The following is a 266,901-nucleotide window of genomic DNA, read 5'->3' as shown; positions in this document are numbered from 1 at the left end:
CAAATTGTTATAAAAATTTGTATTCTTTGTCCTAATGTGTTCCTAAGTTGACCACACATGTGTGTTGTTTTATTAGACCAAATTGACCTCACACTTCAATTGCATTCTTTGACTACATGTGTTCTTGAAATGATCACACATTAGTCAAAGAGGGACAAATATATGCACCCCAAAATGGTCACCTAGACTATGGGCCCCAATTCTTCAATTTATCAATTTCCTCAATCAATGCATCACAATATTTTATTGAATCAATTCAAATTATTTTCTTTGATCAAATTGTAATTAATTTAATTATTTCAATATTTCCTAAGGTTTGATCATTTCATTAATAATCTTATTTAATTAAAAGAAAACATTCATTTTAAATAAATAAAATAATGTTATTTAATTTAAAAAAATCTCTCTTTTAATTAAATAGTCGTATCTTATTTAATTAAAATAAAATATCCTTTTAAATAAATAAAAAATCTTATTTAATTAAAAAAATCTCTTTTAATTAAATAGTTTTATCTTATTTAATAAAAATGTTTCTTTTTATTAAATTATCTTATTATTTAATTAAAAGAAAAGCTCTCTTTTAATTAAATAGTTTTATCTTGTTTAATTAAAATCCTCCTTTTAATTAAATAATCTTATCCTATTTAATTAAAATAAAATCTCTCTTTTTGATGAAAAAGGAAAATAAATCAAACAAAGATTCCTATTTTTTGCACATATCTATAAGTGGTGAGTTTTTTCCTCTTACTTGTCTTTTTAGGGATTTATCCCACATTGCTCTTGTGAGAAGCCTCCTACATCTACAATTTCTTTATACAAAGCCCTCTCCTTCCCATTTGGATAGATGTTATTTGCTATAGTATTGTTATGCTGCAAGTTTGGAGAGTGAAGGAGTTTGAGCATTAGGGTTTGAGCCTTACAATTTGGACATTGGAGTTTCATTGCAAATTTTCTCTTCTTGTCTTCTTCTCTCATGCATCCATGGCTTCCATCATCATGCTTCATCCTTGCATTTTTCTATCAGCTTAGAGTCATATTTTCTTTCATAGATTAATCTTGCACTGTTATCATTTAGATTAGCTTGCTTCTTCATTTGCATGCATATTTTGATCTTTGAATCTCTTATTTTATGGTGTACTTGCATGGGCACAAATTAGGTTAAAATGAGGACCTCCATTACAAATCCTTAGACTCCGTGAATAGAGAGCTATGATTTGTCATTTGAGACCTCACTCTTGAGTAATCTTGGATATAATGACTCATAGAAGTGTGTCAACATTTTAGCACACATCGTGTAGTCTCTTTCTATAGTCACTCCTCCTTCTAGTATATTGCTAATGCAGGAGCATCTTGAGTGTAAGGGCAATCTTGCATCACCCGAAAATAGTTTCTTTTTTTAGTCTTTTCTATTTTAATAAGAACTTGTAGATAACATGGTTACTATTTATGGAAACTTAGTATTTTTAGTAAGTTTTTCATATGAGCTCAAAATGTTCTCATTTTCTAGAAGAAGGTTCATTTTAGAGTTGTAAGCCTACCATAAAAATATCATTTCTCAAGCATTAGTATCAAAGAAGTTATTACAGATTTTTTGTGGGAAAAATTATAGAAAAATCTTCAAGCTTACTATTGGAGGCCTTAGAGTGCCTAGATGAGGTCCAAAAACTCGATAGAAGGATGCCAATGGGGTTTCAAGCCTATAGATCAAGAGCTGAAATTTTCAAAAAGTGGTTATAATAGTCAATTAGAGCAACAATTTGTGAGTTATGGTTTTCCAATGTTGGGCTACCCAAAATTTCTAAAATAATTGTCAAAGATGTGTTTGGTTGACTCTATATGTTTTGTTAGGTTCTGTTGGCCCTAAGCATTAAGTTTGAGCATCTAGAACCTTCCTGGGTGGCTTAAAATTGCCTATTTAGGAAAGGCCCAAACATTGTCTAGAATACTTCTAAGTGATAGTTCATAGCCTTTTTTGCAATTTAGTATACTAAAGGTGCCCATGTGGGTTAGCATATCGCATTTATGAATTTTTTAATTCTACATTTGTAGTGCAAATAAGAATTCCATATTTTGTTCTTGCATTTTATGTTGTTTCTATGTTTCTATTATGATTTTATGGTATTAAGGGGAGCACCCTACATCAAGTGGTATCAAAGCTAAAATTTTTGACTGTGTGTACAAATCGCCGAATGTGAGGTAGTTCAAACTAGGATTATGGATTGGGCTGAGTGTAGATAGATCGCTAATTGTGAGGCAATTTGCAATAGGGTTTTAGTGGAAGTGCAAAATGCCTCTATGAAGAGAGCATGGTGGAAGAGCTATAGGTGTTACATTTGAGGGTTTTCAAGCCCTCCAAAGGAAAATGCAAGTATTGGAAGAACAAATGTGAAGAGGAATAAATCTTCTAGCAAGTGATGAAAGCAAGGATGAGGATGAAGTAGAAGAAAATGCTAGAGAAGAGGCCGCTCTAAACCGAAAAGAAGAGAGGATTTTTAGGGCCATCTCCAAGATTGGCAAAAGACCTAAGTTTGAAGTTCCCATATTTTCAAGAAATCTTAACCTAGAGTAGTTGATCAATTAGATAAATGAACTAGAGGAGTACTTTGAGTATGAAGATATTGATGATCCTTATAGGGCCAAGTTTGTGAAGGAAAAACTGAAGAGACATGCAAGGATTTGGTGGCAAGAGGTTTAGTTGGAGTGAAATAGAAAGGGAAAGGATAAGATCACCAAATGGGATTGGATGAAGGATAAACTAAAGCAGAAATTCATTCTTGTGGATTATGAGTTTGATTTATTGAAGAAGATATAAGGGTTGAAATAAGTAGAAAAATTTGTTTAAGAGTATATTGAAGAGTTATATCAAGTTCTCATTAGAACCGGCCATCCAGAAGATGATAATGCAAAATTTGCCCATTATCTTAATGGATTAAGACCTAGCATTTAGGATGAGCTAATTCTAGTTCAAATGAGCAATATTGAGGAGGCATACCAATTTTCCCTAAGAGTCGAGGAGAAAGTGAGCAAAAAGTTTAACAATAAGAAAAGTGAAAAAGGTTGTGGTGGAAGATCTGGTGGATGATCTTATGGTCATCATAATGATGATCAAAAGAACAAGGATGAGGCTAGATTAGTAGTCAAACCCAGAGAGGTTCAATCATTTCCATGATCAGAATAATAGAGATTAGAGAGGAAGAGGAAGAGGACAAGAATCTGGAAGAGGAGGCTTCCTTGAAAAATGTTTTCACTACGAAGAAGAAGGGCATGGAGCATTCAAATGTACCGAGTGTCAAGGAAGGATAGATCGAAGAACAACAAATTAGGGGAGAGTTGCACATGTTGATGAAGATTTTAGATCCTCACATTCTAAACATGCTAAAAGAATAGAAGTCCTAGTTAATTGAAGAGTCCTATTTAGTGGTGGGAATGAAGTTGAGCAAAGAAAGAGCTTGTTTCACACAATGTACAAATGTGAAGATAAGTGTTGTGATATGATCATTTCTAGTGGAAGTACTGACAATATAGTGTTAGAAATGATGGTTACCAAGTTGAAGCTAAAGAGGAAAAAACACTCATGTCCATACCATATTTCTTTGGTACAAGATGACCACAAGGTCATGGTCAATGAGCAGTGCCTAGTGAAGTTCAATATTGGAAGCTACCAAGATGTGGTACTATGCAATATCATACCTATAGACATATGTCATATGTTGTTGGGTAGGTCATGGTAGTTTGATAGGCATGTTGTACATGATGGGCGAGCAAATACCTATACTTTAACTAAGGATGGAGTGAAACATAAGTTGAAGCCATTGAAGGATAAAGAAGAAAAGGTATGTAGTGCTACCAAAATATGTTTTGGTGATGGAAAGGAGTTTGTTAAAGGTATGAAACATGAGCATACATGTTTTCCTATAATTCCTAAAAATAGTAAAGAAAAAGTAGAGGGGGTACCTACCAAAGTTACAGATATGTTGGAGGAGTTTTCTAATATTGTATTAGATAATGTACTTGATGGATTGGCCCTAATGAGGAAGATCAATCATCGAATGGATTTGGTTCCAGGAGCCAGTTTTCCAAAAGAGACAATACATAGAATGGCACTAGTAGAAAGTGAAAAGTTGAATAGGCAAGTTCATGAGTTGTTGCAAAAGGGGTTGATTTGAGAGAGTTTGAGTCCATGTGTTGTACTAGTAGTATTAGCACCAAAGAAGAATGGATAATGAATGATGTGTATAGATTCTTGTGCTATCAACAAGATCATAATCAATTATAGATTTCTATTGCCAAGGATGGATGATATTATGGACTATTTGAGTGGAGCTAAGTATTTCACAAAGATAGATCTCAAGAGTGGGTACCATCAGATTTGTATCAAAGAAGATGATGAGTGAAAAACTACTTTCAAGACAAGGGAAGGACTATATGAGTGGTTGGTCTTGCCTTTTGGGCTAACCAATGCATCGAGCACTTTCATGAGGCTCATGAATGAAGTATTGAAGAAGTTTTTGAGTAAGTTTGTCATTATTTACCTAGATGATATATTGATCTTTAGTAAGACATTAGGGGAGCATTTGATTCATATTTGCAAGGTGTTTGATAAGTTGAGGGAAGAAAAGTTGCTAAAAAACCTAAAGAAGTATAGTTTTGTAAAGAAACAGTTGGTGTATCTGAGATTTGTAGCCTCAAGAGAAGGTTTGAAAATGGACACAGAGAAAGTGATGGCTATCCTTGAATGGCCTACTCCAAGGAGTGTTGTAGAGGTAAGATCTTTTCATGGCCAGCTACATTTTATGGAAAGTTCATAAGAAGTTTTACCAGTATTTGTAGTCCCTTGACTAAAAGAATAAGAAGGGATAGGAAAGAGTTTAAGTGGACTATAGGAACAAATACGAGTTTTAATCTATTGAAACAAGAAGTTACAAAGTAGCCTATTTTAGCACTTCCTGATTTTAACAAGGTGTTTCAAGTGGACTATGATGCTAGTGGCACTACAATAGGAGTTGTTTTGAGCCAAGAAGGTAGATTTATTGCTTATTTTAGTGAGAAGTTGAATGATGTATAAATAAAATATTCTATTTATGATTAGGAATTTTATGTTTTAGTGCAAGCATTGAAAAAGTGGAGACATTATCTTCTTCCTAAGAGTTTGTTTTGTATATGGATCATCAAGCTTTGCAATATTTGAATAGTTAAGGAAAACTGAACAAAAGGCATTTAAAGTGGGTTGATTTTTTGCAGAGTTATACATTTTTTTTGAAACACAAGAGTGAGAAGTTTAACAAATTTGTAGATGCTCTTAGTAGAAGATAATTTTTGTTGACAAAAATGTAGATAGAGGTGGTTGGGTTCAAGGAACTCAATACATTGTATCTAGATGATCCTAATTTTGGTGAAGCGTGGAAAGATTGTACATAACCTATTACACTTGATAGGACAAAGTGGTTGGATTTCATGATCTAAGATAATATGTTGTTTAAAGGAAGCTAGTTGTGCATTCCCAAGAGTTCAATGAGAGAAAATCTCATCAAGGAGAAGCATAGTAGAGGATTTGTTAGACATTTTGGAAAAGATAAAACCATAGCTTTGGTTTCTGAAAATTACTAATAGCCATAGCTGCATCAAGATGTGATGAAGCTTGTACAAAGTTGCAAATAATGTTGGATGGAAAAAGGAGTGAGGCAAAATATAGGGTTATATCAGTCATTACATGTACCAAAGAAGTTGTGGGAGGATATCATCATGGATTTTGTTCTTGGATTACTGAGGACACAATGCAAGCATGATTCTATTTTTGTGGTGGTTGACAGGTTTTCAAAGATGTCACATTTTATTCTTTTCAATAAGACAAGTGATGGTGTTCATGTAGCAAAATTGTTTTTTAGGGAAGTGGTGAGATTACATAGTCCGCCAAAGAGTATAGTTTCAGATTGAGAAACCAAATTTGTTGGCTATTTTTGACATACATTATGGAAGAAGTTAAAGATATATTTGAAGTTTAATTCATCACATCATCCATAGATTGATGGCCAGATAGAAGTTGTGAATTGTAGTTTTGAAAATTTGTTGAGATGCTTGGTTGGAGATAAACCAAAAGGATGACATATGATTTCACCATAGGTAGAATTTGCATATAATAATTTTGTCGATAGGAGTAATAGTAAATCACTATTCTAGATTGTATATGGGAGTAGTCCTAGAAATGCTTCTGAACTAAAGCAACTGGATAAAGGAGAGATAAGTAATGTTGAAGCAGAAGATTTTTCTGAACATCTATGAGGAGGTGAGGAAGCACATCATAAAGATGAATACACAGTATAAGGCTAAGGAAAATGTGAAAAGGAGATATAAGAAATTTTAGATTGGAGATGAAGTCATGGTTCATTTGAGAAATGAGTATTTTCTAGTAGGTGCATATAATAAGCTAAAGATGAAGTTTGGACCGTGCAAGATTGTGAAGAGGCATGATTCTGAAAATGCATATGAAGTGGAGTTGCCTTCTAAATTGAATGCTTCACCAGTATTTAATATTTAAGATTTGACAGAATATTATGAAGGAGGTGATGGAGATGAAGTTGCAGAAGTGTAGTGGAGCATTCTAGGACCTAGTTTGGCTACAAAGGAGGTTGAGGAGATATTAGATAGTTGTGTTGGCAAAATTAATAAAAACAAAACTTATAAAGAATATTTGGTCAAATGTAAAGGGAGAACAGTATAAGATTCATCATGGCTAGCAAGGGAGGAGGTTAACCATCTTGGTTTTCCTCTAAACACCTAAGACATGACAGGTTCACTTCTCAAATTGCCCTGTGTGTCTGATGCAGGAGCATCCTGGGTGTAAGGGTAATCTTGCATCACCCAAAAATATTTTATTTTTAGTATTTTCTATTATAATAGACAAGGTGGTTACTATTTATGAGAACTTACTATTTTAATAAGTTTTTCATACAAGATTGAAATGTTCTCATTTTCTATAGAAAGGTTCATTTTAGAGTTGTAAGTTTATCATAAAAATCTCATTGCTCAAGCATTAGTATCGAAGAAGTTATTGCAAATTTTTGGTGGAAATATTTACAGAAAATATTCAAACTCACTGTTAGAGGCCTTAGAGTGCCCCAATGAGGTCCAAAAACTCAATGAAAGGGCACTAGCATGGTTTTGAGCCTATAGATCAAGAGTTGACATTTCCAAAAAGTGGTTATAATAGTCAATCAAAGCAATGGTTCATGAGTTATAGCCTTATGAAATTGGGCTACCCAAAATTTCTAAAATAATTCTCAAAGATGTATTTGGCTAACTATATATGTTTTGTTAGGATCTGTTAGCCCTAGGTATTAAGCTTGAGCATCTAGAACCTTCCTAGGTGGCACAAAACTACCTATTTAAGAAAGGCCCAAACATTGTCTAGAATAGCTCTGGGTGATAGTTTATAGCTTTTCTTGCAATTTATTTTACTGAAGGCATCCATGTAGGTTAGCATGTTGTATTTATGAATTCTACATTTGTAGTGCAAATAAGAAGTCCATAATTTATTCTTGCATTTTCTGTTGTTTCTATGTTTCTTTTATGAGTTTATGGTGTTAAGGGGAGCACCCTGCATCAATTGCCACAGACTCTCTTTTTTTCTCTTCCCTAAAATTTTGATCAAACTTTTGAATATATGCCTCTACTATATCTAAAATCAACTTTACATTGTTTTGTAACTATGGCATAGGTGTTCGATACTCGATAGCTTTCATTTCAAAATTTAAGTTTTTAAGATTGGTCAACACCCTCTCTTGCAAACCTCTCATGTTAAGCACTTTCAATACCATTTCCACACCATGTTCTTTCTTCTAAGATAATAGTTCTTTAGGTGCATTTTCTTATAAAACATTCATTTTGTTGAATAATTGTAAACTCTTAGAAAGGGCATTGTTGTTTTATATTAGCATTGATGGGCTTCCCTTGAAAAATGCCAATATAAAGAGACATAAATGAAACACAAATTATGACATTTCATTCATTGCACCCATATCTTCTCTTTATGTCTTTAAGCTAGACAATAATGTCTATTGGTTCTCATCAACAACTAAGATAATTAGTTCTCTACCACTATCAAAACTTATCAATGGGAGAAAGATAGTTCAAATAAGTAATCAATATGAAATGGGAGTTGTGTTGATATGGTAGATAGAGATATGTATGTATGTATATATATATATATATATATATATATATATATATATATATGTATATATATATATGTATATATATATATGTATGTATATATATATATGTATATATATATATGTATATATATATATGTATGTATATATATATATGTATATATATATATATGTATATATATGTATGTATATATACATATATATGTATACATAGATATATATGTATACATATATATGTATATATATATGTGTATATATGCATACACATATATTTGTGTGTCTATGTATGTATGTATATATACAAAAATTGATCCAATTGCATAAATATTCCATAATACAAATAATAATAAAATAAAACTCACTCAACCCATACTAAGTGACTTACCTTAAGATCTTACAAAAAAATAATGCAAACTAGGAAAAATAGGCAGAGTTCGCAAGAGATTTTACAAAAACATATCATAGTAGATATTTTTAGAAAGAAAAAAGCCATAAACCAGTTGAATTGGTCTAGTTGTTGATTAGCTAGGTTCTTACAAATTCCTATAGATGTGTCATAAGAGTAGGTACAATAAAATGGACAATCAGTCATTCCCAACTAGAAGGGTCAATTACAATTTTCCAAGGTGATAGAATTCCATGTACAAATGCATCACTTGCATGTCAGGCATGAAGTGCATTCCTCAACTTATAACAAATGGTTGGATATAAAGACTTCATATGCTAGCCAAACAATGGAATCCAAGGATGTAGCCATGCATGTATTAGTATAGTCCTCCTACAAGGATCCCAAGTATCTAATGCAACTATTAATTTGGCCATCACTATATAATCCAGAATGTTATGAAGTATTGAAGCCTGTAGTAACTTCTCCCATGTCTCTTAAAAATGTAGCATAGGTTCAAGATCCCTTGGCTCCTAAGTGTTTTAAGTAGCTATTCTCACTCGTGGAAGAATAACTTTAGTGAAAAATTGAATGTAAGGAGTTGAAGAAGTAAGTTATGCTTATGTGTAAATGTCATAATCTTGAGGATCATTCCCTTGTAGAAGCCTCTTTCACAATGAAATTATCTCTAAACCATGCAAAGGATATTGAAGTGGTTCTCAACTTTGAAACACTCTTATCAAAAATGGAAAATCAAATGTAGATGCAATACATGAGAAATTTCACAACTTGTAGTCCTCCTGATATTTGGACTATAAATTCTCAAAGACACTTGCAAGTGATTCTAATGTCATAGTACCTATTGCAACACTTCCTTGGATTATATCTAGTACTCATATAATACCCTCTATGTTTTCTAATTGTTGTTAATGTCATGTAGTCTCTTTTTAAATCCTCTCCTTCTCCTTTGGGTATATTGCCATAGACTCTCTAGTACCTTCAATTTTGGTCAAACTTATAAATATCTACCTCTACCAAAACTCTATCATAGTGTTTGATCCTTGATAGCTTTCATTTTAGCATTCAAGTTTTAAAGATTGGTCAACACCCTCACTTGTGGACCTCTCATGTCAAGTACTTTCTATACTATTTTGAAACCATGTTCATGCTTTTGAGCTTATAGTTCTTTAGGTGCATTTTCTTGTAAAACATTAATTTTGTTCAACAATTGTAAACTCTTAGAAAATGCATTGTTATTTTTTATTAGCATTGAGGGGCTTCCCTTAAACAAAATCAAAATGAAGAAACATAAATGAAATGCAAATTATTGCATTTCCTTCATTGCACCCATATCTTCTCATTATATCCCTAAGCTAGACAATAATGTCTATTGGTTCTCATCAACAACTAAGATAATTAGCTCTCTGCCACTATAAAAACTTATCAATGGGAGAAAGATAGTCCAAACAAGTAATCAATATGAAATGGGAGTTGTGTTGATGTGGTAGATGGAGATATAAATGTATGTATGCATATATGTATGTGTATATGTATGTATGTATATGTATGCATGTATGTATCTATGTATATATATGTGTATATATGCATACATACACACATGTGTGTCTATGTATGTATGTATGTATATATACAAAGAGATCTTTTTTAAGGTTCTTATTGCATCTTAGCACAACATAAAAATTTATCCAATTTTTTACATATTCTAGTATTCAAATAATAAAATAATAAAACTCAATCAACCTATGATAAGTAACTTACCTCAAGATCCTCCACAAAAATAATGTAGACTAGGAAATTTGGGTAGAGTTCCCATGAAATTTTACAAAAATATATCATAAAAGATATTTTTAGAAAGAAATAAGACATAACCTAGTTAAATTGGTCTAGTTGCTGATTAGATAGGTTGATTAAAAATTCCTATAGAACTATCATCAGATTAGGTACAATAAAATAAAGAATCAGTTGTTCCCAACTAGCAAGAACAAATACAATTTTCTAAGGTGATAAAATTGCATATGCAGATGCATCACTTGTATACCAGGAATGAAGCACATTCCCCAACTTATAACAAATGGTTGGATATAAAGGCTCCATATGTTGGCCCAAAAATGGAAGCCAAGGATGTAACCATGCATGTATTGGCACAATCTCCTTGCGAGGATCCCAGGTATCTACTATTGTTGTTAATTTGGGCATCGCTATATGGTCCAAAATGTTATGAAGTATGGAAGCTTATAGTAACTTCTCCCATGTCTCCAGAAAATGTAGTATAGGTTTAGGGTCCCTTGGCTCCTTGAAATTTTTAGTAGCATTTTTTATTGTTGAAAGAATAATTTCAGTGAAGAGTTGAGTGTAAGGAGTTGAAGAAGAAAGTTTGTCTTCTATGTAAATGCCATAATCATGAGGATAATTCCCTTGCAGAAGCCTCTACCATAATGAAATTTCTTATGAACTATAAAAAGGATGTTGAAGTGGTTCCAAACCTTGAAACACTCTTATAATTATTGACAAAGTAAATGCAAATGCGATACATGACAATTTGCACAACTTGTAGTCCTTCCAATATTTGGACTATAAATTCTCAAAGGCATTTGCAAATGATTCCAATTCCATAGTACCTATCACAACACTTACCTGGATTCTATCCAATGCTCCCATAATATCCTCTATGTTGTCTAGTTGTTGTTTTTGTCATGCAGTCTCTTTCTAAAGTTGCTCCTCCTTCTAGTATATTTCCACAAACTCTCTCTCGTGCCTTCAATTTTGATCAAACTTCTAAATATCTACCTCTACAAAATCTAAAATCAACTTCACATTGTGTTGTAACTCTAGCATAGGTGTTTGATACTTGATAGCTTTTGTTTCAACATTCGAAAATATTGGTCAATATTGTCACTTGCTTACCTCTAATGTCAAGCACTTTCTATACTATTTCAACACCATGTTCTTACTTCTATGATAACAGTTCTTCAAGTGCATTTTCTTGTAAAACATTAATTTTGTTGAACAATTATAATCTCTTAGAAAATGCATTGTTATTTTGTATTAGCATTGATGAGATTGCCTTGAACAAACTCAAAATGAAGAGGCATAAATGAAACACAAATTATGACATTTCCTTCATTGTGTCCATATCTTCTATTATGTCTCTATGTTAACATTAATTCTTATGATACTACATAGGGGGAGTATCCTAAGCATTGGAGAGTATTGACATGTTACATTCATGACTATGTTTTCCATTGATGTCAACGTAGTATAGTTTTTGTAAATATCGACTGAGTAGCAAACATAGATCTTAATGGTTCGGACAATGGATTGATTGTCTAGTAATGTACAATTATGAACATGTTCAATATAGTGTCTTGATGATGTGTTCAAGTACACAGAGTCTAAGTCAAAGACATATAGAAGTTGTGCCTAATTTACAAAGAGTAGTTTAGAGAAAAAGTATTGGGAAAGAAGTTCCTAATGTCTATTTTCTAGATTACATCTAAGATGTAGTAAGAAGATGTGCAATTAAGCAGTGATATAGGACAATTAGTTGATGATGTTAGTGATCACACATGTGAATTTTTGCATAGACTATGATCCAACAATTCTATTATAATTGTAATTAATTAATTATCTTATTAAAATTTATTGGGAAAGCCTCAAGGCTGACTCAAGGAATTATTATGAAGATATGATATAAAAGAAAGATGTTTTCCTTGTTTGTAATGTGTATCCATTTTTGCAAGAACTGTGAAGTACAAAATGAGGCAGAGTGCTTATTGAATGCATGAAAGCAATCCAAGGGATCATTGGATGCTATATTTTTTATATGGTTACAATATTAGAAGAAGTAGAAGTCTAGTTGACAGGATAGAGAAAGAGGAAGGAACAATACAATATAATTCTATTATTCTATAAGGAATAATACAAAGATTGATGTAGGCAACAAAAGGAAAAACTAGGGCCCAAGGCTCACCTAGCTATCCAAACCACCCTACAAGAATTAACACAATGGAAGCAAACACAAAGAACATCAACCAAAGGAAGAAGAAGAGAAAAATAAACTTTTATTCATTCATCCAATAATTAGCATACATGCCCAACTGTAAGGCCTTCTGGGTTATAGCTAGATATAAAATACAACTTTCAGATCTATAATCCAACTTTAAATTTGCATCTCTAGACACATGTACATTCCCCTTTTTCAATCCTCTAAGTTCTACCTTTAATCTAAGCCTAAGCACTCTATTTATGCTTTCCAAAATGGCTTACAAAAGATTCTAGAGCATTACATAATAGAAAGGCCAACCTCAAGATGGTCAACACTCATCCCTAAATTAAATACACAATTTGGCTCCCATTAAGAACACAAAACACATACAACTCAACACACACTGGATAACTTGGCACATACTAAAAAACTGGTAACTTGGTATCAACTATAAATTGGCAACTTGACATCAACTAGAAACTAGTGACTCAGCGTCAACTAAAAAACTGGCACTTAGCATCAACTAGAAACTAGCAACTCAACATCAACTAGAAAACTAGCACTCGGCATGAACTAAAAACTAGCAACTCAACATCAACTAAAAAATTGGCACTTGGCATCAACTAGAAACTGGCACTCAACATCAACTAGTAGAATGAACCAAAGTGTAGTATTATAAGGAAACCTAGGATGCTCCTACATCAGACAATTGAGGTTGGAGAAAATGATTCTCTTAAATCATGCAAGTGTCACAACTTGAGCTAAATCCAACTCAAATTGAGAAATCCATGTAGCGTCTTCAATAGGTCTATTCTTCCACTTCACTAAATATTCATAGTATTTTTTCCTCTTGTAGTTTTACCAACTCTTTGATCCAATATCTATTCAACCTCTTCAATTTTTTTCTTAGGATAATCATCATGTACAAAAAATTTATCATCTGACTCATGATACTTATACAGATTAGCAATGTTGAATATAGGAGATATATCCATGTCCTTGGGTAACTCAACTTGATAAGCATTACCACTATCAAACTTCTTCAAAATCTTACAAGGTCCAAATTTTTTCATCTTTAGTTTACTATATGTTCCAACTGAAAATCTTCCTTTCTCCAAATGAACCATCACCTCATCACCAACTTCAAAATCATGATGCCTTCTAGACTTATCAACATTCTCTTTATACTTCTAATTACTTTGTTCTAATCTCAACTTCACTTCCTTATGAAAACACTTCATGAAATTAGCAAATGCTTCCCCTACATCACTTCTCTTGTCTTTACCAACAACATCTCTCAAATCTGATATATCTCTAGGATGCATTATAGTAAGAATCTCAAAAGGTGTTTTTCTTATACTCCTATTCACAGAATTGTTATATGCAAATTTAGCTTGTGCCAATACCATCTCTCAAATACTTTTTTTATTCCCAACTAAACATCTCAGCAAATTACCCAAGCTTCTATTCACAACTTCTGTTTATCCATTTATCTCTAGATGGAATGTAGAACTAAACTTCAACTCAGTACTCGTCTTCTTCCACAAAGTCTTCCAAAAATACCCAACAAACTTACTATCTCTCTCATAAATAATACTTCTTGCAATCCATGTAATCTCACAATTTCTTTAAAGAAAAGTTCAGCAACATGCTCTACATATGATGTCTTCTTACATGGTATGAAATAAGCCATCTTAGAAAATTTTTCCACTACAACAAATATAGAATCATATCCCTTCATTGTCTTAGGAAATCCAATAACAAAATCTATATTGATGTCAGTCCAAGGTTTCTCAGGAATCGTAATAGGTGTATGCAAACCAATATTTTGACTCACCCCTTTTGCAACTTGACAAACTCCACAACTCTTTACAAATTTTTAAACATCCTTATACATTTGAGGCCAATAGTACTTCTCCTTTAGAAAAGTCAATGTCTTACAAATTCCAAAATGTCCAGCTAATCCACCACTATGCTTTTCCTTAATTAGATTCAACCTCATAGAACTTTTATGAATACACAATTGAATACCTTTGAAAAACATACCTTCTTGAATGAAATACTCATCATACTTACTTATGTGATCTATCAAATTTGGTTTCCTGCACTCTCTCCATGCCCTAGAAAAATTAGGATCAACATCATACAACTCTTTCATTTCATCAAAACAAAGAACTTCAATCTTCATTTCAGTCAACAAGGAATGTATTCTACTTAATGCATCAGCAACTCTATTAGTAACTCTACTCTTATGCTTGATCACAAATATAAAACTCTACAAGTACTCAACCCACTTCATATGTCTTTGATTCAATTTATGTTGACTTTCCAAGTATTATAAAGCTTTATGATTAGTATATAGTACAAACTCTTTAGAAATCAAATAATGTCTCCACTTCTTCAATGCTTACACAATAGCATAAAATTCTTGATCATACACAGAATATTTCCTTTTAGCATCATTCAACTTTTCACTAAAGAAAGCAATGGGTTTACCTTCTTGACTTAATACAACTCCTATTGCATTACCACTTGTATCACATTCAACTTGAAATACTTTGTTGAAATCAAGTAAAGCCAAAATAGGTAATTCAGCAACCTTTTATTTCCAAATCTCAAAACTCTTATTAGCTCCATGTGTCCACTTGAATTCTTTTTTATCTCCTCTCATTGTTTCAGTCATAACATTACAAACAGCACTGAAATTCATTATAAACTTTTTTTTAAAACTAGCCAAACCATGAAATGATCTTACCTCACCCATATTCTCAAGTGTAGGCCATTCCAAAATTTCTTTAAGCTTCTTAGGATACATCTTCAAGCCATCAAATGAAATCAAAAATCTCAAATACACAATCTCCTCTTGCATGAAAGAACACTTTTCATATTAATCAATAACTTTTTCTCTTCCAACCTCTGCAATACTTGTCTAATATGCTCAAAATGTTCTTCCTTAGTCTTGTTGAATATTAGAATATCATCCAAATAAACAAGCACAAACTTACCCAAGAATCTTTTCAAAACTTCATTCATCAACCTCATGAAAGTACTAGGAGCATTAGTCAAACCAAAAGGCATAACCAACCATTCATACAAACCATCTTTTGTCTTGAAAGCAATCTTCCATTCATCAACTTCTCTAATTTTGATCTGATGATAGTCACTCTTTAAATCAATCTTGGTAAAATACTTTGCTCCACTCAAAAAATCCATTATGTCATCTATCCTCAGCATAGGAAACCTATATTTCACTATGATCTTGTTAATAGCTCTAAAATTAGTACACATTCTCCATTCTCCATTCTTTTTAGGTGTTAATATAGTAGGTACAACACATGGACTCAAGCTTCCCTAATCAAACCTTTCTATAACAACTCATGCACTTGTCTTAACTTCTTCATTCTTTGTGGCGTTAATCTATATGGTGCTTTTTTTTGGAAAACTAGCTCCAGGAATCAAATCCATACAATGACTTATACTTCTTACTGGAGGTAAACCATCAGAATATCATCAACAACAATATCTTTATACTCATTCAACAATTCTATAATGTCTACTACTACTTGGCTATCACTATCTACTATCACTCGATCATTACTACCAACACTTGGCCCTCTAGGAACTATAGCAAAACAAACTTGATTCTTCTTCACTTTTCAAATTATTTTCCATTAACCATGTAGACTTTTATTGCAGTACAATCAACCTCATCTAGACTTTCAATCAAAGGAAAAAATGTTTGTTTCTTCCCATTTACCCAAAGAGTATATTGATTCAATCTTTCATCATGTATAGCATATCTATCATATTGCCAACATCTACCCAAAAAAATATGACAACAATCTATAGGCATAATATCACACAAAACTTCATCAAAGTAATGTCTAGTCTTGAACTTCACAAGACATTGTTCACTTACCAATATCTTATGCTCATCTTTGATCCATGAAACATGATAGGGTTTGGGATGTTTTAGCCTTTGCAACTGCAACTTTGTAACCAATTCTTTTGATGCCAAATTTGTATAACTTCCACTGTCAATGATCACTTTGCAACATTTTTCAACCATCTTATATCTGATTTTGAAAAGACTTCTCCTTAAAATAGGTTCCTCATCACTTCCTTTATTACAAAAGGTTCTTTTCACCATCATATTTTCTCTAGCCTCAGGTCTACTTGGTGAACCCTCGTCATCTCCTTGCATCATAGGGATTCTGTTACCTTGCCCACTTTTAGACGATCTACATTTGAAAGATATATATACCTCTTTACCACATCTAAAACAATTACCATGAAATCCACCTCTAGAATAGGAATTACCTCTTCCTCGATAAGAATTAGTGCCTCCTTAATAAGAATTACCACTTTTCCATTTGGTCTTGCCTTTTTCATCATTCTTCCATTCAAATTTTTCTGTATCTTACACAAAAAATTTAGATCTATCAACTTCACCATAAGATCTACCTCTACCTCTCTAGAATCTACAACCTCTACCTCTTTGTCTTTGTTTGTGCTTCTTTGTCAAGATCTCCTCAGCTCTTAAGGCATATTGATATGCTTCTTCTACACTTTCCAACTTCACAAAATTGATTTCATATTGTATTCCAAATCTTAATCCATTAATGTACCTTGCAATTTTCTTAACATCATCATCTACATGTCCAAATCTGATGTCCAATCTATAGAATTCCTCAATATATTCTTTCACAGTCATGTCTTTTTGTTTCAAATTTTGCATTTTTCTCAACAAGCTAACTTGGTAATCAATAGGGATGAATTTTTTTCTTTTACCTTGTTCACCATGTTTTTCCAAGTTCTGATCTTCTCCTTTCCTCTCCTTTGTCTATTTGTTTGCAAGTGCTCCCACCATAGTGATGCATGACCTTTCAACCTAGTGAGTACAATCTTCACTTTTCTATTATCACAAGTGTTTTCATACTCAAATAACTTCTCCATATTAGAGATCCAATCCAACATAGCATTAGTATCCAATTTTCCATCATTAGAAACAACTTGTACAATAGGCTTTGAATTTTTCCTAGACAACACTCTTAACAATCTTTCCTCATCTTGATCTTCTTCATGTTCTAGATTATGGTTTGGTGCTACTTCTTCATCATCACTTAAATCATTAAGATGTTCTCCTCTCCTTTGGGTTGTCTTCACAACATCTAATCTAGCTATAATTTGTCTCAACTGATCAAATACAGCATCATCGACATTTCTTCTACCATGAACCATGTTTATAAATTAGGTTCCTGCAAGATGGTAACCGTCAATAAGTTATAAGTCAAATCCATAGATCTGCCACCCTACAACCAAATTCAAATTAGGGTTCTACATGATCCAATCTACACAAGGATGAACCTCAAGCTCTAATAAAATTTTCCCAACCAAGGTCCTGGCATAAACTACCTCACACTTTGACGATTTTCTTGCACACTTAGGAACAACGCTCTCTAATACCAACTAACATAGGCAATGGAAGGAAAAACTAGGGCCAAAGGCTCACCCAGCTACTCAAACCACCCTACAAGAGTTAACAAAATGGAAGCAAATACAAAGAACAACAATCAAAGGAGGAAGAAGAGAAAAATAAACTTTTATTAATTCATCCAATAATCAGCATACATGTCCAACTATAAAACCTTCTGGGTCATGGCCAGATACAAAATACAACTTCTAGATCCATGATCCAACTTTAAATTTGCATCTCCAAACATATATGCATTTTCCTTTTACAATCCTCTATGTTATGCTTGCCAAAATGGCTTACAAAAGATTCTAAAACATTACATTAAAGAAAGGCTGACCTTAAGATGGTCAACACTCATCCCTAAATTAAATTCATGATCAAAATTACATACACAAGTTAGTTCCCCCTAAGAACCAAAAACACAAACAACTCCGCACACACTGGATAACTTGGTACATACTGAAAAATTGGCAACTCAGCATCAAATGGAAACTTGGCATCAACTAAAAAACTAACACTCAACATCAACAAGAACAGACAACTTGACATCAACTAGAAAATGGGCACTCGACATCAACTAGAAATTGGCACTTGGCATCAACTAGCAGAATGAACAAGAGTGCAAGATTACAAGAAAACTCAGGATGCTCCTGCATCAAAGATCATTTGGATAGTGGGTTCATTGGTCTTTCCCTTGAAGTTGTTTGGGCAGTGGGTCTAACTATCTTTCGCAACTCCTAATAGGGTTGGAATCTCCTAATGGGGATTCAAAGTCTCCTAACAGAGACTCATACGTATTGAATGTATTCATAGACTCCTAATAGGGTCCATCCTCTAGTAAGAAATATTTATATTAGTACATCATCTTGTGGGTACCATCCCTAGCAAGGTTTTCCCTCTGATCAAGGGTTTCCCTAGTTAACATATCTGGTGTTATTGTGTATGAGTATCTCATTGTGGTTTTAGTTTATATTACTCATATGGTTAAATTTGTTGAATATTGATAATTGTTATAATAGTTGGATAACTGATTCACTCTATCCCCCTAGTTATATTAGTGAACTATATATTTTAACAATTGGTATTAGAGCATCAGGTCCTTGAAGGATAAGCTTAACAACTTTGAGAGATCAATGGAAAATATTTTCAGAAAGGATAGTCCTAGATTTAATGGGGCCAACTATGAAAATTAGAAGGAGAATATGAATACTCATCTATTATACATGAGTGATGCAAGAGCATCTTGGGTTCGCTAGCAATCCTGCATGTAGGGGAGGATTTTGGTTAATTTTTATGGAGCTTGGTAGGTACTAGTGCTCAGATACACTTGGAACTTGGCATGGTCTATGGATATCAACATGGTCTATGGAACTCAGCATGGTCTTGGAGCTCAGCATGGTCTTGGTTTCTCCGCATGGTCTTTGGTTGCTCGACATGATCTATGGAGCTCGACATTGCTTAGTAATTTGGTGTCTATTGAAAGCTATGTAATTAATTTTCCACAATGAGTTAGAGGATGAAAATTTTCAAGATTGAAGAGGGCCTCGATTTCTAATTATGGTTTGAAGCATAAGATCTAATTCATTCAAAGCTAGGATATATTGCAATTTTACTCAGACATCAATTTTGGGTATTTAATTATTGTTGCAGGCCGACTTTGGCATTTAATTTATGTATTTATATTTAATTTGTGTTTTGGACTGAATTGGGGCTTAGATTGGTATAAGTAGGGGTTTTGAGGTAGTCAAATTATTATTCATCTATCATGGAGAAGTGGAGGAGCTTGAAAGAGAAAATTTAGAGAAGAGCTAATAGCTAGGACTTGGAAACAAGGGGATTTGCTTAGTGGGCTTGTGAGCACAGGTTGAGATCTTCTTTAGAGTTTTCTACCAGAGTGTGGATCTAAACAAGCTAGTGTTGGATTGGATCTTGAGAGATCTTGTAGAACTATTACTTGCTTTATATTTTTTCGTAACTGGGAAGGCCTTATAGCCTAACACATTGCATGTAATCAATTATATTTTATGAATATATTATTATAATTTGGTATCAGATTTTGCATTATTAATTCTTTCTATTGTGTTTTTTTTGTGTGGTTTTATAGTTGGGGGCTAGGACATCTCCTTTGTGGATTCGCCTACCTTGTGTTGCATCAAGTGGTATCAGAGTGAAGGTTGTTTCTAAGTGTGTAGATAGATTGTTGAAGCTGAGGTAGTTTGCACCTGGACTTGGGTTGACGAAGGTTGATATTGTGGCTAATTGATTTTTTGGTTGGTGGATTTTTCACTTAGGGTTTGCTAAAATTTTGGAAGATGCCTCAAAAAATATTGGACCCTAGGGAAATTGCTGATCTTACTAATGTTGTAGAAGAATGGATTTCAGAGAAGGTTAAAGCAAATTTTAGATCTAAGATGGAGGATGTTAGAGCAAAGTTCAGATCTTAGATAGAATCAATGAAGAGTGATATGATTTATGAAATTGTGAATGCTTTAGGTAATATACCTAGGCATGTGGGTACTAAAGGTAGTTATGAGAAAGTTGTTGAAGACTTTGGAGTTGTTAGATCTAGTGGTGAGGATAGATCTGATCATGTGAAGAGACCTATTGGAGTTAGGTCTAGTCAGTTTGCTCAACTTGGTTCTCAGTTGAAGCTAAAGCATAAGATGGAGGTCTCTAATTTTTCAAGCACTTTGAATCCTGAAGACCTGATTGATTGGATTGGTGAATTGGAAGACTACTTTGAGCTTGAGGATATTGAGGATCTACTCAAAGTAAGGTTGCCACAAACTAAGCTAAAGGAACATGCCGCTCTTTGGTGGAAACAACTACAAAGGGATAGAGAAGAAGAAGATGAAATAAAGATCATTAGATTGAAGTTGATGGTGATTATGTTGAAGGCTAAGTTCATTCCTACTAATTGTGAGCTTGAGTTGTTTAAGAAGTTGTAGAATCTAAAGCAAAAGGATATAACTATGAAAGATTAAATAGAGGAGTTCTACAAGTTGACTATTCGGTTTGGGCATAGAGAATTGTCAAAGGAGAAGGTAGAGTGGTATATTAATGATTTGAGATTCAATATTTAGGATGAGGTTGGTATGCTAAATATTTCTTTAGTTGAGGATGCTTATCGGTATGCTTTGAGAGCAGAGGAGAAGCTAAAGAGGAAGAATCAAGGTAGTTCCCAAGGGAAAGAAAATCAAGATAGTTTAGTAGAAGGTGAACAAAAACTTGTTGAATAGAGAAGAAGGACAGGTGGAGGTGGGTTCAGAGGTAATTGTTTCCAGTTTAGTCAAGAGAGGTATAGATATTTTGAATGTTTGATTGGTAGGACAACTGCTATTGTGAATGAGGTTGAAGTCTAGAATAGTCAACTTGAGCAAGGAGAAAGTTTGTTGGCTTGGTGAGTAGTGGTTGGTGAGAGGATATTGAATTCTTGTCAAAGGACTAGTTTTTTCAAAACTCATTGTAAGTCTGGTGGTAAAGTCTACAAAGTGATTGTGGATGGTGGTAGTACTAATAACCTTATTGCTGAAGAGATTTTTCAGAAACTTGGCTTGAAGAGAATGAGACATCCTTATCTTTATAGGATTGGCTAGATGTAAGGTGAGCATGCTTTAGAAGTGAGGGAGCAATGCCTTGTTGATTTTTAGATTGGTCAGTATAAGGACCAAGTGTTGTGTGATATTATGGATATGAATAGTTGTCATCTATTGCTAGGTAGACCTTGGTAGTATGATTGTAGGGCTATACATGACTGTGTTAGGAATGTGTTTACTGCTAAGAAAGGTGGTAGGAATTTTTTCCTAATTTCTTTGTAGAATGAAGAGCTCAGTAGGAGGAACTTGAGTATTGGCAACTAAGTTAAGTTGGTAAATTTTAATAAATTTGGAGATTAACATGGAAATAAAACATATGGAACACCTATAGTGGATGTGAAGAAGAAAAAGAAAAATAGGGGAAAGAGTGTGCAAGTTAAAAACTTGGAGGACATGTATGTAAGAAACCAATTTGGTTTTTATGTACTGAATCTTAGAAGATGTTCTTCCAAGTACTAGAACATCTTTTTGAACCTAGGGTGTTCTGATGCAAGAGCATCTTGGGTTCACTGGCAATCCTGCATGTGTGGAGGGATTTTGGTTAATTGTTATGGAGCTTGATAGTTACTAGTGCTCGGTATACACTGGAAACTCGGCATGGTCTATGAAGTTCAGTATAGTCTACGGAGCTTGACATGGTCTTGGAGCTCAACATGCTCTATGGAGCTTGGCATGGTCTTGGTTGCTTGGCATGGTCTTTGGTTGCTCAACATAATTTATGGAGCTCAACATTGCTTAAGAATTTGGTGCCTATTTCAAGATGTGTAAATAATTTTCCACAATGAGTTAGAGGATAAAAAATTTAGGGATTGAAGAGAGACTAGATTTCTACTTATGATTTGAAGATCAAGTTCTAATTCATTTAGAGCTAGGAGATATCACAATTTTACTTAGACATCAATTTTGAGCATTTAATTGTTGTTGTAGGCCAACTTGTGACATTTAATTTGTGTTATGGGATGACTTGTGGCTTAGATTAGTATAAGTAGGGGTTGTAGGGAATTCTTTAGCAATTATCCATCCATCATGGAGAAGTGGAGTGAATTTGGAGAAGAGTTAGTAGCTACGGCTTGGAAAAAAGGGGATTGTTTGGTGGGCTTGTGAGCACAAGTTGAGATCTTCCTTGGGATTTTTTACTAGAGTGTAGATTTGGACTAGCTAGTGTTGGATTGGGTCTTGAGGGGATCTTGCGGGACTATTACTTGCTTTATATTTTATCGTAACTAGGAAGGCCTTATAGCTCAACATATTGTGTGTAATCAATTATATATTATGAATATATTATTGTAATTTGATATCAGATCTTGCATTATTGCTTCTTGTTGTTGTGTTTCCATTATGTGGTTTTATAGTTGGGGGCTAAGAAATCTCCTTTGGGGATTATCTTTCCTTGTGTTGCATCAATGCATCTAGGATATTGGATCTTGACATAGAGTAAGAAGAAAATCGTTGAAGAAGAAAAGCTAGAAGGATATAGCAAAGATGAAAGAGATCTATTCATGTGCAACATGAGAAAAAGAGAAGCTTTACTAAAAACTCTTCCAAATAATGAATATAGTTAAGTAAAATCACTTGGAACATCTTATGAAATTATGAAAGTATTAGGATCTACTTTTGAAGGTGGTAATCATGCAAATAGAATGAGATTATAGAACTCGATATGTGCATTTTAAGATGTTAAAATGATGGAAGATGAATCTGTAAGAAGTTATATTAGCAAAACATCAGAAATTGTTGTAGGAATTTAGTCTCATGGTGGAACCAAGGAAGAAGATGAAGTTATCTGAAAGATCTTGAAAATTTTGACACAACCATTCAAGCAAGTAGCTAAGATGATTTAGCTAGTAATTTCTTGCAATAAGGATTTCACTAAGAAAACATTGCTTGGAAGATTAGAATAAAAAAAACTAGATTTGAGATAGTCTAGATATCTAGGAAGAGTCAAAACATCTTTTAGTACCTTCAACATTCAACCTAATCTAACAAGGAGTGCCAGCACACATAGAGATTTTTTTGGTAGCAGTAGATCTATTGAAGACAAGAAGATTGAGGAAGGAATAGCCCTTTTTTGAGAAGAGAAAAAGATGGTAAGAAAATCTTTAAATGTTGGACTTGTGATGAATTTGGTCATTATGCATCTAAATTTCGTAAAAGAGCAAAAACAATATAAGGCATAGTTTGAAGCTAGAAGAGATAGATATAGAAATTCTTTGTATGAAAATAAAGATGAAGAATCTAATGAGAAAGTTCAAAGTGAAAGTGATGTTGAATTGGGATTTGTGGCTATCAAGGAAGATGATCTTGATAGAGAAATTAGAGAAGAAAGAACTCTAATTTTTCAAGTGGAAAAGAAATCTGATTGGATAATAGATAGTGCTTGTTCACATCACATGAGTGGTGATATGAATATATATGTTAAGTTCAAGAATCATGATGGAGCTATTGTTAGAATTGGTAACAATGTAGCCTATCATATAACATGAATTGGATCCATTACTCTTAATGCTAAAATAAAACTGATGATGTTTACTTTGTTGATGGATTGAAGCATAACTTGTTGAGTGTTTGGAAATTGGTGGACAAGGGTTACTAGTTACAATTCACTAAGAAGACCTGCAATATTGAAGAAAAGAAGACCTGCATTGTTGAAGAAAAATATAGTAACCTAATTGGAACTGGGACTACATCTAGAGGGAATGTATTTTAGTTGAATCCTATTGAAATGACATGTTTGATAGCTAAAGTGGGTAACAATTAGTTTGGAATAGAAAATTATGTCACATAAACTTTGATAATATTGTGAAGGTTAGTAGCACTTTGGTAGTCAAAGAGTTGCCTAAGATTACAAAGCCTACTAATATTGTGTGTAAAGAATGTATTTTAGCTAAGTAGAAGAAAGTATCATTTTCTAGCAAGAATTTCACTACCACAGAGAAGCTAGAAACCATTCACACATATCTGAGTGGTCCCTCAAGAACAAGAGCACTCTATGGTGAAAGGTATTTTATGATTTTTGTTGATAATTTCACTAGAATGATGTGGGTAGAATTTCTTAAAGAGAAATATGAAGCTTTTGAGAATTTTAAGATATTTATGAATAGAGTTGAGAATGAATCTAGTGTTAAGATAAATTTTTTGAGATCTGACAAAGGGGGAGAATTGATCTCTAGAGAGTTCAACATATTTTGTGGAAGAGAATGGAATCAAAAGACATTTATCTTTACCTAGAAAACCTTAGAAAAATAGGATCATTGAAAGAAGGAATAAGTCATTAGCAGAAGAAACATGAGTGATGTTGTTTGAGAATGATGTTTCTAAGACATTTTGGAGACAAGCAATCAATACAATAGTATAAACTCTTAAGAAAATACAAATCAAAAAATGTATGAACAAGACACCTTTTGAACTATGGTTTGGTCATTCACCATCAGCTAAGTATTTTAGAATATTTGGGAGCAAATGTTACATTAAGAGAGATGATGATATTTGTAATTTTGATCCAAGAAGTGATGAAGGCATGCTCCTTATTTATTCACTAAAAATCAAGGCATATAGATGTTTTAACTATAGAACTAAGACAATAGTTGAACACAAAAATGTAATGATTGATGAAAAGTTTAGGACTAAGCAAAAAATGATAGAATATAATTCAAATGAAGAAGATGATAATTTTGGAGTTCTTAGACATAGCGTTGAAGTTTTTTTTGAGACTAGCAATGATTTATAGAATGATATGCTAAATGTTGAGAAGAGAGGAGAGTAGAGATCTAAACCTAGAGAAGAGATAAAATTTGAGATGTCAACTCCTATCTCTAGCAGGAATCTAGCAAAGAATCACCCTCCTAAATAGATAATTAGAAGTAAAGAAAAAGGTGTGATGATAAGGAATTGAGTAAATGAGGAGATATGTTTGATATCTCAAGTTGAGTCTAAGAGTGTAGATGAAGCATGTAAAGATGATCATTGGATTGAAGTAATGAAGGAAGAATTAGATAATATTGTGAAGAATGATACATGGGAGTTAGTTCCTAGATCTAAAGACAAGAATGTGATAGGAACAAAATGGGTATTCAGAAACAAGATGAATGAGCAAGGCGAAGTTGTGAGGAACAAGACTAGACTTGTTTGCAATAGATACTCACTATAAGAAGGCATAGACTATGAGGAGACATATGCATCTATAGCCAGAATGGAAGCAATAAGGATGGATATTAAATAAATTTTTCTTAATGGAGAACTTGAAGAAAAGGTATGTATTGAGAAGCCTAAAAGTTTTCCTTTATCAAAAGACAAAGACATGGTATGCAAACTAAAGAAAGCTCTATATGGTCTGAAGAAAACACCCACAACTTGGTATGCAAGGTTGGATAGTTATTTGGAAAAATATGGATTTACTAAAGGTATGAAAGATAATAACTTTTATTTGCAAGAAGTTGAAAATTGTTTGCTAATAATTTGTTGAAGAGATCAAGAATGACTTTGAAATGGGCATGATAGGAGAGATGAATTTTTTCCTAGGATTACAGATTGTACAAAACAATGATGGTATTTTCATTTCACAAGTTAAGTACTTGAAATATTTGTTGAAAATGTTTGGTTTGGAATGTTGTAAACTGGCTAGTACACCTTTGATAACTAGTCACTAGTTATCCAACAAAGATGAGACACCTGTAGTAGAGTAGAAGAAGTACAGATCCATGATTGGAGGTTTGCAATATCTAACTCACAATAGATTAGATATAGCAAATGTAGTTGGGATTGTAGCTATATTTCAACCTAATCCTAAGGAGTATCATTTTGTAGCAGTGAAAACAATATTCTGATATTTGAAAGGGAGATCTGACTATGGAATTTGGTATGATAGATTGAGTGATTTCACTCTATGTACATATAATGATGTAGATTGGACAGGCAATATGGATGATAGAAAGATCATTAGTGGTGGAGCATTCTTTCTTGGAGGAATATTGATTTCTTGGTTAAGCAAGAAACAAGATTGTATTTTGCAAAGTACTACTTAGGAAGAGTATGTTACAACAACAAATGACTATAATTAAGTCATGTGGATGAAGCAGATGATGAAGGATATTAGAATTGAGTTTGAAGAACCTGTTATCATTTACTATGATAACACAAGTATAAAGGATATGTCTAAGAATCTTGTATTGGATTCTAATACTAAGCATATATCTATTAAGTATCATGTGCTAAGAGAGAAAGAAGAAAAAAAGGAGATCAGATTGCATATATCTTTACGAAAACTTTACCTAAAGATACATTTGAGTACTTGAGAGGTATGCTTGGGGTTATGCCCTTGCCTATTTATGAGTAGATGATGCAAAGAGTGCATCGGTCCAGTAGTATAGAGCACTCTTGTTAGCCTAGACTAAATGTTGATGCTTTCCGTATGGGGGAGTATCTATGATGATTTGAGTCACTGAGGACTCTTGGTATTTGGTATTAAATGTGTCTTTGGACATTGAGCATCACATTAGAAATTGGTATTTATCAATTAGTATGTAGTAACATTGAGATTGAGGTCCTTTGCATTGATGTCAATGGGGGAGAGTATGCATGAAAAAAAACCATCTCCTAAGGCATGGGGCAAAGTATCTCCCAAAGCATGGAGGAGAGTATGCATGAAAGAAACATAACTCCTAAGAATAGGGAGTGAATATGCATGAAGGAGAGATATCTTATTAGAGATATTTAGAATGATTCATGAAAGGAAGCACAAATGTGCATGTGAAGGATAGTGAATTGTTTAGTGTGAAGTAAAAAATTGATGTCTAAGAAGGAGTATGCACCTATTGTGTGCATGTTGTTTTGAGATTCTTTTTAGCACGTGGACAACTGATGTTGGTCATGATGAAAGAGCATCCTGGGTTGCACTACTATCCTACATATTTTTAGTTCTCTTAGCTATTCTGAGTTACAATATCTTGCATTGTCGAGCTTGCAATAGTTGATGAGCATTTAGTTGATGCAGAACTATTAGTTGTTGTTGAGTGATTCCTTTGGATGTCGAGTGATCTTTGGTTGTTGATTTCTCTACGTTTGTCAAGTGCTAGAGGATGTCGAGTTCTTAGTTGTTTCCAAGTGATTCCTTTGGATGTCAAGCTTGTGTGGTTGCCGAGTGTTCATTTGGAGGCTGAGTGCCAGTATTTTGTGAAATCTTCATTTTTTGAGTTTTCTCTGTTTGGTTCTAGTTTGGGTTGATCTTTCGCATTTAATTTTGGTATAGATAGTTAATAGTTGATGTGAGCCAACTTATGGCTATGCATGCATTTAATGAAAGGTTTTTTTTTGTGATAGGCCAACCTGTGGTTGCACAAGTATTTAAGGAGGTCTGGGATTGAGTTTTAGGTAGATTTTGGAAGGATGGAACTTAGAGGGTTATTGGAAGAGAAAGATATGTGCCTAGAAATGCAAACTTATGTATGATCATGGATCCAAGAATTGTATTTTGTATCTGGTCATAACCTAGAAGGCCTTACAACTGGACATGTATGTTGATTACTTGATAAATCAATGCAATTTTTTGCTCTTCTCCCTCCTTTGGTTATTATTCTATGTGTTGTGTTTCCACTATGTTAACTCATGTAGGGTGTTTGGGATAGATGGGTGTGCCTATTGGCCCTAATTATTCATCCCTCTTTATGTCAGGTGGTATTAGAGTAGAGGTTCATCTTTGTGGTGATTATATCATGGAGAGTCCTAAGTGAATTTGGTTTTGGGGTAGCAAGTCTAAGGATTTGACCTATAGCTTGCAAAGGGTTATGATCTTGCAGGAACCTAATTTTTAAAGATGGTTCAAGGTAGAGAAAATGTTGATAATGCAAGATACACTAAGACAAATTATAGCCAGATTAGATGTTGTAGAGGTAGCCCAAAGGAGAGGAGCACATCTTGATGATGTAAGTGATGATGAAGCAATAGCACCAAACCCTAATCTAGAACCTAAGGAAGATCAATATGAAGCAAGGTTGTTGAGAGTGTTGTCTAGAAAAAATTCAAAGCTTACTATAGAATTTATTCCTTATGATGGAAAGTTGGATACCAATTATGTGTTCGATTGGATCTTTGAAATGGAGAAGTTCTTTGAGTATGAAAACACTCTTGATAATAGGATGGTGAAGATTATAGTTACTAGGTTGAAAGGACATGTCTCACTATAGGGGAGCATTTGCAAACAGATAGACAAAGGAGAGGAAAGGAGAAGATCACAACTTGGGTGATGATGGTGAACAAGGTAAAGAATGAATTCCTCCTTGTTGATTACCAAGTTAGCTTGTTGAGAAAGATGAAAAATTTGAGATAAAGAGACATGATTGTGAAAGATTATACTAAGGAATTATATAGATTGGACATCAGATCTAAACATGTGGATGATGATGTTAAGAAAATTGTGAGGTATCTAAATGGATTGAGATCTGGAATTCAAGATAAAATATTTTTTGTGAAGTTGGAAAGTGTGAAAGAAGCATACCAATATGCCTTGAGCATTGAGGAGATCTAGACAAAGAAGCATGAACAAAGACAAAGAGAAAGAGATGGTAGATTCCAAAGAGGTGGAGCTACATCTTATGGTGAAGGTGGCAGATCTGATAATTCTATGCAAGATAAGGAAAAATTTGAATGGAAGAGTGATGACAAGAACAAGACTAAATGGAAAGGTGGTAATTCTTACCAAGGAGGTACTAATTCTTATCGAGGAAGAGGTAATTCTTATTCTAGAGGTAGTTTTCATGGTAATTGTTTCAGATGTGAAAAATAAAGGCATAGATTTTTTGTGTAGATCCTCTAAAAGTGGACAAAGTAATAGAAATGTTGTGATTCAAAGAGATGATGAGGGTTCACCAAGTGGACCTAAGGCTGGAGAATATATAATGGTGACAAGAATGTTATGTAATAAAGGAAGTGATGGGGAACTTGTTTGAAGGAGAAGTATTTTCAAGACAAGATGTAAGATGGCTGGAAAATGTTGCAAGGTGATCATTGATAGTGGAAGTTATACAAATTTGGCATAAGAAGGGATGGTTACAAAGTTTTAGTTGTAGAGGCTAAAGCATCCTAAACCCTATCATGTTTCATGGATTAAAAATGAGCATAAGATATCGGTAAGTGAACAATATATTGTGAAGTTCAAGATTGGGTATTACTTTGATGATGTTTTGTGTGATCTTATGCTTATGAATTGTTGTCATATTTTTTTTTTTAGACCTTGGCAATATGATAGATATGTTATACATGATGAAAAATTGAATCAATATACTCTTTGGGTGAATGGGAAGAAGCAAATATTATTGACATTGATTGAAAGTTCAGATGAGGTTAATTGTACTACTATGAGAATTTGTATGGTTAATGGGAAGCAATTTTAAAAAGATATGAAAAGGAACCAAGTTTGTTTTTCTATAATTCCTAGAAGATCGAGGTTTGGTATTAATGACCGAGTGATAGTATAAACTGGTAGAAGCTGAGTACCTATAGAAATTGAAAATTTGTTGAATAAATACAAGGATATTGTTGCAGAAGATATTCTTGATCATTTACCACCAATAAGGAGTATATGTCATTGTATGGATATGATTCCAAGAGTTAGTTTTCTGAATAAAGCACCATATAGATTGGCACCTACAAAAAATGAAGAACTTAACAAATAAGTGCATGAGTTGTTGGAGATAGGTTTGATCAAAGAAATCTTGAGTCCATGTGTTGTACTTGCTATATTAGCACCAAAAAAGAATGGAGAAAGGAGAATGTGTACTAATTTCAGAGCTATTAACAAGATCACAATGAAATATAGGTTTCCTATGTTGACAATGGATGACATAATGGATTGTTTTATTGGAGCAAAGTATTTTGCCAAGATTGATTTGAAGAGTGGCTATCATTAGATCAAAATCAAAGGAGATGAATGGAAGACTTCTTCGAAGAAAAAAGATGGTTTTTATGAATGGTTGGTTATGCCTTTTTGTTTGACTAATATACCTAGTACTTTCATGAGGTTGATGAATGAATTTTTGAAAAGACTCTTAGGTAAGTTTGTGATTTTTTATTTGGATGACATTTTGATATTCAATAAGACTAAAGGTGAACGTCTTGAGCATGTTAGATAGGTATTGCAGAGATTGAAAGAAGGGGAATTGATGATTAATATGAAAAAAATTTCTTTTATGTGAGAGGAGTTTGTGTATTTGGGATTTATGATTTTAGTTGATGGTTTGAAGATGGATCCTAAGAAGGTAAAAATAATTTTGGAATGGCCTACACCTAAGAATGTAGGTGAGGTAAGGTCATTTTATAGTTTGGCTAGTTTTTATAGAAAGTTTATAAAGAATTTCAGTTCTATTTGTAATGTTATGACTGAGACAATGAAAGGAGATACAAAGGAATTCAAGTGGACACATGGAGCTGATAAGAGTTTTGAGACTTTGAAACAAAAGGTTGTTGAGTTTTCTATATTAGCTTTTCCTAATTTCAATAAGTTATTTCAAGTTGAATGTGATGCAAGTGGTAGTGCAATAAGATCTATATTAAATCAAGAAGGTAAACCTGTTGCTTTCTTTAGTGAGAAGTTGAATGATGCTAAAAAAAAATATTCTATGTATGATCAAGAGTTTTATGTTTCATTGTTCAAGCATTGAAGAAGTGGAGGCATTATTTGATTCCTAAGGAGTTTGTGTTGTATATTGATCATAAAGATTTACAGTACTTGGAAAGTCAACATAAATTAAACTAGAGACATATGAAATGGGTTGAGTATTTACAAAGTTTTATCAAGCATAAGAGTGGAGTTACTAATAGAGTTGTTGATGAATTCAATAGAAGATGTTCTTTATTGACTGAGATGAAGGTTGAAGTTCTTGGTTTTGATGAAATGAAAGAGTTGTATGATACGAACCCTGATTTTTCTGAGGTGTGGAGAGAGTACAAAACACCAAATTTGATAGACCACATAAGTAAGTATGATGAATATTTCATTCAAGAAGGTATGTTGTTCAAAGGTATTTAGTTGTGTATCCCTAGAAGTTTTATGAGGTTGAATTTGATTATAAGGATGTTTAAAAATTTGTGAAAAGTTGTGGAGTTTGTCAAGTTGCAAAAGAAGTAAGTTAGAATATTAGTTTGTATACACCTATTGTTGTTCTTGAGAAGCCTTGGAGTGACATCAGTATATATTTTGTTCTTAGATTGCATAAGATAGTGAAGGGGTATGATTCTATAATTGTTGTGGTAGATAGATTTTTTAAGATGGCTCATTTCATACCTAGTAAGAAGACATCAGATGTCGAGCATGTTGCTGAATTTTTCTTCAAAAAGATTGTGAGATTGCATGGATTACCAAGAAGTATTATTCTTGACAGAGATAGTAAGTCTGTTGGTTATTTTTGGAAGACTTTGTGGAAGAATATGGGTACTAAGTTGAGGTTTAGTTCTACATTCCATCCACAAATAGATGGATAGAAAAAGGTTGTAAATAGAAGCTAGGGTAATTTGTTAAGATGTTTAGTCGGAAATAAGCCAAGTAATTGGGAAGTGGTATTGGCACAAGCTAAGTTTTCATATAATAATTCTATGAGTAGAAGTACAGGGAATACACATTTTGAGATTGTTACAGGAATGTAGCCTAGAGGTATATCAAATTTGAGGGATGTTGCTGGTGAAGAAAAGAGAAGTGTTAGAGGGGAAGAATTTGTTGATTTTATGGAGTCTTTGCATAAGGAAGTGAAGTTAATGTTGGAAAAATGTAATCATAAGGAGAATTTTGGTAAGTCTAGAAGACATCATGTGTTTGAAGTTGGTGATGAGGTGATGGTTCATTTAAAGAAAGGAAGATTTCTTGTTAGAACATACAACAAACTGAAGATGAAGTTTGGACCTTGTAAGATCTTGAAGAAATTTAATAGTAGAAATGCTTATGAAGTTGAAATACCTAATGACATGGATATATCTCTTATATTCAATGTTGTTGATTTCTATAAGTATCATGAGTCAGGTGATGAACTTTTTGTATTAAAAGATTTTCCTAAGAAGCAGATTGAAGAAGTTGAAATGGTATTCGATCATAGAGTTGGTAAGAGCACAAAAGGAAAAGATTATTATAAATATTTGGTGAAGTGGAAGAACAAACCTATTGAAGATGCTTCATGAATTTCTCAATCTGATTGGATTCATCTCAGGTTGTGACATCTCAATGATTCAAGAGAATCATTTCTTCCAACCCTAGTTGTCTGATGTAGGAGCATCCTGGGTTGCACTGTTATCCTACATATTTTCAATTCTCTTAGCTTTTCCAAGTTACAATGTTTTTCATTGCTAAGCTTTCAGTGGTTGTCGAGCATTTAGTTGATGTCGTGCTCTTAGTTGTTGTTGAGTGATTCCTTTGCTTGCCAAGTGATCTTTTTTTGCCAAGTTCTGTGTGGTTGCCAAGCATTGGAGGATGCCAACTTGTTAGTTGTTGCCGAGTGATTTCTTTGGATGCCAAGTGCCAGTATTTTGCAAAGTCTTTGTTTACTAAGTAGTCTATGTCTAGTTCCAGTTCATACTGACCTTTCTCACATTTAATTTTGGTACAATTAGTTAATATTTGATGTGAGCCGACTTGTGGCTATGAATGCATTTAATGAAAGGTTCAATTTTTTTGATAGGTTGAGCTATGGCCACACAAGTATTTAAGGAGGTCTAGGATTGAATTTTAGGAAGATTTTGGAAGGATAGAACTTAGAGAGTTATTGGAAGAGAAGGATATGTTCCTGAAAATGCGAACTTATTTATGATCATAGATCTAAGAATTGTATTTTGTATTTGGCCATAACCCAAAAGGCCTTGCAACTGGGCATGTATGCTAATAAATTGATGAATCAATGAAAGTATTTTTTCTTCTTCCTCCTTTGGTTGTTGTTCTATGTGTTGTGTTTTCATTGTGTTAACTCATGAAGGGTGGTTGGGATAGCGAGGTGTACCTATTGGCCCTAGTTATTCATTCCTCTTTGTGTCAGGTCATCAAAAATAGCAAAAAATTGTTTGGTATTCTTGGAACTTAGATGGTTTTTTTATCTATGTTTTCATCAATGCCAAAGGGAGAGATTGTTAGCATGAATGTTGATGATAGTACATTGGTGGAGTATCCTAAGTATTGGAGAGTATTGACATTTTGCACTCATGACTATGTTTCTCATTGATGTCAACATAGCATGGTTTTTGTAAATAATGGAAATGTGCAGTTACATACATGTTCAATATAGTGTCCTGATGACATGGTCAAGTGCACAGAGTTTGAGTTGAAGATGTACATAAATTGTACTTAATGTTTAGAGAGTATTTCAGAGACAAAGTATTGGGAAAGAAGTTCCTAATGTTTGTTTTCTAGATTACATCTGAGATGTAGTAAGAAGATGCACAATCAAGAAATGATAGAGGACAATCAACTGATGACATCAATAAGTGCACAAGCCCTAGTATCACACATGTGAATTTTTGCATAGATTGTGAGCAGATGGTACTATTGTAATTATAATTAATTAATTATCTTACTATAATAAATTGGGAAAGCAGCAAGGCCAACTCAAGGAATTATTATGAAGATATGGCATAAAGGAAAGGTGTTTTCCTTATTTGTAATGTATATCCATTGTTGCAAGAAGTGAAAAGTGCGAAAAGAGGTAGAGTGCTTACTAAATGCATGTAAGCAATCCAAGAGATTACTAGATGCAAGATTTTTTATCTAGTTACAAGATTAGAAGAAGCAAAAGTCTAATTGAAAAGACAAAGAAAGAGGGAGGAATAGTATAGTACAATTATATTATTTTTCAAGGAATAATATAGAGATCATTTGGATAGTGGGTTCATTGATCTTTCCCTTGAAGCTTTCCATTGTACATTCGCAGTACTTTGATAGCCTTGCTGGATTTTTGTTCTACATGAGTCTTGAAGTCTAGAAACTTGTCCAACACTTCACTCTTACTATGTAGAAAGTAGACCCAAGTGAACTTTGAAAAGTCATCAACGAAGGTAAGTATGTAGCAACTCTGTCTAGATGCAAAAGGACTTGCTAATACCATGTAAACCATCTGTAGAACACCTGTTTCTCTTGAAGACTTCCCTCTTTGTAACTTCCCTTCTGGATGCATATCCACTAAATCTGTTGAACATTCACCCTTAGAAAAGTTGATTTGAGTTAGCCCTTTGACCATTTTGTATGTGCAAAGTTGTTGAAGATAGCGATAGTCAAGATGACCATACTGCTCATGCCATAATTGCATGTTTGAATTGGATTGTGTTAACAAGGCCTTTGAAGGAGACTTGGGCAAAAAATAAGAAAAAGAGTATAACCTTTTGTTATGATTCACTTTTATGACTACAACCAAGGAATCATCTTTAAGACTGTGCACTTGAACTAAGTCTGGAAGGAACTCAACTCTACGTCCATCTCCAAGGTGAGCGATTTGGTAGATTGAAAGGAGATTTGAACTTAGGTTTGGAACATAGAGAATATCTTCAAACTCTCCATTTTCCATCTCCATGTTTCCTTTTCCTTCAACTTCCATTTTTCTATGATACCCCATGAAGATGTGTGGTACCTTTGAATGCTCATTGAAAAAAAATCCTCCTTTGTAGAACCCATGTGATAAGAGGCATCTGAGGAAAATATCCATTCCTTTGAAGAGTTTGAATTAGCCATGAGTGCTTGCCCTTTGCCCTTTGAATCTAAAGAAGACCCTTTGTCCTTATAAGCATTAGGTAATGGAACATTATGTTTCTTCATGATGTTGGTCAATTCATCAATCTTTTTGAGATAACAGTCATGCTCTTCATGATCCAATTTCTTGCAATAAATGCACTTCTTTTTCTCCTTATTGTTGTCCCCCTTCTTGTTGGAATTCAAAGACTTGCCTTGTTAATTGGACTGTGGTGTTGTCTTTTCTGCATCCTTAGATTTGCTCTTTCATTTCTTCATACCTTTCCTTTATTTGAAGACTGTCCAGCTGAATTGTGAGAACCCTCATTGTTGGCCACCAATGCTTTTGACTGAGGTGATTTGAGAATCCCCATTAATTTAAACTTCTTTTCTTCATCATCCAACAGTTTAGCATATTCATCAAAAGTGACTTTCTTGTACGTAGACCCTACGGTAGTCTTTGAGGTGTTAAAAGAAGATACAAATGTGGAATATTCCAATGGCGGCTTGTTATATATGAGATAGATCAGTCTATCATCTTTTATAGAACTCCCACATTTAGTAAGCATTATTCTTAATTCATTCACCTTAATGATGAAATGTTGTATTGAGTCATATGACTTAGGATCTAAGGAGACAAGCTCATCTTCAATTTTGAACGCATCATCTTTAGACACTTTACCATAAAGGTTTTTGAGGGTATCCCAATCTTCCTTGGATGTAGAACACTTCTTGATTTGATACATGATCTTATCATCTAGCCCCAAACATATATCACCTAGGGCTTTCCTATCCATTGCTACCCAAACTGAAATATCACTTGCTGATACATTATCACCTACTGGTTTAGAAAGAGTACCATCTACATATTGAGAAACTCCATTATGCATTAAGTGATACCACATTTTGATTGACAATGAAGCATAGTTATGAGGAGTTAATTTAGGAAACTCAAAGTTGCCCATAATGCAGAAAATGAAAGAAATGTGCAAAAAAGAGAACACAACACCAAGAACACCCCCCCCCCTTCACCAAATCAAGAAACCCCCCCCAAAAAGGATGCTTTGGGCACTTTATTAGTAGTGCGATTACAATGGGCCACTTGCCAATTTTGGCCTTCGTGGAATTTTGATTTTTCTTGTTACAACCTCTTAACAGAGTACAAATCTGAAAATTTATAATGTGCTACAATTATGAAGCAATACAAAGCAAAAAAAGACCCTATTTCTAAAAGTGACACTTTTGTCCACACAACCCTACAATTTGATACTAGATCTAGAAAGTAGACAAAAAATAATGCACTTTCAAAAAAAAATGGAACCTATTTACGACTCCAGATGTGCCCGTACGGGGTGTTTGAAGTTCCAAAATGTAGGATTATGCAAGTATAGTCACCAAAAAATGCAATTTCTAAACAATCCATGCACCAAAACTAGAAAAGAGCTACATCATTGAAAAATTTAGAAAATTCTACCCAATTTCCAAAAAAAAAAATACCGATTTGGAGTACAAATGTTCAAGTTATGGCCTCCTGAAGTCGAACTACAAAATTGAAAATCAATCTGGAGAGGGGCTGCATCAACAAATGACAAGGATAAATTTGACAGTCATATGGCCATCACAACGGTTGTAAATTGCCCTGAAATGATGTCCAGACAAGTGTCAAATTTAGGATCGTGTATTGATGATGTCAGTGAAAAATGTGCCCTCTACTAACGTGGCAGCACGGATGTACACTTATCTATCCATACTATATGAATGTACAAAAATTGATGATGTGTCAGGGTGCTCCGATGCTAACTGGACCTGACATGTCGATTGTTCGGTTGGAAAACTTTTTTATAAAAAAAAAGTGTCAGGGGTTGGCTTTCCATGTGGGCGGCTCAGATCACATTGCATGGCTACAATAGCAAACCATCAATTGCCGCATGTACAATGCTCTGACTGCATGCGCAAGGGCTTGGATTAGCTTTCCCAATCCCGAAATCTCCTTTTCCATTGCTAGATTTTGCACAGTGTGAGCTATGAGTTGTGGAGTATATTCTAACACCTAGAGCTTTAGATGTGCCAGATTTCCTTCCACGGTCACCGGAGGTTACACTTTGCATTGCTGAGTTTTGAGAAAAGCAAGGGCCGATTCTGCCTTTTCTGTCGCCAAACTTTGAACAATTTTCCCACATGCATGGGACTACGAGTTGGGAAGTGGTTTAAAACCCTTCTGCCGCAGAAATACAACCAAAGAGATGGCTCGTCGGAGTTGTGGCAGAGGTTGCTTGACGGTAGAGAGGTTGGCCTTCGCTACTTTGCCAGAATCTAGTGTTGGGTGCTCAAAAAATATATAGGCCGAGCCTTGCCTAATATATATATGCCTATGGATCTACGAATTTATTGAATGAACCTGATTGTGTAGAGGTGTACGTATGTAGTACAACTTGATTTAAATGCCCGTTGAATAGTATATAAATACCCTATGAAATAATAAACAGAGAAATATTCCTCCACAATTACAGAGCCGAGTCGGGGTGTCATTGCTCAGTTAGGCCAAAAACATTTTCTTTGCTTGGACTATATAAATCCAAAAATAATAATTCAAAAAAAATTCAAAAATGCAGAGATGAATTAATTCAGATCTGAAAATCAAACAATCAGATCAATAAAATGATCATACCCAAACTGCAAATCGGGGCCTTCGGGTTCTGATTTGCAAAAAAAAAAAAAAATCCTCACAATCAACTTTCACCCAACATAGGCAAATTTATAGTTGATCTTCACTGAATCGACACTCCGAACGCAACGATGAGGTTAGATCTAGCTCTAGACGCTCCCAATTTCTGCAAATCCTCTAGATTTGTGTCGAGGTGTTAAAGCATGAATGGTCTCAAATGGCTATGTGTAGAGAATCTCCCTCAGAGTTTTGATACCATGTAAGAATTTGGCTTAGGCTAGAATTCACCCAAGAACTAAAGAACTCAACACAAGCACACAGTAGACCAAAATAGACAAAGTATGATTAGAATGGCGATATTCATTCAATATGCCAGCTTGAGAGTACACTAGGAGTGCCTATATATAAAGGCCTCTCAGTAAGCACCCAAAATGTCTCTAGAAACAACTAGGAGATAAGACAATTAAGCACCTTATGCAACATTCTAGATGAATGGATAAGAATGACAAAGTGTCATATGTGTGTAGAAGATTCCTATGTTATAGAAAACATGTTCTTAAAAGAGGTACGGACCCCTGTGATGTCATCATGAAAACTCACAAGAGTGCACATACTCCTAGGTGAGTAACAAATAAATATTTATTATAATGCATTAACCTAAGTAAACTTAAGTAAGTATAATAAGTAAATACTTATTTACACCAATAGCATATGTAAACATTAAGTATAACCAACTCAATAATGGTGCAAGAATAAGTTTTTCCCATGAAGAAGGATCATGTCAGGTAATACAAGGGAATTTGATCAAAATAGGGAGACAATTGCTAGATTGTTGTCTAAATTTCAAAGAGAAGGTGATGAAAAATGTTATTTTCCTTGCAAAAGTTGTAATGGCTTAGAGACAAGAAGAATCAAAATCAAAACAACTAATAGACTTGTAGGGAGAACGGTCACATTGAAGTGGGGTTTGATTATCATCCATTGGTAATTTGTTTTTTATATATTTTTTCAATTAATATACATATGAACCATGGAATGGGGGTTTGATTATCATCATTTTTATATAGGTCAATCTCTCCAAGGTAGTACATGATATGGGCCACTACATCTCAGACGAACATGAAGGTGTGAGTATTGAAGGAGAAGATCATGATCCCATGGAAGATGATGATCATGTGCCAAAAAACACATTTGAAGATGATGGTACAAATGCATTTATCCATGACACATTTGGTACTTGTGTTGCTACTATTGTTGATGGTGATGACAATTATGATGAGGATGACATTAAGTCCATTCGCGATATACCTCTATTTGAGAAGGCAAACATGACTCTTTATGAAGGATCCCAATCAACTCTTCTCTTTGTTGTATTGTTGTTGATGAATTTGAGAGTTATGAATGGTTTAGCCAACATAACAATGTCACGTATGCTAAAGTTTGTCATATACATCATTATAGTCTATAAAAGGTGAAACATGTACCATTAAGATTGTTTATACTAACGACTTATTTTTTTTGTTATAAATTGATAGGTGACTATTTGTTACCACCATCAAATGTTCTCCCTCACTTGAACCAAGAATTATGTGCCACTATGAAGCATATTAGAATGGAGTATCAAGCAATAGATGTTTGTCCTAAAGGTCATGTTATATATCATAAAGAACACAAAAATGTAATAAAATGCCCCGAATGTCATACAAGAAGATATTGAGATGATCAAGTGATAAAAATAGGTGTCTTGCAAGGTTCTTTGTTACATCCTTATTATTACACATCTTAAATAATTATTTAGTTGCAGTAGCTTGGCACAATTTATGGATTACCATGCATGCAATAGAAGTCGATATGACATTATTGGAATGTCTGTAGATGGTTCAACATTTATGGACATAGAATAAAAGTGACCACACCTTAAATAAGAACCTCAAAATCTTGGGCTTTATTTGGCAATTAATGGTGTCAATCCATTTAGAGAGATGAGATCTATTTACTTAGTGTGGCCTATTTTTGTTATCAATAATATCCTTCCTCCATGGATGTCAATAAAGAGGGAGCACATTATGTTGGAAATGATTGTTCCGGGTATTTTATTATTTTATTGCTATCTACATGTAATTATAAGTCTTGGAGTGAAATGACCACAATAATTATCTAACATTGTTTATTCAACTGGGTAAGAACCAAGTGAAAGATATGAATGTATATGTTGTGCCTCTTATCGACAAGTTGCTAGTGTTATGAAATGGTTTCATTATATATGATATCTCCAGACCAATTGGACAAAAACAATTTCAATTCTATGTAATTTTTGTGTGGACAATTCATGATACCCCAGGGTTGACACATTTATGTGGTATGTTATGCTAAAATCTAGTTGTATGAGATAATACTAATTCCAAAAATGAACATATTTAATCCAATTGTATCATTATCTTGTAGGTCTTCAAACAAAGGGGAAATTTGCATGTCCAATGTGTGGTCCAAAGATGAAATCTCATCATTCCAAAAGTTTAAGAAAGCAATAGTTTGATGAGAATAGGCACTTCCTCTACAAAAATCATAAGTATTGAAGTGTCGAAAAATATCTTTTCAATGGGAAAGAAGAGACTACATCAAAAACACAAAGAATGACACCTCACCTATGACAATTCGAATATAATAGAATTCAAGGTAGTATCATTCCACTTGATGGTTTATGTTTGGAAATTATGTATTTTGATTGTGTTTTGTTGGCTAATTATGTAATTGATGATCATGAAGGTCGTCAAGGCATCATTGACCACCTTGCAAAGGGACTAAAATGTTATCCCAAAGAATTTAGTAGGATGCCCTGCTACAAGCTACAAATTGTGCATTTGTTTGATACTATGCATATTGGAAAGAATGTGACAAAGACACAATGTAAAATTTTGGATGGAAGGCATGACAAAGAAAAAATTGCCAAAATTTGTAGTGACATTCATGAATCTAATCATGCAATGAAAAATATCATTGAATCAAATAGAAATGGAGACCATACTAATGCAAGTGCCCTTCATTGGTTATTAATAGAGCAACAAAGTAATGCCATAAAAGAAGTCAGATGAAAAAATCAATTTCCTATAGGATTTGTTGTGAATATAAGCTATCTCGTATCAAAGAAAAGTGAATTTGGGTCAGGGTTGAAAATGCATTATTGGCATACCTTCATCAAGGTAAGTCAGTCTTTTGTATTTACAATATATTTATGAAACTACATTTGATTTTTATTGTATTGCATTAGAAAAGAATGAAATGATCAGTTGACAATTGTTGTAGTATGTACTACCCCTATCACTCCCAAACAACTTCAGCAATAATATCAAACAAGTGACATATGATCTTGGAAAATGCATGAGGTAAGTAGTGATATTTGTTCAATAGATCAATCAAGTAGTATATTGTAAAGTCTCGTATTTATATATTTTTGTGTCTTGAATCACTTGTAGGTGGTTGTCATCTAAAGAAATCCATAAAGAAGATCTAAAATATTGGAAGAAAAGAATTTGTCTACTAATGTGTGAAATGCAAGAGTGTTTACCTTCAACTTTTTTCAATGCATAAGAATACTACCTCATTTACCAAGTTTAGGAGATTGAACTATGTGGACATATATAGCCTAGGTCAATGTGGATGGTTGAGAGACACTTGAAATTTTTTAAGGGCTTGATTCGACAAAGAGCACATCTCGAGGGTTTTATGGTTAAGTGATATATAGTATACCAGATGATGGTGTACATTACTCAAAATCTTCATAATCTTGTAGCAAAGACCCATAGAGATTAATGTATTTTACCATTTGTAAAATATCTCTCTCATTGCCATCTATCTATCTTATTTTGTGGAGTGCATGTACCAGCAAATAGGTATTTGTCAAATTTGTCTTCCTTGAGCGAGGAAAATGTAGGAATGGAAGAAGAAAGTGAGACATTTAGTATGTCTAAATCAAAGAGATCAACTCAAGGTCAAAATATATAAGTCAGTACACCCCATAGAGATTCTTTTACCATTTGTAAAATATCTCTCTCATTGCCACCTATCTCTCTTATTTCGTACAGTGCAAGTACTAGTGAATAGGTATTTACCATATTTTTAGAAGAGAAAGTGAGACATTTAGTATGTTCAAATCAAGGTGATCGAATGGAAGTAAAAATATCATAATTAAATTCAATAAGAACATGAATTTTTTTCTTTCTCAAAGGGGGTCATGTTCTTATGATGATGAGAGTGAAGGTGACTCTGATGTGCCCTTTACGTATAAACATCTATAGAAACAATGGGTCACTGATGAACTTCGTCCAATAAACACTAATTTTTGTGTTGGGGAGAGAATATAACACATAGCACCATCCTCATTACATGTTTTGGGCCAATTTTACATGGGTGGCATAAAGGTCTCTTACAACAAGGTTGTTGAATTGATGGAGTAGGTCAGACCTTGCTATGATTATAGTAGTTAGATACACATTCTTAGATGTTAAAAATAAGTAAGTGTAGGTATGTTCTTGGGGAAAATTATATACAACAAAAAGTTAGTGAACAAAGTAAAACAATAGCTATATACATTGACAAAAGGCCAAAAACATTAAGGAATATTGCAAGTTTTATAAATAGTGCATGCCCTGCATCAACTAAGAAGTGACCCAATTGTATATTTGAGCCACGTGAGGGAAATCACGTATTTGTATGTGCAATAACATCAATATGTGGAGGTCAAGAGCTTCTTATTGATTACAATTTGAATCACATAGATACAAACAAAGCCTCTATCATGGGTGAGGTGGTGTATACTATGCACATTTAAAATTAACTCCAATCAATGATTCCAACACACCATTAAATTTTTATTTTTATTTTGCTAACTTAGAATAATAATTGTCTCTTAACATGTCTCAATGATTTTTTTTGAAATATAGGGCTATAGTATGGATCAACAACCACAAGATACACACGACGATGATGGTTCTCATGGGACTTCTTCTTCCTGACAAGTAAAACTCATTGTTGTACAAATTAGATACAACAAATCTATAAATACATTTTTATTATGTTATATTCTTCACTACTATTTTGGATTGATTTTAAATATAGCTCTACTAATTTTTTTTTTGCAAATGAGTGTTGATCATGAAAAGGGAAAGGAAAAAGTAGTCCATGAGGAGTCACATGATGAGTAGGATGAATAGATGATTGATTTTGTATCAATCGTTGATCCTATGGCTACATTGCAAAAGGTGCTTCATGATTTAACAAAAAGGTTAAAGAAATTGGCATCAATTCGATTGCAGACTCTTGAAATACAACAAAGGGAGGATGAGTTGATGCACCTAGATGAGACATATATAGTAAGTATTAATGTAGTTTTAAATTATAACAAAATTTCAATAACGATTTTTATAGTATACTCTTTTATTTATGTCATTAAATAAAATGCATATGTATTATTTTTACAAAGGATGTTGAAGAGGTTCAAGGGCGATGCCCCAGAGGATGATACTTTAGGTGGTTCAAGTACATCGCATGTTCTATCCTACACGTGTTTTTCTTGAACAATTTTTTTTAATAGATCTAACAATCTTGTTTTATTGTCCTCTAACAATCTCATTTTTTAGCTCCTACCATTAATCCTATGTTCACTATGCCACCTGCTACAAGGAATAGAACTAAAGAGGTAACACCGGCTACAAATTTGGCAACACATAGTGTTAGCCACTTTTGCGCCCCCATCTGTGTTTTCCAATGTTGACCAATCTCATGAAAACTAGGGTGGCAACCATATCCACATTTATTTAACTATCCATTTGTTGCCATGTAAACTTAATAGGGACATATTAAAATCTTGGTCATGCATTTATATCCCTAGGTCTTTAATTCTCCATGATTGCATGTTATATGCTTAAGAAACTTCAAGTCGTGACTATGTGATTATCCTCTTTTGCTCCATCACCCCGATTTACCACTTAACTACGAGTTTGGTTGCAACGATGTGACACAGTCCTCTCAAAAATCGGCACAACTTCACAAGACAAACTGCTGACCTTCACTTATAGGTTGTGAAGTTGCAAAATGTCTCTGGTCACTTCATCATAGGAAGTTAACTTTAACCTAGGGCTAGGGTTACGAAGTGGCAAAGGCCTCTTGTGCACATGTTTGTTGAGTTAAAGGCCAAACCGTAGTTGTAGGTCATGAATATGTAATAGGTGGACACGTGTCACAGTGGGCCAAACCATTTCTAGTCCTCTTCTTCGCATCATCGCAGGGGTCAATTTCAAAGGAATGGCTCAACAAATGAAAGTTGATCAGTTAAATTGATGCGATTCCATCGAAATGAGCTTCATAGATAAGTCACGACCATATGAAAAGTCAACATACCACAGTCAAAGTTCCTTCATCACATTATCACAAGTGATCAAGAGAAAACCATGGTCATGGTGGAAATGGTGTGAAATGCTTGTTCGCTCGTTCATGGGGTTAACATCGGTGTGAAGTCTAGAAGTTGTGATGAAGGGTGCTCCCCTTAATACCATAAACTCATAACAAAAATAAAGAAACAACAACAAATACGAGAATAAAATATGGACTTCTTATTTGCATCACAAATGCGAAATTATAGAATTCATAAGTAAAATATGATAACCCACATGGGCACCTTCATTACAGTAATCTACAAGACTAAGCTATGAACTACCACCTAGAGCTGTTCTAGACAATGTTCGAGCATTTCTTAAATAGGCAATTTTATGCTACCCAAGAAGGTTCTAGACATTGAAACTTGATACCTAGGGCTGGCAAACCCTAACAATACATATAGAGTCAACCAAATACATCTTTCACAATTATATTAGATATTTCAGGTAGCCCAACTTTGAAAGGCCACAACACACGAACCATTGCTCTGATTGGCTATTCTAACCACTTTTCGAAAACACCAACTCTTGATTTACAAGCTTATAATTGTGAAAATTCCCTTCCTTCAAGTTTTCGGACCTCATTAAGGCACTCTAAGGCCTCTGGTGAGCCTTAAGATTTTTCTGCAAATCTTTCCACCGAAAATCCGCAATAACTTCTCTAATACTTATGTTTGAGCAATGATATTTCTATGGTAGGCTTACAACTCTAAAATGAACCTTCCTGTAGAAAATGAGAACATTCCAAGCTCATATGACAAACTTAATACAAATAGAAAGTTCCCATAAATAATAACCACCCTGTCTACTAGTCCTTATTAAAATAGAAAAGATTGAAAATAAAATATTTTTGGGTGATGCAAAATTGCTCTTACACCCAAGATGCTCCTGCATCAAGTTGTGACTGGGTGATCACAGTTAAAGTATTGTCTTTGCATGATTGTAGGTGTTCAAGTTGTAGCTAGGATTTGGGTCGCAATTGTGCAAATGGTGATGCTAGTAGCTAAGTTCTCAGTAGTCATAGTGTCACAAGCATTTGATGCCAACCTCAACTCTAAGCTGCAAAAGGGTGACTAGGAAAAGGCACTATTGTTTGCAATGTCGCAATAGTTAAGTGCATAATGAATAAACAAGTTGCAAAGCAATGATAAGGCTAAGAATTGAGGTGGTCGTGGTTTCACAAGTTTAAATAGTTAATGAGGATCTTCAGTTGTGAAGGTGCAACCAAGGCAGGATAAACAATTTTGCATTGTCACATGGTTAGAAGATTGTTAAGTCTCAGCCATGGCGATGGTGCAAAGGGCTAGTTTACCTCGATCGCGGGATCGCAATAGTTAGAAGGATAAAGCGGAAACAAGCTATAACACAATGATAGGCATGAAATATAAGATGATCACAGTTTCATGAGTTCGAATAGTTAATGAAAGAAATAAGCTGCGAAGCCATGAACACTGGAAATTCCACAAGTCAACAAGAAAATAGAGATTGGATTTGGTGGCGGAATGCTGAGGAGGCATTGGGCCATGTGGCAAGGTCTGAGAATTGACTCCATTTGACTTAAGGACATGGCTGACTTGTGTGCGTTGAGGACAAAAAAAAGTAGCTCATTGATGGAAAATCATATTCGTTTGATCGCTTACAACCGATCTTTGATGTTCTCCATGTCTGGTAAACATAAAGGGCATTCCTCCCACCACCTAGTTCATCCATCTACCCAATTAGGGTGGTAATGGTCATCATTTCTATCATTTAGAACAAGATTTACACATAAAAGATCAAATATGGGGACGTGCATCTGATCATGATCTCTTCTTCTTAGCAGTTATTGCTCTCCTCTACAATCTTAACTTGGTTGGGGTTCAAACTCAATGTAATATCAAAGTTATGTCTGAACTCTATAAAAGATAGTTGTAAATCTGTAGTAGGGGTTGGAGTTTTTTGCAAAAAGTAATCCTATTGTGATCTCTTAAGAGTGCTTCATACTTTTATGCATATTACTTGTAACCACTGGATGGAATGTTGTTGAATGACCTTAGAAGCTTAAATAGAGGAGCAATTTGAGGCCCTTATTGTGTTCATTTTTGCAGTGTAAGCTACAAATCTGATACTCTTGTGATTCATTTTTGAATCCCTGACTTTGTGTCTCAGTCCTTATCTGCAAGTGAGGTTTGGAATCTTCATACAAGTTGCAAGTTGTGACATTTTTGCTTTTTTTCAAGTCTTGTCAAACTAGGAATGCTATAATTCCCTTTAGTATCTTATCTAAAGTCTATCCTTCTTGTGAAATATTTATGTATAAATGTGTTATGAGATCAATATTGTGTCGCCCTTAATCGTTCAAGAAAGCTCCCTCATGTTTGCTCAAGAGTATTTTCATCTTAATGTTTGGTGCATCACCTTAGCCTTAAGTTTCAATTCTAGTATTTCTTCTATCTCTTTCCCTCCCAAGTTTAATTTCATGTTTGAAGAGTGAATAGGTGAAGCATCATAAGGAACCGACCTATAACTCGAAGATTCAATCCTACTTTGGTACACCCACTACCTTAGGAGTGTTTCCATGTTACTCGAAGTGACTAAATCTTAGGATCCAGTCGAGGCACAACTTTTAGAGATAAAACATTACATGGCCATAGATGCGATGGCAACACTTATTGGTAAGAAAATTCCTCCTTTTCTCTCTCATATTTCATGTGTTTATTTCACTCGAATTATTGTTTCTTAGGGGGCATTTTATAATATTCGATTCATTTTATGCAAGAGGCAATGAGGACATTCCTGGGTGTATGCATGCTAGATGTACGTGAATATTAAAGAATTGTGATCAATTGCTTGTGAGAAATGAAGACAGTCTTCCCCTAAGAATAGCCAAATTTTCAAGTACTTTAAAGATTGATCATTTCTTTTACTATACAATCTTATACTCATAATCAAATGCACTAACCTCCTGTGTAGTCCCTTGCAGTAACTACTAATCCCATTATTATTTTGTAGGGTATAATCTATTTTATGAAAATCTTAATGATGAATGTTTGCGTATATTTGAGAGAACTATACACACAAGGTACCATAATTTTATTTCATTGCTAGATCATGTTTCCTTTGACCAATTTTTTGAAGTAAATTAAAAGGTAGCTTCAGTTCATTTATGAATCTAACAATTATTTTCTTTTCTTAAAAGGTGGAATTTGCAAACAAAAGAGTTGAAGGATAAACTCATTGGTGTCATGACAACACTTTTTGGACCTAACGTCTTTCAAAGACATAGGCTCCTTGAGAAAGTGGGTCAAGATTTGAAGTATATTAGGTACAACCACATGACCCAAATGAAAAACAACCCTTGTTATGAGTGCCCCCCATCTATTTCTATTATTGAGTGGGAGAATCTTAAAAAGGATGTCATTGAGAGAAAAACAATACATGGTGTAGAAATAGTACCACCCAAGGTAAGAAGGTATGTCATAATATTAAGAATGAAATTATGTACTAATTACTCTTAATAGTTATGTGATCTAACATATTTCAAACTTCACATAGGTTGCCTCATACATCAAACTCAACTGAAGCAAGAAAACAAAAGCATGGGCAACACAATCTCAACTTGGGTGGATATTCAAAACTTGTTGCACAAATTGTAAGTATAAGTAAATAAAAAATTATATGCAAATATTTATAAATTGTAAACAATTTGGTCTTGATGAAATTTATTACAAAAAAAATAATGATACCAAGAAAAAATGTAGGTTGTGGAGTTTTAAAAAACTTCTGAAGATGACAAGAAATTAGCCTATAGAAAAGACTATACAGTCATGGTTGAATGACTCCGAGAAATGAGTGCACAAGGTTCTTCTGCTAGATCTATCGATGAGGTAAATAAGTCAATTGATTTTTATTTCAAATTGAATACTTAAAGTAATTACTATATTTGATATTTAGTTCCAAAAATATAATTCATTATATTTGTTTTAAGTAAGGAAACAATGATTATATATCTATTTACAACTTTAAAGTCAATATATTTATATATATTAAAATGAATGATTAACATTTCTCAATATTTGTCTTGTATTTATATGTATATATTGTTGATAAATGTACTAATTATTTACATTGGATTGCAGCTTGCCAATCTTGATACACCAGTCGAGCACCATGGAGCACCATGGAAGCGTCAATTCAAATGTGGATTGTAGTAGTGAAGGTATATATTTTCTATTCAATTTTTTATTTCTAAATTATTAATACAAGTAAAAAATTTAAATTGAGTTTGGTGTAGTAATACAAATTTAACTATAATGCGTGTTGGGATTAAGAAAACATCTTGTATTGTAGTTGCAGTGGATGTAGAGGTTGTTCTTGATAAGCATGTTGAGGTTCAAGCCAATGGACAAGATGATGTGGTTGGACAAGGTAAAGAGTGCTTCAATGTTCTTTAAAATCTTTGAAGTCTTAAATTCTTTAAATTTGACCCTTTTATTTGTTATTGTAGAGGACCCACCTTTGCAAAGGACACGAAGATCACATCTATGGGTGAGAAGAAATATCAATGATGACATGGATATGTCTTTGCAACAATAAAGGGAAAGACAAAAAAAAAATAAAAAAATGATTCATGTGAACTTATGTAACTTATTTGACAATTATCAATGTTTCCGTCTATATGTTTTATTTATGTTCTAATGAATCTTATGTCTTAATGTTAATGTAAATGTTCTAATGAAACTTATGTGTTAATGAATGTTATCATGTGATAATTCATGAATGTTACATTTTATTAAGAGAATGAATGAATTTTAGATGTTAATGGGGAAGGGGGGGGGGGGGGGGGGGGGGGGGGGGGGTGGTGGTGTGGGGAAGCAAATGAGATTTTCCACCTTCACATGGTTGGCCTAATTAGTAGAGAATATTAAACTATTCTCAAAGAAAAGTGAAGCTTAACATTAACCTATGATTGGATGACAACTAACTGTGTGAATCTCTTGGTTTCAGGCAATGTAGAAGGAGGCCATAGTTCAATATGCAATCTCAATTCATATGCATACAACATCAGAGTAACATTTACAAGTTTATAAAATCAATGGTATGATGTCATTCACATCTACAATTTTACATTAGCAAGTTTAGTTAATTGCTAGGCTATTGTTGCAAGTTATACATATTTTAGGCATATGCAAATTATTTGAGCGCTATGTCAATATTCTTTTGTTATTAAAAAGTATCACTACTTATTTGCTTGTATGTGCAATGTTGGTTCTGAAGTGCACAAAGATCTGACAAATTGAAAATTGAGTCCAAGTTGCTACCACTCTAAGAAAGAACTAATTAATGCAGATTGTTCAATTTAACATTGAAGAGGATAAGCTATGGAATGCTAGTTTATTTTTAGCCAACTCCAACATTCACATTATGGTAAACCATCTATGGAAAGAAACTTCAATATCCAATATAACTACTACTTCCTTTTTCTTTTTCTTATTTGAATATTAGTGAGTAAGTTCAAGTATAGGAAAGTTAATTCTGAAGTATACAAGCACTCAAAAATTGTATCACAATCTTTGAACTTGGAGACCATGAATGAAATGTCTTTTCTAATTATTAAGATCAGTTACATGCTAAACCTTCCATTGGCTACCACAAAATGCATCTAAAATTTGTTCTTCTTTTACAAGATAGAGACCTCACCAACTTTGGCAACCACTCGATCTACTCCAAAATTGGCAATGCAAACATCAGCTGAAGAAAGGCATTTCTTAGTCATTTTATGCATTTGAATTGGTTGCAGACTCGACTAGGATAGAAAACTTAGACATGTAATTTCACTTTACATAGATTTTTCAAGAATGTATTGAAGATGGTCTATTATCAATGTAATCATCAATGTTATGTACAACTTTAGTCTTGCAATCATCCATAGCTTTCTCTTTGTCTGAAAAAAAATGATAAATGATTGTTTTCTTATAATAAACAAGCCATTTCTAAACCATGTAGGCAACATTTATAGAGAACTGTTATAAATGTTTTTATTATTATGTACTACGACAAGAAAATACTGGTATTTCTTTATAATTTTTTTAAAAACTTCATTTAACTCTTGTACCTAGGTTTGAATTTTATCAAGTGCATCAGTCATGCCTCTTCATTTTATGACATGTGCATTTCTCTATTTCACTTAACATAATATACTCCATCTCCTCAAACTAAGAGAATTTTATCACAAATTTTTGCACAGAAAAGATCACTTATACACAAGGATACATTTTTTTCTTGGGTTGTTTTGTTTGTCGATGATATTTAAATAATAATTATTTGACAGTATAAAATTCCATGAGATTCATTTGGCAGTCATCTAATAAAAATTCCAGCCTGAACTATGAAATCACATAAGTAGATTTCATTTGTCTTTGTTGTAACTTTATATATATTATTTATTTCTTTGTTACTTGCATGGCTCCTTCTATATTGTGACTTATTTCTCTATGTCATTTCTTCGTATTTGTATCCATCGTAGCTTTCATATGTTGACATTTAGTCTCTTATTTACTTTGTCTATTACCAGGTTGTGCTGCCCTTGGAGGGCAAGATAGAAAAGTTGATTGAAGAAGTCAAAATTTGGAGAAAATGCAATAGCTTTGATTGATAGGAGATGTTTCAATAGAGGAGATTAAATAAATTGTGGAAAAGGTCATGCAGTGATTACATTACAAAAGCTCTACAAGAACGATTGGAGTCTCTTGTCCAGATGTAGTAGGCAACACTGCACAATGGGTATGTTAGGATAGATATGCCTGGAGGAGTGGGGATTGAATGATGCATACCGATTTTCTTTAAAATTATTGTTCTTTTAAAAAATATTTATTTTAAATTTTTTAAATTTTTTTTATAATTTCTACTTTTTGATTGGGGTTTTCTTGATTGATTATGGTGGTTAGAGGTTTGTGTAGGAAGTTTTGTTCATGTCCAAGCAGAGATAGAGCAGTGGTCAGGAGACATCTGAGAAGATCATGCCTTCCATTCGAATACAATTATTGCAACTTACACACAGACGTATGCATATTCTATTAAAATTCTTTATTCTAGAAATTGGTTTTAATCTTTTCAAAATCTTTGTCCTAGAAACTGTTTTTAAGTTGCGCCAGCATGTTTTTATCAAAAATATAGTTTAGTTTAGTTTTATGCTTTTAACTACTTTCCTTCTAGCTTTTTAGATTATTTTGGTGTTTGTAATGACGCCATATTTAGGGATTAATTAATGATCATCCCAAAGTCCAAATATTGTCTTTTGTAGACCTAATTTGTTTTTTTGAGCACAATATTTCTTAATAATAATAGATGCCATCTTTATACCATCAAATAGTCATCAAGTGTCAAATCTAAGTTTTTGTATTAGTGATAAAATGTGTTAAGGTTTGTTCATTTGGTTGGACTAATCATGAAGAATAGTACCATAAGGCATTGCTTTATAATTTATCATAGATTGATGTATCTCCCTGCCCTATTGCAAAGCTATCAACTGTGCACAGGCTGGGAAAATGTTTGCATATGTAATAGAATCTAGTCCAACAAGAGTTTTGCATATTTTGTAAAAAGGCATCACAACATCCTTGCTATGGCCATGCATAACACATATTGTAATCATCACATCTGCATTTAGCATACATGTAATGTGGACTTGTTTTCCTTATTCATTTGTTGATTCAACGTCACATGTTGTAAAAATACTTACAAAGGTGTAGTGGTTTGGCTTCATACCTAATTGTTGCATTTCACCAAAAAGTTCAAGAGCATCACCATTACATTTGTGTCATGTGCTATCAAAAGAATGGCATTCCATGAAATCAAATTCTACTATGGCATTTTGTCAAACACTTGGAATCCATCTACTACGCTGCTATAATCTATATTCATATGAACCAACACATTGTTGAGAACATAATTCTAGTATAGACTCGTTTAGCTAATGCAAGTATGGAGTTGCTAACCCATACCCAATCCATTAACCTACGGATCAGTGCATGCTCTCATGACGCTCCTAAGTGCAAAGTATGAAACCTCTACACTTGTTCTTGCCATTGTACAAAAAGGTTCAAAAGCTTCATCTTTGTGGCTTTGATTGGACATAGAAAGTCATGATCGAACTCCACGGAATTGTATTTCGATGGGATTTCCATTAAACACTTTCCTTATACTTCTAAATTTAACATACATGTTAACAAGGCAATTCATTTGAAGAGGTTGGGCTCAAAACCAATGGAGTTCATATCTTCATGTATTATCTTGTCGTGATTCAAGGATTTCAAATGTATGCAACACCGCAAAAAACTAATGTATTTGTTAGAGTCTATAACAACACCATTCTTGATTATCTTGTGAAAAGATTGCAGGGCTTTCATGAATCCCCCTTTGCAACAAAATTTGCGCATACTCAAATAATAGTTATGCCCTCTTCCTTCACCCAACATACTCACACACATAAATCTCTAGTTGCAAAGGCTGTACGTATTCGTAATTTCAAAAATAGCATTGAGGAAATTGAAATTGTTTAGTTGTGGATCTAAGATTTTAATAGAAGATGTGTGTGCCTAATTATATACAAATAATATTGCAATAATAAAAGAGATGGAAGAAAAACCTTTGAAGCACTCACATAGAAAACCCTCGCACACCATGATAGTAGAGAAGAAAATGAAAAAGAATTAGAAACCCTCGAGAAGGCTCTAAGCTATCAATAAGATTATATGTTAGTAGGCTTCATTGTTTTAAAAAATATATTAAAACTTGTTGGTCTCTCTTGGAGATTTGTCTTCCTTGGCCACACTAGAAATTTGTGGTTGTTTGAAGCTGCAATCTTTAGCAGACACTTTGGGGCATCTTAGACTCATAGAGATGTTACAGATAAGCTATATAGGACTGAAATCTTTACCAGAATCAATCAATCAATTGATTAATCTTGAAACCCTGAAGATATTTTATTGTCTACTGAACAATGAATTGGATCTTGAAGCCAGGTCTTTCAATTCTTCATTGCTCAAGCTTAAGACAATAGTTATATCACATAATGATGAATTTCAAAGATCTCTATACCCAAAGACTACTGCACTGGTCTCAAGACTCTCACAATTTGGAAAAAACAGCAATATGTTAAGTGAAAAACTTGCATAATATGTTGCTTGGTTTCTGATTTATCCTTGGTGAAATCTAGCTTTCAAAGCTACTACAAGTTCTTACATTGGCTATTTTTCTATCCTTCTTTCTGACTGATGAACCATATCTATTTTGCAACTCACTTAGATTTTCCTTTAGAGAAGCCTACCCTCCAAGATTTGTAGAATTGAATTTGAGGCTCCCCAAAGCTTTCTTTTTTAATAGATCTGGTCTTTTTTCTGTGGAGTTGGTGACGATCCTTTTAAAGAAACTTCCAATTGGAGGAGTAGCTATGGATGAATTATGTTTTCCTGAATTTGTCAAAATATTCTTGGTACTAAGAATGTTTTTCTTAGTCAATGAGCTAAATCCTTTTCAAGTTGTATTCATTGAAGTATAACAATCCATATTCTCCTCCTCAATCAAGCTTTCCTCCTCAATAGGAAAACATCCAATATGCTCTTGAACTTGCTTTGCAAACAAGTTGGAGTCTGTGTCTAGGGAATTGGTGATAGTTTTGTCAAATAATATTCCATCTGCAAGGTTCAATGAATCTAAATAATCAATCTCTAATGGATATCCCATCCCCCAACATTTGATGGAGTTTTCTAAGTGATCACTAGAGTAACACTAGCGAAAGAATGACGACCAACAAGAGGATGACTATCGCTAGCAAAGGAACGACTGTCATGATGAGCCTCTTGTCAACCTCTCTATTATTTGGCAGATGCCTACAAGTTGCAATGAGTTCAAAGTTGATCTCGTGACCAATGAGTTGCTCCTTTAATTCATCGATGTAAGAGTCAACTATTTTGTTATCAGGTAAGAGAAACGAATGAGTTGAGAAGTGTGGAATTTAATCAAGTCGACGATCCCTTCACAACAATCTGATAAATCTCTTAATAAGCATTGCCAAAATATTCATGGATGTGCATTTAGTTCCCTAGTTATATTCATTGGGCATACTACTACCACCACTTTAACCAAAAGTACTAACAATGTTAGCACTACCAAAAACATCATGGTGTCCATCCTCTTTTGAGAGCTCAAAATACATGTTGTTTGTTCTTATGATGAGTTGAGAAGTGTGGAATTTAATCAAGTCGGCGATCCCTTCACAACAATCTGATAAATCTCTTAATAAGCATTGCCAAAATATTCATGGATGTGCATTTAGTTCCCTAGTTATATTCATTGGGCATACTACTACCACCACTTTAACCAAAAGTACTAACAATGTTAGCACTGCCAAAAACATCATGGTGTCCATCCTCTTTTGAGAGCTCAAAATACGTGTTGTTTGTTCTTATGTGGAACTAGATATATGTACATATAGAAAACATATGACAAGTGGACAAACAGACATATAAAATCTGATAACCAAAAACATGAATAGGCTAAGGAGGACCTAAGAACAACTCATTAGGATGGCCTAGGCATTAAAAGCAACATTTTATTTTTTAATAATTCGACTAGCAGTCGCAATTGCGACAACCTCTTCTAACACCTAGTCGTCACTTGCACAACACAATTGTCGTAATGACGTCGCAATTACAACGAATAATGCCGACAAATGAACGTTGCTTACACATCATAGTTGTTGCATTAACATCGCAATTGTGATGATGGATTGGAAGCTTATGGCATCATACTTGCGATGGCTTACTATCGCAATTGTGACGTGAACAAGAACTCTTGTCCCTTCTTTCTTCCAAGTTACGACAATGTCATCTATCACTCTTATGACAAACACCATCATTGTTGCAATTCGCAATAGAAAAAGCCAGACGGTCATGCGATGGGAGCTAATTTGTGGTTTTATCACTAGTGTGATGGGTAGACGTGCCATTGCGATGGCCTATCATCACAATTCAGGTCCAAATGTAGTAGTGAAACCATTTGTAGCAACAACAAATGGATATCCACACCATACCAAAGACCCTAGAAATTGATCATGAGAAACATTAGGAAGATGTGTAGAGGTTCCTCACTTCACAAAAAGAAGAGGAACAAGATTTAAGCAAATATGATACCAAGGTTGCAAAGCAGAATAACGAGTTCCAAGGTTGATTGCTTACACCAAGTACCATTAACTATATCTACAAATTATTATACCAATAAAGCATCTAGCTCTACAAAAGATCTACAAGTTGCCCTCAGTCATGCTTACTCCTAAGCATCAGAGTATCACAAGGAGTAAGTTTGTCTTGTGCAACAAGACAATGTTCCAATGTTAGAGAACTTCTTTAGTTCAACACTTGCGAGGGATTTTAGCAACATGTGAATTACATGCCATGCTTATTTCTCTTGCAAGTTTCCCATGTGCATGAAAGAAATCAAATACGAGCAAGGAAGGGAAATTATTTCAACAAGCCAATTGAAGCATTTGTTTAAGTTTGTTCCATATGAATATATATACATAGAAAATTAAGTGTTTTATGCTTTCCAAGAAGTGCACAAGCACAAGTTGTTCCCCCCTAGAGATAATAAAACCTTGATCTTTTTCTTCAGCTTGTGGGGGAAGTCCTTTCATGTTATAGGTAGAAAACAAGTCATGTTTTTGGCATTGGTGACTCCATGTCAAATGGACCACTTGAGTCCACTGGTTATATGTTTAACAAGAAGGCATCCCCTCTTAGTCACCAAAAAAGTTATATTTTTTGCCACCTCCAATCCATGAAAAATAGCCAATCTGAGACACCTTCATCATGCGCTATAACTTTGTCATAGAAGAGAGGCCAACACATTGTGTTATCAAGCATTAGTTTCCAACTTGTCATATTAATGTGTTATCGAACATTAGTTTCCTATTACCCTTAAGGCTTAAATTGTACACCTTTTATTTTTTGTTCTTTTGGTCATCTTATAAAATTTTGTTAACCAACTGATCTTTTGGTCATTTTGTTAAATTTTGTTAACTGACTAACCCAATTACATGGGCACTGAAATTACTGATTTGAGTTCCTTTGTACTTTCTACTTACTAGCCCCATCCTCCAAATTGCTTGTCATTTCAATTCTAATTTAAAGCCTTCAATGTTTATCCTTTGAACATCTATGAGATGGTCAACAACTCAAAATTGCACAAGGTTACATAATTAAATAGGCATGCTTGTTGGAGCTAAGCGCACTCGTGTTGTCAACAATTTAATGACATGGGTCTAAAGTCGAGCACTCAATCAATTCCTAGGCATTATAAAAAAGGAATGTTCATCACAACAATGCAAGGGATAGTGACACAACCTAATGCAATGGTGTGGGAACTTGAAATGTGGGATAACGGGCCAAGTTTTCTTCATTAGTTGGCTTGTCTAACCTAAAAGAAAATCAAATTGATAGATGTGTTTCAAACTAATTTTGAGAGGCTTGTCAGGCAAATTTTATTTGTTAGATTGCACATCAAGCTTCTATTTCAACAACCAAATTCAAACCTACTTCAAAATTCAAATTGCAATAGCTAGTGCACTATGGTTGCAGACAAAGAACTAAACATTCAATACAAATCTTTTTTCCAATGACTTCCTTGGGAATTTTATGGACATCAAGACACCCCATAACTTTTCTTTGGCCCTACACTTATCCAAATTACTACCCATGCCCATTTATCACTTGTCGATGACTTTTTCTTCGACAACACTTTCAAACACCATGATCAAAACACAATACAAGAAGATGCAAAGCATGTTGGCACAAGCAAAATTGGGAAAATAGCAAAATATCCTTTTTGGGGTATTTTCTAAGTTTTGGTATTTTGTGTTTTTGAAGGCCTTTGGGGCATTTCTAGGCCTTGATGATGCCAAGAAGGTGTAGTGCTTCGCTTAAACCTTCGAGCCCCAACTATAGAATTTTTGAAGACTTTTCCAAAAATTTGATAGTTTGTGATTTTCCAAAATATGGATTTTTGTAGTTTTGTAGTTTTAGAAATTATTTTGTAATTAAATAACTTGTGGACTTTTCATTTTCATTTCCAAGGAATAGTGGTGACCATTGGAATCCATCAAACTTGTATAAACTCTATTTTCAAATTGAATGGATCACTTTTTGGCTTGTAGAAATCTATTGTTGCATTTTAACAATTTTCAACTAAATCGCAAAATCGTGGGTTCTACACTAAATATTGTAATATGACTTCTAAATTCAAATCACACCACATCTAGTTGAAGATCTACCTTCAACTAATGGTATTTCCTTTTTCAACTACATAGATATTCATTGGGTTGCTTCCTAGCAACTTCCAACATCAAATTGTGATCTAGTTTGTATGGTTTATTGTTCTGCAACATAGGCTTAGTCTAGTTAGGAGTTGTACTCCATGTTTAATCTAAGTTATGGCTAATCTATAAAGGCAAGCTTGTAAGATATTTTGGGGGTTCTCTATTGTTCTTTTGAAGTGACCTATGTTATGCATTTGTAAATTTCCTTCGCCTCTCATTAATATATCTCTTTTTTACCTTTCTCACTTTCAAATGTTGAATAATATCTCATTGTTATGTTTGAATGCATGTATTGTTTGCTTCTAGAATGTGTGTTTTGTCAAACGTGTTCATGAATGTTGTATTATAAAGACTACACTTCCTTTAAGAATTCCATTAGTTCTAGCTTGCATATGTGTCCTTGAAGATGGATTAGAGTAGAGATATATGAATGTTTTGGGTGGTTTTGTTGATGTTTTGTGCAATCATAAGAAGAGAGGAAAATGTTTCATCGAGTGCATCACCCCTTTTACTTTCCTATAATCATTCTCCCTTTTTCCCTAAATTTTGTTAGGTTAGGTTAGCAGAAGGTTTTTAAGTGTAAGGTTGGTTTTGCATGACATACTAAATTGTTTTAACATGATAGGTTGCTTTGGTTTAACACAACACGTTCAGTTGGTTCAATTTAGCACCTTGATTAGAAAGGAAGCCTACCTTCTCAAAAGATTCAACCTCACTTGTGCATGGTCCCATAATTAGAAGTCTCATATTTCACAAGGTTATTTTGAGGCTACACACCAAGCAAGGGCGCAAATTTTGTGACAACTTTTGCCTTTCTATATTGCATGCTAAATCCCACTAAACAAGTGATTTGACCAACTTGTCTAATGCCTTTCCTCTTCAACAAAATATTTTCTAATTGATAATGATCCAAAACAAGTGCATCCAACTTGCCCATTTGGAGACTTCAAAGACTAGAAAGTGAGAAGATTTTTTCTTGTTTGTTATTTTTAGTCAAATATTCTTTCAAAAAAAAACTATGGTGGTTATTACAAAGGATTTGGAGGCAATTAAATATCATAAGACAAAAAAAAAGTAAAACCATTTATCCTAGATGATAAATAGTGTTCTCACATGAAATATATATCCCTGGTTTCAAATTGATCCCATCATGAGTATGATAATGTATGCTAATAGGGAGGGGTAGAGGGAAGGGGAGAAGAGAGGAGAATTATCCATAGGCTCAACTAGGGTCATCATAGTTATCATTGATTTCCATATCATACAATGTTGGTTATAGGACCAAGGAGCCACATTCCTCAAAATGACATAGCTTGCTGCTTATATATAGTATCTTCTATTTTGATGCTCTAACAAGGTAAGAGGCATTTCGTGAACTCTTAAGAAATACTTTGAACTAATCCATGCTTTTGCTTTATCCAAAAAAACTATTGTTTTAAGAGTATTTCTAACAAACTCTAAAAATGAAATTGAAACGGTATCAAACCAGATAAATAACAGTAGGAACTAACCTGATTTATATTTCTAAAAGAATGGATTATTAACAATGTACATTATTACAAAACTTATGCTTGTACTGAAAATGTTATATGAAGTTAACAACTCAAGCCCACGAATGATAAACTAAAAATCAAACTTCTTGTGATACCACACACATTGCTTGACTCTTGACTTTGACCCAGTTAACTGTTTCCAATTAGAGCTTATCTTCATCCTTGAATTTCATGCTAAGAATTGTAGGCTCCTGCACACAAGTAGTCATTTCAAATGAAGCATTTTATCTTTCATCACATGCTGAAAAATATGAATAATATTATGTTTTCATTCAGTGAAACTACTAAGAACTATGGCTTTGAACGAGCAGATACATTTAATGAAACTAAAAGGAAAATATGGTTTTTCTTTTTTAAAGATGTTTTGAGCTTTTTGTCAAAGAACAGAAATTCACTTTATTCTAAGAAAAGAAGTGGCCTTAAAAGGCTTCATAAGTGAATTCGCAGTTCTTCTGATTATATTGCAGCTGCATACATCTTTGGATTACTTGCAATGGTCTTTTAGATATGACCTTGACTATGGAGTGGACACCAAGGATATATATATATATACCTCTTCACCAAATTGGACAAAGAATCATCCATCACTCCTGCAAGCAGTTGACAAGGATGTGTAGCATATAGTGACCAATTAATATTGGTAATCTAACACGCATTCAGGCCAGCAGCTTAAGGAAGGAAAAAAAAAGTTTAAACAAGAAATAGGATTGATGTTGCAAATGATAGGTGCAGTATCAAGATGTGCATATTAGAGATGTCAAACCTATTGCAGACCTCATTTTAGAGGCCCCTGTACAGAATGGTTCTCTATGAAATCATAGAGCTACTGAAGCTTTGACAAGAGCACTGTAGAATGCTGCAAAGTACATTGATGCAAGCAATAGATGAAGAACACAGGACCAAAACCAATAGTTATGTTTGAGGCGTTGTAGGGGAATCAAAGATTCGTACCATTAGACTCAAGGAATGATATTGAAACTGAGCTTTGATTAAAATACATCACTCATATCTAATTACTAGAAGAATTATATTGTAATAGAGTAGAACATAGCAACCTAAAACCAATTATATGACTTGAGTGTTGACATTGATACAGGGTATGACATCCAGTTTGTAAAACAAATGCATGCCAATCAAATTAACATGAATCAATCTGAACTTTTCCTCTTACAAGTATTTAAATGAGGGACCATGGTTCTAGGGAATAGCCCTCACAAGTGTACCTCTCTATAGTAATCATTAGCATTCTAGAGATTGACAGCTCCTTTAAACTTCCACTTCTTCCCTAGCTGCGTTTGCCAAATCACAAACAATGAAATCAAATATCTAAAAACATTGATAGCTTATAAAATGTAGAAATCAAAGATTCTTTACAAGAAAGACATCCATCATGCATAACTAACCCTTGGTGTTTGTGGTATTGATCACCAAAATCTCCATGGATCTTTGTAAGGAGGAACATAATTTTGTGTTGGAGGAAGCAAAGAAAATGAGGATATGCTTTTCCGAAGCAAAGGTTCCATCTGCAAAACATATCACACCAGGCCTTATCAAACAAAAATTATATTGAAATGACATATCAACCATTTGTTTTTGCCAATGGATTATAATGACATATTTTTCATTTTTCTGCTTAAGATATAAGTCATTGGACTTCTTGAGCTTGGGAGATGCTTAGATAATAATATTGAACCAAAGAAATTTTTTGGTGCAAAATGTCTGTACAGTTCTACCTATGCTGTTTATGTAAATCATTTATTCTATCAGCTGCAAAATTCTAATAGTATGATTGTAAGTGTATTATATTCTAAATCTTTTAGCATTCACATTATCCAAAATGTAAAAACCTAAATGCATTGAAAACAAGCAATGGGTCAAAGTGTAACTTATCTTAGTCCCCACTATTATATTTAAAAACATAAATTTTATATCATTATAATGCATGCCAGATTACATAAAGCAAGTTAAGGCATTTTTTAATTTTGAATTGCCAAATTACAGATAAATACTTCAACTAGTGCAGTGAGATTTGAAACTGATGGGAAGTGGAACTAATTACAGAATAAAATGTCGTTACAAAAAATACCATGAAGGGGACATGTTAGTCAGGTTAACCTCTCTGATAAGGGCCAATATTGGTATAATGGCAAGGAACGTAATCATGTTAAGAATTGCTACATGGAATATGTGGGTGAACTCACTACAAGATATAGAGAAACTAGAAAGCAAACTTTTTCTGCATTGAGAACTTGCGAGTTGTTATCTATAATGTCCCCTCTTTTTAATGTCCCCCTTTTTTATGACATACTGTTTTGTGAGCATTGGCTTCCAGATTTCTTAAAGGTTTCCAGGTGGGCTTCAAGAATTATAGCATTCTGGAAGAGCCAGTTTAGGGCTTTCTTGGCATTCGGTGTTAGTTTAGAGGCCAGTCACTGCTCTAGTTGGTGACAATGCTTCTATTTATATTAAGTGCTCATTCAGCATGAGTCTTTCTATGTTTTCTTGGGTTTGTTCTCCAGAGTTCTTGGAGAACACTGCTATTTATAGTCAGTACTCATTTCAACACCAATCATCATCCTTCAGCATCAGTTATTTTCTAGCATGATATACTTTTGTTTCCGGTGTCTTAGTGAACTTTTTGTAAGGTGATTACTAATATTTTAATATTGGACTCAAGTAATAAAGTGACTTTTATTATTCATTTTACTTTTTTAAAATCAAAAAGTTGATCTTTTGTTCCCCAAGTTGGATGCCCAAGTGATGTAGGGGACTTAAGTCATTCCAGAATGTTTTGAGAATTTATTTGAAATAAAATTAAATACTTAAATGCTAAAATACCCCAATTGCCTCCAAACTCTATAATTTGGAGTTTTAGCTCTTATTTATCTCATTCAGATATTGCATACAAGAGATTTTGCTGGAATGAACAAAGAGGATCTTGCGAGACCGAGAATAAAAGTCCTTGTTCAATACACTAGTTTAAGAGGTTAAAGATCCTCCTTATCTGGTCTGGTGTTTTCACACAGGAAACACATTGGTTTTCATAGATTTTCCAGAATCAGATTTTGAAGAAAATGCAAACATGCAAGGCATTTTGATTGCAGAATTGTGGGCTTGCGTTTTGAAAAATAGAAGAGATTTTTGGGAGTTTTTGGTCAGTGTTTTAGTTCTCTTAATCTGGTCACGGAACCTTCTTTTGGCATTAAAAAAGAAGCCAGAAATGCTTCAAATTTGTGGGTGAGTTATGTTACAGTTTTCCAACGCAAGGATATGATAGTTGTTTAAGGGTATTTCCTGCAGGTTAGTTTGTATCTTGGAGGGATCAAATATGTTTGTGGGTAATCAATATTGATTTTTCTCCTTCCTACTGAGGTTTGAGAAGTTCATTATCAGCCCCAATCTTAAACCTGGGCTTGAGAAGATTATAAACTGAAAAGAAGTCCATTTCATTGCATATTGTGTTAGATATGTAAAGCTGATGAGATCATTACCTTTTCTATGATATTGTGACTTGAAATCACTCACTGCTACCCTGTAACAGTAGTAACTGCCACAGGTGACCTGCAATCACATAAAACATGACTCTTTAATGGTGCTAGGTGAAGCCGGGGGCATGTATTGACCACTGTTAGTAGCTAGGTTTGGCTCAGGTGTGTTGGAAAAGAAGTATCAAAGGTAGTCTTCATTGCTATAACCTGTGAAATACCATTTCGGACCTGCAAATCAGTGTTACTCGGGGACATGTTTCTAGCAAAATTTGACCCATCCCCGTTTCTGAGATGTCCCGAGAACTCAGAAACTTCCGGAAACCTTTACCTTGGCTGTCCCATAAAATCAATGTTTCAATTTTGATAATTTGTTTGGTTTCCACTCTCATGTGAACTCTAAAGTTATATTATTTAACACAAACATTATATGTTAAGGTTCTAAATTCATATAAGCAAGCTTTATACATGTTTTTATATGAATATTTAAAATTTTCATGTATATCTTAAATTTTCCCTATTTGTTATATAGCAGTTCCCACTGCTGTCCCCTGCTCCAAAAATAAATCCATCCTGGAAACCCACTTCCTCATCCCCCCTTCCCCTCATCCCAGAAACCTGGGGTAACATAGCTACAAATCAACTGATGTTTGTTATCACAATATATTTGCATGTTACTGTTCAGTCAGGATGTTGCTGTGGCTTCCATTGTGTGTGTATTTTCATCCCAACTTGAATACAAGGTGAAATCAAAGGCAAAACAGCACCGCAGTCCCTGTGCCCAGAGGGATGATATAGTGTCAAATATATCAGAATTCTGTGCTAGCGGAAATCTCTATATGAATGTTCATGTGCTTTGATTCCTGTTGGATTTATTGGTATAGACAAAAAAGTAGGGGGTGTTCTTACATTACCTTGGTTAAGAATGAATGACCAATCTGTTTGAGTGCTATGTATCTGTCACATACTACACATACCATATGGGTGAATTGGACGTAATGACTAAATAGAAGGCTGTTATGAAAATTCCACAAATGGGAGAAGTTACGCAGGGTGATCTCTATGATGAGGTGATATTGGCATAATGGCAAGGAAGGTAATCATGTTTAGAATTGCTATATGGAAGCAACATATGGATGAATTCACTACAAAACAAAACAAAACAAACCTATAAAGAAAAGGTAGAAACCTAGGGAGAATTTTCCTTTATTTATTGCATTGAGAGTTGTTATCATGGTTAAGAATGAATAGACAATCAGTTTGAGTGCTATGTATATGTCACATGCTGCACATGCCGTATGGTTGAGTTAACTCCAAAATAAGCAAAGCATGGAAAAAAAAAAGGGTAGAAATTCTTAGGAGAATGTTCCTTTTGTCCCACTGAGAGTTGTCAGCTCATCTACGAATGAATGAGACAATCGGTTTGGGTGCTATATACATGTCAAATGCAGAACATATTTCTCTAGATTCACAAGATGCAGATAAGATTTTTATAGGCAATGATAATGCTTAGATTCAAAATAAATGACAATGAATATGTTCAAGATAGAATCTTTCATGAAGTCCAATTTATTTAGGATATAAATCTAATCTTTCATTATTCGTAGATTACATGAAGGAGAAATCCTAATGGAATGAGCTGAATAACATTGGTTAAAGTTTTGTTTGCAGACATATTCTTAGCAGGTTTATGATAATTTGGAGCTTAAAAGTTACCCTTCTAATACATCATAGTAGATTCTCATCGCTATTATAAACAATCAATATTTAATAAAAAATGAAGGGATAAAATTTGAATCCATACTCACCATATTCCAACTTGAACTAAGCGCAGAAGCATTCAGTGAATATAAGTATCCTGCAGCCCAAAGACCACAATTTTCTTCATGAAACAGCATTGTTATATAAATCAATTCAAATGACAAGCTAAAAACATCACTATACAAGAAGCAGTTCAGCTTACAATTACTTATAACATTACATTATATGCACTATTATTTTTACAGTTTTATGAATGCTTTCCAGAAGTGTTAAAGTCATTTATTACATATAGTGATGGGTAACAAATGATTCAAACTAGTGTAGACTAAATTACTCTAGTTATGATAGAGATTCAGATTCAGTAATGTTGATGTCAGTTTTTATACCACATAACATATTAGCAATTGAACATCTAATACGGAGTATCAAACACACAATTCCTCTCTTGAAAAGTTAATGCTCATGGGACATGAGAATAACTCCAATGTTCCTCACACCTGTGGATACTCACTCAATTTATCAACGTGATCTGCTGGTAATCACGTAGGCAGCCTTACACTAATTGTTGAGGATGACTTGGACTTTGGTGGGATGATGGAGATGGTGATTCGGTGTGGATGCTAGATGATGTTGGTGTGAAAGTGATGGTGGTGGAGGGTGAATGGTTCTTATGACTGGTATCTTTCTAACTCTCTTCTTCTAAATTCTAAGTCCTAAACTACTTGCTATCCTACTCCTACTCCTATGGATGGAAGATTAGCAAATGGATTGGGATCGAATCTAATGAAAGTTGACGAACGGCTCCACCTCCATAGATGCAATGATTCAAAAGAAAAATAAACTAGTTTACTACACAAGGCTTCCCAACAAGCCGCTAGGATGCTAGTGGCCTAGTATTGGTCCCTATCAAACATCTACTAATGCTACCATGCAACTATCCATCTACTTTACTCTTGCTTAACAACTTGAAATGCAACCAACTTTAACAATTTGAAAGGAAATTTTACTCTAACTATTTGGAAGTAGAAACCATGCAATAATACCGAAGGCTCTTAATCACCATGCAAGTCACAATAATGAGAAAGAAATAGAGAATTTTGGCATCATCTTTGCAACAATTTTCTCCAACCATTACAAATGAGAGCAAATGGCCTTATATAGAGACCAAAATGTACAACTAACGGTAGAGATAAAGAGGCAAAACCGACGATCCAAATTGAATCCTAGAAACCCTAATTAGGGTTGCCACCCCATCGGCCAATGAGAAGATGCCACCTCGTCAATGGACCAATGAAAAAAGTGGAAAAGTGGCAACCAATGAGAAGGCACCAAAATGGTGGCCAATCAGAATTAGACACTTGTCCTATCCTAGAAGAAAGAGAAATTGCCACTTGGGCTTACATCAAATGATTTTCTAATATAACTCTCCCTTTTTCTTTCATTCTTTTAGCTAAGGCAATGAACTTAGCTAGCCTTTCATTGACTTCTTCCATGGGAGGACAAGATGTATGCTTTATCTTGAGCTCAGCTGATTTCATCATGCTGCTTGCTGTCTGTAGTGTCTTCTCATGGTCCTCCTCACACTCTTTTGCAAATCCGATAAATGCATTGAGGGAGGAAAGGGTGCCCAAATGTTTCTTCTTGATAGCAACCTTTCCTAACTCATCCAATCTTGATCCAAGTCTTGTCTCATCAATGTCTTCTTCTCTGATGTCTTCAAAATCAAGTGCCACCCCAACGTTGCTCATCATAGTTGAAAAGGAAGTGTCAACGCTTGGGCTATGCTGTGCAACTACTTTCTGTATCTCCTCAAGTGTTCTCAATCTAGTAGTCAAGGCGACAAACCAAGATTCAACTGTACTCAATCCTCTCTCATCAACCAACTTGGCCCTTTCCAAATATGCCTCTGGAAGCCCGATGAATGCATGTAGCCTAGGAATAGCCAAATCCTTGATTGGGAGGAAATCTTTCCACTCTTCTTCAAATATTCTAAATTTGTTTCTAACAGTCACCAATAACCGAAATGTCGAGATGAAGGAAGGCAAGAAATTTCGCCATCTTGGATTGTATCATGGATCTAATCCCTGACTTCATGTAGCTGAGCTGATATCTCTTCTAGGTTGCTCCTACTATCTTGAGGAAGGGCTTCCTAGTGCAACTGTTGGATAGGCTGGCAATATCTCCAATATTTGTTCTTGGCCTCCAACTTTATGATCCTTTCATTTGCCTTCCTTAACCTTTCTTTGATTGAAGCTATACCTCCTAGATCTCTTTACATTCCATATCATCCCTGTTTCTTCCCAAGTTGTGTTCCACTATCTCATATTCCTGGGCCGCAATCTCATCCACTGCCTTATTGATTGTTGGTATAGCAATTTGAACCTTTCGGTGACCATCATTGTCGCTCTTGATTACCTTTGCCACTATTTTTGTCATTTGTTTCTGGTTCTCACTATCACCCTTTTCTATTAATCCTTGGACGTCTTCCACTATTTGGGCAGTTACTACCTCACCTCTTGGCATAAGCATTTTCCTTAACCATAGTGGTGCAGTGCATCTCCCCAAATCTAGATTTAGTTCGACTAACGAAACATCACCAATGGCCTCGGGTGCTTGACTTATTTCCTCAATATCAATCGGCCCATCTTCTTCATTAGTAACTACCATGTTATCTCCACATTGGTTTTCTGAGAGAGGGGAGTACTCAATGCTCTCACTGTAACCACTTGATTCCGAATCGGAGCTCACCTCTACCGCAGCCCCTTTATCACTTGAATTGACCTCTTGGCTTCTAGCCTCAATTATACTTTCTCTTGATGGTGTTGTGTGCTGTCTCTTTGTTGGAGGTTTCGGATGTTCTTTGCTCTTCTCAACATCCAAAGCCCTTTTCTTGCTTCTAACTGTTTCTTGTTGCCTACTACTTCTTTTTCCCTTTTGTTCGACTAATTCTGTTGGACCCTCTTTTGGCTTCATCTTCTCATAAGGGGAATCCGTTGACTTTGTAGTTTCCTTAATCTTTCATTATACCACGACTTGGTATGCAAATCAACTACTCTTGAAACTGCCTCCAAGGAAGGATCCTAATGATTATCCCAATCTACTGGATTCAACTATGTTCCTTCTACTATATTATAATCTTCTCTTAACATGTTTCCATCATCTTCCAGTTAATCGAGAATATCAAGGCCTCTCCATTTGATATCTCTCATCATGTTCACCGACAATCTTGAAAAAGCTAACTTTCTCACATGAAAGTCATCCTTGGCATTGGCCCAAAAGTCTTCTATAGTGGGAACATGTTTAAATGCATTTCCATGAGATACCTTGATAAGAACATTAGGATCGAACCCTTGCCTTGCTCTATACCATCCTAGATGATACCATTCCAATTCCTTTTCTGTAGCTACAAAGACAACCCGATTGGGGCAACTATCATTGCTAATTCTGAATGAGAAGGTAATCCCTGTCTTACCCTCGAGTTTCATTTAAGGCTCAAGTTGCCTAGCTAATTCCATCAAAACTACCTTGTCGGGTGGGTATCTTGGAAGCCTCTTGGGACAAACTATACTTCCTGCTACTCTAATGTAGGTGAATTGTAGAAATTGGATAAACCAACTCCCATACTTCTTTATCTTTGCTTTTGCTTCCGATGAAAGTCTCTTAGCAGATGTCCCTTGTAATACCCTTACTGTCTTCATGGCGAAGGCATCACAAAACATTTTGTAATCCTTGTTGTTGTGCAAATGAAGTTGAGGATAGCATTCATGCACCAAATATTGCCCCGGCCTACTGCCAACTTCTCCTAAGGCCTTAAGTCTCAAACTCTTATAGAATCTAGCAATTAGGTAAAACAGATAGGATCCCATGTAGAATTGCTTCTGGTTTTGTACGGTTCTAAGTTGCAACTGTAGGTTCTCGCTTATGATCCTAGCCCAATCAAATCTTCTTTTTCCCTTTTCAATTTCATCAATAAAGTACATCCAGTTTTCGAATTGCATACCTTGAGCTAGGCCCATGATCCGGCTGAGAAGCACAATGAGATCATATTCTGATTTGAAGTCCACCACTGTAAGCTTTGATGACCTGGTTACGCCTTTCTTTCCCTCATGTAGCCAATCCTACTTTAGATGTGTGAAATAGACCTCCTAGTTATCCTGAAATGATTTGGCTACCTAATCCATCATCACCATTGTCATGCTCTTGTATTGGGGAATGTTGAATGCTTCTTCGGCCGCTTGTCCGCCAATATTGGCGAACACCCTCTTCCCTTCATCAAAAATGATGGATTTACTGATCAGATCAAACCTGGATGCACATTCCATAACCAATTTTGGACAAGGCAAGGTAGGATGAAAAGTTGTTGCGTGTACAATTCCGCTCCTATATATCTTCTTTGCCAAGGGGGATTGTCCTTCCTTTAGTCTGTCTTTTATCTGTAACATATTTACTGTACCAACATTGGTATCGGTTATTCGCCTCATTTTCGGGACGAAAGTTGTTTTGGGCATCATATCCTCTTTTTCTTTCTTAGTGTTTGTTCCCTTAGGGTTCTTGCTTACACTAACATCTACCATCCTAAACACTTATTTCTGCCCCTTCGTTCTAAGTAATATGGACTACCCTTATTGATCTCCAACCTTCTTTCTATCGATGGATTCTACACTTATTTTTGTCTCGCCAAATGCCCTATCACTACACTTATCAATCTCCAATCTTCAACCTAGGGGTAGGACTACCACTTATTTCTGCCTTGCCGTTGCCTTAGGATGGACTACACTTATATCTCCCTCTCCAATACCTAGGGTGGTCTAGCTTATTTCTGCCTCTTCGAATGTCCTATTATGGATTCTACACTTATCAATCTCCAAACTTCATCCTATGATGAGATGATGAAGTGGTGGATGATGAATGCAAGAAGTGGTCTTCAACCTATGATGAGATGATGAAGTGGTGGATGATGAATGCAAGAAGAACCAAGGGAAATAATATCTAGATAAGAACGAAAGAGAGAAATCAGCTTAAGGACCCCTTTCAACTCTAAATGATTTGAAGTTACCTTTACCAATAGCTGGGTCTTCTTTTTGGAATTTAGGATCAGACTTAAAGAATTTTAAATCCCTTGCAAATCTTGAGGCCCTAGCTGGAAAGATCAGAATTTAGTGCTCTCGGAATTGTCCGCCATTTGCCCAAAATCAAACCTTTATCATGTGTTTCTTCCTCTAAGGAAAATCGTCCAAGCTTGGGAGAAAATCGCAGCCCTTAGAAGATATAAAATCAGACCTCAAAAATCAGCTAGGGCATGGAAACAAAAATCGCAGTCCTGTAGCAAACACAAAATCAAACTTGGATAACAATCAATCTGCCCTCCAACCTTGCAATTCTGAAAATGTTTCCCCTTGCCAAAACAAATCGCTAAGAATAGGAAGTCTGATTTGCATTAGAGAAAATTGCCAATCATGGGAAATTTGCCTTTAATCATGAAAAATTGCCAATGGTACAGATCTGCCCTCAATCATGGAAAATTGCCAAACATAGAGATCTCTACCATAAAGAAATTTGCCAACAATAATGCCAATTTGCCTTAGCTGATGTCATGTCCCCTTTCTAGCGACATGATTCCTACAGTAGATTTGCCTATCATTGGCTCTCGTAGACAAATGTTTTTGGAGAGAGAGTCATCCTATTGCCAGATGATTGGATTTTGCTCTCGGAGAGTTATAATTAATCCTACATCTAGTAAGTGGGGCCTACATGTTCTAATGTTGAATTGAGATTGCACTTTTAATTTTATAAAGTTATTTATTTAATTTTATAAAGTTATTTAATAATAAAGTGCATTATAATAAGATTTTATTAAGAGATGTTTCTAGAAGCTCCCAGTGACTTCTTAAAAAAATGAATAAATAGAGGGCAGGAGGCACCCATTTGGACAAGCAGTTTTGTGAATTCGACTTCTATTCTTGTTGGAGCAATTTGTAGTCACTTGGTCTGCAAATTCTCAAATTATCTTTGGGAACGAAAACTCCCATTGATAAGCAATTTTGAGGGTGTGGAATATCACCTGAATTATTACAAATTGGAGGTGACGCTACAGTCATTTCATCAGGGCAGAAATTCGGGCCTAAGGCCAATTGCAAGAATCACTACATGGAGACTATTAGCAGTATAGGTTTACTTTGAAGAAGGGAAAATAGGTCTTATGGCAGGAATTCCTCAAACCAATATGAAACAGCAGAAGCGCCTCTAGACATTGTTGCTGAAGCACTTATGAACATCGATTGCATTAAGGATTAAAATGCATCATTCCTGAAATCAAGCCGTTGGTATTTAGAGGGGATCGGAGGTTGGAAAGCGGCCTTGTTATCCATTTTTCCACAGAAATTCGTGTATGCCGGAATCGCCATTACAGGGGGCGGGAGTATATTGTAACCTTTCATATCGGCTCCATAATTTCAAGCGACTCCAAGCACTATCCTTCCTGACAACTGGCGGACTCAGTCTCCAACAGTTTGGGCACCATTCGGGAGGTTTCGATTTATATTAAAAATTGCACAAACACAGTAGTAGCGGTAACAGGTTAAGGACGAGTTCGAAAATGCATCCCTAATTTATTGTTCCAATCGCAAATACAGTGGTGACAGTCGTCATAATAACTGGAGCAAATTCTGAATAGACCAGTGCGGTAGTTCTGGGTTTAATCTAACGGCATCAGCATTATTACCCAGATTGAGAAGGGCAGATAGTTACAAATTCGAAATCTTTCATGCGGGATTACAGTCAGAAGAAGTGCCATTTTGACAGCTCTTGGAAGCGAATAAAATCCCAGGTTCTTGTTACTGTTCTCATTGTTTGGAAACTAAGTTCAGAATTGAATATAATCAAACACTGTTATTCTTTGCCCTCAGTTATTAATATTATTTGTTATTAAAGTCTATTTCTAATGCGAATTACAAAAAAAAATTCTTTCTAAATATGGTTGAAGCTACTATTATTTGAATAGCTACTTTATTTAGTGAATTTGTTAAGACATCACATCTTCACCCAATTGTCAGTTGCATACCAAGTATTTGACGAATCATCACAATACAACATTGCTTCTTTTAGTGGCCTTTAGAGTAAGGGTCATTTCGGTGGTATCAGAGCCGTGTTCTTGCCATCCTGTTGGGTAAAACATCTTATGCAACCTTATCCCAGGTAATATACGCAGAAGAGCAACACTTAAGGGCAAACAGAAATTCAGAGGTATGGGTGAGAGACAGTCATAGAGTCCACCTAGAATTGATGACGATGAGACTAGAGAGTTCTACAGAATCATGACTACCAGACAGCAAGAAATAGCCCAGTCATTACAAACATTGACTACCATAATGGAGAGAGTTGTTCTGCCCAGGATTCAAGAACATGGTAGAGGTACGCCTGATCATGATAATAGAAGTGTGGCAAGCTCACAGGGTGCTCCTAGGCGCAAATCATGGACAGCAAATAGGCCTACTTGTCCCACTTTTCTTAGGGAGGAGGCTCAGGAGATAGAAGAAGATGACTTGCCAGAGGAATTCCAGGATGATCTCAGAGCTGCTACTACAGAATGGCAGGCATTACCACCCCATGTGCGTGAGCTACTGAACTTTGATGGCTACCTGAACCAGAGGAGAGAGCATATGAGGAGTAGCCGTCAGAACAGGAGGCCTAGAGGAAGTCATGATAATGAGTTGCAACAAGCTGCTAGTAAACTCACTTTACCATCTTTCGATGGTAGTGGACAGATGACAGCACAGGCATGGATTCATAAGTTGGATACTTTCCTAGCATTGAGGCCTATGTCAGAGATAGATGCCATCAGGTACGCTACCTTGCATTTGGAGGGCGCGGCTCATGATTGGTGGTCACACAGGATGATTACTCTGCAGCACAATCAGGTGACATCTTACCAGGACTTTGTGGATAGACTGGTTGAGCGTTTTGATAGGAAGGATCCAGAGATCTATTTTCGTGACCTCGCACAGTTGAGACAGTTAGGCAGTTTGGAGGTTTATATTAGTGAATTTCAGAGGTTGTCAGTTATGGTGCAGGATGTGTCTGAGAGATGGTTGGTTATCTTGTTCACAGAAGGATTGTTTGAACCCCTCAAGGGTTGGATTAAGGCATTCGACCCACCAACACTTTAGGAAGCTATGAGGAAAGCACGAAGTATGGAGCTTACAGCACCTTCTAGCAAGTTCACTTCTAGGAGTACTACTTCTTTCAGAGATAATAAGAAGTTTGATAAGAATAAAGGAAAGAGCATTGATGCCCAAGGAAAATCCACTACACCCTTGGATGCAGAAGCACTAAACGACCTGCGTAGGAAGAAGCTATGCTTCTATTGCAAAGGTCCATATGATAGGGACCATGATTGTCCTTTGAGACCTAAGGGAAAGGCCAATAGAGTTATGTGGGCATATTACGAAGGATCAGATTCTGACAGCACAGCACATGAGGATGATCACAGTGATACAGAGCCTGAGGAAGAGACAGGGAATTCAAAGCAAAAAGAGGAACCTAAGTTACATTTACAGCAGGGGCATTTGTCTAGTATTCAGCAGGAGGAATCCTTTAGGTTACATGGTGTTCTAGCAGGACAGAAGGTGATCACATTGGTTGATACAGGAGCTACACACAACTTCATTGATGCGCGTCTGGTTGAGCGCCGTGGTATTAAGACAGAGGAGTTTGAGGGTCTCCGAGTACAAGTTGCTGATGGATACACTCTTAAGTGTACCAGGATGGTTAGAGACATGCCTTTACGCCTGAATAATTATGAGTTCAAAGCAGATTACCATGTGGTCAATATGGGTGACTTGGATATCGTTTTGGGTATGACATGGTTACGCTTATTGGGTGAGGTCACTTTCCGACTCAAGGACATGGAGATCAAGTTTGAGGTAGATGGGAAGCAGCATGTGTTGAGAGCTATCAGGAATAGTGACATCCGAACCATTTCTCTCAGGCGATTGGAAAGATTGGTGAGGCATAATGATATTGAATGGGCAGCCATGTGTACTCTCATGCCCACAAAGGAGGAACAACAAAAGACAGAATATCACCCAAACATCCAGATATTGAGAAAGAAGTATAACAAGGTATTCAGCAATATTCCACCTGGTACACCACCTGATAGAGGGATTGAGCACATCATCGAATTAGAAGAGGGTGCTAAACCAGTTATGATTACTCCATACAAGCATCCAAAGAGGCTCAAGGATGAAATAGAGAAAACCATCAAGGAACTTCTTGCAATGGGACACATTAGACCTAGTAAGTCTCCTTTTGCTTCTTCAGTAGTTTTGGTAAAGAAGAAAGATGGTTCACTACGGATGTGCATAGATTATAGGCTGCTGAATAAGAAAACCATTAAGAATAGATATCCCATTCCGCGGATTGATGAGCTGATAGATGAACTACATGGGGCATGCTACTTTAGTAAGATTGATTTGAGATCCGTTACCACCAGATTAGAGTTAGAGAACAGGACATAGAGAAGACTGCTTTCAGATATCATTGTGGGCACTTTGAGTTTGTAGTTATGCCATTCGGGTTGACCAATGCACCAGCTACTTTCCAATCTACCATGAATAAGGTTTTCCACCATTAGCTGAGGAAGTTTGTGTTGGTTTTCTTTGATGATATCTTGGTATACAGTCGGACATGGCATGAGCATATGGAGCACTTAGAGACAGTATTGAATACCTTGCAAGCAGAGTCCTTGTATGCCAAAGAATCCAAATGTGATTTGGGTATGACCGAGTTATTATACTTAGGTCATATTATCAATAGAGAAGGAGTACGGATGGATCCTGATAAGATCCGTGCTATAGTGGAGTGGCCTATTCCTAAGAACCTGACCCAGCTAAGAGGATTCCTTGGTTTATGTGGCTTTTATCGCAGATTTGTTTGTGGATATTCACGACATGCGGCTCCTATGACAGATTTGCTAAAAAGGGGAGCCTTTGTTTGGACATCAAAGGCACAACCTTGTTTTGACAGATTTAAGGAGATCATGACTTCATGTCCGATATTAGCATTGCCCGATTTCTCGAAGCCATTTGAACTCCAGTGTGATGCTTCCGGAGATGGTATTGGGGCTGTTTTGATGCAGGACAAACACCCTATTACATATGAGAGCAGGAAACTCCATGGGCCAGAGAGATCATTCAGAATTTACGATAAGGAGATGTTAGCTATCATGCACGCATTGGCTAAATTCGGGCAATATCTAGTAGGTGGTAAGTTTTGTATAAAAACTGACCACAACAGTTTGAGACATTTCCTTGGACAGAGAGATCTCAATGATAGACAGCAAAAATGGGTGAGTAAGCTGCAGGCCTACGACTTTGATATATCATACGTTAGGGGAACTTAGAATGTGGTAGCAGACGCCTTGTCACGCAGGCCACATCTCAGTGCGATGGTTGAGATCTCTGAGGATTGGAAGCATTTGATTGTTGCAGAGTATGCTAGAGACTCTTGGGCATCTAGGATAGTTGATGAGACAATTGTTGATACTAGGTATACACTTGTGGATGAATTGATTATTTACAAGAACAGGATATTTTTAGTCCCAGGATCCAAGATGAAGTGGGCTATTATGAGGGCTCTTCATGATTCACCTATAGCTGGTCATCCTAGGTACTTTAAAACATATAGACAGGTGCGAGAACGGTTTACATGGAAAGGACTCAAGACAGATGTGTTGCAGTATGTTCATGAGTGTCATGTTTGTCAGCAGAATAAACAAGAGCACACCTTCCCAGCAGGACTCCTACAACCACTTCCCATTCCGGATCAAAAGTGGGAATGCATATCCATGGATTTCATTACAGGGTTGCCCAAGGCTCAGGGACGTGATTGCATTTATGTGGTGGTGGATAGACTGACGAAGTATGCTCACTTCTTTCCCATCACCACTACTTACACAGCAGTACAGGTAGCTGAGGTATTCTTTAGAGAGATTTTCAGGTTACATGGGATACCTCGAAGTGTCGTAAGCGACAGAGATAATAGATTCTTGAGTCATTTTTGGCAGGAGGTGTTCCGAATATGTGGCACTGAGCTCACACCCAATACTAGTTATCACCCGCAAACTGATGGACAAATGGAAATAGTGAACAAATGGGTGGAAGGCTACTTGAGGAATTACGTGGCTGATCAGCAGAAGGCATGGGTAAGATGGATTTATTTGTGTGAATATTGTTATAATACCACTTTCCACATGTCTATTCAGATGACACCTTTCCGAGCGTTATATGGGTATGATGCACCGAGCTTTATTGACTTGCTGATGGGTGATGTTCGGGTTCCACGTGCCAGGGATTTGATTCAAGAGAGTAAGGACATTATTAATGCTCTTCGGGATAACATAGCTCGGGCACAAAATCAGTATAAGCAGTATGCAGATCAAAAGAGAACAGAGAGGAGCTTTGAGGTTGGTGACATGGTTTACCTCATGCTTCAGCCATTTCGACAATCTACTCTCTAAAAGAGTGGGTCAGAGAAGCTTAAGCCTAGGTATTATGGGCCTTTCAGGATCACCAGACGAATAGGGGAATTGGCTTATGAGCTTGAGCTTCCAACAGATAGCAAAGTGTACAATGTGTTCCATGTGTCGCGCCTCAAAAAGGCGTTGGGACAGAATGTGGTACCTTCTACGGTATTACCTCCCTTGGATGATGAAGGAAAATTGATCTTAGTGCCGAAATTCATTTTGGATAGCAGGGAAAAGCAGCTCCACAGAAGGGTGATCAGAGAATATTTGGTTAAATGGAATGATCTACCAGTTGAAGATGCCACTTGGGAAAATGAAACAATTTTGCAGCATCCAGCTTTGAGATTGCTTGAGGACAAGCAATTTCAGGAAGGGCGGACTATCATGTCCCCTTTCTAGCGACATGATTCCTACAGTAGATTTGCCTATCATTGGCTCTCGTAGGCAAATGTTTTTGGAGAGAGAGTCATCCTGTTGCCAGATGATTGCATTTTGCTCTCAGAGAGTTATAATTAATCCTACATCCAGTAAGTGGGGCCTACATGTTCTAATGTTGAATTGAGATTGCACTTTTAATTTTATAAAGTTATTTATTTAATTTATAAAGTTATTTAACAATAAAGTGCATTATAATAAGATTTTATTAAAAGATGTTTCTAGAAGCTCCCAGTGACATCTTAAAAAAAATGAATAAATAGAGGGCAGGAGGCACCCATTTGGACAAGCAATTTCGTAGATTCAACTTCTATTCTTGTTGGAGCAATTTGTAGTCACTTGGTCTGCAAATTCTCAAATTATCTTTGGGAACGAAAACTCCCATTGATAAGCAATTTTGAGAGTGTGGAATATCACCTAAATTATTGCAAATTGGAGGTGACGCTACAGTCATTTCATCAGGGCAGAAATTCGAGCCTAAGGCCAATTGCAAGAATCACTACATGGAGACTGTTAGCAGTATAGGTTTACTTTGAAGAAGGGAAAACAGGTCTTATGGCAGGAATTCCTCAAACCAATATGAAATAGCAGAAGCGCCTCTAGACATTGTTGCTGAAGCACTTATGAACATCGATTGCATTAAGGATTAAAATGCATCATTCCTGAAATCAAGCCGTAGGTATTTAGAGGGGATCGGAGGTTGGAAAGCAGCCTTGTTATCTATTTTTCCACAGAAATTCGTGTATGCTGGAATCGCCATTACAGGGGGCGGGAGTATATTGTAACCTTTCATATCGGCTCCATAATTTCAAGCGACTCCAAGCACTATCATTCCTGACAACCGGCGGACTCAGTCTCCAACAGTTTGGGCACCATTCGGGAGGTTTCGATTTATATTAAAAATCGCACAAACACAACAATAGCGGTAACAAGTTAAGGACGAGTTCGAAAATGCATCCCTGATTTATGGTTCCAATCGCAAATACAGTGGTGACAGTTGTCATAATAACTGGAGCAAATTCTGAATAGAGCAGTGCGGTAGTTCTGGGTTTAATCTAACAGCATCAACATTATTACCCAGATTGAGAAGGGCAGATAGTTACAAATTCGAAATCTTTCATGCAGGATTACAGTCAAAAGAAGTGCCATTTTGACAGCTCTTGGAAGCGAATAAAATCCCAGGTTCCTGTTACTGTTCTCATTGTTTGGAAACTAAGTTCAGAATTGAATATAATCAAACACTGTTATTCTTTGCCCTCAGTTATTAATATTATTTGTTATTAAGTCTATTTCTAATGCGAATTACAAAAAAAATTTCTTTCTGAATATGGTTGAAGCTACTGTTATTTGAATAGCTACTTTATTCAGTGAATTTGTTAAGACATCACATCTTCACCCAATTGTCAGTTGCATACCAAGTATTTGACGAATCATCACAATACAACATTGCTTCTTTTAGTGGCCTTTAGAGTAAGGGTCATTTCAGCTGAAAAAAAATCACCCAAAGAAGATGCCAATCTGACTAAGGAAAATCGCTCAAAGAAGAGAAAATCTGCCCTTAGCCAAAATCGCCCAAGCACCAAAGAAGAGTGAGGAATGAAGAAATAAGGGGGAAGAGCTTCCTCTTATACCCCACTTGCCTCTCCTTCCTAGCTGGCTAACTGGGACCCTGGGAGCAAAAAATAAATTAATTAGAACACAAAATTGGCCCCCAATTAAATGCTTAGCCCGAAATTAACATTGCCAAGATGAAATTTACTTTTTCAAATTGCCAATTAGACCAAAATTGCAAAAAGAAAGTAAATAATGCCTTGGAGATGCTAAATGTTTCCATTTAATGATGATTTAGCAATTAATATGTCATTAAAATCGGATTTTGGCTAGCCAAAAGCCATTTTTTCAATATTAAATTACTAATTTCATTAAAGACTTAAAAATTTTCAAGGCAATTTTAATCCATTTGAAGCCAATTTTTTGCAATTCAATTCAAATCGATTTTGCAAAGCAATTTTTTTTTTTTCAAGATAAATCATTTTTCTAGCATTCTAAAATCAACTTTTTTCAATTCAATTTCACTATCACAAATTTTTTTTTTCACCAAAAAAATTTAAAAATTTCTGAAACAATTAAATCTGAAAAGATTTTTTGTTTTGAAAATGTTCAAGACTACAATTCTTTCCAATTTCCATAATCTGTCTAATTCTAAAAAATTTGCAAATTTATCCTGCTAGGTATTGTTCTAACCATCGAAAAAAAGTTATCTTTGAAATCGTTTAGCCTAAGGATAAAATTACAAGTTCCGGAAAATCAAGTTAAGACCAGGTGAAAAACAAATCTAACAATATCTTTCTTGGCCCTAAGGTGTCCAAGGCGTAAAATTTTCTAATATCCAAATTTTTTGGACAACTTCAAAAATTATTGCCAAGGCAATAAAAAAAAGGGGTTCCCAAAAATTTTGGGGCAATGGTGTGAGAAACTCACAACAAGTAATTGCACCAATCTTTCTCAAAAGAATGTAAAGTGTAAACACAAAACACAGTCATCGAATACTATAAGTGGTCACAAGTTTTTTCGAAGTGTTTTATTTAGCAAAAATGATTACAAATCAACAGCTTCAGCAACTAAGACCAATATTTCAAACATAGGTATCAAGCCCTACTAGGAGCCCCAAAGATGAAAACATGTTGAATTAGTGCACATAAAAAATTTGGCCTATTATCTCCTCAATTTGTCAGGGGCTTTTTTTTGACTTCCTGTGCTTGTCCCATTTCAATATCTTTGTTTACAATTTATATATTGCTTCAAAAATTAGATATTGAATTAACATAAAATTTATATATTAATAGAAAATTCAGAATCGAAAAAAATGATACAGGAAAAGCATGTTAATGTCCACTCTAAAATTTGTCTTCCAATATGAAATAAAATCCTACAACATTTCATATTATTCTTTTTTGTAGTGGATTCTCCAAGCTTTTATAGAATTTCAAGCAAACATTCCTTGAAGTTTTGAACTACATCCCAGACCTAAGACAAGAAAAATGCAATTCTCTGGTGGGGTAGCATGCACAAGTAGAGGAATCTATGAACCTACCAGTTATTTGAATAGAATCTCAAAGGGAAAAGAAATATAGGCAAAATGAGGAGAAGAAAACGAACTGCTCCACAGAAGTAGTCATTCTCACCATAAGAAAAAGAAAAAGAAATTGGACTGAACTTCAGTCATTCCTACTCCTGCTACTTGGCTCTTTATCCTTCAGATGCACAAGCAGTAAGCCTAAACCCTCCTCACGATTAGTTTTTCACATTTTATGCATATCACAGTATTATATCCAGGTCCTTCAAAAGCATATGCCCATGCCTCGTCTTAGCCCCTTTAGGGCACATTCCTACATATTCGATGGACATGTGTCTACTAGGGCACTAGCAGACCCTGCAGCTGACCCTGTTGTAAAGGTATCCCTATTCACTATTTTGATGAAGAATTAACTTACACATCGTATACAAAATGAAGGCACAAATTTAGAAATTTAAAAATGAAATTTAGAAACAAAATCTGTCAGCTTAAAACTTTAAATAAGTTTAAACATAGCTGAAACTTGAAAGGAAAAAAAATGTTAGGTTATGAATTTTTAAGAAAATATGAAAATATTGAGATGACTATGAAAAGTTTGCAAAAATTGCTAAAAACAGTATTAGATCTTATACAATACATTCTAAAACATAGAGTAGACTGGAAAAGGTATTATAAAGTTTGTATAAACTTAAATGCAACACATACAAGACAAAATGATTTTAAAACAAAAGAGACAGAATTTTGAAAACTTATTTGTGGGTCCTAATTTGCTTTAAAATCTCTTTGAATCCACTTCAAATCCACAAGAAATACACTGCAAAATATGACCTTTCTCCTCCCAATCCTTTCTCTCCTCTCCAAATCTGCTCTTCCAAACAAAAAATGAGTTTTGCCCTTTTGTTGAGCTGCACAATCTACTAGTAGGCACGGACGATGTTTTTGCAGCTTATCATGATAACTAAGTGATTTATTGCCGATAAGTACCGAAATTCTATGCGATATACTCCAAACTTATTTATGATGAGCATCCGCAATAACTTGACAGGTTTTATCGACAATAAAAACTTATCGTGATATTTTCGACTTATGGCAGATATCTCTATGGGAAACTATAGTCACAGACTAGAACAATTCAATGCATCCCTTCATAGTCTACGACTGATATTTTAATTCATTAATTGCACTTTATATTATAATGATATTTCAATAGTTGTTAAAATGCAAATATAAAATATAAAACACTATTTTAAAAGGGGAAATCTTCTAGAAAGTGCAATTAAATATTATTTTATTTCTTCTAGAAGGAGGCCGACCTCTTGGAGAATAAGAATAAAAATGGAAGGGGAGCCTCATTGTTGAGCATCCAATGTTTGACATCTCTTGCTTGATATCTTGTGGAGCCAAGGGTTTCTACATCTTTATTTAAGTACATAGAGAATGATAACTCTCTTTGATTGGCATATCTGAGGTGGTGAAAGATACTCCAAAGGGTTTCTTTGTAGTGGAAGGTACTATTACTTGAGAAGTAATTGGTAAAATATTTTATGTATTAAACAATGAATTTACAAGGTCACAAGAATAGAAATATTCTAATAAGAAACCTAAGAAATGATTGTATCCACAAAGATTTACAAATATTACATAGATGACCATTAAAGTAACTAAATAATATTCAAATACCCTCCCTAAATGGTCTATCAACAACAGAAGTCAGCCCTTGAATTTAGCAAACTTATCTAGACAAAGAGGCTTGGTAAGTATGTCGACAACTCGATCCGTTGTTGGAACATGCTGCTATTGAATTATCTCATCTTTGTCGTCAGGAAATAGTGTATCGGGAGGTTCCCAACGGTGTACCAGGATGTTCCCGACGGTGTATTAGGATGTTCTTGACGGTGTATCGGGAGGTACCTGTCAGTGTATCAGGATGTATGTCGTCAGGCCGACATGTATCCGGTGTGTATCGGGAATGTTCTGTTATTGTAGCTGACATGTTGTATGTGGCCGACGGATACCTTCGAGAAGGTTCCTTAGATAGTATTTATATCCCCCTTCAGTATCATTGTAATCATCTGATCTCATAGCATCTAAAGCATAATGTAATATCTTGGCGTATGCGAATATAATAAGGAGTTCTGCTATTCTGTTCTATTATCTGTATGCATTGTTTTCTTTACCCAATATGGTAAACATTTGGCGCCGTTGCTGGGGAACGGCAGGCGAATGAAGAGTAATGCCAAATCAGCTGAACAAGAATAAGAACAAGCTGAAAGAAAAGGATGAAATACACACAGCACACGGAAATCTAATTTTGGCGCAACAAGCCAAACATAGGAGGTTCTAGAAGATTGATGCTGATGGACGCAGAAGCGCAGAAGCATTATTGGAGGAGACTCAATAGTGGGTAGAGTTGGTGGAAGAGGCAAGGGAGGAGTTTTCGAATTGGTGTTCACCGAGGGAAGACAATCCAAACAGAAGAGAATCGACTCGCACGGCTCGGAGTGCCAAAGGAGCAAGAGCGTGGAGTGAACTCTTCGTCCAGGATCGACTTCCAGAAGGAACAAATTCACTTAACAGAGACCCTTCTTCACTAAACAACATAGCTGCCGAGATACCGAGTGTGAGCGTCGAGATACCAAGCATCGGAATGGTGGGACCAAAGGAGAAGTTACCTAAATTTGATGGTGATGGAGCAAATGATCCCATCCGACATTGTAAAACCTCTGAAACAATTTGGAGGGCCAATGGCATAACGGATACAAACGAATGGATGAGGCAATTTCCAACAACCCTACAGGGAGTGGCAATTGATTGGTTTACTGATACCGATCCACAAAAGTTAAACAGTTGGGATAATATTAAAAAGGAGTTCATCGTAGAATTTCAACTCATGCGCGATGATAATGAAATTGTAGTGGAGATATTCAATACTAAACAAGGGAAGAATGAAACAGTCCGAGTCTTCGTGAGGAAGTTGAAGGACTTGATCAATAAGATGAAGAATAAGCCAGCTGATGGGTTACAGAAAAAATGGTTCATTGAAGGCCTTCACCCGAAGCTGCAAAAGAAGATGAAGATCGTGCCACCATCGACATACACTGAATCGTACAATCGGGCAATGAACCTCGCAAGTGAGCAGAAGACAAAGAAGAAGAAGAAGAATAGTTCATCCGATTCAGATGACAACGCGTCTTCAAGAGAAGATAGCAGCAATAATGAGGGTAGCAGCAAGAAGGTTCATGCCCTTCAGAAGGGCATGATTCGGATGAAGGAATTCAAGAACATGAATAGGGAGACTAAGGGCAGTGAGCTATGGTGCACGAACTGCAAGAAAGAAGGCCATACGAAGGGATCTTGCCCGAAGGATCAATTTTGTGAGATTTGCCATATTCTGGGACACTCGGTAAAGGAATGCCCTTTCAACCTAAAAACAAGACCACCACAGCAAGCATCCGCATCCGGAGGGAACGGGAACAACAGTACGGAGGGTGCCATGTCAGGAGGCTACAAAAATAATCGGCGCGGTCAAAACAACAACAATAGCAGCAACAACAATAATGGCGAGAAGAGTTGAATCCAGTATGATGCAAATGGCCGGCCGATAGTTCAATGCCGCGCATGCAATCTATGGGGTCACTTCGCCAGAGAGTGCACAATGGCGAACATACCGAAGTTGCTATGCTGATGGTGTGGACCTGGCGATCATGACGATGCTAAGTGCCCGAAGTCTAAAGTAAACTTGATTACCGTCGAAATGGACAAGGAAGAGGTTTTGGTAATCATTCGGAAGCAAGCAAAAGTGTATCCCGACCTGACAGAGGAAAAGAAGAGACTGGAAGAAGTGCAGGTCGAGATCCAAAAAGAAATGCAATTGGAAACGACACACTTGAAGGACACGCCTGGTACCTCCATACGGAACTGTGCAGAACAGAACATTGTACGGAAAATATTGCAAACCGAGGTACCCATCAAGATAAATGATCTATTACTCACTATGCCTCAACTTCGTATGGCACTCACGTATATAGTTCCGATTGCTAAGCAACCAACAGAGCAAGAAAAGGAGAAACAAGGGGGCACAAGTGCGGAAGACCCGATGCTATTAACTCTTTCATCCGGACACTATACGGTGGTTGTTGAAATGAGCATTCTCGGGTCTGTGTTGACGAACACGATCCTGGACGGAGGGATACTTGGAAAAAGTTGGGACAACCAACATTGTGGCCACCTACATTCCAACTGCTAACGGCTGATCAACATGGAATCAAGCCATTGGGAGTCCTGACAGAGCAACCAGTGACAATTGGAACACAGCCATTCCCGTTCGATTTCGTTGTGATCCCACTGAAGTGGAAAGGATACGATGCCATTCTAGGCCGGGGGTGGCTGATACAAGTCAAGGCGAAACATGATTGGAAGAAAAATACCTTATCACTTGAAAGCAGAGGGTGAAAATATGTCATTGACCTGCACACTCAAATGGTAGGTGAGGAGACAACATCGTCAGACTCAGAAGGTGAAAGCAAGAATGATGACAAGGGGAAGAAGAGAATGGAACCTAATAATGAGGGAGTCCTGCAGTTAGAAGAAGGTTCAACGGACAACGACTTAGATTCGGTGAACGGTCTTTACCACTGGCAAATAGAGGACTACGAACTCTTTCCGAGCTGTAATATGTTAAGGGTGGATGAAGGTGAGAAAGAAGAGGAAAATAAATACAGAGAAGCGAAAGAAGGAAAGGTGGTTACGATTGAAGTTGAAGGAAAGAACATACAGTACGAACCCACAAGAAGGAAAGATTCCACAGTACGATCGCGTAGAAAGAAAGTGTTACGTCGAACCATAGATATAGCAGAAAGGTGTTGGCAACAAGGAAGACACATGATACGGTCTGCATAGGAAACAAAGAGTAAGGGTTTAATAAAAGTTGCAGCAATACAGAGTGGAGGTGTTATTGATAGCCAAAAGGGGCAGCTAATGGAGTCCATGGCACCGAGCTTCGGGAACAAACTGGGCGATATGAAAAACCAAATGGAGAGATCGTGTACCTTAAATAAATTTGATGAGCGACAAGGAGCCACGGAGGTGACACAGAACAAGTGCAAAGCATGGCATGATAGACACTTGAAATTGAACAAGTTCCAACCGGAACAGTTGGTGTTGAAGTATGACGAACAAAATGAGATCAAGCCAAGCAAGTTTCAAGTGAAATGGGTTGGGCCGTACCATATTCGGGAAGTGGGTGATAACGGAGCAATAAAACTATGGATGCTCGATGGAAAGAAAGTGGCCGCCGCAGTGAATAGGTCAAAATTGAATGTCTACCATGAAAGAAGTAATGCACCTCCGTGGACGAACAACTAAGACAAGAACGATTGTAAGTACTGTATATATGTAAATATTGTACAAAGTTATCTGCTAAAAAAAGAAAAAAAGAAGTTAAAAAATTTTAAAAAGCACCGTACGGCCTCTTGACCGTACGACATGATGAAGAGGAAGGGATGCCATATAGACTGGGCACCGTATGGTGTCTTGTAAGAAGGCATAAGGAACCGTACGGACAATAAAAAGTCGTATGGCTTGGACATAGGAAATAAAGCCCGTACAGCTTCCATTAAATTGTTCCTCAGCATTGAAGCATTTCCCATCGTACGGATGAGCAGAGTGCAAATTGCTACTGTACGGTGCCCCCAGTCACTAACCGTATGGGTTTCCAGTCAGAGTTTCCGTACGACATTACAACAAGACTTTGCAAAAAAAAAAATTTAAGCGGTTGGTTGCACATTAGAGCCATACAGCCTTTCCAGATAGCATTCCTGTTTGGTATTTTATCAACTAAAGGCTTATCACTGTACGGACATGGCGTCAGCACTACAAGGTGGATACATACGGCATACAAGTCAATTCTAGGGGCAGTGAGCATTCGTCTGGAGGTATTCAGTTGAAGGTTTTTGGTTCCTTCTGAAGGCATATAGATTACATCACTGTACGAGTTGGAGGAAGGATACCGTATGATAGGTTTCCTATGTACAAACACCATACGGCATTCAGGCAAGTAGAGGAGCGCAGTCGCACAGCGTCCAAAAGTAGATACAAAAGAAAGGTGTTTGGAGGGTTTCTTTAAAAAAAAAGAAAAAAAAAACGTCGACAAATCAAGAATGCTCAGAATGAGTATCGGATGATGTCAGAGGGTAGGGGAAGCATCAGCAGTTGCAAGAAAGAGTGTGGGATCAGAAGAAATCGCAAAAATAGTGTGTTCCATGCATTTTTGTGTGGGTTTCGAAGTGCGCCAGGACCCCGCGGGGGCGCTGCCCCTCTATCTCGTTGGGGGCGTTGCCCCCTAGACCCGCAATCATTGTGGATTATCAGTCATGGGAAGTATGACCAATCGATGAGATTAGGAGCTGCTATAGGCATAGTGTGTCAGAGGTGGAGAGATAACAGAGCGAAGCAAGTCCCTGGTAGAGTTGGCGCTTATAGAGCAAAGAAGGGCAAAGACTGGGCGGGAAGCTTGGGAGATGGTCGAGAAAGCTCGGGAGGAGATGGTTGACCGACTTGCCACCCGGCAAAGTGCGTGGGAAGCAGAGCGGATAGCACTGTTAGCACAGCTCAAGGAAAGTGCACGAGGGAAGCAAAAGGTGGAACAATAGCTAGCAGCAGCAGAGCAGCGCTTAGTAGAAGCTCTTCAATAGGACTCAGCGAAGAAGACTCATGATCAGAAAGAAGTTGAGTGCCAGGAGGTTGCATTGATGCTGAAGGAAATGGTGGAGGAGAACTCTCAAATTAGAGCTGATTTCCAGGTTCGGACAGATCAGGTGTATCAGCTTCGACGCAGCCGGTCTTCACAGTCGGAGACATAGCCTTCAGGTTCATGATGTATAAGTCCATGTTCTTTTTGTTTTATGAATAATGTAGTTAGTTGTGGGTTTTTTTGTTGTCTAGTTGTCGGGAGACGACTTTTCTTTTTGGGGGGGATGATGTCGTCAGAAAACAGTGTATCAGGAGGTTCCTGACGGTGTATCGGGAGGTTCCCAACAGTGTATCAAGATGTTCCCGACAGTGTATCGGGAGGTTCCCAACAGTGTATCAAGATATTCCTGACAGTGTATCGGGAGGTTCCCGACGGTGTATCAGGATGTTCCCGAAGGTGTATCAGGATGTTCCCGACGGTGTATTGGGAGTTACCCATCACTGTATTGGGACGTATGCTGTCAGGCTGACATGTATTAGGTGTGTATCGGGAATGTTCTATTATTGTAGCCGACATTGTTGTATGTGGCCGACGGATACCTTCGGGAAGTTTCCTCAGATAGTATTTATATCCCCCTTCGGGATCATTGTAATCATTTGATCTCATAGCATCTGAAGCATAATGTAATATCTTGGCGTATACGCATATAATAAGGAGTTCTGCTATTCTTATCTGCTATTTTGTTCTATTATCTGTATGTATTGTTTTCTTTACCCAGTACGGTAAACAATCTTCACCTAACTACCAATTGTAAATACAACAAACATCCAATGTTCGGCTCTTTCATGGAAGACCAGATTCTTGGAAAGTTTGAGAACTCCTTGATTATTAGAGAACTACTTGAGATAAATGCATATACACAAGCATCCAATGAAGCCAAACTACCTCAAAAGCTGACTTAAGAGCTCATTGATACTTTGCTCATTCGGAGGAGAGTGAGGCTACATGATGTTTTTTGCTAGTCAAAGTGATTGCACCAGATCCCAAACTAAACAAGTATCCAGAGGTTGATGTCTTATAATCAATCGAACCTACCCAATAAGAATCTGTGAACCTATTAGAGTCTAGAATCATAACTCCTAGTGTAAAGAACTCTATAATCAAAGGTGCCCTTCAGATGGTGCAGAACACACTTTGTTGCTACCCAATAATCAATCTTGGGGACTTTCATGAGCATGAAATGTAGCTTGCTACAAAATAGAAATCAGGTCTAGTGGCAATGAGATAGATCAGACTACTCACTAGTTTTTTGTAAGTGGTTTCATCAAGAAAAGGAGAATCAGACTTGACAGACAATTTCTCTCTTCTCCATACCCATGAAAGAAAGTTTACAATCTTGCATTTAAGACTTGTCAAGCAAGTTCTTGGCATACTTAGACTGAGAAATAAAGATGCTACCATCAATCTGCGAAACCTAAACACCTAAACAATAATGGAGAAGCCATAAATCTATCATGTCAACGTCCTTGCATAGGTCTTATTTGGTTTATGCAATCAAATGAGTCAAATTGCCAGTAATGATCAAGTCTGTTGGCATTATTTTGTGTTTGTCATTAATGATAACACTTATTCGATACTGAATGGCTACTGAGCTCATCACTCAGTCTACAGTTTATACCGAGCATTCAGTGGTTACCTTGTAAGTTCAATAGTTAAGCAGTTCACACCGAGAAATTCCTGAAGCTACCAAGTGAATATGCAATTCAACAGTGTTTACCGAGCTTACAATGTTCACCAAACAGATAATGGTTACCAAGCTTCACAGTGTCTACCGAGTCATTAGTTTGTGTAATATGAAGCCAGTTTCTATCGAGTGATGGATGTGTAGTGTTTACTGAGTCACAACAAGGTAAATGAAGGATTTAGTATCTACCGAGTGACACTATATCTATCGAGTCTCCAATGGTTACCGAGTTCCAAGCTACGTTGTGTGATTAGTATGGACCTTGCTTCTACTTCTACTGAGTGCATGACGATGCTGAGTAATGCAATGGATGCCGAGTATCAGAAGGTCACCAAGTCAGCTTGAAGAACCCGAGTTTTCTACTGTTTGGCCGATTGAGTAATGTTTTGTTTACTTGTGTTTTAGCCGACCTTGTAATTGTAATTATTGGAATGGTATATATGTAATGCATTGTATCATTTGCAATGTATGGATATGTAATCAATGAAATGATACGTAATGTGTTGAGAAGAGTAAATACGAATCAGCAGCAAAGCAAAGCATTCAGCAAGGTCTACAAGGAGCAGCAAAGATATATCAATCACAAAAGGTGATCTGTACTTCAAAGATCTAATCAAAAATCAAGTTGTAAGTCAGATCTACTGTTTCATCCTGACAGGTGAATCAGTTTTCCAAATCCTTTAACAGGGTAGACTTAACAATCTTTGTATAAATCTCTTTACAGAGTGCATACTTCATTGTATGTTTATAAAACCTCTAACGAGGTGGCTCTAGCAGTCCAAATTGCTCTTATCAGGGCAGATCATCAAAAGTGATCAATGTAAGCCCTAACAAGCCAATTTTATATTGCAGTAGTGAAGTTTTGTGGGTATCATCCCCACACCAGTTTTACTTTCTATTTGGAAGGTTTCTAGGTCCCCAAAATACTGTGTTCATGTGTTATGAATGTTTATCTTTTCTCATGCATGCAATAAATTAAATGAATGAATGAATGGTGAATGATTTATATGGTTAAGTGCTGAATTGATTTAAAGTTTTTGAGGTTACTGATTCACCCCTCCCCTCTCAGTAACCTAGCTAGTCTTGATTATTTCCAACAATTGGTATCAGAGCTTTGTGGTTATCGAGATAAAGTTTGACAGCTTGAGCAAAGATCAAAGACAATGGAGATATTCAAACTTGATAAAGCTATTGATAATCAAAAGCTAGATCTAGAAATGGCCATAACTCAACTCAAGGAAGCAAAAGAGCATCTTTCCCAATCACTGAAAAGAAGGAAGGAACTTGCAAAAGAAATGAAAGACCACCAGCATGTTGAAAAAAAGATTGAAGACTTTTGCCCATCAAGTAGTTTTGATGAAGCAAATGAGGCAATCAAAGAACTCCTAGAAAAAGAATGGCTCTCTACAAGAAGTAAGAAAATTGAAAAGAGAACAAGAAGTTCAATCAATAAGAATGTGTGAGATCTTGGAATGAAGGAATAAGGCAAGTGAAGACTTGGAGGCAAGGAACAATGCAAATCAAAATCAATCCCTTCAGCAAGAAAGTCTTATCAATCAGCTCTCCAATGCAAATGAGGAAATCATGAATTTGAGATCTGAAAATGAAAGTTTAAGGAATGACCTAATCACTGAAAGACAAATCAATGAGAGATTGAAAGCTGATCTAATCTCTGAAAAGCAACTCAATGAAAGGATGATGAAATCTCAAGCAGACATGGATCAATTGACTCAGCAAAGTGAGCAGAATCTTCATAAGCAAAAAGGTAAAGCAAGACTTGGTTACAAAGAAGAAGGTGAATCCTCCAAACAAGGTGCCCAAAGGAATCAAAGACCTACTTGCAATCACTGTGGTAAGTAAAGTCATACATCAAACAAATGTTGGAGCAATGGAAAGGCAAAATTCAGTGAAAAATGCTAAAATTGCAGTAAACATGGTCATAAAGCTAATGAATGCAAGGAGAAACCAAAATTTGAAGGCAAATGTCACAAATGCAAGAAACAAGGTCACAAGGCATCTGAATGCAGATCCAAATCATTCAATCCAGTTGAACAAATTGTCAAAGCAATATTTGGTTGGGACTACAATACTTGGTGTAGATGTCACTATTGTGGAGAATATGGACACATAGGCATAGACTACACAAGGCATCACTTGAGAAAGAGAGATTCAATAGTAAGATGCTACACATGCACTGAAATTGGTCATATAGCTAAAAATTGCATGAATATAGAAAGAATTGAAGATGAGAAGAAAGCTAAAGCTGACAACATCAGGAAGCAGATGAGACAGCAGTGGGTTCCCAAATCTACCGAGCAAAACAGTTCAAATGATGGCCATGTCACTCAAGAAGTGGATGACTCCACCATTTCCAATTAGATTCATGAAGAAGGATCTGGAATTGTATCTTCAAGCTACATCTCGAGCAGTTCCAAATGGAAGAAAGTAAAAGATCCAAATCAGTATTTCAGATATAAAGGGATCACATGAGATCAGGCCTTATCGAATGAGGTTAGTCACAGACTCAACCGAGCTAGGTCGGGAGTAATGAAATTTTTGTTTGATCATCGAGCCACAAGTTTCTACCAAGCTAGTGAGTGGATGATAGTCTGTCACGCACTACCTCAGTATGGTACTTAGCATTAATGGTGAATTTTCATCAAAAAGGGCAGAATTCGACTTCATTTTTCACTGCGACTTTAGTATTCACAGAGCTAAGCGATTCCAGGTGCATCCAAGCTATTTTGAGCGAATTTCCAGCGAAGAATTTGTTTGAAAAATTTCTATCATTTACCGAGCAGCGATGGCATCCAAGAGTACCAACAGCAGCAAGGTGAAAAGAGGTTCAGAAATGTTGGTTAAGGGTGTGGAGTGGAAAGCTCTAAATTTCAAGCTAGTTCCAGCAGTTGTGGAGGCACTCGACCCAAATGGAGCTCAATCCCAGATTCCACCAAAGGTACTTTTGATTAATGACATTCGCACTCATTTTAAATGTTCTATTCAGGAAATTGGAACCCTAGAGATGGATAGTGCATTAGAGGAAATGCGTAAAACCCGAGCATAAGCACTTAGAAACAAAAGGGTTAACTCATATCACACAACTACTAAGAAGTTTTCAAATTAAGTGGATTAGATACATTCTCAGTCGTGTGCATAATGGACAATTGTGGTTAAAGCAGCCTGTGTTAATAACCAAGAAGATGATTCACAAGATTATTGGTCTCCCATGCTGAACAAAGCAAAATCTACGAAAACCTTAGGTCGGGATGAACTCCAGAAGAAAACCCTAGCCGAGTGGGACGGTAGAGGTTTGAAAATTAGCATTGTTTCTGATGTGGAATTAAGATTTGGTATTCATGTAATTGCCCACAAGATTTACAGCTCTAGTCGTTTCAACAGTGTGCCATGTGAGGTAGTGGATTTAGCATTTAAGTTTGTAAAGAACATGATGGAATTTGACTTGTCAGAGTTACTACTGAAACAATTGAACAAGAATATGGACAGTATTTAGACATCAAAGAACAACCCTTGCAAATTTGGTTCTTTGTTGACATGTCTTTTCTTTTATGTGTAAAAGTTTTTCCCATCTAAAGGTTTTGTTGTGTGGAGAAAAGATGTTCCTATTTTGTATCAGATAAATGAGTTCATTGCAGAAATGGATGTAAATTTTGACAGCATTATGGACAATTATTTTGAAGAATTCAAGGAAAGGATGAACAACAGGTTCAGGATTCCTCCTAAACTTGTTGAGGATTATAAAGGTGATGTGTGTTTCATGGTTGACTGTGATAAAGTATACATTCAGGCAGTTAGGCCCCGAGTTGCATGGGTAAAACCTCTCCCATATGAGGTCAATATTGATGAAACCAGGGATATTATTGAAGCATTGGTGAATGAACTTGCAGATCCCAAGCAACCAATTTTTGGTACATATGGTGAGGCAAAAGCAAGAACTGAGCTTGAAATCAAGCTACCCTAGGCAATTAGCAAAGGAAAGAGGAAAATAGCTAAGATGAAAACTGCCACTGGTCCTCTAATGCTTACAGAAGGTAAAGGAGAGGATGAAGAAGAAGAACAAGAAGGAGAAGAACAAGAAGCTAAGAAAGAGGCAGAGCTAGCAAGAAAGAAGGGAAGGGTAATCATTACCAAGCCACCAAAGGCCTCCACAGTTGTTTTCACCAGAAGAGGAAAAGGAAAAGGTGAAGTTGTTCTCAGCAAGCCTACACTTATCTTCCAGGAAAGATTGAAATAGATGGAAGGAGGAGCGGGCATCACAAACTTCAAGGCTCTAAAGTTTGAGACAAGGACTAATGCTGAGAAGATGTAGATTGAAGAGTTGGTACTCACCAAAATGGGAAAATGGAAGTATTCCCTGGACTAGATTGCTCCTCGGATCTCAAAAATATTGTTGGCAAGATTGCACCCAAGGTGGGAATCAGTTGTACAGACAGCTAAAGATATATATGAACAGTCTTTGAGGAAGCTACTGCCAAATCTTAAAGATGCAAAAGTAAAGACAGCCATGAAAGAAAATGAAGGTAAAATGATGATTGATTCCATACATGTTTGATTTTAATCAAAGATATTGAGCATGTTGTTAGAGATGCAACAAACATGTGGAAGAACATCTATCATCTACATAAGCCCAGTGATCACCTAATGGAAATCAAGGATGATGATGGTGACAGTGATGATGATGAAGAGAATAACACTCCATGTGTTACATTTGATGTTGAAGACTATCAGGCACTAAAAGTTGATGATGAAGAGAAAGAGGAAGAAGCTAAAGAGGAAGACAAAGAAGAAGATGAAGAAGATGATCCAATGAAAATAGCAGCAGAAGTCATTGCTTCCCTTCCTCATTCTCCACCTAAAACTGCTACATCATCAAGGTTGGAGATAGCTTCGGCAAGTATGATTGCAACCACCACAGATATATCATCTACAAAATCATTAGTTGCTACCTCACAGCTCCAGGTATCTACAATAGAAGTGTCACCTGCAGCCCTCTTCATCAACTCTCGAGCAATCTACCTCCGCAGTATGCACAGTTGCCAGTTCTCCAATTGTGTCAACTTCTTCTGCAACATGTACAGTAAGTGCCCCATCATGTTCTACAGTTTTGACAACTACATCTTTAACTACACCAATTTTTGTTTCAGTCAATTCTTCAGTTGTAAGTATTCCAGTTTGTATACCACCTATTGGTACTTCATTTTTGGGAAGCATATCAATTATGGATATAGTTAGTACTTCTTTCAGTTTTCCTTTAGTTGGACCAATTCAAGTTTTCACTGCAAGTCCAGCTACTTCTACTATTGTTTCCATTTCTAAGTCCAAGGAAGTAAGCTCAGAAATAAAACAGACACCTTTAAAACTTCTGCTTACTAGCAAAGCAATTGATGAAGACATTGATTTGGATAAGGAAATTGCCATTCCTAAGTTAGATCTGGACACTACCACAGTTGATGAAATGAGACTGGTCAGTCAACTTTTGGAGCAAAAAGCAAGGCAGAAGCACCTTAGAGATGAAAGAGATAGAGAGTTTACTATAATTGAAAATGCTAAAAACATAATAACTAAGGCTATAGGTGTTGATGTTGACTCATCTCAGCACATTTTGTTACAATTAGAAGAAGCTATAAATAAGTTCAATGAGGATACCTCTAGTCAAGAAAAGCTCATTGAAAAGGCAGAGAAGAAGTTTGATAATAAGGTGCTTGAGCACATTGCAATAAATCAGATAGAGTTATCTTCAATTTTGAGCAATCTTGAATAATCCTTCACCAATGTAACATCACTTTTTGGCAAGCTTTGTGATGTTACCGAGTATACTAAGGATATAAAGGAGAAATTAAGTAAGATTGATGTAGATATGAAGGCAAGCACTCAAAGGCTACAGCTTGACCCTAGTTCAAGCTCATCACATCACATGAAGGTGAAATTTTTGTCAGAATTGCAAGTAGAATTGCTAAGAGAGGAAGCCAGGATCAGGTCCACAGTGATTGATATACAAAACATGATCCTTTCAATTATGGACACAATGGAGAAACACATTGCATTTTCAAAAACATTGGTCCAGGATAACAATTTTTCCATAGCAGATCATATGATTGGACTTTTTGCAAAAGTTCAAGTGGCACTCTCCACCTGCAAAATTTTGCAAGACAATTGGGATAAGACATTGGCTCTTATTCTCAAGGTACACTCTGAATTTCTCTCACATTTTGATGTCTCTATTTGAATATTTTGCATATCTCTTTGGCATTATTGTCAAAAGGGGGGAGTAAGTGATAGTAAGAGATGATAAGAGACTTGTGAAGAAATATGGGAGAAAATAGATTGATTTATGTACAAAATAAAAAGGATGATAGGCTATGTATATACTATGCCATATGTATGGGGGAAATATGTGAGATATGTAAGAAATGTATATACAACAGCTTTACAAAGATCAATTTTGAAAAATAAAAAATCAGTATGTCAGTATACATAAGTTTTGGCTCATAAGTGTTTTTGTCACTAATGCCAAAGGGGGAGATTGTTGGCATTATGTTGTATTTTTCATTAGTAATAACACTTATTCGATTCTGAATGGCTACCGAGCTCATCACTCAGTCTACAATTTATACCGAGCATTCAGTGGTTACCTTGTAAGTTCAACAGTTAAGCAGTTCACACCGAGCATTCCTAAAGCTACTGAGTGAATATGCAATTCAGCAGTGTTTACTGAGCTTACAATGTTCAACGAACAGATAGTGGTTACCGAGCTCCACAGTGTCTACCGAGTCATCAGTTTGTGTAATATGAAGCCAGTTTCTACCGAGTGATGGATGTGTAGTGTTTATCGAGTGACAACAAGGTAAACGAAGGATTCAGTATCTACCGAGTGACACTATATCTACCGAGTCTCCAATGGTTACCGAGTTCCAAGTTATGTTGTGTGATTAGTATGGACCAAGCTTCTACTTCTACCGAGTGCATGACGATGCCGAGTAATACAGTGGATGCCGAGTATCAAAAGGTCACCAAGTCAGCTTGAAGAACCCGAGCTTTCTACTATTTGGCCGACTCAGTAGTGTTTTGTTTACTTGTGTTTTAGCCGACCTTTACATCATAATTATTGGAATGGTATATATGTAACGTATTGTATCATTTGCAATGTATGGATATGTAATCAATGAAATGATATGTAATGTGTTGAGAAGAGTGAATACGAATCAGCAGCAAAGCAAAGTATTCAGCAAGGTCTACAAGGAGCAGCAAAGATATATTAGTCACAAAAGGTGATCTGTACTTCAAAGATCTAATCAGCAATCAAGTTGTAAGTCAGATCTACTGTTTCATCCTGACAGGTGAATCAGTTTTCCAAATCCTTTAACGGGGTAGACTTAACAGTCTTTGAATAAATCTCTTAACACAGTGCATACTTAATTATATGTTTGTAAAACCTCTAACAAGGTGGATCTAGCAGTCCAAATTGCTCTTAATGGGGCAAATCATCAAAAGTGGTCAATGTAAGCCCTAATAGGCCAACTTTATACTGCAGTAGTGAAGTTTTGTGGGTATCATCCCCACACTAGTTTTACTTTCTATTTGGAAGGCTTCTGGGTCACCAAAATACTGTGTTCATGTGTTATGAATGTTTATCTTTTCTCATGCATGCAGTAGATTAGATGAATGAATGGTGAATGAGTTAATGGTTAAGTGCTGGATTGATTTAAAGTTTTTGAGGTTACTAATCACCCCTCCCCTCTCAGTAACCTAGCTAGTCTTGATTATTTCCAACACAAGTCATCCACATAGACAACAAGAAAGAGAACATCATCACGAGAGAGTTTCATATATAGATTTTTTCAAAGGGAAATGCTAAAAAACATGAGCAATCAAGTAGTAACCAATCTTGATGTACCACACTCGAGTAGCATATTTGACTCCATAGAGTGCTTTCTTGAGTCAATGTACTTGGTGGTCTTTCCTAGCAACCTTGAAACCAAGAGGTTGCATCATGTAGACTTCCTCCTCAACTCATGGCTTAAGAAGACACTCTTAACATCCATTAGATGGACTTTCCATCAAAGCAGAGCTACAATGGAGAGAAGAAGATGAATTGTATTCATCTTGGCAGTAGGAGCAAAAGTCTCCTCATAGTCAACGCCCTCACGCTCTATGCCCTCAAGAAACTAATTTAGCCTTGTATTTATCTAAGATATTGTTTGCATTATACTTGACCTTATAGACCCATTTAAAGTGGCTTTCCTCCCTAGAGGAAGGTCAAAAAGAACCCAAGTGTTGTTCTTCATACGATTCAGAATTCTCAGAACAACCGGTTCTGTCAATTATACAAGAAGATTACATGCATCCAGCATTTCACAATCTGTGATTACATGATTATGTTCTTTAAAAATTCCAGAATTTGATTGTTTAAGTCTAATATCCATCGGTATAATGGTTATTGATCCATACTATGTTTTCTTGGTTTCAACAAAAGATTCATAATACTTGTCTTTGATAAGAGTACAGAACACTTTATATTCACAGCCAATGTAGTGTGCCCGAAAGGGGTCTATGGCTTAGCGAAGATTAAAATTGCTTTGTAAATTATTTATTGGTTCTTCTTGAGAGTACTATCCCTTATCTCAAAGACATATGGAAAATACTTTTGTATAAGCTTGCTCTGATATGACTTCCTTTTAAACAAAGTTCTAATATAAAATCTATATTCTATTATGGAATCAATATTCTGATTTATACCTTGCTATTCAATACTTAAGCTTATGTGCAGCCATCATGAGGAACAAAAGATACTTCTACAGAATGCATGGAGTGAAACAAGTAATGTAGTTAATGGCAATAACACAGGCATGATTATTGATTCATGGAATTCAATTAAGATTTCGATCTTTTGAATCCATAATTGAAACAATCTCAAGGTTACTTGATAGAGAAATCAGAAGGCAAGATATCAGGCCGTATGCACATTCTATTCGGTCCAGTATTTAAATTATAAAGCAGCAACAAAATCATTAATGGTAGACATACCAAATAGAGCATGGACTTCTTGGTTTAATATTCAGCAAACAAAGAAAAGAAAGCCGACTAAAATCGGCTTGGACTTAGCAAGAATCACATGACCTATAGCAAGATTTTTTCTTCCTCCCACAGCCGGAACTAACAGTCACCCACAGTATCCTTTTCTCTGTACCCATTGATGGATAAAAAGGGAAGAAGCAACAAATCAGATTGTAAGTTCTGAACCAATATTGCTCTGAGAATATCACTCGGTTGGCTAAGACGTAATATCAAATGGATGTAAAAGTAGAGGTAATGCAGAAAGAAAAAGAGTTGTCTCCAAAACGATTCATGATATTCTTTTTAATGGCTGGCCTTGACTTCTCGGCTACCTTTGGTTATCAAGAAGGCCATTCGAATGCATCACAAATTTGAATTATAAAGGAGAGAAATAAAGAGGGAAAAAGAATAAGGAGTTGAAGAGTTTTAAATTTAATTTTATTATTATTATACACTCTTATATGTGTTCACGTGTATATATTGATGAGGTGACATCATTAGATTATAAAATTATAATTTATTGGTGCCACTTCATTTTTATATATATATGTGTTCATATTTAAGGGTTTATAATAATGATTAAATAAGAAAATTCAATAATAAATCTTCAAAGTTATGATTTATATTTAATTTAGATTATTTTAAGTTTTTATTATATTGCTTTCCTAATAGTTCATGCGGTCCCACAGATGTATTTTGTTTCAAGTCGTTAGGTCCTCAACCCATTTGCTCATTGATGGTGATGCTCCTACCTAATTCTTTCTGACAATGCTTTCACCCCTTTGACATGCTTCCTACAAGAAAATTCTCCACAATTAAATTATATTATCATAATAAATTATTTAATTATAAATAATCACAATGGTTAACCATCTTAATTCCATGAATTCGTGATTAACGATCAACTAACATGTTATCTTCACTTGAAATCATAACAACTATCTATCTTACCATTTTGCCAGATTATAATAAATTAAATTGCTAACTGACTTCATGTTAACCTCAATAGCTATATTTCAAATTAGGTCAAAAATTGGGATGTAACATATCATTCCCCTTGTGGTTCATCGTCCTCAATGAACTTGAAATTGAAACGAACATTATAAAGGAGCATTTTTAAATTGGATTGTAACGTACCATTCCCCTTTGTGTTTCATCGTCCATCATCCTCTATGATCTTTGCAAATTAGACACTAAAAGAATATTCCAAATACAAGATATATATATATATATATATATATATAGATAGCATCGTGATATCATTTCCTTTTCAAAATCAAAATCATAATCGGAACTCAAGATCCATTTTTACTTCAAAGTTTCTAGAAGATGGTAACATCAAATTAAACACTTACTCACCTAAGTTCACCTTACCGTATTTGTGGTCATCTCAGCATCAACTAAGTTGATTCTATTTGATATTCCTATCATACTCATGTAGACACTCACCATATCATTAGTTCGATTCCATATGGATATCTTCATTTAAGAGAGGTTTCATGTTTTAATAACTGAAAGTAAGACAAGTATTCAAAATTTGGAATTCTTCAACTAGGAAGTTCTAGATCATAACTTGATCGTAATTTAAATCACTTATATGTACCTTTTGGCATATGGCACTTATTAATGGGTAGATCATCCTTAGAAACTTGCAAATCACCTGAATTAGGTTAGTGAATCCATGTTTTTCCATTTATGTGACTTCGGTCTTCATGCCCATCTCATAACATTTCGTTAGAACAATCATCTCATGATAGAATACAACAGCTTAGTATGTAAAATCAACATTATGCGTATTATACATGTATAGCAGTGTGTCGAAGGGTAGAAACGTGATATACTATGCAAGATCATCATACATCTAATCAAGATCATAACCATCTGAAACAATTCATAAGATTCTTATCGAGTGGCTCATCATTCATCTATATTATCTGGAAGTTTATCTTTTCCATTTCTGTGACTTAGGCTTTCATGCCCATCTCGTCAAAGTTTACATCTGTAAACAAGCATTGATAGTTTTCAATTATGCAAGTGTGTTTACTCCATACTGGAGCACAAAATGATCTTGTCGTTTAATCAACATTAGAAAGAATCATGATTCACAATTTTGGTTTCCTTCAGTTCAAGTTCTACCATTTTATAAGAGCAGGAATTTAATTGCATAAAGTAAATGCTGGGAACATTCAGCTGTTAGGAATTATTTAGTCATCATCATGGATTTTGATAACATTTTATCAAGATTTTAGAAATTATTTTGGATTCCACAAGCCTCGGCCTTGAACCATACTCATCCCTCACACATTCTAACATATTAGAATAGCTTCCTCGGGATGTTTATCAATCCAATCATCCGAGATACCAAGTGGTTTGAGTGCCCCATCAGTTATTCCTAAATAATTGAAGCTTATGGACAAACAAAAAGATCTCATGATTGACAACATATGCATATAAATTACCTTGGTCAAGGATTTCCCAATGGGTTCAACGACCCGATCACCACCACTCAACTTGCCAATCATTTTATCTTCTTAACTATGTCACATCTTTATGATATTATAGTTTATACATTTGTCCATTTTATATCATCTCAGCCCTTCCCAGCTATTCTGAATGATTTTCCAATGTGATTTTCCAATTTTGATTGCAATATCTAGTTATGCAAATAAATCTTTATCAACCTTTACATTTTCATTTTCTCAACAAAACATTGTTGGACCCAAGGTTTCAGCGTTGAACCCAGCACTCTAATACCATATGTAGCAACCCATTTTTCCAGGTCTAAATTAACAACTAACATTCTCAAAGAATTTATAGGTAATACTTCATTTTCATAGGAAGACAGTTAATTCAGTTTCGTTCATATGAAAAAGATTGACGATTAAAAACAGTTAAACAAAATTTCTTAACGAAGAGCTGAAAACACCATCAATGAAATTACTATAGAAGTTAAACTCCACATACCATGAAATTTGAGATCGAAATCAAACTTAGGATACTTCTACAACCACCCAGGTTAGTCCACAAATACCACTATAACAATATCACATGACGACTACCATCTAAAACCACTATTTCAAAATCAAATCATGATTATTATTAAAAACCACTATATGAAATTTAGGGCATCACAAACCATAGTATCAATTAGGGCATCAATTACCATTGGATTATTTAGGGATTTTGATACCATTGTATCACTTAGGACTTTTGATACCACTGATTCAATTAGGGCTTCTGATACCACTATATCATTTAGGGTTCCAATTACCACTAAATCAATCAGGGCTTCAGATACCACTATATCATTCCTTTCCTTCTGGTTTCTTAACTGTGGCAATAACTCAAGATTAGAAAACATGCTCATATTCGATATTCGTATAAAAGAAAAACAATCCATTAATCTATCTCTCGCATCTAGTTATAAAATATCTATAATGATGAAATAACCCAATTAATCTTACCTTCTCATATCTAAAAGTGATAATACCTAATTCAGTTAAACAATTGAATGCATAACTTATCTCTATTAGACACACATTTGACATCTTGGGGAGAGGTGAAACATTGTCAGGGGCTTAACCACCCAACCTCGGACCTCAACTTTATCCCCACACAATCTCTAACAAGAAAGGCCCTCCCTACCCGAAATAGACAGGGACCATCTTGTCATCAGCTGAGCAACCTGGTATCTAACCATACCCCTCGACTTGACAATAGGAGATTACATTAAATGGAATCATGCATGAGCTATTAAATAATTCATATTAAAATGATAAATGTTGATATGTCACCACTGATTACTATTTCGTGTTATTGTAGATTCCTCTCTCACCTCATCACCCATTTCCTTGGCTACACAGTCGGGTGAGACCCAAGTGTTCGAAATTCTCAGAACGACCGGTTTTGTCAATTATACAAGACGATTACATGCATCCAACATTTTACAATCTGTGATTACATAAATATGTTCTTTAAAGATTCCGGAATTTGATTGTTTAAGTCTAATATCTAAAGTTGGGAGGCTATATGGTAGGGAAGATTGTGAGGAAAGGTGAACAAGCAAGTTGTACGGTAGATCTTGGAAGTCGTACGAGAGACACAATTGGCCATACGACAGAGAAGGGGCAAGTTGGACCGTGTCTTAGGCCTTGGCTGTACAATGTTGTAGGATGGTCATATGGTATGGAAAGTAGGCCAAGGGAGGCCGTACTGTGATGTTTCACACACTGTACAATGATGGTTGATGGATCTATGCAGTTGCAAGTAACTGGTTAATGGGTGGAGGATGATGGAATGTGATCGCTACGCCAAAGTATTTTACGCATCCATGCAAAAAGACCACTCATTACCAATAACTATTTGCAGATGATTGCACATAGAGAAATAACAATAGTACTTCAGATTTACCAAAAACAATGATAGATAAAATGTCGCTCCGATTTTCCAAATCTAAGCCAAACCGTACAAATAGAATTGGGTGAGGGCTAAATCCTACCGAAACCAGAAGAGCCAAGTAGGGAAGAGCCAAGTAGGGAAGATCTTTCACTTCTGAAATGGCGAACAACAGAGAAATCCCAACGGGAATTTGTAGTACAAAGAAATAATAAATCAAATCACATGACAACTACTACCTACAAGCCGTGCTTAAATACCCATCGAGAAACCTTTCCAAGGGTGTACAAAAATAGCTGATGGCCACACTTGTAACAAACGAATTTTCATAACCAATTTAAAACTCCTAATAATCTGATTTAATAAGTAACTGATTCCATTTCACATGACAATGACTTCTACTAACTGAATATAACTATGATAAAAGTAACTCTTTCTAATCTAATTGTATTTCATGTTTAGCTGATTAACGAGAACAAAAGAAATAAATAAATTTATATACATTGCTAACAATTTAAACATTTTTAACTGATAACATATTCAGCTGAAAATAAAATAGCGACTAACTTTCTTAACTGAATTATATCAACTGAAATATTTATTCAATGTAAATGTCAATATTTACTCTATCTAGAAAACTAAACTATCTAATTATTTTTCTAAAGGTTAAAAGTAAAAGTGTAAAAGAAACATACTCTAATAACGAAAGAATCCCTTTATCTTGTTCAAGCTTTGGCATTGGTGAGAGGAGAAGCATTGACATAGGCTTAACCTCCCAACTTCGGACCATACTTATCCCCACACATCCTAACTTATTAGAACGACCCGCCCTACCTCGAGATCGGGCTTGGGATGTTCTTTAGTCCAGCCATCTGAGCTACCGGGTGTTTTGAGTGCCCAATCAGTTATACCTATATAACTGACATCTATTGACAAACAAATGATCTTAAGATTGGCACATATGCCTAAAACTAACTTGGCCAAGGATTTCAATTGGGTTTGTGAACCTGATCTCCACCACTCGACTTGACAACAGATTCCATTACTGGGACATGCATGAGCTATTAATTATTCATTATTCAACTCTTATTTCATTATTGATTTTTGTAGGTTAATTCCACCTCTTCATCATTTTATGGCTTCTATGCCCAGGTGAATCCTGGGTTTCTGAAAGATTATGATCACCTTGTTATTATATACACCTCTTCACCATTCTATGGCTTCTGTGCTGATAAATTCCTTAGTGTTCTTAAGATTATGAGCATTCTAATATTATTTACACCTCTTCACCAATTCTATGGCATCTTGCTGGTGAATTCCTCGGTGTTACAAGTATTCTGAATTTGTTCAAAAAATTGTGAAAGCATGTGTATTGATGTTGATTCACACAATCAATCAAGTTTTCTGAATCTACCATTGAATTCATAAATCTTGTAATCACAAGGATACTCGATGAAGATCTTCAATGGTCTCAATGTAATGCAGAGGACCAACAGCAAAATAACATAAATTTATCTCAGTCTGCATGTATAGCCGACTACGGATGGATACTCAAATCAGATCAAAAGGGAGTTATACTCTTGAAAACATATTTGTTTTAATCTCAGCCTATCATTTTATATTGACTATCAACAGACATTATATTTAATGGAGATCGAACTATGAAATTCAATTATTCTATGGTATTTCATTCAACATTGAAAAGAGTAGCCGGCTATAGTCGGGCTTTTACTTAGTAGAGAAAAAGGTAGAAATAAGACATGTAACTTGTGATTAAAATATGGCTTTTCTTTCCCTCAGCCAGAACTCCTGTTCACCTGCTAATTGGCAATTATTCTCAGTTTTCCATCGCCAGTAGAACTAAGGAAAAGATGGGAAATTAGGGGTGACAAATACTGGAAGGTGTTCGGCTGTGAACGTCCAAACTCGGCCTAGATGATTCGCAGTAGACAGAGAAAGGCGAGGAAAGAAAGAATGGAGGGAGGAATGATCCTCTAAGTCGATTCATGGCTTCTTTAATGGTTGGCCGAGACTCCTTGGCTTCCAACATTTTTCAAAATGACCATTCGAATACAAACATAAATTCGATTTGAAAAGAAGAGAAATAAAGAGGGAAAAGAAATAAGGAAAGTTGAAGAGTTATAAACTTTATTTTATTATTATAATATATTCTTATATACATTCACATAACTATATTGATGAGGTGACAGCATTAGATTATATTATTATAATTGATGGTTATCATTTCATTTTTATATTTATGTGTTCGTATGTAAGTGTTTATTATAATGATAAGATAAGAAAATATATTAATCAATCTCTAAAATTATGTATTATATTTTAATTTAGATTATTTTATGTTCTTATTAAATTGTTTCCTTAATAGCTCATGTGGTCCCATAATGTAACTTGTGGACAACTCTTTGTATCCTTTCTGAGGGAGTCTTAGGTCATACCTGTCGATCCTGATGACTGAACTAAATGAACATCCCATTCCGATGATCCTGTTTAGCAATGCCCCTCTCTTCAGTCTTCTCCTGCAATCACCCAAGCAAAACATTCTCGCCAAAACATTAATTCCATAGTAATTCAAAACAAAATATATTGATCGTTAATTCAAATCAAAAAATTGTTAATCATCTAATAACAATTATAGATTACTGGTCATTTCATCATCTATAAATAACTAACTCATTTCACATGATCATGAAAAGAAATAATTCATTAACAGTTGGTACAACATATATAAATAACTAACTCACTTCACATGATCATGAAAAGAAATAATTCGTTAACAGTTGGTACAACGTATAATAACTAACTCGCTTCACATGATCATGAAAAGAAATAATTCGTTAACAGTTATGTTCAAATAATAATAAAAATTAGGGCAAAATTTGGGATGTAACAACACTTACCTATGGAAACAATCAAATAAAATGGATCCAAAAAGTACTAAATCAATCGGAATCACAAATCACATATTATTAACTTGGGCCCCATCTTAATTAATTAGAGTAACTTATTAAAGGTCATTTTGTTATATTATTTAAATTCTAGGACTAGTTAATTAATTAATTTAATTTAATTATTACATTAAAATTTAGGGACATGACACATGCATGGATCGATTTTCCCATAGAGGCTTTTTATAGATCCTAAGCAAATAATGGGAAATCCATTAAATAAAGGTGGAAGCTTCTAGAAGGTGAAAGTCTTTTATCCCACATTGTTTGTGGGAGGTAAATAACAAACTAAATTACCTTTAAAGGGACACTGGCAGCTGCAATGAGGATATAAACAAGGCTAGCAACTAAGTTACATGGTCCATGAGAAGCAACAAGGAACTGGAATGAAGATCGATCCAACTTGGGAAGGATAAAGATTGAGTAAGAAGGAAGATAGCAACCATTGGAGGAGATCTGAAGTAGTGTATGCAAACTCAATCTGGAAACCCCAATATGCAGATGAAGGCAACATGATGGTGTTTCTATGAACATTCTTTGTGTGGTGGATGCATGATGATCTACATTAGGCATGATACTTCTTCCTCATTGTCTTGATCTTGTCATCGTGGATCCTAACTAATTCTCATATCATATTCTATTGTGCCTCTTAATGCCAAGTAGGAAAATGATCTTATTGATTATTTGATGCTTAGTGATTATTTATGCAATCTATCTACTTGAACTCTTATTTGCTATGTACAATTTGCTAATACCTAAGTCACCAGACTCTCTCCAACAACCCTCAAAGTCTGGTTTGATTTTGTACAAAGCCTAGTCCTTGTCAAATTTGCCCCAAATTCATCTGCAAAGCCACGATTTCACTGCAAATTTTGCCATAGGAACTTGAACAGAATTTGACACAAATGTGGAAGAATTTTCGGCCCAACAACCGAACCTGGGCTGGATTTGGTCTCAAAACAAACCTTTTAACTCTTAAAAGTGTTTTTTGCTTAATTTGGTCAATCTGACCCTCCAATTCTAAAAGTGACAACTAAAATGACCAAAAAAGATGGTTTATATGTCATTTGTGCATTTGCGAATGAAAAATAAAACTTATTTGTATTGGAAATCCAAATTGACAATAAGCAAAATCTAAATTGGCAATTATCAAGGAATTTCTTTAAAAAAGCCATGATATCTTTGAATACAGTTCTTAAAACTTGGATCTTAACTTTTGATCTAGCATGGGTAAAAATCTTCTAATGAATACTGTAAGAATTTGTCTTAGGGCAAATTCACCCAAGATTGAAGAACTTGAACACAAGCACAACTGTAGACCAAAAAAAGTATGATCAATATATCATAGCATGTCCTGATACATCACTATGTTCAGACGAGTGTACACACTAAGAATGCCTATATATAAAGGCCTCTTAGATGCAACTAGAATGTCTCTAGAAGGTGCTAGGAGATAAGCTTGACAACTAAGCACACGTCCTCCATTGTGCATGAATGTACATGCAACAATGAAAGGATAAGCATGACAAGGTGTCCCATATATGGAGATGTAGACACCATGTGCTCAAATAATGTGCTAACTCCTATGTTGTAGACACCATATGCATAAATGAGGTGTGAACTCATTTATATCAAAGAAGTCTCCCAAATTTTCTGTGTGACTCCACAAACAAACCTGAAATGTCAGTCAAGAAGTCATCACTTGAGGCTGGAATTGGAAGACAAAGTGTACCCTGCTATGTTGAAGTACATAAATCGTTCACTGTGGCAATGAATGACAAATTCGCCTCAAAGAGATGATGAATATCATCAATGATGTTTCCCACATCTTCAATGTGAGACTCCACAAACAACTGTGCAATGTCTAGAAGGAAGTCGTCACATGAAGGTAAAATAGGAAGACATAAATGGTCGTGCTGCACTGAATCCGAAGCATTTGTGGCTGAAATAGGATCAGTAGGAGCAACAAGAGCATCTGGAGGTGTGATCTCATTTGGAGAGGATGCACCTACAACTGGAGGTAAAAGATCTTTGGGAAATGGAGGAATGTGTGGATCTCCATACATCTCCCAAAGATAAATCCATAAAACATATGGATCAGGTGACTTAATGTCAATAAGTGAATCCAAAATCTCCATATCCACATATAGAAAGAGAGTACTACTAATGATGGAAAAAGTGTCAACATCGTATGTAAGTTCTCTTGCATATGGTAGTGCATTGTGCTAACTGAATAATTTGATAGCCAATTGACTCCATTCCTGAAAGCTTTTTGGTGTCAAGATAATTTAATCTTCCTCTTCCATGATGGACTAAGCAATGTAACCCCCAAAGATGCAAAACAAATCAAGGAACCCCCCCTAATGAATGATTCGGTGCTTTAGAAGTGGTGCATGTACAATAGGCTACTTGTCAAAATGTACAAGATGGATTTCTAATTTTGTCTGTTACAACTACCTTTTGAGGTCTAAATCTGGAACTAACCATTGTAGCTCAAATATACAACAATTCTAAAAAGTAATCAAGCAATACAATGCAGAAAAGGCCCTAATGCTGAAAGTGATATTTTTGTCCACACAACCTTATAATCTGATTGCAGAACTGGAAAGTAGACAAAAAATAATGCACTTTCAAAAAAACGGAACATGAAAACGAGTCCAAATGAGCCTGTACAAAGCGTTTCAAGTTGCAAAATGCAGGATTGGACAGGTACAATCACCAAAAGACACAATTTTTGACAAATCCGTGCACTAAAACCAGAAAAGAACACCACCACTGAAAAGTTCAGGAAATTTTACCCAAAATCAAAAAAAAATCGCACCTGATTTGGAGTCTGAATGACTGAGTTATGGCCTTTCAAAGTCGGGCTACCAAATCAAAATTGAATCTGGAGAGGGATCAGATTAGAAAATTGTGAGCTTAAATTTAACGATCAAATGACCGTCGCAGCAGTTATAAAATGCCTGGGAATGATCGTCAGACGGTCGTCAAATTTAACATAGTGAAATGCTGACGTGGCAAAAAATAGACTCCTCTACTAGCGTGGTAGTACAGTTAGTACATGTGCCAGAAGTACGATCCACATGGCAATGTATGGCCACGACATGTGTCTGTATGGAAAAGCTGAGGTGGCCGGGCGCTGACGTGTACAGTTGGACGTGTCCGACTGATCTGTTCGGCATTGGTCCACGGGGCAGTATTGCTATCTGTGTTGGCAAATGTCTAGGCAATCTAACATGTCTGTCCTTTGCTACGTGTGCAGAGGCGTGTTATAGACTGCTTACATGGCGAGTTATCCAGCGTGGTGAGTGATTAATGGTCTGCGTGGCAGACTGGTATTCATTCGGCGGATTGGCTACTTCGGTGAACGCATGGCTAAGCTGTTGTCCTGCATGGAGGGGTCATAGACCACGTGTGCAGCGATGATTGGAAGGTAGCCGCCGGAGGTGCCAACTGTGCTTGTGGCTGGAAAACCAAGTCTGTGGGCACTATGAATTGCTGCCGGAGTTTGGAAATTCAGTCCCACATTGGTGGGAAACCAAAATTTGAAGGGGTTTTTAAAACAAATGCCATGGGCTTAAAAACAAAGAAGCCTAGCATAATGTTGGCCATCGATGTCTGAGTTTGAACCGCCAGTGATTCTAAGGCATTCGTCGGATTTGCTTGATGCCGGTTGAGTATATTTACTGGAATATGTGGATTGAGCCCGAACCAAATGGAATATGCCGCCTAGTAAAGGAATGTTCCACACACGGCTAGGGTGTGATTGCTCGGTACCTATGCAAAAAAAATTCTTTGCAAGGCAGCTTGGCCGAAAAAATATTTGAAATTTCTATCCCAAAAAACGCAGAGAATAATTAGATCTGAAAAAAATTAAATAGATCTAAAAAATGACCATACCCAAGTTGCAAATCGGGCCTTCGTGTGCCGATTTGCAAAAATAAGATTTGCCTCACGATCAACTTTGGCCTAGGGTAGCCGAATTTATAGCCAATTTGGACCGAATCAACGTTCCGGATGCAATGGCAAGGTTGAATCTGGCTCTAGACACTCCCAATGACTGTGATACTCTGGATTTGGGCCGAGGTGCTGAAGCAAGAAAATAGTCTCAAACGGCTATGTAAAGAGAGATTCTCCAAGAGCTCTAATACCATGTAAGAATTTGTCTTAGGGCAAATTCACCCGACATCAGAGAACTCGAACAGAAGCACAACTGTAGACCAAAAAAAGTAAGATCCATATATCATAGCATGCCCTGATACATTACTATGTTCAGATGAGTGTACACACTAGGAGTGCCTATATATAAAGGCCTCTAAGATACATCTAGAATGTCTCTAGAAGGTGCTAAGAGATAAGCTTGACAACTAAGCACATGTCCTCCATTGTGCATGAATGTACATGCAACAATGAGAGGATAAGCATGACAAGGTGTCTCACGTGTGGAGATGTTGTAGACACCATGTGCATAAATGAGGTGCGAACTCCTGTGTTGTCAACATGACAACTCACAAGAGTGTGCATACTACTAGGTGACTAACAAATAAATATTAAAATAATGCATTGACCTAAGTAAACTTAAGTGTAAATAGTGAATGACTATTTACACCAACAAATACAAAATAAAAATTCAAATAATTGCACTTATCTTCTGATGATTCCTTTCATTCTTAAAGTGTCCCACTGATCTAGAAATATGTTCCATGCATGTGACTAAGCAAAGTGAATCATGTTGTATGTATGGCTAAATGATGCAAAATAATATCCTATTGAACTAAAACATAGATAAGGAATATATATATATATATATTTGTTTATTAACCATAGTTACACTGCCTTGGGGAATGGGGGGATGGTGGAATGGGAGGAAAAGTTTTCGGGATGAGGGGACAGAGGGGCCTTAATTTGGGGATGGTGGGCGGATGGTAGGGGGACGATGGCGAGGGATAAGTGGGGTTGTAAATAATATACATATGGTACTTAAAATACTAGGTATAAAAAGATGTATTGCAATATATGATATAAGGATGTGAAAGAGTAAATACTTGAACATTGCGTTGAATTAGAACATTGAACATTAAACATAAATAGTAGAATCAAGAAATAGTCAGCACCAGGACATCCCCCTATCCTCAGCGGAATTGACAAAATCTAGTCGCACCGCTAGAGACAAGAATAGAGTCCCCAAGTCCCCGGTGCCTCCTTATCCTTGGGATGTGGTGCAAAAAGTGTGGGGGGGCGGGGTGGGGCGGGCAGGGCGCTTCCCCATGTTACTATGCTATTAACTTAGCAACATACGTTTTCCCCCTAATTTTTTTAATCAGTTGCTTTGAAACATGCCTTGATAGATTTCACCTTCCAATTCAAAATTATGAACGGCTTCTTTATGTTTTGTTAATTGGTATTTGATTTGTTGCAAAATGTTTTTCCTCATCGCTAAATCATATGTGCAGTTTATTGTGTATCATTCACAATTTACTAGATTGTTATTGCAAAGTAAATGAAATGTTCCTAAGAACAACTTCTATAATAATAAAATGTTTGTGAATCTTATTGTGCACCTGATATGTATTGGCTGGTTTGAGCATTGAATAAAGTGAGAATGTGTTTCTTGGAACTCCCCACTGAAGCTCTACCTAAAATGGATTTCCTAGCGTAGACAACCTTCAACTACATTGTTGTGTGTAACTAAAATAATTTCTTTTCACCACTGAAGATATTGTTCCAATTTCATGTGCTCCAAGAAGAACTCCCACAAACCAAGCCAGAAACACTATTGTGTGCATGGTAACATAAAATTATATCTTATAAATATTGTATATATACTTGATTCTTCCACACTCTCAGGTCATCTCTCCATAACCAACTGGCTTCAACTCAAATGTCTTCAGTTATTGCGATAATCACAAAGTAATGCTCAAATATATGAAATATGGAGTAATATGATGGAACCAGAGGTTGAGTTGATTTGATTCCCACATAGAAGAGGAGATACAATAAGGCATTAGATTGAATAGTAATCACATGATGCCCACGGTAATGGTATACTACTCCAACAAAATTAAATAAAATCTCGACTAACAAGCTTCCACATTTCTTCCAGTACTAGCTTAACTAAAATGACTCACTAGCACCATTGTACATTGAAGCGTGTAATGTCCCCTTTTATGTGATTTGAGATACTACTGAAATTTCTACAATTCAATGATTGTTACTTAATTAAATACTTTATTTTGATACTTAATTCCAAATGAAAATGCTAAGTACAATGGAAATGAATATTAATTCCGAATGCATACGCAATCAATTAGAATGTTTGCATAACAATAATTAGAAATGTTGTATTTGATATGTTGATGAAATGTATGCTTGATGACCTAAATGGTTGTCTCTGATACGTGCTATTGATCCATGTCGATACAGGTTGAAATAATGGCAATGTTGTCCCTAATGTAGAGATCATTCAGTACAATAATGAATGGATATCGTACAAGTTGCGTCTGATCAATCTTTATGTCTATGCACCAACAATAAACTCATCTCAAATATATCTTGAATTGATTATGCTTCTAGATGATGTTGTCTCTTATATAAATCTAAATGCTTGCACCTTCGATTGCTTTTGGCAATCGGTTCGGTTGCTAACAAAGCAATTTACAAGGGACTTTTATATTTTAAATTAAGATCTATATTCAATCATTGTAATGTCCCCATTTTAGCTCACCTTGGGTTGTAGTGTGGATAAGCCTATTAGTGGTCCTTGTAGGCTAAGTTAGAAGGTTAGAGGGTCTCAATGGAAAAACTAGAGGCCCCTTCCCACTCTAGAGGTCAAGGATGTTTAGGATTGCTCTTTGATTGGAATAGTTTTGTACACCAACTACTTATAGTAAGTATCTATTTCAAGAAAGTCAAGGTTTCTATCTTTAGCAGGTTGTCTGGACAACTTGGTGGTAGTGTTGAGATCCAATATCGTTGACTAGAACAACTATTCAAAGACTTTCTATTTATAGTAAGTCATTGTTGAGTTGTCTATATCTGCCGAAGGGACTCGGACTCATTGTATCTACAATGATTAACTCATTTGTCACTTGGCTTAATTTGAGGGACCTTACTTCTTATAGTAAGTCAATTATGCCCATTTTGCTATTTTTGGCAATGCACCTAAACCTGGAATTAGCAGACTTCATAAGTTCATTAAGTGGAATAAGATTATTGGCGCACGGTATTAATTATTAATAATAGTTTCCTTATCAATAATTAATTATTAGAACTTATAATAAAAAAATTTTAAATAAATGGGGCTAATTGACTTATGAATGCATTACATGAATGTGATAATATGGGAGCCTAATTATTTATTATCTTAAGTCAAGCATTTGAAGAAGCAAATATATTAATGTTTTTCAAGTCAATTCAATAACAACTGGCTTTGACATCAAGTATTTAGAAGGGAATTATAAAAATTATAAATTTAATGGGGCCTAAGTCCTTATTAAATGTTATTAAATGTTTATTTGATTATTGGCATCTAACTTTCGAGGAGAATATAATTAAATATCATATTTGAAATGCATCAAAAGAAAATACACTTACAAGTGATCTTGCTGTGAGGTTTTCACACCATCGCCCCAAAATTTTGGGGACCCCCCTTTTTTTGATCGCCTCGGCAAATTTTTGGATTGTTCAACAATTTTGATTTTTCGAGAATTTTGAGCCTTGGACACCTTTGGGCCAAATGTGGGGAGCTTAGCTTATTTTCACCCGGTTTTAGCTTGATTTTCCAAAGCTACCAATTTCATCCTTAGGCCGAACAAATTTCAAAGTTAATTCCAACTTGGCAGGATAAAAGTGTGAATTTTGTACTTAGACATTTTCTTTTGAAAATTTGGACATAATTGTATAAATTTGGATAATTTTCAAAAAATGAAATTTTTGTTAAATTTGGTCTTTTGGAAAATCTTAATTATTTTTTGGTGAAGAAAATTAATTTTTGTCATGGTGAAGTCAAATTGCAAAAACGATTTTTTACTCTAGAGGCAATTTTATTTTATTTTTGTCAAAAAAATTCTAATTGGCATAGCAAAATCGATTTGGAAAAAAAATTGCAAAAAATTAGCTTTAATAGATCAAAATTGCCTTGAAAAACTTTTGCCTTTAATGAAATTGGTAATTTAATATTGAAAAATGGCTTTTGATTAGCCAAAATCCGATTTTAATGACGTATTAATTACTAAATCCTCATTAAATGGAAGCATTTAACATCTCCAAGGCATTGTTTAATTTCTTTTTGCAAATTGAAACTAATTGGCGATTTAAAAAGTTAATTTTCATCATGGCAAAATTTATTTTAGCTAAGTATTTAATTGTGGGTCATAATTTTGCATTAATTATTTGTTTATCTTTCTCCCAGGTCCAAGTCGGCTAGCTTGGAGAGAGTACGAAAGTTGGGTATAAGAAGAGGCCTCTCTCCCATTTCTTCCTCACTTCTCACTTCTCCTTCTCAAGGCGTTGGTGATTTTGAAAGAACAGATCTGCACTCTTCTTGCTTGGCAAATTTTGTGGAGGGCGAAATTTGTGTGAGCCGAATTTTGTGAGAGATAAAATTTTGATTTTTTCAAGAAGCTGTGATTTTTGCCCTAGGTTTGGTTATTTTATTTGGAGGTGAATTGCATGATAAATTTCTGATTGGCAAAGGATTTGAAGTTCTTAAGGTCAAGTCCTAATTCCGAAAAGTCGTTGTAAGATTATTGGTTAAGGTGAATTTTCATCATCTAGAGTTGCAAGGGGTCCTTAAGCTAACATCCTTCTTTCGTTCTAGTCTTAGGATTGCTTCCCTTGGTTCTACTTGCCTTCTAATCCACCACTCTACCATCTCGTAATAGGGCGACGAGCATGGAGGATGTTAGTGCAAGTAAGAATCCCAAGTGGACAAGACTAAGAAAGACAAAGAGAATATGATGCCCAAAATGCCCTTCTTTTCGAAAATAAAGAGAATAGCCGACACCAATATCGGTAAAGTGGGCATGATACGGATGAAGGAAAGACTGAAGGAAGGACAATCCCCCTTGAAAAAGAGGATATCAATGAGAGAAGTTTTGGATCTAGGTTGGATGAGTTGGGAAAGGTTGCTATCAAGAAAAAGCATTTGGGCACAATTTCCTCTCGCAGTGCTTTTATTGGATTTGCGAAGGAATATGAGAAGGATCACGAAAAGATACTACAAGCAGCAAGCAGCGTGGTGAAGTCAGCATATCTCAAGGCAAAGCACACACCTTGTCCTCCTATGGAAGAAGTTAACGAAAGGCTAGATAAGTTCATTGCCTTAGCTAAGAAAATGAAAGAAAAGGGAAGATTTATATTAGAAGATCATTTGATGTAAGCCCAAGTGGCAATTTCCTTTTCCATTGGTTGCCACTTTTTGCACCTTTTTCATTGGTCCATTGATGAGGTGGCAGCTTCTCATTGGCCAATGGGGTGGCAACCCTAATTAGGATTTTTAAGATCCAATTTGGATCGTTGATCTTGTTTTGATCTCCACTGTCCATTGTATTTCTAGCCCCTATATAAGGCCATTTACTCTCATTTGTAAAGTGTTGGAGAAATTGTTGCGAAGATAATAGCAAAATTGCTCTCTTTTTCATTGTTACGATTTGCATGTTGATTAAGAACATCGGGTATTATTGCATGTTTTCTACTTCCACTTAGTTAGATTTCCTTTCAAGTTGTTGAAGCAAATTTCATTTCAAGTTGTTTAAGTGAGAGTAAAGTAGATGGATAGTGGTATGGTAGCATTGGTAAATGTTTGATAGGCATCACTACTAGACCACTAGCATCCCAACGGCTGGTTGGGAAGCCTTGTGTGGTAAACTAGTCTATTATTCCTTTGAATCATTGCACCTATGGAAGTGAGGCTGTTGGTCAGCTCTCATTAGGTTCAATCCCCATCCATTTGCTAACCTTCCATTCATAGGACTAGGAGTAGAATAGTGAGTAGCTGGGTAGTTGAAGTTTAGAAAGAGAAGTTAGAGAAGCAAGTCAAATATCAGTGCACATCCATTCACCTTCCACTACCATTGCTTTTCCATCAACATCATCATCGGGAGACGCATCCTCCATCATCACCACCATCAACATTATTTGCCACTTGCATATTTCACAAACCCATCATCATCTCCATCATTCCACCAAAGTCCAAGTCATTCTTGAATGAATAGCGTAAGGCCGCCTACATGATTACCAACAAATCACATCGATAAAACTGAGCGAGTATCCAACAATGTAAGGAACATTGGAGTTATACTCATGTCCCATGAGCAATAACTTTTCAAGAGAGGAATTGTATGTTTGATACTCCGTATCAAATGTTCAATTGCTAATATGTTATGTAAGTGATACAAAACTCGCATCAACAGATCTGAAGTTTAATCAAGTAGACACTTGATTGATTTCCTACCTAAGAAATATAAAAAGTCAAAGGGTATAGAAATGGATTCATTCTATGCTTTCTTATTATATTGATTTTATGCTAGGTTATTGTATTCGCTCTAGCAACTGGAAAATCACAAGTCGATTGGCTATATATACGTATTCGATTCCAAATTGCAATTTGATTGTAATTTTCATTGTAAATTCGTTTTTACAGACCCTAGTCAAATTTTTGTCCATTTTGAGCAAATATGAAACCATGCAAGAAAACTTGGGAGTAGTTTCAACAAATTTGAGCAAATGTCATTTTGCTTGACTTCAACAACAATATTTTTAACTTAATTATTAATACTATAATGATGTTATAATGTAAAGACTAAAGTTGTAAACGGTGAACCTAAAAGGCACTGCTTGTAAAGTCAATTTTGCAATCAAACGTTATATTTTGATGACTCAGTTCTGCCACAATTTTGCTGACTCAGTTCTGCCACAATTTTGCAATCAGATGCTACATTTCGATGACCCAAGCTAAGTCGATTGGTAGAACACGATACAATTCATGAGTCATTCAACTAGGCTAAGTCGCTTGTACAGTCGTTTACCAGTCATTATTCGTGGCAAAGGCACATAGGTTACAAGTCACTCACAATTCACGACATAGGCATTACAAGTTAATAACAAATATTAAAATCTAATATTTATGTTTATTATTCAATTTATTTCTTGATGGAATGCACCAATCTAACTATCTAAGACATTGCAAACACACCAAGCCTATGTGATTGCAATCAATCTCAGCTTCTTAAACAATGAAATGTATTTAGCATTTCAATTTGTGAATGTCAACATATTATTTGAAGCTAAGTTGTGTATCAGACTCAGACTATTTAGCTCTTTATCTATATATGCAAATTTATTTTGTTGGTTTTTTTGAAGGTTCTTGTGAGCGGATCTTGAATTTTTACACATCCAAATCAGATAAATTTATTTTTTTGTTGTTTATTGTTTGTAGATTCTATCATTCTAAGAATGGTTGCAAGTGATTTTGGCACCAGAAACCACCACGTCAAAATCGATAAATGCTCCCCATTATGGAAAAACATGGAAATACTTCAACCAATGATAGTCGGAGGAGGTTGTGTATGGATTTGCAGCCATTGCAAAGAGGAATCAAGTAGTTCCTATAGTAGAGTGGAAGCACATTTTTCTTCATTCCTCAAAAAGGCATTAAATTATGTACAAGGAAGCCAAGAGTAAATGGAAAGCTACCTAAAACCCTCCTTCCAAACTACATTGTGAACAAATACATTCAAAAACAAAAGAAAGCAGATGAAAGTGCAGGAAGGGTGAGTGTTGCTCATTCGTTGCAAAGTGGTACACCTTTAAGGAAAGGGAAAATGTCATCTATGTCTTCAACTTCCATTACCAATGAACCACCGGTTGAGGGTTATCCATTCTTACATTTTCCTCAACAACTTGTAAGAAAGCAATGGGGCCATTGGAAGCATCATTTCAAAATGAAGCTAGAGACAATGTCGATCAAACCATATTGAGATGTGTATATGCAAATGGATTATCATTTAATGTTGTTCACTCAACATATTGGCAATACATGGTGAGAGCTGTTAATGATGCTCCAAAGGGGTTCAAGGGCCTTGGTTATGAAAAGGTATGCACCACTTTACTTGATGATGAGGTGGCCCATGTAAAGGCTGTCACGCTGCCCATCAAGGATTCATAAACCGAAACAAGTGTCACAATAATATCGGATGGACTGAAAAATGCGAGGAACCGTCCTTTGGTGGATGTTAATACAGTGTCTACAAGAGGTACAATGTTCTTGAGAGATGTGGATTGTGAAGGTCAGGTAAAGGATGGTCCTTTCGTTGCAAACATTCTCATCTAAGCTATTGAGCAAGTTGGCCCTCAAAATGTTGCTCAAGTAGTAACTGACAATGCCAAGAATTGTAGGGCTGCCGGCTTATTGGTTGAGGAGCAGTACAAACACATTTTTGGGACACCTTGTGTTATGCATTCACTCAACCTAATGCTGCAAAAAAATGCCACTAAGGATGAGTGGATGAAATAAATGTATGAAGAGGCACAAGATATCCAAATGTTTGCCATAAACCACCATATGACGCAAGCCATATTTAGACAATTCTCAAAATTGAAGCTCCTGAAGGTAAGTTCAATTATTTAATAATTTTACATGTTTAGAAATCTAGTCACAATAGTTTAGTAAACTTCTTATGTTTTTAAATTTAAATAGATTACTTGATACTAAATTTTTAATCTACTATTGTTTTGATCTTAAAATAGGTTGTTGAGACTTGCTTTGCCTCCAACACTATTGTTTTGAGACACCTTGTCAAAGTTAAAGAAGCATTGTCTAGAATGGTAACCAGTGTTAATTGGAGTGTATGGAGGCAATCTAATAGTGAAAGGGCAGCTATCATTAAGGAAAGGATACTACAAGACTCTTGGTGGGATTGTGTTGAGTACCTTCTGAAGTTCACTGAGCCTATATTAAGCATGATCCGATACACTAACATCGATAGGCCTTGCTTGGGTGAGGTATATAATGGCATTGACTCCATGATTGAGGATATTAGAGCCATCATAAATGAAAAAAAGAAAGATCCTGATGAAAAGTGTTTCAAGGAGCTACGAGTAATCATGGTAGAGAGATAAAACAAAATGACTAACCCTTTACATCTACTTGCCTTTACATTGACCCCCAGGTTCTGTAGCCAAGTTGTCCTCAAGGAGAGTACCACTAGAGTTGCCCCATACAGAGATATTAAAGTTGCTCAAGGGTACAAGGTAACTCTCTGAAGACTCTTTTCCGAGCACCTACGACCTGCAATGAGGTCTAAACTTATGAGTTTCACGAGCACCAATGATTGTGGTCTCAATGCTCTTGAAGACAAGAAAAATGTTGATGCTCATAAATGGTGGTACTTCCATGGACAAAAGTACTAGCACTTGCAGCCCGTTTATCACAGGTGAGTTCTTTAATCTTAAGAATCTAATCTGTAATTTCTTGTTCATAAATATTAAATATTCAAAAATCTTCACTCTATAATTTCAAATTGGTAAATCTTGATAGGTTGTTATTTCATCATCACCTGAGAGGAACTGGAGCACATACTCCATCCACTCAATAAAATGCAACCGACTAAACTCCAAGAAGGCAGATAACTTGGTCTTTGTGCATTCAAAATTGTGGCTCACAACTCATAAAGAGAATACCTACAAAAAAGAGGAGGCAAAACAATGGGATGTTGAACCACAGTCTACAAAATTGGAAGCCCACTTTTATGCGCTTGCAATTGATGATGGTGAACATGATGATGACATACATAGTGATGTTGAAGCTGATCCTGAGGCTACAGCTGACACTACTAATGCTAGGGGCACTAATTGTGCTTCTAATCTGTTAACTTCCTAATGACAATGAATTCTTTGATTATTTTTTATCACATGACTGCTAGTGATTATTGATTAATAATGTTGACATTACTGTTTTTGAACTGAAAGATTGATATAGCGGTGCATTTTGACATTTTTTCATGCTATTCGAACTAAAACGTTAATATATATGGTGGTGGATGTTGCTAAATTGCTTTAATATTAGCATAATGGTGTATAAGCTTATTTGCTGCAGCATATGTTGACATGTATATTATTTTATTTTATTTTTTAAATCTTGTACAAACGAACCCAAAATGAACCCGAACTTAGCCCAAAAAAACTTTGAGCGAATGTCGAATCCAAATATCAAACCCGCATATGAACTAGAATCCAAACCGGCAACTTGGCCTAATACTTATCTCCAAACCATCTTGAAGTGCTCAAAGTCTACCACCCCATGACCACATATGTGATTTATTGCTATTATGTTCTAGGTCAAGGATAGAGACGTCACACACTTGAAGCATTTGGATGAGGTTTGGAGTACCCTTGAGAACGAGTTATTTTTGAAGCCCAATTTTGAATTTCGAATGACAGAATATTATATCTTGGGCACACAATCAGCTCTAAGGGAGTTAGCGTAGACCCTAAGGAAATCAAATCTATTCTTGATTGTTCTTTGCCAACCAATTTCATGCAGTTGAAGGATTTCTTTGGGCTATGTGGCTTCTATAAGAGGTTTGTCAAGTGGTTTCATAGTTAAATATCCCACTCATAGATTTAACTAAAAAGTAAGCCGTTGTTTGGCCTGAATCAGTGCAAGAATCATTTGATGAATACAAGTCTTGTTTTAGCCATGTTAGTGAATGGAGGATTTCTGCAAATGTAGTAGCACTATCTTTGCAGTATGTACTTTCCAAATGGCAGCCATCTCTTTTATGTTAGATACCAATAATCAAACTGCTGATAGTCAAAGTGCTCGATGGCAATAATCATAACCAATCATGGAATATCTTGCAGAAACAGTGTAATTTTAAACAAGGAAATTTTCAAAGTCATTTATGACTGCATGTGCGTAGTATGCGTTTTGGGCCTTCCACGGTGGCGGGGCTATAAATGGGGTTTAAAAGAAACAATATCCAATATTTGTGGCATGAGCCACATATCTCTGTTTTATATATCTCTCCTTTCCTCCATGCAACTTATAAATTGTTTCTTCTGTTCATTGATGCCAATGGCTGACACTGATGTATTTCTATTTTTGTCTCTGATTCTTTGTAGATATCCTCCTTCCAGGCTTGGCTTTGATACCATGTTAATGAATGGAGGATTTCTACAAAATGTAGTAGCACTGCCTTAGCAGTATGTACTTTCCAAATAGCAGCCATCTCTCTTATATTTGATGAAATATGGATAGACATGTCCCTTGAAGGGACATGTCTATTTATTAGTATTTAATATAATAGTTTGTTATTTAACACACACACATATTTGTATAGATGTAAATATCACATATATAACATATATAATATAATATATGTAATATATCTCATATATCTAATTAAATATATCTCATATATATAAATACATATAGATATATATATATAGTGAGTTTTATCCGACTGAAACTACAGTAACATTAACAAACCATTACAAGATTTTCTAAGCCATTTGAGCTTGAGTGTGATGCTTCACGTGAAGTCGTTGGGGTTGTCCTAAATACAAAGCAAACATCCATTTGTAGAGAATCAAAAAATTGCACTAATTATGTCTCAAGCCATCGTTCTTACAATATTTGAGGATGGAGAGGCAAGAGTTTCCCGTAGGAAAGCCTCAAGGTGTCACCAAGTCAACACTTTCAAGAGCAAGGAGACCAAAAGTTGCCCCAAAAAGTTACAAGCTATCTCCCCAACAATGCTTTGATAAAGGAGAGCTATAGTTGCTTGAAGGATATCCCAAGCCATCACCACCACTATACCTTAGAGGATGGAGAGTCAAGTTAATGCTGGAATTCTTCAATTTGTGTTAGAGACAAAGGAGACAAGGTACTTCCATGAAAAATGACCTTATAAAGGATGGATTGCATATTTGTATCAATCTTAAAAGGTACACAAGTTTCAAAGATGAGATACCTAAGCAAGGCTTCACTTTAGGTCTAGAGAGTTCCCAAGGTATCACCATGGTGACACCAACAAGCCTAGGGAGACTCCAAACTGTCACCACACCAACACTACATGGTTCCAAGAAAAAGAGAGTTAAATATTGCCCTGGTGAAACCAACAGTGACTTATAAGGAAAATTTTCAAGGTGTCACCAAGGCAATGTCTCACCAAGTGTTTTACTCACACAAGTTTATAAAAGATAAATGTTCCACTTTTTTAGTTCCATGGAAGAATGAAATTAAAAGGCCCCAAAGAAAATTAATTACACAGCCCGAGTTCCACAAGTTGAATATAGACTTTAGTGTTGAATCTTATACAACATTGGCATACTTAGTGCAGGGAAAACATTATTGGCAACTTCTTGTTTGTGAAAATAAAACCTCGGACTTTTTCAAGTTCCAGCCACAAAAAATTATAAAAGATAAAATGTTATAGATTTCTTTACTTAAAGAAAAGATAGATTTGGTAAATTGTGTTTACTCTAGAATAGCCAATTATACATCAATCTATCAATCATCAAAAAGGTCAAAGATAAGTTCTTCAATGATACACACAAAGCTGAAGAGAAGGAATGCAATGCATTAACTACATGTCAAAAATCCATGCTACCAAAAACATAGGACTCAATTACTATTGGGCATGCATGGATAGAACTGCAACAAAAAGTAACATTATCATTTAGTCTGAGTAGCAAATTTAGTTGTTGCACCTATGAGATCTTCTTCTTACACAGCTCACCTTGAAAACCTCATAAATTAAAATGGATATATTTCAATACATAAAATAATTTGCTGAATAAACTTTCGAGAGAAGATCTTTAATTTCATCAAGAGCACAAGGCAAATTATAAGCTAAATCAGTTGACTGATAAATTTAAGTGAAAAAGCATAAAATTAAGTAAAAAGGGCGAAAATAAAAAAATGAACTGTTTTTATCTCATCTCACCATCTCGTTCAGCTGTAGCTCCCAAAGAGTGACGAAAAACATCTGCGGTTTGTGCCTGCATATAAGCAAGCCATGAAAACCTAAACAGAAAATCTAACATATGAGCAATCATTAGAACTGAGAAAGAAAGGCAGGGAAAGAAAGATTATTAATTGAACAAATTAAACCAAAAACAACTTGATAACAAATTTACCACCATTCAAGGTCACACCAATAGGAAAGAAAGAGAACTAAAATTTGTAAAATTTAGTAGACCATTTACTAGAAGTAGATGACCACGTCTCTGTTGTATGCATACACACTTTCAAAAAAAATTAATGTCCATTATTACTTCTGCACTTCATAAAATTTACAAGGCATGGCTGTAAAATACAAAGCCTTTTATTATATGAACTATATAGTACTGTTAAAACACAAAGCATGCATCAATCGCATCAAAATACATAAAGTTACGCAACGAAAAACATGGTTACAACACAAATGGAAGCACCATACCATTTTAGACAAATAAATATTAAACATGGTTTCCACAAAGATATATTGGGAAACATGTTATTGGATAGTAAATTAGTTATCGATGCGGGCCTTCTTGGCCCTAGAAGCCGATCTAGATACGCATGGGAGCTGCTCTAGAGGCGGGTGCCTATGTGTGTCAGCCAAATGCACCTCCCAAACACCTGGATATATGAGGATGTCGTCGGATGGCACCTACAAGGCGTCTAAGCTCTTTTGGATGCCTTTGTGGGGCCAAGCCCAATAAAATATCAATTCCATGACTTTTTACCACTTATATCTTATTTTAAGATGTGCAAATATGAGTTTTTTAATTCTAGTTTTCACTCCTAAACCCTAAAACAATCCTAAAAGAGGTTGTTCAACCATTCTTCATCTCATTTTGTTTGCAGCTAGACTCTCTTCTTATTTGGTCTCCATTTTGGCATTTGAAGGCAAGGTGATTATTCTCAAAGAGGATTGTTCATAGAGAAATAGATAGTTTCCATGTAGGAGTTTTAAGCATTTAACGTAAGCATTTGATCACATTCTTGAGTCTTAATAATTCATTTTGAGATTTTGATGAATTTTTTTAAGTTTTTTTTTTTTTTTTTTTAACTTTTTCAAAGAGATAAAGAAACAAGTTTAGCTATCTATTTTAGTAGTTTTGTATCATTTTGTTGCACTTGTATGCTTGATGTTCATAGTGTTTTTCTAATTTTTTTTTTTTTAATTTCTTTTAATAACATGAAATTAGATTGTATTGTTCAAGAATGGCCACTACCGGTAGTCAAAGTTCAATACGAGGGCAAGCAGCCAATAGTTCCAAAATATAGCTCATATTCCTAGGTCAAACTTCATTTTACGGGCCCTGTTCGTAAAGGATTTGCAATGTGCAAAGCTATAGAGGGGATGTCTAATGCACAAATAGCTTCATATGTATAAGAACAAGAAGTTGTTAATAGTTTGGTTAAAAGATCAAAAAACATTTTTTATCAACCTCAATCCTATAAGAATACTGTGCAATTACCCATAGAACCAATTATATCCTCCAAATGTCCATTGTTGGAAGTATTTGTACTAGGAGTGGAAGAGGAAGAAGTAGAAACTACCGCCCACAAATGTCCATTGGACACTGCATTTAAAATTTAGGCAAGAGAGCTTGTTGATCAAGTCATTACACATTCCTTTCAACTTGATGAGATCACCATATTGAAAGGAAATGGTAGCAGCCATAAATAAAGCACCGATTAATTACACAAGTCTTGGGTATAAAAAGGTACATATCACACTGCTACAAAAACAGAAGGCTTGTGTAAAGAAAGCTATTCAACCAATTAGAAATTCATGGAGAATTTTGGGTGTTTCTATGGTTTCAACTGAATGGAAAGATACGAGAAAACAAACATTGATTAATGTGATTGCAGTATCACCTAAAGAGGCAATGTTTTTTAAGGCAATTGAATGTGAAGGGGAAGTGAAGGATTCACAATTCATTTCCAAAATTCTCATTGAGGCCATAGAGACAGTGAGTAGTGAGAATATGGTCTAGGTGATTACAAAGTGTTAAAAATTGTATGGGTGCAGGTGCTTTGATTGAAGGCCAATATGGTCATATTTTTAGAAACCGTGCACTGTACACTCCCTAAACTTGGCCATGCAACAAATCGGCACTCAAATAGCTTGGGTGAAGCAAATTTACCAAGAGGAGGAGGAGATACAAATGTTTGTAACAAACCATCACATGTCACAATCGATATTTAGATCATTCTCCAATTTGGGTTTGTTGAAGGCAATTTGTAATTACTAAATTTAATTTATTTATTTAGTTTGAATAAATTTTATGTCATATTCAATTATCAAATTGTATATAACTTTACTTAATATTTATCGACATATTGTTATGATTAGCTAACTTAGGTGGTTGAAACCCAATTTGCATCTCATACTATTGTTATGACTTGTCAAGGTTCAAGGGGCATTAATCCAAATTGTTATTTCTAGCCAATAAGGTATATGGAAGGCTTCAAATTTAGAGAAGGCATAAATGATCAAAGGATTGATCTTGCATGACAGTTGGTGGGCTCCTGTGCAATTTGTATTAGATTTCACAGAACCTAGCATCATTATGCTCTTCTTTGTCAATACAGATCAGCCTTATTTGAGGGATGTCTATGATGGCATGGATACAATGGTAGAAAAGGTAAAACTTTCTATACAAACATATGAGAATGACCTTGCACAATGTGAAGACTTATGCAATCATCTAGAAACAATTATTCATCATTGTTGGGAAAAGATGACTACCCCTTTGCACCTCTTTTTATATACCTTATCTCCAAGGTACTATAGTGAGGAAGTACTTGTCATGCCAGATATGTGGATGAAGCAGTTGTTAGTGATGACTACAAAGCTTTTGCAAGAATCTTCCTAGATGATGACATTCACAAAAAAATTAGGACAGAATTTGGCTTATTTGCTTTGGGAGCAAAAATTTGTCTAGTTGTAATAAAGGACCAATGTGACCCAAGCACTATCACATGGTGGTACCTCTATAGTCAACCATTTGAGCATCTACAATCTCTGACAATTAAAATCCTCTAACAAGTACGTTTTTATTTTTCTTTAAATTGATTTTCATTTTTATGTTCTACTATAATTTTGTCAACATTGTCTAGGTTGCAAGTTCTGCTGCTAAACAAAATTGGAGTAAATACTCATTTATCCACTCAATGAAGCGCAATCAGTTGGGCTCAAAAGAAGATGAAGACTTGATTTACATTCATACCAACTTGTGTATTTTGTCTCATACCAATGATTACTACAAGGAAAGGGCAGCCAAGCTTTGGGATGTAGAACCTGAGTGTGCAAACTTGGATGCAACGATTCAAGAGCTTACTACATTCAAAAAGGATGATGTTGATAACATCATGAAACTATAATGCTCTTGCCAAATCTGATTAGAGAAAAACATAAAACTAGATTTTTGAATTTTATCAAACGGTTGGTGTGCAAACCAGATGTAAAGTTGTGATATGACTGAAAATGATTAAGCTTTCCAGAATAATGTATTAAGTTTAGTTTTAATCCTTAACATACAATCTAGATTCTCATACTTTTCCCCTACTGTCCATTGCACATAACAGTTTACTATTGAACCAAACAAAAGTGACTTCCCTTGTGACTAGCAGGCATCCTTTTTGGAAATGTCGTTAATCTATCCGGATGTGGAGATAGATTAACCAGGCACCAAAAGAGCTAGTGTGAAAGAGGGGACATGATAGTCCTCTCTTCTTGGGATTGCTTGCCCTCAAGCAATCTCAATGCTAGATGCTATAAAATAGACTTACCTTCCCAAGTGGCATCTTCATATGGTAAATCCTTCCAACAGACTAGATATTCTCTGACAGATCTGTTTTGCAACTTCTTTTCCCTGGTCTCAGTCACCTCTGTCGGCTCCAATACAAGTCTACCCTCATCATCAAGTGGAGGCAAGCCCTCTAACAGTACAAACTACTAACCAATTGCCTTCTTGAGGCATGAGACATGAAACACATTGTGGATTCGACTATCACCAGGTAAATCCAACTAGTAAGCAACCTCACCAACCCTCTTGGTGATGCAATAAGGTCCGTAAAATTTGGGCTTAAGCTTTTCTGACCCACTTTTTTTCAAGGAGCTCTATCTATATGGCTAGAGATGAAGATAAACCATGTCACCTATCTTGAAGCTCCGCTCTATACAATGTTGATCAGCATATAACTTATGTTGGTTTTGCACCTCTTGAATATTATCTCTAAGAGATTTGAGAATATCATGTTGATCTTGGATCTAATCTTTGGCTTAGGGAGCCCTATTGTCCAATAAAGCCAAATCAATGAAAGAGAGAGGTTCGTAGCCATAAAGAGCTCATAAAGGAGTCATCTGAATAGACATATGATATGTGGAGTTATAACAATACTCCCCCAAATACAACCATTTAACTCAAGCTCTTTGCTAACCTCCAATCTAGTTCCTCAAATACTGTTCCACCCATTTGTTCACTATTTCAATTTGACCATCCATCTACGGGTGATAGCTAGTACTAAGTATCAACTCTGTACTTGCCAAATTGAAAACCTCCTACCAAAAGGTACTAAGAAACCTGTTGTCCCTATCACTCACGATAGTCCTGGGTAATTGATGAAGACAAAAAACCTCTCGAAAGAATAACTCGACCACCTAAGAGGCTAACCAATCTGCCGCAATAGCAAACAAGTGTGCAAACTTACTCAATCTGTCTACCACCACAAAAATGCAGTCCCTGCCTTGGACCCTTGGCAACCTCGTAATAAAATTCATGGAGATACTCTCCCATATCTGAGCTGGAATAGGGAGAGGCCATAGTAAACCTGTTAGAAAGCCTTGTTCTGACTTATTCCGCTGACAGGTTTGGCACTCTCTAACATGCTGCAATACATCGTCTTTTAGCCCCTTCCATAAGAATCTCTCTCTAATCTGCCTATAGGTTTTGAAAAAACTTGGGTGACCTGCTGAAGGTGCATCATGTATAGTGTGCATAATATTCATTTTAAGTTTAAATTCTGGTACTAGGTAGATTCTATTCTTATAATATATAATATCATTCATTAACTTGTACCAATCATCCTTAAGTAGACCATCCATAATCTGACAAGCGTTAGTATTTTTAGAATATTCAACTAATAGCTAGGACCTCCAATCTGCTAAAATGTCAGAAATGGTGCAGCACTCCATCATGAAGGGTCTCCTAGAAAGTGCATCAGCAACTATGTTATTTTCCCCTTAACATATTCAATGTCAAAATCATATGTTTGAACCTTGCTGACCCATTTTTGTTGTCTTTCATTCAACTCCTCCTTTTCTAGAAAGTAACACAAGCTGTTATGATCCATTTTTATTGCAAACTTGCTTCCTACCAAGTACTGTCTAAACTTGGCTAAAGTATGCATTATGGCCAGCATTTCCTTATCATAGGTAGAATATAATAGCTTGCTACCCCTAAGTTTCCGGCTCTCAAAAGCTATGGGATGACGGTCCTGCATCAAAACCACCCCGATTCCGCTCCCTAAAGCATCACACTCCAAAACAAAGTGTCTAGAAAAATCAGCAAGTGCCAAAACCGGGCACGTGCTCATCACCAGTTTTAGTCTATCAAAAACTGCCTCTGAATCCTCTATCCATCTAAACGCCCCTTTCCGTGTCAGATCGATAAGGTGGGCTGCTACTTGTGAAAAACCTTTAGTGAATCACTTGTAATAAGAACAAAAGCCAAGGAAACCTCGTAACTCAAATACATCTCTCGGTGGTGGCCAATCAAGGATTGCCTATATCTTTTCCTGATGTACTTTAACTCCCTCTACACCAATCACGTGACCTAGATAGAGAATCTCGGTTAATCCAAATTCGCACTTCGACTCCTTTGCAAATAAAGAGTGTTCTTCCATGAGGCTAAGGATCTCATCTAGGTGCTGCAAATGTTCCTCCCAAGTCCTACTAAAGATCAATATGTCATCAAAGAAGACTAGCACACTCTTTTGTAGCTGTTGTTTAAACATGTGGTTCATGCATGACTGAAAAGTAGCCGGTGTGTTAGTGAGCCCAAATGACATCATGGCATCTAAAAGCTGTCTTATGCACATCCTCTTCCCGAACTCGTATCTGATGGTACCTTAATCGAAGATCTATCTTTGAGAAATAAACAACTCCAAGAAGCTCATCCAATAACTCATCAATGCGGGGAATCAGCTACCTATTTTTAATGGTTCTCTTATTAAGGGCGCGGTAATCAATACACATCCGAAGGGTGCCATCCTTCTTAACCAACACCATCGAAGCGAAAAAAGGACTCGAGCTATGCCTAATATGTCCCATATCTAGTAGTTCCTTAATCGTCTTCTCTATCTCTTCCTTGTAATGCCTAGGGTGACGATAAGGAGTGGTAATGACGGGTTTGGCACCCTCCTCTAGCTCAATGATATGCTCAAACCCTCTATCTAGTGGAATACCTAGGGGTAAATCCTCAAATACCCTCCTATGTTTGTCAAGCACCGTCTGGATGTCCCAATGGTACTGTTGTCTTTTAGAAGAGATGAAACATTGTGTCACCCACTCGATATCATCATGCCTCAAAATGGATTCCATCCTATGAGTTGTTATCAACCTAGGCTCCCCTTCTGGCATAGCCTTGAGGACCACCTGTGGGCCATCCTGTAAGAACTCCAACTACATCTTCTCATGGTCAAACGTATACCTGACTATGGTCTGTAACCACTGTCTCCCCAACATGGCATCAAGTCCATCTAAATCCACCACATAAAAATCTGCCTCCAAAAGGAAATCACCAAAATGAATTAGAAGTCCTGACCCCTTCCCTGAGCATCTCAATCTCTCACCTCCTACCACCCTAACCTCAAACTCAGATATGTCATTAATCTGTAAATTTCTTGGTAACCCATTGCGAGCTTATGAAATTATACAAGGCATTTGTATCCAAGAGACAGATAATACGTTGTCCCCTAACAATTCCTTTCAAACGAAAGGGGTGACTCATGGGATTGCTAGAAAGTGATGCTATGATAGGAGACTGGTCCTAGGTAGGTGCCTTCTTCTTCCCTCTCAGTGGTCGATCCTTGTTTTCCTCCTCATCAATGCCCTCAACATCGCTACCCTCCTACTGCTCATCTTCCTCCTCTGAAAGTACCTCTACATAATGTATCTTGCCCTTGCCAAGGCATCTATGATCCGACATCCATGGCTCTCTACAAGTGAAGCACAGCTTCTTCCTCTTGAGTTCATTCCTTGTCTCAAAGTCCATCCTGGGAGGTGTAGCCTTAAGCTGGTTTTTGTTCTTTTGGAACAAAGAGGTCCCCTTATACATCTTCTTAGGAGGCTGTAATATTGAAGAGAGTGACTCTAGATTGTGAGCGATCTTAATAGCATCATCCAAAGTGTTTGGTTTAAGTACCTTAACCAAACCTCTATATCTATCCTACAAACCCTAGTGAACAGCATTACCTTACGCTATTCTATCATGTCAAGAAACATCACTCAAATCCACTGAAACTCGTCAATGAAATCATTTAGAGATCCGCTCTATCGTAGCTATCCCAAGTCTTTGTAATAGACCTCTATATCCTTCCTGTCAAAGCAGGTAATCAGCTTAGAGCTGAAAGTCTCATATGATGTAATGAGACCATGATCCTGTGTAACCAACCTGTGATGCTACCAATCATATGCCACTCCCTTCAAGTGCATCATAGCAAACCAAATGGCTTTTGTCTCTAACATAGGTTTAAGAGTTGGGTACGTGTATAGCTTGTGAATCCAAGCTCTCACAGATGTCTTACTACTGCCATCAAAAGTAGGGAGAGATAATTTGTTCATAGCATGCTTTAGGTCTCTGTTAGGTGCTCTAGGTCTCCTATCCTGTTGCTGTCTATCTAACTCCCTTTTCTGATTTAGATACTGGACAAAGGTCAAATTTTGTTTAATATGATCGAGAAACAAATCTCATTCATCATACATTGCCATAACATTGTCTGGTAGTAGATTTGGTGTTGCTAGTGTTGTTGCCTCTTCTTCTACATTAAACATTGGCATTAAAAGCCTGCCAATGTTACATGTGGGAGCTCTAACAGTTCGGGGTGATCCAGCTATTACCTGCACTATCATGGCTCAGGGCTCTCCTATTAACAAATGCTAATTGTTGTATATTAATTGCAAGTTGTTGAAGCGCATCAGCTATGTTATTCTGCCCATCTCTAGTAGCCCGCAATGTTTCTCTTACTTCCTTGTCCTGTTCAGTTTCATTATGTGCCATTTGAATGATGTTTAGCTGTTCTACCTATTCAAAATGATCTACCTGTTTAGCTTGTTCAGTTTGTTCACCTGTTCCAAAAATGAATTCCTCATCCACTGAATAACTATCTTCAATGTCAATATGTTCTAAAGAATCTGCTTGTTTTGGCTATAGATGGCTGACTTTATAATGTCTTTTACTCATTCCCAGCTGACATTTTTCGATAAAAACTAACTCAATAAGTATTTTGTTTTCCCACAAGATGGCAGGTTTTATGGCTCTAATACCACTATAATGATCTTGCCAAATCTAATCAAAAAAAAACCTTTAAAATAGACTTGTAAATTTTATCAAACGGTTGGTGTGCAGCCCGGATGTAAAGTTGTGATATCACTGAAAATGATTAAGCTTTCCAGAATAATGTATTAAGTTTAGTTTTAATCCTTAACATACAATCCGAATTCTCATACTTTTTCCCTACTGTCCATTACACATAACAGTTTACTATTGAACCAAACAAAATGCATATATCAGTTTGGACAAAAAATACAGTCTTTCACATTTAATAACAATCCATAAGTAATTCAGATAAAAAACCTGGTATCTCTCCAGCAAGTTGGCGCTATTGATATACGGAGTAAGCCTACTATAATGCTCACGTCCACTGGAACTCCACATAATGGTGATTATCCAGCACTCGGACTGCTGTATCTCACGTGGTAAGCCATCTATTATTGATGAGTATCTTCAAACATTGTTGTTGAAGTCAATCCTACTGCCCCCAACCTTCAGAGGTACTCCCAGATATCAAAGTGTATCACCTAAATGCCAGACTCGGTTCAAATCACATGCCAAACTCAGTTCAAATCACATGCCAACTCATACTGGTCTACAATCTGAATACATCTTCTTGCTGTCAATTGAATACTCTTTGGTGTCTATGGCCCGTGGAGTTTCTATGCAGTAGCTCTGATGATCTCTATAACACGGGATAGTCCAACTACCATGGCTACACTTTAAACTTTCACCCAAGCACGTCTGATAATGATGACAGATGTCTTTGCAATCTGGCAACTAAGATATGACTATCCAACCTAATGCAATTTGCAAATTTATATGGCAGTATTGCACTGCAGAAGATTGTTGTTATGACGCCAGCGAAATACTACTACAATATACTGATTCGCAAGGAACAGTACTTACATTTAAAGAGAATTGTTCAGCTACAATTTGAATGTAACCTCTACTTGTCGTTCACTGATAACTCAACTACATTGTGGGTGCTCAATCACCTTATACCTGTACACTATCTTAAAACTCTCATATCAACCTTCCAGTCCCTTAAATCGCAATGTGAGCCACTAGATTTTTGTCTAGTCTCACTACTTTCCTCAAGGGTCTCGTCCCTTGGAAAAATGTCCAGTCACATTAAAGCAACCAATTTAAAATTTGAATAGAAGCATATATTCGTTGTTGGAAATGTCGTTAATCTATCCGGATGTGGAGATAGATGAACTAGGCGCCAAAAGAGCTAGCACGAAAGAGGGGACATGACAGAAACATGGTGCATCTAACACAAATGGAACTCTTTTCAATTCACATTATCCTGAACTTGCAGCAGTTGGAGAAGATGGAGATGATGAGGATTATTTTGCAAAATCATATGATTCTGATTCGGATTAATGAATATTGAATCATGAACTATATTTTGATATTGTAATTGTGACAATTTTTTGATTCACATTGGAATTGTGAACATACGCATATATGATCTGGTTTATAATCTTATTGAATATTCAATTTCAATACATATTGGTGAAGTATAATACTATCAAATATTTTAACTTTATATATTTATTTCATTGTTTTCCATATATATATATATATATATATATATATATATATATAAAGATATATATATATATATATATATATATATATAAAGATATATATATATATATATATATATATATATATATATAAAGGCATCCAAAATTCAAACACATCCGCATCCCCCAAAAAAAAATTATGCACCCGATTCTCACATCCATAACCAAATCTGCAACATAATTGGTAACGAAAGAAAATAACACTGACAACAAAGATTTTACTAATTAAGAAGGATAAAAGCTACAAAAAGTATGTAAATATCTATGATTGACTACAAATGCCCAATTGAACAAGAGTCCTTAATTCATTGGAGTCATTTTTAAGTCAACAGAACCGCTCAAACAATTCTATGACAGTTAAAAGATCCTATAAACCTAAATGCATAAGAACTAATATAAATGATATTTAATATTAAATTCAATGATAATATATAAAAATCAAACTAAGGACCATAAATAGCCAATGTTCCAAGGTTTTCCTATAAAAGGGCATGGCAGAAAACCCAAAAGTGCACTTTAGGGACATGGACGAATAAGACCTTCAAGATGTGTTACGGATTTAGACAACTAAAATAGAGAGAATCTGTAATATCCCAAATAGGATATTTACTGGTATTACCTTTAAACAATACACTCAGAAATAAACCTTGCAGATAATTTCCGGCACATTCAAAGAAACCAAAAGAAATTCCAATCAAATCACTTTTCTCAGGTATAACAATCAGATTCAGATGTAAGCAAAGATGGAACACAATGCTAGAATAAAACCAGAAGTTTCTCCAAATGAATACGGTCGTTATTTCACAATAACATTCAGAATATCAACATGCAACCATGAATTACAAACTGGTATGATAAAACCAGAAACTCTTATAAATCCCTAAACAATGATATTGCCTTTTACAACCGCAATATAACACCCGGCAACTAAACGTTATTGTATTATACAACAGCAATACAATAACCAATACATAGAAAACCAATCCTGAATACAAAAATTCAATAGCTGGATTGGAATGAAAGGATAAGAACCTGTAAGCTCAATGAGACACCTGAAATGATATCTCCTTTGACAATGGGTTTTCGTCCACTACCTGCCTATACGAGGGGCTACATCCTCACACTAGCTGAAAGCTAAAGCTTTCTGAAAACTCTCACAAGAGAGAACTGAAAATCTGAAATAATTCTCTAAGCATATCCAACAATGAGCCACTTTCTCCTTTTAAAACACAACCCAGACTCTTCAGCTCCTCTCTGGTTTCGTCTTATTCCCTGGTGGCTCTTCAACTTCCCTAAAGCATTTCGTCTTGTTCCTCCTTGCCCCTTTGTCCTTAATATAACATTAAATCGGCCTTTTTAATATTTTGAGCCTAAGTTTCAAGGTCAATTTAATATTACATGTAATAATACTTCAATATTTTCTAATGTTCCCGAAAGGGAACATTACAGAATCTGAATATATATGCAAATTAGATTATCCATATTATAAAGTATTCACAATATTCATTACTTAACCATATTATGAAACCTTAGAGGTGAGGATTTGCATAAGAGTGAACACACAAAAGTAGAGTATATATATATATATATATATATATATATATATATATATATATATATATATTAGTTGAGTAAAAGGTCACAAGGCTACTACTTCATAATGACAAAAATGTAGAAAAACAACATAGCAATATCACAACAACATAGCAACTAGACTACTATCGTTGAAACTAATCTTTGAATATTAAAAGCTAAGAACAAATCTAAGTAACTTGCAATATGAGGCCAGCTCAATCCCTATGGTACCTAATCCTTACCATTCCATGTGGCATCTTTCAATCAACACCCCAAAGTGCAGCCGGATTCTAATGATACTCAAGAGTCTATCAATATTTACATCACAAGGCACTATAATTGGCAACCAACTTCTAAGAGGTAAGCCTATTCCATAGTAAAAAAAGAAGGAATTGCCTCAATATATAGAGGTGTGAGAGAAGAGTTACAAAGTAACTCACAAGTCTAAGCATGCCATCTAGCATCCAATGTGGATGCAATGTGTCACCTCGTAAGTAGGAAACATAATATTCCACAAAATATTGAAAAAGGAAAATGACTTGTGAGAACTCATAAAAGGACAAACAACTTTTAAGGACTCTTTACAATATTCCTACAAGAGACAAAGGAGGAAATAACCCAAGTAAAGATTAAATTGTAATGTTGCCATTATATAATAAATCATTTATCAAACTACTGTTAATGGGTCGATTGATTTAATATATCTTGGACCCATTTTTATTTTTGTTTCCGTAGTTTGTGTCGTCATCGACTATCTTTGTACACCCTCGAAAAGTTTCCCAACAAGTATTTAGGCACGGCTTGTAAGTAGTCTTTAGGTATGCATTTTGTATTATTTCTTTGTACTGCAAATTTGAGTTGGGATTCTTTGTTGTTCGCCATTTCGGAAGTGAAAGATCTTCCCTACTTGGCTATTCTAGTTTTGGAGGGATTCAACCCTCACCCTATTCCATTGCTTGTAACACTTCGCTCAGATCTGACAAATTGGAGCACCATCATATCGTGAATTACCCTTGTGTTCTATTGGTTCTATTCTCTTGTTCTGTGTAATTTCATCTATTTTTTGTCTGCATTGGATCTCATCGTTGTTCATACCATCAATTGTTCTATAATCACTCTCTGTGCCCATACGAACTCCTGCGTTCCATTCCACAACACGACCTCACATGTTATAGCCTCCAAGCTTAGTTTAAGTTCGTTGTACGGCCCTCACAACTACAACCATACAACTACTTCTCCACTGTATGACTACCATTCTCCAGCGTACGGCCTCCATATTTCCCTTTGTACGGCAGTCCCAAACATCTACTCACCGTATGGCCACACATCCCTCTGTATGAATCTTTACTTCCCCATTGTATGGCCACACCCCATCCCTTTCCTACAACCTTTTACTTCCCCACTGTACGGCTCCACTACTACCATACGAACTCTCCTGCGCATTCCTTTGATACCGTATGGCATTTCCAAACAGACAACAAAGGACTGTATAACATTGTTTCAATTGTTTCCTCTCCTTTGAGGGAACAAGGGACATTACAATGGTATCAAAGCACTTCAATCCTGCCAGCCTATGGATAGTGAATAAGAGCTTATAGTTGGAATAGAAGGACACATTCCATTGATAGAATGGTTTCTGAACCGTAAGCAACAACTGCCGAACTCGTGGCACTACTAAGAGAACTTGCCAAGAATCAGGCACAGATCACTAATAGTCAACAACTCATGGAAGAAACTCTCAAGAAGATGGTAGACAATAAAATATCTGGAGAACCAAATGGTCATGGCGTGGACTTGGTGTCAGGTAAATCAAACCCTCATCCAACACGCTCTCAATCTTCCATGCCATCTTTTCCTCCACGGACGGAGGTACCACACGAAGGGAAACAACCAACCTTTGAATAGATGCAAGAACAACTGAGAGAAGACTAGAAGAATGCGAATTTTGAGAAAGATATATCCTACAAAGACTACGCAAATCTAACAATGAGATATTTGAGAGGCGGAAATAGAGGATATTTTAATGATGATCTCAAGAAGTTAAGTAAAATAAATTTGTCCCCATTTGACGGATCCAAAATCATATCTATGCAAGTGTGGGTAATGAAGGTCGATAATTACTTCCAACTTAATCCCATGCCAAAAGAAGAAGCGATAAAATTTGCGGCATTACACTTGGAGGGAGTTGTGCATGAATGGTGGCATCGCAGCACCATCACACTGGGGCATGATAAAATAAATACTTATGCGGAATTCATTGAGAGATTGATAGATCGATTTAATGGTAAAGATCTAGAACTCAATTTCAAAGATTTGGCATAGCTGAGACAAACTAGATCGGTCGACCAGTACATTGCAAAATTTTAAAAACTCTCTATTTTGGTCACGAATATTTTTGAAAGACGACAGATACTGCTCTTCATGGATGGAATGACAGAACCACCGAAAGGTTGGGTAAAGGGGTTAAATCTTGCCACTCTGTTGAAAGCCATTAAGAAGGCACAGAGTATGGCATCATCATCGGCATCATCCTCGCAAAGTTACATTCCAAACTGCCAATGTTTTCGAGGGACAGAGATAATAAACCTCTACCTAAAAAGTTGTCGTTGGACAAAGCCACCAAACAGGAGCTCCGAAGGAAGAATCTATGTTTCAATTGCAAAGGACCTTGGGAGCTTGGCCACAGAGGCCTCGGAAAAGGGAAGATCCCTTGCATTGAGATCGTGTCCGATGATGAGGATGAATAGGAAGAAATACTTGCCGAAGACATCCAACCTCATGAAGACACCAACATGGTCAATTTAAACCATACAAAAAGAATTGCAGTTTTGGTACGGCACAGAGGAACTATTGCCCTAGCCGATAGAGCAAGGTGCACAGTTTTTCATGTACAAGGAACCCTTCAAGGACAAAGGGTTACGGTGATGTTGGATAGCAGAGCCACCCTAAATTTTATAAACTCATCTCTAGTGAAGCGAAGAGGTCTACCTATAGAGACACGCAGGATTTCAGATCAAGGTTGCCAAAGCCCTGCAAACACCTTGTTCCTCAGCTAAGTATCACAATGGAAAATCGCACGGTGACTGAGGATTTCTTCATAGTGGACCTTGATGACAAGGAGGTTATTCAAAGCATACAATGGATGGAAACACTTGATGAATACACTCAGAGTTTCAAACGGATGGACTTCACTTTTTTTGTCGATGGAAAGAAGGTTGTTCTCTGCAAAATGGCAAACGAAGGTCCGAAGGAAGTTTCTGCACATCGAATGGTGGCAATTTTTAGGCGTGATGACGTTGCGTGGGCTGCACATTGTTTTATCTTGGCGGAACCTATAAAAGGGCAACAGACACCTCCCCAGGATGATGATTTCTAGGATATTTTGAGTAAACATGATAAAGTTTTCATTGATATTCCTCCTGGTATACCGCCACATTGAGGATTTGAACATACTATCAAGTTGGAAGCTGGAGCCAAGCCTATCATAACCACACGCTACCGTCATCCCAAAAAATTCAAAGATGAGATCGAAAAGACTATTCAAGAACTGCTGGAGAAAGGATGGATCCATCCTAGTTCTAGCCCCTTCGCATCATTAGTAGTTTTGGTCAAGAAGAAAGATAGGACAATGCACATGTGTGTGGACTACCATGCGCTGAACAAAAAAAAAATAAAGAATAGCTATCCCATTCCATGAATAGATGAGTTGCTAGATGAATTACCTGGTGCAATCTATTTTACAAAAATAGATCTCTATTCTGAATACCATTAGATCCACATGAGGGAGGAAGATGTAGAAAAGATGGCCTTCCATTGTCACCATAGGCATTATGAATTTCCGGTCGTGCCGTTCGGATTGACAAATGCACCTGCTACATTCCAATCATGCATGAATCACATATTCAACAAACAATTGTGTAAGTACTTATTGGTATTTTTTGATGTTCTTATTTATAGCAGGACATGGGAGGAGCAGTCGACGCATCAGGATGAAGTCCTAAGGATCATAGAGGAGCAGTCTTTGTTCGCCAAGCAATCCAAGTGTGAATTCAACATGACAGAAACATTGTACCTGGGGCATGTTGTCAGTAAATATGAAGTTCAAGTTCATTAGGAGAATATTCAGGTTATCCTTGATTGGCCTCCCGCAAATCACTCACAAATTTGGCGAGGGTTTTTGAACTGTTCAATTATTACCGGAGGTTCATGAAAGTATTCTCTCAATTAAGCGCACCCTTAACAGATCTGACAAGGAAGGAGTCTTTCCGGTGGAACGAGAAGGCACAACTCACTTTTGATAAACTGAAAGAGGCAATGAGCACTTGTCCCGTACTTGCATTACCTAATTTCACTTGACTATTCATTCTAGAGTGTGACGCATCCGGCAAAGGCATTAGCACAGTATTGATGCAGGATACACACCCTATAGATTATGAGAGTAGGAAGCTTACATAAACAGAATGCTTATATTCCATCTACGACAAAGAAATGCTGTTCATCGTACATGCACTGACCAGGTTACGCCAATATCTAGTGGGTACCAAGTTTTTCGTCCGTACGGTTCACAACAGTTTGAGATATTTTCTGGAGCAACGAGACTTGAATGAGAGGCAACAAAAATAGGTAAGCAAGGTTCAGGATTTTGATATTGACATTGAATATGTGAAAGGAAAGAACGATGTGGTTGCAGATGCCTTGTCCAAGAAACCCGCCATCTGCTCACTAAACCAAATTTCAACTGACTGGAAGGCACATTTGTTGGTAGAATATTCTAAAAACACATTTGCCTATGAGCTAATGGATGGCAATACCCAAGATGATCGTTACAAAGTGGTGGATGCCATCATCTACTATAAGAACCGGATATTTTTAGTTCCAGAATCCAAATTGAAGCAGAAAATCTTGAAGGAAGTACACGACTCACCCTTGGCAGGACACCTGGGTTTCCTCAAAACTTACAGAAGTCTCTGAGAGAGGTTTTTATGGAAAGGACTCAAAGGGGATGTATTGCAGTATGTAAGAGAGTATAAGGTCTACCAGTGGAACAAATCCGAACATACTCTACCTACAAAGTTATTGCAACCTCTGCCAATTCCAGAACATAAGTGGGAAAGTATCTCAATGGATTTCATAACAGGGCTTCCCAAGGTGAACAGAAAGAATTGTATTTTTGTGGTGGTTGACAGATTGACAAAGTATACACATTTCTTTGCCATCCCCTCAGATTTTCAAGCCATGCATGTTGCCAATTTGTTTTCTAGAGAAGTCTTTCATTGAACAGGTTACCCCAAAACATTGTCAATGATTGAGATGGGCAATTCATCAGTATCTTTTGGACAAAACTATTTCGATTCGCATTGACAAAATTGTCACCAAGTACTAGTTACCACCCTCAAACAAGCGGACAAACGAAGATTGTGAACATGTGGTTTGAAGGCTACCTTAGAAACTATGTCTCAGCACAACAACGATCATGGGTCAAGTGGATACACCTGGGAGAATATTGTTACAATACCACGTATCACATGTTCATCAGGATGGCACCATTCAAAGCTCTATATGGGTATGTACCCCTCTCCTTCATTGACACAGTGTTTGGAGACAACCATGCACCAAGGGCGAGGGATTGCCCTCAGGAGGGACAAGACATCCTATGATACCTGAAGGAAAACTTGCAACGAGCACAAAATCAACAAAAGATGTACACCGACAGACACCGAATGGAGAAGAGTTTCAAAGTAGGGGACTTGGTTTATCTCAAACTCTAGCCATATCCACAATCTTCATTGAATGAAAAGAAAAAAGAAAAATTGAAGCTACGATTTTATGGCCCCTATCGCGTAGTCCGTCGCATTGGTGAAGTCACTTATGAGCTGGAACTTCCGGAGGGAAGCTGTATTCATAACGTCTTTCATGTTTCATGCCTAAAGAAGGCCATAGGGAAAAATGTCACGGTAGCCACATACCTTCCACCACTCAATGAATAAGGAAAGCTCATATTGGAACCAACCGAGATCATCGAAGTACATGAGAAGACTCTACAGAACCGCACTATGAAGGAATATATGGTGCGTTAGAAAAACTTTCCATTAGACGACGCGATATGGGAAGGCGAGCACATTCTCTAGCATCCGACATGGCATTTGCTTGAGGACAAACAAAATTTGGGACAGGAAAACTTTAATATTCCCGTTATAAAATAAATCATTTATCAAACTATTGTTAATGATCCGATTGATTTAATATATCTCGGACCCATTTTTCTTTTAGTTTCTGTAGTTTGTGTCGCTGTCGGCTATCTTTGTACACCCTCGGAAAGTTTCCTGATGGGTATTTAAGCACGGCTTGTAGGTAGTCTTTAGGTATGCATTTTGGATTATTTCTTTGTACTGCAAATTCCAGTTGGGATTTTCTATTGTTCGCCATTTCAGAAGTGAAAGATCTTCCCTACTTAGCTATTCCAGTTTCGGTGGGATTCAACCCTCACCCTATTCCATCGCCTGTAACACTTCACTCAAATCTGGCAAATCGGAGCACCATCATATCGCAAATTACCCTTGTGTTCTATTGGTTCTACTCTCTTGTTCTGTGTAATTTCATCTATTGTTTGCCTGCATTGAATCTCATTGTTGTTCATACCATCAATTGTTTTGCAATCACTTTCCATGTCCGTATGGACTCCTGAATTCCATTCCACTACGACCTCAAATGTTACGGCCTCCAAGCTTAATTTAAGTTTACTATACAGCCCTCACAACTACAACCATACGACCACTTCTCCACCATACGACTGCCATTCTCTAGCATACGGCCTTCGTATTTCCCTTTGTACGAAAGTCCCAAACATCTGCTCACCCTACGGCCACACATCCCTTCGTGCAGCTCTTTATGTCCCCACTGTACAACCACACCCCATTCCTTCCGTATGGCCTTTTACTTCCCCATCGTACAGCTCCACTACTACTGTACAGACTCTCCTGTGCATTCCCTTAATACCGTACAGCATTCGCAAATAGACAACAAAGAACCATATAACATTGTTTTAAATGTTTCCTCTCCTTCAGGGGAACGGGGGACATTACATAAATCCTAATAGTGTCAGAGCACAATTATATTATTTTTGGCAAAGTTTTCTTTCAATAAAAAATTTGTGGTTTTTCGTACAAGAATTTTACTCTTTTATAAGTTTTTTGTTTGTTTTTTCTATAACAAAAGTGAAAGCTTTTTCCCATGTGCATTTTCTGAAGTATTTGGCAGCATATTTTCGAAGAGCTTTGAAGTTTTTTGTGGAGGTTTTTGCTGCAAATCACAGGTTATTTTCTTACTGCAAATTGTGATTATGACCTGTTCTGTAATAACCCTATTCTGGTTATGGCTTATCCAAATTAATTTTATCACATATATTTCTTTATCAAATCAGAAGTTTGACATTTTTTCAAACAATTTGCAAACAAACTCTCCAGTAGTGTGATTGAGAAAAGAAAATATATATTAATAATCTTTTGAAATTTTGGATATGTAGAGAATGGAGTGGTATAACAGCAGTATGACAGTGACAACTTTATTTTTTCCTATTTTGCAATAAACACTCAGCTACTGATTTTCAGATTAATGAAAGAGCATTAGAACAAACAAATCACAAAACCTGATTTGTGGAGATAAAGTTTGATTTAACCCTCAATATTACTGATTGCAGATCAATAAACAATAATTTGATAGCCTCCTTGCCCATGCGTAGATGCCTAAATTGCGGACCCAACCCTTAGAAATCAAATCACAGGTCCATGTATGATGCACGCCAATCCTCACAATCACACCTGCGGCTGATAAATCAAGGTCCGTGCCAAAAATAATAAATCGCAGGCCCAAAGATTGGTCACACAGCTCAATAGAATGGCTTGCGGACTTCATACAGCAAATTGCAGGCACTGTATGTGCACCTTCCAAGCTCCAGAATTGACGTCACAAGCCTCCAGAATGAAGCTTCAGAATGACAGATGTAATCACCAGCGAATATTTTAGTGGGAGACACTCAGCAATTCCCAGGTTGACAATTTAATGTCTCCTTCAATTTGTAGGTATTAATGCTATCAACCTTCTTCAATCACAAAGACTTCCAACCACAGAAAACACAGCCAACAGAAGCCCTCTTAAATCAGATTGTAGACAATTCAACTCACTTTGCCTCAGCAGTGGTTAAATGTACTTCTCAAAACCCCAGATTGCAGCTCTTCTTAAACATAGGTATCACAGTAGAAGAGGCAAGAGCAAATTATTTACCTCAGCATAATTTGCATACACCAACTCAGAATTATCAAAATTATAATTAAATCTCCCAAACACAGATAATCACAGATAGGAGATTTAACCAATGAAATCACTATACATCAGCAGTGACTTCAAATGATCTTTAGAAACTCAGAAACCCTTATACTTCAGCAAGGGCATAAATATTAGAACCTCAAGAAAAGCCACCATGGAAACAAGAGAAAATATATATCCAGGCATATTTTTCTCAACAAATGGCCTTGTATTTATAACATCCAAATTCCTTTTTGTTGCCAAAATGTAACTTCACTCAAGAAGCTTCACCACACAACATTAATTAGAAGCTTCCTTTAGATTCTCCCACTTGGATTAATTAATTAATAAATGACACTTTCCAATGATAACTCAACTCTCAACTTAAGTGAAATTGTAAAGTTAAATTATAACTTTATAATAAGCCATTTAATAATTAATAATAATTTGGCCACTAAAAATCTAATAACTCCCAAAATACTCATCATTTAAATATGTCGTCTAAAATAGGAGTCCTACCTATTATTTCTCCATGTGACCAAATGCACTTTCCAAAAATAGGAAGGGTTCATCTCAATCAACACCAGCTTACCACAAATAGTAAGTACACAAAAACTAAGCCCAAACGAAGACCAACCTGTAGCTTACTAAGATGTGGAGAAGATAAGACCCTCCCAAGCCAAGCTACTGCCACGGAAGACCCTCTATCCACAATAATCAGCCTACGAAGATCACAATAATAGGCTAATCCCTGAAACTCCAATGTTAGGAAAAATGGAGACATTGCATGTTTTACATCTGTGCCCTTTCTTTAAATGTCTGTGAACTTTGTCAATCTAGGTTGTCCCTTCTTAGCTCGTGCGCTCTCTTCGATTTACAATCTGTTTTTTTCAAAGCCAAGGGTTTTCAGAAGTCATGACTCCTTTTGTTCTCTCTTCTATGAAGGTTTTCGTGTCTAAAATGCCCACATTTTGGGAAGTCTCTGCAAACTGTGTGCCATAAAATCTGTCGAATTTCTTTGTACATTCAGTTAACTAACAGATGGCTACAAAAGAATGCACTACAATTCTCCTTAATTGATTACAATGGAAATGCAGTTAGACGGCATACACTGCCAACAATTTGGCAAATGAGGACAACCACAGTTGTACCGTTGTTACTAGCTCCTTCAATTAGTTGCAAGAAAGGGTAGTATGAAATTGCCAGAATGAAATCAGTAAGTCTCAAAAGTAAAGTCTTGCATTTTGTGAGCTTATTTACTTCTGTTTTTGCAAGTTAGAATTCTGATTTTTCTCATGATATCCATCTCTCTCTAAATACATCATTTATATAAGCAAGTAGTAAGGTAGAAAATGAAATTGTGATTCTTGAATTCTACAAATTCTAAGAATTTATGAATTACGTAGGTAATACATTGTCTTAACATTATATTATATCTAATACAGGTATCAAGAGGCACCTCATGTATCCATTTCATAGAGAATCCTTAGTCAAAAAAAAGGATCCAAGTCTAGACTCAACATTATGTATCTAGTTTGTTGCAAATTCACCTTGGGCTTACATGTACCACATATTTATATACATGCCACATATTGATATAATGTCTAGCCATCTTTTATTGTTCTGATTTATTGCAATTGTTAGCCTCGTGTATCCGTTCCATAAAGCATCCTTAGTCAAAATGGATCCAAGTCTAGACTCGATATTATGTATCTAGTTTGTTTCAAATTCACCTTGGGCTTACATGCACCACATATTGATATACATGCCACATATTGATATAATGTCTAGCCATCTTTTATTGTTCTGATTTATTGCAATTGTTAGCCTCATGTATCCGTTCCATAGAGCATCCTTAGTCAAAAAAATGGATCCAAGTCTAGACTCGATAGTCTGTATCTAGTTTGTTTCAAATTCACCTTGGGCTTACATGCACCACATATTGATATACATTATAATGTCTAGCCATCGTTTATTGTTCTGATTTATTGCAATTGTTAGATTTCCGGGATTGCTGAAAATGTACTAAGCACTACCATAATGTCTGGTATGTGTTTGCCAAATGGCAGCGACCACTTATTTAAATTGAGAATGAGTGATGAAAAGACGTCCCTTTACAGGACATGTCTATTCATTATTAAGATAATTAATATAATTAAAACTTAATTTTATATATATATAATTTCTTTCATATTAACTTATATATGATGAACACATATACATAAATTATATCTCATATATAATTATACATAGATTTATCCGACAAAAGCTACCAAACATCAACACTCCCTCTTAGGTAGGGAGGATAAACACAAGACAAATATTACACCATTTGTAATATTAGGCATTACGAATTTTAAGGATATCTTTGAACAGATGATATCCACCATTTTGATATCAAGAGTATTGGCCTTCAGAATATATGATATTCACCAAATACTCTGAGTAATGGTCGCTAGAATATCAACATTTGATATCACCATGTACTCAATAAGGTAATGGTCTACAAAATATCAACATAATGATATTCACCAAATACTCTTTGAGTATGGCCTCCAGAATGTCGAGATGCAAGATATTCACCAAGTACTATCAGTCATGGTCTCCAAAACATCAAGTTGCATGATATTCACCAAGTACTTTGAGTAATGGCCTTCTAGGACATCAAGTTGCATTTCACCATGTACTCAAAAAAATGTTTATAAGGTATTGCACACACATTTTGATAATGCTTACCATATAAACATCCACCATGCAAAGTATAATCAATTATGATCTACATAGATCGTAAGATATCTATTATAATAGAAAATTAAGTTATTGTAAGATTGTCAACTTTCAATAACTTCTGCAAATACAAGTGACATCATTTGAAAGTTGTCACTTCCTCATGATGTACACAAGGGGGTAGGCCAATTAAAATCACATAGTCACGAGGTATAATCATGAATAACAATCCTCTTGTCTGCTACAATTTATCGATCATAGACAATTCCATCTCCCTCTTAATCGATATGATCAAAAATCACCGAAAGTTGATTGAATCATATCCTCCATCTACTCCCTCTCTTTCAAGGTTGCCTGAAATGTCAGCCTCAATCTTTTTCTTGCAAAAACATTCTTGGAGGAAAAGTTAAAGGCATATAGCTTGTATAGAAAAATAAATAAGAAAATAACTATATTAGGAATACAATATTTAGGAATCTTACTCAAAAATTCTTATCTCATGTAGTCAAAGGATAATACTGTTACATCCCAATTTTTGACTCAATTTGAAATATAGCCGCTGAGGTTCACATGAAGTTAGTTGGCAATCTAATTTGTTATAATCTGGCAAAATGGTAAGATAGGTAGTTGTTTGAAGATAACATGTTAGTTGATCGTTAATCACGAATTCATGGAATTAAGAAGATGGTTAACCGTTGTGATTATTTATAATTAATTATGATAATATAATTTAACTATGGAGAATTTCATTGTAGGAAGCATGACAAAGGGGTGAAAGCATTGTCAGAAAAGAATTCGGCAGGCACATCACCATCACTAAGCAAATAGGTTGAGAACCTAGCAACTCAAAAACAGGATACATCTGTGGGACCTGCATGAGCTATTAGGATAACAATATAATAAAAACCTAAAATAATCTAAATTAAATATAATTCGTACCTTTCAAGATTTATTTTTGAAATTTCTAATTTAATCATAATTATAATATCTTAAATACGAATATATATATATATATATATATATATAAAGATGAAGTGGCACCAATAAATTATAATAATATAATCTATTGATGTCACCTCATTGATATACATACACAAACATACATTAAAGTACATAAGGGCTTATACTAATAATATAAAGATTAAACTCTTCAACTTTTAATTCTTTTTCCCTCCTTGTTCTTTCCTTTCAAATTCGAATTTATGAAGGAATCGAAAAGCCTTCTTGATAACGAATGGTAGCCCAAGGTCATGGTTGACCATTAAAAAGTACATTTTGAAATCGATTGGAGACACCCTTCTTCTTCGGTGTATCTCTACTCTCCTCCCAAAAACATCTGCAACACTTATTACCAAGAATGTGGCATCCAAATCTTTAAAAAAGTGACAAGCATTGCATCCAGCAAGTTGGAGACGCGCTGCTATTAAAATTGCCCTTTCTGTGATGTTTGTAGTTTCAAATTATATTCAAAGCCCTTCCATTCAATGTTAAGCCTAGGGCTAGATAAGTTCATGTGATCAGCTCTTCTACATTACTAGCCTAAGTTATTGAAAATCCAGATTGAAAACATGGCTGATGTGATGAAGCATCCCTACATTCCAACGGGGCTTCAGCTACCTGGCTACGTTCCCATTTTCTTCACCCGAACTTACATTGTGGGTGTCTATTTGGCTGCCTCCTCTTTGCTTTTTCTATTAACTTGGATTTTATCAAGTTTCGATTGCTACTAAGTGAAATGCCCAAACGAGCTTTGATGTTGATTTGTATTGATGTCGATCTGCATCTTGATATTCTTTGAAAATAGTGTATGCGTTACATAGGCATTATGGGACTTTGGCCTGATGAAACATATATGCAAATAAGTATCTTTGATCTAGTGATTATTTTGAGCAGAGAAATGAATAGAAAGTGTAGTCGGATATGTATCTCCCAACCAAAATCAGTTTTACAAACAGTCCAATGTCTTGTTCTTGATTTACATTTGATTAACCATGAGAATACTTAGATTCTAGATTTGGAGGATAGAGAAATTAATTGAGTAGTATATACTATAAATCAATATCTATGCATATGTATTTTCCATCCTTTATTTTATTCTTCTCTCTCTTTCTGGTTCAACATATTCTCCTCAGCCGCTTAAGACTGATTAGTAGAGATAATCCATTATGTTGTCTATTGATATTCGAGGTGCTTATGAATTCAATCATTTAAATGATCCTGAGCTTACACCAATTATACAGCCCATTCAAACTAAGATAATCATGATTATTGGAAGGATTCCATATGATTGCAAAGCTTTAACATATTACCAGGCATGTAATTAGTATATATTGACACCAAGGAATGCACTTGGCAGAGAGGCCAAAGAATGAAGAGGTGAAGATTTAACCTGTAAACAAAATCAAGAAATCAGATTTGAATAATGAATTATTATTAGCTCATGCTTGATCCTGTTGTTGTAATCTCCTACTGCCAAGTCGTATGGTGTGTTAAATACCAAGATGCCCAGTGGATAGCAAGATGACCCCTGTCTATTTTGGGTAGGGAGGGCCTTTCTTGTTAGAGATCGTGTGGGGTTAAGCCCCTGACAATGTTCCACCTCTCTATAAGTTGTCAGACATGCAACAAACATAGATAAGCTATGCATTCAATTGTTTATCAGAAACACGTATTATCACTTTTATGATGTATATGCAAGATGGCAAGATTAATTGAGTTATTACATCATTACAGATATTTTACTCCTAGATGCGAGAGATAGATTTATGGATTGTTTTTCATTTATATGAATATAGAATATGAGTATGTTTTCTAATCTTGAGTTACTGCCACAGTTAAGTAATCGGAAGGAAAGGAATCTGAAGCCTTAATTGATTCAGCAGTAACTGGAACCCTAAATGAATCAGTGGTATCGGAAGCCCTATTTGAACCACTGGTAACTAAAAGCCCTAAATGATTCAGTGGTAATCAATGCCCTCATTGATACAGTGGTATGTGGTGCCCTAATTTTAAATATACTGGTATTCAATCGTAATCATCATTTGATTTTGAGATAGCGGTTTTTAGATGGTAGTCGTTATGTGACATTGTTATAGTAGTATTTGTGGACTAACCCAGGTGGTTGTAGAAGCATCCCTCGTCTTGATTTCGATCTCAAATTTCATGGTATGTGGTTTTTAACTTCTATAGTAATTTTCATTGATGGTGTTTTCAGCTCTTCGTTAAGAAATTTTGTTTAACTGATTTTAACCGTCAATCCCTTTCATATGAACGAAACTGATTTAACTGACTTCCTATGAAGATGAAGTAATAATTGTATTTCTTTGAGTGTGTTATTTGTTAATTAAGACCCTAGAAAACGAGTTGTTACATATGGTATCAGAGCGCTAGGTTCAATGCTGAAATCTTGGGCCCAACAATGCTTTTTGAAAAACTAAAAATATTAATGTTGAAAAAGATTTATATTACATAACTGGATATGACAATCAAAACTGGAAAATCACATTGGAAAATCATTCAAAATAGTTGGGGAAGGGCTGAGATGAAATGGACAAATGGATAATCTGCAATATCATAAAGATGAAACAGAATTAAGAAGATGACATGATTGGCAAGTCGAGCGGTGGTGATCAGAGTCGTTTATCCACCCATTTAAAATCCTTGGCCAAGGTAGATTAAAGGCATGCTTGCCTAAAATGGATCACTAAAAGGTCAATGGGGCCAGCTAACAGAATGATGGGTTGGTGGAGGGGATCCTCAACCTTGACTGTTACTGAGAAAGACACTCTAACACTAGGATGCTCGAGCATTAGGACCAAAATGGTATACGTGCCTTATCCCAGGAGGGAGGGCCATTCTCAATAGAGAATGAAAAGATTAAAATGGGTCAACATGTTGAGGCTTGGGCAATCCAAAACAGCTCCTATAACCTTGATAAGATGTTATCTAAAACCCTGATGATGGCTAAATATTTCTTTCAGTTGAATGTCCCCGGCGTTTACTTTATGCAATCGATGGCAGAAATAAATTAAAGGGAAACAAAATTGTGAACCATGATCCTTTCTGATGTTGATTAAACAACAAGATCATTTTGTGCTCCAGTATGGAATAAACACACTTGCGTAATTGAAACTATCAATGCTTGTTTACAAGTGTAAACTTTGACGAGATGGGCATGAAAGCCTAAGTCATACAAATGAAAAAGATAAACTTTCAAATATTTACAGATGAATGATGAGCTACTCGATAAGAATCTTATGAATTGTTTTAGATGCTTATGATATTGATTGGATGTAAGATGATCTTACATAGTATATCATATTTCTACCCTCGATACAATGCGATGTTGACCTTACATACTGAACTGTTGTATATTGTTTTGGAGATGAAGTGTATATTCGATCATGAGATGATTATTCTAATGAAATGTTGTTGTGATAAGATGGACAAAGAGGCCAAGGTTACATAAATGGAAAAACATGGATCTAATAACCTTTTTTAGGCGATCTGAAAGTTTGCAAGGATGATCTACCAATTAATGAGTGCCATATGCCAGATGGTACGTATAAGTGATTTAAATTATGATCAAGTCATGATCTAAAACTTGCTAGTTGAAGAATTTAAATTTTTAATAATCATCTTACTTTTAGTCATTGAACCATGAAAATTCTCTTAAATGAAGATATCAATATGGAATCGAACCAATGGTATGGTGAGTGTCTACATGAATATGACAGGAATACGAAATAGAATCGACTCAATTGATGCTAAGATGACCACAAGTACAGTAAGTGAACTCAGGTGAGTACGTGTTTAATTTTATGTTACCATGCAAGTATCTTTCTAGAAACTTTGAAGTAAAAATGGATCTTGAGTTTTGATTATGATTTTGATTTTGATCCAATTGTGAAAAGAAATGATATGACGATGCTATCTTGTATTTGGAATATTCTTTTAGTGTCTAATTTGCATAGATCATCGAGGACAATGAAACACAAAGGGGAATGGTAAGTTACATTCCAATTTTAAAATATTCCTTTATAATGTTCGTTACAATTTCAAGTTCATCAAGGACGATGAACCACAAGGGGAATGGTATGATACATCCCAATTTTTGACCTAATTTGAAATATAGCCACAAAGGATCACATGAAGTCAGTTGGCAGTTTATTTTGTTATAATCAGGCGAAATGGTAAGATAGTCATTTGAAGATAACATGTTAGTTGATCGTTAATCACAAATTCATGGAATTAAGAAGATGGTGAACCGTTGTGATTATTTATAATTAATTATAATAATACAATTTAACTATGGAGAATTTACTTGTAGGAAGCATGATGAAGGGGTGGAAGCATTGTCAGAAAAGAATTAGGTAGGCGCATCACTATCACTGAGCATATGGGTTGAGAACCTAGCAACTTGAAAATAGGATACATCTATGGGACCCGCATGAGCTATTAGGATAACAATATAATAAAAAATTAAAATAATCTAAATTAAATATAATTCATACCTTTGAAGATTTATTTTTGAAATTTCATATTTAATCATTATTATAAACTCTTAAATACGAATATATATATATAAAGATGAAGTGGCACCAATAAATTATAATTATATAATCTATATGATGTCACCTCATCGATATACATACATAAACGTACATAAACGTACATAAGGGCTTATAATAATAATATAAAGATTAAACTCTTCAACTTTTAATTATTTTTCCCTCCTTGTCCTTTCCTTTCAAATTCGAATTTATGAAGGAATCAAAAAGCCTTCTTGATAACCAATGGTAGCCCAAAGGTCACGGTTGACCATTAAAAAGTACATTTTGAAATCAATTGACGACACCCTTCTTCGACGTTTCTCTACTCCCCTCCCAAAAACATCTGCTATGCTTATTACCAAGAATATGGCATCCAAATCTTTAAAAAAGTGACCGACATTGCATCCAGCAAGTTGGAGATGTGCTGCCATTAAAATTGTCCTTTCTATGATGTTTGTAGTTTCAAATTATATTCAAAGCCCTTCCATTCAACGTTAAAGTTGGGGCTAGATAAGTTCATGTGATTGGCTCTTCTACATTACTAGTCTAAGTTATTGAAAATCTGGATTGAAAACATGGCTGATGTGATGAAGCATCCCTACATTCCAAAGGGACTTCAGCTACCTGGCTATGTTCCCATTTTCTTCACCCAAACTTACATTGTGGGTGTCTATTTGGCTGCCTCCTCTTTGCTTTTTCTATTGACTTGGATTTTGTCAAGTTTCAATTGGTACAAAGCGATCTGCCCAAACGAGCTTTGATGTTGATTTGTATTGATGTCAATTTGCATCTTGATATTCTTTGAAAATAGTGTATGCGTTACATAGGCATTATGGAACTTTGGCCTGATGAAACATATATGCAGATAAGTATCTTTGATCTGGTGACTATTTTGAGCAGAGAAATGAATAGAAAGTGTAGTCGGATACGTATCTCCCAACCACAATCAGTTTACAAACAATCCAATGTCTTGTTCTTGATTTAAATTTGATTAACCATGAGAATACTTAAATTTTGGATTTGGAGGATAGAGAAATTAATTGAGTAGTATATACTATAAATCAATATCTATGCATATGTATTTTCCATCCTTTATTTTATTCTTCTCTCTCTTTTTGGTTTGACATATTCTCCTCATGAAATATGGGTCATCGAGTTTGACTCAAAATCACACAGTTAAATCCTGATATTCATATCACAATTTGACTAGCTGTGGAAATTATCTCCTACTTATCAATATTCTCCTCAGTCGATTAAGACTGATTAGTAGAGATAATCCATTATGCTATCTATTGATATCCGAGGTGTTTATGAATCCAATCATTTAAATGATCCTGAGCTTACACCAATTATACAACCCAATAAAACTGAGATAATCATGATTATTGGAATGAATCCATATGATTGCAAAGCTTTAACATATTACCAAGCACGAAATTAGAATGTATTGACACCGAGGAATTCACCTAGCAGAGAGGCCAAAGAATGGTGAAGAGGTGAAGATTTAACCTGTAAACAAAATCAAGAAATCAGATTTGAATAATGAATTATTATTAGCTCATGCTTGATCCTGTTGTTGTAATCTTCTGCTACCAAGTTGTATGGTGTGTTAAATACCAGGATGCCCTGTGGATGGCAAAATGACCCCTATCTATTCTAGGTAGGGAGGGCCTTTTTCGTTAGAGATCGTGTGAGGATAAGATTTGGTCCAAGGTTGGGTGGTTAAGCCCCTGACAATGTTCCACCTCTCTATAAGTTGTCAGATGTACAATAGACACAGATGAGCTATGCGTTCAATTGTTTATCGGAAATAGGTATTATCATTTTTATGATGTATATGCGAGATGGTAAGATTAATTGAGTTATTACATCATTACAGATATTTTACACCTGGATGCGAGAGATAGATTTATGGATTGTTTTTCATTTATATGAATATCAAATATGAGCATGTTTTCTAATCTTGAGTTACTACCACAGTTAAGTAATCAAAAGGAAAGGAATCTAAAGCCCTAATTGATTGAGTGTAACTAGAACCCTAAATGAACCAGTGGTATCGAAAGCCCTATTTAAATCAGTGGTATTAGAGGCACTATTTGAACTAGTGGTAACTAAAAGCCCTAAATGATCCAATGGTAATCGATGCCCTAATTGATACAGTGGTATGGGATGCCTTAATTTTAAATATAGTGGTATTTAATCTTAATCATCATTTGATTTTGAGATAGTAGTTTTTAGATGGTAGTCATTATGTGATATTTTTATGGTATTTGTGGACTAACCCAAGTTGTTGCAAAAACATCCCTAGTTTTGATTTCGATCTCAAATGTCATGGCATGTGGTTTTTAAATTCTATAGTAATTTTCATTGATGATGTTTTCAGCTCTTCATTAAGAAATTTTGTTTAACTAATTTTAACCGTCAATCCCTTTCATATGAACGAAACTGATTTAACTGACTTCCTATGAAGATGAAGTAATAACTGTATTTCTTTCAATATGTTATTTGTTAATTAAGACCCAGGAAAACGGGTTGTTACAAATAACCTCCGAATGACTTCTATTAACTGATTGTTTCAAGATAAGTCACTGTTGCCAAAGATTCCCTTCTTCATTGCATGTTTGTTGGTTGTAATGATATAAGCACCAACCTTATAATCCCCATTCATTTTAATTCTTTGCTTGGTACGTGTTGGAATGCTCTTGCCCTCGCGACATGAGAATGAGTTGGCATATTACTAGCGTGGTATGTACCAACCTATTCTTACATTCGTTATACATTTCGTGTATAGCAGTAATTCCTCATGTTAACCTTTATTAGCATGCCCATCTTATCTATTTGTCATCCATGAATGGGTTTGGTCATTGTTTAAGTGGCTATGTTAGACTTTACTTTCAAATTTTCTACCGTAATGTAAGACAAAATTTATTGGAGTCGGCTTGTCAATATAGTCACACACAACACCATAACTATTCAATGTATCCTTTATGTCAATTACATCTCTCTCCAATAATGTCCACATGAGATGGTCGTGGATTGATGAATTTAATCATTCCCAATCTTATCTTTCCCAATGGTATTCACGTGGGTACATTTTGAAGGTTAAGAATGTCACAGATCCCATCATACGAAGCCTCATTTGCAAACATTATATGTCAACCTTGTGTTTGATGAAAGCGAAGTCTTCCAACTTATTGTTTAGGGCTTATAGATGTAATTCCTCTTCTCTTGTATTGTTATCTTTCATTATGCAGTTGACTTCTACCAAATGGTGATGCTCAATGGAGCAAATTCTAAAAGGACTTATCGATTGAACATTAAGCATTTCTCAATAACAATTGGTAAAGTCGTGAATAATGTCTAAGCCATATATTGCTGTAGTGCTCTTTCGAATTCCCAATATCAACCAATATTATTTTTATATACTCGCTCTATTCTTGATTCCGCTGACTTAGACATTGACTATCCTTTTATTTTCATCTATTATGTTTCAGATATCTATGAGTACAACTTGCCACTTGGATCAAATTATTTTGAGTGTGAACTTGACTCTTTGCCAATTCTGCAAGTAAGGGAATGACATATATTATGTTCTCATAATATATCTACATACATTCATTGTCAAGAACAAACTGAGAAATCATCTCCTATTGAATATTGATCTCCTAAAAGAATGAAATTGTGTTCGATGGTGCTTTATCGCTAGTGATTGGTTGCTTATTCATGCAATTTACAATGTATCTTTAATAGGTTTAGCAGTTCATTGTGTTGATTCTCTGCATACACTCCAAGTGCTAAATAATCAAGATTTGATATAGCTTCCCTGATGATCGTTGCCTTTTTCTTCCATCTTTCTCCTTAGTGAAACCTCTTGTTTCTTTCAAACATAAATGCTTCTCTGCATAGACGCCTCATACAGGATGAAGATATAAAGGAACAACCTTCCATGATCAATGAATTCCTTAGCATCTACTATGTGTTTTCTATATTAATTGCTAGCTATATAAGTCAGACTTACCCTTCTCTAATAGAACTTTGCCGCTAACCAATTTCTTTGCCTTTGTGCTAATCACTTTGTAAAGGCTGTGTGTACTTTATATCTTCCCCTGAATCACAAAGTTTGTTTTCTTTCGTAAATGCTCAGTATATTGATCCTCTAATCATTTCCCTTATATATCCATCCCTATATTGTAATTTTGTATCCAATGTACTCTCTGAACTATGGTTCTGTGATGACTACTAGCTATGATTCGTGAATGTATGAAATTGTACTAAAAATGGTAAGTATGATTATGTACTCCAACTATTTATTACTCTTTCTTACATTTGCAGTGTGGCTTTGATACCATGGTAGATTTTCGCACTTGCTGCAAATGTACTAAGCACTACCATATTGTCTGGTATGTGTTTTCCAAATGGCAGTGACCTCTTATTTAAATTGAGAATAAGTGATGAAATGTAAAGGGACATGTCTATTCATTAATTAGATAATTAATATTTTAAAAACTTACTCGTATATATATATAAAATTAATTTCTCACATATAAACTTATATCTCATATTTGATGAACACACATATATAAATTATATCACATATAATTATATATAGATTTATCGAACAGAAGCTACCAAACATCAACAGCAATAAGGTTTGAACAAGAAAGTTAGTGCTGAGTAAAAATATTAATATTAAATTGATGAAGTCGGTAACTGTCATGACATAACATCTTCTACATCTTGATATTACATTTCTACTTTAATGCTTGACAATTCTAGAAGAAACTTAAAAATTGGTTCAAAAGATTTTAGTCAGCTTTTTAGTAACTGGAACTTACAGCTACTGTTGGTGACTTCTGCACAATATACTCATAGTACCAGTATGGTTCACCATCAACCTGCCATGCTTGAAATTTAGAGGAAAATTTAAGCAGGAATAATATTAAACCAATTCCCTATAACACAGTGAAGTATATAGAGCAAAATAGTTTTGCAGATTAGATCCTAGTTTTTATAGCAATTGGATTCATGTGCAAAGAAAGCAGTTTAAATGCAAACCACAAACAAATTGGTTTTACAAGTCATACTTTATCACAATGTGCATCAATAATAGATGTTTCTTGCACACGTTGCCCTGTTGTCAGGCGCTGCAGAAAACCATCCGTTCTTAGAAGTTATAAAGAAGAGGGTAAGGGAAACAAAATAAATCTGAATGTATTCAATTAGCATTCAAGTTTCAAAATCACCAATTAGAATATTTAATTTATAAGTTATAACCACATCACTACACATAATGTTATAGAAGATACCGCAGTAGATTTGTCTGAAAGAACAGACTGTGCAACAGTTTTTGCATCCCATGTATTCTTATCCTTTGATGTGAGAAAGCGAGAGTTTGGAGGACCTATCTATGCATGTGAAAAAAATAACCTCATTAATATTGGAAAGTCAAGAGAACTTGGTTACCCAGAAAGAAATGATACAAATAAGTCTTAAAAACAAGTAGTTCCATCAACATTTACCAGTTCTTCTACAGACTCTGAACTCAACATTTTTATTTGTTTGCTCTCTATTTTTATATGAAAGTGGGGATTGTAAGCATTCAGGTGAACTATCATTAGCAACGAGATTCAGTTAAATCAAAATATCATAGTGCATACATTATATTTGTATACAGTTCCTCAACACCCAAAATATATTTCAAAAGATTCAAAGTATCAAAGCAAGTTTGAGGATATTTTCCTTTTAATTACCGAAACAGAAATAACAAGGTTATCTTTTATATCGAGACGTTCTGATACAATACGTTGCCGTCCATCAGCTGAAAGAAAAACATAACAACCTTAACTTATATACACAATTTCCACCTACATTTCAAAGAGCTATTGTATGTATCCAGTTTCCAAATATTCAGATTTGTAATACAGAAGATAAATAACCTTCCTCCTCTAGTCAACAAAAAAATAATCTGCTGAATCAATCACATTACCAGATAGTGGTGCAGCTGATGAATATCTTTCCGGCTTTCTAGATTCAATCCTGCATGACAAAAGAATTCATTTTACCATAAAACAGCATGGAAAAGATGATCTACCATCATTTGGAAAGGCACACAAAAGATAGCTCTGCAAATGGATTATAGAAAATGTGCCTTTACAAGTATTACCAAATTAACTCTCAGATAAGGTAGAAAAGGAAGTTTCAATTAACCTACTTGTAAGCTCGCTATAAACATAATGTACATGATTACTAAAGCTAAGCATAAGCTAAACACACCCTAGACTAGAACTAACAAAAGATATATGGGATGCGGGGAAAGAGAAAACTTTTGGATGCGGATGCAGGAGGAAGTGTACATATACATATATATATATATATATATATATATATATATATATATATATATAGAGAGAGAGAGAGAGAGAGAGAGAGAGAGAGAGAGAGAGAGATACATACATACATATATACATCAATATATTGAATTCATATTAATAGTAAGAATACTTCAATCCGAATGAAGCTATATTCTTAACACTCCCTCTTAAAAGAAAGAGGATTGAAGGCATACTACCTAGTAATGCACTTGTCTAAACCATTCACTATTCCTGTCTAATTCGGAACTAAATCCAGCGATAAACACCGTATGAAGACATCAAAGACATTCTAGGTTTTTAATCCAATGTAGTCAATCTTGATACATCCATCATCATGTATTTCAACAATTTAGAGACACTTGACAATAGGTCAAACTATTGTTAAGATCGTCACCTTACATTAGTGACCTCACCCGCATGAAAGATCATCACTTTTCTTGCCACAACATATCCACAATATTGCAATATTGATTTTATTAAATATTCAATAACGATTTACATAATATTGAATTACAGTTTGGTTATACCAAGTTTGTTTCATGAAGTATTCCAATTTCAACCTTGCAAGAGGTTTGGTGAAGATGTTTCCCTTTTGTTCTTTAGTGCTAATGCACTTAAGTTTGATAACATCTTCGTCCACCATGTCCCTTATATAGTGGTAAGGAATCTATATATGTTTAGAAGTGTTATGAAAAAATAGATTAACTGAAAGTTTAATGCAGCTTTGATTGTCACAGTGAATTATGGTGGATTTTAGTGGTTTTCCAAATAATCTGTACAAAAGTTTCCTTAGCCAAACTGCTTCACGTGCTCCCATGGAGGCTGCCATATATTATTCTTCCATAGAGCTCTGAGCAACTGTTGATTGTTTTCTACTACACCAAGATAACATAGCTGATCCAAGGCTAGAACAACACCCTGTCGTACTCTTATGGTCAATAGTACTGCATGCCCAGTCAGAATCAGAATACCCTATAACTTGTAGCTCAGTATTCTCATACTTCAATCCAAGTCCAATAGTTCCTCTAAATATCTTAAATATGTTTGGCAGCCATTAGATGAATCTTCTTGGGTTCACACATGAAGTGACTTAATACATTTGTGGCACAGCAGATATTTGGGCAAGTGTTTACTAAGTACATAAGAGATCCAACAATTTCTCAATAGTGAGTAGAATCTACTAATTCTGAGTCTGTTGCTTCACTTTTAAGCTTATGTCGGTTAGTTTCCATTGGAGTAAATAATGGTTTACAATCCATCATCCCAAATCTGGTCAACATATCTGAAGTTTACTTTTCTTGATTTAAAAAGATGTAATTTTCCTTCTGTTGTACTTCTAAACCCAAAAACCAATGTAGAAGGCCTAGATCCTTCATGTCAAATTCAGCTATAAGATCCTGTTTACACTTGGCTATAAGATGATCTGCATCTATTATCAATAAATCATCAGCACAAAGAACGAGTATCAACATGTCATTGTTAGATATTTTGAAGTGTATATTCAGATCAACTTCATTCTTGGAGCATCCCAATTTGAGAAGATAGTTGTCTATCCTTTCATACCAAGCCCTAGGAGCTTGTTTTAACCCGTAGAGGGTTTTCTTCAGTTTACTTACGTATAGCTTTCAGTCATGTGTAGTGAATCTTTCAGGTTGTTCTATATATACTTCCTCTTCAATGATGTCATTCAAAAAAGTTGTCTTCACATCCATTTAATGGATTTTTCATCCTTTGGATGCAGCAATGGCAATTATTGTTCTTACAGAAGTTGTAATGTCCCTGTTTTGGCTGACATCGTGTTGAGTGCCGGATCAGTCTATCATGGACTCTCGTAGACTGGTGGTTGTGATAAGAGAGTCATTCTGGCGTTTATTTGGGGATTGGACAGCTTCTTATGCTCTTGGAGATATTATTTTATTCATATTTTATCATTACTTTTTATACGGGACCTACATGTTATAATTCTAAGTTGAATTGCACTTTATATATTATAAAGTTATTTATTATAAAAGTGCATTATAATGGGATTTTATAAGGGATGCTTCTAGAAGTTCTTAGTAACTTCTTAGAAAAGTAAATAAATAGAGGGCTTGGCCTCTCATTTACACATCCTTGACTTGATGTTTTTACTCCATTCTTCCTATGAGCATTTGTGGGGCTTGATAGTCTACAAATATTCAGCATAATCCCTTGAGAACGATACCTCTCAAGAGATTGCATAACTGAGGAAGTGAAAGATCTTCTAAAGGGTTACACATTGGAGGTGGCATTCAGCCATTTCATGTTAGACTTCATTTGTGTTCTCAGACTTGGACTGAGATCTCTATGTTTTAATGAGTCTATTTGTGAAGGAGATTTCATCAATTGCCTTTGAAGAAGCTTTACAGTAAACTGGGCAACATTTATGACAAATCTGATATCAGACTGGGCATCTTCGTAGGGCATCCCGGAAGCATATTATAGAACCTAAAGTTCATCAAACTCAGTCCAAAAATTCTGCTATTGACGCCATCTACTTCCCTAGACCCAGGCGACCATGTTCATTGTATTTTTCAGCAGTTTTGGATGAAGAAATTAATTAACTCCAAGATCGTACCAGACTGCACTGTACGACCAGCACAAGTAACTGTGTACGGATAGCATACTGCACACTTCCAGGGGTTCAATCATCAACTCCAGTATCAGCATATCCATTATAAGAATCGGTAAGTGCAGATCATTCTAAAATTCGACTATAAATGCTTGATGAATGTATCAGCATTGCTATGAGGATTTGAAAAACTGTCCAGATCAACAGAAGGTTCAATAGCAGGGTACAGACGCCATTATTGGGCACTACAATGATTTGAAATTCGTCACCAACACCAGCAAACACCTATGCGATTTATGGAAATCCAGGTTCCTTCGATTTTGAATGTATTTGCTTGTAGACTTTAAATAATGACAAGTTGTCTAAAGGGTTAATAGTTTCAGTCATTCATATCTGTAGAAGCTATTTTGTTACAAGTTGCTTATTGTAAGTGTAACTAATCTGCCATGAATGCATATATATTTCACATCCGTATTTGAACTAAGTTGATTGCTCAGTATTTTATCTACAATAGTACAAATCAGATTGCTTGCCAAGTGTTTGACGGAATTTCTGAGTACATATCCAATAATTTAAATTGTTCAGTTCAAGTTACATGCCAAGTGTTTGACAAAATTCTATAGTGCAATATTAGTGTTTTGGTGATCTTATTAGCAAGGGTCCTTAAAGTGATATCTAGAGGATAATTTACATTTTGATGTGTTGATTCTCAAGTATTAGAAGCCACCTATAGTTACTTTTAAGTTCATATCAGACTGATAACATTAGACCAGCAAGTTGGAAGGTTGCACACGTAGTATTTGACAATATTCCTTGTGTCTCTCAAGCACATTCTAGACCTATAAGACCCAGGGATATTACAGAAGTGTATGTGCAACTGGAGCAAAAGTTTCTTCATGATCAATTCTAGCCTTTTGAGAAATACCCCTTGAAACAAATCTGGCTTTGTGTTTTTCAATGCTTCGGTCTGGTGCATACTTGATTTTAAACAGCCATTTTAAAGATACAACTGATTTGTCTTTAGGTCTGGGAACAATATCCCAAACATCGTTTTTTAGAATGGATTCATATTCCTCTACCATTGCATCTTTCCATGCTTGAAATTTTAAGTCCTCCTAAACATTAGTTGGTTCTATTTTTGTAAGTTTTGTCACTAAGGCAACATAGCATTTTTTATTTCTTGTTTACTTGTTTTCTCTAGAGACCTCATCTGGTTCCACATTGTTCTCTTCAATCATTTTCCTTGCCCATAGTGGTCTTTTCTTATCATTTAAAACTTCTCCATTTTCAGCATTAGATACAAGTGTCTCTGTCTTCGAAAAAAATCTCCTTCTGATTCCCAGTTGTACTATCTTCTATAGTGTTCTCCCTCTAATTCACAGTATTGTAATCATCTTCTATGATGTACTCCCTCTGATTTTCAATTTCCTCATCTTCTTTGTTTAAAGATGTTTTGAAAGCTACATCTTCATCAAAATTAACATCCCTACTGATTTCAAAAGACTTCTGACCTGGCATATATACTCTATATCCTTTAGTCATTTCACTATAGCCAACAAATATGCCTTTCTCTCCGGAAGGTTCTAATTTTGACATTTTCTCTTTGGGAATGTGAATGTAGACTAGACAATTGAAAATTCTCAAATGACTAAGATCTGGTTTGTTCCCTGTAAAGGCTTCTTCGGGAGTTATATTTTCTAATGTTACACGAGGGCTTCTATTTTGAATGTATATTATTGTACTTGTTGCTTTGGCCAAAAAAGATATAGGGAGGTTTTGATCATGTATCATGGCTTTTGTTGCTTCTATAATAGTTCTATTTTTTCTTTCTGCAACCCCATTTTGTTGAGGATTATAAGGAACTATAGTCTCCCTCTTAATCACAATATAAATACAGAATTCTTTGAAGATGTCAAGTGTGTATTCATTATTTTCTTTCTAGTGTGATTTTCCACTAGGACTTTAAATTCTTCGAACTTTTGCAGAACTTCATTAGATTCTTTAAGTTTTAGAAAGTATATCCAAGTTTTCCTAGAATAATCATCAATAAAAGTCACCTAGTACAAAAATCCCCCTAGTGCTGATGTTGACATGGGTCCACACAAATCAGTGTGAACAAGTCCTAGTACAATTTTTGACTTGTGTTTACTTATAGGAAAATATCCTTTGCTATTTTTTCCTAGGGCACACCCTTTACAAATACTAATATGATCGGATTTGAGATTAGGTATGCCTGTAGTGATTTTCCCCATAGTAGGATGAGCACTAAAGCCAAGGTGTCCTAATCCTCTATGCCAAAGTTCATTTGAGTTATGGACTTTATGATTTAGTGCTTGTTGTTTTGCTTTAATATTTAATTTGTACAAGCTTCCATCTCTAGATCCTATAATAATGGTGTTCTTTATATTGGAGTTTTTAGGCCATAGTAATACTTAATCTTCATTGAAGGTGACACGGAATCCTTGGCCAGCTAGACCCGAAATGGAAATTAGGTTTCTTTTTTATCTCTGGTACAAATAGCACACCTTTCAATTGAAGAATTTCTCATGTTTTTATTTGTAAGGAGTAGGTTCCAATTCATTTTTTAGGATAAGTAGTATTATCTCCAATTGTGACTTCTTCTGTGCAATACTCTTTGAATGTTTCAAAGTGAATTCTAAATCCAGTTATATATCTTGAAGCTCCACTATCTATTGTCCAAGTATTATTACTTGTGTTTAATTCACTTGACAAGGCTAAATAGAATAGAGGATTTTTGAATTCATGAGATTCAAATATGGTAGCTTGAATTTTCTTTCTTTTCGGACAATATTTTCGGATGTGACCAAATTTATCACATCGATAGCATTGAACTTTGGATAGATCTCTTTCTTTGGGATATTGAGAACTTCCTCTTCTTTCCCTTGTTTTTGTCGTTTGTATGTAGGACTTGAATCTCCCCTTCCTGATTTGTGCAGCTTCCTCTTGAGATTAACCAGGATTCCTCTTGAATGCACTCATTCTTAAGTTGATCAAATTTTGGAAGTGAGGAACAACTTACACGTTGAACGAAAGGTTCCCATGATGTAGGTAAGCCTCTTAGATAAGATAAGATAAGATAATGATATTAATGTATAACAAAAGACCAACAAAAGGTCTATGGGACTACAAGATTACAACAATGAGGTTGACAACAGCAATAGCACACAAAGGTGTCCGAAAAATAAATACAAACAACGAGAAAAAGCAAACAGAGAACCAAAGAGGAGGCCAAGAGAGAGATTAGGAGTCCTTTCTAGGCAAAAAGAAATCAGTCACTAAATGATAAGCATGCCGAAGAGTAAAGGCCTTGCTCTGTCTGTGGCAACTCATAGAGGAGTGTTGCTAGTGCAAATAACCGGTCCAGGACCTGACACATCTGGAATGCCTGGTAGATCTAGTGGAGCTAGAAAACCTTTTTACACCATGCAAAGGGGATAATGGCATGAAAAAGCCAGTAATGAGCTGAGTAGACGAGTGTCGATGTGGAAGTAGTGATTGGTTCGTTCTATCATAGAGCATAGTGGCCTCTCGAAGATAAAGTGCAAGGCAGTGCTGATCATAGTAGCTGAAGAAATCATAGAGCGAGAAGCATTCTTGGAACAGATAGAAAAATCTCCCTCTGATCTCATAATAAATAGGGCAACGGAAAATGAAGTGCGTCTCAGTCTCCACCTCACCCAAAGTACAAAGACTGTAGATCTGCTCCCCACTGTCGATATGATGGTCAGTCTAAACTCGAAGACAATGAGAACCAACTCTGAAAGGCCCCAAAGAGATACGCAAAGCATGAGACCACCTCCGGGAAAGATAGCTAGGACGAACAGTAATACCATCAAATATCTCCAAAATGTGCTTTGTGTAAAAGGAAATCCGTGGGCATAGTCCACTAGGAGGGTTAACCTAGGTAGTGGCAATGTATTGTCTATAGATGTCAAATCTAACATGCTCATTCAACTCCTACCTAGAAGGGAGAAGATGAATCGAGGCATCTAGCAAGAACTAAAAGGGGGGGAGGCGGTCAATATCAATCCCAAGCAAACCAAGCAGAGAAGAGGCTTGTGCATACCAACAACGTGCACTAGAACCAGACTCAGCACTTGCAGTAGACACAGACGAACAATAAGCTAAATAGGAGTACGGATCACAATCACCAGCACGATCCGCAAAACCACAAAGATGATGGAGGAACCAAACCAAATCAAAAATGGCTGCAAGATTGAAAGGATGAGTGTCGAACTCTGCAAGAATGATACTATGAGGAGTGAACCTGTGACATCTAATAATGCGCCTCAAAAATAAAGTCTGAACCCGCTCGATCGAGGTCCAATCAGAACCAAGAAGAGATGGGCCCCAAACCACAAAACCATATAGAACAACAGGCCTCACAAGAGAGTCCAAGAGAGATAACTTAGACGAGGTATCCTGAAAGTGGTGCCTGAGACACTATTTCTCAAGCAAAGCAAGAGAACCCATGCCCTTTTAACTCTGGGCTGAATAGCTGGCCTCATACTGAATCGTGGTCTGAAAAAATTAACCCCTAGATAAGTATAGGATGTAGTGATCTCAATCTCCTAGCCCTGAAAAAAGAAATAGAGATGGGTAGTCTTTTAACAATTAAAGATCATGATCTGAGTCTTACTTAAGTTAAGCACAAGCTGTCGCAGACCATAAAAGGAAGCCAAGCCATCAAGAAACCTCTATAAACTATCTGGAGAGGAAGCAAGGAGAACCACATCATTAGCAAAAAGAAGGATGGAGATAAGAACCTGGTGAAGATAGCAACCATCACTAGGGAGCAAGGACCTCTTTAGGAAATCCTCGAGCTCATCAATATATAACTTGAACGACGTAGGAGAGAGACGACAGCCCAGCTTAACCCCATGGTGCTATGGATCGGATCCAAGGAACCCTTAGGAGTCCTGAATCTACCAACCACAATCTCATAAAGTCTCATAATAGCAGTAAGTAACATCTCAGATATGCCAATCTCCCTAAGCTTCTCAAACAAAGCCACCTTGGGAACAAAATTGAACACTTTGCGAAAATCAACAAAGAAACAATAAATCTTCTCTAATCTGTGTCTAGCCTCCTCAATAATAGCCCATAGAGTAAAGATGTTATCCATAGTTTGATAGTTTACTCTGAATCCAACCTGTCCTCTAGCCCTGCAACCAATCCTATCAAGCTCACCAGATAACATAGTATCAAGAGTTGTCGCATATAGTTTGGCAAATGTGTGACCAATCATGATGGTTCTGTAGTTTCCTGGATCAAAGATCGAGCCGGTCTTGTGAATAGAATAAATCAAATGCCTAGACCAGGAACTCGGAAAACCAGTGTGAATCACTCTATTAAAAAGAATAGAGAGATAGGGTCCCAGAACTAAGGCACCGAACTTAAAAAGTTTAGCCTGAAAACCTTCCTCATCAGTAGCTCTACTACACTTCATGGATCTGATGGCCTCAAAAATGTGGGAAGGGGTGAACAAGCGGTCAAAAAGGAGGTGAAATAGGATGGATAGAAGGCTGCCCCAAAATGTCATAGAGAGCCGTGGTGTGCAAGGTAAGGGAGCGAAAGTCGAGGGCGGTACAAGGAGGAGAACTGCAGGGGAAAAGAGTGTGCTAGAAGAGCTGGGGATTGCGGATCAGCGTGCAGCAGAGGGATTTGCACTTGGAAGCGGCAAAAAAAGAAATCAGTGTAAGTTCTTCATCATCTACACTTTTTCCAATGGTGGCAAGTTCGTCTCTTATCTTAGAGATTCTTAAGAAGTAAGTTGTCATTATCTCTCCTTTGTTTATTTTTATATTCAAGAGCTGATGTTTTAATGTCAGTATTTTGCTTGCATTGTATATTTCAAATGTATCTTTTATAGTTTTAAATACTTCATAGGCAGTTTTCAAACTTGCTATGGAAGGAAGTATATGATCCCTTGCGTCATCGATTATAATCTTCTTAGATTTGTTGTTACATCTTTTCAAAGTTGTTTTTTTTTATTCTTCTTCAGGCATCTTTAGATCTTTTTCTATGAAGGAGTCTAGTTCAAGATCTTCAAGTAAGGCTATAATTTGAATTTTCCATTGAGAGAAGTTTACAGTCCCTTCCAATCTATCTCTACTTTGATTCCGTTTACCATTTTGTTTGACATTGAAATAGCCTTTTATAATAAGAGAAATAATCTAGTTCGAATCTGATTTAAGATTTTTCTCTAGTTAAGCTCTGATACCATGTTAAATAAAGATATTTTCTAGAGAATAATCTAACTTGTTTTGCTTAGAACTGAAAACTAGTTATGGATATATGCCCCTTCATGTTTCTTGATATCTCTTTATATTGTCAAATGGAAGACTGGATGTTAGATCTTCTATTGTGATGACTGCTATAACAATGTGATGCCTTTTATTTGATCAATTGATTACAACAGTTATCAGTCATAAAAATATGAGATCTGGGGGCCAGGATCATTGAAGGGTTGTGACTCCCACATGGCAAATGCCATGAGGAGTCACAACCCTTCATGGTTGTGACTCCCTTATATGTTTGACTAGGAGTATCAAGCTTATAGTAGCTAATAATAGTTACGACGATTCAAGATATAGTTTAATGAATCAGCCAATACTTGAAATTTCAAACATATATAAATATTTTGTGATTAATAATAGTATATACAATTCTATATATAACAATAGAGTATATATGTGTGTGTGTGTGTATATTTGTATGTGTCATTATCATGAATATATATATATATATAGAATTCATATTAATGATAAAAATGCTTCAATTCGAATGAAGCTATATTCTTAACAGTATACAGATTGAAGAATTCATACAGCACATAAGGATTCATCCCGAGGCAAAAAATATTTGAAGAATAGTTGAAAGTACTAGTTGCACATAAATGAGTCTCAAGAATAGACTTTAAAAGAAATATATTACAAGTCTTCAACAAAGAATGAGCAAGTCTTGAAAAAGTGCGTTGGAGATTGCAAATGGCAATCACTATGTTCTTCAACGATGAAGGGTCCTCACATGAAGATGTACATAGAATATTAGTACACCAAGACACAATACAGTTCAGAAATACATATGAATGTACAATAATGATGCAAATGAAGAAATATGCACAGCCCGATACAAATGAACAATACATGACTATATACGTTGAGACCAAAGCATAATACAATGCGATGTGTTGGTGTTGTGTATCATCAGAGAGATAATATTTTATGACAAGTGATTTATGATTATTATTTAATCAAATACGCTAAGGTTGCTATTTTTGTTGGTATTGTATATTGGTCACCTTACTGTCATAGCTCATTAGAACCAGCTTGAAAAGTTTTAAATCTTGGGCACACGAAACAAAGACCTTGTGTCAGAATATCATGATATTGATGAAAAGGTCATTTTTGTAGCTAAAGGGAGTTATTAAATTATATTATTTAAATATATGCCTAAGCATAAAGAAAAGGGCATTTAAGTGAAAAGGGTCTTCATGAAGCTAACTGTTGGAGTGATAAGGAAGATTTGTTTTATTATTATAAAAGCAATAGCTTGTTGCAAATGAAATCCTTCTTGGATATCTTCAGTTTGCATTTTCTGGAGAAGTTGGTCTTGAGGGTTTTGAAGAAATTTCATGGTTGGACACCATGTCTTCACTTGCACTTTGCGCCGTTCTTGAAAATGGTGAATCATGCCAGGTTTGGTTATTCCATTACTGAATTGGTTTGGTATTTGTGTTGAAGTTTTGCGCATAGAAAATATTCAAATCTGCTGCTGGGAGTCGATATGTGTTGAAGATCAATTCTTCGCAAATGAGGTTGAGAGTCGCATTTAAACAATGAATTGAAGTGGGAAGTTCTTTTGTTAACAAGTTGAGTTGTAGCCTTAGGTGACGAAATTCCTCTAATTAGAGGATTTTTGTCATCCTCCAATTCTCAATTTTCTGCCATCTTTAGAGGGGCCAAATTTGGATCAAATTTAATGATTAAGGCATTGAAAAAGGGAATCTGCCAAGTTTGAAGTGGGGAGGCAAGTTTTCTGAGCTGCAAAATGACAAGTGAATCCCATAATGGCATAATTCCTCTGATTTGAGGATTCCACCCCCCAAAATTCCTGTACAATCAAAAACTCTGCCCAACTACATATCCACCATTTTTGTTGTGAATTGGATTTGGGAGAGGAAAAGGACTTACACATTCAAATTCATTAAGTGTTAGGGCAAGTAACAATCTAGAGGATTGCCAAGAGGGTGGTAGAATTTCTCAAATTAGAGGAATTACTTAATATAATTCCCCCAAGATCCAAAATTCCAAGCTTTATATCATGATAAAAATTTGATGAAAGAGATAGAGATGGGTTCGAAAACATGAATTTAGCAAGAAATCTGTCAAAATGGCAGGGTTCCTTAGTTACAAGGTGGATGAAGGACAAACCCAAAGTTCTGGAAATTCCTCTGTTAGAGGAACCTTTGCCAATCCTTAATTCCTCTAAATTTCTATATTTTGTACCCTTCCACAAGCACATTCAAAACAATGTATCTCTGATTTTGTTTGAGGGGAGTAAACTTAATTTTTTAAATCACTTTGAATCATTAGCAGGTCAGCTCTAGAAGGCTGAAAGCAATTAAATTAGAACAATATTCATGGGCCAATCATAGGCCCTAGTCGGTCTGCCTGGGGGTATGTTCCTTTTCAGTCCTCAATGCCTGTATAAAAGTTCAAATATCCTTGATTGCTCACTACCTTTGATAAAAGGTATATATCATGTATAATTTCATTTTAATATTTTACTGTATTCTTTTTGTGATCATAAACACCACTGCATCTTTTATAAGGACTAAGCATAAATCATTTAATTTGTCCTGAACAGCAATACTTATCAATTTATCTCTGACAACGTATGAGTTGCTCGATATAGCTCCATATTTTAATTCTCACAAGTATCATTTCAAGCAACACCTCTCTATTGACTCCAGGAGAATTTATCTACTCTTGCCGGAAACTTTGAGGTGGCTTCTTCCATTGTCTATGTGTATAAAATGATTCTAATGCATGTCATTTGAATATCGATCTTTATAGTTATCACACCATTTGTGACAGTAGACTACTCATCCTTCTTTGATATCACTCTGACAACAAACTCTTGTTAGTCTATCTCTGATACAAAATGTCTTGGCTTTTCATTTTTCTTTTGTCTATGGGTGCTATTCGCATATAAAGCAAGAAATTGGAGTGCTAACGCTAGCTTTATTTCTCAATTTTTACCACCATTGGGATAAATTAAGACAAGGAGAAGGGTCGATGTCCCTATTTGCTGACTCACCCACTGACCTGTACTCCCTTTTGGTTTTATCCACTGAGGATGTAGTGATGTTTGAGTGTGCTGCTTGTCTATATCTGCCTACTAAGTTCTTCGATGTATTATCTTCCATATTCTTATTTGAATCCTAATATCTTCAAACTGTTAATTTCCATTGAATATGGACATCAGGCCTTCATGAATATATAGTTGTTTTCAGAACACATGCTATGTGATATTGCCTTAAATCCACAGTCTCCACCTTCCATCAAGTAGAATGCCATGGCATGTTTTTGCCATTGAATCTTTATGTGCGGCATTGGATTCATGGTAAGTTCTTTGCAGATTTCATCTTCACATAGTGTAGTCTACCTATATCAACCCTGTATGCTCTTCACAGCGATTCTCAATGATATTTATAGGACTCAATACAATCACCATTATAATATTTGGATTCTTAATCTGGCCGATGGTTTGGAGATATATTGTTAATCTTTGTATTATCTTGGAGTTCTATTATTTGGAATTGTCTATGGTATTCTTCCATCTTTGCCTTTGTCGCTGCTCAACTACAAGTTACAGTTATTTTTATTATGTTCACTGGCCTTTTTATGTACTGAAACCGGCCAAGCCAATCCATTGCACTTATTCTCACCATTCCTTTAAATTGAGCAATTTTTTTGTATCCACCCAACCTTATTCATCTATTTGGTATCTATAAAAGGAAAGCTCGTGAGGAGCAATTAACTAGCATAATCTCCAGTTGTATTCTTCTTTCTATCAAGAATATCCAAATGCACATGAACTTGTAGGGATATTCCAATCATTATTGGTTGAACCAATACATGTCTTTTTCATCAGAGATCCATACTTGGGCATGAACAATACCAAATCCCCACCATTCACTCATAAGTAAAGTTATGTTTTCATACTAGGCTTCATATTTACCATCAAAAACAATACTTTCATCTCCTAGTCTTTGTAGTTGTCCTCTACTTAGTTTGATCTCCTCTCAATAATATATGTTCATTATATCTTGTGAGTAACCAATTAAACCTTCTATGACATCTATGACAATTTCACCAAGTCTCCAACATTATCTCTCAAATGGAGGCTCTAAATTTTGCAAAAAATTAGGGCTCCATTGGGTCATTTATTACAAATCGAAAATGTTTTAATCCTCAACCAAACAGCCCAAATTCTAGCCTCTCTTTTTCATGCATTTCTTCCATTGGGAAGAGTCTTGTAAGAGCTTTGTGGCACCCCTAAGCAGCATCCTCATCTGCAAATGGTGGAACTTGACCTGGCATACCAAGTACCTCCTCACTATAGTACCTAGGAGATAAGGCATGTATAAGGAGGTGCAATGGGGGAGTCAGCTTCTCCCAGCAATGGTGGATAATTGCTTCCACTTGATTGCATAAGGCTTCTCTCTGTGTGAGGTCACTTTCTTGTGCTTGTATAGAATGTTTTACCTTCTCAACCATGGTGTCCATACCCTCGTACACATCCCCCAAGCAAGGTGTATCTATATCAGAAAAATAGAGCATAGTAAAGATGGGCTCCATGAAATTCAATATATATTCCACACGAGCCCACCAACTCTCATCCAAGACCGATGCATCTTTTACCTTGAGGAGTCTTCTTAAAACAATTGTATGAGATGCAAAATGAGTCTCAACAACCTAAGCAAGTTGACAATACAATAAAATTATAAATTTTAATTAAATTGTAAATCCATGAAACATTGAGAGTTAGTAATTTCAAAAAATTAATTTACCTTTAGCAACTCCAATTTGGAGTGTGTTCTAAACATGGATTGTGACATGTAGTTGTTTGTCACAAACATTTGTATCTCCTCCCCCTCTTGGTATAGTTTCTTCACCAAATCTATTTGAGTGCCAATCTTCTGCATGACCAAGTTAAGGGAGTGTACGGTGCATTGGGTCCAAAAAATATGATCATATTGACTATCAACAAAAGCACCCGCAAACCTATAATTTTTGGCATTGTCTGTGACCGCCTGTACCACATTCTCACTACCCACCATCTCAATGGCCTCGATGAGAAGTCTAGAAATGAATTTGGAATCCTTCACTTCCCCCTCACAACCAACAACCTTCAAAAACATTTCCCGTTTGTGGGATATTACAATCACATTAATTAGTGGTTGGTTTCTTGTATCCTTCCAACCATCTGACACAATAGTTAGACCTGAAGGTTTCCAAGATTTTTTGATTAGTTGAAGGTCTTTTTCTATGTGTCTTCTCTTGTTGCAATAGAGTTGTACACACCATTTCATACGCCAAGCTTGTGTAATCAGCTAGTGATTCTTTGATTGTTGCCACCATCTCCTTCCAATATGGTGATCTCACCAAATTGAAAGGAAGCCCATTCGCATAGAGGCAATGTGCAATAGCTTCATCAGCACGATCTCTTGCCTCCATTTTAAATGCGGTGTGCAATGTGCCTCTTGCGTAAGTTGAAATTCCTACTTCTTCCTCATCCTCTTCTGGTATAGGTACTTTCAAGGATGGGTGTTGGAAGGATAAAATTAGTTCAGTGGGTGCATGCATCTTGCTCTTTGAGGGTGGAGCTTGATACTAGCCTTTTTTAAATCCTTTGACCAATGCATCAGAAGCTTCTTGTTCTCTTACAAATGAAACCAGTTTCGCAATAGTCATACTAGTACTATTTTTGCCTTTGCACATTCCAAATCCTTTGCTAGTAGGGCCCATAAAATGAAGCTTCACCTGAGAATATGAGCTATTGAAAGGTTTTCCTTTGTTACTTTGACAATAATTGCACTTCCAATAGTATGAGCCACCTCCTAAAACATGTGATATCCTTATTGTATGTCTCCACAAAGGAAATCCTATATCAATTTTGAAATTATTAGTCCCTTGCCCTACTTAGCCCCCCACAAAGTTTTGACTGGCATTACCATTGGCATCCATTTTTACCTAGTTTTTTGCATCCTATTGTATAAGAAAACAAATAAATTTTAATTAGGTCCTAACAACTATGAACATCATGCATACAAGTGAAGAAAACTACTAAAATAGATAACCAAACTTGCTTCTCTATATCTTTTTTAAAAAATTGAAAAAAAACTTGAAATTTTTCTTCAAACTTGAAAAAATCCAACAAAAACTCAAAAAAATCATCAAAATACTCAAGAATGGGGCTGATCACTTACCTTAAATGCTTTAACCTCCTTTAATTAAGCTATCTCTCGCCCTTCAATGAATCCTCTTCGAAAATGTTGAACTTGCCTTCACAGTGCAAACTGGAGATCAAATGAGAAGTAGGTTGTAATTACAAACAAAGTTCCAAAATGAGTTGTGAATATATGCTCCTTCCATCTATGCTAATATATGTATAATGAGCTCCATGAAAGCGATTCTGAATGTTCCTTCCATCTGTGCTAATATATGTATAATGGGTGGCAGCACCCTGTATGTTTGTACTACCTGGGATGTCTTCCATTTCTCTATGTCTTCCTCCCTTCCTACTCCTCCAAGAAGTGTGTTGAATTCCTCATAATATCCACTATGCAGAAACTTCAGCAATGATTCTGCTGCCTTTACTACCACTCCCATGTCTGACTCCTTTGCCTTTTTTATTATCTCTCAAGTAGCCTGTGTTATGACATTTAGTTTTGCTAGGAACCTCTTTGTCGTATTGTTATCTACCAAAATTGCACCCTATTAAGTTTGCAAAAAACTTAACCTTTTGGAGTAACATGGAAACATTCCAAGGTTGTGGGTGAACCGTGGATGGAATGAATCTCCGGATTCTAGGCCAGCTTCCTATCTGGTAAATCACTCTATACTGCCTGAAACTGATCTTTTTGATGGAGGAAAAGGGTAGAAGGATAACAGAAAATAAAAATTTAAGTCCTAAAGGTGATGCACTAGAAAAGTATCTTTGAGATCTAACATATAACCAGCATATATTAAAACAATAAAAATGAAACTCCTTTGCACAACTCAATAATCAGAATCCTTGCATCAATAATCAATAAGAAGGCTAAAATAACAGTTTCTAAAAGGAGAAAAAAAACCACTCACAATCCAAAAATTGCTCTGTAACACAACTTTCAATCTGCAAAAGACTGAAACAATCCTATAGAAGGCATCAAAATGACACACAAACACAAAAGAAGAGAAGGCATAAGCTGAAATTCCTATCCAAAATGCTGAAAATCTGTATATCTCTCTGAATATGGGTTACAAAAGGGTCTCTGCTCCTGTTAGGAAATCTAAAGAACTTACAAAAAACAGGAAGGCGGAGAAGAAAAAGAACCTCCACAAAATGAGCCTTCAACTCATACTTATGCACTATCCATCCAACTGCATTTTGAAAAGCCATAAATGCTAGGTCGGATTCAGCCCTTTAGGCAAAACTTTTTTCTTTGAAAAGACTTCAAAAGGTGTACAAAATAGCCCAAAAGGCATGGTCTGATAATATCATCATAACTACCCCTTATAAATGCAGTTATCATCTCCCAGCAGACTCCAAAAGTCTCCTAAATGCAATAACTCCCTGTCCTCCAAGTCTCATCAACACATAACTCATGTTAACACCTTGCAAAAATACCCCAAGATCCTTCTAATTATTTTAAAAGTAAAATAAATATCTTATTTTTACCATTAATATTAAATACTTTGTGATTTACTTATCTAGTCAATATTTATTAACACCAATTAGATAAATAAATCATAAAATAGTTGATATTTAAATTAATAATATTTTATTATAACATTTATAATTTATACTTTAATAGGTATTAATTGTGTTAATAATGTTATCGACTGAAACGTTAAATCACTTAACATTATTAATGCAATTAATATTTATTAAAGTATAATTTATAAAGGTTATAATAAAATATTAATAAAAATAAATAAAAATAACATATCTATTTCACCTAAAAAGGAAACTAGGAAAAATACTTGGGTTTTTTTACAAAAGCCTAGCAAGGCTGTAATGAAAATGGAAAAGGGCTCACGCATGAAAAAAGAAGATGGAAAAGAAAGAAAAAATCCCACAAAAAAGATGGGAAATAGGAAGTTCTAGAAAGCATCATATGAATACCCTAAAACATACCAAAAACTCTCATTTTACACATTGCAAATGTGAGAAAGAAGAGCCCTCGCCGCCATGGGGAAGAATGAGGGTTTTGTGAGAAAAATATTCAGAGCCTTCCTGTGCGTTTTCTTTGTCCCTTTCTCTGCATTTGGATTGCTAGGTCCTCTCATCATGGCCGCAGTTACAGAACTCGGAAGGTATGTTTTTGCCTTTGACTTGCAGGGTTTTGAGTTGCCATTTTGGGTCTTCCACTCTGCTTATTGCGACTTTCTGAATATGCTGAATGTGTGCGATGTTTTAAGCCGCCGGTCTATGAAGGAAATCTGGTGTTTGTTCTGATTTTCTCTTGTGATCTTTCCTATAGCTGCTCATGATTGAGTTTTACGTGAGCATCATCCTTTTATTTGCGGTTGTATATGATACTTTGGGGCTTTCACTTACTGGGTCAGCGTGATTCACTTGATTAAATGCCATGGCTAATTTAATAGAAAACCTCTTGAGTTCTTCTTGATCTGCTACTATTTCTTGCCATCCTCCATTCTTTGACGTCTCCTATCCCTCTATTGCCGCCATTCTTGCTCACTAAAGCTGGAAGCACGAGCTTTAAATTGTTTGACAGGGAGTTTATGAGATTATTTGCTCATTCTTTATAAAAATTGGGGCTATATATTCCTTACAGTCACCATGAATATACAAGGTATTCTGATGTATCTTTAGTTTAATCTTGAGCTCTTCTATCTGCTCATCTTATTTGATTTGTAAGTCATGAGCTTGAAAAGAAATGCTGCTCATTTTCTGGACTGCTCCTCTTTATGCTGTAGCTGTTCATTTTATAAGGCCGAGCATATTCACTTGCTTGTGCCACGTTCAAAATCGTGACTGTATTTTCCTTGAAGGCTGACATGATAAGGATTCATGTATGCTTGATCCTGCTGGGTACTTGCTTCAACTTATTCATACCAGATTTGATGAGAGTTTCTACTGTATATGAATTTTCTTTTTATAAAGATGCTACAAAAATACCCCTGTAGATAGTGGTTGCCTTGCTGAAAGTTGCCAAGTCTGAATATGTTCATTGAAGCTTTCATCATTTTTCTTTCTTCCTTGTTCGCCTATGGAATACAACACAGATTTTGAAAACTTCTCATAAACTTGTAGGATTCTTTTACCGGCTGGAAACTAGATGCTATTACATAGATCTTCCTCTTTTTTACTATTAATCAATGGTGTCTTTTAACAGAGCAAGATACCTTACTGTTTTGCATCCTCTGTTGCTGATCTGGGTTAATCATGAAATGTCAAAGCATTGTGAAAAAACTTAGGTGTCTGTTTAAGCAATTTGTAGAAAACTGAGGCTTCCAACAGCAGATTTAACTAAGCATGAAATCTAATTACACAGTTTAATGTATTTGTTGCATGTATATCTCCATACCCTACAGTACTCAAGGTTGTAATTGATCAATATATGCAGGCAATATAACAATTTGAAAAGCTTTTTCGTTCAAATTCCGAAGTATAGAACTAATACATGTGTTATCCCGGTCCGAATACTAATCTGCTAGTATGTAAAATAAACATCCCGCACACTGTACATCTGATCCAAAAGTAGCTAAAGCTTATGTTCTTTTAAAATTGCCTCCATGTTATAGATGTTGATGGACCTCTTTTTACACATTTCATTTGAATATTTTCTGTCTTTGCATGCTGAAATGATGCTCTCCTGACTGTTAAGATACTCTGATTTTATGTGACGTCTAAGCTATCTTTCATGAAGTTCGAGCACGGGCTCGTGACACCCATAAATGATATTATTTCTCTCAGCACTAGATTTTAATATTACTATTTACTTTTATTTCATAACGAAATGCATTGACAAATAAAGTATGTATAGGAATAGAGATATACGATCATTGCTTAGATCCTTCGGAATCTAACATCAACTGCTTTCTTCCTTTTTTGTTGCAGCTGTTGGAGAGCGTGGAGCTGGATGAACTTGCTAGGAAAAGAGTCATAACCAGTCAAAGCAACAAGCAATGACTGGTTATCTCTATTCCTATTTCTTTCAAACATATGTATTTTTTTCTATTTATGTATTTCTTTATCAAAGAACACTTAGCTAGTTATACTCACAGCTGGTGTGAGATTTTCTCTATTCAACATATTAATCATTTCATACTTGTAAAAATGAAAATTGTACATATCAATGATGATCTATACAATGAACATTGTATCTCTTTTGTGCATGGTTTCATATATGATTGCAAAATGATAAAATGTGAATAGAAAATGAATGTTTCCTTCTGCAAAATTCTTTCTGTGATGTTACTTGAAGTAAAATTTTCAGCATGTGTAAAATTTTAGTAACACGTATCTCCAAATGATAATACCCCACTTTCTATCATTCCTCCTTCCATGCCATCTGGGTGTCTGCTTTTTGCTTCCATTTCCTTGGTTTGCTGAACTTATTGCTCCTCCCATGTGTTTCCTATCCTTATCAAAGTAGGCAAGGGTGGGGGTACTTATTTTACTCCCATCTAAAAAAATTCCAATAACCTTTGTACACTCCTCCCCTCTTTGCTTCTGGCTATTTAATTGATGTTTGGTTGCAATTTTCTCTTGTCTCCCCATTCTCTAGTCTCAGCACGTGCAAGTGTAACTACTAGTACAATCAGTTGAACCGTTTCTATCCCCTATGAAGTTGTGATTCTGATGTTGTACGTTGCTTTTTGTGTGATCTAGTATCCACCACCTTAGCATGGAGTATCTACTCTGTGGGGACTAACTGGGCTGCAAATGAGAGTTGTGACATCATGAACGCTATCCTTTTCACTCCCAAATTTGGAAATGTTGGTCCCTCCTTACCCTTGCTAACTATACCTAACCTTGTATCTATTACGACTCTTTTGACCTCAATGCCATCCTCCACTATGTAGGTGATCTCTATGGAAGGCGTACGGCTGGTCTCTCTTTGAAAGGCATATAGTTGGTTCTCTCTATACTACCCGTAAGACACTCTCCTTTTGGCACTATATGACCTTCCTATGATGGTGTCATACGATTGTCTTCTATTCTTCATTTTGATGAAATAAATTTCTTCCTTGCCCGTGCCTCCAATTGTCATACAGCTAGAACAATTCGTACGGCTCATGTCCATGTTTGTACAATTGGGAGGGAATGTATGGATCATGTCCTTGCTTGTAATGTTGGGAGGGTTTGTACAACTCATCTCGTTGTTTGTACAGTTGGGAGGGTCCATACAGTTCATGTTTTCCTCAACACGTTGTCTTTCCTACCTTCCTTCTTCCATGCTGCATAGTGTAAACTCTATCACCAATTCTGGAATGGCTCTTGGCAGGGCCCTTCTCCAATTAGCAATAATGTAACATATTTAGGTGTTCCTTGGAGGGTGTTGCTTGTGATATTTGCCAACCAAAATTCATTTTCCTTAGAATTTGAAGAAGTGTCTTTTGTACATGTCTCTTCAACTATCCCTTCTTCATTCGATCTTTCTTCTCCTTCCTCCATGCTTTGTGTATTGATGCAAGCTTTTTGTCTTATTCTTTTCTTCCTTGGTTCCTCACTCCCAACACCAAATGTGTAACGGTCAACTAGTAACACATTGTTGGTCAGTAGAGTTCTACTTTGTTTGATAAACAAATGTCCCTCAATGCTCTAAAGCTACCTCTGTGCAAAGGGTCTCTATGAACATGGCTATGGCATGGTGGGCCATGTAGAAGGTCTTGTGCCTTAGTTCCATAAATTCTCTCATTCTTTCTAAGAGATGTTGATCCCAATTATAATTCTTCCCATTTTGAGTCCATTTACCAATGTAACATCTAGATGGTTGTATCAAAAGTTTGGCTTCCTCTTGTAATCATTCTTATGACCAAATCCACGATGCATCTCCATTTTCCATTAGCTATAAAGGGTTTTTTCAAACCCCTGTTGTTCTATCCAAATGCTTTCCCATTATTTTTCTATGAGGTTGTAATGTCCCCATCTTTTTAGCCTCTCAATGGAGTTCTTATCCTTCCATTCTATGAAGGCTAAGTGGAGAAATAAGGTGAAATAATTAAATTAGTTTCTTATAAAGTCGTTAAATAATTTAAAAATTAAAAGGTGACTTTATATTTAATTAATTTAATTAAAAATTGACTAAAATAAATATTAAATCATAAGTCACTAAAATAATATTATATTATATGGAAAAGGGAATCTTCTAGAAGCACAACTAATTATTGTTGGAAAGGAGGAAGCTTCTAGAAAAGTGCAATAAATTAATATTTTTGTTCTTCTAGAAGGGGTGAAGGAATAGAATAAACAGAGGAGAGAACCTCATTATAGGGCATCCAGATTTGATATTGACATTTTCTTGTGCACTTGTGGAGCCAAGGGTTTCTGCAGGACATTTCAGTCATTGAGAATGATAATTCTATTTGATTGGCAACTTTGAGGCTATGAAACTATCAGCTCATATTGTTACATTTTCTGGAGGTGATATTTCAGTCATCTCATTGAACCTTATTGAGTATTTGAAGCAATTCATGAAGAAGATATACTTCAGGTTTAAGGGTCATTCGATGCCCTCATTTTATCTGCACTTTGGAAGGAGTTAAGCAGTTAATTCGGAGGGCATATTAGGAAGTTTGTACCCATCTGCTATAGTGTCATCACTATAGGAATCATGAATAGTGTCATCGCTACAAGAATCATGAATAGTGTTATCATTATAGTGATCGTGAATATTATTGCTACAATACCGCTACAGTGCATGAAAATTTTTGATGAGTTTTAAAGATGCCTACCAATCTCAGGTTCCCTTCATTTTATCTTCATGTTTATGCATTATCTGAAATACATCTACATGGTTCTGTATGGACAGCCTAGTTAGATTGTTGAAGGCATTATAACCTGATTTTATATCAAAATTTTATATCAGCAAAATATCAATTTTGAAATTTGAAATATAATGTTAGCTTGCATGCCAACTGTTTGACATAATGTCACTTGGCTGTAAGTGTTAATTTGCATTGAATAGATGTCATATATTGCATCAAGAAAAAACAAAACAAAAAAGAGTTGCATTTCATGTTAGGTGTAGACTAATTGGAAGATAAGTCATTTTTCAGTCATCCTATGATATTAGAAGTCATCTTTCTTATTCTGAAAACAAACTGAAAATAAAATCAGTTATATATCCCTCTACTATACAAGTGTTTGACAAAATTTCTAAAAGCAAATATAGCAAGTTTCAATCAAATTTGGACAAGGATATCACAGAGGTCATCTCTACAAATCAACTAGAGCCATTTTTTTTTTTCTTTTGCTGTCATTTTGGATGGAGTTTTTGCTAGGTTTTGCCCTCTATGTGGGATTCCAAATACTTTTCTCAATTCTTTTGGGGAATAAGAAATTGCCAAGTTTGTTGAAAGTATTGGATTAAAAATTTGTGCAGTTTCTTATCATATCCAGCAATCATATTTCTAAGCACAAACTCAAATTCTTTTAAATTGAAAATAGGCATAAAAATGATCCCATATGTAATAATCTATACTAGATTATTATGTGTCAGCATTGATTATATTCGAAGTAACCCATATTTCAGACCATAGGAATTTGAACAAATAATTGGTGAGCAATCCGATTTATTTATTCTGAGCAATATCTCTCAAACTAGAGAGTTCCAAACACTAGAAAATATATCAAACAGTTGGTGAACTTCTCACAATTTACTGGTAATCTTTTCAGACTAACTAAATACTTGATTTTGGAAACATATCTATAATAATCTTAACTAGACTTCAGACTCAGCACACATTATCCTTTAATCATGATTATGTAGACTGGCATTATGTCAAACAACTGGAAAATAACCAGTATTTTGTGAAACAATATTACTGTCCCAATTCTTAATATTCATGGAGTTTCCTCTGAGAGCATGCCAAACAAATACTAGCACATTCACTTGAAACATGAACACATGTTCAATATCAACTTGTATTTTTAACCAAATAAATTGATGAACTTAAGCTACAGTCTGGAATGGTGTTTTTGTCTTTTAATATCCTCATACAAGCAAATGAATATAACAGAGTGGTTAGAGAATGCACAGACCCGTCTTAGAAGGACGCCTTTCAGAGCCTTGATAAACTAACAGCAAACACTCAGCCTCTCGTAGCACTAGATTTTCAACTCAACTACCAACTATAATGAACTCTAAACAATGAAGGAATTCGACTCCTATTTGTGGCTGTGGATGATATTGGGGCAGACTGTTAAGTAGCGACCCTTCCCATGAATACCTTAAAGGCACTGATGCTCTCTTCTGCTCCCACTGTGATGTCAATCTTTGCTCCGGCAACTAACAAAGTTGTCTTTGCCGTATTGTCCACCGACCCTCAATCCTACCAGTTGGTCTCATGTGCAAGCAACATATGGACTGTTTTGGCATGAAGAAATACCTATCAACAATCTTGTATTCCCCTCTAATGGACTGATGTGCTGCTACTGGATGAATTGCAAATGAAGGAATACACTTTGCAAACACTACCAAATCTGACCTCGACGTGTCTGATGTCTTGAATGTCGACTCACTCCAGCTGGTGTTCTTGAGAAAAATAATACTTTTTTCTGGCCAGTCCTTCTCCTGTTCTCCTTTGTAGTTCAAACCTCTTATCAAGCCTTCAAAATCAATCTTTCAACTGATAGTAAATTGTGCTAAACTAGGTTTACATCTAGTTGCACACTTTTCCTCAAGGGTTTGAGTCCCTAGGAAAATCCAGTCACATCTAAGCAACCTTTTGGATTTTGTAGAAATATCATATATTCATGCTTCAATCCCAATGTAGCTTCATGCTTTTATAACCTTGATATGAGGGAAGACACAAACAACTAGACAATGTGGGATTAAAAGCCAATTTCATCTTTTGGTCTCTTAAGTGACTTTATAACTTTATAACCTTAAAAATATTTAAATAAATCACTTAAGTCACTTAAACTTTAATATCTCTTGAAATACTTGTCTGATTGCCATGCTGTCTAAAATAGGAATTTCTCCTCATAATTCCCCATGTGACCAAATACACTTTCTAAAAATAGAAAAGGTCCATCTCAATTACCCCTGACTTACTATACATAGTAAGTATGGCAAATGGAGTCCAAATGACATCGAACAAAGGCCAATTCCATAAATCGCTGAATGCTAGAGATGAACCAATCCTCAAAAGACCCTCTAACCATCCTCATTAGCCCACGAGGATCCAATATTAGGCTAATGCCTGAAATACTAATGCTAGCAACCAAGGGGGACATTACAGTCCTCCCTTCCTAAGATTGCTTGCCCCCAAGCAATCTAACAATAACAGTGAACTCCAACCTCCACCTAGATCCCAAATGAAGTAGTAAGTGACACCCTTGTTAACAATGAATCAAATGCATACCACTAACATCATCAAGACCAACAACAAAACCTACAGTATAGCACTCGAAACTTGTGCTAATGATGTAGGAGTTAGAATATCACCATAAGAATTCCCCACAAGAAATATCTTCATCCCAGTTCTCACCCATATAATATAAATTGGACTGGAATTCAGATGAACAATCCCTTGAAGAGACATAGCTACAGGAGAACCATATGCACTTATGCCAACTATATCAGCCATAGGTGTAGCCACGTCAAAATCTGTAGACACAGGAACGTTACTAACTGCCACAACACAAAAACTAAAACTTTACAGATGGTGGAAACTGAGTCCCACTCCACTCAGGTGAGTGATCAACCTCAAACTCAAACAATGGATTGTCATAAGACAATGTTGCATCCATGTCAAATGTAGGATTATCCATGAAGTGAGCATCAATACTTTGTTGATCGATAGTGTAACATGACTTTATCACTACATCGCTCACCTCATCAACAATAACAAGTGTACTATCATCAAAGCACACATATACAACCACATGCATACTGCTAAGCTCCTCAATGGATGTCTCAACCGACACAAAAGTGGTTGCTGATATTACAGTATCATCACATGCTCCTACTCCCACTATCACTACATCACCATCATATACATGATTTGGGGAACTCATGCCAACAATTGCATCATCTAACTTAACTTGACATAAATCCTCATCACATTCCACCTCAAGTGTGCCCAACTCATGCAGTGTCTCATAAGAAATGTCCCGCAAATCTGAAGCCGCAACTGTATCACCACCTTCTGCTCTTAGAAAAAGTGATATCATTCTCTGCTTAAATCTCGACTTTGAAATCAGTTGGGTCATCTATTTGTGATTTTGATTAATCTCAATCACTAACACATCCAATTCTTTCCCAATACCTTGTATCTCATAATCTCCCTCCAATCTCTAACTCTGAACTATTGGTCGGCAGGATCCTGGGAAACCCCCTCAGCAGGCCCAACCACCAAATCCCTATTGGGAAGCATTGTAGCCAAGGTCTCTACAATCTTCCTCACCAATTGTCAAATAGCACGAGAGCCCTAAATGAGAGCACCCTCTGATATACTGTATGAAACCTCCCATAAATCTGAGCTCTCAAGCAAATATTCCATGAATGACTCAGTACAGTAGATATTATATGTGGAAGCATCAATTTGCTCCCCCGCAATCCACAGCTGATCTCCTTGAAAATGTGACAATGCGAAATGCCCATGCTACCAACTGTATGAAAAGAAGAAATAGATTCATTTCCAGTAGAAGGAAGCAAATCACCTTGAGATCTCGTTTCCACTGATGCTCTCACTTTCTCTATACATACTACACTCATATCCTGGATGAAAGTGTTTGCCACATCATCACGTCCCTCATCCTCAACTATAGAAGCAAACTCACCACCAACCACAATATGTAACTGAACAAGGTCTGGGGCTGGTTTTGACTGTACTCATTCTAACTCCACCGTAACCTCACCCAACTATGACTATGACTCCTGAACAGCCAACTAAGTATACTGAAGAGAGTCCCCATGACCTCAAGCTTCCGAGTGAGCTCAACCACCACCTCCTCTTTCCCTAACAACGCCTCATAGCAGGTGCTACCCCACTCCAAAAGGTAATCTTTGTCATCGACCAACTGAGAGTAACTATGCTTCAAGATCCTAACAGCCTCTCGAAGCACCTGAACCTCTACTAGGAAAAAACTACCATCACCATGCTCATCTGACACTGGGGCACCCAAACCAGATGTAGCTAACATATGCTGAATAGCATCATAATGATCAAGAGATGGATAAATGTCACTATCACTCACCATCAGCTGAGAATTCACATGATGCCTTTGCAACCCCTAACTCCTATGCAAGCTTTGTGTCTCACTAACTGCACTGTGATAGGAAACTGAATCAGAACCATCCACCACAAGATCACTCATATATGTGCTATCATCCTTGCACAACTCTGCATCCGAGATACAACTACTATGTACCTCAAACAACTCCGAAGAAATAGAAGCCCTCGCAATCTCAATCTCCACACGTCTCAACTTCCGTCTCAATAGTAAGATCCTATAAACATTGATTCTAGGACTCACCCAAAATTTCATAAGAGTCATCACCCAATATCTGACAAGGAGTATCATACTCGGTGCAAATCATAACATCATCCAACAAATCATCAGAGGTGTCCACACTGTCTACATCCCCGTCACCTAATAGAGTATCAACTACAGTCACCTAACTTTGCGCACATGACTCTATTCCAGGTTGTGAATCAATAACGCTAGAGCATGAACCCACATAAACTAACTCCGTTGTAACCCCCGAATCATTGGCATCACAGTTAGGTGACTCCATATATGCATCAGTCCCACTCGAGGAAGCCACTACCTCCTGTACTAGAGCAACACTATGACAACACCCATACAAATCTCCAATAATAATTCCCTCCTCGAGAGTGCCTGAAGTATCAGTAGTAATAACTGCATCAACTATCTCTGCACTAACTGCAACAACTCTGGGGACCTCAATGTGTTGAAGCTCAGTGTCACTATCCACCAAGGGTACTGACCCATCTACTGATCTCTGTAAAAAGGGTCCAACATCAACACTATAGATAGGACTAGCAGGTCTCGTACTAAATACAAGTACATCTGCATCATAGACATCTGTCAGGAGGAACTCAAGTTTCCTTATCTACAATCTTGATGTCATTCTTCTAAAGGCAGAAACCATTTATCTCGTTGTCCTCTCAACTCTCTCTGGATCTTACAAGCTCTCCATTTTTTGATTTACGTATTGAACAAAGGACAAATTCTACTTAACCGGATCAAGGAATAAATCTCATTCATCATACATTGCCATGACGTCATATGGTAGCAAATTAGGTGTTACTAGTGGTGCTGCCTCTTCCTCTGTGATATCCCTTCTTCGAGAATATTATTTAATAATAAATAGATCATAAATGATCAAATAAATAAAAGATAATGATATACAAACTTAATAAATTGATATATTTTAATAATTTGTTATCATGATGACCACTATGAAATAGAGGTTATATAATAATAATATAAATTTTATTTTATTATAATATTACATATATTAAAATAAAATAAATAAACTATCTATATATATCTATATATATATATATATATATTATAGATATAATAAAATTTTATTATACTAGAACTTCACATATGATAACACCTAGGTTACTAACGACATGGAAATCAGATATTGATTCATTTATATGAAATAACTATAGGGTAAGCAGCCAACATCAACACTTTATATCTACATGGGAACAAATGACAAAATCCATGATGCAATTACAAGAGGAATTGATAAATATTATTAGTTGACTCACAAACTTAAAAATCAACATTAATCTGCCTTTGAGCAACAATTAATCAAATCAATAATGAAGTGGAACGATAATCTCCAAGTTTAAGTTTGTCTAAGACATCCATTACAGGAAAATGACTGATTGAGAAGAGCGGCGGTTGTGAGGAAGAGATACAGATGTGTCCCTCCATCAATATTATTATAACATAAGAATTGATTCCTTGGGGAAAAGGGGGAAAAGGAAGGAGCGAAGCGGAAGTGGAACTTACAACCAGCGAGCAAGCACCAAACAGTTTGGCCCATATTTAAGAACAGCGAACACAACAACACCTATAGAAAGCGTGGAAGTCAAGAAGAACCCTCAAACTTTCTATATGCATTCTTAGCAATCTCAGATTAGAAACGCAGACACAGATACAAGTCAACCAAGGAACTTTATAAGATATCGCAAAGATCAAAGGATATGTTCTTAAAGCAGCAACCCATCATTTAAGGTGTATGCTCATCACCGGACATTCATATCAGCATATATCAAACACAGCAGCCTATTAATAGTCCCAGCCATATAATGTATCATATACATCATCATATAGCATTATTGCTATCATCAGAAAGAAATATTAAATCACCAATTCAGCGTGAGCATTATTCTGGTATAATACTAAGCTGTGTTATTATCAGCACATTCATTATATATATTGAATAAGGATTACAAATATTTATAATATTGACAGGGGAGCATAGAAATTTGTTACAAACAAGTGATCCATACATACCACATATAATTTCCAAGATCTATGTAACTCTGAGTTACATCATCTACTTTGGTCAATTCGGTCAACCTATTCTATCAACGCAATACACTTTGCTTATATACAGATCTCCATATCAAGCTTAACCAAGGTGATCATGTTATTGAGCTATTATATAGATTGAGTTGGCATATATCTGACTATATATATATGTTTCTCCTTGTATAATATTATTAATTAACTTATCAAGTTAAGGTTTTGAAGTCATCATTTATTTTCTAAGGAGTCCCTTAAAGTATAATTTTACAAGGTAATTGTCTCAAACTCATATATATTATAGCAAGGGACATTACAGTAGTATCAGAGCATAATCCTGCCATCCTGTGAGTGAAGGCTTATGGAAACTTATGAGAGAAGGAAAAATGAAACTACAATGAACGACTTGGCTAATGAAGTGAACATATATGGAGCAAACCCACCAAACCAACCAAACTATATTGAATCAAATGGAGAAGTCAAATCAAGCCCTCCTGCAAGCATTGTAGAAAATGGGAAGCTCGATCAATGATTTGAGAAGTCAACCTAACATAGGAAGAAAAACTAATTCGGTCCATTCTGAAAATAACAATGTAACTTCAACTCCAGCCTGCCCCAACCTACATTCCTACCTACAAGAGTAAATCTAAGAGAGGACGAAGGGGTCTGGCAACCTTTGATTGCTACAAAAGACATTGCGAGGGCATATGCTGCTCTAGAGCCTAACATTAGAGAAGTGATATCATTTAGAGAATTTTGTGAGGATAAACGAAGGAAGACGTCTAGAAGGACGGTAAATGAAGAACTCAAACATAAAATTAACAAAATTAAGCTTCCACATTTTGATGGTTCAAAAAAGGTTACACCACATCAATGGTTAGAAAATTAAACACATTTTTTATTCTAAATCCCATGACGGAAGAAGATGTATTGCAATTCGCTATAGTGCATCTAGAGGCAGCAGGACATGATTGGTGGACCCATGGGCGTATCTCATTGGGACATAAAGATGTAAAATCCTACAAAGAATTCTCCCAAAAGATCATGAATAGGTTTGATGATAAGGACATCGAGTGGTATTTCCAAGAACTAACTCAACTTAGACATACTGGAACAGTGGAAGACTATGCTCTCAAATTTCAAGAGTTGTCAGTTATGGTTCTAAACCTTTCCCAAAAGAGACTTACTCATATATTTATAGAAGGATTAAAAGACTCCACCAAGCACTCTGTCAGACTGCATGAACCACAAAACTTGGAAGAAGCCATTAGAAAAGAAAAAATGATAGAATCAAATTCATCAAAAGAAAGATCTAAGAATTTCTTAACAAGAACAAAGCATAGAAATAAAGAGTCACGCAAAGACCAAAGAGAGAAATAATGTTATTTCTGCAAAGCGAAATGGAGCCAAGGACACCAATGCTTGAGTAAGGAAGCCCAAAAGCAAAAAGATGATACATTGAAGAAAGGCATATGTTTCAAATGCAGAGGCCCTCAGAAACATGGACATAAGTGTGACAAGAAAAGTCAACTCCATAAAATTGAAGCAACACATGAAATACATAATGAAGAGACTTCAAACAAAGTGCGAACAATGATCAAGAGAGGATATGGGAATAGAGAATCATTGAAGCTTTGAGGAAGTTTGACTTAGGAAATGTAAATATCAAACAATACATATATGTAAATATTTTTCTGATTATTAATAGAACTTTAATATTCAATTTAAATAAAAGGAAAGAGTGGCAATTAAGGGAGAACTGCTAATGACACCCTGTTGTTAGCACCTTCTTAAGAGTGCAATTAAGGGAGAATAGCTAGGACACTCTATTGTAGTGGTTAGGGAGAACTACGGTAAGGACACCCTATTGCTCTGTAGTTAAGGGAGAACTGCTAGAGCACCCTATTTGCAGAATTTGTTGAGGGAGAACCACTGAGGGCACTGTATCATAGTCATATTAAAGGAGAATTGCTAACAGGGCACCCTTCTACGCTATGATTATGGAAGAACTACTAGGGCAACCCACTATAGAGAAAAGATTATATAGAGACCTTAGAATGAGATAAAGTCTTTCCTAAGGATTAATTAGAGAGGGATAATCCTAAAGGGATATCCCTAGAGACTTGGGAAGAGATAAAATCTCTCCAAGGTTCATATTGACTATTTGTCAGGAGCCATCATGAAGCAAGCAACAGGAACTACTACAAATATATATCAAGATAAGTTGCTTTCTTATTCTCAATATTTAAAATAAAATATTGTGAATTTTCAAATTTAGTACATTTATATTGTTATTCTAACTTCAAAAAATGAAATTCTTTTTCTTTAGGGTCGTGGGATTGAATATCAAAATTACATTGAGATATTGGATTGCTTGAGGACAAGCAATTTTCGATGGGATGGACTATAATATCCCTTCTTCGAGAATATAATTTAATAATAAATAGATAATAAATGATCAAATAATTAAAAGATAATGATATACAAACTAAATAAATTGATATATTTTAGTAATTTGTTATCATTATGATCACTATGAAATAGAGGTCATATAATAATAATGTAAATTTAATTTCATTATAATATTACATATATTAAAATACAATAAATAAACTATATATATATATATATATATATAAATTATAGATATAATAAAAATTTATTATACTGGAACTTCACATATGATAACACCTAGGTTACTAACAACATGGAAATCAGATATTGATTCATTTATATGAAATAACTATAGGGTAAGCAGCCAACATCAACACTTTATATCTACATGGGAACGAATGACAAAATCCATGATGCAATTACAAGAGGAATTGATAAATATTATTAGTTGACTCACAAACTTGAAAATCAACATTAATCTGCCTTTGAGCAACAATTAATCAAATCAATAATGAAGTGGAACGATAATCTCCAAATTTAAGTTTGTCTAAGACATCCATTACAGGAAAATGACTGATTGAGAAGAGCGACGGTTGTAAGGAAGAGATATAGATGTGTCCCTCCATCAATATTATTATAACATAAGAATCGATTCCTCGGGGAAAAGGGGGAAAAGGAAGGAGCGAAGCGGAAGTGGAAGTTACAACCAATGAGCAGGCACCGAACAGTTTGGCCCATATTCAAGAACAGCGAACACCACAACACCTACAGACAGCATGGAAGTCAAGAGGAGCCCTCGAACTTTCTATACACATTCTTAGCAATCTCAGATTAGAAATGTAGACACAGAAACAAGACAGCCAAGGAACTTCATAAGATATCGCAAAGATCAAAGGATATGTTCTTAAAGCAGCAACCCATCATTTAAGTTGTATGCTCATCACCGAACATTCAGATCGGCATATATCAAACACAGCAGCCTATTATTAGTCCCAGCCATATCAACGTATCAGAAACATCATCATATAGCATTATTGCTATCATCAACAGGAGATATTAAATTACCAATTCAGCATGAGCATTATTCTGGTATAATACTACGCTGTGTTATTATCAGCACATCCATTATATCTATTGAAGAAGGATTACAAATATTTATAATATTGACAAGGCAGCATAGAAATTTGTCACAAACAAGTGATCCATACATACCACAGATAATTTCCAAGATCCATGTATCTCTGAGTTGCATCATCTACTTTGGTCAATTCCGTCAACCTATTATGTCAACACAATACACTTTGCTTATAGACAGATCTCCATATCTAGCTTAACCAAGGCGATCATATTATTGGGCTATTATATAGATTGAGTTGGCATATATCTGACTCTGTGTGTGTGTGTGTGTGTTTCTCCTTGTATAATATTATTAATTAACTTATCAAGTGTTTTGAAGTAATCATTTATTTTCTAAGAAGGAAGTCCCTTAAAGTATAATTTTACAAGGTAATTGTCTCAAACTTATAAGTATTATAGCAAGGGACATTACATTTTCTGCCTTAAACACTGGCATTAAAAGTCTGTTAGTGTTACGTGTGGAAGCCCTAACAGCTCGGGGTGATCCTGCCACACTACCACCACCACTGTGATGACTTGAGGCTGCCCTATGAGGTGGAGCTAATTGTTGCATAGCACCTATAATCTACTGAAGTGCAGAGGCTATATTGTCCTGCCTATCTCTAATAGCCCTCAAAGTTTCTCTCACTTCTCATCCTTGTTCATTCTGATTATGAGCCATTTGAGTGTTGTTTACCTGTTCTTACTTGTTCCAAAAATTAATTCCTTATCCGCTAAATAACTATCTTCAATCTCAATATGTTCTGAACAATCTACTTGTTCCGGCTATAGATGACTGAATTTATAATGTCTTTTACTCATTCCCGGCTGTCATTTTTTTTGGATAAAAAACAGTTTGCAAATATTCTATTTTTCCCACAAGCTGGCAGGTCTTGTGGCTCTGATACCATTGCAATATTCTATACTAGATTATTATGTGTCAGCACTGATTATATTTGAAGTAACCCATATTTCAGACGATAGGAATTTGAACAAATAATTGGTGAGCAATCTGATTTATTTATTCTGAGCAATATCTCTCAAACTGGAGAGTTCCAAACACTAGACAATATATCAAACAGTTGGTGAACTTCTCACTATTTACTAGTAACCTTTTCAAACTGACTGAATACTTGATTTTGGAAACATACCTGTAATAATCTTAACTAGACTTCAGACTCAACACACATTATCCTTTAATCATGATTCTATAGACTGGCATTATGTCAAACAAGTGGAAAATAAATAGTACTTTGTGAAACAATATTATTATCCCAATTCTTAATATTCATGGAGTTTCTTCTGAGAGCATGCCAAACAAATACCAGTACATTCACTTGAAACATGAACACATGTTCAATATCAACTTGTATTTTTAACCAAACAAATTGATGAACTTAAGCTACAGTTTGAAATGGTGTTTCTGTCTTTTAATATCCTCATAGAAGCAAATGAATATAATAGAGTGGTAAGAGAATGAACAGTCCTATCTTAGAAGAACTCCTTTCAAAGCCTTGATAAACTGACAGCAACCACTCAACCTCCCGTTAGACTAGATGTTCAACTTGACTACCAACTATACTGAACTCTAAACAATGAAGGAATTTGACTCCTGTTTGTGGCTATGGATGATATCGGGGCAGACTGTTAAGTAGCGACCCTTCCCATAAATACCTTAAAGGCATTAATGCTCTCTTCCGCTCCCAACTGTGACGTCGATCTCTTTTGTGGCAACTACCAATGCTGCCTTCACTGTACTATCCACCGTCCCTTGGTCCTACCGATTGGGCTCACGTGCAGACAATATATGGATTGTTTTGGCGTGAAGAAATACCTGTCAACAATCTCGTATTCCCCTCTAAGGGATTGATGTACTGCTACTAGATGAAATGCAGAGGAAGGAATACACTTTGCAAACACTACCAAATTTGACTTGGACATGTCAACGTCTTGAATGGCGACTCACTCTAGCTAGCGTTCTTGAGAAAGATAATACTTTTTTCTAGCTAGTTCTTCTCCTATTCGCCTTTGTAGTTCAAACCGCTTATCAAGCCTTCAAAATCGATCTTCCAACTGATAGTAAACTATGCTAAACTAGGTTTATGTCTAATTGCACACTTTTCCTCAAGGGTTTGCATCCTTAGGAAAATCTAGTCACATCCAAGCAACCTTTTGGACTTTGTAGAAATATCATTTATTCATGCTCCAATTCCAATGTAGCTTCACACTTTTATAACCTCGATATGAGGGAAGACACAAACAACTAGGCAATGTGGGATTAAAAGCCAATTTCATCTTTTAGTCACTTAAGTGAGACTTTATAACTTTATAACCTTAAAAATAATTAAATAAATCACTTAAGTCACTTAAACTTCAATAACTCTTGAAATACTTGTTTGATTTCCATGCCATTTGAAATAGGAATTTCTCCTCATAATTCCCCATGTGACCAAATACACTTTCTAAAAATAGAAAGGGTCCATCTCAATTACCCCTGACTTACTATACATAGTAAGTATGGCAAATGGAGTCCAAATGACATCGACCGAAGGCCAATGCCATAAATCGTTGAATGCTAGAGATGAACCAATCCTCAAAAGACCCTCTAACCATCCTCATTAGCCTATGAGGATCCATTATTAGGCTAATCCCTGAAATACTGATGCTGGCAAACAAGGGGGACATTACACTATATACCTCTTCTTTCTATAATGCAACCTTCAACACATGGTCATCTTCAACGTTTTCCCACCATGCTCGGCACTCACTTCCAGAAACACTTTCAAATGTGGTAATTGTTGTTGTGATTCTTTCTTTGCTGCCCTTTCCCGTCCCTTTCTTCCTAGTCAAAGCCATGTGTTTTATCTACAACCTCTTATTGCCTCTTTTTTTTCGTTAGTCTATAACTATGCCTTTGCTTGGACTCCCTGTGCTTGTCTTCACCAAATTGTGCAGTCTTTTAATTGACCTTGATGCTTTTGTGCTTCTTTCCTTCTAATTACCTAGACACATGTGTCCTTCCCTTCTTTGGATCACACCAAACTCTATTTGTATGGCATTTTTGGTCTGGATTTCTGCCATATGACGGTTAGCTTGGTTTGGAGATGTTGTATACTGTTTTGTAGATGTGGTATGCTAGTTTGTAGATGCTATACATCAGTTTGTAGATGTTGTATGTCAATTTGCAGATTTTGTACTCTGGTTTGCAGATGTCGGTCTACATGTGTGATATGTTGGTCTGCAAATGTCAAATGTTGGTTTGCTTCCATCCTATATTGGCTTGTACATCTCGTATTCTTGTCTATATGTAATAAACCCAATTCAGCTCATACTGCAAAATGTATGATTTTTTTGATATTCCTAACACAATACTAGATATGCAAATGGTCTACTCAGCACTAGTTAAAATTCAAATCAAAGTGGCAATTGAAGTATTGCAAATTTAATTCTTTCCAACTCATTCAAAATGTCTTTGCAAACATAGTATAAGCCCAAAATAGCACTACATCAATTATTTGCCATCACATTACAAACATTCAATTATTATTAAAGTTAAATAATGAACCTTCTGTTCCAGTCCTGATGTTCAGCTCAGAATTCCCAAGTAATCTCAACCTTCACCATTCAACATATAGTTTGCTTAGTGTTGTTGATGTCCAGATCAAAATGCTTATGCTGCTGCTATTACAGCCCATACACAAGGCTGACATGTACAGGAGAATAGCCCAACTTGTAGGACCAACAACCACAAGTTCGTGGGCAGAATTTGTGTGCAGCTGATAGGGCAATCCTCACACAGTTTTGCTAAGTACCGCAGACCGGTTATATGATGCTGTCTAGACCAAGGGAAATGGTAGTGGCTCAGCATTCACCAAAACAAAACGCTGCTTCCAGATACCAAATGGCAGTCCTCAATTTCACAAAATCGATCCCCTTCAATGCCACAACAACTTATTGCAGATTTACCCCACCTATCTCTCTTCAAAATTCATACAATTCTTCCTTCACATAAATCTCCTTAGACACAGATTAGACAGTAGGAGAAGTTCATCCATTGCTATACAACAGCAGCAATTTGCAAAAATACTCAAAAATAATTATCAGAATAACCCTCATACTTCAGCAAGAGCATACAAAATCAGAATTCAGAAAAGCCACAAAGGCAACAAAGGTATATAAATTATCCAAGCATGTTTTTCTCAACAAATGGGCTTATATTTATAACCTCCATATGCCCTTTTGTTGCCAAAATGTAACTTCACTCAAGAAGCTTCACCACACAACATTAATTAGAAGCTTCCATTAGATTTTTTCACTTGCCTTGGTTTAACTAATTAATAAATGGCTCTTTCCAAGGATAACTCAACCTTCAATTGTCTTTTTCTTTTGGGGCTAGTGGTGGTTTGGAATGTGAATAACTCCAAAATGATGAAGTCAATGATGTCACAATGCTTCAAGCTTTCTTTATTGCCTCAAAGAAGCTATTGGGGTTTAACCCCTTTACCCATCCATTCAATGGTTCTATCAGTCCATCTATGAATAGCATGGTCCATCGTTTCTCCGAAATATCTATAACCAATACAAATAGTCTCTAGAACTCAATAATGTAGCTGTCAACCAATCTGATTTGCCTCAGTTGTGCCAATTCTTTACAATTGAGTTTGGGATCTCTACCATCAAAATGGTCTTATAAGTATTTATGTAAGCTCGACATAAGTATTTACTTGGTCATGGCCATGGGTAACCATACCATGGTGCCACCATTCATGCACCACTCCTTCTGGGTGGAGGGTGACGAATTTAATCGCTTCTTCAACCACCGTATTGAGCTAGAAGTATGTGTCAGCCTTCATCACTTATGCCTAAGAAGAGATTGATCCAAGTGCATCAAATAGAGACAGATTTACCTTTCTTAACTTCCTTCCGAGATCATCATTAAAGTGATCACAGTAGCCGCCACTAAAGTACCACATTCTTAACTCAGCATAATCTTTATAAGATATATCCCCCTCCATATTTGCATTCCTCCAGTCTTCCTATAACTGCTCTTGCATTTCTTCGAATGTTGGTTCCCATCCTCTGTGCAGTTCCTCAATCCTTGTGGGAACGTTGGCATCGAGGGGCAAACGCATGAGGGATTAGGGTTTTCCCTTCCTATAATAGAATCATCGCTATGCCCATTGTATTCTCTAGATATTTGGCATTTGGCCAATTTTCGTAATTTTTCCTCCATGAGACATTGAGTATCATTGATCTAGGCTTGATTTCAAGTAAGATCTCTTAGCAAAGACATGACTTTGGCAATGGGATCTCGGGATCCCCCATTCTATCGAGTGATGTTGCCTTCTATTTCTGGTATAAAGTTGCATTTACTTTCCACAGGTTGGCAGGGTCACCAACTCTAGTACCACTATAATGTTCCAAATTAGTTGCATACAAAAATACTCCCTCAATGTTCAGTTAGATTACGACATACAATCTGTTGGAAATCCCACATGCATATGGTGATCAGATTTGGATCGTATGGTAGCAATTACGGGATCGTGCCGAGGCAATAGAAGCGACATGGTAGCCGAACGAATGTCCATACGGTTGTCATTGTCTGTTTGTACGGTGGCAAGTGGAGGCCACTTCGTACGATGGAGTTTTGCAAGAGGTTGGAGGATGTCTAATGGATAGGGTTAGGCATAGGGATTCGATTGTTGTAGGGGCACTATGCGGTGCAGTGGAAGGGTGAGCGTGCATACGGAGGCTGAGGAAAGACTGTCATATGGTGGTGTGAGACTATGGCACACAGTTAGTACCGTAAGGAATGTGTAGAGGGTGAGGGAGAGGAGATTATACAAAAATGACAGCAATGGGATTCCAAGGATGTGAGATCAAATGAAATTTTGAATAATACCAAACGTATATGAAAATTGCCAAAGATGCACAAAATATTCGCTAATGCACAAGAACGAGCTAACTCATCTTAGAAATAGAAATTATAGTTGCAAACAATGATGGTCTGTAATGTCCCATTTTTGACAGGCACCAACTACTTATTTTATTTTAGCCTTTATTTTCCCCGGAGGCTAAAAAGGAAGAAATAAGGGGGAAAAGATATATATTAAATTAATTACTTATAAGGTTACTAAACAATGAAATATTAAAAAGGAACTTTATATTTAGATTTAATATTAAAGTGACTAACATAATAAAATATCAAAAAGTCACTTAAAAGAATAAAGTGTTGGATTCCTCTAGAAGCTTCTTGGAGTTGCTTGTGAAATCTTTATAAGGAGCCTTTGAGGGGTCATTTTACACATCTTGAGTTGCATATTCATCTATTGTGCTGAGAGCCTTAGTGCTTGCATACTTGCCTGAGGGTTTGAAGACTCTAAGGTGCCAATTTCGGTTGTGAGATATCAACCCTAGTTGGGAGTGGAGGAATTGGTATTCAGCCAATTCATTTGTGATTAATTGGGAGATAATATTCAGTGATTTTTGTTCAGCTCGTGCATCTAATTTTTGACATCAGTTGGCAAGGAGAAAGGTTTCAGTTTTCGCAGCGGATCCAAAAAAGAAAAGCGAAAAAGCAAAGCCGAAAAAGCAGTCCAAAAAAGCAAAGCGAAAAAGCAGAGCCGAAAAAGCAATCCGAAAAAGCAAAGTGAAAAAGTAGAGCTGAAAAAACAATCCGAAAAAGCAGATCCGAAAAAGTAGTCCGAAAAAGCAAATTCGAAAAAAGCAAAGCCAAAAAGCATGTCATCTCAGCTACTTATTCTAGGTTCTTTTGGTATTTACATTTGGCAATTGTAGATGGATACATTTGACAAGTAATATATGTTTTTTTGCTACCAAAGTATTCAGTCATTGTAAACATTGAAGTATTGAAGGGAAATCAACTTAATTCAATTGTTCAGTTTGTATGCCAAATGTTTGTAAAAACATCTCATTGCATAGTCATTCATAGGATGCATGCCAAGTGTTTGTGAAAATAACTCTGTAAGTGTGCATTTTACATCAAAATTTCATATACTTGCATTTGGAAAATAATAAAAAGAAGTTGCATATCACTTTGATTTCCAATTAGTTATTTTGCAATCATTTGTATTCATCAATATCATTGGCATTCAAAAATCATAGCAAAACAACAAACATCAGCAAACTGAGGCTGCAAGGGAAGTGTTTGACAAAATTCCTAAGGCAGAAAAACAGGAATAAAACTTCAAAAATTGTCAAGGCACTTTACATGGTCCTCTAATTTTTCAGATCCAAGAAAAGTATTACAACAACCATAATAGGGTAGGACCAAAACCCACCGAAATGCACAAGCCAAATAAAGGTCTTTCACTTCCGAAATGGTGAATAATAGCGAAATATCACAAAATTCGCAAATACCAAACAAAAAAACTTGCATACCTACAACAACCAACCCAATGGACATATATACGTTGTCGAAGGTGTTGTTTTATGAGGACCATTGCAACTCTAATAACACTACCTATACCTTTTGCAGCATTCTTTCTCTTATATATGTTGTGAATGAGACACAAAGAGACATGTCCTTTCATTGGACATGTCTATTCATTATTACATAATTAATATAATGCCAATCTTCATTATATATATATATATATATATATATATATATATATATATATATCTGTGTGTGTATGTATGTATGTATAATTTTCATGAATCATTATTATATTAATTTCTCTTCAATAGTTTAGTCTCGTAGGTTTATACGATTGAAGCTATCAAACATCAATACTCCCTCTTAGCTAGGGAGGACAAACACAAGCTTACCTCAATGTAAAAATCAGGAATGGCAAGTTTTAAGGATATCTTTGATCAAAAGATATCCACCCTTTTAGATATCATCTCCTGATATCAAGAGTAATGGCCTCCTCAATGTTATGCCATGTGACATTCACCAAGCCCTCTAAGTATTGAGTAATGGTCTCTTGAATGTCGAGTTGCAAGATATTCACCAAGCACTATGAGTAATGGCCTCCTGAACATCAAGTCACATGATATTCACCAAGTACTCTAAGTCATAGCCTCCTAAACATCAAGTTGCATAACATTCACCAAGTACTCAAAAATGTTCGTAAGGTATGTGCACATGTATCCTCAATGATACTTACCATAGGAACATTCATGGTCTATTTAAGGAACTTATTCCACCATGCAAGATATAATCTATCATGATCTGCATAGACATCATAAGGTATCCATCATTATAGAAGTTTAAGTTATTGTAAGATCGTCACCTTTCAATAACTTCTACAAATACAAATGATAATCATCTGGAAGTCATCACTTCCTCATGATATACACAGGGGGTAGGCCTATCAAAATCATATAATCACACACATGGAACTTCAGATGCCCTCTGAATATCGATCTTATGAGCTCCTCATCCAACGATGCTTCTGATTAAGTGTTAGACTCCCTCTTAATATAATATCAATCCTTCCTTTTTTGCAAGAACATGCTCGAAAAAGATCAAGGCAAATAGCTCTTATAGTACATATATATTTACTTTATTAAAAATATGATACTTATAATTGTACTCAAAAGAGAATACTTATCTCATGTAACCAAAGAATGATGAATCACCTTAGGATTTGAGACTAATTTTAGTGTAAGAGAGTTCCTCCTCATCAAAACTCTACTTCACATACTTTTATATTATGTTATCTTCCACCCACACGTTCTCATTTTCTTACCTCCTTTTGATTCACACATATTTTTATATCTTTAACTTGTAACCACTTTAAGTTATCTTTGATTCCATTATAATTTCCTATAGATTATACTCATCTAATCTACCTTTAATTCCCTCTTGTAATACCTTAAAAAAAGGGCCTTGTCTTATTTAATATAAGCATGCACTACTAAACATTTTATAAATATAACTACTCACTTATGAAAACTATGGCACGAAAGTGATTTACATTATGTTCCATTTACTTATCCTTCACGAAGACTCGGGACATCTTATCGTTACAAGTCTACCACTTAATAGGAGTTCCCATTATTGCATCATAGGTTACCTTTCTTTTGCTATCATTGTATATCATTCACTAGAGCTATGACATAGAATATATTCTTATGTCAGGCAATGAGTTTGACCCCTGACTTTCATGCATATCATCACATGTTGATGTTGTCCTCTTGTAAAGTAGACTTACTTGATCACCTTATAAAGGAGGGCCCATGTCTTTTCTGGATGATGTAGACACTTCCATTTTTATTTGTTTCCCTTTCTTATGGACTGGATTCTTTTTACCTCCCCATTTTGTACGGGATGATGTCTCAAACTTTGATGTTAAATCAAGTGCGCAGATCTGGTCGAAGAAGTAGAGCTTGTGTATTTTATGAACACTTGGCCGATGGTAGATTATCAAGTGTAGTGTCTAAGAGGCCTCAATGTAGAGTTTAAGAGGGCTCAATGAGCTTCAAATCCATTGTCCAACGAGCACTCTGATCCGCATGCTCAATGTGCCAATGAGAGTGCAATCGGTATTGTGTGGATACTTATATGCTAACGTAGATGTCAATTTGATCCAATGCTTGAAATGACTCTGTGAAAGTGGGATCAACCTTGTAGTGGATCAATACAGCATTTATCAAATGCTCAGACTACACGTGGATCAACTCGCTTAATAGATCCGATTAGGTTGAATGTCTTGTTGCGTGGGATGTGTCACTAACAACTGAGGCAATCCAGAGGCTAGATTGTGCTAGGTCATATGGGATCATGCAGGGGAGACCCAATATAATCTCTAAGATTTCCTTTGTAAACTTGTTGTGCTCAACCTAGCTCCTATGTGATCTATATTTGTGCACCTGTCATCTGCAATTTGACATTTTCCAGAAATGAAGGCTTGGTCGGGTTTGGCTCAAATTTTCAATTTGCAGTAATAAACATGTCAAATGGTAATGCCAAACTCTATTTATCCAAAGCTCTGAAAGAAAAACAAAACCAAATATTAGATCCCGATGATTTGAACTTGGCTCTGATACCATATTGATTTATGAGGATCGCTGCAAATGTATTGGCACTATTTGTACAGTATGTATTTAACAAAGGAATCACTCTTTCTCTTATATATATTGTGGATGAGGCATGGAGAATTCATTATTACATAATTAATATAATGGCAATCTTAATTTTATATATATATATATATTTCATGAATCATTATTATATTAATTTCTCGTCAATAGTTTAATCTCATAGGTTTATCCGGCTACAGCTACCAAACATCAACAAGAGGAAAACTCACGAGGGGGAAAACAACGTGACAACACGTGACACGGCAAATACCTATAGAAAAAGTAAAAAATGGGCCCGAAGATATACTAGATCGATCAATCCCACACAAAATTTAATATCTTATTTCTATTTTATGATGAGGATATTACAAACCTACACAGGAGATGCAATCTACAGATTACAAATTCGCCAAAATTGAGCTTGGAAAATAAGCACGCCTGAGTTGTCAACAAGATGCATAGGATGCGCTCAGCATGCTCACACAAAAGAATGATAAGTTGTGGGAAAAGAAAAACAAGTTGGAGGAAGAGAATGCACAACTCCTAGATACCATCGAAAAAATGAACTCTTCTTTGTCAGTTGATCGTGTTTCTTCTAAGCATGTTGTATGGGTGGAAAATAAAGCAAAGAGTCTAGATGAATGGAGCAACCGCATAAAATCACAAGGTGTACAAGTGATTTGAGATGCGTATCAAACACTGAAGCACGAAAGAAAGACAAAAAATGCATTGAATGAGATTCTTTTGTCATTCAGTCATCAACTCAGTATGTCGGACGAAGATCTCAAAGTCTGGAGAAGTATGACAAAGGTCATCCTCGATGTCTTGTGGGAATATGAAGTCATCTCTTCTATAAAGATGTAATTTTTTATTGACATCTGATGACTAACAAGGAGCAAGTCATGCAAGGACTTGTGGTTGAGATCAAGGTCGCAATGAAACAAGGCAATAACCAAGAGATTATGGTCAACAAATGTTTTCAAGATGTGTCATGCAAAATTCTGTTGAAAATGGTGTTGGTTAATGACGAAGACATTCTTACATAGTTCACAAAAGCTACCATCGATAGCTTTAGGTAGATAACTTCAATTTTGACATGATAGATACACTAGCAAGTTGAAAGTCTTCATTGAGTGCTTTGCAAATTTAGCAGACAGAATGTAACAGCATTGTTTCAAAAGGTGCAATCACACTTCAAAAAGTAACCAAGATTACACAACATATCGATGAACCAGATGTTGCAATTGTACAAGTATTTGCAAAAGTTCGGGAAATTCATTGATACTCTGTGAAGACATCTTTTCAGTGTCCCAGACACTTTTTTTCTATGCTTTCTAGAAATAGGTGTAGAATTTATGGCAGATTGCATATAGAAGCAAAATACTTAGTAAATATAGGAAAACATCTACCTGTATAGTCACTTCATGCAATTAGGTTGCAAGTGCATTAGGCATTACAACATTGAAATCAGTCATAGTTAATTGTTGAGTAAGTCAAAGTAGTTGACAGTTTCCCATTTTCTCTCCACTTTTCTCTCTCTTCTTTTTCTTTATGAAGGAGAGAGCTTGTTTTACATTTTCATCTTTGGTTTTGAGAAAGAAGGATATGCTTGGATATCTTGTAAAGTGAAAACTTTGTGTTTCATAGTGCAAATTTTCAAAATTGAATAAAAGAAGCAAGAGTTTCCAAATTGCAAGTCTTGGGATTGGTTAATGTTTTCTTATGTTGCATTGATTAACCATTCTTGAATTCATTTTAACTTAGCTTGTGTGACTCCGTTAAGAATTCAGTTCACCTTTCTTAAAGACTAAGTGTTTTAAGAAAATAAATTGTTATAAATAAGTAGTGGATATAATTTCTTAAAGTGGAAGACTTTGAGCTTCACTTTTAGTGTTTTGTTATATTTCAGAATAATTAATAAGAGATTTTGAGCATTACTAGTTATCCTGAACCTTTCTTGAATCAGGTCAATCGCAAGAGACTTTGGGTTCTTGTTCTTGATCTACCATATATAGTCATAGATTGTTGTCTTAGGAATTGTTCTTAAGTCAACTACTTATCCACCAGTATTTTTGTTAAGTTTGAAGGTTGTAGTTGTTTGAAAATCATTCCTGATAAAGAGGAATTGGTTAAGAGTGCCATCCTTTTGTGATTTCAGTTAAGTTTTTGTTGAAGCCACCTATGATAAGAAGGAAGCCTCGCCTATTGCTGAGAGGAGAGATTTATCTCATTGTACGTTGCCTAAAGTCATAATTTTGTAAGTTGTAATCTTAGTGACTTACAAAAAATTTAGACTACAGTTCCTTAAAACTGCTGCCACATTTTTTATGCTTTTGAGTCTGCCTAAAACAGTCATGGACGTGTGCCATAAGTCTTTCGTTCCTCTTTCATATTTTAACCTTTTATCCATTTTGCCTTATGGCATGCTTTCAGATCATTTTGGCTATGGTTTTGTTATGCTTTTTCACTTTTTAGTCCAGCAGTTCATTGTTGTATGCTTCAGCTGAGGATGGCACTTTTTGTGTTTTCAAAACTTACCCATTTCTTCTAGTGGTATATATTACGAATAATTTTGGCTTTTCCTTTTACAATTTCAAACTGCAAAAACCCCAATCGAAGTGCAGACTGGACATTAATTCAGACATTTTCCTGAAACTTTATTTTTTAATTTTTTTGGCAATCTGTTTCCTGGGGTGTCACTAAATGTTGGAGTGCCCACTTTTGAATTTGAAGTACCATCCTCTAATCTGTAACAATTGGTGAATGTTAAGAGCAAACAAGAATAGAGCCTTCAAAACCTGAAAACAACTTGCAATCTTCTGTAAGACAAAAAAAAGTTGTATGTCGTCACTGAGATCTTCTTCTTATGCCTGCTGCAATATGCCTTGGTAATTTGAACGGTGGGGCTCTAAATTTAGTGTTGACAACTTCCAAACAGGTAAAAGCTTTTGGTGGAAAAGAACAATGTCCTGAAAAAATTTACCAACCTACCAACGATGACTGCAACAAACCTTGTGATGACAACCGATCGATGGAAACCTTCTATAGGTAAGAGTTGAAGTTGATTGTTGTCTTGTTGGTATGGATGACTGTAATGTCCCCGTTTTGGAGGTAATTTGATTTAATTAAATTAATTAATTAAGTTGTCCAAAATAATGAATATTTTATGAGGATGACTAATTAATTACTTTAATTAAATAAATAAGTGGTATTAAGTTAATTATTTATAAAGTTATCAAATAAATAAATATTAAAAGGTAACTTTATATTTAATTAATTTAATAAAGTGACTTGAATTATAAAATATTTTATAAAGTCACTTAATAAAAATAAAAATAAAAATGTTCTAGAAGTTTCTGGAGAAAGTGGAGAAAAAAGAATAAATAGGCATCCTAGGCTTCATTCTCAATAGGCAGATTTGTTGTTATTGATGTTGATGTTTGATGGTTGCGGAGCCTAGGGTTTCTGCAGTAGTCACAATTGGCCATTGAGAACGAAAACTCTCAATTGGTAGACAATTTTGAGGTTGTGAAATATCACTTCAATTATTGCACCTGGGGAGAAAGTTACTTCAAACTTTCATTTGTGCTTCATTGGTTAAAACTTTGGGGCCTTTGGCCAAGTTTTGTATGATATTGATTGGTGTTTGATTGGTGTTTGCTTTGGAGACTTTTTGGAGTTCATAGTCTTCAACAAATTTGCATTGAGGAGGTGATTTGCAGCATCTACAATTTATTTAGAAGTCTGATATACTGCTGCTGGGGCATCATTGGAAACATATTTTTGTTCATATCTTCACTTAGAGGTATCCGATGGTTCTGGGTATTATTGCATTATATTGCTATCGTCGAGACAATCATTTCAAGGACAAATTCGAGGAGCTTAGAGGCTGCATTTATTTTTCTAAAGTATTGTCAGGCAAGAACAGGGGCGGCTGGGTGAAAGCATCGATTGAAACTTGATTCTTTGATCAGCTCTTTTCTAAAGCATCATCATTTCTCCAAGTTCCTTTGTTTATCATTCATGTTAGCATTGCATTTTAGGTGTTATAAGTTTCAGTTGTAGGTGTGCATTATACCAACATTATCATATTTTGTAATCCATGTAAATGCCAAGAGTCTTGGCCATATTTCATGAGCATTGCAATAGAAATTTCATTGCAATTAAGGAGATAATAGTTGCTGGTGTCATTTGAGCAATTCAATATCATTTATTATTAGCTAGTTAGTTTGCATACCAACTGTTTGTAAAAATGTCAATTGGCTGTAGATGTTCATTTCTCATGCTTAGATCATATATATGCATTGAATATTGCCAAAATTAGTTGCACATTCATGTTAGGTCATTGTTTACACAATCTGGAGTCTTCTTGCAAGCATTCTTATTGATGCAAATTGAAGAAAAGAGTAATTTTAGCAAACTGAAAAGTTATATCAGTCATATGACCCTTGTATGCAAAGTGTTTGACAACATTTCTTGAGCCTTCAATCAAAAGTTTTCAATTAGATTTGAGCAGGGTCATTACAATGGTATCAGAGCTAAATTCCTACCATCTTGAGGGTTTAGCAATCACATGCAGCCACATAGATTCTACACTCACAAGCAGTCAGACGCCATGGGTGATAGGCAAGAGCGTAACCCACCAAGAGACAATAGGAATGAGGATCAGGAAACACGAGAATTTTTCAGAGCAATGGTTAAGGACAAGAGCGGATGGCTGAGGCTTTGCAGGTACTTACTACCGTGGTTGAGCGCATAAACACACAGGATAGACGAAATCAAGAGCAATGGGATAACAAGAGTGCAGTGGGATCATCTAGAGTTCATAGAACTCTTTCCAGAACAATAGATAGACCTACACGGCCCACCTTCTTGAGAGAAGAACGTGCAGTAGAAGAGAATGATAAAGACGTTGAGAAGCCTACCTTTGCTGATGTATATATGGCTGCCCATGATGAATGCCAACGATCGACACCAGGAGCTCAACAGCTCATGCTTTTTGATCATTTTGTACAAACGAGGATGAACAAGCAGGCTACTAATAAGCTTACATTACCTATGTTTGATGGAAGTGGAAAATCTACTGCACAGTCATGGATTCATAAGTTGGATACTTTCTTGGCTCTTCAACCCATGACAAAAGAAGAAGCCATCAAGTTTGCCACTTTGCACCTATGTTTGATGGAAGTGGAAAATCTACTGCACAGTCATGGATTCATAAGTTGGATACTTTCTTGGCTCTTCAACCCATGACAGAAGAAGAAGCCATCAAGTTTGCCACTTTGCACCTGGAAGGAGCAGCACACGAATGGTGGTAACATGGATTGGTTACATTGCAGCATAATCAGATTACATCTTATCAGGAGTTTTTGGATAGATTGGTGGAACACTTTGACAAGAAAGACCCAGAATCATACTTTAGAGATTTGGCTCAACTCAAGCAAGTTGGGAGTTTCGAGAACTACATTGGGGACTTTCAGAGATTGTCAGTAATGGTTCTCAATATCTGAGAGAGACGACTAGTGGTGTTATTCATGGAGGGTTTATTGGAGCCTATGAGAGGATGGATAAAAGCCTTTGACCCCCCTACTCTTCAGGAGGTGATGAAGCAGGCTAGGAGCATGGAGTTTGCAGCACTAAAGAGCAAGAGCTTGCATAAGGAAATCCCTTCAACAAGCAATGAAACTCCCCAACAATCAGACAAGAAAAAGAAATCAGCACCTATGATGGATGATGAGACACGAGAAGAGTTGAGGAAGAAGAAATTATGCTAGTAGTGCAAGGAGCCTTACAACAAGGATCATTATTGCCCTTTGTGGCCTAAGGGCAAGGCTAACCGTTTCATGTGGGCATATTTTGAGGACTCCGATTCTAATGAAGTTGATCAACGGGTTGCTTTAGAACTTAATCAGGGTGAGGAGACTTCTACTCCCACGGCATATATTGCCAATGTTCAGGATGAGACTACATTTAGGTTTAGGGGGACAATTAATGGACAGCATTGCACCGCTATGCTCGATACTGGTGTGACACATAACTTTATTAATAGAGACTTTGTAGCTCGGTGCAGACTTTAGGTTGAGGATTTTGATGGATTCAGAGTTTGAATAGCAGATGGATATACTCTCACTTGCACCAGAAAGGTTGCTAATCTAACCCTGAGATTGAACAACTATGAGTTACATTCAGATTTTTATGTAGTCAACATGGGAGAGATGGACATAGTTTTGGGAATGAAGTGGCTCCAAGAGTTGGGAGTATTTACCCTCAATGTACCTAAGATGGAAATGTCTTTTGAGGTTGATGGTAGGAGGCATGTATTGAGGTGTATTATGGATGGAGGCTTGCATTCTATTAGAGGGCTAGACAGTAAGAGAAAGAAAAAGGTGATTCAGGAGAAACAGGAGACAATTCTCAATCCACTGTTCGAAGTGGAAGCCGATTGGTCATATGAAAATCCACTCTACGGCTTGAATGATGATAGCTCTCTTGATTCCAATCTTGAGATGAGCATTGTTGATAGTATTTGTGATCCTACTAGTGCGTCAAGATTGCAAATGGGGCTCACAGAGGAGATTTCTGAGGTGTACATGGTGAGGAATGCTTACAACTTCATTTTTTATTCTCATGTACATGACCTATTCATGATGCACAATTCAAAAGCGCATGTGCCAAATAGTTGGGATGATAGTTTATCTTGCGTGAAGTTTGGAGGCAAGGATGATCAATCTCTTGGCTTGCTTCCACTTGAGGCCTATACTTCTGTGGCACTTGGTGATGGTATTGAGTTGGTACGACAAAACGACAGATGGTTTGAGCAAATGTTGCAGGAGTTGTTTGGTGATGACAGGGACATTATGCAGTTCTTGTGGGATCCAAGTGGTGAATTGCTTGAGGACAAGCAATTTCAGAAGGTGCGGACTGTAATGTCCCCGTTTTGGAGGTAATTTGATTTAATTAATTAAGTTGTCCAAAATAATGAATATTTTATGAGGATGACTAATTAATTACTTTAATTAAATAAATAAGTGGTATTAAGTTAATTATTTATAAAGTTATCAAATAAATAAATATTAAAAGGTAACTTTATATTTAATTAATTTAATAAAGTGACTTGAAATATAAAATATTTTATAAAGTCACTTGATAAATAAAATAAAATAATGTTCTAGAAGTTTATGGAGAAAGTGTAGAAAAAAGAATAAATAGGCATCCTGGGCTTCATTCTCAACAGGCAGATTTGTTGTTATTGATGTTGATGTTTGATGGTTGTGGAGCCTAGGGTTTCTACAGTAGTCACAATTGACCATTGAGAACCAAAACTCTCAATTGGTAGGCAATTTTGAGGGTGTGAAATATCGCTTGAATTATTGCAGCTGGGAAGAAAGTTACTTTAGACTTTCATTTGTACTTCATTGGTTAAAACTTTGGGGCCTTTGGCCAAGTTTTGTATGATATTAATTGGTGTTTGATTGGTGTTTGCTTTGGAGACTTTTTGGAGTTCATAGTCTTCAACAAATTTGCATTGAGGAGGTGATTTGCAGCATCTACAATTTATTTAGAAGTCTGATATACTGCTGCTGGGGCATCATTGGAAACATATTTTTGTTCATATCTTCACTTAGAGGTATCCAATGGTTCTCGGTATTGTTGCATTCAATTGCTATCGTCGAGACAATCATTTCAAGGACAAATTCGAGGAACTTAGAGGCTGCATTTATTTTTCTACAGTATTGTCGGGCAAGAACAAGGGCGGTTGGGTGAAAGCATCAATTGGGCCTAAGAGAAATTCATTTTGCTTGAAACTTGATTCTTTCATCAGCTCTTTTCTAAGGCATCATCATTTCTCCAGGTTCCTTTGTTTACCATTCATGTTAGCATTGCATTTTAGGTGTTATAAATTTCAGCTGTAGGTGTGCATTATACCAACATTATCATATTTTGTAATCCATGTAAATGCCAAAAGTCTTGGCCATATTTCATGAGCATTGTATTAGAAATTTCATTGCAATTAAGGAGATAAAAGTTGCTGGTGTCATTTACGCAATTCAATATCATTTATTTTCAGCTAGTTAGTTTGCATACCAACTGTTTGTAAAAATGTCAGTCGGCTGTAGGAGTTCATTTCTCATGCTTAGATCATATATATGCATTGAATATTGCCAAAATTAGTTGCACATTCATATTAAGTCATTGTTTAGACAATCAGGAGTCTTCTTGCAAGCATTCTTATTGATGCAAATTGAAGAAAAGAGTCATTTTAGCAAACTGAAAAGTTATATCAGTCCTATGACCCTTGTATGCAAAGTGTTTGACAAGATTTCTTGAGCCTTCAATCAGATTTGAGCAGGATCATTACAATGACCTTGATAATGACTTTGACATTAGGATTGTATCCCTTTGTGAAGGTGCTGTAGATTTTGTGGAAGGTATGAGGATTAAAGAACCTCAAAAGCTCAGAAGAAAACATAAAGCTGACCAACTCTACAAAAATACTTGTTATTTGTTTTTGCATACACGATTACTATTAGTCATATCTTCTGCTTTTGTTCATGTCCTATATAATACTGATGCCTTCAAAATGTATATTATTGGTCTATTACATTAAGCAGAATTGCAACCCAGTACAGCAGAATCTGCAGAAAAGAAAAGTATAGTTTCTAGAGATAAATGTACGAGAGTAACAAATTAGCATCAATATTTGTCGGGCATAACAATATGATCAGATACCTTACAAATGAAAATCAAACAGCAATAATCATACCACTTCAATGTGTATTGTCGCTTGGGTAATCTCAAAGGATAAGAGAATGTGTATGCATTTATTTCATCAATCTGTGAACCATAATCTGTCCCTTCAGCTACTTTACTTGTATCTGCAAACAATTTCAGTGAATTCATGGCATGAACAATTGCCAAGTTTAAGAAATATTTATGATAAAAAATGTATATCCCGTGGATCAAAAAAGCTTCTTCTATTTGAATAAATTTATAAGGATGCCTTTGTACAAGATCATAGTTTTCTTTTCTAGATTCACAATTTCCTATAGAACAATCACACAATTTCATAAACTACCTCAGTCTTTAAAACAGTAAGTCAAGAAAACCTTCAAGTGGAGAGTAGTTTGATTATTTTTTCAACATAAGTAACAAGGCAACTAAATTATTTTCCTTACCTAGAAAATCTCCATTGTATGATTGGCTACATTAAATTTGATTGCCATTAAACATTAAAACAAGAGTTCAACATATCAAAGACCAATATTTAATCAATGTGTGTAATGCTTAGTGAAGGCGTTGGACCCACTTGTTACAAGGGGAGGAATGATGGATATAATCCAAATGCTTGTCTCAAAATTCATAACCATGAGCATGTAATGCCTTATAATTCACCCTGGTCTTGCACGTTATCAATGTGAAATTGGCACAATCAATGTATATATGTTAGGATTTCATGTATATTTTTAATTAGATTGATGCAACCATATCAAATAAATATTGCTTTGATCATTGTCGTTGTTGTTAGGATTTAAAGGACAAAAATAACAATTACATGCAAATATAACCAATAACAAAAGATAATAAATCGCACAAAAGAGGACAGAAGCCACAAAAATTTAACGTAGTTCATCCAATCCATGGGCTACGTCCACCAACAGCAAGTCCAATATTTTATTATCTAGTGATTACAACTTGATTACAATCAGTAATCATTTACAACTCAATACCGCCACAAGATGTTATCGCATCACACATTATCAAAAAACCCCTAACCCTAAGCCATTTTATACTAGTATTTTTGCCACAATAGGGTTAAAATTAGTTACAACATGTCGGCCCAAAAATGCCGATAAAATAGCCCCCAAAAAAAATCTTGGGGGCTATGCCCTCAAACCCCTACTCAAGGCTCGACCCAACCCGAACCCCGCCTAGGAATTATGGAGTATATTGAGTACTTCCTCAATCAATCACCACAAACTAACAATCTCCCACTTGGGGACTGATCAAGCTCGACACTAGATAACAATCTCCCACTTCGAGACTGATCTTGTAGCAATGTCACTACTCCATGAGGATCCTATTGGATCAAACCACCCTGGCCTCAGCTATACCTTTATTTTGTTCACTCGAGAAGACCAACCGAAGCTGAAGAGGATTTTACCTTCTCCCTTGTCACGACCTTTGTAAAGATATTTGTTGGATTATCATATGTATGTATCTTGTCCAACTTTAACTATCCATCATCCAAAACTGACCAAATGAAATGGTATCGCAAGTGAATGTGTTTTGTCTTCAAATGAAGAGTAGAATTCTTGGCAAGATGAATGGCACTTTGACTATCAATAAACAAATAATTATCCCTCGGTGGGTTCACTAATTCTTCCAAGAAGTTCATTTAAGCCATATCATCTCCTTAGTTGGCTTTGTAGAAGCAATATACTCTACCTCTGTAATGGATAAAGCATTCACATTTTGTCACTGAGAAACCCATCTCACTGTTGCCCCACCAACAATAAATACATAACCTATAGTACTCTGCCTGGAATCAAGATCCTCTGCCAAATCTGAGTCAACATAGCCTTGTAAATCAATAGTAGAGCCCCCAAAATATAAACATTTCCTAGATGTTCCTCTCAAATATCTGAGAATCCATTTGACTACATTCCAATGATCAATTCTAGGATGACTCATATACCTGCTAACAACTACCACTACATGTGCAATATCTGGCCGAGTACATACCATGGCATACATCAAACTTCCTACAATTGAAGCAAGCGTACCTTAGACATTTTGTCCTCCTCTTCTTGTGTCTTGCGACACATCTCCTTAATCAATTTTAAATGACTAGGTAAAGGTGTGCTAACAATTTTAGCATTCTCCGTAGAGAAATGTTGCAACATCTCAATATAATCAGCTTGAGATAAAATCAATTTTTTGTTTTCCCTATCTCTATAAATCTTCATACCAAGGATTTATTTTTGCTGCCCCCAAATTCTTCATAGAAAATGAATGTGTTAACTGTCATTTGAGCCCCTTAATGTGATCCATGTTAGATCAAACTACAAGCTCATCAACATATAAACATAAAATTATGTAGCTAAAATCATCCGACCTCTTCAAATAAACACAATGGTGTGAATGACACCGAGTGTAACCATGCTCATGAATAAAATTGTCAAATTTCAAATACCATTACTAAGGTGCTTGCTTCAAGCCATATGAACTTTCCTTCAATCAGCACACTAAATTCTCCTCACTGTTTACCGTACGGGGTAAATGGTTTAATGCATACAGACAATAGACAAGAACATGTACATAGCAGTACTCCTTTTATTATTCGCATATATGACGAAGACATTACATAGTGCTTCAATGATGATTACAACCATGATCCAAAGTTGTACATATACCTTCCCGAAGGGGCCCGTTGGCTACATAGCAATTACCGACGACATCAACCCATTAGCTACTCCATAGCGAACCTTCCCGAAGGGACCCATTGCCTACATTACAATTACTGACGACATCAACCTGTCAACTACTCAATATTTACAGACGACATCATCCCCCCCAAAAGAAAAAGTCATCTCTGGATGACAATTACAAACTATTCGAGACAGATTAACAAAACGGAATACATTAACTGACTAACTACAACAAGATAGATCTGTTTCTATCACACCACTTTCACATTCGTCCTATGCCTACACCAAACTGGTCTCCAAACCACATTGCATCTGTAGCCTCTGCTAACACAATAATGTCTCCTTAATCAAGTTGACCTTGATAGTCACCCGTGCTGCTTTCTCTGCTTCCAACTCTTGGGTACCCTAAGCCAAGTGTCATTGTACTGCCTTCAACTGGATGATCAGCTCCTCCCGAGCTCTCTATGCATCCACCAAGACAACTTCACATCCAACACCTACTCCAAGTGCCTCAAACCATATTACCCCTCTCGAAAGGCTTGCTCCATTGATCTTTCCCTTCCATGTTCTCCTAGTAATTTAGCAGCTGGAGCAACATTTGTAAGTGTCGATCAAAGTTGATGCATTGTGAGGAGCAAATCATTTATTTTGATTGGTACTTCAATTTGTAATATCTGTCGTATGATGTTTTGTTCCACGCAGTTCCTTGCTAAGGTATCAGTAGTGTCCTTCAATTGTGATTTTTCCGCCTGCATTGCTTTTTCAATTTCTGCTCACGCTTCTTCCAATCTCTTCTTTTCTTCCGTCGGGTCAAGGTACAGTTTTGCTTGTTTCCGTGTGATTGCCAAAACCTCCTCTTCATCTATCCTAATGGTGATCAAATTCACTCCTGATTTCGGGCACTTGGCATCTTCATGATCTCTAGGACTGCACCATCGGCAAAACAACTTTGGTGTATTCACTGATGTACAATTTCATGTAAAGTGGCCCCACAAATTGCATGCTTGGCATTGAACCATTGGGTGGCCGTTCGCATTGTACTAAATTCGCCTGCGGCCCCCATTATTATTGTTGGTATTTTTGTTTGTATTGTTGTTTTGCCCTCTTCTATTATTTTTGTACCCACCCGAAGTGGCACCATCATTGCCAGTGTTTCTGCTCCCTCCTGACGCGGACACCTCCTGTGTCATGAGCACTTGTTGATGCCCTCTTGTTTTCATATTGAAGAGACATTCTTTTGTGGAATGTCCTATAATTTGGCAAATCTCACAAAACTGGTTCTTCGGACAGGACCCCTTCGTGTGACCTTTTGTCTTGCATTCTGTGCACCATAGCTCATTTCCCTTTGTCTCTTTTTGCATATTCTTAAATTCCTTCATCATTCTGATCATATCCTTCTAGAGAGCTCAGACCTTCTTGCTACCCTTTTTGTCACCACTACTATCTTCTTCCAAAGACACGTCATCTGAGTCAGATGAGCTACTTTTCTTCTTCTTTTTCGTTTTTTGTTCGCTCTCTAAGTCCATAGCCCGATTGTATGCTTTGGTGTATGATGATGGCGGCACAATCTTCATTTTCTTCCTTAACTCCGAGCGTAGTCCTTCAATGAACCATCTCTTTTTCAGCCCATCTGTCGGCTTACTTTCCATTTTATTTATTAATTCTTTTAGTTTTCTAACATATACACGGACTGTTTCATTTTTCCCCTACTTTGTGGTATAGATTTCTTCTACTATCTCATTGTCGTCTCGTAGCAATTGAAACTCGGTGATAAACTCCTTTTTAACTTCCGCCCAGGTAGTTAATTTTTGGGGATTGGTATCGGCAAACCAATCAACTGCTACACCCCTTAAGATTGTTGGAAATTGTCGGACCCATTCATCTGTATCGGTTACACCATTCGCCGTCCAAATTGTTTCGCATGTCTTACAGTGTCTGATTGGATCGGTTGTTCCATCACCATCAAACTTTGGCAATTTTTCCTTTGGTCCAACCATTACTTTAATGCATACAAACAATAGACAAGAACATGTACATAGCAATACTCCTTTTATTATTTGCATATATGCCGAAGAGATTACGTAGTGCTTCCAATGATGATTACAACCATGATCCAAAGTTGTACATATACCATCCTGAAGAACCTTCCCGAAGGGGCCTGTCGGCTACATAACAATTACTGACGACATCAACCAGTCAGCTACTCAATACATAACCTTCTCGAAGGGGCCCGTCGGCTATATAAAAATTACCAACAACATCAACCCGTCGGCTACTCAATGGAGAACCTTCCCAAAGGGGCCCGTCGACTATATAACAATTACCGACAACATCAACCCGTCGACTACTCAATATTTACAAATGACACTCACCTTTGACCTCAAATCCCTGTGGCTGAGCCATTTATATCTCTTCATGCAAATCACCATGAAGAAAGGTTGTTTTAACATCAAGCTACTCCAAATGCAAATCTTCAGAAGCCACAATACTTAAAACAGTGCGAAAAGAAATCATTTTAATAATAGGAGTAAATATCATCAAAATCAATGCCCTTTTTTCTATGTAAATCCTTTTACAACTAACTTGGCTTAGTGTATGGCTACCAGCTTATTGGTTGAGTGGTATGACCACATTTTTTGGACACCTTGTGTTGTGTACTCACTCAACCCAATATTACAAAAAATTGGCATTAAGTTTGAATGGATAAAAAAAAATGTATGAAGAGGTACAAGAGATCCAAGTGTTTGTCACGAACCACCATATGACACAAGCCATATTCAAACAAATCTAGAAATTGGAGCTCTTAAAGGTAAGTTGAATTGTTTAAAATTTAAACATGTTTTAGAAATCTAGCCACTTTAGTAAACTTTCTATGTTTTCAAATTTTTTAATTTATTATAGTTTTGATTTTAAAATAGGTTGTTGAGACTTGCTTTGCCTCCAACACTATTGTTTTGAGGTGCTTTATCAAGGTTAAAGACGCATTGACTAGAATGGTAACCAGTGTTAATTGGAGCGTATGGAGGTCATCTAATAGTGTCAAGGCTACTGCTATAAGGGGATTGATATTAGATGAATCTTGGTGGGATCGTGCTAAGTACCTTTTGAAGATCACTGAGCCTATATTGAACAATGATCCAATACACTGACATGGATAGGCCTTGCTTGGGTGAGGTATATGATGGCGTTGACTCCATGATTGAAGACACTAGAAATATCATAAATGAGAAAGAGCAAGATCCTGATGAAATTTTCTTCAAGGAGCTATAGGTAATCATAGTAGAGAGTTACATTCAAATTTTAAAATACTCATTTATAATGTTCGTTGCAATTTCAAGTTCATCGAGGATGATGAACCACAAGGGGAATGGTATGTTACATCCCAATTTTTGACCTAGCTTGAAATATAGCCGTTGAGGTTCACATGAAGTCAGTTGGCAGTTTAATTTGATATAATCTGGTGAAATGGTAAGATGGTCATTATAATTTCAAGTGAAGATGACATGTTAGTTGATCGTTAATCGAGAATTCATGGAACTAAGATGAAAGGTTAACTGTTATGATTATTTATGATTATATAATTTATAATTTAATTATGGAGAAATTCCTTGCAAGGAGCATGTCGAAGGGGTGGAAGCATTGTTAGAAATGAATTACGCAGGGCATCACCATTCACTGGGCAGAAGGGTAGAGGACCTAGCAACTTGGAACAGGATACGTCTGAATAACCGCATGAGTTATTTAATTAATTATTTTAACTAAAATAATTGAGTTAGAAATAAAAAGTTATCTCAAAGGATTTTAATATATCTTTCATCATATTATTTTAATGAATATTTATAAACGTTCATATAAGATTTTAATAATGTTCGAATTATAATAACATTTCAATTGTTATAATTTTCGAATTATAACTTTCCAATTATATTCTTTCCGATTTAATATTCTTTGTTTTTAAATGATAGCACTTAGCATAATTAATCGATTTAATATTTGGCATTCAAATAGTCTTAAAACTTTTCAACTTCTTATTTTTCTTTTATTCTTTTCTTTCTTCGTAGTCGATTCAATAATTGGAATCCGAATGGTCATCTTGGGAATTCGAATGGTTTTCTTATAATTGATGGAAGCCGAAAGGTCTGGCTCGTATCTTTAACATGAAACCATCAAACATAACTTGGAATTCCTTCCTAGCTCGAGCGTCCATCTTTGCTCTTGGCTTTTCAAGCCATTTTTACAATCGAACCTTTCAGCTAGCATACAATAATTTGTAGAGGCAACAGCAAGTGAATACTGTGCATACGGCTGAGTGTCTTGCCGCGAGTTGGAGAACTCACTCAATAACCGAGCTACATAGTCACAGGGCAGAGTCACGAAGCCCAGATGATGGCATGATGACCCCTGCCTATTCTGAGTAGGGAGGGCCTTTCTCGTTAGAGATCGTGTGAGGATATGTTGTGGTCCGAGGTTGCGTGGTTAAGTCCCTGACAATGTTTCACCTCTCTCAAGATGTCAGATTTGCGTCAAACAAATATAAGCTATGCATTCAATTGTTTATCGAAAAAAAGTATTAGCATTTATAGTTATGTGGAGGTAAGATTAAATTGAGTTAATTTATTGTTACCATTATAAAGTCGTGGATTTTTTTTCATATCAAATATAAGTATATTTCTAACCTTGAGTTACTGTCACTTAAGCAATTGGAAGGAAAGGAATCTGAAGCCCTTAATTGAATCCGTGGTTGCGGAAGCCCTAAATTGAATCCATGGTAGCGGAAGCCCTAAGTGATATAGCAGTATCAGAAGCCCTAAATGAACCGATGGTAAATAATGCCCTCATTGATACAGTGGTAAGGGATGCCCTAATTTAAGTATAGTGGTATTTAGTTGAAATTATCATTTGATTTTGAGAGTGGTTTTTAGATGTTAGTCATCATGTGAAATTGTTATAGTGTATTTGTGGACTAACTCGGGTGGTTGCAGAAGCATCACTAGTTTGATTTTGGTCTCAGTTTTCCAAGGTATGTGGTTTTCAACTTCTGTACTGATTTCAATTGATGATATTTCAAGTTTTTAGTTAAGAAATTTTGTATAACTGATTTTAACGGTAAATCTTATTCACATGAACCTGAATGATATAATTGTCTCCCTATGAAATGAAGTAATAACTGAATTCTTTTAGTATATTAGATGTTAATTTAGACTCAGGAAATCGGGATGTTACAGAAATATTCATATGGTGGTGTATTTTGACATTTTGTCATGTCATTTGTACAAAATCGTTAATATATGTGGTGGTGTAATTTGTTGCTTGTAAAATCTATATTGTAGCTGACGAGTAGAATTGTATCTAAAAGGGCGCATGACAGTTGAGTCACCCCTTTGGGAAAGTATATGTACATCATTAGAAGGGACCATTGAATCATCATTATCATTGTACTTGGAGTTGCATATTGCATATATGAATAAAGCCTTTGTTTTGTGTTACATCTTAATCTACCGAATGCAATAAGTATCCTTTTACCCTATACGGTAAACATTTGGCAATATTGCAGAGACATTTCTCACTGATGTAGTGACTTGTGCTCGCCAAGTGATGGGTTTTGCACGGACACTTGCCTTCGGCTCAGTGGTAGAGGAGCTGGAGAGTGTCATATCCTTCATTGGAGTGGGATGTCCAGCAGCCTTTACAGTTTTTTTTGAGGAGCCTGGATGGCCGAGTGTAGAGACTGTGGAGATGCGCTAGGATTGGCCCACTATGAGAGGGATGGTTATGGAGAGCCACATAAAGGCTTTGTCTGAGGAGATAGTCCGGATACACAAGGAGGCTTATTATGCCCTTCGGAGGAGTCAAGCAGACCAGGCAACGGCAGAGAGGACTCAAGAGGAGTCAGCTACCAAGGTAGCAGAGATGAAGGTAGAACTACTTGCAGAGAAGGCAGTTTGGGAGTCGGAGAGAGCAGCCTGGGAATCTAAGAGGACAACATTTTTGACCCAGCAAAATTAGGTACAACAGGTGGTAGTGGAGAAGGAGAGGGAACTTGGAGAGATTGTTGAAATGATGCAATCAGCCTTGTAGATTCAGATGGAGGCTGAAATAGATTTGAAGGTACGGATGGGGTAGGTACGTGAGCTATGAGCAGAGCTGGACGAGCTTGGAGCACAAACGTCTACTACACCAGGGATGCATCCCTCTTCTTAGTGTCTAAATCTTGATGTAATTAGTTGCTCTGGTTATAGTTGAGTTTTGTTGTAAGGGTCATCTCTATTTTGTTGTCCGAAGATGACTTTTACTTTTTGGGGGGATGATGTTGTCGGTAAATTCTATATTGTAGCCAACGGGTAGAATTGTATCCGAAAGGGCGCGTGATGGTTGAATCACCCCTTCGAGAAAGCATATGTATATCGTCTGAAGGGACTATTGAATCATCATTATCATTGTAATCGTTGTACTTGGAGTTGCATATTGTATATATGAATAAAGCTTTTATTCTGTGTTACATCTTAATCTACTAAATGCGATAAGTATCCTTTTACCCTGTACAGTAAACATAATTTGCTAAATTGCTTTATATTAGCATAGTGGTGTATGAACTTATTTGTTGCAGCATATATATATATATATATATATATAATTTTTATCTTTATTTTTTATTTTTTTTTATTGTACTTTTTTAAATTAAAAAAACATTCTTGTACGGACGAGCCCAAAACGAACCCGAACCCAAATGTCGAACCAGCATCCAAACTGGCAAATTAGCCTAGAACAGACAAACAAAGGCACTGAATGGCTGGATGAGACCCTGGGTCAACACAAAGCCATCCCAAACCCTTATCTGGCCTCAAGGCTCAAACCAATTATTTGCAATACGCAGCAGCTTATAGCTGACCCTGGTAAGATGAGTACAAAATTAAATCTGTTATAAAAGGTTTACACATAGCAAGAAGGTACTGTTATTAACCAGCTAAATGAGAATGTTTTTAATTGTCACACCATAGTTTGGATGGAAAGTACATCAACTAGATGCAAAGAGTGCTCTTTGAAAAGGATAGTTGGAAGAACAGGTTTGTACAGCACTACCAACCAATAGAGTGCGTTGAGGTAATAGAATTCAGTGAAGACCCTAATGGTCAGATCATTGATCCTAGAAGATCATCAGTGGCCTCATATTCACTACACCGAGTGATATTTCAAAGGTATAGACATTTGTTGATTAAAAAAATTGTTAGTAGAGATGTAAAAAAGAGACCTTTTTTCCAACTGATGGTAAATCTACAAACAGCATTTTATGGAAACTTGCCACTAGCAATTATGAACTGGTTCTAGCGTGGAAAATCAAACAAAGCACAAAACAAGGCTCAAAATCAAGAAGATCAAATGGGTCAAGTTCTAGGATGATCTGATGAAGAATGGGATGACATCCAAATTTCATTTTGTAAAGTGGTATCATACATGGCGAAATATGGTTGAGAGGATGAATTCTCAAAAACAATGGAAGGTTAGTTTTAGCATGGAAAATCAAACAAATAACAAAAGAAGGTTCAAAGTCAAGAACATCAAATGGGTCAAGTTCTACCATGATCTGATGAAGAATGAGATGACACCCAAATTTCATTTTGTAAAGTGGTATTATACCATGGCAAAATATGGTTGAGAGGATGAATTCTCAAAAACAATGGAAGATCAACTTGTGTGATTGGGGAACAACTTATGGAAGGAGATGAGCAAGTATTTATTGCTCTAATTGTGTTTGCGGGCATTTGAATCCAGCAAATATAAATCTTTGGGTGTTGTTTGAATTATCCCAATGTACAAAACTCATTGGTTGTAAGTATTAATAGTTTTATAAGATCAAATTAAAGTCCAATATGTCAAATAAAAAGTATATTTGTAATAGTATTATGGAAAATAAAAAGTAGTATGTCCTATCATACATAATTCCTCCTATATAGGAACAAATATAGGCATATGACTGTTTACTCCCTTCAATAAGACAAAATCATGTGAAACATGTATTATTGTAAAGAAATCTTGAAAACGAGAAAACTTAGAACAGCAAAGGATCTAATAAAAGAGAAAAGAGAATCAGACCTTTCAAAGAAACAATAAATATCCATAAAACAATGAGATCTTGCTAAAATAGTGTCTCATTTATTCTTCTCTCCAGTTGGTAGCTCAAGAAAATGTTCTAACTTCTATTATACAACCCCAGAGCAGGTAGGAATCATTGTTGGGGTCAGAATTATGCACCAAAGCTCTAAATGATCCCATTTCAAATGCATCAGAGCTTAGGCCATGTGCAAAATGACGAAAGGGTGCTAGATTTTCTTTGATAAAATTTGACCCTTTAAAACTGCACTAAAAGCCCAAAAATTGCAATACAAAGTCTAGATAGTTCCATTAGATATAGAAAAATGAATTTCTGAATTCCATGATATGATAAATCTTCTCGAGTTATTTGGAGAACACTCAGTCACATGGCTTTTCAAATTCCATACTGAATTGTTTCACTTTCTTCTCTGAAGAAATTAAATGTATAATCAAAGTAGTAGCTATGCATCTCTTCTCAGAAATTGCTAACTTCTAGTAAAAGATACTTACAGTTTTTACTAAACTTTCATCTATAATCTGATATCATGTATTTAGTTTTACTATATTTATTTTCTTTCCTTCAGTTCATAGCTTTTTGTACAGATCAAGTTTTTACAATTTAGAGTGTTGTTGACAACTTAACTGTATTACCAATTAAAGCAAGATCATTAAAAGCATTAGAAAGGAGTTGATCATTTAGGCTAAATTTAAGCATTTTTTTCAAATGTTCACTTAATTTTCTCTACAATAGCTAAATGCACAATCATTTTTCCCATGATAATACTTTCAAGTTTTAATAATAACACTTAAGATGTAATGTTTCACAATCATGTATAACTACTATAAACCTCACACCAGCATATTTTAGGCATTCATGAATGTCAGAAATAAAAGAGGATGAATTTGTGCACATACCAAGAGCAATCCCAGAATCACCAGTAAATAGGACAGACAATGGCACCCAAAATGTATGGAATATTAATCCCCTTCGACATATCTCATTTTTATTTGATCCTGACTTTTTCATTTGTTGGCTCTCTGAAATAGTTTTCAAATGCCCTTCCAAGTCCAAAGAGTTTCCTTTACAAATCAAGTGTTTGTGCTTTGGCATCGAAGATTGATACTCGCATCTACCACAATAAATGCAGTAAAAAAGTTACTATCAAGGACCTCGTTAATAAACTACACAAAAACACATTATAAAAAATACAGCTGCAGCCCCAAATAAAATTGTGAAAACACTAACAGTTATTCCATAACCATTTACAAAGTAATTATACTTAAAAACTAGCATATTTACCCCCATCTTCGCATGCATTTCTTTCCAAAAGAACTCAATATGAATTGGAGAAAATGCCCCGAGATTCCATCAATCAACTTGGGTGGTTTGCAAGGTGGAAGGAAATCAAAAAACTATTGGATCTAATAATCTTGTCCACGCTTGCAAACAGAGACTAGAAACCCCATGATCTGAGGCTCCATTTGCATCAGAAAATTAGGTACACCTAAGTTGTGAATTTTTCCTTCTTTGGGCAATATGCCCTTCCAAACACAAATTTCACAATAAATAAATTGCTAACTTCAATAAGTTTCTAAGAAAGTACGTTGGGAAACATGCCCTTGACAACTTTGATATCTTCAGAAACTTGATCAAACTAGCTAAAAATTGAATTGCATCAACCAGACCCTTTTAAAAGTTTAGAAATACATATGCATTTTCTCTACAATTGAGTAGTTACCTAAACAAACAAACTGCATCTGACCATTTTGAACATGTAAATGATTTCATTGTCTTGCATTCAATAGAGTGTTCATAAAAAAGTTCTCAACAGTCTATAGTATATTTGCATAGGATCCCTAGGCTTGACAAAACATCTAGTTATCTCATCACTGCCTAGGTTGTGAATTTTTCCTCTTTGGGCAACATGCCTTTCCAAACACAAATTTCACAATAAACAAATTGCTAAGTTCAATAAGTTTCAAAGGAAGTATATTACGAAACAGCATGTCCTAAACTTTGATATCTTCCACAACTTGATCAAACAAGCTAAAACTTGAAGTGCATCTCACAGACCCTTATAAAACTTTACAAATACATATGATCTTCCTCTACAATTGAGTAGTTACCTAAACGAACAAAATGCATCTCACCATTTTGAACATGTAAAAATTATTTCACTGTCTTGCATTCAACAGGGTGTTCATAAAAAAGTTCTCAACAGTTTATGGTATATTTGCAAAGGATCCCTAGAGTACACAAAACATCTAGTTATCTAATCACATGTAAACAAACATTGTCACTAGTAATTACGTTAGTCAATTATAGAAAGTAATGAGTATATGAGCTTCCAACATCTGAAAATCCACTTACATATCACCTTCATGTCTATTTGATGCCACATTAATTTTTGTTAGCAAGGTCAAAGTGATCTATGATATTTTAAAAAAACGGAATAAAATTATATTAACGATGCATCATCATCTTTTGAAAAGTCTACTACACCATGTAATTCATCAATGAGTTCATCTATGCAAGGTATTGGATCCAATTGTTTAGGGCCCTGTAGTTTATATACACATTCTGATTGTACTATCCTTTTTCTTCACAGGTGCCACCAAAGATGCAAAAGAGCTAGAGTTAGGTCTTATGAATCATATGTCCAAGAGTTCGTTAATGGTCCTTTCTATTTGCTACTTGTAACCCCTTGGATGGAAGTATGGAGCAGTTATAACTGGTTTGGCACCCTAATATAACATTTTCAAATCCCCTATCTGGTGTTAATCCTTGAGGCAAATCGTTGAAAGCTAGACTATGCTTATCAAGAATTTTTTGAATTTCAAAATGCAAATTACCTTGTTTCTTAGAGGAGCTTGTGGGGTTGATCATGATTCTTCTGCCCATGCTACTTCTCATCTTCAAAAAGTTCTCTCCATCCTCTTTGCAATGACCACCCTGTGTGCTCTATTTGGTAAGCCTCTGAATAGGACTTCTTTCCCATGGACTAGAACTTGAACTCCATAGTTTGATGGTTCATCTAATCGCCTCCAACAGAATGCAACCATTGAACACCCAATACAACATATGTTTCCCCAATGCCAACAACATAGAAGTTGTCACATAGCTCATAATTCCCTATAGTCATCTTGAGTTGTCTCACAAATCGTCTGCAAGGTATGGTGAACCCATCAGCTACAGTCAAATTAAATCCCTCAAAATCTTCTTCTTGAAGCCCTTTCTTCATGACAAATCCTTCATCTATAAAGTTGTGAGTTGCCCCACTGTCAAGAAGAACTGTCATCTTCTGTCTTGCTAGTGCCCCTCTAATTCGGAAAGCATGATGCCTTAATGCTCCTGACAATGCTGCCAAAGTGCCCCCCTTGCTGATTTATTTTTCCTTCCCTTCTCTTCTTCATCTTCCTTACTGTCATGAAATTCCTCATTCTCATCTGAATCACATTCTGAAGCAACCTCAATATAGTGCATTTGACCTTTCCCCAAACACCTATCCTAGAACCCATGGCTCTTTGCAAGTAAAACATAGCTTTTCCCTTTGAAGCTCACTCTTAGTCTCTTCATCTGCTTCTTATTTGTTGCATTGGTCACCTTATTTGGTGGTGGTGGTGGAATTGTCTTTTTTCTGAAGATTTCCCTTATGTTGCCAAAAATTTGGAGGTTTTATATTAGTCACTGGTTTCTTGGGCATGGATGTTTCAAGCTGCAAACTTCTTATTGCCTCCTGAAAGGTTGGGGTGACAAAGTCTTAACTAAGCCTCTAATTTGATTCTCAAGACCCTCAAGGAAAAGATAAATAATTATTTTTTCAGTCATATTAGGTACCATAACAACCACTTTCTGAAAATCTTCTACATATTCATTAACAGATTTGGTTTGCCTCAACTTTGACAGTGCTTTAAAATACTCTTCCTCATCCTTGAGTTCAAATCTATATATCAACCTTTGAGTAAAATCATAAAAAATAGATACCTAATCATGACCTTGAGTAGTCAATCCATGAGACCACCAATCATAGGCCTCTCCTTCCAGGTGTAAAGTTGCAAACTAAACTGCATCATTCTCCTTCATGGGATTACAAGTGAAGAAAGTTTGTAAGAAATTTTAAACGTTCCATCAAAGGTAGGGGCTCCAAATTTTCTTATTTTATTTTTCAAGTTCCTTCCCACTATTGTCCAGCTCCCTCCTATATTCTTTCTTGGGCAGAAAGGTGTTCATCGTGTCAACATATTCCCTAAAAGGTGCTGAACTCCTAAAATCATCAACCAAGGTATTGTAAGTTGCCCTCAATGCAAACAAATTTCTTGTAACCTCTTCCATAGGATTAAGGGACGGATTTGATATGGATGTCTAATTTGCAAGAATATACTTTTTACTAATTTAGAATATGTGGTTTTCAAACTTGTTGGCTCCTCTGAAGTGCTTCCTTTCTCATTAGTAGACACTACTCCTTGGAGTATCTATGTCAATAGCCGTATGGCTTTTCTACTTTTTGCCAAACTATCTACGATTTGCTTCCGATTATTCTGGATGTCTAGAAAAAAAATTTACTCATTTCATCTAGGTCAGTCATTCTTATTTCTTCTTTAGATTTAGTATTTTTATCTTCAACCAAAGAGTTGTTCAAAATCTCTTTATTCTTCTCCTGTTGCAAATACCTTTTTCCACTCACTTGGTTGCATGCAAATTTGTGTAAACCATCAGGCTGGCAAGATCATAGCTCTAATACCAATGTAATGTTTCCTTACTAATTTCTATATCAGATTTGAAATCTTCATATCAGATTTTAAATTAATTAACAAATATTCAGATAAAACACAGATTTCTCCAAAATACACAAATCATATTTACCCGAAATTCCACAACTTCAGATATTATTCCTAAATCTGAAAAGTAGACGGCCTGTAAAACAACATTTCCAGAACTCCGAGGGAGATTACAGAACAGTTCCAGAAATGGAGTTCAAATACATAGCCAGCAGACTCCAAAATAGCCAAAACCTGCTCGGAAACACTAAAATGATTCTAAAACCCACACAAAAGCATATTAATGCCCAAATACATTTATTCCTCGCACTTTGAACAGAAAAAGGCTGCAATACAACAAAAAACTAGACCGAAACACAAATCCAACAAAAAACATCAAAACCCTTGTAAATCAAACCTGCAAACACACCCAAAATCTGCATTGTTGAGCACAATGGCAAACTCTACATGAGTTTTCTCATAGAAGAGCCTCAAACTCTTGTCCTTTGCCTTCTTGGAAACCTACAAACTCTCGTTCTTCAGTCTCATTCTCCACAAGTTTGGCAGCCTCTGAAGAAAAGAAATGAAATGAGCAAAAATCAAATCTAGGAATGACCAAAAATAATGTTGAACCCTTTAAATAGCATGCATAACCCTAACTCACGACCAAGAGCTAAAAATAATTCCATTTTCAATGATATGTTAAGTTTCTCATCCCATCGGTTACCAAAAGAAAACCACTTTCCAAAAAAGATGCTTCTTTAACACTCCACCACCATGACAATTGTTAGTTCCAGATATGGAGTTCAAATACATAGCCAATAGACACCAAAATAGCCAAAAACTGTTCAAAAACACTAAAATGAATCTAAAACCGACACAAAAGCATATTTATGCTTAGATACATTTATTCCTCACACTTTGAACAGCAAAATGCTGCAATACAACAGCAAACTAGACTGAAACACAAATACAACAAAAAACATCGAAACCCTTGTAAATCAAACCTGCAAACACACCCCAAAAACTCACAAATCTGCATTGTGCAGCACAATGGCAAACTCTACAAGAGTTTGCTCATACAAGGGCCTCAAACTCCCATCCTTTGCCTTCTTGGAAACCTACAAAATTCCGTTATTCAGTCTCATTCTCCACAAGTTTGGCAGCCTCTGAAGAAAAGAAAAGCAATGAGCAAAAATCAAATCTAGGAATGACCAAGAATGATGCCAAACCCTTTAAATAACATGCATAACCCTAACTCACGACCAAGAGGTAGAAATAATTCCATTTTCAATGATCTGTAATGTTTCTCATCCCATCAGTTACCAAACATTAGTCACTTTCCCAATAAGATACTTCTGCAACACTCCACCACCATGACAAATTGTTTTTGTAATGTTCCCAAAATACTCCTCCACAAATCATGCCACCTTATGGACAAAGGAATTAAAATTTTAATTTGATGTTAGAATAATATGTCTTTGATCAAATCATCAAATAAAATTCATTAATTTCCCATTTGAGCTACTAATCCCGATTAACAATATTATCAACCAATCTTCTAAACTACTTGGAACAATTTTTGAAAAGGGGACATGACATCCTGAGTATCCATCCATAAACATCATTATGTGCAATCCATTCACTATTTGCAACACCTTGTCTAATGATGGCCATAAATAGTTGTCCTCTGATGCCTTGTTCAGATTTTAATTTAGTATTTAATATCAACACTCATTTAGATATTTTAGATATTTAATCTTTAAGGGAAGTTTTAGTTTTTCAGTTAATTTGTAAATAATATGGAAACTTTCCTGTTCTCATTTTTTTAGAAAGTTTCCATTTATTTTTCAGTTATTCTCTATATAAAGAGACTTTGTCTCCACATTTTAATTAATCTTTTATTAGTATAAATTTCATAACATGGCATTAGAGCCTAGGTAGTTTTTAATAAAAAAAAATTTAATTCATAGCTTTTGCCTTGTATATTTACCAGAATTTTCTTCTTTTTTTGTGTGAAAAAGCATGGGGTCTTTAAGGGAAATCATTTGCAAATTTATGAAGGTTTTTTTCGATTACAAATTCAAGGGTTTTCATCCCTCATTGTTTGTTGGTGTTTTTCATTGGAAACAACACATGAAACTAGGATTTTGACCTGCTTTTCTCTACAAAGGAGTTGCTGACTGGTTTTGAGCGCCGTTTCTGCATTTTTCTATTGCTCATGTGCTTTGTTCTCAAATCTGTAAAGAGCTTTTTGGTTTTGTGCAACTTCCCAATCAAATTGTAAGGCTTTTTGTGGGTATGTGCAAAATAGCCTAGGGCTTGCAGATTTTTTGTGAAGACATTCTAAAAAATAGTAGATTTCCTATTTTTCACATGATGTTGTTTTCTAAGTTTCTATGATTAAGTTTTTTTGGTAGAAGTGTTAAGTTGCAACATGTTCATCTTTCAGTTAGGGTTTTGTAGAATCTTTTTGATTATTCTTGTTTACCGTATGGATAAATAGATTAATGCATACAGACAATAAACAGAAACATGTAACAGCAGTACTCCTTTTATTATTCGCAAATATGCCAAAGAGATTACCTAATGCTTCGAATGATAATTACAATGATTTCCCACGATGTACATATACTATTTCGAAGAACCTTCCCGAAGGGGTCTGTCAACATGTTGGCCACACAATAATTACCGACTACGTGCTAATCTACCCGTCGACTACACAATATTTACCAACGACATCATCCCATCAGCTACACAATATTTACCAACGACATCATCCTATTGGCGACACAATATTTATCGATGACATCATCCCCCCCAAAAGAAAAAGTCGTCTCCGGACGACAATTACAAAATATTCGAGATAGATTAACAAAACGGAATAAATTAACTGACTAACTACAATAAGATAGATTTGTTTCTATCACACCACTTTCACATTCGTTCCGTGCCTGCACCAAATTGGTCTCCAAACCACGTTGCATGTGTAGCCTCTGCTAACACAATACTGGTTCCTTAGCTGACCTTGATAGCCACCCATGCTGCTTTCTCTGCTTCCAACTCCTGGGTACCCTGAGCCAAGTGTCGTTGTACTGTCTTCAACTAGATGATCAGCTCCTCTCAAGCTCTCTATGCATCCACCAAGACAGCTTCACGTCCAACACCTGCTCCAAGTGCCTCAAAGCGTATCACCCCTCTCGAAAGACGTGCTTCCTTGATCTCTCCACCTCTAGCACAATATGCCTGCAGCAGCTCCAGGTTTCATCAACTAGTCACAATTCCCACGATTGATAACTGAACCGACTAATAATTGCCTCTCTATCACTCTTAACTACTCTAATGCTTTTGCCTTCCGAGCTGAAAATTAGTGTCGTTGTTGCATCACCACTAAACTTCACACAAAACCACTTGCATTCATTTGACGCAGAATGTAGAGCCACAGAAGACAGGAAAAATAATCCACGAGAATGTTGTCACTGCGAAATTACTCTGTCCACGGGAATGTTGTCGTTGCGAAATCACTCTATCCACGGGAATGTTGTCGCTGCGAATTTACTCTATCCACGGGAATGTTGTCACTGCGAAATTACTCTGTCCACAGGAATGTATACAACCCAGTTCGCAGAAATGCAAAACTCCACACACGAGAATATCAGCGAGACTCAAACTCCCACGGGACATGTATGCGAGACACATGGTCCGTGGCCACATGTCTGTGGGACAAGTGTCCACGGGACCACGGAACAGGTGTCTGTGGGACACTCGCAACACTTTACTTTTTTTTTTTTAATTTCTTTTTCCTAACGCTACTGCTCTTCATTATTCGGCAACAAGGGAACAGTTCTGGCATGATATATTTTAACTTGGAACAATTCACCGCTTCTAAAATTTCTCCCCTGTCTAATGTCCATAGCTTTATTGCTCCGTTATTGGCTACTTCTCGTATCTGGTATGGCCTGACTCATTTGACTTTAAATTTTCCTGGTTTGATTTCGTTCCGTCTATCATACTTCAATACCAACTGTTCTGGTTGGAACTTGTTCAATTTCAAGTGTTTACCATGCCATGCTTTGCATCTGTTCTATGTCACCTCTATGGCCCATTGTGCCAATAACCACTTCTCCTTGAGTTTGTTCAGATTATACAACCTTTCCCTTAGGGTTTCCATGTCACGTACCATGAATTCCATCCGCAGCCATTCCTTGCCGTCAATAGCTATATTCTTCATTTTAGAACCTTCATTTTGTATTGTTGAAGCTTTTATTAAACCCTTCCTTTTTGTTTCCTATGCAGAACGTACGATGTGTTTTCCTTGTTGTCGACACCTTTCTACTAAATCCGTGGTTCGCCATAACATTTTCTTTCTGCACAGTTCATTTATTATGTACCGGACGATGGAATCTTTCCTTTTTCTAGGTTCGTACTATATGTTCTTCCCCTCAGCTTCAACCGTATCCGCCTTTTCTTCTTCTGCTTCTTTGTATTCTTTCGAACATTCATTTTCCTCTTCTTTCTCACCTTCGTTGACCCTTAGCATATTACAACTCAGAAAGAGTTCGTAGTCCTCTATTTGCCAATGGAAAAGGCTATTCACCGAGTCTAGGTCGTCCTCATTCGATCCTCCTTCTAATCTCAATACTCCTTCGTCCGGTTCCATTCTCTTCTTTCCTTCATCGTCGCTCTCGCATTCACCTTCTGAGTCTGATGACGTTGGCTCCTCACCTACCATTTGTGTGTGTAGGTCAATTATGAATCTTCTACCTCCACACTCTATTGATAGGGTATTTTGTTTCCAATCATGTTTTACTTTTGTTTGCACTAACCAATTCCATCCCAAAATAGCGTCATATCATTTTCTTTTCAATGAGATGACCACGAAGTCCAATAAAAATGGCTACGTTCCAATAGTTACCAGTTGCACCTTCAAGGTTCCCAACAGTTTGATACCGTGCTGGTCTGCCGTGAGCAACTGGAATGTTAGTGGCCACAGCGTAGGTTGTCCTAATTTTTTCCATACATCTTCTAGTAACACATTCATGCCTGACCCTCCGTTCACAATTTTGTCTATCAGAACAGTTCCCAGAATGCCCATCTCGACTACTGTCGGATGCCTTCCTGTCGTAAGTGTCAGTAGCATTGGGTCTGTTGTCGTCGTTCCACTACCATCCTTTCCTATTTCCTCCATCGCCTTCGGAAACGTTGTCATATTCAGAATGGCCGTCCGTAACTAGGGTATTTTGAGAAGGTCACTTAATTTGATCAAGACTTCTATTTGCATCACCTGCCTTATTATGTTTTGCTCAGTGCAGCTCCTTGTTGAAATACCGGTAGTGTCCTTCAATTGTGATTTCTCTGCCTGCATTGCTTTCTCAATTTTTGCCCACGCTTCTTCCAATCTCTTCTTTTCTTCCATCGGGTCGGGGTACAATTTTGCTTGTTTACGGGTGATTGCCAAGACTTCTTCGTCCGCGCCAATGCGGATCAAATTCACTGCTGATTTCGGGCACTTGGCATCTTCATTATCTCCAAGACCGCACCATTTGCATAACAACTTTGGCGCATTTGCTGATGTACAGTTCCGTACAAAGTGGCCCCACAAATTGCATGCTCAGCATTGAACCATCAGGCGGTTGTTCGCATCGTATTGAATTCAGTTACAGCCCTCATTATTATTGTTGGTATTGTTGTTTTGCCCTCTTCTATTATTTTTGTACCCACCCGGAGTGGCACCATCATTGCTGGTGTTTCCGCTCCCTCCTAACGCGGAAGCCTCCTGTGTTAGGAGCACTTATTGAGGTCCTCTTGTTTTCATATTAAAGGGGCATTCTTTTGTACAATGTCCCATAATTTAGCAGATCTCACAGAACTGGTTCTTCAAACAAGATCCCTTTGTGTGACCTTCTGTCTTACGTTCTGTGCACCATAGCTCTTTACCCTTCGTCTCTTTCTGCATATTCTTAAATTCCTTCATCATTCGGAGCATATCCTTCTGGAGAGCTCGGACCTTCTTGCTGCCCTTTTCGTCATCACTGTTATCTTCTTTCGAAGATGCGTCATCTGAATCGAATGAGCTACTTCTTTTTTGTTTTCTGCTCTCTAAGGTCATCACCTGATTGTATGCTTCAGTGTATGATGATGGTAGCACAATCTTTATTTTCTTCCTTAACTTCAGGCATAGTCCTTCAATGAACCATCTCTTTTACAGCCCATCTATCGGCGTTCTTTCCATTTTATTTATTAATTCTTTTAATTTTCTGGCATATACACGGACTGTTTCATTTTTCCCTTGCTTTGTGTTGTATATTTCTACTACGATCTCATTGTCATCATGTAGGAACTAAAACTTGGTGATAAACTCCTTTTTAACTTTCACCCATGTAAATTTTTGGGGATCTGTGTCAGCAAACCAATCAATTGCTACAACCCTTAAGGTTGCCGAAAATTGTCGAACCCATTCATTTGTGTTGGTTATGTCATTCATTGTCCAAATTGTTTTGCATGTCTTATAGTGTTTGATTGGATCGGCCGTTCCATCACCATCAAACTTTGGCAACTTCTACTTTAGTCCTGCCATTATTACTTGATTTTGTGTACGGGCGTTGTTCGGTACTGCAACACCGGCGTTGTTCAACACTCCAACACCGATGCTCTGCACTCCCACACCAACACTCTGTACTCCCCCACCGGCACTCTGAACTCCTACACCGGCGCTCTAAACTCCTACATCGCTGCTTTGCCCTCCCACACGGGCACTCTTTCGGACAGTCATCTTATTTCCAACAGCTGCGTTCTTTGATGAAGAAGGGTCTACATTAAGTGAAGTTGTTCGTTCCAGAAGTGTATCACGGACGAAGAGTTCACTCCACGCTCGTGCTCCCTCGACACTCCGAGTCCTGCAAGTTAATTCCCTTCCATCTGGATTCTCTTCCCTCAACGTATATAGGTTTAGAAATTCCTCCCTTGCTTCTTCCACCAAATCCAACCGATGTCGAGTCTCTTCCAGCAATTCCTCGATGCTTCAGTGTCCGTTGGCAATCTGCTAAAACCTTTGTCTACGCTTGGCCTATTGTACCAAAATTAAATATTCTTATGCAGTGCGTATTCCATCTTTTCCCTTTATCTTATTTCTATCCTTGTTAAGCTGATTTGGCATTAGTCTTCATTCCTCTACCTTTGTTCCAGGTCCATGGGCAATAGCGCCAAATGTTTATCGTATAGATAAATATATTAATGCATACAAACAATAAACAGAAACATGTAACAATAGTACTCCTTTTATTATTCGCAACTATGCCTAAGAGATTACATAATGCTTCCAATGATGATTACAATGATTTCCCACGGTGTACATATACCGTTCCGAAGAACCTTTCCGAAGGGGTCCGTCAGCAACATGTCAACCACACAATAATTACCAACTACATGCTAATTTACCTGTCAGCTACACAATATTTACCAACGACATCATCCCATTGGCTACACAATATTTACCAATGACATCATCCTGTCAGCTACACAATATTTACCGAGGACAATTTTTGTACAAAAATAAAGGTTTTTAGGTTTGCAAAAGGTTTTAACTTTTTTACCAATTTTTCCAAAAAATGAAGATTTGTACTTGGTGCACATTTGTCTTGGAATTTGTGCCATCTCTTCATTGAAGGTTCTTTACTAATTTTTGACAAGAAAATCTGAATTTTGTAAACCCCAAGTTTACCTTGTCTTTTATGCATATGCAAACAGGAGGTATGGCATCATTGACCAACATCATGTTGTCAAGAAATCAATGTTTCAATTGTAGGAATGACAATACCTAAAAGTAGAGGATGCTTTCGATTTTTGAGTACTGATGCCTGGACAAGCTCATTCTAGGTAACTCTACTCCTATAACAATGGGGCATAGACCAAGACAAGTTTGATGAGCATAACCAAGAAGCAATTATATTGTTGAAGTTATGTGTCACCAATGAGACGCTTCCAAAAGTGCTATTTGGCAAGTCTGTAGTAGATATTTGGGAGCACCTAAAAAATCTCCATGAAACATCAGATAAAAAGTCAAGCTTTCTTCTTGATGAAACTATTGTTTTCCCTTGCAATGGATGAGAAGATTGTAGAATGGTTAATAGCACAGGTTATACAGAGCAATATAACAAATTCAACAAGATTCAACAGTACCAATACCAATAGAACATTCATCACTTGTACCAATAATACCAAGATGGTGAAGAAATGTTATTACTTTATTGATTACCAAAAACATGAGTACATCAAACATATTCCAAAGTTCATATATAATGGTCAATTGGTTGGAAAGACCAATGGACGCATCCTCTCACTTCCTAACTACTCATTCCAACAAAGCCAACTAAATCTTAATTATAATATTACTTTATTATGTACTACATATATCCCCCCAAAAAGAAGTTGTCTTCTAGATGACTATTCAACAAAACTAGAAGGAAATCAAACTTCAAGAAGTGGGTTGTGAAGACATCCCTAGGCTCAAGGCTCCACGAAGGAGTATAAGTTCTTGTTCAACAGTCTTCTGTTTGGCATGAACTTCCTACAGAACATGCAATGCATCTATCTTTTTTGCCTCTATTGTTGTGAATTTCTCTTCCAGAGCAGCCTTCTCTATCTTTCATTTCTCCTCCAGGGTAGCCTTCTCTATCTTCTGTTTCTCCTCTAGGATAGCTTGTTTGGCCTTCCATTTCTCTTCTAAAGCAGCTTTTTCTACCTCTCGTTCCTTTGCCAGTTGTCCTGCAGGTCCTTTCCTTGTTGAAGTTCCAAGTATATCCTTCTGAATGTAACTTCCATTTTTGCAAGTGCCTATATGAGAGGTGGTTGTTCCTTAGCGGGAGGTATGGTGTATTAGATTGTACACTACGCAACTATGTCCTCCTACTTCTACCCACCCTGCTGAAGCAACTTCCAATCTGTATGGCAGTCCTTCTTCATGAATGCTACCAAGGGTTCAGCAGCTCTAACTATGGCCCCCAAGTTCTTATTTTTAGCCTGCTTTATGATGTCCTTGGTGCTATGTTCCATATCCTATAATTCTTTCAGGAATCTTTTTGCTTTACCTTCCAACAAGAACATTTCCAAGAGTTCCAAGCTCTCACTTTGTATCTCTTGTTTGTCTTCCTCTTCTAGTTCCAGTGGAGTTGGTGAGGGGGGAGGAATCATTCATTCTTCTTCAAGCAATTTATCTATCTCCTCCAATACTGTGTCCTTAATTGGTATGTCTTCATCAACCACTCTGGTTTCTTTTGTCTTTGCCTTAGTCAGGGCATCCATGTTTCTTGTGGGTTGTACTACCAAAGCAATAGGATGTGCTACTTCCATACCTTGTGTTGTATGCAATCTAAGTTTGTGCCCACACTTTTTCTGACACCTAAGATCTATTACCTTGGTATAGGGTTGTTGAGCTGTAGGAACCAAGTTTGCCACCCTAGGCAATGAAAGTTTTGTTGCCCCCCAATGAGGAACCTTCTGTTGTTTACTACCTTCTCCTTCTCCTTCCTCTATACGGCTACCTCCCATAGTATGGACACTTTCCTATGGACTAAGCATGGTACGAACTCCTTCCTCCATCCCAGTAGTGGTACGTCCCTCCTCACCTCTCATGGCACAGACATCTTCTTGCGTAATAGAACCTCCATAATAGGCATGCTACGGGCGCCCTCCTGCATACTGGTAGTGGTATGTCCCTCTAGCTGCATGTATTTAACTTCAGCACTCCTCGCCTCAACTTGCTGAATCTGGGCAGACTCAAGTACCCCGATTGGCAATGGTCCCTTTATTGTTGATAGATAAGTGATCTCTCTATTAAGTTTGTAGTTATAGTCAAATTGATATGACCATGAGTTTTGTTATTAATGATAATATATATATATATATACATATAATAATGTATATATTATACATATGGTTAGTTATATTATTTTATACTAACTAATGATGTTTAAACCTTGGAGACATGTCTCGTTGAAAGACATATCTCCTTCTCTCATATGAGATCTAAATCTGCATTTGGAAAATATCTATAACTAATGGCAATATAATTACATTTGCAAACACGATCCATGTTACTCAACATGGTATCAAAGCCAAACTACAATTGTAAGAAAACAAGAGATTAAAGTGGTTTGAAATGTTTGAAAAGTTTAAAAGATCAGATTGGATGTAAAGAGCCGCCAAAACACAAGTTTTTCCAACAGGTGGAAATGGAAACTGAATCCTATAATGCGGAGAACCAACTACAATAAAAATAAAAATAAAAAAAGATTTCGATGGACAGTATAAGTTATTGATTAAGGGGGGGGGAATTATCAAATGAATGGGACATGAACTAGCAATGTAGACAGTAATTAAATGTAAGCCTGTTGCCAAAGATATCTTCTGCACCAAAGAGTTGATGTTGATCTTGACGTTGACATTGAAACATTGGTAGTTAGCGGAGCCTTTAAAGTGACTATAATACTGCAATCTATATTGTTCCTTGAGAAGCAAATAATGTTGTTGATACTATTCTCCATGCGGGTTGGTAATCATTATGGAGAATAGGGAAGTCGTTGCACTACAAGATTACCATAGACCACTATTTCAAAGTTCCATACCTTGTAGTTGTTACAAAACATTCTCTGTTGGTGTTCATCTGCATCATATATAATGGATTTACATGCCTGAATTTAACACCGAAGATTAAATGTTCATTGCCAGCATGTGTTTTTGTTACTATCTGCAAAATTAAAGTTCACGGGTTGTGAAGGACCAGTTTTGGTTACATTATGGAAATTGGAATACATGTGGTCTTGCTTGAGAAGTTCAATAACAGTAATTGAACCGCTGCCACCTCTACATGCCTGTAGACAGATATTGTTTGGTGTATAAACTTCAACCATTAAATTATATGTTAATCTGAAATGAATCGATAGTTTTAGTTGGTTATAACTTCTTTTTGAAATTTCCGACTATATGCTCTTACTCGGCATATATGAAGACATATATTGAAGTGGACATTTGCGAGCAGTTTTCAGGCCACGGGGAGAGAGTGGAAACAGAGAAAAATTTAATAATCCTCCTCTACGCTTATTTTTTTCATTGTCCGCTCTTATTTAATGGGCAGCTATTTTGGAGCCTTGTTTTTTGGAATCGTGCATCATTCACAGATCTTAAAACATTTTCAGAATTTTATTTCAACATAATAACTGACAAATGTCAAAATGGAATTTGCCTTGAGAAGTGTCAGAATAGATCTGAGAGTATGTGAATATTATATATAGAAGTGTTAGAACAGAAACTAACTTGAGAAGTGCACAAAATACAATGATATGGGAAAATATCATTTAAAACAGAATTATCACCGAAAGAACATATGTACCATCAGCAGTGGATCATCAAATTGCTCAATGTGCAACATTGAGTTTGTGACATACATATATTATGGATCATATCTACAGGCAGAAAAGAAACCATTATCACCGGAGAATAAGGAGGGGGCAATTTTAATGTCCCTGTTTTGGAAGTAATTTGATTTAATTAATTTAATTAATTAAGTTGTCCAAAATAATAAATATTTTATGAGGATGACTAATTAATTATTTTAATTAAATAAATAAGTGGTATTAAGTTAATTATTTATAAAGTTATCAAATAAATAAATATTAAAAGGTAACTTGATATTTAATTAATTTAATTAAGTGACTTAAATAAAATAATATATCATAAAGTCACTTAATAAAAATTAAATAATTTCTGGAAGCTTCTAGATTTTGGGCCAACCTCTTGAGGAAAAAGTATAAATAGACATCATGGGCCTCATTCTCATCATCCAAGAATTGTTGTTTGAATTGATGACTTTTTGGTGGTGGAGAAGCCAACTAGAGTTTCAAAGGACCCTTTGAGGACGAAAACCCTCATTGATTACGCAATTTTGAGGCTGTAAGATACCAGCTGAATTATTGTTGATTGTTGGCTTTACTTCAGAAGTCCAATCTTGTGCTTCACGGTGGAGATTATTTGAGTACAATAGTTGATGTATTATTGTACTTGCAATAACTGATGTATTGTTGCATTTGATGGAGAAGTTACTTCAGCAGCTGATGTATTGCTGAGATTGATTATGTTATTGAGCAGGATCATTACAGACCTTCATAATCTGCTGTCATGGAGGTTGATTAGCCTATGTGAGTCTCATGGTTTTACTCATACCTTTCGATTGAGGAGGCTAATCATTCTGGGTATTGTTGCATTCAATTCCTATCGTCGAGACAATTGCTTTAGGGACAAATTAGAAGGCGTTTGGTGCTGCAATTAATTATCTAAACTTTTGTCAGACAAGAACAGGGGCAACAGCTTGGGTATTTCGATTTGAGCTTGGAAGGTGCCTATCACATTGGATTTTTATTGTTTCTTCATTAACAACATTGGGCGTCATCATTACTAGGTTCTTCTTGCATTCACTAACTAGTTTGCATTGTCATAAGTGAATAATCAGAAAATCAAATTTGGAACCATTGTCAAACAATTGTAAGCCAAGAGTCTTGACCAATTCATAGCATCATTGTAGTAGACATTTCATTGCAAAGAAGGAGATATAAGTTGTTGGTCAACTACTATTGTAATTGAATATGTTATTGCCATTCATGATCAACTTATTAGTTTGCATGCTAATTGTTTGTCAAAATGTCAATTGGCTATAGGTACTCTTTTTTTGGCATAAATAATGTTATAATTATGCATACCAAATGTTTGTTAAAATACCACTTGGCTGTAAGTGCATAAAAGTCATCTTAGATTGCATCCAAAGTGTTTGTCATAATTACTAGTTGCTGTAGTTGCATATTGCAAGTAGTTTCAGGCACATATATGCATTGAATATTGTCAAAATAAGTGGCATATTCATGTAAAGTCATTGTTTAGTCAATTTAGAGTCATTTATAAACATTCTCATTGATGCTAATTGAAGAAAAGAGTCATTAAAGCAAACTGAAATGTTATATCAGTCATATGACCCTTGTATGTGAAGTGTTTGATGAAATTCTTTGAGCCTTCAATCGGCATTTTAAGATCAGATTTGAGCAGGGTCATTACAGCAATATGGTCCACATTAAATACAATACAGCCAGTATTGGAAACATTTCATTCAAAACCGATGAAAGGTTACATGGCAAATTCTCAACACGGAGAAATGGAGGAGGACAAGATAGAGGAATCTAATAAGAGATATATATCCTTTCTAATAAAGTAGGTTTTGTATTTAGATGGGGCTAGTTAGGAGATATTCACCATAATTAGCGAATAACAATCTTGAATTTACTAAATAACATGCACTATTAAAAGGTAGAACCATGTCTATAGTGACACCACACCAGTAAACAGTAATTTTGGACAGGAGGAGCTAAGTAATTGCCATATGAGATGATATATATCATGAATTCATATTCAGCTATTGGGGATCAGACAAGAAAGAACCAATACTTAGCAAATAATACTACTCCCCACATCTTGTCAAGGAACCTTTCAATTGTAGATACACTGACACTGTTTGGGTAGCTTAACAGGCTGTGCCTTTATCATCTGAAGAAATACATTATTGTATATAGGCCATGACCAGCATTGGATGCATTGAACTTATGTATATGACTCTATAGTGAGGTTTCCTTTCATTGACGGGTAACTGAAGTAACAGACAATACATCGATCCCACATCAGATTTGTTGAACCTAGGGAGAACATTCATACATCCTAATTTCTGCTGCTATCATTCTATTTTCTTCAACTGACGTTATCAATCCAGATCGCAGGAGTATGATTTCTAATCACCAGTTTCTATTGATTACTCAGTGTTTGGGTGATACTTAGAGAAACAATGAATACATTTGATGTAGAGGTGAAGTAACTGCAGGATGAGTCTTCTCATTATTGCAATGTACATGAATCGGCTTTGCAAAATCCATGGCCATGCTTGAATTCTGGTTGAGCGTCTCTTATAAGGACATATTGAAATTGGAGGACGATGTAGGAGTAGAATCTTAAGTTGCAGCTCAGCATTGATATAGAATGAAGGATTTGAGTATGAGTAGCATTTGGTGGACTCTATTTGGGCATATCATTACGTCTTCCATCAAGACTAGACCAATCTTAGAGAGAGGGTCACCAGAAGAGGGGGATCATAAGATGGTAAAGCGGAGTGGGAATCTTACATTGTGGGGGAAATAATAGTCAGTGTTCTATTCCCACTTGAACCATCCTTAGCAAGGAGATGGTCCATTCTCAAATTTATATGGACCCTCACATGCAGATAAGTATTTATTATCCTTGAGTATTATATTTACTTATTGTAATCTCTCTCTTATTTGTAATTCTATACATACTATAGCGTTAGTTGCCTTGATTTTTTCCTTTATGTTTAAGGATGTTCTTATAGGAAAAGAAGGTTGGTACTTTACACGTGCTACCAAATATTGTGTAGACTCAATCTAATGATAGTAGCTCCAAAGACCCCAAGATGGATGAAGTGAGGCTCTTGAAGCAAACATCTTTGATGATTGAAATTATGAGATCCTTCTACATTAAAAGGGAGTATGACACTTCTTCTAAGGAGGGAGTCTAGAAATACACGTGGGTGACTGCATTGATCTTGATGGGCCTACTGGTACATATATCATAAGAAAGTGATGAATTATCACCAAAAAATCAAAAAAATTGATACAATATTCAAAGTGAGTTCGACCGGCATACTTGGGTGACGAGAGTTTCTAAGGAAGTAACTAGAGGACTTGACCTCCCAGGATCGATATTTAGAGGAAGAAATTTTGAGATGCAATCCTTTGTGGATAATATCTTCTCTATGAGGAGAAGTTATAAGATAAATTCTTTATAATACGCCCTCCTCTGTGAGAAAGAAGTATGAGGTGAAGACCCTTTTTCCAACCCTCTAGTAGCAGCTATGGTGGGTCCACCCTCTCACTTGGTTCATGGTGGATATCATGTGAATTACTACATGATGTTGTTGTAGTTATGAAAGATGACGATCTTTCATTGATGTATATATTTAGAGGGGATTTATTGAAAGGTGATGATCTTATCAATAACTGGACCTATTATCATAATAGACTACATTAAGTTGTTGTCCTAGTGTACCGAAAGTTATGATAACGAACAAAAGGTAACTATTGTAAGGTGACGATCTTAACAATAGATGACCAACCTTCTAACACCAAAAGTGTTGAAGGTTATTGGTGTCATTGTTATAGGCCAAATTCTGTCGGACAAATTGATATCCATCATGATTATAGGCTGGATCTTGCCAGACATCATGAAAATTATTGGTGTCATTGTTATAGGCCGAATTCTGTGACACACATTGATATCCATCATGATTATAGGCCAGATCTTGCCGGACATCATGAAAATTATTGGTGTCATTGTTATAGGTCGGATTCTGCCAGACACATTGATATCCATCATGGTTATTAGGTTGGATTTTGCCGACCAGCATGAAAATTGTTATGATTCTTTGAGCCGGATATTGCCGGACACCATAACTTAAATGTATTATAGATCATACTTCAAGTGGTATTCAAGCTTATATTAAAGTTATAGTATTTTCTTAATTTCCCTTCTTGCTAAAAGGTAAAGTGTTGAGAAATTTAGTCTTGTTATGAATTGTAGCAAATTCCATATATAATATGTGTGTATTGATGCATTTATGTTGATATCCTTAAATATGCCATTCTAGGAATATCATACTAAGATGATATCTCTTTGTATACTCAAGAATGTTCTGCATCGATCCTTCCTAACTAAGAGGGAGAGTTAAGTTTGTAGTTACAATTAGATTGATATGACCATGAGTTTCATTATTGATGATAATATAAATATTCCTTTGTGTGTGTGTGTGTGTGTATATATTACATATATTATATTATATTAATTATATATATAATTATGTATATATTTTACATGTGGTTAGTTATATTATTTTATACTAACTAATGATGTTTAAACCTTGGAGACATGTCTCTTTGAAAGACATATCTCCTTCTCTCATACTTAAATGAGATCCAAATCTAAATTTGAAAAATATCTATAACAATGGCAATATAATTACATTTGCAAACACGATCTATGTTACTCAACACTCTCCAAGCGTACCCTTCAAGTGGCTTAGCCAGATTTTTGATTCCTACAAATCTGAAAATGTGCCTGTATCAGTCTCATCTTCTGAATTGTCCTCGCCCATCTCCTCACTTGACCTTGAGCTCTCAACAGATGGCGCCTCCACTGTTGCATGTCTTTATTTTTTTCCTAAGTTCTCCCCCACTGAGCCCTACTCCAAAATTGTCCATCTGAACCCAATACATCATGGCAAGTTTGTAGGGTTCTACTCTATTTGCTAGAACCAATGTCCTTCTATGTTCCATGGCCACCTAAGTAGAATGCCTTATGTTTCAACTCCATGAATTCTTGTAACCTTTCTAATAGAAACTATGCCTAGTTGTACAATTGCCCCCTATTCAATCCATCAACCACAGGCAACATCCATAAAGCAATATTTGATGTGCAACTTCTAGCTGTAAGTTTTCTTTTAACCAAGTCTACAATGCATTGCCAATCTTCATTAGCTATGAAGACTTTCTTGAGGCCCCTACCATTATTTAAAATGCCTTCCTATTCCTCCTCCGTGAGATCATTCTTGCACATTGATCCCAACCACTTCTTCTACTCCATGGTCATTAGGGTTTTTGTCAATTCCTATTCTCGGTTGGGAATTCCAAAAACCTTACTCATTTCCTTGGCCAAGTAAGAGATTGTTACAGTTTGATGCAAATATTGGATTATGAATTTATTAGCTTCATTATCATAGCCATCCACCATGGTGCATGTTGTCTTGCATTTTGTCACTACAAAATGTAGGTAACAGTATGAAACTTTTTCAAATTATTTTCGCATTTCTCTGAGTTTCGTTCATTATTTAATTGGTTAGCATTGATCAACCAATCAGTACCAGTTGATATAATGAATCTTTTTATTGAAGGCCTTCATCAAGTCTTTTTATTTTTCTTTTTGTCGAGCCTTTGCTTGATTTTTGAAGCCGTCATCATCCTTTTCTTTGCTTTTGAGTTTGTGTTTGTTGGTTTTTAGTCCTTTGGTTTTGCTCATGTCATGCCTTTTGGTTTCCCCTTCGATTCGGTCTAACCTAGAAGTCAATTGGAGTTGTTAGTTAAGAGTTATGCCCATTTTAGTGCTTCAAAAGTGGACCTTTTGGGTGCAACAACACGAATTAAAAATATAATGTTATATTTTCAATTTGACTTTCACTTTTTGAAAAATATAACTTATATTCACTTTTTGTTATGTTTTTTAGTTACTTTAACTTTAAATTTTTAACTTAAAGTGACTATAGTGCACTTTATGTTATAATTTTAAGTTGAGTTACTTTTTAATTTTTCACCTAAAATAACTATATAACTATATAGTTTCAGTTTAATTTTTAATTAAACTAAATGCAATGGAATGAAAAGGATCCCACATAGAGGTATAAGGGGAAGTGGAGCAGGGAAAACCCGGAAAAGACACAAAGGGAAAGCCTTAGTTATGCTTGATGAGAAGAGAGCCACTTAGGGGCTATCCAAACAAGAAACTGAACATAATTGCAATGAAAACACATCAAGCTAGAAGCTCAAAAGGGATGTACTGAAAGCCTGGCAACAAGTATAAAGCATGCAAAGTTTTTGGAGAGTATATATGAATTGTAAATATTGTATATAAAAAATCCCCTATTTATAATTTTACAAAAGACATAGGGTGTCTCTTCCGAACATCACACCCCTTGATAACAAGTAACTAATCTTTTGCTATAATATAAAATTCTAATGAAACTTTGATTTAGTAATAACAACCGATAGGTTGTATAGTTTTATTAGCAATTATAAAATTATATTTGAATATAACATAAATATTTTTCATCGTGCATATTCTCCTCCCTTGACGTGCATTTATGCTTGTAATATATAATAGTTTTTTACTTAATACACGAGATGGGTTGAACAATGTCATTAGATGAGTAATCGCCATGTGGCACTGAGATTGTAAATATAGGTTTCATTTCCCATATTTCTTCACAATGAGCAATTCTTTTGGAGGGTTTATATGCTCCCATGATCAGTATTATCATGTGTATGTTTGTTCTCTACACATCCACCATCAACTTGATACATTAGTTTGAATTCTCCTCTTCCATGGTGAGTACAGTAGATGCAAGATGATCCCACTACCCAAACATGCATCTCCAATTACAAGAAGAGCTCTTTGCCCAAACAAGTAATTAGACTTCTAGAATATAGGTGCAGTAACTTCTTTCTTGACTGATCTTTGATCTTCAGCTCGATCTCAAATCACAAAAATAGCTTTACATAACTTCACATATATCGCCTCCACAAAAAGTTTGCATATCACAATACATCACAAAACTCTACTACACTTCTCTTCACAAGATGTCCTTAGCATAAATACCATGCCTTTTCACAAATTGTTGCTAAGTCAGCTAAGACCATGATATACTTTTCCAACTTAGAGTAAACATCTAGGATGTCGGCCCTAATTGGTCAAGTAAATATTTTGTAAACAAAATAATTCCTTTCCTTTAATTCCGCTGTCCTGTTTCACTGGTAAAACACGAATATCTCTTTTTCATATAGTCCATACTGATGTCCAAGGTTATACACGTCATCATCAACATGTATACTAACTCCATCTAATTTCACTAATCGCAATATGATATCATAAACAGTTACATACAAAACAATACACTGTTGTAAACCAAATTCATACTTAGACAATTTTCTGAGTACCAAAAGCTAAGTATCTTTATTTTCGAGGTTTCCTACAAGCATGTACACCATGTGTTGCCATAAATGACAACAATTGCATATCTTCATTAGCCAATTGTAAACAATCTCCCCCTTTGACATTAATGGCAACAAAATAGGAAAAATTGGCTAAGTATCAAAAACTTGTCAGAAACAATATAGTAACATTAAATTAATCACCTTTTACAACTTGTCCATCTTACACATGCTTCCCCTTACAATATGATTTCATACCTTACAATTTTATCTTCTCCTCTTTTCCTAATTTACAATTTTCTTATGCATCTTCTCCCCCTTTGACATCAATGACAAACTATTGTCAAAGATTCTATGCCTTACACTGATAGTATCTTCATGCAGTCATCAAAATTTGCCTTAAGACTGATTAAAACTTTTATCCATGTATCCTTGGCTGATTCAGCAAAGGTGAGAATTGCACACAGGCCATATGATGCAATCTCAACTGCATTAAGATCAGAGTATAAAAAGTTGTCCTTGGCTTTGACACACTTCTCCAACTCTCTCAACAACAAATATTTTCAGAGCGATAGACTCTCTAAAATCCAATACTTTCTTCAAAATTTGTTCTTTCCGAAGTTCCAGTTTCCTGATATTACTATGAATACCAGCCACTTGTCCTTCAAAGTCATCAATTTTACTAAAAGATTGCTGCATCTAGCTTGATAGAGCCTCTAACTCACTCCTCTCACCTTCAATCTGACTATCAAGATCTTTGGTCAACTTATGAGATAGGGTACACTTGATGTATAATACCTTTCCATCCTATTGACATTTTCAAAGTTCCTTGATACAAGTATCGAGACTTAGCAAATCATTCTTGATATTCTAACAAATGGTGCTAAATAAATTAGCATCATGTGAAATATGTATCTTTGATTATGCAACATTCAGCAAATTTGTAAATTCTTCACCAAAAGATTTTAGCACTACTTGTGCCCTCTGTTCAATATCTACCTGTGTATGCTAGACTGCAAGAGTACTATGTAATATGTCAGTAACCTCCATCAAGGTTCTTTGCAAGCTCTTCACAGTTTTGTTCTTTTCAATAAGTTTTGACAAAGATGAGATCAAGTCAGTTTGATCATCATCATCAGTTGTCAGCCTAGCAAGCAAAAGCAAAGTAGATGAACTAGAAGGTTTAGATTCTTCTTCCCTTTGCTTCTTTTCTGCTACCTCTTTGACTCTTCTTTCTTCTTATCTTTTTTTTCTCTTTTCTTTCTTTTTCTCTCTTTTCTTCCTTCTCTATTCTCTTCTTATCTTCTTCTAACTTCCTCTTCTTTTCTTCCTCAACTCTTCTTTTCGTCTCTTCTTCAAGAAATTTCTGCTTGGCCTCTTCTATTTTCCTCTTTTCTTCCTCTAATAGCCTCTTTTCCTCTTCAATTTGTTTCAACTGATTTTTAATATCCTCAACATGAGATTTAGGCTGTTCCGAACTCTCAAAAGAGTTAGTATCATCAGTGTTAATGATAACATTGGTCTAATCAATTTGCATTGTGTCACCTCTTACTGACACTTCTGAGGTTCTGGGTGCTAGTGAAGATGCTGCCTTGGATTCTTTCAACATCTGACTTATAGCTGCTGCAGTTTCACTTCTTATTTTGTCCTTCTCACCCACCATAAAAAGAAATGGTCTCACCTTGTTTCTCAAGTAAGGTGTTGGATTGTTCAACAATCTCTTGACTTCTTCATCATTAGTCTTGCATATTGTCCTTATCATAGACTTTTGAAGTTCTATGTCCTCTTCTCGAGCTGGTGCCTTCTTCTCAATAAGTCTGTCATAGACCTTTTGGTTTATCGTGTCTTCAATATCCTTGAGTTTAAGATTGTTAGCTATTATACATAGCACAGTAGAGATATCAATCTAATCTTTCTCAATATTATTATACAAGTCATAAAATTTGTTCATTTGAACAAAGTTGCCTTCATTAGCAATAGCTGAATTAATCTTCTCTATCTTCGGCTTCCAAGGTTGCCGAGCTTTTCCTTCTCTGCCTTTTTAGCTTCTTCTTCTTCTTCTTCTTCTTCTTCACTAGATTCAACAATTGTCAACAATGCCTTTTGTCTCTTTCCTGGTCCAGTGGCTTGTTGTTTAACTCTTTTTCTTTGTAGTCACAGCTTCCACTAATCTTTTTTATTTCCTCTTTGGCTCACTTGGTTGTACATTTGACACTATTGCATAAGGAATGCTTTGTTCTGAAGATGTTTCTGCAATAGACACTAACAAAGGTTGCACATAGATTATAAGCTTGTTTCATAGTCTGCCTAACTGCCTGTGACTCACTTTCTGTCATACCGGCCTTTGTTATAGTTTTCTTCATTATTGTCTCTATCTTCTTGTTAGATGCCTTCTCTAAGGATGCCTAATGAACTGATTGGTTAATTTCTTCATAAGTCCCAAATCTATACTCCGCTTGGTCCTCCTCAAATTTCAACAATAAATCAATATATCCAACTTCTACTTCATCACTCAATTCATAACCTAAGGGATCAAGAAATGTTTCCCGAGGTTCTATTGCTTGAATATAAGTAAAATCTATATCAACCATAACACATATATCCTCTTTAAATCTTTCTACAATTGCAGGTGCAATTCTGAATCTTTGTCTCATCTCATTCTGAAATGTTTTCATTATCAAATTCCCACTATCCAAGATTTTATCTACTGGATGTCTTCTACATACATCTATGATTTTCTCCATTGTACATCTTTCACTACTCATAATCTCTATGACTGAAAAATATGAAAATCTTTTAAGTACATGAAAGAATATATGATTGATCAATGACTAAAATCTAAACAGACTATTCTTGGTCTTCTTGATTTTCTCCAAGTTTTTAAGAAGTTGCATTCTTAAAATTTCACTAAGACTAACTTGTTCCTTCTCAACACATATCTTATAGGTTGCATACATGAATTCAGCTGACAATTCATCAATCTTAGAACTTGCACATATAGAATAGGCAATATTCTTCTCAAGAATATTACATCATCTTGTTTAATGGTGCTGATCACCAAGTCCTTTCTATTATAAACTGTTTTTGTGTAGCTTTCAACCTTCTTCTTAACAAGTTTCTCGCCTATAGATACAATGCCTTGTTTGCTCGGACCAGTTACCTCATGAATAAGGTCGGCTGAAATATCAACTACATTATCTTCCATCCGTAGTTTTCCATCATGAATTCTACTTAGTATGATCTGTGTCCACTCATCGGAGTCCAATTCTCGGTAGAAATGATATTTGAAAAGATCTAGTTCCTTCAAGTGTTCAAATCCTAGCTTTACTGACATATCATGGTTAAAGACTAATTCCACACCCTTGTTTATATACTCGCTCCCAATAGATTCAAACTTGATGTTAAGATAACTTCCTATATCTTCCAAATAAACTACATTGTTCGGAGTAATGGATAATGCTGAATTAGGGTTTCCTTCTACAAGTTTCACGGAAACAACCTTCAATAGCGGTCTCTCCTCATTCTCAACATTATGAACTGCTGACATATCCATGATTCTATCAAATATATACTTTTATCGAATAAATTCTGCAGATGAACGATAAAATACCTCTTTCCAAAAATAGGATTTGCTTTGAAATTGTCTTATCAAGTCACTTCTGAGTGCTCTATGCTTCTGATGTAATCACAATGAAATGGTAATCAAGTCTGCACTCCATTTTATTCCTTCAACTCGAACTTGCATTAATTGCGAACTTTGCAAACAAAAAAACTATCAATTACATTTTGAAATCAAATATCTACTCAGGATCTTCTATCCGATCTTCAGATGCTACCCAAAGTTTACTACAGCTTCCTTCCATCATGACAATGCTCCAAGAATCTTCGCTCTATGAAATTCTCTGCAAAAACATAGTTTTTATTATCTACTACATAATCGACTTTCTCTGTAATAACAGTAACTCATAATTCCTTCATAACTAGTTTAGATAAGCTCCAAATTACAAGCAAGCTTAGATACCATCTAAACTTATCTCAATACACCTTTTCCCAACTTCATTACACATAATTCTATCTATAAATGAAGTTTCAAATTCTGGTGTAGTGAACAAGCTTAATTCAACTTAATTGAATCAAACTCGATTACTGACTTTGATCTTCCTATCTCATCATCTTCTAACTTTTCTGTTGAGATGTCTAATCCTTTTACAAATGCCTCATTGAGTTCTTCTCAAAGTTCACTGACTACATTTCTTTGTTCCTCATTGTCTTTATTAGTTCCGAAGTTCCTTTCATGGTTCCTTATGTCATTCCTTCTGTTTCTGAAGTTTCTTCCATTGTTCCTTCTATCTCTGAAGTTTTTGTCCATCCTACAATACTTTGTTGTATGTCCGAAGTTGTTGCATAAGTAACATACTGGAGTTTTGCTTCTAGGATTTTGTTGATCATCAGGTGCATGAAAATTTTGAGCTATATGTCCAAAGTTGTTACACTTATAACACACGATCTATCTTCTATCTTTATAAGGTCTTCCTTCTCTCAATGTCCTTTCATTGGATCTTCTTCTATCTATAGGGTTAGTATTTGCAGACGTTCTACTATTCCTTCTATCATTATCATATTTAGGTTTCCTATAATCATTTGCTCTATGACCCATACCATGACAATTATGACAATAAAAATCCTTAACATGATTAAATGACTTATTTTTACAATCTCTTTTCATATGACCAATTTCATTACATGAAAAACACTTACCTCTAAATTCATACCTAGTTTCCTTAGGAGATTCCATTTGCTTTGGTTCATCCAATATCTCAACTTCCTTGTTTTGTCCAACTTCTTTAGGTTTATCAGAAGATTAATTGGATTCAATTTTCATTAAGATAATATCTTAATATCTTTATTAAGATATTATCTCCTTAGTTCAATATTTTCTATAATGGTCAACTACTTGTCTATAGTCCATCTTTTAGTCTAGATAGGAATGTTTCTTATCCTGTCTCTTTTGTTTTCAGTCCAGATAGGAATGTTTCTATCCTGTCTTTAGTTTTGTTTCTAATTTCGTCTTCAGTCTACGTTGTTTCTTTTAGAAACAACATCCAACAACATCCTTGTAATTCTTTATAAGGAACACATTTCTTCCTCTGTTAATGAATCAATCATCCAAAAATTCGTTAATCTGCCAATGCTTGAATCTTATAACATGGTATCAAAGCATGTACTTCAAACTTTTTCGAAAAATTTATAATTTCTATTGAAATTATTTGTTAAGATTTTTCAAAATTATTTCTAAAACAAACCGGCTAGGGTTTTTGATCACGTTTTCAATGGTATTTGGCATGGATAAAATCATGGTATTTTGGATATGTGCCCTAAACACAACTTCTACTGCACATTTTCTACAAATCGTGGTCAAATCGCGGGTTTGTTTAGCATCCAATTTCTGGGAACCCACAGCCTGCATATCTCTATTTTTTTCTTTGGAAAAACACGGGTTTTTCTCTTTGCAAAATCACGGCCACAGTGGGAGATCCACGGCCTGCAAAAACCGATGGCTTTCTGGTGTTTGGCACCCGTTTTTACCTCTGCTCAATTAAAAATGGCTCACATTTTTCTTCTTAGAGGTCATGACCAGTGTTTTTGGGAGCAAACCGAGTTCGTTTTGCCACAAACTCCTTGTTTATGCTGTTCCAATCACAAACGCTTCTATTCCAAACAAAATTCAGCCATTTTTTGCAATTTCTTTTCCTCCAAACGCAACGAAAACATGTTCAATCCACCTGTATTTGCCTATCTCAAATCCGCCTGTATCTGCCATTTTTTTTGCCCTCAAAGCCTTCATTGGCCGCCGACTATTATTCTGCTCAAAACCCTAGTTTTTGGGGTCTAGAATTTTTTTCGATTTCATAGTTGTGGTGGGTTTTTCGAGATCTCAAATGGGTCTTCATCAAATTTTTGTGAGTGCCTTATTTTCTGTGCCTCGATTTTTGAGCTGACAGATTTGAAATCCGACTTCAGATTCCTTCTATGTTTTCCGTCTACTCTTTTGGGTACTTGTCATTTTTTTCTGGATCAGCCTCAACATTGCCTCAAACTTCGTGCAAATGGCATCTTTGACCAATCTGATGTTGGAGGGTAGTCTAAGATTCAATGGCCACAATTATAACCACTAGAAGCAGCGCATGTTAACCATCTTCGAGTATCGTCGTTTGGATGAGCTTGTTCTAGGCACAAAGACTCGTCTAACCTCCGACCAAGCAAAACAGGACAAGTTTGATGATCGCAATCGAGAGGCTGTTATGCTTCTCAAGCTCTCTGTTATTGATGATCAGCTACCACAGATTCCTTCCGACAAGTCAGCTGCAAAAATCTAGAAATATCTAAAGGAGCTGCATGAAACATCTGACAAAAGTCGGGCATTCTTTCTGAAAAATCAGTTGTTCTCCATTATGATGGATGAACGTATGTCCTTGCAAGAGCATCTGACAAAGATTAAGGACATTCGCGATTAGCTTGAAGCTATTGGTCGGAAAATGGAGGAAGAGGATATGGTAGTCATCACTCTGAAAAGTCTACCATCGTCCTATGAGCACTTCATAGAAACACTCAACATTACGTCAACTAGTGTTGATCTGAAGTTTCCAGAATTATGCACCAAACTTCTACAGCAGGACCGTTGGAAACAACAATTTGGCTGCAGTACTTCTACAGCCTCCTCAGAGTAGGTATTTGCTGCAAAAATCTTTTCAACAGAACATCAGCAACCATCAGTCTTCTCATCCTTTCCAGCATCAACCTTCTGCTCAATCTCTAGATGGCTCTACGAAGCAAAATGTAAAATGTAATTACTGTCACAAGTTTGACCATGAAGTTCGAGTGCTGGAAACGTTTGGCTGCCCAAGCAAGGCAAACTGCTTCACAGCCAACAGCACAAGTTGTCGAGCTTCTTAATCAAGGCAAAGCTGCATTTTTTGCCTTCTAAATTTCATTTGCTTTAGTTCATCCAATATCTCAAATTCCTTGTTTTGTCCAACTTCTTCAGGTTTATTAGAAGATTGACTGGATTCAATTTTATCATCAAATTTATCTTTTTCTTTCGGATCTGATCTAATCTCAGGTTTCTTTGCAGACATGTTAAATAGATAACCAAGACCAGTCTTATCATAAGTAGGTCTTTGTATTGACATTGAATCATCAAGCTTTTCTTTGCTAGAATAAAGCTTCTCAAGTTGCTGCTTGCATTGAGTTAACTTCCCTTTCACAATAGTGTTGTACTTATGAATTTCTTTATGATCTTCTTTCAATGTTTCAAATTTAGATGTCTTCTTTGTCAGACTTGCTCTAAGATCTGTATTCTCAATCTTCAAATCAGATTCAACTTTGCTAGGATCATTCTTCAAAGTCAACTTTAGATTAGTAATCTTCAATTCATGCTTCAAGATTTTGTACTCTATCTTCAGCTTTGAATATTCATCATGACTAGTTTCAGATTCAGTAGATTCAAGCTTGGATTTAAGATGTTCAATCTTGTCCTTCAATTGTCCAATGTATACTTTAGAGTCTTCATATATATCCTTCAGCTTATCTCTTTTTTCAGTAAGGAGATCAATTTGTTCAAGTGCCTCTTTAAGGTTCTTCATCAACTATTTCATATCCATAGGGATCTTACTCAAGTTGTTAAGCCTTTTCTAAGTAACTATGCTCTGATACCAATTGTTAGAAATAGGAATTACTGAGAGGGGGGTGAATCAGTAATTTACAAACTTTAGTTGCCAACTGGATATTATTAATTTCTTTGAACCATACATAAGAAAGTAAACAAGTAATGCTAAACAGTAACAATAACCATGCATAAAGATAACTCATAACACCATATTTTGTTAACTAGGGAAACCCTGGCCAAGGAAAAACCTTGGTGGGGATGATACCCACTAGATAATATACTAATATATATGTTTTTTGTTAGAGGATGGACCCTGTTAGGAGTCAATGAGAAAATTCAGTATAGAGAATCCCTATTAGAAGACTTTGAATCCCTGTTACGAGATTCCAACCCTATTAGGAGTTGTAGTATAGTAGATGCAACATGAGCCCACTGCCCAAACATGCACTTCCAATTACAAAAAGAGCTCTCTGCCCAAACAAGTAATTAGACTTCTGGAATATAGGCTAAGACCACAATATACTTTTCAACTTAGAGCAAACATCTAGGATGTCAACCCTAATTGGTCAAGAAATTGTTTTGTAAACAAAATAATTCATTTCCTTTAATTTCACTATCCTGTTTCACTGGTAAAACACAAATATCTCTTTTCCGTACAGTCTGTACTGATGTCTGAGGTTATACTCGTCATCATCAACATGTATACTATCTCCATCTAACTTCGCTAATCATAATATGATGTCAATAACAAGTTACATACAAAAAAATACATTGCTATAAACCAAATTCATACTTGGACAATTTTCTGAGTACCAAAAGCTAAGTATCTTTATTTTCGAAGTTTCCTACAAGCATGTACATCATGTGTTGCCATAAATGACAACAATTACATATTTTCATTAGCCAATTGCCAACAATCACACCATCCATACCACCTCCTTATCCATTGGTCTGCAATCACTGTACACCCTAGATCCGTACATCACCATGTACGACCTCCAACTAGCATCCATTTCCAGCCACTACCAAGCCTACCGTACAGCCACCACATATCGTACAACCTTAATCATACGGTCTGTTTGTCCCTCATCACATACCGTACGGCCTTCCAGTTTACCATACGGGCTCCCAATTTTGACCTACAACTTCCACATCCTCCTTCCAGACACCGTACAACCATACTTGTTTTCGTACGGCCTCCCTACAAACCCTTCCGTATGGCCATTCAACATTACGTAACTCGCAACCAGATACACAAGACGAATGGAACATTACAATCGAGTCAACTCAGCAAAAGAAGAGGCTGAGCTACTCAGTACCAAAACATATTGGCACTCGACAAAACAAGGGACCGAGGCAACGCGAAATGTCAAACCTCCAACTTTAGCGTGTTAACCCACTGCAAAGAATCCAGCCCATTAAAGATCTCTTAGATAGGTTATCAATGATGGATTGAATAGGGGTGAAAATAGCCAAGAATCAACACTTGAAAAATTGAGCACCTTTCCAACATTCTCCACAATCCTTTGCAATGAGACATTACCCCTAGTCAAAACTGAGTCGTGGGAAAACATCTAGGTCAAAACCCCAATAGCATCCGTTAACACTTGCCAAACTGAGAACCAATCACCATAGATAAGTGCAAAAGGGACAGCAAAGGTAGTAAGCGCAGAGAATGTGCATAAATCCCCCAACAAAAATGCTCCACGAAAGCCACAAACAAAGGGGAGAATGGTAGAGTACCCCATCAGCATGGACTGGGAGCATCCGTGCACAATAGTGCCAAAACAGACAGAAGTCATGGATAAAGGAGATTGAGAGCCACATCTACAACTCCCAACCTGAACTTTACATGTCGCTCGCCACAAACCCACCTAATAAGTTTGTGGAAACCAAATGCAAGAAGTAGAAAAGCTCACTTCATCAGACCCCCAACCACTGAAAAACCCAAGAAACCACCAAGAACTAGAAGCTCCCACATCATCATTGAAAGCAAACATAGCTTTGGGACCAAACCCTTTCCAATGCAAGTCCTAGCGTAGGGAAGATGTCTCCAAACAAGTCCAAACCAGTCCTTCCTCTCATGAGCACACAACCAAAGAGAAGGGGGACCCATAACAAAGGGCACAAGGCCAAAGAAATCCACCAAGACATATGATCAAGCATTCAAACGAGGAAGATAGTAACCCAAGTATGCCAAAAGATCAATGATCCACCTGTAGGAAGCCATAGAGGCCAAAAGAACCTCATAAACACAAATCCTAGTGAAACCTCCAAATGCAGCAAAGAAGGGGTAGAACAAATCACCCGCTGCACAAACTCCTTCCCAAATCCACCTTGATCATCCTCCTCTTCAACATCTTCCCCCATAGCAAACTTTGAATTTGGAAACCCACCCCCACTCCTCTTCCCGCTCAAAGCCATTTTCTAATGATTATTAAATATTAATAGTTATTAATAGTTATATGATAAACTAAAAATTAAAAATAATGTAAAATTTGTAATGTGTATATTTATGTGTATATTTAGGTTTTAATATATATTTAATACATTCAAATTTTAAAACACACATATAGATAAGATATTTAATTTTTAATTAATATTTTTAATGTTATTATTAACATTGATCTCCACTTAAAATAGTAATCGCAGGCTAGATATTGCCAAAATCGACATCTTGCAAATCTTTTACTTCAAATAAACAAATGTCTTTTGGTTGGATTATACCCTCTAGGAATATAAAGCATTACAAATTGTGGAAGATGGTTTGACAATCTTTCTCAAATATTAAACTACCCCTACAAAACTCCATGCCCCAATCACAATGAAAGCTTGGGATTGCTTCAAAATGGCTTCCACTTTTAATGAATTCCTAACAATAGCTAGATTGTTGTCCAATAATTTTTTATCCTACTTACTTTGTAACGTCCCTTTCTTAGCAAATGGCAAAAAGTTGACCTATTATCTGAGATCTCCTAGGTCAACAATGTGGATAGGGAACTCGATCAATGGTTAATGGCGCTTTGCAGAGGCTTTGTGAGCCATTTTGAACAATTTGGGATAATTTCCTAGACTTTAGGAAGGATCCCCAAATTTTAGGGCTTGACTAGGAGTTATGCATCAAAGCACCTCCAAGATCATTTTGGAGACTTTAGTTGTGGCTCCTACTTTTTAGGGAGGTGTAATGTCCCCATTTTGGAGGTAATTTGATTTCATTAATTTAATTAATTAAGTTGTCCAAAATAATGAATATTTTATGAGGATGACTAATTAATTATTTTAATTAAATAAATAAGTGGTATTAAGTTAATTATTTATAAAATTATCAAATAAATAAATATTAAAAGGTAACTTTATATTTAATTAATAAAGTGACTTGAATTATAAAATATTTTATAAAATCACTTAATAAATAAAATAATGTTCTAGAAGTTTCTGGCGAAAGTGAAGAAAAAAGAATAAATAGGCATCCTAGGCTTCATTCTCGGCAAGCACATCTGTTGTTGTTGGTGTTTGTTATTGATATGCATTGTGGAGCCTAGGGTTTCTGCAGTAGTCACAATTGGCCATTGAGAACGAAAACTCTCAATTGGTACGCAATTTTGAGGGTGTGAAATATCACTTGAATTATTGCAGCTGGGAGAAAGTTACTTCAGACTTTCATTTGTGATTCATTACTTAAAATCTTGTGGTCTTCGGCCAAGTTTTGGATGGTTCAATTTGAGGAATTGTTGAAGACATTTTGGTGATCAAAGTCTTCATCTTTGACTATGCTAGGGTTCTACTTGCAGCATTCGTCATTTCCAAAATTGCTGATATGATGTTTTAGTCACATAAGTTTGCATATGAGGGCCGCAATTTTGCATGATATTGATTGCTATTTGCATTAGAGATTATAGCTATCCTTTGGAGCTGGTTTATCATTCTTGGCATCGATTTTCCTTGGTGAAGAAAGCAGATTATATTGGTGAAAAAATCTGATATTAAAATCAGATATTACAATCTTGAAAGGACACTTTTGGTAGGTGCGATTTTGGTTGTGGCGCTCACATTTGGCATCGATTTCATTCAAGGCTTGGGTCGCCCATTTCCTTGGATCTTGGAAATGATGTTTGGTGCTTGAGACGGAATTTATATGCTGCATATTATTTAATTTTCAAGATCAGACCAGAACAGGGGTGGCTGGCTTAGGGAGCTCGATTTTGCTTGGAAGCACACATTTTCAATTGGAGTTTGGTTGCTTCTTCATCTATTCACAAGGGTGCTACAATCCAACCAAGGTTCATTGCATATAGTCCATCATTTCATTGTATAACCATAACTTTTAGTTATAGTTGTAGGAGTGCATTTTGATGCCAGCATATCATATATTTGTAATTCTTGTAAATGCCAAGAGTCTTGGCTTATTGATGAGCATTGTATTGGATCATTGTGTTGTAATAAGAGATACTAATTTGTTGGTCATTTGTAGTTGTCATTGAGCAATTCTATATCATTTGTAGTCAGCTTAGTAGTTTGCATACCAACTGTTTGACAAAATACTAGTTGGCTGTAGGTGATCATTTTTTTTATGATTAGAATTCATATATGCATTCAATATTGTTAGAATAAGTTGCACATTCATGTTAGGTCATTGTTTAATCAATTTAGAGTCATTTGTAAACATCTTCATTGATGTTAATTGAAGAAAAGAGTCATTAAAGCAAACTGAAATTTTATATCAGTCATATGACCCTTGTATGCAAAGTGTTTGATGAAATTCCTTGAGCCTTTATCAGCATTTTGAGATCAGATTTGAGCAGGGTCATTACAGTGCTATCAGAGCTAAATTTCTGCCATCCTGAGGATTTAGCAATCACATGCAGACACCTGGTGTTGGCCCTCACAGATTTTACACTTACAGGTGAGCTTGGTTTGATAGGGAACAAGATTTTGACAGGCAGCCAGACACCATGGGTGACAGGCAAGAGCATAGCCCACCAAGAGCCAATAGGAATGAGGATCAAGAAACAAGGGAATTTTTCAGAGCAATGGTTACAAGGCAAGAGCGGATGGCTAAGGCTTTGCAGGCACTCACCACCGTGGTTGAGCACATGAACACACAGGACAGATGGAATCAGGAGCAAGGGGATAACAGGAGTGCAGTGGGATCACCTAGAGTTCATATAACTCTTTCCAGAACAACAGATAGACCTACACGACCCACCTTCTTGAGGGAAGAACGTGCAGTGGAAGAGAATGTTGAAGATGATGAGGAGCCTACCTTTGCTGATGTATATATGGCTGCTCATGATGAATGGCAACAATTGACACTAGGAGCTCGAGAGCTCATGCATTTTGATCATTTTGTACAAACGAGGATGGACTACTACAGATCCCGACAGGAGAGGAGACCTCGGAATCAGAATAAGGATCTCAAGCAGGCTACTAATAAGCTTACATTACCTATGTTTGATGGAAGTGGCAAATCTACTACATAATCATGGATTCATAAGTTGGATACTTTCTTGGCTCTTCGACCCATGACAGAAGAGGAAACCATCAAGTTTGCCACTTTGCACCTGGAAGGAGCAGCACACGAATGGTGGTATCATGGATTGATTACACTGCAGCATAATCAAATTACATCTTATCAGGAGTTTGTGGATAGATTGGTGGAACACTTTGACAAGAAAGACCCAGAATCATACTTCAGAGATTTGGCTCAACTCAAGCAAGTTGGGAGTTTGGAGAGCTACATTGGGGACTTTTAGAAATTGTCAATAATGGTTCCCAATATCTCAAAAAGACGACTGGTAGTGTTATTCATGCAGGGCTTATTGGAGCCTATGAGAGGATGGATAAAAGCCTTTGATCCTCTTACTCTTCAGGAGGCAATGAAGAAGGCTAGGAGCATGGAGTTTGCAGCACCAAAGAGCAAGAGCTTGCATAAGGAAATCCCTTTGACAAGCAATGAGACTCCCCAACAATCAGACAAGAAAAAGAAATCAGCACCTATGATGGATGAGGAGACACGAGAAGAGTTGAGGAAGAAGAAATTATGCTATCGGTGCAAGGAGCCTTACAACAAGGATCATGATTGCCCTTTGAGGCCAAAGAGCAAAGCGAACCGTTTCATTTGGGCATACTATGAGGGCTCTGATTGTGATGAAGTTGATCAACGGGTTGCTTCAGAATTTAGTCAAAGTGAGAAGACTTCTACTCCCATGGCATATATTGCCAATGTTCAGGATGAGACTACATTCAGGTTTAGGGGGACAGTTGATGGACAACATTGCATCGCTATGCTTGATACTGGTGCAACACATAACTTTATTAATGGAGATTTTGTAGCTCAGTGCAAACTTCAGGTTGAGGATTTTGATGGATTCAGAGTTCGAGTAGTAGATGGATATACTCTCGCATGCACCAGAAAGGTTGCTAATCTAACCTTGAGATTGAACAACTATGAGTTACATTCAGATTTTTATGTGGTCAACATGGGAGAGATGGACATAGTTTTGGGATGAAGTGGCTCCAGGACTTGGGAGTATTTACCCTCAATGTACCTAAGATGGAGATGTCTTTTGAGGTTGATGGTAGGAGGCATGTATTGAGGGGTATTACGGATGGAGGCTTGCATTCTATCAGAGGGCTAGACAGTAAGAGAAAGAAAAAGGTGATTCAAGTGAAACATGAGATGATTCTCAATCCATTGTTCGAAGTGGATGCCACTTGGTCATATGACAATCTACTCTATGGCTTGGATGATGATAGCTCTCTTGATTCCGGTCTTGAGATGAGCATTTTTGATAGTATTTGTGATCCTACTAGTGCATTGGGAATGCAAACGGGGCTCATAGAGGAGATTTCAGAAGTGTACATGGTGAGGAATGCTCACAGCTTCATTTTTTATTCTCATGTACATGACCTATTCATGATGCACAATTCAGGAGAGCATGTGCTAAATAGTTGGGATGATAGTTTAGCTTGTACGAAGTTTGGAGGCAAAGTTGATCAGTCTCTTGGGTTGCTTCCACTTGAGGCTTATACTTCTGCAACACTTGATGATATTGAGTTGGTACAACAGTTTCAGTTTGGGCAAATGTTGCAAAGATTGTTTGGTGATGATAGGGACATTATGCAACTCTTCTTGTGGGGTCCAGGTGGTGAATTGCTTGAGGACAAGCAATTTCAGGAGGGACAGACTGTAATGTCCCCGTTTTGGAGGTAATTTGATTTAATTAATTTAATTAATTAAACTGTCCAAAATAATGAATATTTTATGAGGATGACTAATTAATTATTTTAATTAAATAAATAAGTGGTATTAAGTTTATTATTTATAAAGTTATCAAATAAATAAATATTAAAAGGTAACTTTATATTTAATTAATAAAGTGACTTGAATTATAAAATATTTTATAAAGTCACTTAATAAATAAAATAATGTTCTAGAAGTTTCTGGAGAAAGTGAAGAAAAAAGAATAAATAGGCATCCTGGGCTTCATTCTTGACAAGCACATCTGTTGTTGTTGGTGTTTGTTGTGGATGTGCATTGTGGAGCCAAGGGTTTCTGCAGCAGTCACAATTGGCCATTGAGAACGAAAACTCTCAATTGGTACGCAATTCTAAGGGTATGAAATATCACTTGAATTATTGCAGCTGGGAGAAAGTTACTTCAGACTTTCATTTGTGCTTCGTTGCTTAAAATCTCGTGACATTTTGGTGATCAAAGTCTTCACCTTTGGCTATGCTAGGGTTCTACTTGCAGCATTCGTCATTTCCAAAATTGCTGATATGATGTTTCAATCACATAAGTCTGCATATGAGGGCCACAATTTTGTATGATATCGATTGCTATTTGCATTAGAGATTATAGCTATCCTTTGGAGCTGGTTCATCATTCCTGGCATCGATTTTCCCCAGTGAAGAAAGCAGATTATATTGGTGAATAAATCTGATATTAAAATCAGATATTACAGTCTTGAAAGGGCGCCTTTGGTAGGTGCGATTTTGGTTGTGGCGCTCACATTTGGCATCGATTTCATTCAAGGCTTGGGTCGCCCATTTCCTTGGATCTTGGAGATGATGTTTGGTGCTTGAGACAGAATTAATATGCTGTATATTATTTTATTTTCAAGATCAGACCAGAACAGGGGCAGCTGGCTTAGGGAGCTCGATTTGGCTTGGAAGCACACATTTTCAATTGGAGTTTGGTTGCTTCTTCATCTATTCACAAGGGCACTTCTATCCAACCAGGTTTCATTGCATATAGTCCATCATTTCATTGTATAACCATAACTTTTAGTTACAGCTGTAGGAGTGCATTTTCATACCAGCATATCATATATTTGTAATTCTTGTAAATGCCAAGATTCTTGGCTTATTGATGAGCATTGTATTGAATCATTGTGTTGTAATAAGAGATACCAATTTGCTGGTCATTTGTTGTTGTCATTGAGCAATTCTATATCATTTGTAGTCAGCTTAGTAGTTTGCATACCAACTGTTTGACAAAATACTAGTTGGCTGTAGGTGATCATTTTTTTTATGATTAGAATTCATATATGTATTCAATATTGTCAGAATAAGTTGCACATTCATGTTAGATCATTGTTTAATCAATTTAGAGTCATTTGTAAACATCCTCATCGATGCTAATTCAAGAAAAGAGTTATTAAAGCAAACTGAAATTTTATATCAGTCATATGACCCTTGTATGCAAAGTGTTTGATGAAATTCCTTGAGCCTTTATCAGCATTTTGAGATCAGATTTGAGCAGGGTCATTATAGGAGGATTCTTATTTGAGGGGGAATTGTCAGTAGGCCTAGAAGACTAAAGCATCATCCATGGTCAACTGGCTTCTAGGTCTATATGACCTTTTTATGAGTAAATTGGGAAATATTTCCTAAATTGGATTTTATAAAATAATATTAAAGTGAACTTATATAGTCGCTTTATTATGAAAAAATAAAGATGAAAAAGCCTTGGTACATTTCCTAGGCAATTAAATAATAAGAATGAATATGCTATATGCAATGGACATTAAGTGAGAGATTATTGAGGACGTAAAGATGAACGATCGTGAGACCATTCAATTCCTCTTCTGTTCACTTCTTTGTTGTCTCTTCATGTTCAAATGATTAAACAAAAGTATAAGTGCAAATTGGATGTAGGGTGTACATGAGAAGTGAATAAAGATATTGCCTTACTTGAACAAGTAGATGTAGTCATTTTAGTGAACCACTATAAAATTGCTGTCTTGTCTCTTGTTTACGAAAATCTATTTCTATTTTCAAATTGTGTTTATTGCTCTTTTCTTTCAGAGAACATTCAACCATGGCCCATCTTTATAAATCTTCAGCTAGTCAAAGATTATTTCACGCTACATTGAAGACAACTTAGAATCTCGTCCAAGATTTACCTCAGAAGAAAGAAGTTTGGACTTCAATAAGAAGAGGTCTAAACGGCCACCATGAGGAATATATAAAAGCTTTTGGAACAGCTGTTCGGATTATGAAGCACCTTTGTTCTCGGAATATGTCAACTTGCAGAGACAATATGGAGGCGAACGGATATGTCCCTAACGGAATTCTTGAAAAAATGGACGCTGCTCAAATAAGTGCAGATTTTGTTTCCACTAAGGGTGACATACAACGAACCTAACTAAACCAGTTTACAGGTCAAGGAAATTTTTACTACTTGAAAAAAAGGATTTTTACTGTAGGTACGACATTTCAATGAAATGGAACAAATTGCCTGTTGTTAATGAAAGCTCAATTATGGGGTCATAGCAATTGTCTCTGCAACCAAATGAAATAAAACAAAGAAATGCGAAATAAAATAACGAAAAAGCTATGGAAGGGAAAATACCTTGGAAGAAGAACTGTATTTCCGCTGCTGCTGCAAAATGGAGGTGAAAATTGAACGCAGAGCGCCATTTTTCAGCCTTATCTTTAATGGCCCTTTCCCTGGTATTTATATGTGTATCCTTGTCAAGTTAATACGACCATTTAGTTATATAAGCATTATGAAAGGTACATGCCGTATTTAGTTCTAAACCACTCCAATTGATTTGAAGCTGCTTTTTGTTTTTTAAGTGGGGGATTTATTGTTTACTCAATAACTTTTATTGTATTTTTTTTTTTTTTTTAAAGTTAAATTTGTGAGTAGTATTTATTAAATTCTATTTTGATGATGAAGTTGGTTAGGTTGATATAATTTATATTCTTATTTCTTATGTGTTGATTATTTTATTAAAAAATTTAAATTATGCTTTGTGTATAAGAAGACATGTTGGAAATAGTAATTTTCTTGATTCTTATTTGTATTATTCTTAAAATTGTTATTCATTAAGATCTAAAATTTTAAGGTTTGTCATATAGGATGTGATTTATCTTTTTTTTTCTATTAATGATTGGCTTGGTTTGTTGCCCATTTTTAAATTGTGTTTGAGTTGTTATGATCATTTGGAAATCAGCGTCGTCATCCTTGTGAATGTATTTGACCTTTCTAAATTCATGCAATAATATCTCACTAAGTTTATTTTTATGTGTGTTTGTTTTGTGGTTTGTACACTTATCCTTATTAGTGACCACATGTATTGTTTTAATTATATCACGTTAACTCTTGTATCATGCGATCTAGATTGTTTAGCCTTCCAAAAGTGTAACTGTATGCTTTGTTGTTATGTGTCCTTGTGGTAGTTGACTTGTCTTCCAAAGATGTGCTACATTGGTTTTATATGGTGCATGTTCATTAATATTATAGGAATTTAGAGGAGAAGGCCTAGAGGTTGAGGAACCTAACTTTGTGCTTCTCAAGCTCATACGTAGAAATTTCAAATCACTCCCAAATTCTTATAGCAACTTACATGACAAGCCCCCTACCTATAACTAAGGTTTGAAGGTGGCATCAACATACTTTTTGCCAAGGTGTCCAAGAAGGCCCAAAACAAAGCAAGCCTAAATTTGTGTGCTAAGTCATGCTTTACTGGTGTGTTAATGATGTAAGACCATCCTGGAGTAGTCAGCAATCTTGTTTGTAGGAGCATTAGGCTTAGATTTTTGGACTTATGGTTTGCACAATTGGGAATGTGTTCAAGGCACATTGGGAAATCTTGTTCTAAGTGTGCATAAAGTTTGGAGTGGTCATCTTGGAGTTAGAGACATTCGAGATTGTATTCTCCAATTTTAATCTGAGGGATTGGCATGTGCACTTTTGGAATTGGATATTTGGATGGCATATGGACCTATTTTTAAGACTACATATTATTATTTGGTCTTCTGAGTTAGCTATGCATTGTAAACTTGGGACTTGTCCTAAGTATTTAATTGTTTCATGTATTTAATGTTTGTCGTTAGGTTGACTTATGGCTTGAGTGTGCATTTAATGTGATTTTTTATTTAATGTAACTTGTTAGGCCAACTTGTGGTTTGGTTTAGTATAACTAAAGGGTCTTGTGATGTCTCGAGTCACTATTTAGTTCAACATGGAGTAGCTAAGAGGAGCAAGTTTAGAAAAGCTAGTAGCAACTGTGGGTTGGGAAAATAAGAAGGTCATTTGGTTGCTTACAAGAACAAGTTTAGATTCTTCTTGGGGTTTTCTACCAAATTGTGAGTCTGGGCTAGCTAGAGGTTGGATCTTGCAAGGTCTTGTAGAACTATTATTGTGATTGCTTTTGTATTTGATCATAACCCAGATGGCCTTACTATTAGACGTGTTGGACGTAAATCTTATGATTGGTGTTATTTGGATCTAAATCTTTGTGTTATTATTTTCTTCTATTCTATGGTTATTTTTTGGGGTCTAGGACATCTCCTTTGGGGATTTTCCTATCTTGTAGTGCATCAAGTGGTATTAAAGTTGGTTGATCTTGTGGTGCCAATTGATCTTGTGGACTTATTATTTTGGGTTTGCAAATATCTTAGAAGATGTCTTTGAGAATATTAGACCCTGGGGAAATTGTAGATCTCTATAGTGCTTTGGAGACTAAGATTTCAAAGAAGGTTAAGGTAGATTTCAGATATGATGGAGTTGATGAAGAATGATATGGTCGTTGAGATCATGAGAGTCATGGCTGGTGTATCTAGGAATGTGGGTATTGAAGATCATTATGAGGAATTTGTTAAAAACTTTGAGGTTGTTGGATCTAGTGGTGAAGATAGAGTTGATTAGATGGAGAAACTTATGGAAGACAAAGCTAGTTAGTTGGATAGATCTAGAGCTTGGTTGAAGCTTAAGCATAAGATGGATGTTTCTAATTTCTTAGGTACTTTGAATCTTGAAGACTTGATTGATTGGATTGGTGAGTTGGAAGACTACTTTGAGTTAGAAGATACTGGAGATCCACTCAAAGTAAGGTTGGCACAAACTAAGTTGAAAGGATATGTTGATTTATGGTGGAAAGAATTGCAAAGAGATAGAGAAGAAGGTGAGATGGAGATCACTAGGTGGAGAACAATGGTGACAAAACTAAAGGCTAAGTTCATTATTGTTGATTATGAACTTTAATTATTTAAGAAATTACACAATTTCAAGTAGAAGGATGTGGCAGTGAATGATTATACTAAGGAGTTTAACAAGTTGACAATTCAGTCTAGACATGGAGAACTTTCTAAGGAAAAGGTAGCTAGTGATATTAATGGTCTAAGATTCAATATTTAGGATGAGATTGGTATGTTAAATATTGCTTCAATTATGGATGATTATAAGTATGCTCTAAGGGAAGAATATATGTTGAAGGGAAGACATCCCAGTGATTCTTGAGGGAAGGAAAAGAGGGAACACTCGGTGAAGGATAAACAAATTGTTGAAGATGAAGCAAAACCTATTGAGCAAAAGAGAATAATAGGTAAGGTTGCATTTAAGGGTACTTATTTTAGATGTTGAGAAGGTCACAAAGATTTTGAATGTTCCTAGAAGAGTGGTGATAAAAGAGTTGTTGCAGTACATGAGAATGGGGATTCAATGATTGAGCCCAATCACGAGGAGGAGAATGTGTGGTTCGATGAGTGTTGCTTGGTAAGAAGGTACTAGAACCTTGTCAAGACTCAAAGGAGGAATTTATTCAAGACTCATTATAAGTCTAAAGGAAAAAGTTGGAATGAGACTATGGATGGTGGTAGTATTGATAACCTAGTTGTTGAGGAGATGGTTTAGAAACTTGGTTTAAAGATGATGAGACATCCTTGCCCTTATAGGATCAATTGGTTGCGAGATGAACATGCCTTGGAGGTGAGAAAGTGGTGTGTGGTTTATTTTTAGATTGGACAATATGTGGATAAAGTGTTATGTGATATTGTGGACATGAGTAGTTACCACATACTACTTGGTAGACCTTAGCAATATGATTGTAGGGTCATGCATGATTGTGTTAATAATGTATTTATTGTGGAGAAGGGTGGCAAGAAGCATTCCCTAATTCCTTTATAGAATGTAGAACTTGGTAGGAGGAACTTGAGTTTTGGTGGGCGAGTTGAACTGAAGGATTCTCAAAGGGTTAGATATCAGCATGGAAAACAAACCTATGGTACACTAGATAAATGTAAAGGTGACAATTGCAGGAAAGGAGTTGTAGAAATAGAACAAAGGCAAGATTATATAAGTTAATGATTTGGAGGACATATATTTGAAGAACTAATTCAAGGTTTGTGTACTAAACCCTAGAAGATGTTCTTCCAGTTATTAGGAACATCTTTTCTTCACACTTGAGGTGTCTGATGCAGGAGCATCTTGGGGTAGTCAACAATCCTATATTTAGGAGCATTAGGCTTGGATTTGTTATGGTTCATGTAGTTTGGAATGTGTGCAAGGCACATTGGAGAACCTTTTCCTAAGCATAAATTTTGGAGTGACTTGTGGCTTGAGTGTGTATTAATTTAAGTGTTTATTTAATGTAACTTTCTAGGCTGACCTAGAGCTTGGTTTAGTATAAGTAGAGGGTATTGCTATGTCTTGAGTCATTATTTAGTTCAACATGGAGTAGCTAAGAGGAGCAAGTTTAGCAGATCTAATAACAAGTGTGGGCTTGAAAAATAAGAAGGTTGTTGGGTGGCTTGCAAGCATAAGTTTAGATTCTTCTTAAAGATTTTATACCAAATTGTGGGTCTAGGCTAGCTAGAGGTTGGATCTTGTGATCTTGCAGAACTATTATTGTAAAAAAAATGTATTTGGCGGTAACCTAAAAGGCCTTACAGTTGGGCATGTTGGATGTAAATCTTATGATTATATTATGAGAATTGGTGTTATTTGGATCTAAATCTCTATGTTATTATTTTCTTTTGTTGTGTGATTATTTATTAGGGGCTAGGACATCTCCTTTGGGGAGTCTCCTACCTTATCATGCATCGGTTAATGTAGCATTGCATGCTTTGTCACTTTTTACATATAAAAAATACATTTTATTTAGTTATGAGTAGTAATTATCAATAATAATAATAACTTTAAGGACACAATTATTAGTGCAATATTGTCAAAAATATCAGGCATTAATGAAACAACTGGTACCCCAATAAGTGGAGCATGCATAACTATTGGGTCATTCCCCCTAGTTTAGCATAGTTTCTCAAAGGACTTAAAGGTTGAATATGTGATGGTGTATTTTTTTTATAAGTGGTGGTGACACAAAAATAGACCTGGATTTATTCTTGAATCCTAGTAACCATATTGATTGATGATTAGGATCAAAATCGTATATATTTTCTTGTGTCACACTCCTCCTTTATACACTAGTTCTTAAAATAAGAACCAGTCTAAATGCATAATACCACCACATGCTCTTCCATTATCACTTAATGACACTCATCATCCTTTCATAAAGGTCTTGTGATGTATGACTCGATATACAATTTATTTGTGAGTATTTTTAATTTGAAGATTGCTAAAAATACTCATGTTGATCTCAATTCCTTGTGAAAAAGCTATAAAATGGATATACAATTAAAAAAATTATTAGTTCCACATAATAATTTTCTAAAGGACCAAGTAGGATGTAATGCCTACTCCTAGTTGACTTTTCTTTATTGTATTGCCAGATTCTTTTGGGCCTATTTTTTAATTGTGTTTTATGGTTATCGGTACTTGGTTACCAGATTAGATTGAATGTATTTCATACTCAGTTGATTTACCTAATGAGTTGTTCAGTTATTTCATGTGTTTATGTTTATCCTTTCAAAGATGATATATGTAAGTTCAGTTAGTGATTTTAGTTATCTCATGATGATTAGTTAGATGAATGCTTTATGTGTAGTTTCTATAGATACTTACCCCATACTTGCATGTGTATGGTGTACAAGTTTGTTTTACTTTATGATTGATGTTCCTAATGTGGTTGAGGGAGGGAGTCATAGTCACCTACCAATCTGGATCTACACGATGTACCACTCCCCACTATTGCTTGTTTAATTAGAATATAGGAGTATGTACATGCATTGATTTTATGTAGATTGTAGGTACCAAGTATCGACTTCTCTGAATTGCCAAGATGAGTGTACCCTATTGCAATATTTCAATGGTATAAGTGGGGAGATAACTCTTGAGTCCAAATTCTAACCTAAGCCAATTGTCCTAGAAAATAAGATAAGTATCTGAGTTAGTTTCAGCTTTTTGAATTCATCATGTGATGTGAATTCATGATTTCGACCCTGGAGTTTATTTTGGTATTATGTGCTTTATGATGGATTTTCATGTTTGGTTTTGTGGGTCTATGATGATTTTCTATTTTAATTAAATCAATTAAAAGATAATTTAATGATTTAATTTAATAAAAATTTTATAAAGAAATTTGATATTCAATTATATTTAATTATTTAAGAAATTAATTAAATAAAAGAATTAAATTTAAAAGGTTTTAATTAAAGTCTAATTTTGGGCATTTTATATTTATTTAATTTAATAATAATTTATTTAAGAATTTTATTTTAATATAAACTCTAAATAATATTATTAGTTATATTAATAAATATTATATTAAAAGGGTCTTTTGATTTAATAAGAGAGAGAAAAGATAAATTTAATAAAGTTTATTTCAATTAAATTGCATAAAGCTTATGCATGAAATTAAAATATAATAAATTAATTAAAGAGAGAAAGAAATTAATTTGATAAAGATATTTTAATTAAATGGCAAAAAAGTTGTGCATGAAATTAAAATACAATAAAATAATAAAAGATAAAGATCAATGAGTCTTCTCACGTGATTGCACAATTGAAGCCCTAACTTTAGGGGAGAACTCTTTATTAGAGATCTAGAGCTCATTTTGCAATAACACAGGTTTGGGGGAGCTGATTTCCAAGAAGAGGGTTTTCAAAAGAGAAGGAAATTCTTGTGTGTTTTGTGCATTCATGGTTTGAGCATTAGATCTAGGTAGGACCTTGTGAGTTTGTGTAGTAGTTGCTTGTTCTTGATTTCTCTGTCTTCTCCATGTTTGTGAATCTATTTTTAGAATTGAATCGATTTGAAAACCCTTGTATGCGATTTTATCATTCTTCATCTGAGAAACCTCTATATATGAATTGAATTTGAAACCCTTGTTCATGATATTATTATTCTTCATTTTGAGATTATCTGTATACGAATTTGAAATATGAAACCCTTGTTTGTGTCTTTATTGCTCTTTGTTTTCAAAAGCATCTGTGAATGAATTTAATATCTAAAACTGTTGTTTGATTATTTTGATAATTCATAGTTTGAATCAATTAAGAAATCTATGTTTTTGGTATAGGGTTTGGAAAAGTTTTCATTTTTAGTAGGTTTCCAATTTGGGAAAGTTTCCATTTTTGAAAAGTTTCCATTTTAGCAAGGTTTACATTTCGGGAAAGTTACCATTTTTAGCAGACTTCCATTTTGGTAATTTTCCATTTTTAGCAATTTTCTATTTCGAGAAAGTTTTTCTAAAGTTTAATAAATTTAAAATTATTTTGATAATAATTGATAATTATTATTATCAATAATTATAATAAGTCTTGTTAAAATTCTAACTTTAATTATTTGAAATTTTGATTTAATACTTTATTATTTAAATATAATTTTAAAGTAAATTGAAAATCAAAACAATAAAAACATTTTTTTTTATAAGCTTGGATGTGTTTATATGGTTCAGATATACGGAAATGATTTGTAATACTAGGAAAAATTTATTATTCGAAAACCTTAGTAGTTATTATACTTTGAAAAGAAGAAAACTGAAACCTTGGTTGTTATTAAATCTTGTGTTTTGAAAATGAATTGAACTATGAAACAATGTTTAAACAACTATATATGAATTGTTGAATCGGTTGGGATTCTAGTAAACTCGAAAACTTTAGCAAATCTGCAGTACTTGAAAAATGCAAATGAAAACTTGAAACCTTTAATGAAAATTAAACTTGTGTGTTTTCCAAAACATAATGAATTATGAAAAGTTACATGGTGTGTACTGTATGTAATGTGTGATTTACTGATGTTGGGTTTGGGTTGACTTGGTACTTTGATCAGTCAGGATGTTTACCAAAGGCTTGGGAGTTTTGCTCTGTGATGTTTTGTATACTCAACCATCGTAATGCATCATGTGTGTTCTATGATGAATTTGATCTATTGGGGGTTATTGCTTCATAATGTTCATATGTGAAACTGAAGTGAATGGTGTGACTTATCTGATATAACCATTGAGTCTTTGATTAGTTATCTTTGGATTCATTCCTTGTTGCGTGTATAGGACTAAGGTGATTAAATGATTTTTTTTTGGCAATGTCATGTTATGACATGGATTTGGTTTTTGTCTACTTGATTTTGGATTAGTCTTTTTAGGATGATCGTATTGGTGGAATCTATGATTATGAT

General features: G+C 35.8%; 1 protein-coding gene across 7 annotated transcripts; it reads right to left on the bottom strand.

Moving 5' to 3' along the window:
• Window positions 1-59,252: 59,252 nt before the first annotated feature.
• PPD5 (PsbP domain protein (Mog1/PsbP/DUF1795-like photosystem II reaction center PsbP family protein)) lies at window positions 59,253-259,110 on the bottom strand. Of its 7 annotated transcripts, XR_016361946.1 has the most exons (14): window positions 258,954-259,064; window positions 223,005-223,144; window positions 218,732-218,946; window positions 207,061-207,172; window positions 155,752-155,801; window positions 155,516-155,583; window positions 155,072-155,170; window positions 154,850-154,909; window positions 154,601-154,660; window positions 121,411-121,465; window positions 64,609-64,658; window positions 60,719-60,838; window positions 60,539-60,604; window positions 59,253-59,506 (listed from the first exon to the last, which is right to left on the bottom strand). XR_016361946.1 is itself a non-coding variant. In XM_089818395.1 (12 exons), exons 1-11 carry the CDS (start codon window positions 259,019-259,021, stop codon window positions 60,740-60,742), a joined length of 936 nt encoding a protein of 311 aa, XP_089674521.1. In that variant the 5' UTR covers window positions 259,022-259,110; the 3' UTR covers window positions 59,253-59,506; window positions 60,719-60,739. The 7 variants fall into 7 exon arrangements, 1 of the variants encoding a protein (XP_089674521.1); XR_016361943.1 differs by lacking the exon at window positions 223,005-223,144 and having other exon boundaries at window positions 60,487-60,604; window positions 258,954-259,110; XR_016361942.1 differs by lacking the exon at window positions 223,005-223,144 and having other exon boundaries at window positions 258,954-259,110.
• Between the last annotated feature and the right edge of the window lie 7,791 nt (window positions 259,111-266,901).

Source organism: Cupressus sempervirens, chromosome 3 (assembly GCF_028749045.1).
Source record: "Cupressus sempervirens isolate cs-2001-9-10 chromosome 3, ASM2874904v1, whole genome shotgun sequence".
Classification (NCBI taxonomy): Eukaryota; Viridiplantae; Streptophyta; class Pinopsida; order Cupressales; family Cupressaceae; genus Cupressus; species Cupressus sempervirens.
Note: the sequence above shows the minus strand (reverse complement) of the source record. Positions and strands in the feature narration are given on the sequence as shown.

Bases quoted from the DNA above. Each gene is read 5' to 3' on its own strand.
- PPD5 (XM_089818395.1), bottom strand. From the start codon at position 259,021: ATGGCGCTCTGCGTTCAATTTTCACCTCCATTTTGCAGCAGCAGCGGA. The intron at 207,173-218,731 runs GTATGTGCACAA...AATTGTTTGCAG, and splicing joins TGATTCTGGGATTGCTCTTG to ATACAAGTAAAGTAGCTGAA. The intron at 154,910-155,071 runs GTATCTTCTATA...GGTTTTCTGCAG, and splicing joins TTTCAGACAAATCTACTGCG to CGCCTGACAACAGGGCAACG.